Below are 288358 nucleotides of genomic sequence, written 5' to 3' on the forward strand. Positions count from 1 at the left end.
ATGCATTCAATGCGTTGGAAAAAAAAGTCAAACACTATTTAACCCAGAAAAATGATATTCAGTAAATAAAAATGAAACAAAGACATTCCAAAATAGACAAGACTACAAGAATTTATTGTTAATCAAATGAGTGATAGAAACCAAAGAATTGGTCATGATTTTCTAGAAATACTGAAGTAAGTTTTCATCAGTCTGAAAGCAGTGAAAAGAGGCAGTAATTCAAACCTACATGCAAAAAACAAAGGGCTCCATTGAAGGTTATTAGGTAATTACAAAAATAGTGTTCATGAATATTTCTTTTCTTTTTTACTCTTAACTAGCTTTAAAAAAAATCATGTAAAATAATAACAATTTTTCAATAACAATGGATTGACTACAAGAACAGCTGTACTGGAGTAAGAAATAAAACCAAGTGAAATTTTAAAACCACAAGAATAAATAATGAGATTTAGAAATATTAAATAGATTTAATGCCATGATTTGAATGTGTCTTCCAAAATTTGTGTGTTGGAAACTTAATTTCCAGGGCCGCAGTGTTGGAAGGTGGGGTTTAAAAGAGGTGATTGGATCACAGGGGCTCTACCCACATCAAAAGATCAATATCTTCATCATGGAATTAGGGTAGATATCCCAAGGATTGACTATTACAAAAGCAACCTTGGCCCTTGCTTGCTCCCCTGTTCTCATCATCTCTTGCCCTTCTGCCTTCAGCCATGGCATGACATGGCAGCCAAGTCCTCACCAGATGCTGTCCCCATGCTATTGGTCTTCCTAGCCCCCAGAACCATTAGCCCAATAAATTTCTGTGCTTTGTAAATTGTGAAACCTCCAGTATTCTTTTGTAGTATCAGAAAATGGACTAAGACAGAAACAATATAGTGAACTCTTGGCAAGAGTTGTATACTTTTATATTTTTATAAACCTGCTCTCTTCTTATCTCTTAGCTACTTAAATAAATATGAATTTCTATAAATTTATAATTACAACAATGTATTGTTAGGTTTTGACCTATATAAGTGTAATATATTAGTATAAATATGTTTATTCTTGTAAGTTAAGATATATATTTTGGGCTGGGGCTGTAGCTCAGTGGCAGAGCGCTTGCCCAGCATACATGAGGCACTGGGTTTGATCCTCAGCACCACATACAAATAAACAATTAAAATAGAAGCATTCTGTCCATCTATAAATACAAAAAAATTAAAAATCTATGTTTTAAGTTCTGGAGTAAGCACAAAGGAAATAACTCAGAAAAGAATTATAGGTATTAAAATGCTACACTAGAAAATATTCAAAAAAGAAGAGTGGAGGGGCAAAATAAAGATGAAATATAGAGAACAAGAGGTTACCTAGCACTCATTTATTATGGGAGTGGATTAAACAATGCAAAAAAAGGAAAGAATTGACAAATTAGATAAAAAATTACAAGACTGAACTATATGCTGTTTATAGAAAAAGCACTATAGTTTCAAAGACAAAGGCTGGTGAAAGTAAAAAGATGACAAAAGATGTGTCATGCAATCAGTAGCCAGAGAAATATGTATGAGTAGGTATTCAACCATAAAAGGGAATTAAGTCCTGATGCAAATGTTGTCCAACACAGCAAACTTTGAAAATATTATGGTATTTGAAATAAGCCAGATACAAAAGATGTCATATTGAATCATGTTATTTATATAAAAATATACAAAGGCAGTCTAGAAAAATAGAATATAGGTTGGTGGTGGTCAGTGGCTTGAGAAAGGAGGACAATGGCCCCAATTGCTTAACAAGCATGGAGTTTTATTTTAGGGTGATGAAAATATGTTGGCACCAGATAGAGATGATGATTGCACAACTCCGTGAGCACATCAGATGTCAGTGAATGATTCACTTTAACATGGATAATTTTATGTTACATGAATTTCACCTAGATTTTAAAAATAAACTGATTTCTGAAAAGGAATATAGGCAGATCTTTGAGAAGTTAATTTTTTTTAAATAGTAAGAATTTTCTTATTTTACATAGTGGAAAATAGAAAATATTTATGAGGCTGGTATATCTATGGTTTTCAGAGTTAGCTTGATATTGTCAATTTACGGGTCAAGAAGTCTCATTTTCATAAATAAAGGAAGTTTCTCATTGTAGACAATTCATTAATCTTAGTATCCATATCTGAAAAATAATGAGTAAAAACCACATTGTTATACATACTTCACTGGTTGAGTTTAAAAACTGAATGAGATCTGTGCAGTGGAGGAAATTGTTTTGCAATGTGCTCTATGAACACAGGGTGGTACCCAGTGCAACCATGTTACCTAGTTTCAGTATTTAGCCTACCATTAAGGACACTTGTTTTTGTGTCACTTGTCGATTATTGAGTTGTAAACTATGCCTCACTAGAACACATGTACAATTTTAGTAGTAGATAAATTTTATTTACTCTATTTTCATTTAGAAAGTGAGGACTCATTTTGGAAAAAAAAATTGTTTTTAGCAAGATAAATGTGAAGATATTTTCTGGCCAGATTCTTGTTCTCTTCTGAGGGTTTGCTCTAAAGGATTTAAAACTCTTTTAGGACATATGAAGAGTCTTGTCTTCTGGCTTCTTTTATTTTTCTGGTTTCTAATACTTCTGCCAGTAACAGAATGAGGTAGTTTATGATAGATTTTCCCAGAGTTAGACATTTTGATCTCTTTAACATGCTTTCTTCCCTTCAAGAGTAAATCAAAGAGAGAAACAACAGACTCTCTGGCTCCAGTTATAAATCTGATCTTGCCATTTACAAGGTTAAATATCCTGAGTAGGTTCAAGTTGTTATTTTACTGTTGCCATTTTGAAAAGCATTTTCCCTCTTCTTAACCTCTAGGAGCTATTCTTGTGGAGATGTAGAGTTAGCTATATTCATTGTAAGACCTTCTTCTTAGATAATCAATAACTATCTGGTCCCACTTGGATATTGAGCCAATGTCCAAAAGTGGGTCATACTAAGCCTACCAGACTGGAGTTATTTATTGACAGCCAAGCAGCAATGTCTTGGAGCTCAGAACAGCTTTCAGTGGGCAAGTCTAACATACCAATAAATCCCCAGTCTCAACCCTTATGTGATTTGAGATACATTATTTCTTGATGATTGCACACACTGTCTGCTCTTAGGTTGCTTTAAAAATATATTTGCTCTTATTATAGAATTAACACGTTCACTGCAGAAAAATCAGAAAACAAACTATATATTTATATCTATCTATCTATATAAAATGATAGGATACCCCTCCAGTAAGAAATAATTAGCTGTTACTTTGGTATACATACCACCTGGAACATACACGCTGCAAGATGACACCAAAGCTCAGTTGTTTTATAATATACTTATTAATACAGAGGGTAATATATAAGTCAAAATACATAATTAACATCTTTCCTTTAAAAAGTGTTTCTAGAATACGACTTTTAGTGACCAAGTCACATTCTATTATAGGTATGGGGTACATTTACTGAATCAGTCTCTTGTTTTATATATTTTGCTTATTTTCTCAGGCTTCTTCAGGAAATGCAAACATTTACTTCATTCCCGAAGTGGTTTTAGAATAGAAATAAGTCAGATACTAAAGATGTCATATTGAATCATGTTATTTATATAAAAGTGTACAAATATGCTTTTTTTTAAAGAGTGGGTCACCATTGATGACTTTTGTATACCTCTCCACTAAAAAAAATGATGGCACTACTTCAAGTGTCTTGAACTTCCTCCTGGGCTTCAGCTGCTCTTGAAGGCCTACTTCTTCTTCAGTGGAAAGTGAGCCCTCCTTATCTTCATTGTCTCAAACACATTTCCACTTTTCATTTTCTCAGATCCATTTTATTTCTACACCCACCCAAGGGATATAGTAATTACATCTTGTTTCTTACACCCTCTTGAGAAATGTCTCAATGAGTCCACTGATGAGAAAGAACGTTTAGAAACAATTTAAAGATGTCTTCCAAGTGGGGGCATACTTGAGTATCACAACTAGGTTATTTTAAAAAATTCATATTGAAAGTTGCTTTCTTTATGGTTAACAAATATTAATGAATTCCCTCAAGGCTTATGGAGGGAAAAGGGGTTTTTTATTGTTATTTCTTTTTCCTATAAACATGTTAAAACTAATGCCCAAGAAAGGTGATGTGTGTTTTTCTATGAGTACTTTTTCTGGAATTAAAATCTTACCTATTCAGAAATAGATAATCATGTTTGTCTTTAAATATGGGTAAAGAGAGTTCATAAAAACAGTTGGGAAACTATGACTTGGCTTTAGACAAAATAGTAAAATATCTGTAACAGGTTGAGTGCTCATATAAGCATATACTTAGAAGGAAGGCAAAGACTAGAAGAAGATTTTAGTGGTAGGATTTTATAAGTCATCTAGTGTAACCTATTTATTTTATAATGGGGAAAATCAAGCCCAAGAGATATGAAAAAAAACCCCGATTCAAAGTCAAATAAAGTAATTAAAATGAATTTTTGCCTAAGTCAGAATCAGGGTCTTATTTCTTTATTTTTCTGATTTTCATTTAATTGCCCACCCTTGCCCTATGAGATCCAATTGTACACTACCATGTAATTCATACTCCAGAAAAAGACAGTTGCATTTTCTAATTTCCAAAAAGCCAAAGGAAGCTTCAGGAGGAGGTAAAGGATAATGGTCATGTCAGTAATGGACCAAATAGTTAAGAGTGTTGACTCCAGAGCCAGCAAAATGTTCAAATCCCTGTTCTACTACCAGAGAACTATGTGATCCTGGTCACTGATTAGTCTTTCCATGTCTCCATTTCCTCTGCTTAGTAAAATGCAAGTGACAATAATAACAATAACAATAATAGAAGTAATATTGATCTCACAGGATTGTGAGAGTTGAGTGACTTGAAGCATTTGGAAGATGCTTGCATAGACAGCCCAATGCCTGTCAGACTCACTACTGCTACTCATTCTTTGCCAAGGTGCAGGGTAACTGAACTCTAAACTGATACAGTCATATGTTATTAACCCTGCTCCTCAACTGAAGAACTGTGTGACCTAGATGAAGTTACAAATGTCTTTAAGTACCAAATTTCTTCCGATACGAAGTAAACACAATAATAAAGTACATCATATGAGAGTTAAATGACATAATCCATGTAAAGTGTTTACTAAAATATCTACCAAATATCAAGCACACACTAAATATAGTAATCAATATTATCATCATTAATTGTAGACTAACTTTTTGCAAACCAGGATTCTAAACACCTGTGATTATTTTTAGCCTGAAATTATACAATATGGTTGTTCATAAAATGACATTTGAAGGCCATGTGTAGTTGCCGTTAGAAAAAAAGCAGAAAATAGGCCATATGGTGGGTAAATTACATTGGATTTCTCTACAGATCACCATGCCCAGAGCTCTGCACACACTAAGAGCGTCAATCTGCTTTTTATTTGGATGATGATGGCCTGTGATACTTCATGTTCAAGGCCTTGCCAATGGCATCTCTACGTTTAAAGAAAACATAGGTACAAGGTTGTTCTAATTTTAACAAATACTGGTATCAGATACATTTGCAATAAAACAACTGTGATCTAACTAAATGGGACCAAAGCCATCAATCACTTTTAATTTGGCTTAGTTCCTATGCTCATGACTTTTAGAATCTAAGGGTCATTTATTTTTCTCAAAAATTGAAGGGCGAAAGATAAATTTGCGTTTTCCCTCTGCTGCCCATCAGGATCGCACTGGGGAATGCGAAGCTTATTTACCCTTCCTCCTACTTAATTTAAAATGTTCAAACATCAAAGGGTGGGAATGACGCTTTAAGCATTTCTGTTCACAAAGAATGTGTCTGCTTTAAGCCCACTGTTGAGACAGTTTTAACAATAGAATAATTAATGTTTTAGCTTGGATACTCATTCCATGTTGCTTCTGGCTGTGAATTTTGATTAGATGCTAAGAGAAGAGGATTTCATTAGCAGCTCACCAGAGACGTTGTTACTCAGTTGCTACAAAAACAAATATGGTTCTTTGTGGCTAAACATGATTGCCCCTGACTTGTTTTCTTTCCCCATTTTTGACCCAGATGGTTGGTTGCTACTGTAATAAAAATAGCAATATTTGAGCTTCTTTAGTAGCAGACTTGATTAGGCCATGAAGGGTATCCGCTTACGTCATCAGATTCTCTTCTGGAGGCTGCCTTGACCATGGAACTGCTAATTACATTACTGGAAGAGACTCTTCCCTTGATTTATCATTGCACAATGACTCCATTACTTAGTTCCAAAAGCAATTACCCATCACTGCTTGTTCTGTTTTGGTTTCCGTGAGCAGGTCAAAAGAGGGTCCCAACCAAAGGCTAAACAAGATTAAATTGTTGATCATTCTCCAAATTTTAGTTATATCATTAAAACACTTTCACTTTTCTTTACTTTTCCATATTAAACATTTGTTCCAATAATAACCTCAGCAGCACATTCAGAAAATCCATAGGAAGTAAAATGAGTTTCCTTATGGGCAGACCACATATGGTTGTACTCTATAAAAAGGCTGAGGTAAATATCTAACTTGGATCTCTCTTCAGACAAAGTTAAATATAAAGATGAATTTGTAGGCTAGAGGTTCATATTCATGGCCATTTTATTTGTATAACATGTTCTTTGTTTTCTAATTTTACTTCTGCACATATTTCTTAGATTCTGCTATTATAATGTAAAAGGGGTTTTAGTTAATTTTCTTTCTTCAGCAATACAATGTTTCTGATTCATGAGAATCACCTTTTGAGTTTATTTTTCTTTGAAGGAGCTTAGTAGCTAAGAAATGTGACAGAGGATGATGGTTGACTTTTGTTATGATATTCACCTCCACCTGTAAAGAAAGCAGAACAACTCATTTACTCAGTCATGCTGATCTATCAGCTGCTTTATATGGCCAGCTCTAGCATTGTAAGTTCCAAGTTGGCCAGAAGTAGCTGAGAAGAGCCTGTTTGCTCAAATTCAGGAAGAGCTTTGACTAATCCAGTGAGGAATTCACCAGTTTTAAGAGGGAAAACTAAAACTGGGAGAAACAGATGGAATTTAACAGTGAAGAAAGCTGTAATTAACTAATGATAATAGGTAAGATTTGTTGCAAGCTTCCTGTGCGCCAGATACCACACTAAGAACTTCACCTGCATTTTATCATCCAATCTAGGAGTACATCCTGAGAAAGCCATAATATAAGTTATTTTTTTTACAAATTCTACTTATCACACTGTGGGAATGATTGGCTTACTCCATTCTAGTCAATGAACATGGTATATCTCTCCACTTACTTAGGGCTCTAATTAAATCTGTCAGTGATGTACTCCATGTAGCATTCAGCAGTACTCCATATAGAGAAGTCCCACATCTTTTGTTAAATTCATTCTTAAAAATTATTTTATGGTTTTTTGTTATACTCTAAGTGCATTGTTATTCTAACTTCAGCTGTCTTATTTCTTATTTCTGATAGAATTGATTTTTTTATATTAACCTTGTACCTAGTGATCTCACTAAACTGACTAGTAATTTTTGTATAAATTTTTGTATGAAGTCATTTTTGGGTAAACAAACATGCTATCTGCTAAGTAGATAACAGTTCTACTTCTTACTTCCAGATTGCAATCCATTTTATTTATTTATTTATTATATTATTGCAGTGGTTAACAACTGGGGTGACTTTTTTCCCCCAAGGGAAAATGAGAATATGTCATTTTCTTGGTTCACAGTCCAGTTCTTGCTGTTTTTATGTGGTGGGTAGAGATCACGAATGCTGCCTAACATGATACAATGTACAACATAGGCCTCCACAACATGAAATCATGCAACCCCAAATGCAAATAGAACCATTGTTGAGAAACCTCCTTTTTTTGTAATGGCTTTATTGTTGAATAAAAGCAATATGAACATACATTCCTACCTTATTTCTCTTCTTAGGAGAGAAAGTTCAAGTTCTTTATATTTTACCATTAGGTACAATATATGGTAAGCCATTTTGAAGGTATCTTTTATTAAATTTAGGAAGTTTTTTATTCTAGTTTGAGAGAGTTTTAATCATGGATGTATGTTGTTTTTTATCAAAGAGTTTTTCTATTGAGTTGATAATGATTTTTCTCTTAATCTCAATTTAGTGAATTAGATAGATGGATTTCTAATTGTTAAGTCATCCTTCCATATGTGCTACTTGGTCATTTTAAAAAATATTTTTTAGATATTGATGAACCTTTATTTCATTTATTTATTATATGCTGTGCTGAGAATTGAACCCAGTGCCTCACATATGCTAGGCAACTGAGCCACAACCCCAGCCCCAATACTTGGTCATTTTTAAAAGCATATTCTACATTTAATTTTCTCATATTTATTTCAATTCTCTTTGATTCTTCAAAAATAATTTCTTTAATGACTGACTGTATTTGGTCAGAAACATTCTCACACTTTTCTTCTTTAGATATTGATTCCTTTTGCTCTTTGATCATATTTATAATCGTTGATTTAAAATCTTTTATTTTTTTCGTATGCTACTTCTGTTTGGGCTTTCTCTAGGAAGGTTTTATTGACTGATTCTCCCCCACCGCTCATGTATAGGTAATGCTTCCTTTTTCTTTGCAAGTCTCATAATTTTCTGTTGAAAACTGACCATTTTTTTTTGTAATATACCTCTGAGTTATGTTATAGTGACTATGAGGGTGATATTTACTCAGGGTTTTTGTTGTAGCTTTTGGTGTTATTTGGGTTATTTGTTGTTGCTGTTAGTTTAATGACCTTCCTTAACTAATTTTATGTAATCTGCATTATTATTATATTTTTCTTTTTTGGTGCTGCAGTCAATGAATTCTCTGCTCAGACATCTTACTAATCTGTTAATGATTAAATGAAGCATTCTCAAATGCCTTACACCAATGTCTCCCTTTGCCTATCACCTTTTCTTGGGAGCATTTTTCTAATCAGAACAGTTCTGAGGGGTGGGGCTTTCTGTGGAGCTCTGAATCTTTTCTGCCCCCTTTAATGCATTTGCTAAAATGCTGTTTCTTGCCAATTATGTGTTTTCAAAGCTGTTGGTTTTCAAGGATGCCATGGAGTTGAGGAGAGGGTATTGTGAGTTGAGCAAGGGAAAAAGCAACAAAGCTCAAAATTATAATATTAAAATTTGACCATTTTTTTCTGAATAAATGCTCATCTGAGTTCTCTAAGCCTTTGGCTAATTTCCAGTTATGAAAAAGCATATTTCAGTAATTTTTCTAGTGTTCTCGTTGTTTTTGTGAAGTAGCAGATATTGGGAGATTTTTCCTTTCTCATTCCTAAAAAAAAAGGCTCATTGACTATTCTTGAAGGACATTTTTTGCTAATAAATTCTTATATTGAATTTTCCCCTTTTTAAAATGACTGTGAACACAACTTCTTTGTGCTTTGGCCTCCATAATTTCTGATGAGGAATCTTGGGATTATTTTATCCTGTTTGTGATTTTCTATGCTGTAAATATTTTTCTTTTGATTTCAGTTTCCTAGAAGTTGACTGTGCTATGTCAGCCATGATTTTCTTCAAAAATGACTGGATTATGTTTGGTTGAGATTCTTAAATTGGAAAATTCGGGTTGATTACCAAATTTGGGGAAATTTTCTATTTCTTTTTTTAAATATATTTTTTAGTTGTAAGAGGACACAATACCTTTATTTTATTGAATTATTTTTATGTGGTGCTGACGATCAAACCCAGTGCCTCACACAGGCCAGGCAAGTGCTCTACCACTGAGCTACAACCCCAGTCCGAGGGATATTTCTTCATATTTTTTAAAATCTCATTATTTTTCTTTTCTCCCCTAAGACTCCAACTAGCACTTAATTAGGCCTTCTAAAGTTGATTCACTGATCCTTTAGATTTTGCTAATTTCAAAGTATATCTATCTCTCCTCTTAGGTGAGCGTTTTCTTTTTATTTGTCTGTTTATGATTATTTATCTGTTTAGTCCTAGCCACTAAATTTTTCTATAATTTTATTTTATTTGGATCACTTTTTTTCCCCCTCTTGGTTATATCCAACATTAGGGACAAATCAGTCTCTAGGGCTCTCAGGACATTGTTTTTTATATTTTATCTAGAGCTTATTGTTGTTATTGTAACAGAATAGGTTTGTTATCTACATTTTCTTCCATGGAAGACATGGAACACTGTGGCTCGATTTTTTAATTTCCCTTCTTCAAAGAGTTATGATTAAGCACGTACTTGTGTTTTGCTGTCTCTTTCCTACTTTTAGAATCAGCTGCACCTTTGGTTCAGCCAACCCACTGAAGTATAGGTCTGGAACAGGATTGGGCTCTGGGTGATATGCATCGGTGCTGTCAGATCCCCATGAGGACAACCATTTTGTCTGGGAGTGAGAGAGGGCAGAGAATTTGGGCCAATCAAATACTTTGTGGGGGGAGACTCCAAACAGGTTTTGCACTTTCCATGTCTATCACCTGTTCTCCTGCAAGAGCAGAATAAAGGCTTTATTTAGTTGGTGTCAGCATTTTTACCCTGGGTCTTCTCTAATCATCGGAAGTGCAGCAACCCTGGGTTTTTAAGTGAAAGAAACACTGTTGAAGAATGAATGTAAAAAAAATAAATAAAAAATAAAAATAACAAACAAAAGCCCCATAGAGCTCATGATGTTTATGAGAAGTGCAATTCTTCATTCCAAAGACTGAGGAAGTCAGATTGATGTAGAGAATTTCTTTTCTTCCCTTCCTCTAACCCCTTCCATTTGGCTTATTGCCAATACAAGAACTCTTGCCTGGTATAATTATATAGGCCAGATCAATAATGAAAATGAATGTGCTACTGCTAATGTAATAAAGTTAATAACTGGCTTAAATTATGCAATATTGATTCTCAATTTCCTTTTATTTGACTATTTCCATATGAATGCTTGTTTCAAGAAAGTTAATATTGTTCAAAGCCAATTCTGCAGTAGTGCTGTATATCCACACACATATTTATGTATGTATTACTTACACATGCGTATTCGCACGTGTACACAAGTATACATACGTATATGGATATATGGATATTATACACATGCACACATACATGTACACACAGGCACACATATACACAAACACACACACAAACACACACACACACACACACACACATATACATATTCCATACACATGTATACTCATGCATTTCAATTTTCTAGTGAGTCCTCAAAGAAGGATCTGATTATAGAAAAACAATAATCTGCCTCTTCTAATGGAAATTCAGTGACAAGAATGGGCAAAGTGAAAATGCTGCTTGTTTCCATGCTGATATGACTACACAAAGGAAGGTTTTCTCTGGAAAAGAATGCAAAAAGTATAGAATAAAATTTGATATTAGTAAAACAGAGAAATGGAAACAAGGATGAAACATAGTGACCAAAACTACTAGAAACATAATTGTAGTCAAAAGTTCAGTTTGTGAACTTGCAACAGCAAGACAGCACACAAACCATGGGCACCTCAGCAAGAGGAAAGAAGGTTTGTGGTTGGGATTTTGCTGGTGTGGATGATTTGGGTAAATTAGTGGAAAAGCAAGAAATGGTTCTAGATTGGTGGCTGTAGGAAGCAGAAGCAATTTGATAATGACAGTATCTTTCTTTCTTTTTCTTTTTCTTTTTTTTATTTGGTACCAGGGATTGAACTCAGAGGCATTTCATCACTAAGCCACATCCCAGCTTTATTTTATATTTTATTTAGAGACAGGGTCTTGCTGAGTTGCTTAGGGCCTTGCTATATTGCTGAGGCTGGCTTTGAACTCATGATCCTCCTGCCTCAGCCTCCTGAGCTGTTGGGATTAAAGACATGTGCCACTTTGCCTGGCTAAAATATCTTTTCCCTTGGATTTTTAAAGTCCTATTGAGACATAATTCACATAATGTACCATTAACCCATTTCAAGCATACAATTCAATGATATTTAGTATATTCACAGCCAAAGACTGGATATACATATGAATAAGGCCAGACCATAAATACTAATGGAATTCTGAAACTCATTCTGCAACCACAAGTTCAGGAAGCCAAAATATTAAATATCATAACCAGCCCAGGGAGTCAATCTACTTTCTATGTCAGACTTGCAGGAAATCAGACTACCATCTGTAGTAAACAATCTAGGAAACCAAATCTAATCTCTAACCTCTATAAAAATCAGTCCCAGGGCTGGGGTTGTGGCTCAGTAGTAGAATACTTGCCTAGTACTTGTGAGGCACTGGGCTCGATTCTCAGCACCATATATAAATAAATGAATAAAATAAAGGTTTATCAAACATATAAAAATAAAAATTTAAAAAAAAACAGTCCCAAATGTTCAGAATTTGATTAATAACTGATAATCTCCCTAATTTTTGCACCTACTTCCAAATCAGCAGCAACCAGTGGAAGTCATGCGTGCAGCCTTCAATAGTCACATGCAATGCTGCAGCTTCCCCATGCCAGGGGGCTCAAGTCTGGCATACCAGGAACCTTTTAATTTTAAATTATGAAGATTTTCCACCCCCCAGCCTTCGAGTCTCTGCCAAACTGAGTGATGGTGGATGACTCTCTTGCTACTATAAGCTATAAATAAGTAGAATTTGTTCTCATTTTATTGGTCCTCATTCACTTCCACCATAGATATGTGCAGCTATCATCACAATCAATTTTAAAACATTTTTGTCAATCTCCAATGACACCCTGGACCCTTTAGTTATTACCCTCATTGCTCCCCAAGAACAAAGCAATCACTAACCTGTTTTCTATCTCCATAGATTTCCCCATTCTGAACTTTCACATGAAAGGAATCATATGATAAGTAGGTGGCCTCTTTGACCAGCTTATTTTACTCAGCACAATGTTTTCAAGGTACATCTATGTTGTAGAATATGTTCATAAACAATTCCAGTCACCCTTAAATAAACATTTGAATTATTTTTGCTTTGGGGCTATCTGGATTAATGCTGCTATAGAGATTAGGGAATTTAACAATTTTTTTATTTAGAAGTCAGAATGAATGAAGTGAAATTAGAATTGTCATTGGTAAAGCAGCAATAGTGACTCCTGTCAGCAGGGAAAGAATGGAGTTCGGTTATTGGTGATAGTATTTTACTTGTCTTTGTTTTATATCTGGACATAAATACTGAGCCACATTGTCTTCGTCTTCATGCAATGACATTGTCTGTTTATTGTTGGGATAGTTGCCAGGTTCAGGGAAGATTTCCTAATTTCTTGCTCTTCGAGATTATATATCTACCTATATATGTATACGTGTGTGTGTGTGTGTGTGTGTGTGTGTGTGTGTGTGTATAATCACTATTCTTGCAAGTGATATATATATATATATATATGTATTCTTGCAAGCTTAGTGATACACTAGAAAAGACGTCAGTGAAATATGAACACAGAAGCTGCAGTTTGGTATAGGAATAAATTTGTTTAATATTGAAGGAGATATTTAGCAAGAGGAAGGTGAGACCCATAGGTGGGCAGTTTCTGCTCTGCGCCAGGCAGTCCTGTTGAATGACTTCACTGTGTGCAGATGGATTTGGCTGCCAGGAAGCAAGTAAACGTCTTATCTCCAGATATGTTTAAATTAAGGACAACAGTCCACTCTTGGTAATTTTGTTACAGGATTCAGACAAATAGTAGAATCTCACCTCAATATTTCTTCAAAGAGTTTATTACCTCTGAACACTCTAGAGTCACTCCTCCAGAGATGCCCCACACCTTCACCTTCCATGGTTTCTCACCTCTATTCTCCTTCAAGGACAGGAGCTCTTGCTGGCTTAGATGCTGTGGATTTATAATCAAAAGGAGTAGAATCATTTATCTTTTCTCTGCATGAATGAACAGTGTTCCTAACAATGTTATTAATATTCGTACATATCAGAAGAGAAACACAGTGATAAAGCCCTGGAGAAAAGCGCAGCCAATACCAAGCCCCACACGCTTCCTGGTTGATAGCTACTTTTTAAGGCAATTGTCCATTGTAACTGCTCAGGATTGTCACTTTGGTTTCTATCAGATCCAATTACATGGTCATTCATGAATCTGGAGAAAATGGTGAATAGTGTTTTTTTTATTATTATTCAAATGTGTGTGTAAGTGTGTATGTGAGTGTGTCTGGATCCACATTAAATAAAGTGAATTTGACTCTGTTGTCCTCTTTGTTCTTCTGCTTGACTGCACCCACCAGTGTTCCCCTTCATGAATGGTGTGTTCCAGATCTTGAAGTTGCTATAAAGATGTACATTCAAGACAAAAAGAAACCATAAGCCATGACAACTGGACAATTACTTACTAATACAAATTACTGTGTTCTTCCAACCACCACATTTTCATAAAAAAAAAAAAACAAAACAATAATACTGTCTGGTGGAATTTTTGCTTTCTATATTTAAAAATCTTGTTGCAATTTCTGTGAGCCAGTAATTTTTAAGGAAATTGACAAAGGGCACCCAGGAAAACTTAGAATGTCTTATTATCATCAGAATAAGAGCAAACATTTATCTTTGTTCCAGCATTTTGGGTTCCCTAGAATCTGATTTCAACTTGTATTTTCACACAAATAATGATGATGACAATGATGATGTTGATGATGATGATAATGATAACAATAGTTATCAAGTACTTTATGTTCCAAGTACCATGTAAAATTCTTTCACTAGGATTCTTTTATATGAATTCCACAAAATGATTAAGAATTAGGGAACCAATATTACAGATGTTCCTTGATGTTCCATGAAACCTATGTGTGTGGACATAAAGAGGAAAAGTTAACTTTGTTCACAGCTTTGGAGGTCTCAGTTCATGCTTGATTGGCCCTCATGCTCTTGGGCCTGTAGCAAGGCAGCACATGAGACAGCAAGCTGCTCACCTTGTGGTGGGTGGGAATAAAAGGAAAGGAGGAAAGACTTGCATACCACAGTCTTCTTCCAGAACACATCTTCAGTGGTCAAAAGCCTCCTACTTGGCCTCCCATCTTACAGGTTCCACATCTCTCAATGGTGTCACTTCAGAGACCAAGAGTTTAACACATGGGCCTTTGGAGAATGTTCCAGTTCCAAACTATAGCATCATTGTAAGTTGAAATATCAGAAATTGAAAATGCATTTAATACATTTAACCTATCACACACACACATCATGGTAGAGCCACACAGCACAATGCAGAGTACTGGTTGCTCCCCTTGTGGTCACATGGCTGATTGGGAGCTATGGTCGGCTGTCCCTGCCCAGCATCATGAGAGGGAATAATACCTCGTATGGTTATCCTGGGGAAAAAATCCAAATTCAGAATTTAAAATATGAGCGTGTTTCATTTTTATACCATCAGAAAATAGTCAGACTTGCAGGCTCAGAGAAGTTAAATGATAATTTTCCCAAGTGAATTTATATAAAGATACAGATATGATTTTAACGTTCATATTCTATTTTACTTACAACCTCTACTTTCCAGGAATATTCTCCTCCAGTGCATGCATTCTGTTCCTCCACGTATTATAAATTCTGTGTTCTTTCTGTCTCTGCACATGCCCCTGTTCACTATCTCTTTTTCAGTCCATTAAGGAGCTCACTTTCCAATTATTCCACTAGGAAAACATTAGGGATAATGTTCTCCTTAGGAAAGGAGTTTCATCAATTGAGTGAACAATCTCTGAAGCATAATCCATGCAAAACCTATTGTCAAGACAATGTGTACACAAAACTCCAGCAATAGTAATTGACACAGTGACAACTGAGGAGGAGCCGTTGTCCCAACAATGGGAAAGAACTAATATTTACCAAGTGGGTTGATTTACTCTTTATAGCAGTCCCAGGAGGAAGGAAATTATCTAAGGAATCTCTAAGATGGTCCCCACTTACTGATATTCACACCTTTGGGTAAATCTTTCCCTTGAGATTGGATGGGATCTATGGACATGGCCAAGGTAATGGGCTGGTGCCTCTGTGTTGGGCATGTGAGACTGTGGCTTCTGTTTTGCACTCGACTCTGATGCCTTTTTGGCTGACATGCTTCAAAAAAGTAGGCTGCCATGTTGTAGAGGCCAGTGCCAAGGAGCTGAGAGTTGACTCTGACTAGGACTCAGCTAGGAATGGGGCTCACAGTCTTCAAGTGAGAATCAAACTCTGGCTGACACCTTGGCTGTGGTTTCCTGGTTTCCTGGTTTCAGGTGCAGGCGAGTCTTACTCCAAGCATTCTAGGTTCTCTCCCTCCCTCCCTCACTCCCTTCCTCCTTCCTCCCTTCCTTCCTTCCTTCCTTCCTTCCTTCGTTCCTTCCTTCCTTCGTTCCTTCTTTTTTATAACTATTTTCTTTCTAGTTTATAACAGAATCCTCCCAAATTCTTTAATATCTTTAAAGATCTCTTTAGATGTGAACACATGATAACCATACATTTCTGTTGCTCTGAAGATCAGATGTGGTATAAGAGAAGAAGGGCAGTATTTATTGGTTAATATTTCCCCTCAACATGTTACAATGGACTAGAGGTAAGAAAGACCTGGTCAGTACTATAGTGAAATTTTCTCTTTAAAATCATTGTCATGATCTCTTTATTCTCAGGTCAACAGATTTATTTCCTCAGGAAGGATTTTGCCAAACACATAAGTACAGATTATTAAAAAAAAAAAAAACTTATAGCTGAAGAAGCATATGAATATTTATGAGGCTGGGATGTTTGAGTGACATTGAGTTCAGCCTTTTGCCCTTTCTGTTTACTGGTGTTCACTGCTCTTTTTCACTGAGGCTGCATTTGATTGAGCTAAATCAGAAAACTATAAACAATTTATTTTAGCACAGAGCCAATTTCATCTCCACTGCTTTCCACAGGTGTGTTTGTCTTGTTGCAACCTTGAGCACAAGGAAATATTTCCACTGCTCAAGTTGAGATGTGATGAAACATGTGATGATTATTTCCTCAAGGGAAGATGTGCAGTCTCTATGTCTTGTAATCTGAAAATATAAGCTTCAAAAATATTTTACTAGCTTGCAATTTCCTGTTTCTGAAACATTGACGTGCTTGTAACTTCATTACAAAAATGCACTTTTGTATGTATGTTTAATTGTGATGAATATAAAATATTTTGATCATAACACTTCATACTGAACTTAAATATCATTAATCTCAGAGGGTGATGAAAAGTGACGCTTTCTCTGTAGGCATGACACTTCCCACAAGTCTAGAATTCTCATTAAATTACTATTGTTTCTCCTTCTTCTAATGGTTTGTGCATTTATTCTATCTCAGGAACAATTGCAAATGAGGATGACAGGTCTGGAGGCTGATTCACAAAAGAACCTTCAACTCTGCCCTGACAGTGAACATTTTCTTTGAATTAACTGTTGCCCTGAGCATTCCACTTTGGAAAACCTAATCAGGTTGCCTGTAGGAGGTGTTAATATCTTCTGGAGTATTTCATTAGGACTGGAGAGTGAACTTAGTCTAGTACAGTTGAACCTAAAAGGAAAAATTAAATGCAGGAAATTCAGATTTCTATTCCCTTCCAGCCCTTAAAATCATCTTTCACTTTTTCAAATTGAAATACAACAAATGAATTCTGAATATTAGCCAGAAAAATGAAATTTTGTGCCTTGAAGTATTAAAGTAGATGACAAATGCAACATTTTGAAGATTCTGATTTATTCTTTGCCTGAGACCTTCCACATGTAACATTCCACAGGTATGTGAATATTGCTTCAGCATAGATTCTGTAAATATAACTTAACCTGAAACATAAGCACATTATTACAGCCACCTACTTTCTACACTAGTCTTAATCTAAGTCCAAGTCCCAGCCTTGAATTTGGGAGGAAACTATAGACCAAACACTGCAATAACAAACTACAGAATCAGAAGCCAAGTCTCCCAGCATTCGAAGAACAGTGATGGATCACCAAACACTCGTGCCATTAACACTGGGAAGAATGCATGGTGTGTCTTTTTTTCTAAGAAAATATGAACGTGCCAACCAATTTAACTTATCTTCCTTTGGAGAGGGATAATTTATTTGTTTGGTTAATGTTTATGGATTTAAAAGAATTCATTTTTTAAACAGTTTAGTCTATCCCTGAATATCTGAATTAAGACTTTACATTGTCAGGATAATCCTCAATGCTGCAGGGATCCCCTCTCGCCCACCCTGTGTTTGACATACTGCTGCAGTAATGCTGATGGAGAGCCTGTCTCATCTTACTGGTTCTGTTCTCCCTGGCTTCTTCCACATTAGGATATAGCACAGATGGGGGTCTTCATGTCATTAGAGGCAGTCACTTTAAAACTGACCTCATCAATCTCATCTGTACATTAGAGGCACCTTAAGAATTTCTACCCCAGAGACTTCATCTTTATAGTTTTATGACTGTGTGTGCACCCAGGTGAGAAGTTTCTGATCTAGAGAGGCAAAACTAGGGACGTAGATGTGTTATTGTGGGATGAATAGGACAGCGTGGGGCACTTCACTGAGAACCTGAAAGTAGATTAGATTTATAACATGCTTAGAGTTATTTAAACCCACACACAGCTCATGCAGATCGATATTCTTATGAACACAGCCAGGTTGGTGTTTCTCCTTCTAAAAAAAGGAGGCTGGATTGATGGAGAGCTCATTACTTCCAAATTTAATCACCTCAAGGCAATTAAAGCAATTTTGTGTTTTCTAATTTAGTGTTCCCCTGAAACGACAGCATCTGGAAAACTTTAATTACCATTTCAGTTCAGTGAAAAGCAAAAAAAAAAAAAAAAAAGTCAAGTTTGGTGAGTAGTAAAGGCTCTTTCCCTCCTGATTTTCTAATTTCTTGACCGTGGTGCTCTGGTTTACTTTCTGCTAGTGGTAGGTGAAATGACAGCACACTTGAGGCTCTTTGGGCCCTCAGGGAATGTGCAGAGGCGATCCCTGAGGGAAGTCACCAGGAGGAAGCTAGACTGCTGGGCAATTGGTCTTCCATATAGACTGTTGTTTCACCAGGAATCTTGACAGCATGGCTTCAGCTGACTTTTCCAGTGTCCTGCTCTTACTTTATCAGAACGAAAGAGCTTGGTATCCAACTAGACCTTGATGGAGAGCCTGTCATTTACCATTTAGACCCTAGGTCACTGGGACTCCTCTGTGTGGACAGGTACTACCATTCTCAAGTTGGGAGACCACAGTAGCAATGCATCACATATTGGAAATGCTATTTTGCAAATCACATCCAAATAGGTCCTGGGGCCACAAATAAGTTCCACACACAGGTTGCTCAGACCTTCACATCACAGCTGATGTTACAGTGACATTACTCCCTCAGCCCACCCAAGACAGATTACAGGCATGAGTGAATTAAAAATTCCAGGCTAAGTTCATGAATAAATGTTTTTATTGAAAAGAAATGGCTCTCATATGACATCCTATTAGAGTAGTGCATTACTCGTCTGTTTATTATTACTATAATGGAATACCTGAGCTAAAATAACTTTATTTTAAAAAGAGGTCTATTTTGGTCTCAGTTCTGGAGATTCAAGGGCCTGAGACTGGCATCAACTTGGTTCTGGTAGATGACAGGAGCATGTTTGACATGGAGAGATCACATGGTGAGACAGAAAGCCAGAAAGTAATTCAGAGGTAAGACTTGCTTTTAGGACCCTGAAAAAGGCCCCAACTCTCAAAAGTTACACCCTCTTAACATCCCACAATTGTATTAAGACTATTAAATTTCACCACCTGAACCCTTGGAGGATATATTAAGCCATATCCAAACTGTAAATCTGTGAGAACTTGAATAGGTTATATCCTCCCAAATGGGAAAAATTGGAGCAGTAAATGTAGTCATCAACTTGATACGGCGGGTGGGGGAGATGGTCTGACGCAAAGATTGGGTTTTCAGGAAACTGGAAGGAGCTATATGGAAAAGGTAGAGATAAGGAAATCTAGAGAAGAGTCATAAAAATTAATCTTTTTGGAGTGGACATAAAGTGTGCAAATATCTGTGTGTCATGTCAATTCCTGTTAAATGACTTTAACACAGTGCCAGACCACCAAGAATACAGCTGGTTGTCCACAGGATGGAAGCCAGGACTTGCATTTAGGCAGCCCCATGCTGGCACCATGGAGTCATGCTTTGCAGATGGGCAAAGGTGGTGGCAGTTTGGGCCCTTTCTTACCCATCACTGAATTTTTCAACAGAGATAAGAACTAAGACTCAAACATGGCAAGACCCTTTACAACTTTTAAGGGATTCAATCAGCGTCTTGTTAAACAGTTAATTTCCACTTTTGAAAAAGTGGTTACTTATCCATACTCGGACTGTTATATGTACTAGATCTGGATTTGCATTCCTTTCCATAAGGCCCTAGTTGACACTATTGGGAGTTCATAGAGTTTCTGATTCACCCACATGGGATCCTACAGAGCCATAGATGTAGGATCCCTTGAGTGTACAATTTTCTGCATTCCCTGGAGGCTGCTAGTCTGATGCATCATTGGTTTGTGTGTAGCTAAGGTGTCACTTTGGAGATGATACTGTGTGGGTTTAGGTTCTATTCTTTAGATACAGTTTGCACTGTTCATTAATTGTGTCCCTAATGGTAGAAAACCTGATTCAGGAACCAAGGAATGGAGATAGGGCTAGCCTTCTTACTATTACTTGGAATTACCTATAAAAGAAATTTGTGCTTTCTATTCCTGAAACTTTAGTCTATATAGTATTAGAGACACTGATTTCAGGTTGGAGAGGAGAGGCTTCTACCAGGGAATGCTGGGAGCCATTAGCAAAGTAGGTATGACAATTTTCTTGCCAGCGTACCCCATGTTACTTAGTGGAAGGACTCATGGAAAAAGGACATTTTGCAGTGACCTTGCTCAAGGACCAGGGCGGATCCGGGTTTAGGATGGATCAGAGTTTATAGCGCTCCTTGGATTTAGGGCATTCCAGGTTTAGGACAATGCGAGTTTAGCACGGTTCCAAGTTTAAGGTTATTCCTGCTGGGAATAGGGCGTATCCTGCTGCCTGAGTTCCCCTTGAGTTCTCACGGGATTCAGACAGTATTTTGGGGAGACAGAAGCCCAGTGGAGGTGTGGATTTTGGCAGAGAATGTGGATTTCCCCAGAACATGTTTGTAGAAGGCCGGTGTGAGATCGGGAATAAAGAACTGCTGTTTGAATCTACAAAGCTGTGAGCGACTCGTGATTTGTGCCCAGCCAGACTGCGGCAAGGGAACATGATAAGAATTCCACTGAGGCTAAAGCTATTGCTGATAATTTTGGGCTTTTCATGCCTGTAGACCAGTAGGCAATGAAGGAAGTTATATTGGCAGAGAGAGTGGGCCTTTATAGTAATCCTGAGGAGGTAAAATTGCTGCTATATAATGTGGGTGACAGAAGTCCAAAGGAACATGCTTCTTACTGGGGTACTTCCTGGTGCTTCTAAGCTCAGTACAAGCCAACAACAGGGGATTGCTTCAATGATAGGCTGACAAGGATTTGGTAAGATAAGTAGTAAAAGAGGGATGTAAGAAATATGGGTTATGATCTGGGATCCTAAGTAAAAACTTAAACTCTTGACAATAAATTTCTGCTACAAGTTGTGCAAAATATTTTATTTTCAGAAACTGTTACTAATCACCAAATTGAAGACAGAAGAAAATGACTTTAACACAGGATTTCAGCATTGCAAGACATGCACGGAAGTGGGTGTCATGGGTGCTGGGCCTATATTCCTTCAGCATTTACCATCCCCATTTAAGGTTTCTTGCTGCAAGCACATAAAATTTCGTCAGGGAAGTTTTCTTCAGTGAAGGGAATATGATTGATTTATTTTAAGAAAGTACAGAATTAGAAGGGGTTAACAGTCATTATGTCCCCTTATATTCTTTGTTTCCTGGGAAATTTCATGTGCATATATGGATGATTGAAATTAACACTTTCTCTGCATGTATATTCATTGTCATGTTTCTCCTTTATATGTTCAACTTATCAATTAATATTCTATTATTCAAACAAGTTGAATTTCCAGTATAGATCCTGTGTGTGTATAAATTATAGTTATGTGAGCTTTTTCTCTTTTTTTAGCAGTACTGGGGATTGAACCTAGGGCCTCAGGCATGCAAGGCAGGCACTCTACCTGAGCTATATCCCTAGCTCTACTATATATCATTTTTACCCCATCAAGTACAATTATAATAGCTGCTTTAAATTGTTTATAATAATTACAGTGTCTGATTGATCTTGAGATTGGTATTAAAATCTTTTCTTATAGAAGAAATAAATCTTTAATTTTATAAATTTCATGCCTGACTATATTGATATAGTAGTAGTTCCAGATTGCATATTGATTGTGAGTATTGTGTTGTAGAAATTCTGGATTTTCTCATTGCTTTGAAGAATGTTAATGCTTTGCTATAGAGCTTAATAGTCAAATTGCACCCTTTCACTCCTCTGGAGGGCTGGAGCCGAGTTCTCATTTCTGCTTTATGCCTCAGTTTCACATTATTTTAGTTTTCCCTACACATACGTGGTTTAGGAATCTTGGAGACCTGCGCTGAGCTCAAAACACACTTGGGTTTTATTTTTCTTCATTCTGAGGTTGCCACATAACTTTCTGGTGGACCTGGTTGCCTGGATGCCTTGTCTTTAGAGTATGGTCACCACAGTGACTAGGTCTGCCCTAGGGAATAGCTCTAACAGTCAGGGGGCTCACATTATAACAGTGACTTGCTCCAAATTTAGACTTCTGAAATTTGCCTTTTTCAAATAAATTGTGGGCTTGGGGAAGATAGCTCAGTGGTAGAATGCTTGCCTAGGATGTATAAGGTCATGAAATTCTTTACAGTACCTAACACTCAGTAATGATAACAAATAACTATGTTATTGGTTCATGTATTTATTACACTGCAGTTTTATCATTATTTAAGAATGTGCTCTATTTATTAAAAAAAAGTTTACTCTCAAATGGTACGCCAGTTTCATTCAGCACATGTTTAACATAATCTGGTTAATTTCCCTTTCCCTTCTTTCCTCCACTAATCCCCATCCTCTACTTTACTGGTCTCCCTTCTATTTTCATGAGATTCCCTTCTTTTTGTTTTCTTTTTTCTTTCTAACTTCCACATATATGAAAAAATATGCAATGTATTTAATAATTATGAAAATGTAAATGAATTACACTGAGACTTCATGTCATTCCAGTTATAAGGGTGATCATCAAGAATACAAATATTAATAAATGCAGGAGAGGATGCAGGGAAAAAGGTACCCTTACATGTGTTTGAGGGAATGTCAGTTAGTACAGCCACTATGGAAATCATGGAGGTTCCTCCAAATACAATGAGTGGACCCACCACAGGACTCAGCTATACTATTTCCTGATATCCATCCAAAAGAACTAAAGTCCAAATCTCCTTTCTCAGAATATATCCACGTTGTTAAATAGAACATGCCCTTTACATTTCTAGAAAGGATATGTTTAGGTCAAACTATCACTAGATAGTTAATTCAGAATTTCTAAGACTTCATAGGCAAAATCAGGAAAGTGTCAATATTATAGAGTGGCACATAAACTTGGACTGCTCCTCCTTTAACATTATCCCCCCACAATTTCCCCCTTTCTGCCCTGCCATTAGGTTTTCCCTTTCTGAGCTTTCCCCCATTCATCTCTTCCCTGAGTGCCCTCTGCTCTTGTTTCTGAATCCTACTTTTACTTTTCAATTTACTAACACATTTATTTAAAAAAAAAAAAAACTTGGGTAGAAAATTCAACATACACTGAAGAAGAGAAAATATTCCAATTAACTCCATATAGATGAAGTTTCATCTTTCATGTTCCACAATTTCTATTCATGGTGGGTCTTGGTTATTATATAGCCTCCCTCACTTTCTTCTTCAGACCAATTTATTTGGAGTAAATTCTAGCTTGATGTCATTAATAAAAAGTCTAGTATTTCTCTAATGATTTCATTATTTTATTTTATTTTTATTAGTTGCTTATGACAATACAATGATCTTGACATATCATACATTTCCATCAAATGGGGAATAATTTCTCATTTTTCCAAGTGTACAGGTTGCAGGATCACATTGGTTACACAGCCAAGTTTATACATACAGCCATAATAGTGTCTATTTTATTCTGCTGCCTTTATTATCCCCCCTTCTCCACCTCTCCCCTCTCATCACCTCTCTCTACCCAATATGATTTCATTTTAATAGTTACAGTATTGTCACATCATAAGAGGCAAATACCCCTTACTCAATATGCAAATTCCCTGTATCTCTCAGTGATATTTAACTTTCACCTTAATCAAGATCTAAATGTCTATGCATTGCAAATGATTAATGTTTTGATACATTTTTTACTTTTCAAGGAAATTGGTATTTTTGTTTAAATTTTAACCTTTGTATTATTATGACTCTATACTATTAATAATATAATTTGTTGAAAACTCATTATCTTGCTTTGTTGTTACAGTATATGGATTTCATACTCAAATCAGTATTGGAATGACCTAACATCCTTTGTATTTTCCTCCTTTTCTCTCCTCTCCAATTTCCACTGCCAGTCTCTTCCAGGCCCTTCTTTAGATGGTTTTCTTTCCTGGTAATGCCATTCTATTAAGAGCTTATTCAGTATTTTGTTCAAGTCCTATTAAAACTTACAACTTTTGTATCCTTCTCTTTCTTGGTCTTGTATTATAATTTTGAAATTTATACTCAGTTAATGCAACAGAGGATGAAGTTCTAAAAACTGTACTTCAACATAACATCTTCAGCAGGTGCTTCTTAAACTGGAGGATAAACAGGTAGTGCCTGCTATTTGGAGTCATAAGAAACATACATCCTGTCTTCATAAAGTTTCAGTTTACTTGTGATGAAAAATTTTAGAAATGGCACATATATATCATATACTTATTGTTATAAATTTATGACTATGTTATAGACTCTCATCTTTAATTCACATTGTTTTAAATTTAATCATGAAAATAAAAAGAAATTTTTTGTTGGCTGTAGACGTGGTTGCATTCTTTTTTGATATAATTAGTGCTTTCATTGAAAAGTTTGTTCTAAATCCAAAGACTGACTCTAAAGGTGAGAACTTCTTCCTTGATAATATTCTAGTATAAAAAATTGTTGACACACAGTGCTTTATGGTGACCTTCTAACCATCAGGGCCACATGTTCTGTTTATTTTGTATATTATTTTTTTTAAAACAATAGTAAACTACATTCAATTGACAAACATGTGTTTATATGACTATAAATTAAAACCTTCCAATTTCTAAGAGCATTTAACCACAGAATGCAAAATCTCTGCTGATATGTCCTCTTGTAACCATTTTATAACTTTATGAATACATAAAAATTATTTCCATTGATTAAAAATTAGTGAGACACTAGATGAATAGAAGGCACATTATTTTTGGCTCTTTGACATTTAAGGAACTTAGTTTATTTTTTTTTAAATTAATTTTTATTGTTGGTTGTTCAAAACATTACATAGTTCTTGATATATCATATTTCACACTTTGATTCAAGTGGGATATGAACTCCCATTTTTACCCCATATACAGTTTGCAGAATCACATCAGTTACACATCCATTGATTTACATATTGCCATACTAGTGTCTGTTGTATTCTTCTGCCTTTCCTATCCTCTACTATCCCCCCTCCCCCTCCCCTCCCCTCTTCTCTCTTTACCCCCTCTACTGTAATTCATTTCTCCCCCTTATATTTTCCCCCTTTCCCCTCACTTCCTCTTGTATGTAGTTGTGTACACCCCTGAGGTTCTCCTTCCATTTCCATGCAATTTCCCTTCTCTCTCCCTTTCCCTCCCACCTCTCATCCCTGTTTAATGTTAATCTTCTTCTCATGCTCTTCGTCCCTACTCTGTTCTTAGTTACTCTCCTTATATCAAAGAAGACATTTGGCATTTGTTTTTAAGGGATTGGCTAGCTTCACTTAGCATTATCTGCTCTAATGCCATCCATTTCCCTCCAAATTCTATGATTTTTGTCATTTTTTAATGCAGAGTAATACTCTATTGTGTATAAATGCCACATTTTTTTATCCATTCGTCTATTGAAGGGTATCTAGGTTGGTTCCACAGTCTTGCTATTGTGTATTGTGCTGCTATGAACATGGATGTAGCAGTGTCCCTATAGTGTGCTCATTTTAGGTCTTTAGGGAATAGGCCGAGTAGGGGAATAGCTGGGTCAAATGGTGGTTCCATTCCGAGCTTTCCAAAAAATATCCATACTGCTTTCCAAATTGGCTGCACCAATTTGCAGTCCCACCAGCAATGTACAAGTGAACCCTTTTTCCCACATCCTCGCCAGCACTTGTTGTCCTTTGACTTCATAATGGCTGCCAATCTTACTAGAGTGAGATGGTATCTTAGGGTGGTTTTGATTTGCATTTCTCTGACTGCTAGAGATGGTGAGCATTTTTTCATGTACTTGTTGAATGATTGTATGTCCTCCTCTGAGAAATGTCTGTTCAGGTCCTTGGCCCATTTGTTGATTGGTTTATTTGTTATCTTATTGTCTAATTTTTTAGTTCTTTGTATATTCTGGATATTAGGGCTCTGTCTGAAGTGTGAGGAGTAAACATTTGAAGGAACTTAGTTTAAATTCAGGAAGTACTTTTACTTCCTCTGAAGCCCCATCATCTGTCATTCCTTCCACACTGTATTCTCCTGTCTTGAATTCTGACACACTTTTAAGCATATGAGAAAGTTTGATTTTGGAGTCCAAAGTGAGATTTTCCATGTGAAATTCCTTAGTTTTCTCCAAAATGAACTAGTGCCACTCAGTCTCATGAGGCTTAAATGGAAAAAAAAATTCACACTGTTTAATCTTGTTTTGACTCATAATACATATTTACTCTTATTATTCTTATTACATTTGGAATATCTTTAATGTTTTATTCCTTTGACATCTTCCCTCAATTATGAAAAAAAGACCATTTCTTATCCAACTTACAATAATTATCTAATAATTATGGATAATAGATATTCTGTAGATTTTGCCAAATTATTTGCCAAATAACTCTATTACTGTTAACCACTGTTCTTTTCAACTTGGGTCATCGTGTCATTAAAATCAATTTCTTAGGAGGACCTGTCTTTTGTTTATATGTGGTTGAACTTGAAGGACATTATATTAAGGTAACTAATACATTAAAAATTTAAATACATAGACCCAGTTTTATAAAGGGTGGTTAAAAGGGGTAGGGATGGGTTGAGGTGGGATAGGAAAATGTAAATCAGAAGGGAACAAAGTTGCAGTTAATAGGACTATAGTAATATAATAATATGTACTGGAAAGTTACTAGAAGAATTGCTTTTAGATGTTCTTCCTACTAAAAAGACAACTAAGTGATTTGATAGATTTGTTAATTTGGTTGATTATAGTAATCATTTCACTATGTATACACATGTCAAAATACATTGTACACTTTAAATATATATGATGAAAAATTCTTAGAAATGATTGCTGATGTCACAGAATATTGTCTAGGCTTTAAATTTCAAATTTTGTATTTTATATATCTATATATACATATATACCCACACGTGTATAGTAATTAAGTCTTTGATTTTCCTTCCTTTACTTTATTAAGGACCTTTATTCTTGAAGATGATCTTATATTTTAGGATTGCTATGAATCTGGCAAATAATGACATAGGTTGATTTTTTTTAAGTATTTATATGTACTTTTAAATAAGAAAAAAGCCTTCATAAGAAATTATAATTGCAATTGTGAAACCAGCAGTGATACTAGGTTCATTCACCTTCAGGAGAGGGAATCAGAGGTTGTACAACCATTAAAATGGTTGGAGTGGGAAATGCCTTTTGTGTTTTTAAGAGAATAAAGGGAAAATAGACCATTATCCCCCTTTTCCAGCACAATGGTAGGCGATTCTCAGGAAAAGTATTGGAAGCCAAGGGTGCTACTATTGTCTTCCTGAATGTTGCTTCACTGGGGACCGAGCCTTTGTCACATGAGACTTTGGGGGACATTTCAGATACAAACCATTAACACCCACTCTGTGCTATTCACCTCAAAAGGGACAAGACAGGGCCGCTCTTTGAGGAGGTTGGAGAATGTCTGGGGCGGCCACCACACAGGAGCGGTGCTTCTCCAGCCTCAGGTCGGGAGGCAGGCGAGGTGAGAGCTCTCAAATACGGAGTGTGGGTTCAGAAGATCGGGACTGGGAGGTCTTGTGAGGTTCCTGGCAACCCCATGAGGGATGGGGCTGTTCTCCACAGTCAGGCCAGACGAAGTGAATAGAAAGAGCACCTGTGGCCAGGCTGAAAACCAAAATGCGAAGCTGAGCACCAATCCCATCACTTTATAAATATTTGAAAGAAGCCATCAAAGAGAAGCACCCGCCCCAACAAAAGGAAAAGCTTATGCCAAAGAAGCAGAGTTGATAGAGCAAATGGAACAAGAATCTGGTGCATAGATGATTAGACTCCGGGAGAAACAAAATGATACTGTACCCATAAAAAGGAATATTCTAGAAATCTTGGAAATGCAAATTTTGATGATCGAAATAAAATCTCTATAAATAGGCAGAAGCATCAAAGCGGATACAAGAATAAGTCAAAAGGCCAAGCAAAGGAATTCTTTTAGAACAGCACAAACGGACAAGCAGATGGAAAGTAGGCAAAGTAGTTAAGAGGACTGGAAGAAACCCCAAAGTTCCCCCAAATCCATCTAACAGCGTTGGGAGAAAAGGACAGAGAGAATGAAGAAGACAGATGCCCAAGTGAGGACCCTGCTGAGACCCCGAGTGGAAGTGCCCTGTCACAGACGGCCGAGTGGAATCAAGGACAAACACACCCAAGCAGAGCACTTTTTCTATGTTTGGCTTCAGATGGCGTCTCACTGTGTTGCCCAAGCTGGTTTCAAACTCCAGGGCCCAAGTTACCATCATGCCTCAGCCTCCTGAGTAACTGGGAATACATACAGGTGCACGGCCACTGTGCCTGGCCAACAGAACAGCATTAGCAAGCCACGTCACGGTGACATGGTGAGAGATACAGAGAAAGTCCTGAGTGCCTCTAGGGGAGGGGTGTATGGAGAGGAAGGACCATATTACTACAAAGATATGTAGTAATGTCTTTGTAGAATGCACGAAGAAGTGGATCAATATCTTCCAACTTCTGAGGAAAATATTCCTGAATTAGAATTCCAAGCCAGGCATGATGGGGCCTGTCTGTAATCCCGGCTACTTGGGAGGTTGAGGCAGGATAGTCATTTGTGCCCAAGAGTTTGAGGCCAGTCTGGGCAAAATAGTGAGATCCCTGCTCAAAAAAAAAAAAAATCCATAACAGGTGATACTGATTCAGAATTAAGAGAACTTGCAATTTTCAGACATACAAGTGAGATATTTTCCCACACACAAAGATTAGAAAATTTTATATCTTCAGATCTGATCTGAAAGAGGAATGAACTCACACAATAGAATACAAGTAAGAGAAAAACTGGAGTGTCTAGTCACATGGTGACTGTTTTTTAAATTGAGGTAGGATACACATTCCATAAAATTCACCCTTCTGGTGTATAGAGTTGAGTGGCTTTTAGTGTATTCACAAGGTTATGCCACCGCCATTGCTATCTAATTCCAGAACATTTCCACCACCCCCATCCCTATCAGCACTTGCTCTCTACCCTCCCCTCTGTGTAACAACGCAGCCCATTGCCTGTCCCCCAGGTTTGCGTATTCTGGACATTTCACATAAATGGAATCACATGGCACATGACCTTTTGCATTTGGTTTCCTGCACTGAGCCCAATGCTTTCAAGGTTCATCTATGTCACATCATCTATCATTATTCCACGGGTATATTGTTTATCTGACCATAAGCTGATGGACAATGGACTATTAGGAATGATGCTACTCTGAATATTCTTGGACACATTTTCATGTGTGTGTGATGTTTCCAGTTCTCTTGGGTTTATTCCTAGGTGTGGAATTGCTGGCTCACACGGTAACTCTGTGTTTAGCTTTTTGAGGAACTGTCAAATTGTTTTCCATAGCAGTGACATTTTACACTCCAGATAGTTGGCCTTACTCTCTGCCTGAAGGGTGGCCACCTTACTGGGCCATTGCTCAAATTAAGCCTTGCTTGAAACCACCCAGGTCCTTTGAAATAGGACTTTTTCTTTTCTGAGTAGTCCCAAGACAGTAAGTGCCAACGACTCCCAGATTCTAAAGTGTGATGAGGCTCAATAAACAGGGATGACAACAGAGATGTCAGAGAACTGGAGTTCAGATTCTGAGGGGACTACCCTCCTCGCACCTGTAAAGAGAGCTGTAGAGGACACAAGAAGGGCTGGAATTGAGAAGAGGAAGAGTTAATGGATTATGAGTATCACTCCCACTTCAAGGAGATTCTGTATCGCCTCAAATGCAACGAGAGGGGCCACATAGAAAGCATGACCTGTTCTTCTGCAGTTGAGGGGGACCCAATGATTTCTCACATTTGCAAGTGTGGGGGTTAAAGGTGGCAGCAGAGAAGGGGCCATGTTTGGATGGTAACCATTGTCTTGTCATGCTTTGGCCCAAGTTGTGTTCTGTGGATCAAAGGGGCTAAAGCAAGAGAAAGCTGGCCTGGGCTCATCTTAGAGCCTGGTCTCCAGTTCTACCTGGGATATCTCCTGGGGAGATCAGGAGGCCCCTGCAGAAGGAGGATGGGGGATCTTGTCAGATGCCCAGGTGCTAAGGAAGGGCTGTCGATATTGCTTACCAGGGCTGCCATAACAAAATCTAGTCTGATGACTTAAGCCTCACACGTTTATTGTCTCACCATTCGAGAGAGCGGAAGTCCAAGACCAAGGTTCCAACAGGGTTGGTTCTTTCTGGGGACTGTGGGAAGGGTCTGCTCCAGGTCTCTCCAGGCTTGCAGATGGCTGCCCCTTGCTGTCTCTCCACATGGTTGTCTCTCTGTGTTTCCAAATCTTCTCGTATTAGTATACCAGGTCACGTGATGCACCCGCCATGTTAACACCGGAAGAAAACCCTCCCCAGACACAGGCCCCTCAAGCCAGACTCAGAACTCTAAAAAAATAAATGTCTTTTCTTTATAATAGAAAGGGACATCAGTTGGATTGGTTTAGGGCCCACCTTAATGATCTCATTTGAGTTAATTACCTCTTTAAGGGCCCTGTCTCTGAACACAGGCACATTCTGAGGAACAGGGGTTAAGATGTCCACATCTGTATATTTTTGAAGGGGACACGGTTCAGCCCGTACAAGTTGGCACACTCAGCCCTGGTCTGTCAGGAGACTCTCAGGTGAGAGTTCCCACCTGTGAGATCCCTTATGGGAGTGGAAGAAGAGGAAGGAGGAGAGGGGTTTTCTTTTAAAGATCCCCCAGATACAGCCCTGGACCGAGTCAGTACGAGGCAAGGAATTGAACCAGGCACAACCAGCGGGTGGAGGAAGGGTCCTCCCCACTACCTGGGCTGCAGAAGCTGGGAATCACTGGAGGTCAGCATGCAGGGAAGCAGTAGAGGCCGGCCACATTCCTTTGCCCACTGCCAATGCCCACTGGGTTGGGAAATCATGAACTTTACCTGGAGCCCAGACCGGTTCTTTAATGGCTAAGATGAGATTGCCCTTGTGACTAGAGGATCTTAAGATTTTATTGTCTGAGGTCCCTGGAAAAATTACGAAATCACCCGAGATTTCATCCAAGGGTGTGAGAGCTGACCTCGACAGAATCTTGGCGTGGGCAGTGGTGGGTGTTTTGAATGCTGGTGGTAGGAGGCGGAAAGCAGTTTTCCTCCTGTTCCTTGTGGATTAACCCGTTCTTCCTGTTCACCGTGTCCATATGCTAGCAATGAAGAACATCTGCATCCTTGACCATCACGGGAGAATCCACTGGACTCCAGAGATATATTGAAAAGTGACCAGAAAGATATAAAAGAGGCTGAAGTCCCAAGGACACAGGGGTCCAGCCTGCCCAGAAAGCACAGGGCAATCCAGTGACCTCAGACAGACCTGAGTGTCTCAGGGGGCAGGGTGGCCACCTGGTGCACACTGGCTGTGGTGGTACCTGAGAAGGGAGCCTGGGCACTTGATCACTGTGGACAGTCTCCAAAGTGTGCATGGTCTACAGGGATCTGGGGGCACATAGTATTTGTTTTAAACTGGGATAGAGGGTCACCTGCTTAAAAAATTTACTTACAGGAAATTTAATATATAAGTACATTTAATTAGGGCTGGGGCTGTAGCTCAGTGGCAGAATGCTTGCCTTGCATATGGGAGGCACTGGTTCGATCCTTAGCACCACATAAAAAATACACAAATAAAATAGAGGCATGCTGTCCATCTATAACTACATTTTTTAAAAAAGTACATTTAATTAAAATGAAGCATTTTTTTTTGTCCCAATCTAGCCAATGAAGAACAACATGAAGGATTCATATTTCCCAATTTCAAATATTGCTACAAGGTTACGGTGATCAAGATAGTGTGGTACTGCCATACAGACAGACAGACAGGGCTAGGGTTGTGGTTCAGTGGTAGAGCACTGGCCTAGCACATGTGAGGCACTGGGTTAGAGCCTTAGCATCACATAAAAATAAATAAAGTAAAGTTATTGTATCCATCTCCAACTAAAGGAAAAAAAAAAGTTGAACAGAGAGACCATTGGGACGAAATTGAGAAGCCAGAAGCCAGAAAATTACTCAAAAGTAATTCCAAATTAGCTTTTGACAGGGCACCAGGACAATTCCAAGGGGAAAGAATAGACTTTTTAATGAGTGGTGTTGAGACAACTGGGTCTCCACATGCAAAAGAATAAAGTTGGACTCCTTTCTCATCCACAAAAAGTTAACTTAAAATGGATCTTAGATTTAAAATCTAGAGCTACAACTTTAAAACTCCTTGAAGAAAATACATAGGAAATCTTCATGACCATTGAGATAAGCAAAGCTTTCTTATATATGACATGAAAGCACAAGAGGCAAATTTTTAAATAGATAATTTGGATTCCATCAAAATTAAAAACTTGCGCAACCCACACACTCATACACACACACACACACACACACACACACACAAAGGGCACTATTAACAACATACACACACACAGCAGTATTAAGAAAGAACAGGAGGAAATATTTGCAAATGATTTATCTGAGAAACTTCTGGTATCCAGAACACATAAAAAACACAACAATAAAGAGGCAACCTCACTTAGAAATGGATGAAGGAAGTGAAGAGACATTTTTCCAAGGAAGATATAAAAATGGCTAATAAGCACATAAAAGAATTCTCAGCATCACTAGTCATTAGGGAAATGCAAACTGAAGCCACAAACACTAAACACCAACTAGGTTGGTATCATAAAAAAAGATGGACACTAACAAGTGTTGGCAAGCATGCAAAGCAACTGGAAATCTCATAGTGAGTTCCTTGCTAGTGGCAATGTATTGTGGTGCAGCTCCTGTGGAAAAGGGTTTGGCAGTTCCTCAAGAAGTTAACTATACAGTGGCTCAGGAGGCTGAGGCAGGAGGATCACAAGTTAAAAGCCAGGCTCAGCAAAAGCAAGGTGCTAAGCACCTCAGCGAGACCCTGTCTCTAAATAAAATATGAAATAGAACTGGGGATATGACTCAGTGGTTGAGTGTCCCTGAGTTAAATCCCTGGTACCACCCCCACCCAAAAAAGTTAACTATAGAGTTACTACATGACCCAGCAACTGCACACCTAGGTATAAACCCAAGAAAATTGGAAATATATCCTTACACAAAAACTTGTGCCATGAATGTTCATATAAACATTATGTATCCTAGACAGACATGGAAACAACCCAATCTTCATCAGCTAAAAATGGGGAAACAACTGGTGGTGTCCATACAACAGACTACCATTCAGCCATAAATAAGAATGAAGAGCTGGTACGAGCTACAACAGAGATGGACCTTGAGAATATTATGTTAAGTGAAAGAAGTCAGATACAAAGGGCCACACGTTGCATGATTCCATAGAGATGAAATGTTTAGAATAGGCAAACCCTGACACAGGAAGTGGTTGGTGGATGCCAGAGACTGTGGGGAGGGGAAAATGGAAGTGACCGCTGATGGATACTCATTTACTTTTGGGGGGCATAAAATGTTCTGGAATTAGGGGTGATGGTTTTGCAATCTTGTGAATACACTAAAATCAATTGGACTCTACACTTTAAAAGGCGAATTTTATGGGCTGTGAATTATATCTCAAGTTAAAAATATAATGAGTCAACCTAAAAATTCACCCATAAAATGTTAAATGAACTAGGATAGAAGATTCTATGGAGGGACTGTGCAGAGTTTCTAAACAATGAGGTAGCTCTTCATGTACTGATATTGAAATATGCCCGAGATTTGCTATTAAATGATATAAGCAAGTTTAAAAGACACGACACACAAACATACAAATAAAATAAACATGGACAGATAAACCCGATAAACCCAATAGACAAAAATGGCTCCCTTTTGGGCAGAACTGGATGGGAATCAAGGGGAACTCTTCTCTATTTATCATATATGTCATATATGTATAAATAGGAAATAATAGGAAAAACTATATATATATAGGTTTTTTTTTTTAGACCAGGTATTGAACTCAGGGGTGCTAACCACTGAGCAACACTCCTAGCCCTTTTTTTGATTTTATTTAGAGACAGGGTCTCGCTGAGTTGCTTAGGGCCTTGCTAAATTGCTGAGGCTGGCTTTGAACTCTTGATCTTCCTGCTTCAGCCACCTGAGCCGCTGGGATTACGGGCGTGCACCACTGAGTCCAGCAAGGTGGAATATTTTATGACTGGTTGGTTATATTTAAAACAAATGCAGTAACATGAGAAAGGACAATGCCTTACTTGGAAAGAAGTTCGAGGATGAGACACCAGGATGTTTTGGAGAAAAAATGATGTTGACTTCAAGGTTTACTAAGACATTTAAAAAGTAATTTTGTTGACGAATTAATATTCCCCTTTAAATATAAAAGCACTTACCAGTCTAGGTGTCCATCCATGGATGAATGGATAAAGAAATGTGGCACCCCTGTACTCCTGTACACAAGGGAGTTTTATTCAGCCATAAAGAAGAATGAAGTTGTTTAATCAGCAGGAAAATGGATGGAACTTGAAAATACTATGTTAAGGAAAAGAAGTTCAACTCAGAAAGTCAAGGGTCAGATGTTTTCTATCTTATTTGGAAACTAGAGAAGAAAAAGGAAAAGAAAGGTGGTGAGGGAACCTCATGAAAGGGAGATCTGTAGAGTAGAGAAAAGGGATCAAGGGAGGGAGCAAGGGGAGGGAAAGGGGAAATACTGGGGGTGATATTGCCAAATTGCATTGTCACATTGTGTGCATGTATGAATGTGTAACAGTGAATCGCACCATTATGTACAACTATAATGCACCAGTAAAAATATGGAAAAATAAATATGAAAGCCCTTATTCTTAAAAATCCTTAAAGGCTCATTTCCCATTCCAGAACTGTGCCCAGTGAGTTGCATGTGAATTATAAGAACAGCAAAATCTCCAAGCAGTTTAAATATGTGATCAACGATTCCACCATCTTGTACCTGTAGAGTTTAGACTTGGACAAACACAAGATCCTTCTAGACAAATTCTTAACATTAGAAGAGCTCTCCAGTCCTTCCTAATATCTTATTGGATATTAGGAATATTTGGAATATTTGGATATTTGGGATATTTCATTATTGAGTTATTCACGATATGAGTGTGAAGTTTTATTTTTTTTTGCAATATGATAGATTCAGCTGTGTGGGAGCAACTTTTATTCTTCCACAAGAGGGGGAAAGTGAAAGAGGATTTAACATTTGCACTCTCGGGCAGATCTGAGCCACCACCAAAGTGAAGACTTTGTGTTCCAGGCTCTGGACATTTTAGAAGCAGCTTGGGAGATAAGACCCCTGTACTGGAAAAAGAGATCTGACCTGTTTAGCAGGGGCCAACTAGAATTTTTTTTTGGAGAAAGCATTCATGAATTTTTGGATGGAAGTGATCCTTACTAAAGCCACTGGTATTTTTTTTTTTTTTTTGGTATTGAGTATTGAACCCAGGTGCTGGTCATTATTAATTGTTTGGGTTAAGATATTTGTCACATACTCAAATCACAGGTAAGGCCATGGATAGTGATATTGATGCTTCATGGGAGCCACTATTGCTACTTGGATTAAAAGAGTGACTACCAATACAGGTTCTGGACTTTGTCCATAACCGTATCCAAATGCTCTAACAAGAAGCCCCTGATGAGTACCACAAAACCCAAATGAACCTGAGCTATTTAATAAAGAGTAACTAGACTAAATATGGAAATGGTATTGGACCTAATTCAGCATTTTCATCCATGCTATCATATGCACATTTTCAAATTTGAAATAACTACAGAATTGTCCTATTAGGATCCTCCTTAGCTCTTGAAAGCACCCTCAGGCTTGTTGCCATCGGAGAAGGGAGAAGGCCCTATAATTTGTTTCAGGGGCTGCTGAAGCTGTGTCACTGGCAAAGTCCCCTAGGAGATAAGTCTCCCAAGTTGCTGACAGCTTTCCCAAGACCACGGTGCAGAATTTGGAGTGGCTTTTGATATGACACACAAGGCCTTGGATATTGGGATACTGAATTAGGGTTGCCAGCTCCATCAATAAACCTCCCAGATGACATAGTATATGCAAAATGGTGGATTTTAAATTCTTTCACTGACTGAGGCAAACCATGGGAGTGACTAAATTTTTACAGAAAAATAAGTAACTTATGCTGCAATGGGAGAATTTGTTTCTGAATGTCCTGCTTGAGAAAAGGTGATATCCAGGGGTCCAGTTGGTGTATTTTCTTCTGCTAATGAGTGTGAATTTTTTTTTTTACCTTAATACACAGAATTCATACCAGGCAAGGTCTTGTGCTCCTGCGGAAAGAGTGTTAATATTGATTTGGGCTTAAAAAAGGCTGGATTTCTTGGACTTTCTGGCCTTTGTTCTTTTTTCCCAGAGAAAGGCTGGGAGAGGGATTTCCAGGGAGTATGAAAGGAAGGGGCTCCTTCGAATGCATATTTCACCATTGTTTTGGTTAAGTTCAAAGCACTGATTTAGAGCTACATGGAAGACACATTGGCCTGGGTCTAAATAATGTACATATTAGAGAAAAAAAAATCAATTGACCATTTAGGGCTTTGACCCTCGCTGTATGAGACATCCAGACCATTGGCTGCATTGGAATATTCAGTGTCCAGTTTGGTGTCACAAAAATTGATGAGTTCTTAGGTTGTTGTCGATCCTCTCCCCTGGTGTTCTGACTAGAGTTTTGCCTACAATTAAGAGATTATGTTGAGGCAAGTGCCTAACCCGCTAGAGAAAAAAAAAATCATCCAGTTCCCAAGAGAGGTTTCCTCTTTCTCGAAGCTCACACATGACACCCCAAATCCCTTAGGACAGATCTCCTTTCTCGGGGACAAATTCCCAGAGCAGCTGTCCTCCACCCCGTCCCCTTCCCCCACACAAAAAGTTAGCATCAGAAACACGGGGTTCACGGCTTCCAAAAGAACCCACGGGAGCACGGGGGACGAGATTGCCATGGACCTCTAGCTCCTCAGGGATGACTGACGTGTGGCACTCAGTAGGCAAGGAACATTGGAAGGAAGATGGCAGACTCTAGTGTCTTGGACCCAGGGATGACTTGGACCTCTTCCACCTGGGTGCTTCCTGATTTTTTAAGGCCAGGGCTGGATGAGGAAGGAATAGGAAACTGAACCCACTAGGGGTACCCCGCTGCCCCACCCCCTTTGGTCTATCAGAGTGCTGTCTACAGCCTGGAAGAACTGCAAACGGTGACAATGCGGGTGGAGGAGCCCCTCTCCATCATCTGCCCTGGCTGTTCCCGTCACCCTTCTTGCTACCTTGCTGTCAGATCTAGAGCCTCTGAGAAAGTCCCGCCTCTCCCCTTGCACACCTGTGCATGCTGCTGTGCGTGCACAGAGTGGATGCTCTGCTTCTGTTCCTACCTGACCCTGAGACCCTGATAAGTGTGGCAACAGGGGTTCCCAGAATGCTTGCCTGAAGCTGCCATCCTCACACTTGCTCCGTAGTTTTGAGGTGGTTTTGAGTTAGACTTCATAGAGGAGAGTGAGGGGCTCTCTTTCAGGGTCAGGCAGCAGGTCCAAGGAGGGGAGAGGGCACCCTCTGAGAGTTCCCACGGCCCCTCCCCTGCCGCTATCTCTCGGCTGGGCACAAATCACGAGTCACCACACAGCTTGTAGATTCAAACAGCAATTCTTTATTCCCGAACTCACACCGGCCGTCTACAAACTCGTTCTGGGGGAATCCATGTTCTCTGCTCAAATCCACTCTCTCCTAAATCCACCCACATGGGCTTCTGTCTCCCAAAATATACTGTCTGACCCTAAGCACTCAAGAGGAACTCAGCAGCAGGATACGCCCTATTCCAAAAGAGGAACACCCTAATCTCCTATTACTAAACCGCCCTATTCTAAAGGGGAAACACCCTACTCTCCTATTATGCTAAACTTCCCTATTCTAAAGGGGGAACACCCTAAACACGGATCCTGCCCTGGTCCTTGAGCAAGGTCACCTTTCAGAAGTCCTTCCACTAGACAGCATGGGAGTAAGCTGGCAAGGAATTTGTCATACCTACTTGGCTGATGGCTCCCAGCATCTCCCCCCTTCTGATTAATTAAACAACAAGTAATGTGGCTTAAGGACCGTGCCTGGTAGGTTGTCCAGTTCAACATATGGCTCTTACCCGTCATCGGAAAACTGACCTTTAGGTAACTGACCTTTAGGCGTCAGCCTCCTGTCTTAGGTTGATACCATTGCAACTGGATCATACCCGTCACTGACTACCGGTCCAGCATACAGCCATACTTGTGGATAGGTCTATGCACCAGTGGGGGGGTGAGGTTCTTTGCCTCACCTCTGTTGGCCCCCAAATTTGGCCTTGGTGCCAGTGGGGGAGTGAGGTTAATGTGGCTTAAGGACCGCGCCTGGTAGGTTGTCCAATTCAACATATGGTTCTTACCCGTCATCGGAAAACTGACCTTTAGGTAACTGACCTTTAGGCGTCAGCCTCCTGTCTTAGGTTGATACCATTGCAATTGGATCATACCCGTCACTGACTGCCGGTCCAGCATATAGCCATTGGCCCCCAAATTTAGACCATCACTAGCAGAAGGGAGGAGGATACAGAAATGCCACGACACCAAGCCAATTGACAGTTCCTTTGGAAAAATTGCATCATTGGTGACACCATCAGCAAAGATCACTGGTGACACCATCAGCAAAGATATGCCAGCATTACCACAATTTGCTGCACTAAACGTAGTTACATAGTCCAGGCAAGTTCTATAAGCAGTTCAAAGGGGAGGAATCTTTCAATCTGTCCATCTCCTCCCAAAGTCCGTTGCCTCCCAAAGTAAATTGACTCCTTGATTGAGCATACTTGTTGAGTTATATTCATTGGGATGAAGATAGGAATTCTGGCAATGATGCTAAAAAGACATTAACCTGAAAAGAATTATTAAATATAATGAAAAGGAAAGGTGAAAGTAAACAAACAGATCTGTTAACCTACTTAAAAAACAATCCTTAACAGCTGTTTACCTGATTTAAATTAGTAAACAAGCAGATCTGTTAACCACCTTTAAAAATAATCTTTAACAGCTGTTTACCTAATTTAAATTAAGCCATTTAAATCACGTGAATAAAAAAAAATAATAATAATAATTTGGATCCATTTTCTCATGAGCGCTCCTCATATATGAAATACGCACACACAGACATACAACACAAAACACAAATGTGCAAACAAACGTACAACACATAAGATAATAATAAAGGCCTTGTAGCTTTACCTAGGTGAAATCTCCATTGCAATGTTTAAAAACTCTATAGTCAAAAAAAAAATAAAACTGATCAGAAAAACATTAACCTAGGTTTGTATGAGCTCAAAAAATAAAAATAGAACCTTATGATGTGGGAAAAATGCAATAATAAAATAGATATTGAAAAAAGCATCCTTGTTAATCACTGTTGCAGATGTAAGAATGGCCAAGCTGGAGTTCTGGATATCAGCTGTTATGGATTTGAGTCAAATCATCTTCTTTTCGATTTGTAGAAATCGTTTTAGTTAGTCTTTCTGGAATCCAAATCGGCTGCTGTTCTCCCTGTGGAAACACACAAACAGAGCCCCGACTCCAGACAATCACTGGGTCTGGACCTTTCCATTGTCCTGTTAGAATATCTTTCCAAAGAACTTTAGGCTTATGCACATTTTTTCGATACATATGCCTTTCCGCAGCACTAAGTCCTGATGAATCCAAATTTAAAAAGTTTAGAGTAAAAAGTGTTATTTTAAGTTTATCTTTGGGGGATATATACCCCTTTCCAATTCCCTCTTTTTGTTTTAGTAAGTACGTTTTAATAGTTTGATGAGCTCTTTCAACTATGCCTTGTCCCTGTGGATTGTATGGAATTCCTGTTATATGAGTAATACCAAATGATGAGCAAAATTGTTTAAAAGAGGTAGAGGTATAGCCAGGACCGTTATCAGTTTTTAACTGTTTAGGAACGCCCACAGTGGCAAAATTTTGTAAGCAATGAGCTATAACATCTTTAGTTTTTTCTCCGGCATGAAGGGAGCCCATCAAAAATCCGGAAGAAGTATCAACTGTAACATGTAAATATTTTAATTTTCCAAATTCTGGCAAGTGTGTGACGTCCATCTGCCAAATATGGTTAGGTATCAGTCCTCTAGGATTGACTCCAAGATTAACTTGTGGTAAAAAGGTCACACAATTTTGACATTGTTTTATTATATGTCTGGCTTGTTCCTTAGTTATTTTAAAACGCTTTTGTAAAGTATTAGCATTAACATGGAATTTTTTATGAAAATTCGTAGCTTCTTCTAGTGTAGAGAAAATATGTATGTCATGTGTAGTTTTATCTGCTAAATCATTGCCCAAACTAAGGGCTCCAGGCAATCCTGTATGTGCTCTAATATGTCCTATAAAGAATGGATCTTTTCTGTCCCAGATTAGACTTTGTATAGTGGAAAACAAAGAGAAAACAGTAGAAGAAGGGGAAATCCTACCAGCATCTTCAAGAGATACTATAGCATTAACTACATACTGACTATCAGAAAATAAATTAAATACAGAATCTTTAAACATTAAAAAGGCTTGTAATACTGCATTAAGCTCTACCTTTTGAGCTGATTGTTTGGGTACTAAAAATGTAAAAGTTTGATCAGGGGTAACTACTGCTGCTGTACCATTATTTGACCCATCAGTGAATATATTTGGAGCATTCATGATAGGGGTTTTTCTTGTCATTTTTGGAAAAACTACAGGATGCTTAGACCAAAAAGACAACAAAGGATTAGATGGTAAGTGATTATCAAATGAAACATTAGATTTACACATGATTATTGCCCAAGTATTTAACTCATTAGCTAACTCATCAATTTGATCCATAGTATATGGAGTAATAATTTTATTGGGAGAAACTCCAAACACTCCCTTCGCTGCTTTTATTCCTTTGAGTATTAATTGTCCTACAGCCTCAGGATACCTAGTAAGAATAGTGTTAGGAGAATAAGATAAATGTATCCATAATAATGGACCTTCTTGCCAAAATACTCCTGTAGGAATATTTTTTGTTGGTAGTACAATAAATAATAAAGGCAAACTTATATCAATTCTATCCAAATGTATATTTTCCATATATGTTTCAATAATTTTCAATGCCTTTCTTGCTTCAGGAGTCAACATGCGAGGTGAGTTTGGATCTGATGGACCTTTTAGAATATCAAATAAAGGTCCCAACTCTCCTGTTGGTATGCCTAGATAAGGCCTTATCCAATTTATGTCTCCCAATAACTTTTGAAAGTCGTTAAGTGACTTGAGTTGATCTACTCGTATTTGAATTTTTGGTGGACGGACCATGGTTGAGGATAATAGAACTCCTAAATAATTAATTGGAAAATTTAATTGTACTTTATCTATTGCTATCTCTAGATTATAATTTTTTAATAAGTTTGTAAGTGTGGCATAACATTCCAGCAATATGTTTTTATCTTTATGTGCCAATAATACATCATCCATATAGTGAAATATTTGTAGTTCAGGATTTTGATTTCTAAGTGGCTGGATTGCTTTATTAACATATATTTGACACATAGTTGGACTGTTAGCCATCCCTTGAGGGAGTACTTTCCATTCATATCTCTGATCAGGACCTTCATGATTTAATGCAGGGATAGTAAATGCAAAACGTGGACTATCCTCGGGATGAATTGGAATTGAAAAAAAACAATCTTTAATATCTATGGCTAAAACATGCCAGGTTTTTGGCAAAGCAGACAATTGAGGAATCCCTGATTGAGCAGGTCCCATAATAACCATCTCATTATTAATGGCTCTTAAATCTTGCAATAATCTCCATTTACCAGATTTCTTTTTAATGACAAAAATGGGAGTATTATGGGGAGATATGGAAGGTTGTATATGTCCTTCCGCTAATTGTTGTTTGACCAGATCATGGGCTACTTGTATCTTTTCTTTAGTCAGGGGCCACTGAGGAACCCACACTGGTCTTTCTGATTTCCAAGTAATTTTGATTGTCTCAGTGGCCCTTTCTGAAAATCCAACCCATGTCTGTCTGTTCCTTTATCTATTTGAATTGGTGCTGCTATACCTTGTCCTTGTTTTCCTAATCTTTTTTCTTTCCTAAAACCTTGTCTAGCCCTAGTAGTGGGCGCATTAGGATTGATGTTATTTGTTAATGTCAAACCTAATTGATCTAGGACATCTCGTCCCCATAAATTTATAGGAAGATGATCCAATACATAGGGCTGTATAGTTCCCTCACAACCTTCAGGATCCTTCCAATCTAATATCATTGCACTTCTATGGGGATTAGTAGCCACTCCTAGGCCTCGAAGCGTTTGAGTGGCTTGTTGTAATGGCCAATGTTTTGGCCATTCCTTACTAGATATGATGCTAAGGTCTGCACCTGTGTCCAGTAGCCCATTAAAGTCGTGTCCTTGAATATTTAGTTTTAACATTGGGCAAGAATCTAAATTTAAAGACAACATAGCCCAATCTACACCTGTGGAGCCTAATCCCCTGGAACCTCTTTTTACACTATGACTAGGAAATTTATTATGTAGGCTGGGTATTATTAACAACTGTGCTATTCTGTCTCCAGGTGAAATTACTGATATACCTCTTGGAGAACTAGCTATAATTTTTATTTCACCTACATAATCGGGATCAATTACCCCGGGACTTATCATAAGTCCTTTTAATGTAGATGAACTACGTCCCAATAATAAGCCTACTGTCCCTTGGGGAAGAGGTCCTTTTATTCCTGTGGGAATGATTTGAACTCCCATCTCTGGAGTTAGTACTGCTCTGGCAGAGGCGCAGATGTCCAACCCTGCGCTCCCTCGGGTTTGTCTGATGAGGGATTTAATGGACAATGTGTCCTGGGCACTACTCTGATGGTGTTGCTGGGTTCCTCCACTGCCCCGTATATTTGTGGTTGTGGGCCCCGGAGCATTGGGCCCGGCTGTCCGTTTTTTGGCAACGGAGCCTGATGCCTTTCTCCACGGTATCGTGGGTAAATACCTGGTCCTTTTCCGTTTTTTGGTAAGGGAGTACCCTCTATGGTAGTTTGAGAACGGCATTCATTAGCCCAATGTCTCCCTCTACGGCATCGTGGGCAAATACCCGGTATTCTATTTCTTTGATACCTAGTTTTGTTAAATCCTCCTCCTATGGGGCAACTCCTTTTAAAATGTCCTGTTTGTTCACAATCATAGCATGTTTTTGGCCTGGTATCTAAAGCCTGTTGTACTGCAGCTGCCAAGACTTGCCCTTGTTCATTAATATCTCTACATAATTTAATATATGTGTTTAAATCTTCATGTCTCCATGGTCTAATAACCTCTCTGCAGCAACGATTTGCTTGGTCATAAGCCAGTTGTTTTATTAATGGCATTGCTTGTTCCGTATCCCCAAAAATTTTGGCAGCCGTTTGAATTAGCCTATCTACAAAGTCAGCGTAAGGTTCATTAGCTCTCTGTATTACCTTAGATAGCTGACCTTGTAAATCTCCATGTCCTTGTAAAGTCTTCCATGCCCTAACTGCGTCTGCAGCAATTTGTGCATATATAGCAGGATCATATTCAATTTGTTGCCGCTGACCCTCATAAGGTCCTTTTCCTAGCAACATTTCTAAATTTCTTTGAGGGTAACCGGCTGCTGCATTTCTCCTAGCTGTCTCTGCACAAAATTCCTCATTGGCAACCTTCCATAACAAATATTGTCCTCCATTTAGCACAGATTTACACATGCTAGCCCAATCTGCTGGCGTCATGTCCAAGTTAGTAATGGACTCGACCATGCTCACCGTGAAGGGAGCTTGGGGACCATAGGTTGTTACAGCCTCTTTTAACTGCTTCACTGTTTTAAAATCTAAAGCACGGTGAATTCGCTGCCCTCCTACCTGTTCAAGTACAGGGCATGCTAATCTTTGAGGTCCTGTCTCAGGATTCCATTTATCAACTACGGGGTTTGAGGGCCACTCAGCTGTCTCTATCGGTGGGGCTGTTGGTTGAATTAAACCCTCTTGTGATAAAACGGAGTTAGTAACAGCCTCCTGTTGTGGCCTTTTTCCTAACAACCCCTTTTCCTTTAAATTTTCTTCCTCTGTCTGACTAGCTGGAGAGACCTTCTCTTTTGCTTGATCTAAAATGTCTTTTACCATGTTCTGAACCTCTAACAATTTACTTAACATCTTTTCAGTTTGTTTTAATCTACTATAAAGATAACGCAACCCAATAAGATAACACAAAACAAAACCGAAACTGAATGAAGCAAAAACAGAATAAAAAATCGTTGTATCAATTTTCTCTTCCTCAGGGCCGACAAACTTCAAACCTTTAGTCAACCATTTTTTCCAGTTTGCCTGAGAAATTTCTAGGGATAGGCAGCTTGAAAGAAAAACAAAATAAATCAAAAGAAGAACACATTGTTTTCTGAAATGGTCACCCATTCTCTCGCCTTCCCTCAGGGGCGAGCAATTTCACTTACCTCCAAGTTTCAGACGTTCCCCGTACGGGCCAACAGATGCCGCTATCTCTCGGCTGGGCACAAATCACGAGTCACCACACAGCTTGTAGATTCAAACAGCAATTCTTTATTCCCGAACTCACACCGGCCGTCTACAAACTCGTTCTGGGGGAATCCATGTTCTCTGCTCAAATCCACTCTCTCCTAAATCCACCCACATGGGCTTCTGTCTCCCAAAATATACTGTCTGACCCTAAGCACTCAAGAGGAACTCAGCAGCAGGATACGCCCTATTCCAAAAGAGGAACACCCTAATCTCCTATTACTAAACCGCCCTATTCTAAAGGGGAAACACCCTACTCTCCTATTATGCTAAACTTCCCTATTCTAAAGGGGGAACACCCTAAACACGGATCCTGCCCTGGTCCTTGAGCAAGGTCACCTTTCAGAAGTCCTTCCACTAGACAGCATGGGAGTAAGCTGGCAAGGAATTTGTCATACCTACTTGGCTGATGGCTCCCAGCACTCCCCAACATCAGTGAGCTTCTATACCGAAGCTTTGATCTACTAAAGGGTTGAAATGCTAAATCTGATTTACAGAAGGAAAAAAACAAAGGAACAGCAACAACAATAACAACAACAAAAAACAAACCACAACTCAGCTCACCCAGAGGGCCATTTTAGGGTTGAGCTGGAAGCCCTGGGAAATTCAGGGGATGAATAATCAGTTTGCAAACTACTCAAAGAAAAGCGTCAGTGTGGCTACTTCACCCACGGAAACAGGCCCCAGCCGTGGCTGGCGATGCTCTGAAAGTCTCTGCACTCAGAATCATTGGCATCTCCACCACACGTCCAGACCCTGGGCACTCATGTCATCAGGCAAAGGCAACAGTGGGGGCTCAAAGGATGTTCTTCAGAAAGCCCTACGCCTTTGGCTACTGGATGGAATGCTGTTCCGGAAAATACACATTCCTCCGTGTTGAGGATTTTGTTTTCTTCACTTATTTGGGTATCTAGAAATAAAGAGATCAGGGGCTGGGGCCATAGCTCAGTGTTGGAGCACTTGCCTAGCACCCGTGAGGCCCTGGGTTTGATCCTCAGCACCATGGAAAAACAAATAAATAAATAAAATAAAGGTATTATGTCCATCTACGCCTAAAAATATTTAAAAAAAATAAAAATGTGCAAAATATTGGGGAAAAATCAAATTGTTTTATGATAAATTGAAAAGGAAGTGCTGAGAGAGAGAGCATCCAAATCATATTATTCTATTGTATTTTGTGTGAATATGTAACAGCAAATCCCACCATTATTTATATACAACCACAGTACACCAATTAAAAATGTGGGAAAAGAGACTGGGGCTGTGGCTCAGTGGTAGAGTGCTTGCTTGGCATGCATGAGGCCCTGGGTTCAATCCTCAGCAACACATAAAAAAAAATAGATAAATAAAATAAAGGTTAAAAAAAAGCAGGAAGAAATAGAAAAATTATCATAATAAAAAAGACTAGGAAAAAAGCACTGAAAAGCAATAAGGGACTAGAATTTTGTAATTATTTTTATAGCCAAACAGCACTGTGAGAAGATCCTAAACATGAGTGGTATTTTACCTCGTGTCTGGATATAAATATTTCTCAACGAGCTTTTCCCATTTTAAAAGTGAGTAAAGAGCAAGGACTCGACTCAGCTTTCCAACTCAGAGACAAATGCTGAGCTCCGTGTGTGCGTGGCAATTAGCTTTCCACATGCATTCTCCAGATCGATGTCTTTAAAATTGGCTGTAAGAGGTGGATTTGCTAAGTGCTGCATAGGGGTTTAATCCCTTGATTCTCATTACTGTTAGAGCTGTGAATCTAACTCCCCCTGTAGCTGACCCCAAATTTATCCCCTGCTGCCTCACAGTACCAATTAAATAATAAAACACCCAAACTGTGGTCAGATGTAATTAGTTTGAGAACAGTTTTAAAATGTCCTCATGCCAAGTTCGTGAATTAACCCCTTCTGTGGAGATAAACACAGGATAATTTGGACTAAGACCACGAATCTCCAATTTGAACATTTCTTGTGCTGTTTGCCAAGGTGTGCTCTCCCGGGAATGGAAATAAACTCTAATGGTTGGGAATACAGTTTATGTGATTGTTGTTTTTCTTTTTAAAAATTTTTTAGTTGTAGATGGACACAATATCTTTATTTTTATTTATTTTTTTTAATGTGGTGCTGAGGATCAAACCCAGGGCCTCACGCATGCGAGGCAAGTGCACTCTACCACTGAGCTACAACACCAGCCCCTGTTGTTGTTTTTCTTATACTAAAAAAAATGTCTTCCAAAACTTCAGTTGGTCTGAGTTTCATTGAAAATGTGATACTTTAAAAAAATACAGTTCTGATGGTGAATACATGGACTTCAGCGGTGTACCAGGCAAAGCTGCCTTAAGAGACGGTCTTGTTTGGAAGCTTTCCAGGTATTTCTTAGCCCACCTTTGAAAGTGTATCAGGCTCAGTGGTCATCTTTGGGATGAGGGGCTGTCTCCTTGGCAACCAAGACCAAGGTGACCCCTCTGCTTGGTGGTGAGGACTCACTTGAACTGTGAGTTGTGTAAGATGGGGTGCGGGGCAAAGGATAAGGGGCATTTGATGCTAAGGCTATGGGTTGGATATGCTGACACTTCATTTTGTTTTCATTGTTACTTCTGCTTCTTTAGTTTGGGGAGAAGGAGAAGGAGATGGGAGGGAGGTAAGAGTGAAACTTCGGCTACCAAAAACCCCCTCCCATCTGGATGCAGTGTCACAAACTTGTAATCCCAGTTACTCTGGAGGCTGAGGCAGGAGGATCGAAAGTTGGAGGCCTGCCTGGGGAACTTAGAGAGACCATGTCTCAAAAATAAACAAATAAAAAGGACTAGGGATGTAGCTCAGTGGTAATATGCTTCTGGATTCAGTCCTGATACCAAATTAAAAAAAAAAAAAAGAAAAAGAAAAAATTCCCCAAATAAAACAAAACAAAAACACAAGGGCAATATTATGTCGGGCCATGGGTCTAACTAACATTTTCCCTGTCTTTAGTTCCTAATTGTCTCGACCAAGTATTTCTCACATGAGTCCCCATGCTCGTTTGAACTGGAAAAGGCTGGCACATGAGCTAGGAATTGGCTTGTGATGTTAAAAAATGTTGGTAGCACAGTGTCCCAGGGCTGCTCCTGGACAGGCACCCAGGAAATCACAAACCAGCTTCTGTAGCCTCTCAGGTACCGTTCTCTGGGAAACTGGAGGATGTTCACCTGTGTGTGTGTGTGTGTGTGTGTGTGTGTGTGTGTGTGTGTGTGGTGTGTGTGTGTGCGCGCACACACACGTGTTGGGACATGGGAAAGACAGGTAGTAAACTATAGTCATAATGAAAGAAAAAAACATACTTTTTTTTCTGTGAAAAATGATCAGACTTAGCAATGATAATCCATGGAAGCCATGCTGAGAACAGTCAGGAAAAAAGGCTGCTTCTAAAGAGATGATGAGTTGGGAACCAGACCTCTGATGTGAACATCTTTCAATATGTTTTGTAAACACTCACAGAAACTGGTGGACATTTTTCTCATACAACTCGATTTCTCTCATTTACAACATAAATCATTTAATGTAACGTTTGCAACCTTAGAAAGGCAGACATATTTAATCCAAGTCCGTTTATAAATTCCAATTTCACATGGATTAAAAACTGCAGATAAATTAAGTCACAATAATATCCTGTACATGCATTAAGGCTGGTGACCGCTGAAGTCTCTTGGGTATCTACAAACAGGAGATCACACGCAGATTACTGGGTCTGAAGAGTGTCTACATCATTAAAAAAAAATCTTGCCTTTTTTCTTTTTCTTTTGGTGATACAGATTTCAACAGTAACTCTGGAAAACTGTGAAAAATGTTATTTAAAAATATATATGTATATGCTACTGCACAGTTTCAAAGATGTGGTTCATAAATAACGTTGGCTTCACTGATTAATTTTATAACAATGACTGCACTTCCAAGGTGATTTGAACACGCAGTGACTTATACTCAATGTTAGGCACTAGTAATATTCGTCAGGCGTACTACAGTTTTATGTTAGCTGTATTGTACATATATATTTTTAAATGTATGCATTTATACAAACTGTGCATATTATGTATGGGGTGTCAGAAATGTACACATCACTGTTATATAATACACACATCGTTGTTGTACAGGTTTCGGTGCAGAAAAAATCTCATTGCATTGCATTCCATGTGTTCAATCTAGCACACAATTTGTCAACTCTTCAGATTAATTTTCCAATATTTTTTAAATAGTGGGTCCGAGTTTCCATTTGCAAATTTGAAAGTTTCCAGAAATATCTGTTTTAACCAAATCTCTCCCTCCAGGCACAATTCTGCACATGAGTCTGATCTGTGTTGAGTATTAACTAATGCCAAAGTCTGATCAGGAATATAATTGGGCTGCTCTCTCTCAAAGACAGTTCTAACATTGTGATAAAAAGGTGGCACCCATTCAGGTCATGGCGGACAAGGTCAGTTGAACCTGTGTTGAACTTCTGAGGAAAGAACGTGTCTTCAAATAGAAAGAAGGGTTAAAAAACATTATATGTTTAAACACAAGACTCTCTGGAAGGATAGACAGCGAACCATGAACCATGGTTGTCTCAGGGGGTTGAGGCGATCAGAGACTGACACTAGTTTCTACTTTTTTGCATTGTTTCAATTTTTTTTTTATTTGGGATACAGGGGATTGAACTCGGGGCACTCAACAATCATTGAGCCACATCCCAGCCCTATTTTGTATTTTAATAAGGTCTCACTGAATTGCTTAGCACCTCTCTGTTGCTGAGGCTGGCTGTGAACACACTATCCTCCTGTCTCAGCCTCCTGAGCTGCTGGGATTACAAGTGTGCGCCACCACACCCGTCTCAATATTTACAGGGATCAGGTACCACATTTATAATCAGAAAATACAAGAAAGATGCTTTAACTTGGAACCAAACTAGGGAAAAAGAACAAGTTATGAATGATTTCAGAAGCAACAATTAGAAGAGGGGGTCCTTATCAAAATCCCCTACACCAAACCCAATAGGAACTGCTGCCTGACACACTCTGTAGTTGGAAAGAGAGACACTGGTAGGACCTGAAGGCTCTGACCATCTCCCCAGATGATCAGGTTCTAGAAGTGTTGATGAGGAATGTGTGGATCATCACCCTGTTGCTTGCACGTGTGCTGGCTCAACCACCCGGAGGTCACCTTTTGGGCTTCTCAGGGAAGCACATCTCAGAGGTGCCTCCATAAAGCCTGCAACTTTAAAGCCAGGCAGGAGCAAGGAAGCTCCCTGGGGATGCGCGGCAGATACCAAGGGCCGCTTTATGTGAAAGTTTCAACTTTTCATCTGCATTCACTCAGAGTAAGTAGAATTAAAAATATGATTAGATATTTCTTTGGATTAAAGTTTCCAACTGGGAGTGGTGGTGAATGCCTGTAATCCCAGCAACTCAGGAGGCTGAGGCAGGAGGATTGCAAGTTCAAAGCCAGGCTCAGCAACTTAGCAAGGCTCTGAGCAACTTAGTGAGACTGTCTCAAAGAAAAAAAAGAAAGAATAAAGGAAAAAGAAAAAAACAGGCTGGGAATGTGGTTCAGTGGTACAGCACCCTTGGGTTCAATCCCTGGTACCAAAATAAAAAAATCTAGCCAAAGATGGGATCATGAACTCTGCCAACAATTAGTGAAAGGGATTTAAGAAGAACTTCATTTGGGTAAATTAAATGTAAGATGGAAATTCAGGCTGAGAATCCCTCATATAAAAATCCAAAATTCAAAATGCTCCAAAATTTTAAATATTTTGAATGTCCCTATGATGTCATAAATGGAAAATTCCACATTGACCTCCTGTGACAGGTCTCAGTCAAAACACAGGTGTACTAAAAATATCACCTTCGGGTAATGTGTATAAAATCCCCTTTGGGCTGTCTAAGGAGTACATGAAACATAAATGAATCTCAGTTTAGATTTGGGTCCCCTCCCCAAGATATCTCACTGGGTGTATGTGAATATTCAAAAACCTGAAATCTAAAACGCTTCTGGTCCCATGCATTTTGGAGGAGGCATGCTCAACCTGAACTGTTAGTATTTTCAGGTGCTTGAAGGTCAAAGTCAAATGCAAACTTCACAGGCGCTTCACTTGCTCACTGTCAATTAATTCAAATCACCAAAGTTGGTCAGTCTCTTGTCCAGATTTGCATCAATGGCTTAGAACATAGAAATTGTAGATATCCTATTTCCCACCCACATAAGACCAAGCTAACAAAATGTTATCACTGCAACCAAACCTGCAAAGATATCAGTCTTAGCATGTGGGTGCCACCATCACCTTGAACAAGGGATTGTTTCATAGATTGCAACACCTGTCTTTCTCAGACTGTCCTGGTGCAATGCTGACAAGTAAGAGGCCTCAAGGACATCATCTTTGTGGTTAAAGGGCGGCAAGGCAGACCCTAACTTTGAGGAGTCACTTTCTGTTTACCAGTATTTCATATCCAAATATATTTAACAAGAAGACTAAATCTAGGACATGACAAAAATACTACCAAACAAATAAAATTCAGACAAAAAAAACACCTGTAAACAAGATGTCAAAAAACTAAAATGTAAACTTAATTAAAGAAAAAAAAAAGAAAAGAAGAGCCATAGGCAAGACGTAAACATACTAGATGCACAAGTCATAAGCAAGACGCTTTGGGCAGTGCTACCTCAGACAGAATGGCCATCGGTGCAGGAATAAGTTCCCTTGCACCGGAAGCAGCTTGCTAATCAAAGCCTGATTAAAAATATCCCCCAAATCAAAACGCAGCCAAGGCCAGCGGTGGCCCATTCTGCACAGAGAGTGAGATTCAGACCGTCTTAGGACAGCTGAGAGCTCTCAGTCTGATAGGCAGCAGATGAACTCCTAGAGAAGGGACGTTCTAGGCAATGTCCCCATTTGGCCAAGAAATTTCGCAAGAAAGCTACCGTGGAAAGAAAAGACTTGAAATGTACTGGCTGACAAAAGCCACATGGCTCTACAGCCACCAAGTCACAGTGGCAGGAGGAAGAAATGCACGTGCCTGGAGGGCTTGTTGTCACAGTGCACATTTAAATTCCCAGCCCAGCTCCAGAGCACAGTGGCTGTTGCTCCCGTGGGTGTGGATTTTCAAAGACACTGAGTTGTCACTGAATCCCAGTGCCGCTGTCATAACATGGGGGGTCAGGGGGCAGGTCAGGGAAGGCTGTGTGAATCCATCCGTTTGCAAATACGATGTGTTTGGTTGATAATAATGTTGAAGGGGGTATTAGAGGAAGGGCAGGGGATTTGGTAACATGCAATCTAGTAAACTTCTGGCACAAAAATAACTGACTTGTTTTCATTATTCAATTACCCATTAATACACACCCATCAAAAATAATTGGGAAATAGCATATTAATACTGAAAGTAACCAATAATATAAAGTCAGGTTCATCTTCACTGGCAGTTAAGCTTTTGGTGTGCTGTATTGCACCTGGTGAACTAACTCATCAGATTTTGGTTGAAGTTTTGGAGAAGTCATGATTTAGCAATTGGGAAAGGAAGTGTGTGTGTGTGTGTGTGTGTGTGTGTGTGTGTGTGTGTATGTAGTTCCTCTAACCGGGAACTCCTGATCACATTGTCTAGCCTGGGATTATGGAAACCAGACAAAGAATATGTGTTCTGAAGCACTGTGTATCTTACATACACAGGCAGCTTCTTATACACCCACACGTAAAGACACACATGCCCTGGGAAAAGATCATTGCTTGATGCAAAGGAAGTGTTCAATGCAGCTTGATAAATGCTGTGGCTGGGAATTTCAGCAGCACAGTGTCCAGAAACATGGAGCCATCTTGGAGATGAGAGCACAGCCGGGCTCCAGGGTGAGGTCCCTACGGCAGGTGGGCGCTGTTCCGTAGCCAGTGCAGGCCCTGCTGCGAGTACTGGACCAGGTGCTCCATGCTGCTGTGCAGGGTGACAGGCCCCATGAGCAGATCCAGGTCGTTAAAGAATTCTAGGGGACAGAGAGAGTGGTTAAGTGTGCCACACAGGCTAGGTGTGCTACTTCATCCTCTGGACTATTATGGTCCAACAAAATCACAGATCTCCTGCTCCATCTTGTGACTTCTGGATACCCTTGAACAAAATAAGATCCAAGGGTGGGGGACTCATTCTATACCCAAATAGATAAACTATGTCTACTATTTCTTTTTTAAAGCATTCTTTTTTTTAACCTTTATTTTATTTATTTACTTTTATGTGGTGCTGAGGATGGCTTGTATTGCCATCTAGAGCCTGGCTCACTCAGGGTTTTCCAAAGTGGACATGTATATTTCGAGCCATATCCATAGCCCTATCTTTGTATTTTTAATTTAGAGACAGGGTCTAACTGAGTTGCTTAGAGCCTTTCTTTTGCCAAGACTGGCTTTGAACTCATGATCCTCCTGTCTCAGCCTCCAGAGCTACTGGAATTACAGATGTGCGTCACCGTGCCCGGTTGGACATACATATTTCTATATATTTGTCCCTCCTGTTTGTCTCCCTGGGAAACCCACCTCAACCCACTTCAACCATGCAATTGCTATGTAATTTTCTGCCAGGGTCCAGCCCCAGCGGGGTCCAGGGAGTCCTGAAGGAGGAGTGGCGTCGGCGAAATGATGAGACAGGAGTCGTTCCGTTTGAGCAATCTCCAGAGAGAGAGCTAAAGCAGCTTTCTCTGGGTCCCCTTTTTATTACAATTTTTCTCATCATTATAGATTCACAATACGTCATTGATTATATAATTTAAAACTTTGCCAAGACATGACATTTCCTTAACCATGATTGAGAGCACACCTATCTACATTCTTCCAGGATATGACCCCCAGCCATACAATCATCAAAGTACAAAATCATCAACAAAACATGTCACCAATTTACATCCTTCAGATTTTCCCAAGATTTACTATTTTTCCCAAGATATGTTATTTCCTTATTAACTGATGCCAAACTACATAACCAGACTCTAAGTCTCCTAGCCAATCATTAACCTAAAGTACACTTGTACTTTATTTCTAATTCAAAATTTCCATCTAAAAAAGTCCCTTTAAATCTTATATTTAAAATATCCTAAAGTTTATGAATCATCCTTAAAACATATCAGAAACCTATACAACTAAAGACTTAAGAATTTCTAAACTTAAGAATCTAAATAAAATAATATTTCTAACATTATTTTAAAACTGTGTCTTATAAACCTATTTTAATTGATTCCTAAATTTATTCTCATAAAACTGGTTGAGCTGCTTTCTCGAAGAGTTTCTTTGTTTCTCAGTCAAGGTACACTAGTTCTCAAAGAGTTTGTTTCTCAGTCAAGGTGCACTAGTTCTCAAAGAATTTGTTTTTCAGAGGATGATTGTTGTCCATTATTAGGTTTGTCCACAATGTACTAAGATAGAAGAATAGCCTTTTACTTTGTCCTTGATATGCTGAGGGGTGGGTAGAACGGCCTCCAAGGCATGAACTACCTGTTCTGTTCTAGCCATCTGAAATTTAATTTGTTTGGCATTTAACATACTCATGTCTCCTGTGAGAAACATAAGCATGAAAATGCAAAGTCCCAATTACATAAAAAAGGGTCTCATGGTTTTGGTTACCCACCAACCAGCGTGGCTTTGCCAGCATTCATCCTCACTGTGACCCTGTCAAGACAGTGGGAGAGCGGCTTTGCCAACACTTTTTCTGACTGTGACCCTGTCAAGACAGTGAGTGGGGGATCGCCTCCACCAATTTTCAAAACCCTGTTCCATTCTAGCTCCTCTAATGAGCTGCTCCTGGTGGCCTTTGACCACCATGACATTCCTACTGGACTCCCAGGGGCACCAGCTTGGCTGCATGTTATAGACTATCTGGTTTTATTAACAATTTCCTACACTGGTGATTCATCTGTCATCCATTCCTCATTTCACTGTGGACATGCTGCTCTTGACCTCAAAGTTTTATGCTGTCATAGAGTCATAATTTTCATTCAGGGGCCTGAAAGTGAACTCAGGTTTGTACTCTTACCTGTTGCTGGAGAGAGAGTAGTAACTTGATACAATTTTTCAGGAGAAAAGGTAACAATATATATTAAGATATAAAATTATACATATCTTAAAATAATCTGTACCTGTGAACCCCAAATTTCTACTTATATTTTTATTTTATTCTCCCAAAGAAAATAACCAGAAATATGGATAATGACTTCTATAGAAATTCTTATCAGGATATGGAAAAACATTGGGAGTGTTTTCTACCAACAGTGGAAAAAAAATTTGAAGTAACCTAAATAATCTAACACTGTGATAACAAAAATCACGATATCATATTTTGTGATCATAAAACCAATATGTTATGGTAGCATTACAGTATGATTACAAAGAGAGTTTTTTGGCAAATTAATGACATGAGAAAATGCTTGCTACAATGTTAAGTGAAAAAAGGATTTAAAATTATATTCACTATGATTTTACTTTGGTAAAAATAATGCATATTTGGGAAGAAAGGCTAAAAGAAACTTGGTAGAACGTTATTTATTTGTAAGTCATTTCTAAGATTACTGATGTCTTAAGAACTTTTTTTCTTTATGGTTTATTGTGCTTCACGAATTTAGCCACAGAAAACACCCATGACTGTTATTATCAGAAAAAAAATTATTTAAAAATTCAGCTTTTACCATTCCACATACAATGGGTTCTCTTTTCAGTTGTCAGCAGCAGGCACTTAGGGAGCTACCACTAACCCTAATTCATTCATTCATTCACTCATTCAGTCGATATTTCAGAGCTCCAATTGGGTCTCAGGCACTGGCTGGGTCTCAGGAGTCCAAATTTGAATGATATATATATATATATATATATATATATGTATATTTTTTCTTTTAATTTTTCTTTTTTTTTCTTTTTGTATCTCTAGCCTTTTTTATTTTTTCTTCTGAGACAGGGTTTCACTAAGTTGCTTAGGGTCTTGCTAAATTGCTGAAGCTGGCTTTGAACTTGGGATCCTCCTGCCTCAGCCTCTGGCCGAATGAAATATAATCTTTACCTTCATGTAGCTGTTTATTGTCTAAAGGGAAAAATGTATATATTTTTATACCTATATCTGTACCTGTATTTGTATTTGTACTTCTGACTATGTCTATACCTATACCTGTATCTACTCCTGAATCTGTACCTATACCTGCATCTGTACTATATCTACACTTGTACTTGCATCTGTATCTGTACCTAACCTATGCCTGAATCAGTACTTATACCTGTATCTGCACATGTATCAGTACTTATACCTGTACTTGCACCAGTATCTGTACTTATACCTGTTTCTACACCTGTATCTGTACCTGTATTTGTACCTATATGCATATCTGTACCTACAATTGTATCTGTACCTATACCTGTATCTGTACTTGCACAGTATCTGTACTTATACCTGTATCTATACCTTACCTGTATCTGTACTTATACCTGTATCTATACATCTGTACCTATATCTGTATCTGTACTTATACCTATATTTACACCTGTATCTGTACCTATACCTGTATCTGTACCTATAATTGTATCTGTATCCATACCTGTATCTGTACTTGCACCAGTATCTGTACCTGCACCTGTATCTATGTCTGTATCTGTACTTACACCTGTATCTATGCCTGTATCTGTACCTGCACCTGTATCTGTACTCATACCTGTATTTATACCTGTATCTGAACCTATACCTGTATCTGTACCTGGACCTGGACCTATGCCTATATCTGTACTTATACCTGTATCTATGCCTATATCTGCACCTATACCTGTATCTGTACCTACACTTGTATCTGTACCTGCACCTATACCTATACCTATATCTGCACCTGTACTTATACCTATTTCTATACCTGTATCTGTACTTATACCTGTATTTGTACCTTCACCTGTATCTGTACCTTCACCTGTATCTGTACTTATACCTGTATCTGTAACTGCACCTGTATCTGTAAGTACACCTGTATATATACCTACGCCTGTATCTATGCCTACACCTGTATCTGTATTTATACCTGTATCTATGCCTGTATCTGTATCTGCACTTTTATCTGTACCTGTATCTGTATCTATACTTGTATCTGTACCTACAATAGTATCTGTACCCATACCTGTATTTGTACTTGCACCAGTATCTATACTTATACCTGTATCTATGCCTGTATCTGTACTTATACCTGTATCTACACCTGTATCTGTACCTCCACCTGTATCAGTACTTATACCTGTATCTATACTTATACCTGAATTTACACCTGTATCTGTACTTATACCTGTATCTACACCTGTATCTGTACCTGCACCTGTATCTATTCCTGTATCTGTACCTGGACCTGTATCTATGCCTGTGTCTGTACTTATACCTGTAACTATGCCTATATCTGTACCTATACCTGTATCTGTACCTACACTTGTATCTGTACTTATACCAGTATATATGCCTGTATCTGTACCTATACCTGTATCTTTACCTGTAGGTACACATGTATCTGTATCTGCACCTGTACTTATACCTATTTCTACACTTGTATCTGTACCTACACTTGTATCTGTACCTGCACCTGTATCTGTACCTACACTTGTATCTGTACTTATACCAGTATCTATGCCTGTATCTGTACCTATACCTGTATCTGTACCTGTAGGTACACCTGTATCTGTATCTGCACCTGTACTTATACCTATTTCTACACCTGTATCTGTACCTACACCTGTATCTGTACCTGCACCTGTATCTGTACCTACACTTGTATCTGTACCTACACTTGTATCTGTACCTACACTTGCATCTGTACCTTCACATGTATCTGTATTTATACCTGTATCTACGCCTGTATCTGTTTCTGCACCTTTATCTGCACCTGCACCTGTATCTGTATCTGATGTGTGTGACACCATCTTCCACAGTAAGGATAAAGGTAAATAAAGACACTCAAGGCTCTGAGCGAGAGGAGAGGTCAGGAAAGGTATCACACGGCAGATGACAGCTTCTGTTTCTTTGAAAGGCCACGTGAGGCTGAGCAGTGGCCCCCAGGTCTGGCTCTCCCCAGCCTCGGCAGGTCCCCACACCCGAGGGGCAGTATGCACACCTCTGTTGTCTTTGGCCAGGTTGTCCGCCATCTCCCAGTAGTCGTAGCTGTGCAGGATGCTGTTGGTGATGCTGACATGATTGGCCGCCATCTGATGGATGCGCTGCGGGATGCTGACGATGGTCGATGGGGACAGGGCGTTGGTACTGGAGAGGCTGCCCTGAGACCCCACGGAGCTGGTGGGAGAGGGGTTGGGAGACATGGGGGATGGGGTTCCAGTGCTCCTGGAATGGGAGAGGTAGAGAAACCAGAGTGGAGAGGTCGGGAGCAGGCGAGGCGGGGCAGCCCATTAGGGCACAGAAAGCACCATGCACTCACTGCCTGGCTTACTGCATTTGGGAAAAGTGAACTTACTTTCCACTGGCCCCCCACGGAGACGGGGCTTGGGCAGCTTTGGATGAATTCTGCAGGAAAACAGAGACAAGGACAGTGAGTTCCACCTGCTTAAGGGTAAACAGCCGACTATAACACGTTCTCAGGTGACAGTGGGGAGAAATCACAGAAGGTACCACAGAGAAGATGCAGATTCTTAGAAACTGTGTCTGGGAAACAAGGCTGCTGGCTCCCTCTCTGGAGCTGGGGAGGAGCCGCTGCCTGGACTGTTGTCCTCCACGGTCGGGTAACTGAAGGGCTTACCCCTGGGCTTCTATGTACAAACTTAAGGTATCAAATTAAATGACAATCCTGGGGGTCTTTGGGTCTGAACAGTTCTAATTGTTCTCATCATAAATTACTCTAATTTTTCTGAAAAGGAAATAAACAGAGCAGGAAAGCTCCCCAACCCCTCCTGAGAATGCCCTATATTTAAATTTAGGGGTTATTTGCAAGAACTGCTGTTATGCACTTAATGCCTGAAAGTAGATGTCACCAAATTCTTGCATCATAGCATATAAAGTTTAAAAGCATTTCTCTTAAAGGAATCTAATCTTAAATATTCCAAAAAGAACAGATGAAAATATAGTTTCTTAACAGACAAGACATTCAAAAGCTCTGAATGATTTGGATATTCTGATTTAAGATGTTACTGCTGCAGGAACCAAGTGTTTGCATCAGACATTTAAAAAGGGAGGAACAGGGAATGAATCTGACCAAATTTTAGTATATTCACATTCGAATATACCATATCGAATTTCACCTTTATATATATCCATAAAGCACTAATTTTTAATACCTTTATTTTATTTATTTAAATTTATGTGGCGCTGAGGATTGAACCCAGTTCCTCACATGTGTCAGGTGAGACCTCTACCACTGAGCCACAACCCCAGCCCCATAAGGCACTAATTTAAAAAAGTATAAATAGAGGAAAGACAATAGAATATAGGAAAGGGAATGGTGGGGGCGGGTGAGGGGGAAAGGAGAAGTACTGAGGACAAAACTGAAAGAAATTATATTGAATGCTTGTATAATTATGTCAAAGTCACCCCTAATAATATGTATAACTATAATGCACTAATAGAAATTTTTTTTCTAGGTTGGAGTACAGCTCCATGGTAGAGTGTTTGCCCACATATGAGAGGCCCTGGGTTTGATTCCCAGGACTGCAAAACACCAAAAACCAAACAAACAAACCAAAACAGAAAAATTTCCCCTTTGGCAAAGAAAGTTGCTAAACACACAGCTTGTTTTTTCTTTTTTCTTTTTTTTTTAAGAGAATTTTATTTTTTAGTTATCATCGGCGGACACAGCATCTTTGTTTGTGTGTGGTGCTGAGGATCGAACCCGGGCCGCACACATGCCAGGTGAGCGCGCTATCGCTTGAGCCACATCCCCAGCCCCAAAGTTTTTTTTTCCTTTGAGGGCCCAAGGATGTTTTCCTGGACAGAAATCTACTCAAGACGAAGAAACCTCATCTTTGTGATGCTCCTGTGCATTTTCCTTTTCAGAGACAAGTCTCAGCTGGTCTCAGCCTGGTTCCTCCCAGGCGATGCAGATACATCTCTTTGGGTCGGAAGGCACTTTACCAGCTGGTGGCTGGCTTCTTTAGTGTCAGCGTGGAGTTATCAAAACAGCCCGAAATGGCCCGCCAGGATTCAGGCTCCACAGCAAGGTGCAAATACGGGACAGAATTGCAAACCACGTCACTTTTACCTGTCGCAGGAAATGACTCCATTTTCGTGGAGAGAACTAGAGAAGGGACTCTGCCTTCTTTGGAGGGAGCATCTCCCCTTCCTGCCGTGATGTGACTGGCACCTTCCTGGGTGGGGTGCTCAGGGCCCCAAGAAGGTGTTTCACTACACCACTTGGTTCTGGTTATAAGAACACAAAGGGGAAAGAGGGAGGGAGGCCTGGGGACGGGAGAAACCACCTAGCAGGGGGTGTCGAATGGGAAGAATGGCTGAACCCATTCAGCCACGAAGCGCCACAGCAAAAACATGGGCAGGAACAAAGTCCCCCTTCAGAGATGGTTTGGACGAATAAAACACATCTGTACAGCTGAACTGTCACTGTCACCTGAAGGTTTTGAAACTTTGGATAGGAAAGGATACAAAGTCTCAGTGAGGAGGGTCATCTTCTGGAGATTTACTGTGATTAAAATTAAAGATAACATCTAGTACACTTGAAAATCACTAAGAGTAGATTTTGGGAGTTCCCATCACAAAAGTGACAAGTACATGAAGCGATGGATATGTTAATTACCTTGATCTTATCATTCTGCAATGTATGCATGTATCAGAAATCACACACATCAGAAATACATAGGATCAATCCTTGGCCGATTAAAAATACATTTAAATATTTTTAATATATTCTTCTTTTTTTTTTTTTGTACCAGGGATGGATCCTAGGGTGCTTAACCACTGAGCTACATCCCCAGACCTTTCTTTATTTTTTCTTTTGAGACAGGGTCTCACTAAGTTGCTCAGGGCCTCGCTAAGTTGCTGAGGCTGGCTTTGAACTTGCGATCCTCCTGCCTCAGCCTCCTGAGCTGCTGGGATTACAGGTGTGTGCCACAGCACCTGGCTAATTTATTCATTTTAATATGAATGATATTTAATATTGTAATATATTAAATAATGTTGATCTGATGAAGGATAAATGCCAATAACTCCTGAAGGAGAAGTCTGAAGCTCAGTTTCCTTTTCTACCTGTTCTCTATGTACCCCTGGACTGCATGTGTAAATTAAGAACTTCTTTATTTCTGTTGTACCTTAAAAGTTCTGGTTGTAACCCTCTTGGGCTTCCAGAATTCAGCTTCCTTTTTTCTTTCTTTTTTTTTTTAATATTTTCTTTTTTACTTGTTGACAGACCTTTATTTTATTTATTTACACCCGGTGCTGAGAATTGAACCCAGTGCCTCACACATGCCAGGCAAGTGCTCTACTGCAGAGCCCCAGCCCCAGCCCCAACTTCCTAATTTCTTCAAGCATTGTTTTTCTTGATTGAAACAACTCTCTTTGGTATTAGCTCTTAGATTCTGAATTTCTGAAAACTACTCATCTTGTAAAGGGAAGGCTCTGTGCCAGTTCTCATCATTATAACCCACCACAGGGCCAGGAAAGTCGTCTCCTTGGCTCTGAACTTGGTTATTCTAATTGCACACTCAGGAAGGAGGCACCATGCTAAAAATATCCCAAGAGACCCGGAATCACCTGGTCAGACAAGCTCTGAGAAGTGGAGGTTGGGAATAAATGATTTTTAGGGAAGGTGGTGGAGCTGAAATAAGGCTTGGGGACAGGATACTGGATTTAGGTGGATAAACAGAGAACAGGCCCAGGAATCTCAAACAAATGATGAATTTCAAGTTCACTTTACAACAGTACACCAGATAGGGACTTTCGTTGTTATTTCCTGCCATCTAAAAAAATTCTCCCAGTGAAAATAATTTCATTCCCCGCGGTAAGTAAAAGTTTCCATGGTTGCGAACTCCATCCTTACAGTTACACATTGCTACCTAGTGTCTCTGAGTTGCTAATCATCCATCTCTTACCCTTTTAAATAGCACCTCCATTAAAAGTTAAGTTAGCTACTAGAGAATAACGAAGGGGTAACGGCTTGGAAGTAGTTACTTCTAAGAGAAGAAATCTTCTCTTGGATGTGAGGAGTTTATGTCTGCTCTATAGATCTATTTCCTAGGACCATGGAAGGAATAACTGGATATTCCTTTTCTTGAGGCCACCAAAGTACTTGGGCAAGAAGGCAGGGGGTAAATTAGCTAGGCTCTCAAGGCCCATTCTCTGAGCTTTCAGGCACAAGTGTGTCATAAATGCAATTTCTGGAGACAGAGGTGACCTGTACTAGCCCCAGAGCAGTGGGTCCTGCCAGGGTTTTCTGAAGTGCCCCTGACAGGGAGGCACCTGAACACAAGCAGGCAGCCGCTCATCTGTCAGTACCTTGAAATAGTCGATGAGTGCTTTTGAATACTTGACAGCGTGGTCCCTTTTAAGCCGAAACATCCGCCAGTACAGGAGAGCCAGGCATCGATAGCTGCAGCGGAAGGAGAGAAGTGAGCCCTTTAGAACAGGAGTGTGTCCTTGAGAAACAAGCCTTTACCAAGGTCATGCCATTCCAAGTAACTTGGTATTTACACCATGCTTATGTATCTAACATGTTTCTGTATGTACCTACATGACCTGACCTTCTTTTTGTCCCCAGAATATAATTCAAAATTCCGACGTGGTACTCCATAAATATATTCACCTTTAGCTTATTTTGGACTATGAGATTTATCACTTTGTGGGAACAGGGCCTGGTGCTTCCTTCTTCTACCACGAGAGGGCAGTCTCTCTCCATGAGCCGCGTGAGGAAGCTCTAGCCACAGCTTTCACTGCTTCCTGGGTGAGCTACCCTGGCTTTGTGAATAGGTCAGTCTTTCTACCTGTTTTTATTACCTTTGCTTTTTTAATACTTTATTACACGATATTTAGCTGAAATAGATAATATAAATAATGAGTGTGAATCATGAACAACAAAAACACTTTGTTGAGAGTTTTCATCATTTGATATTGTCTACAATATTTGAATTATTATTTACATATAAGTATTATATCTAACATGATATTAATTATTAATTATTACTTATTAATGTTATTAATTATCATCAATTTATTTATCCCAATATGGAACTTCAGTTAAGAAAAGGGCACAGGTAGTGTTTCCTGGACTCTATAACAAACTGGTCTGAAATACTAACATGGTATAATGTCAAAGATCTTACACCATCTGTCTTTGTACGTACTTCATATTAATCATTCACCCAAAAGGCTTTCATATATTCTTTAAAAGGCCGTAGACTTTTAGATCCATTATTGTTATTCCCAGCATCATTGAAAAGTAATAAATCATTAGAATATTTGTATATATAAGAAAAAGCATTATTGAAACCTCAAATAAAGCTACCTTACACAATTGAACAAATATTAAATATGTTTAACTTAGAACATAATTATTTATTATTAAAGACTACATTAAAGAACAGAATCAAGTTATTTATAAATGAGGGGGTAAAACACAGGTTTTTAGCTAACACAACACAGAGTTACATTGCTTTTTGCTAGTAATCATTTGCTAACTCAGATCTGGTGTTGACGTGCTAGAATCGCAAGAGCCTAAATAGTCTCTTAACAGCCCAAACTCCAGACGATATGATGAAGTGAAACAGCCTGAGACCCTCTCTTTTGTCTATGTTGCTGTCATAGTTTTTGAGATTCCATTTGAGTCTCTAATGTGTAGATTATATTCTAGAGTGGAATGAGCTTTTGAAGAAGGAAAAAATTTGGATCCTTTGACAGGAAGAACCAACAGAGAGGTGTTCTGAGATCTGGGGAGTGGGGTGAGGTGTCCTGAGGAGATGTCATGGAGAAAGCTATTATAATCACATAATAGTTATCGCTGTAATCACTATCAGTACAGAAAAAAATCTTTTCTATATTGGCTAACATTTTGAAAGACGTGATTTTATTATCAAAGTATAATGAGCCGCTCTTCAGTTTAATGCGTTGAGCTTTAAGCACCGTCTTTATTCATTCAGACTGATCTGCCACATAGAGCAACACATGAATTATTTTGATTGCATCTAAAGCATCAAACACAAGGGAAACTCTATTTGACACAATGTACATTCAGATGACTAAAGCGAGGACCTACCTGATTTTGAAACACATGCACAGAGAAAAAAAGAAATTACCCTTGTGTAATTGACCTGTCGATTTTCAATGACTGAATTCTGTTCATGCATAGCACAGCAAAAGGAAATGGTCTGGATTCTCCCTGGCGGTTAGAATAGCATGGGGCTTTGTATGCTCAAAGGTGCCAGGAAAACACCATGCGTTTTAGCACATGATTTGCCAATGAGGACCTAGGGGGCTGAGGACACTCTCTTAGGTTGCAATGAGGCACTCACCATAATGCAGCTAGTTGTTTGTCCTCTGGTGTGGCGTTGGGGCCCGAGTGGGTTTTTAGTCTCATGGCATATCTAAAATCAAAAACAAAAATGAAAGCAAAAGGGGGTGGGGAGAGGGAAAGCAAAGGAATAAAACAAAAATAACTCTCTTGGTAATAACAGAACTTCTATGCTGTGAGTTCTGTCCACCCAGTACTTAGATTTTCCCAGTGCCGCTCATAATTCTTTCTTAAAAGCCTTCTGACATTCCTCTTCTTCCCCCAAGCATCACATCACTGTGATATAATGAACAAAATCTTTCTTATGATGCCTCACTACTCTTGCTTTTAGCAATACAAGTTCAAATGCTGCAAATGGGCAGAAGGGGTAGCAGTTCAAGAACTAGTCAAGCATATGGTAACACGCCCGTTAATCCAAGTGTTGACGTATGGCTGAGTGGTGACACTTGGTTCAATGCTTCTGGGCTCACCTCCAGGAGAATTTGTACCCCTGGTGCTCAGATGGGTGCTCCCTTGACCCCTTCGTCTTTGTTATGTGACTCTTACCTTGATGGCAGTGTAAATGATCTGGGTACATTTTAAATCTACATTGGCTTCTATTTATGTGCATTATGAGAAACAATTCCATTCACTTCTCTGAACTAGGGGGACTGTGGCCTTTGCTTTCCCCCAGTAACATATCAGGTCGCCTAGGCAGACTCTCTGAGAGAACTGAGGTAGTACTGCAATGGTCAGAGAGTCCCAGGCTCAAATCCCAGCTCAGTTACTTAGTTGTGAGAGCCTAAGTGTATTAATGTCCCTAAGCCTTCACTTCCTTACCTATGAAACAGAACTAATGCCGTGATCACACAGCCTTGTTGTGGGGATTAACCCAGATCATTCTAGGAAGCTCTTGGCACAGCAGGCTGGCTTGTTGGCTTAAGAAGCAGTCCCTTAGCGTGGCCTCATCTCCTCAATGTGCAGGTCTGTGGGTTTCTGAGTGTGTCTCTGTGCAGAGCATTTGCAGTGGTTGCTCTTGGGTGTGACAATACACTTACATGACTTCACAGAATTCATCAGTATCAACATTTTACCACCTTGAGTGGAGTGTAGCAGTTGTTATCTTCTTTACTTCTACATAATTACCCTGAGAATCAGATGGTGGCATGATCTTTGTTTCAATCATCAAACGTGATTTATGAAAGGAGGACAGTTGATTGCCCGTGTCTGTATTTCTGTTCTCTCCTCCTTCCTGATGTGTGCAGATTCCTTCCTCTGTTGAGGAAGGTCCTGCAGCCACTCGCCAAGCGGGGTCTGTCAGAGACAAACACTGTGGTTTTCCTGAGTCTGCTAATATCTTCATTTCCCTCCGCTCCTGAAGAATATTCCCCTTAATCTAGAATCCACAGATGGATATTTCCTCCTTTCTTTCCACACTTGAAAAAATGTCACATCACCTCCTCTGGCCTCCCCGATGTCAGGTGAGAAGTGGGCGGTCAGCTGAGCGGGTGTTCCCCCCCAGCTGATGTGCTGTTTCTCCCTGATGGTTTCACCATTTCCTTGTCTTTAGTTTTCAGGGACAGAATCACGATGTGTCCTGGCCTGCATTCTGTCAGGCTTATCCTATTTGGGTTGTCCTCGGCTGCCAGGATCTGTAGGTTGATGTCTTTTGACAAACGTGGCAACGCTCAGTCATCACCTCTTCAAGCACTCTCTCAGTCCCACTCTTTTCCTCTCCTTCAGGGACCCCGGTGATACAAACGTTGGATCTCCTGTTATGGTGCTTACTTGGTTTGAATATGCCCACAGAAGTCACATGTTGGAAATTACCCAAGTTAGCAGTATTCAGTGGTGGGACCTCAGGAGGCAGAACCCTCACTAATGGATTCATCTTGGGTGAGTTAGTTATTGAGGGAGTGGATCTTGATAAAAAGGAGGAATTCAGGCCACCGTCCTGTTTTACCTGAGCTCCCTTGCCCTTCCACCGTGGGGTAATGCAGCACAGAGACCCTCACTGGATGCCAGCACAATGATCCTGGACTTCTCAGCTTCTAGAGCCATGAACCAAACAAACTTCTATTGTTCATCATTTATCCAGTCCGTGGTATTTTGCTAGCGCAGCAGAAATTAGACTAACACAGGCCCTCTTCACTTATCAAAAAAATGTTTCCAGTCTATTCATTCGTCTCTTGCCCAGATTGGGTAAATTCTACTTTCTGTCCTCAAGTTCACTGATTATATCCTTTATCTCTCCTTTGTGATTGAGCCCACCCAGTGATTTTTTTCCTATTATTATATTTTTTCAGTTCTATAATTTCTATTTGATTCGACAGGATTTTCTGCTTCCTGTTTGTGGCAAGAGAAATGTAATTGTTTACTGGGGAATTTTTAAGATGGCTGCTTTGGAATTCTCGCCAGATAATTCCAAAATCTGATTCATTGTGACATTGATCTGTTTTCATTTCAGTTATGATTTTCCTGGTTCTTGGTAGGGCGGGTGAGTTTCTGCTGTATCCTGGACATTTGGCTATCATGTGAGGAGATTCTGGATCCTATTTAAATCTCTTGTCTTAGCAGTTATCCTGTTGAGGTTTAGCAGGCAAGCCTTGGGCTACTTTGGGCTGTGATCCAATTATAATTTAGTTTTCAGAGCTTTGCTGGTACTATATTGGGATACCCTGGGGCCCCAGCTGGTCCCTGGTGGCGCTGCCTGAGGTGAGGTGGCTGGTGGGAGGGAGGGTTCCCCAGGCTGGACTCTCTTGGAGGCAGCCCTTCACGGATCATTGCCTGCTTCCCACAGTCCCCTGGTGAAGGAAGGGATTCTCCCACTTGTGGTAAGCTACCCCCTGCCAGAGCTCCTGGCTCCCCAGTGGCTCTCAGTGGGAAGAAGAATGTCAGTTTTGGTGGACAAGGTGCAGATTTAAGTGGCAAATGGATTTTCAGCATTTTTTTAAAAATCCACAAATGTATGGTTTTCTTTTCTTTTTCTTTTTTCCCCCCATTTTTTAATTGGTGCATTATAATTATACATAATTGTGGGATTTGTTACGTATTTGTACATACTCGTGATATGACGATCTAATCTGGTCAACATTATTCTATTTTCTTTCTCTTTCTGACGGTTTTTACATCTTTGTGGGGCACAGTTTGACAGTTTGATACATGCGTACATTGGACATTGGTCACATGTGGGTAGTGAGCACATCACCACCTCATGCATTTGTTATTTCTCTAAAGTGAGAACATTCAAAAACCGCTGCTTTAGCTGTTTTGAAATACGTTATACCTTAGCGTTAACTAGAGTCATCTACTGTAATTAAGACTCTTTCCTAACCTAGGCGAGAACAGCGCTCACTGAGACTCAGCTTCCTCCCAGCCAGTGGCTGAAGGTGCGGTGGACAGACGGATGCTCTTGGCTGCCTACCTTGGGCTCCTCCCTACCCTGGCAGGAAATCACGGCTCACCTGATGAGCTCCACCGTCTCTGAGTACATGGTGTAAGGAGACTTGGATTCCATCGGGCCTTGTTCCATGGTGTTTCCACACTCGATAAACGACAGGGCTGCTTCAGCATAGTTCAGGGCCTTTCCAAACTTCTCCACCTGATCAACAGAATGCACAGCGTCGACCTTAAGGAGAGCCTGACACTCAGCGCTGCCCCACAGTGTACACGCTTTACTTGAGAAACTCAACTTGTGAGTTTCAGAATTCTGTGAATGGAGCCCAGGGAAGAAAGACCTAGGAGACGGTAGGCCCCTCGTGAAGTCACCATTTTGCTTTCCACGGTTTCAGTTTTTCATGGTCAACCACAGCCCAAAAATATTAAATGGAAAATTCCAGAAGTGGACATTCTATAAGTTTAAAAAAAATTTTGTAAATCATAGCCTATTATTCTATTTTATTATTAGCTAATCGCTGTGCCTAATTTAGAAGTTAAATTTTATCATAGGGTGAATATATAGGAAAAAGAATTCCATTGGTTGCATAAGGGTTGGTATATCTGTGGTTTCAGGAATCCTGAGGGTCTCGGACTGTATCCCCCTCAGATAAGGGAAGACTGCTGTACTACTTCAATAGTTGTTCTCTCGAATTGCCACTAGGTTGGGGAAATGAGCATGTGGTCACATACAGCATGGCAAAGGCTTGGGACAGCTGCCAATCAACAAGGCTCAGGACTTCATGGCAGCTGTGGTCTCTGTCTCTTTCTAAAGGGTTGGCAACTTCATTCCTATTCCTCCATGCTATGCAGCATCTACTAAGCTACATCCCTATTCTTTTTTATTTTTTTTATTTTGAGACAGTGTCTCACTAACTTTCTGAGGTCTTTGCTGATTTGCTGAGGCTAGCCTCAGACTTGTGATCCTCCTGTCTCAGCCTCCTGAGTTGCTGGGTTTATAGGCATGCACCATCATGCCTAGCTTTGAACCACACTTTCTTTTGCACACTGCAAACTCGGACAGTTCAAAGCATTGGTTATTATCTTTTATATTATTTATGACATTTACATCTCTTCCTCTTCTCAAGTGTTTTTCATTAACGGTGAGGACCTCAATAAGGGCAAGATGAAGGGAAAAGAGAAGAGATAAAACTCAAGGCACCATTTCAGCTTCACCAAAATGGGACATGAAGTTGAAAATTGACACTAAATATAATTTTTTGGATGACCTGAAGTCATGTATGTTAATCTTTCCCCATGTCAACAAGGATAGCCACAAATCAGCTTTATATTATTAAATTCTCATATATTAAACTTACACATTGAGTTCCTGGTTCCATATATTGCTACTCTCTGAAGATCATTACATATTGTCTGGATCACAACATCTCCCCAATATTCAAAGAATGACACATACATATTATTCTAAGTCTTGCCACAAAAATAAAACAAAATCTCCCTAAAATCAATACTTTAGAAAACAGAACTGTATTGCAAAACTGCTTCTCATTAGCAAATCAAAATTTTAAACAGCTTAAAAAAACAAACAGGCAACATTTTTTTGGCAATGCCTTCAGAATAAGGAATTTATTCTTATTTCATTCAGGAAGCATGGTCTACAGCACTCAGCTCTGGGGTATGTGCACCTGATACACAAAGCTGCTTCCAGGAACCCACAGTACATGTGGACAGAGAAAACATGCACCTACAAACAGTTCCATATACAAAGCAGTTCATGATTAACTGACAAAATGCAGAAGGAGGAGTCCCTACCACTGAGATGGATGGAAGTGGGTGAGTGATGGGGCTGTGGAGAGGCTGGGGATGCTTCAAGGAGGAGACCTAAAAACAGGCCTGGGAAGGAATGGTGTGATTTGCCTGGACATGGGAGATGCTGAGGGTGCCTGAGACCTTGTATGTGTGTGTGAGCGTGAAGCTCTGCAGGGGCACATGCCCAGTGGCTGGCAAGAACAGGTGGGCTCAGAGGCTGGCAGGGAAGAGGCCTGGCTGGGGCAGTATTACTTGAGAAATAGTCAATAGGAAAGGTGGGGTGGGGCAAGAGGACCCTGATGAGCAAGTGAACCCCGGAGGATGGACACAGGCAGAAAATCTCATTCTGTGTTATGGTTTGGATGTGAGGTGTCCCCCAAAAGCTCTCGTGTGAGACCATGCAAGAAAGTTCAGAGAATGGAACTGGAGACTCTCATGCTAAGCAAAATAAGTCAGTCCCCCAAAACCAAAGGCTGAATGTTTTCTCTGATATGCAGATACTGATTCACAATAAGGGGGGGGCTAGGGAAGAGTAGAGGGACTTTGGATGAGACAGAAGGGAGTGAAGGGAGGGGAGGGGGCATGGGGGTAGGAATGAGAGTAGAATGAATAGGACATTATTACCCTATGTGCATATATGATCACCTGACCTGTGTAACTCTACATCATTCCCAACCAGACAAATGGTGTGTCAAAAGGCATTCTACTGTCACGTATAACTAATTAGAATTAAAAAAAAAAAAAGATTTTGGCTAATAAGCCTGATAAAAATCGTTTCACAGTATGGCTATTGAGGTTTCTTACTAAGTAATCTTTAAAAAGAAATGATTTCATTATGAGAGCCTTAACCCAATCAGTAAATTAAACCCCCCCCGATGGGATTAACTGAGTGGTAACCCAAGGTGGGTCTGGAGGAGGCAGGTCCCTTGGGGGCATGACTTTGGGGTATATGTTGTATCTGGTGAGTGGAGTCTCTCTCTGCTTCCTGATCATCATGTGACTGCTTCCCTCGGCCACACCCTTCCGCCACGATGTTCTGCCTCATCTGGAGCCCCGCAATGAACTTTTCCTCCTTAAAATGTTTTTGTCAGGTCTTTTAGTCACAGCAACGAAAAAGCTGACTAAAACATTCTGCTTATAAGTTTGATGTGTCTCCCAATAGGGGCCATGCCATCAGTTTATTTAGAAGACCAGAACTCTCCACTAGATTGTGGAACTCTGTGGGGAAGAACTGTCTTTCCATTTCTCTTCTCTATTTTCGACACTCAACGGACATTTTCTCTGTTCACCAGCGTACCACGGCCATGGACCTTGTACAAATAAATGTTTGGTGGGTGACCTTGATACCCTGGGAGAGGGGGACTTTTAAAGTTCAAATACCTTCAACACTGGAATAATACTTTGAAAAATCATTTAAAATGCCTTTTTCATCTTTAACACCCTGGTTGATGTCAGTCATGAACACTGGAGGGGAATAAAACTGGAATTACTAGGTAGAAGGGGTCCTTTTGGATGAGCATTTAAGATGGAACAACCCTGTGATCTCTTAAAAAAAAAAAAAAAAAGAAAAAGAAAAAACAAATCCGAAAGTTTTCTATTTCTTGCCTGGAAGCTTCAAGCTTTCCAAAATAGGAGATTATTCAAGCAAGAAAAGTTATTCTTTGAAAACATCAAATCATGATGGTTTTAGGGTTTTATGTGCACATAATAGTTTCTGCATTGTATAGTTCAGGGGAAGCATTCATTGCAGCAGATGCACATGAAGAACATGAGTCTTTTTGAAAAGAAATTTGATCCTGGGACCAAGCCAAGCGTTGGCCAAGCTAACAAGAGAGGAAAATGCAAATCTGGATTTTTTTTTTAAGGGAAAAAAAAATACTACCACCCACTGACTCTATTGGCTCTAGTTACTATTCAAACCTTAGGGTAAAATTGAAATACTCATTTATCTAGGGCTTTCTCCCAGTCAGACATTATTGGTTGAAGTCATAATTTATTGGGCTATGAGCACTTGATTATATAAACATTTCTCCATTTAACAGGCCCAGCCATCCCTGTAATAGATTTTATAATTACCCAGCTATATTGCCCCAGTGATGAAGCTGCAGTACAAACGTAATTTGGAGGACTGTATCTGGAAAGAAAAGGGTCTCACCATTGCATCTGCTTTATGCTTCATCCGTTTAGCTTCTTGCATAAAATAATCTACGCTGCGAGGCCTACGAGGAGGAGAGAGTGATATAAGACGTCATTATTGCTTAAGTGCAAGATCTTTTGAAAATATTCTTTTCTTTTGCTCAAACATAAAGCACAATTTAAAAACTCTGCTTAATATGGAATCAAGTCCTTTTTTTTTTAACACTTCCAAATTACTGCCTGTATGAAAAACACTGCGATTATTTTTCTCTTAAGTTAGCAATTCAGAGCCTACTCAATATGTGCAGAGAGTCGACATTTACAGTGGTTTTAGCATGGTCCCCCAGTGCCTAATTTGTGATTCAGATTTTTTTATTGCATGGTTAAGAAAAAAGTGAAAAATCTTATTTCATGTAATAGTTACACGGAACAATCCCTTTTAACTTAAAGGTTGTAAATATACCTCATAATAATTGCATGGATTCGTATGGGTGAGAATATTTATGTATCCTTATGGATATAAGGATCATTTATATGCATAAGTGGTACCTAGAGTTGTATGTGTATATATTTAGTTATTTTCAAGCCTGACAGTGAAAAATGAAAAAAAAAATGTAATGCTATATGATTGTGTTCCAGTTGTAATGAAGTTAATTGTAAAATGATGTCTACCTTGTAATAATGCAAACATGGCATGAATTCTCCAGAGCCCTGATTAGCTAGCTGGTAAACATTAACAGCAGAATGTGCATTATTAAAGCAATAAACCTGGTCAGCACTGATTCTTCCGGGAGACAAAGGTAATTCATCCTGAGACTGATCAGGGGTAAGGATCCCCGGTTACACTAAAGCACTTGTCAGGCAGTACCTGTAAAGGCCTATCTGACAGATTTTAAAGAATAAAATTTATATGCTTTAGTCTCCATCATTGTAAACTTTATTTGTAATATGGGTCTTTATGTAATCAATAAACCTGACCTATTCATGAATACGCAATCTAAGCCAGGAGTCCCTGAAGGGGGGTATGATGTAAGAAGGGAGATTAATCCTGGACGGTTGAACCTATTGTGATATGCTTATTTTGAATTATCTTGTTTCAGGTTCTGATGGGTCTTTTGCCTGTGATATCAGGTAACCAGAGTGTCCCTTTATTCAAAGAGGTCAAAACCCTTAGAAACATAATATATACCACGACAATGAACACTGATTGGTTTAAACATTGTACTCACAGACAAGTCAGAATCGTAGCAAATAATCCTTTGGGTAAAAAAAAAAAAAAAAAAAAAAAAAATCACAGAAGCAAGAAAAGGACCTGGTTTCCTATCTTCTATTTCTCTATAAAATATCAGGATTGTGGTAACAAGCTGGGACTGTCCTGTTAGCATGTCACAAACAAGAAGTGGCAACACTGTCGTAGGATTTCCTTAATCCTGTCCTTGGCTCATGGCTCCTTCACCACTCTTGTCCTCCTGCAGGTCTGACAGTCGCCATTCATTTGGGTGGGTCTCCCATTGGTGGGTGAGGCCGGAGGCTCTGCCTTCTCTCTATTACATCGACACCCACATGCTGCTTCTGTTCTAATGGCTTTCGAGTTGCGTCAACAGGGTGCTTTTTCCTTCTTAGGTCACGTGTTGACCCTTGTTCACATATGGATTTTTTGGTCTTTGAAAACAGCTCTGGCAATTTATGTTTGTTGTTAACTGCTTGTTTGCTTTTGTTTTTTAAACTTTATTTTTTTAGAGCACTTTTGGCAAAATTGAGCAGAGGGTTCTGCTATGCCCTCTGCCCCACAGCCTCCTCCACAATCAGCATCCCAAACTAGGAGCAGCACATTTGCTACAATCCATGAACCTACACTGACGATCATGATCCAGAGATGCTAGTGTAGGGTTCAGCCTTGGTGTTGTAGATCCTAAAGGTTTGGACAAATGTTCCATGACGTGCCTCTACCATTATGATATCACAAAGAACAGTTTCACTGCCCTCCGATCCTCTGTACGTACTTATTTTTTGTCCTTTGGTTTTCATCTCCTGACATGTAAGACCCCACCTCTAGCCCAAGCCCAGATCTGATTCCTGAGCTTCACGTGGGGTGCCAAAGCCTATTCGCTCAGGGGGAGAGTTCCAGTATTCTCACCCACTTTCCCTTGTTGCCACATGCCTTGACTGCTTCCCTGTAAGCGCTCCTCTCCTCTCGCGAGACCACATTCTCCACAAGTCCAGGCTTTCCTGGCCCCTCAGGTTGCTGAGACTCTGGATGGACTCGCCTGCAATCTAACTTGAGTTTCACCCCTTGACCAATGTTGTTCGCGATAGTGTTCATTACATTGCCATCCTGCTCACAGACCTTGACTCCATCTCCAGGGCCTCTGAGGTGACATCTCAGTTCAGGGACCGAATATCCTTCCCTTAACCCCATCATTTATTTACCAACAGCCTTGGCCAAACTCTGGGCTGGTTTCCCCACTGTCTTAATAACTTGCTCTCCCTGTCTCAGAAGCTTTGCTTATTCTCCCTGCTGCCCGAATACTGTGCTCTCTGCCTATTAACTGAGTCTTCACCAAGGATCTACCATGAACCAAAAGTTACTGCCCTCAAATTCTACTGCCACCGTGAGTCCTTCCAGTCACTGGTCCATGCTTATCTCTGCCTTTCCTGGTCTCATAGAGCACTTCGTGTTTGCACTACACTTCTGGGTATTTAATTGCCTTCCAAGCTGCAGAGGGCTATGGTCATTGACTATGAACCACTTGGTGACTGGTACATTTTCAGCAGGGACAGGGCTGTGGACCTCTTCAGTCTTCCCCATCCTGTGCTTTTAGGCACACGACAGAAGGTGAACAAGTCCTTCCTGAACGGCATCGACTTTTCTCTGAGCTCAGAAAAGAGTGGTGCCTTGTGATGGGGTGATGAGCCAGAGCGCGTCTCCATGGCAACAGGAAATTCTCCACATCATTATCTGCTCCACACTCTAGTATATAAGTTTGGTCATTTTCTTCCTGGCCTGTTTTGTAGACCTTGTCATGAACAGATCGTCATTTCAAATGCATTTTGTTCTCAGGAAAGATTTTCTTGGCCATAAGCTGGGGCATCCTCGTTTTCCCGAGCCTTCTAAGTTGCCTTTATAGATGGCAGCGGCTTATAATTCCTAATATGGGTTCTTTAATCAATGCTGTTCTTTATCTGCGGCACATAAATCCTTTTTTTTTTTTTTAAAACCCGACATGGAGGCTGAGTCACAAACTCTCAATAGTACACAGAGATAAGTAACACATCTAATTTTCTGACTTAATCTGGGCAGTTACAGCAGTAACCTGACTTGCTGAAAGGAAAGATACCATCTGGGGGCCATTTACAAACACATTTGTTAGAATTCTCATTCTGCATCTAGTAGCAGGCTCACTATACGGACTCACTGAAGATTGCCTGATGATTGGCCCATTTTCTTCTTCAGGTGATTTCTAGTGCCACGCTCCTAGATCAGATCATTAGAAATCCACTGGGACCAATGGGACGTCACCTGGATTGTCCAGCACGGCAGTGGATGCATGCCAGCATGAAGGTGTCACTTCCCACAGCAATAGATCATCAATAGGAAAAGTAAAATCACTACCATTGTGGTGGCAGTACAGAGTATGACACAGCACAGGCACCAACCCTAATCATCTCAGTGTTCAGACAGATTTTTCATCCAATCTAAATTTTTTTTTTTTTGGTGGGGGGTGGGTACCAGGGATTGAAGTCAGGGGCACTCGACCACTGAGCCACACTCCCAGCCCTATTTTGTATTTTATTTAGAGACAGGGTCTCACTGAGTTGCTTAGAGCTTTGCTTTTGCTGAAGCTGGCTTTGAACTCACGATCCTCCTGCCTCAGCCTCCTGAGTCTCTGAGATTACAGGCCTGCACCACCATGCCTGGCCAATCATCTAATTTTTTTTTTTATGCAAAAGATCTACAGTTGTTCTTTTTTTTTTTAAAGAAAATTTATGTAATCAAATTCTTTACATTCTTTCTCACAGTGATAGTATTTCATGATGATACATCAACAAATCTAATCAAAGTTCAATTAAGCATCATAAATATAACCATGTATCTTTTACTCTGTAGCTCTGGGGCCGAGTGAAGCCACATCCACATGCATGTTTGTTGTAAGAGCTCTCTGGGACAAAAGTGACCTTAGTACTTGATCCAAAGAGGCTGTTTTCTTCTCTTCTCCTCACCCTCCCTCCACCCCCACCTATAAACACATGGCCCTGGATCTGAGCAGCAACAGGATGTGAGCACCCCTGATATTTCTTCTGACACAGGAGTATTAAAGCAACCTTGCATTTTTGTTCTGCTTTCTGGCTGAGAGTGAGCGAGCTGAATGGTCTCCCACGGAGAGGCTGGCACACACAGCTCAGTAATTCCTACCTCTGCGAAAGGCCGTGCTCAGCAGAGCCAGCCGGCTCTGTGCACACTGGCAGGGACGAGAGCTCAATGTGTTGGAACTCACAGGTTTCTCTGCGTGGCAGAAATCTGGACGGATTTCTTAGGCAGACTGAGATCCAAATCAGACAAAGGGGCAGTGGCATACCAAATGAATTTATCATCTGACATCTGGTATTTCAGCTTGTCACTAAGCCCCAGAGGTGTTCCTGTGTCCCAAGCTTGGAGGTGCTTTCTCCAAAAGGAGAAAGTGTAAGAGGGTAAGCAGTTGTTGGCAACGCACTCAGGGATCACTATTATTCAATTATTATTTTCTTGGTGCTGGGGATTGCCTCCACGGCCTCCTGGGTCGGTGCTCTACCACCACTGACTCACGCCCCCAGGCCCAGGTGGTCACTGCTGATGGGACAGTTTGAAGTCAGGGATCCTGAGGAGCCAGGCTGGCTTTCCGGGCACTTCCCCATGGATGCAGGTAGATTATGTTTAGTCAGCAAGGACTCTAGTGTCGTGGTGTTTCTACAACCTTGACGTTAGCTGGGCCCTCAGAATGCCTGGGACCTGGCTTCTCAGAAGCAGGAGCATAATTGGTCCGGTTTCTTACAGGTCACATCCTCCTGCCATGCACAGGAAGCTGTGTGCCCCTTCCAGGAGGCTGAGCAGGGGAGAGCTTCGTTATTGAACCAAAAGGAACTTTCTGCTGAGGTGGAGAATTATTGATCTCCTTTTTATTCTTCTCTGGGTATGAATTTTAAAAGTAAATAATTTGGTTCCGGGGTTGTGGCTCAGTGGTAGAGCGCTTGCCTAGCCTGTGTGAGGCTCTGGGTTCGATCCTCAGGACCACATACAAATAAATAAAGGTCCATTGACAACTAAAAAATATTTTAAAAAACAGAATAATTTTTCCATATCTCGAAAGTGATCAAAGAGCCCAGATTTCAATCAGAGAGTTCTGAACATCCTTATTTCCCCCACTTTCTTTCTGTTTTGGTTAGAACAAAATGAGGACCCGACCTTGAAAGAGGGATTTCAGAATGGAAACAATTACCCATGAACTGCAAAGGCTAGTACTAAGGCTTATCAGGAAAATAAAAAGGTGGGGTCCAGTTTTGAAGTCTTGGGAAAGAAAGACCCTCAGGACAGCAATGCCCGGGTAAGTCCCCCTGGGGGGACCCTGCCTGGCTGTAATATCACCTACTCAAGGATTTCAATGGGTTTCCTTTGATTAAATCATGCTTCAAGAGATCCGACCTTTTACATTCGGGATTCTTCCCATCCTCTATAAAATTAAAATCCTTTTAGCTCTGAGACTGCTGTGCATAATTACATTACAAATGTCAAGTCCCCATTCCTTCCTGTCAGTCACATTTCACATGCCCATGGCCTTCAGCCTCCTGTGTGGCCAGAGAGTCTTTTCTCAGTGTTGGGGGTGCGGGGGTGGGGAGCTGGGCTCCGGTTATTGGCACCTTGGGGACAGATGGGACGTTTGTTGGTTTGGCTGATTGTGCTGGTCGTGACTGACTCTTCCACGTGAAAGATGGGCAAGAGAGGCACAGCCTTTTGGAGCAGCAGGAGGCTCTGGCCTTGGGTTTGCTGGCTCTTAATAGCAATATGGCTGGCATGATGCAGGCACTAGATTCCCAGCCAAGAATCTCACCATTGAGCTCCGGGAATTCAGGACTTCTGAACGGAGCCTCCATGACCCAGTTGTTGTCTCCCAATTTTCCCCAGCCAAGAAGTCCCCCGTCACTAATTATGACGCCAAGTGATTTATGGCTCAGGGCTTTGTGTTAATAAGGGCCAGTGTCCCGGCCTCATGCAGAATCAAGCGATGTCACTCATTGACATGAATTCTTTTTTTTTTTTTTATGGTGCTGGGGATTGATTGAACCCAGGGCCTTGTGCATGCAAGGCAAGCACTCTACCAACTGAGCTATATTCCCAGTCCATTGACATAAATTCTTAAAGATTTTTTTTTTTTAAAACAAAAGTTTGGTGGTCACCTAAGTGTCACTTTAATACTGTGGCTGTGGAATAGTGAATCTCATGCATTTATTTAATGTTGGGGGAGGAGGTGTAATCACACCATCACTGACCAGAGGCTGAAACTTACCAGAACATGCTGACCTGGATCCTGTTTTAAAAACAAGTGTTATTCCCTTCGGTTCTGTCTGCACAAACTGGTGCCTGTTTAATTGGTAAGTAGCACAGGAAAAGGGGTTTGGAAGCCCATGAATTTAAATTTACCTGCATGTAGGTTCATGGAAAAAGAAGGAAAAATATCCAGCCCTTCCCTCTGGGAAGGTTATTTATAATTCAGCTGTGTTCATTCAATACTTGTTATTGACATCTCACTGGATTCAGCTGTTGTCTGAATTGCATGTTTATCCAACCGTTAACAAGTATTTATATTAGGAAAAGATGAGTTTACTTAAAAAAAAAAAAACTACATGGTGTGGCTTTAAAAACTAAATGACAGTGTGGCATCTGTTACTTTTTGGATCACCATAACTGGAGTTCCATCAGCTCTGAATTAGCCTGGCATTAATCATCTAGTCCACTGGCGGCTTCTCTCTGGTCGTTTCACTGCTAAGGACCCAGTGAAGGCGAACCAAGGAAAGTGACAGGGACTGGAGCCTCCCTCAATGAGGCCCTGGGGGCAGGAAGCTGGTGCTGGAAAGAGGGAGGGGGAGCAGGAGGAATGGGGGAAGAGGAAGGGGATGAAGGAAAGGGGAGGAGGGAAGAGGGAGGGGAGGAGGAGGAGGAAGGAAGGAAAAGAAAGGGGAAGAAGAACAAGATGGATGGAAGAGAGGGTGGAGGAGAAACGGGGAGAGGAAAGGCAGGAAGAGGAGGGGGAGGTTGAAGAAGGGGAAGAGGGAGGAGGGAGAGGTGGAGGAGGGAGAGGAAGGAAGAAAGGGAAGAGTAAGGAGGAGGAAGGAGGAAAAAGGAGCAAGAGAGAATCAAGACGTCCACCCAAGTGCCCCTTTCTCCCATGGTTCTGGGAGTTAATCAGTCATTGGGTCCAGGCTCCCACCCCTGTCCCTGACACTTAGCAGGCACTCAGTACCCAGCAAGTGAACCTGGGAGACATTTTACACCATTTCAGGTGACTGTGGTCTCTTGAGGGACACTTATTTACAGGATGCAAAGGGAGACACAGTGCCTATTTTTGCTTCTTAAGCTCCCTATAACTTTCTGAGCTCAGTCCAGGAGTGGCTGTTTGAGGTGCATTTCACTGTTACAGATTTCAAATCCACTGGGACACACAGCAATAGGAACAAGACACTCCTCTCTCCCTATGATGGATGTGGAAGAACACTTTTTGGTTCTATTTTTTTCCTCTATCCACAAAAGGAGAAACAATTTTACTGTAGTCATCAGCCAGAAAAATTACACCTACTGCTAATAACGTGCAGAGCAAATGACAACAACCTCTTCATTGGTATAGTGACAGAATTATATCAGCCTGGACTCTGGCAGATTGGGAAACATTTCTTCTGCTAAAGAGCACAAGAAACTGCAGATTGGAGTACAACCATTTAGTCACTGCAATTTCTGACTTTGTTTTCTGGTCCACACATTGGAAAATTTCTTGCATCTATTTTTCCATAAATATATATTTTTTTAAACCCATCCCCCTGAAAGTGTTTGGTGTTTTGTTTTTGTTACCAGGGGTTGAACTCAGAGGTGGTCAACCACTGAGCCACAGGTCTTGCTCAGTTGCTCAAGGCCTCGCTAAATTGCTGAGGTTGGTTTTGAACTTGCGATCCTCCTGCCTCAGCCTATCAATGTTTGTCAATGTTTTGAGCACCTCAGCCATTGCCTAATGCTTCTTCGGTTTGATCACCGTTGCTAGGTTATAATTTCTGAATGCAAATTTCCATGTTGACCTTAAGTGGAATTCTAACAAGTGAGTAATTTACACTATCAAACTCAGATGATAGATGGAGTTGAAGAACTGAATGTACTTCCACTCCGTGCCCTCCCTGGGGATTAATTACCACCTCCCACACTGCTTAGCAAGGGGAGATGAGGGGAAGGGAGGTGGTGAGCGCCCGAGGACAGTGTGCATGGGGACTGGGGCGCAGCTGCAGCGCCCTGGGAAGGAGAGACACCTGGGCCTCCTGGGCCGCCCTTAAACTTCCTGAAACTGAGTTATCTTGGAAAGTGTTCCTTCAGTGAAACAGAGAGAGAAAAAAAAAATGTGACTTTGGTTTTCAACCCCATGATCCGGTATCCTCATTAGGTTAGCAAAGTCCATGTAAGACTAACACTCAGCATTCACACTTCTCAGGAAGACGGACCCTCTGGGTGAAGCTTAGGTGAGGCTGGACAGACTCCCTCTGTGCACGCTGCACTTCCCCAGGTGACACCCCGTGAGTGAGTTGTCATTTAGCTGGATGTTGGGAGTCCCCACTGCCATTATTTATTTTTTTTCTAAGGAAATCAGGATTCAGAGATGTCTGCAGCTGTTCTGCTTCCTGACTTCCAGTGGGCGTAGACAGCTGCAGATCCCAGGGCAGGAGCTGCAGCACCCTACGGCCTAACTTCCTGCCCCATACAGAGGTGCACTCCACACTCCAGGTGTGAACTCCAGCTGGAAACCGGAGTCAGTCTTGAACCCTGTCCTCTACCTTCCAGGCTTTCCCCTGACACCCAGCTTTCCCCTAAGAGCCTAAATACCCTCCAGCATCATTTCATCATTTGTTATTTTCAGTCTCTCACCAGCATTCTAGAATGTCCTTTTCTCTCTCTCTCTTTTTTTTTTTTTTTTTTGGTACCTGGGATTCAAATCAGGGGCATGCGACCACTGAGACACAACCCAGCCCTTTTTTGTATTTCATTTAGAGACAGGGTCTCCCTGAGCTGCTTAGGGCCTCTCTGTTGCTGAGGCTGGCTTTAAATTCCCAATCCTCCTGCCTCAGCCTCCCGAGCCACTGGAATTACAGGTGTGTGCCACCACCATACCTGGGTTTTTCTTCTACTTTTATACTGATGGAAGCTGCCATACCAGGTGAAAGATGACAGGATATTTCTATAAGAATCATTTTAAAGAATATGGCAGCTGGGTGCAGTGGTGCATGCCTATAATCCCAGTGGCTCGGGAGGCTGAGCCAGGAAGATTGAGAGTTCAAAACTCATTCTTAGCAGTTTAGAGGCCCTAAGTAACTCAGTGACATCCTGTTTCTAAATAAAAAAATACCAAAACTACGCTTCTTTCTGATAGCATAAAACTCGCAGTGGTTCAGGTTCCAGGGTCTTGGAGACTCTCAATTCTCCTGCCTTCAGCTTCCTCCTCTTCTGGAGCCTCCCTCTTGGCACTGGCCTTTCTGTCTCTTCATTCAAAGTTCAGGCTCCCTTTTAAAGAAATATTTAAATGACCAAGCCATGTGAGAGGGAAGTGGGCGCATTGTGGGCGAGACGCCCGTGTCTCCTACATGCCCAGCTCCCACTTTCTGCTGCCCGTCACCATATTCGGAAGAAGTCCAAACTTACATATCATCGAAGACCAGTTTCTGCCGCTTGCAGTCCCTGTGGCCGCTGGAGCCTGGAGACCAGGGCTCTGTTTGGGGCCGGGTCTTGCTATGGAGGAGACTGTGCTCAGCATTGTTGTGAGTCGCTTTCTAAACAACAAACAACACAGGAGTCCTTGAGACACTCGCCACCTGGCTGGAAGAGTGACCATTAAAAGGGCATCTTTTGCTCTACCTTGTGCTTCAGAGTTGATGGTTATTATGTCTCAATAAAGAACAACAAATACGGTTTGAGAATCCCTCATTCAGAATGCTGGGGACCAGAAGTGTTTGGGATTTTTGGATTTTTTTTCCCCCTAGACTTTGGAATATTTGCATAAACATAATGAAAGATCTGGGGGATGGGACCCAACTCTAAACATGAAATTCATTTGTTTCATATCTGCTTTATACACATACCCTAAAGGTTATTTTTTTCAAAATGAACTCATCCTGGGAAGATGAGTGTACCAGGGCCACCTCCACTGGAGGCCAGCATGGCTGTGAAGAGAGGCTCACCTGTGGTGTTAGCTAGTGTAGGGGCCCAGAGGGGCTGGGGTCTTAAGAGAAAGTCACTTCTTTTCAATCTTTCTTTGTGGGGAGGGCTACCTGGGATTGAACTCAGGGGCATTTGGCCACTGAGCCACATCCCCAGCCCTATTCTGTATTTTATTTAGAGACAGGGTCTCACTGAGTTGCTTAGCACTTTGCTTTTGCTGAGGCTGGCTTTGAACTCACGATCCTCCTGCCTCAGCCTCCGGAGCCACTGGGATTACAGGCATGCACCACCGAACCCAGCTCTACCTCTTTTCAATCTTATCACCACCATTTTGCAGATAAAAGAAATGGGTTCCAAGATGAGACAACCAGGGCCAAGATCACCCTGCAACTGAGTCGGGGGCGCAGGGGAACTGTGCACCCAAAGTTATCCATGAGACTCTGCTCCTCCCCAGGGAAGTGCTGGCATCACCCGAGACTATGGGAAAAGGGGTGGTTCTGGGTGTCCCCCACGGTGGCTGGGACACTGGCCTATAAGGGTGGAGTGTGAGACCTGCAGATTTTGATATAGCTTCAATCTCAGATTTAATTCTGCCATGGGATAAGGAAGTTTTCCCAAAACTCCCAAACTGTTCTGCCCCAGGATGGTATTTCTTTGGAGTTGGAAATCCTGCAAGGAGGCTTCATAAACAGAGAAGACCTGATATTTTTTTTGCATGAATTTATTCTTCTTCTGCTCTCTGTGAGGAAGGCTGAGGGAGTCTTCTCCTCTGCCAAGTCTCCCCAAAAGCATCCTTCAGAGGTTCTCTGCAGAACCTCCCAGATGAGTGGAGACTCCTAAGCTGGGCTCAGAGGGTGTGGCAAGGGTGTACCACTGCATTCCGATTCTATGTGGGAAAGGAGGGGAATACACCCACCGTGAGGTCCCCGGCATGGGACTGCAGTTGGCTGTCGGTGGCCTTAGACTTTTTGTTGGACGAGGAGGAAGTGAACACACCATTGCCATGAAATCGGCTGGAAGAAGTCAAGTCCTCGCTGGAATATTTGTGTTTAGATGCATCAGAGAGAGGTGAGATGGGCGATCGGAGCATTTTTTCATTTTTATTTATTGGTATTGCCAAGCTGAAAAAGTAAGTTACAGTAATAGAAAGTCACACAGTCAGCATAGGGAAAGGTAAGTACTTACCCCTGACCAAACCTCCCCTATAAGACCTGCAGGTAGGAAGAAATTTATTAGTGATTATTACACCAGGAGCAACCTTATGGCCACAGGATCCTAACAAACAGTAGCCAATCTCACTCACTATTTCTTTCTTTTTCGGTGGGGGGCTACTGGGGATTGAACTCTGGGGCACTGAACACTGAGACATATCCCCAGTCCTATTTCGTATTTTATTTAGAGACAGGGTCTCACTGAGTTGCTTAGTGCCTTGCTGTTGCTGAGGCTGGCTTTGAACTCATGATCCTCCTGTCTCAGCCTCCTGAGTCGCTGGGCTTGCTGGCATGCACCACCAGGCCTGGCTCATTGTTTCTTACTCTGGTAGGATGAACAGTAATTCTGGAATTAGCATCAAAAGGAGTGGCCAAGAGTAATGATATGGAATTGCATGTTCCAAGTTTTTCATCCAAGAATCTCAAAATAATCACCAATTTTTTTCCTTATAAGCTGAAGCATAGAGTAATGGGACAGTCAATCAACAGTGACAAATGAGTTCTCCATTGCTACAAGGACTTTTGCCAACATCTGAGCTTGTACTCATTATTAGATAGAAAATAATAGAATCACAGGGCATTCTGTGCAGCAGAGTGCCGATGCTCTATTGTTGAGCTTCCCAATTACCCAGGCATTGATCAGAGTAAACACAGAACAGAGAAACTGTTATTAGAAATTACAACTTCTGATTCCTAGCTCTTTATTTTACCTTCAAAACGACTGTCTATTCTTGAATATAATGTTCTCTACAATCAACCATTAGAGAGAGGGATTCACTTGTATTGAAGTCTCTGCAATGGATATTATGTTGTAGGGAATCTCTGCATTACTTCAGGAGAAAAAATAAAGTATTGTTTGGGGGGCAGACATATCAGCCAGAAATAAACTCAATCACTGTTAATTTAAGATGGTGATAGAGTCAGTTTACAAAAAAAAGGGTCACGGCATTTAATGAAGATTTAGTCATTATTCCTGGGGTCATGAACTCTTAATTGCACGTGTTGATTATCATTGCAAACAAACCATTAAAGTCACTTCAAAAAGCAATTTCCTTAGCTGGTGGTCATGGTGGAGAAATTATACAGGCCTGTAGAACAAATGACAAAGCCAAGCTTCTTAATGTTACATACATAGGTAGGTGTGGAGACAGAACCTCTGGTTCCAGAAGCAGTGTGTGTCTCACAACTCAGAAAGCAGTGAGCCGATATGTTCTAGGAAAGCGCTTCAGGTGACTCCAAAGTTGCTCATCTAGTGATGGTGAAGACGATGGTATATCGGATGTGAAGAGCCTGAGAATACTAGCTTCTTAAAACATGAGGGGAAAAGACCTATTTCTAAGTGTCTATTATTTTATATACTTCATGGTTTTGGTGTGCATGAAAAACAGATTATGATGTTAAATATTGTCATGGGCATGTGATTGTTCCTTCTTCAAAAATATTTCAAATTTATATATTCCTAGTTGACCAAAGAAACCTTCTCTGGAGCTCTTAGGGAAAGGCAATTACCTATCTCTGGGACCATTTGACGGCACCAGTAAAACTTGACAGTAGTCAGAATGGCAGCTATTATGAAGACAAACAATAAGTGTTGGCGAGGATGTGGGGGAAAGGTACACTCATACATTGCTGGTGGGACTGCAAATTGGTGCAGTCAATATGGAAAGCAGTATGGAGATTCCTTGGAAAGCTTAGAATGGAACCACCATTTGACCCAGCTATCCCTCTCCTCGGTCTATACCCAAAGGACTTAAAAACAGCATACTACAGGGACGCAGCCACATCAATGTTTATAGCAGCACAATTCACCATAACTAAACTGTGGAACCAACCTAGATGCCCTTCATTAGATGAATGGATTAAAAATGTGACATACATACACAATGGAATATTACTCAGGAATAAAAGAGAATAAAATCATGGCATTTGCAGGTAAATGGATGGAGTTGGAGAAGATAATACTAAGTGAAGTTAGCCAATCCCCTCAAAACAAATGCCAAATGTTTTCTCTGATATAAGGTGACTTATTCATAGTGGAGTAGGGATGGGGAGCATGGGAGGAATAGAGGAACTCTAGAAAGGGCAGAGAGGTGGGAGGGGAAGGGAGGGGAAGGGAGGGGAAGGGAGGGGTTAACAATGATGGTGGAATATGATGGACATCATTACCCAAAGTACATGTATGAAGATATGAATTGGTGTGAACATATTTATATACAGAGATATGAACAATCGTGCTCTATATATGTAATAAGAATTGTAATGTATTCCGCTGTCATGTATTTAAAAAATAAATCAATTAAAAAAAACCAAAAAATAAAAACTTGACAGTAGTTATGGAGATATGCAGACCACCTCTTGGAAATTTCACTCACACTGTGGCATAACTGAACATAAGTAGAACTATCAGAGCTGGGAGGTTCTGCCAGGCAAAGTCACTACAGCAAGAGTTTTTTAACTTGAGGTCCATAAACTTGGATGGCAAAAAGTTACATCTTCATTTTCACTAACCTCTCACTCAAATGGAATATTTCCTTTAATTACAAGCAAGGGAAAGAAACGAGAGGAGCGGGTACTCTGGAATCCTATTAGCAATGCCTGCCATTGGGTCACCAGTAGAAATCACACATCATGGATATTTTCAGTGGCCACAGGCATCCTGAAATATCATTTGTATTCAACACTACTTGACAACTACAGTCACCACAAAATCAGCCAGGGAGGTTATTTAATGCATGAACAAAGAGGTGCATATCACATACTTAGGTAATTTGAGGCTGCAGTCCCCCCGTTCATTATTTTCACAACATTTGGGGATGCCATCCCTCTGCACAGAGGGTTGCCGTTGTCCCTCCTATGCAGACCTTCCGCCTCCTGGCCGCCTTCCCAGGGGGAGCTGAGCACGCAGTGGGCCCCCACGTCTGTGCCCTTGCTCTCCAATGTCCTCTCCCAGTTTTAGTGTTGCTTTATATCTTTCCCTAACCTTTTGGTTTACATTTTTATGTGTTGTGCTGAGACATTAATCTCCCCTTTAAAACCCTGAGTGGACAGTCGGGGAGAGTGAGGGTGTTAGCGCAGAGCAAAAGCTGCTCCTCTGTGGAGGTGTTTCTAAATGGAAGGAGCTTCTGCGGTGAATGATGAGCTCCTGGCTTATAGAGAACCTTCACGACCATGCCCTGCTAAAGAGCCATTCATCACAGAGGGGTTTGGTGCATAGTGGGGCCATGTGGAACCCCTTCAGAGGAGATGCTGCGTAGCTTCTTGACCTTGAAAGCACAGATCCTTTTGAATTCCACAATTTTAGTCTACATGGGGGCCTTTAGGGGCAGCACCTGGAGAGCCCATTCCTCATCCTTGTAATAGCCTTAATGTTCTTTGATCCCTAAGCTACCCTTAATGTTCCCTTAATTTTCTTAAATCCCTGAGTTAGCTACCATTAAAACACCGACTTGAAAATTCAGTTGTTACATTTTGGGGGGAGGAAATGTGTTTGGGGAGCACAGAGCTGTGTGCACCTAGTAACTGGTCTCAGTCACAGAGGAGGGCCTGACATGGCTATTGGGAGTGTGACGTGAAGTCCACATTGAGCATAATTACAAAATTTAGGTTATACTAAGTCTGAAGACTAAGGCCAGAGCATGTATCAAAAACTTGGATTCTCTCTCCGAGTGGCACCTGCCTTTCAGATCCAGAGACCTCTCCGGCTCACGCCCACCTTTCAGGGAACATGCATACCTGTTGATGTTCATGCTGCAGTGGTTTGAAGACAGAGTATTATTGGCGGAGTTGGCTAGTCGAGTAGAGCTCTCTTTCTCCCCCTGGGCCTTCTTCATCTCCCTGTAGTCATCTTCGTTGTCGCACTGTGTGGAAATAAGCAAAAGCCAATCAGCTTTGGATTTTGAGGGGTCATAAGGTGGTGCGTGCTCCAAGACACTTACTTCCAAAGAGCAAGGCCTCAGGGTTGGGGGTGGGGGTGTCTCTCAGAGAGAACCTGAGTACTAGTGGCTGAGCTTGAACAGCTCAGGAAACCTGTATGGGTTCAGTATTGACAGCTTATTGAGAGGAAGGGCATGATCAAAATTTGAGAGGGGACATTTTTAGTGTTGCAACTTTCTCAGGATTTATTTTTCCCAAGCAAACTTATTCTTTTTTTAAAAAATATTTTCTAGTTGTCAACGGAAACAATAGCTTTATTTATTGATTTATTTTAATGTGGTACTGAGGATCGAACCCAGCGTTTCACACATGTGAGGCAAGCGCTCTGCCACTGAGCTACAGCCCCAGCCCCCCCTAGCAAACCTATTCTGAACCCACACTGTAGCCTGAGCATCACCCATCCTGGCCTCTCAAGGCATCAGGATAAGGTGCAAAAAATGCATATTCCCGGGGCTTACTGGGGTAAGGGTGGTGGCTGGCCTGCACCTTTTCACCTTGAAAGCCGCACCTTCTGTGGACGGCAAGCCAAGATGCCTTACTTCTAGTTCACAATTCCCAGCCGGTAACATCTTAAAGTACCTTTTCACACTAGGGACTTGGACTGCGTGACGTGTGTCAGGGTGCAATAGCAAGGCAGTCTATGAGAGGAGTCCTTCCGGGGGTCAGCAGGAGCCCGGCAGGGTGGGATCTTCAGGGCTTCCTGTGGTGTTTTCTAGGAGACAAGTGTCAGCCCCTGAGAGAGCACCCCTGACCTTTTCTCTCTAGCTGGGACAGTGTGGCACGGCCTCTGCCATGGGTACCTCAGATCCTCACACTGTAACAGTGGCCCCATGGAGGACCCAAACCAAAGCTGAGTCCGTGGTCCTCAGTTCCAGGGGAGATCCAGCACCTTTGACAGACAGGTCTATGGGTTCCTCTCAACACCCAGGATTGACTGGGATCTTCACACCCCAAGATGTTGAGTAAAGAATGCTACAAAAACGTCCTTTCACTTCTCCTGTGTCATTGCTTACTGAAGACTCATTAGGTTTTGTGAGTAAAGCTGGTGTCAGGCTTAGTGGTAAATAAAATTTTGCAAGTTAAAATAAAAAAAGTCACTGATACCACAGCTATTTAAATACAGACCATTATGGACTTTATATGTACATCTTTCTGCACTTCTCTCTGTATGCTTATGTATGTCTACAGGGTTAGATTTATTATCTATTCAGAGGTTTATCAATATCTACTTCTGCATATTCCTTATATATTTATTTCCATCAGCCTACCCATTTATCCATCGAGTTCAGAGGTAACATCCACACTGATTCCTAGGTGATTAATCAATTGATTCAACAAAAATTTTTTTTGAATTTTTTGTTGAATCAATTTATTCAACAAAAATAAATTGAATTTATTCAACAAAAAATTGCCAAAAAGCAATAAAGGAGGCAGGGTGCCTAGGGAAAAATGGGAAACAGGAGCAGGGAAGAAATGAGCTAACGAAATTGTATGGTTTGAATGTGTTGTGCGACCCTGACACCATTTTATAGTGAAGAGAATGAAGTTTGGAGAAGAGAAGGTCAGCTGGTTGAGGTCACCCAGGAGGCTAGGGCTAACCACAGAATTTCTGAGGTCTAGTGCAAAATGAAAATGCTGGGCTGAAAAGCAGGAAGAGTGACTTCATGCTGGGTGGCGCACGCTTGTAGTCCCAGCAGCTTGGGAGGCTGAGGCAGGAGGATCGCAAGTTCAAAGCCAGCCTCAGCAACTTGGTGAGACCCTAAGCAGCTTAGCAAGATAAAAATAAAAGTAAAAATGAAAAATGGCTGGGGGTGTGGCTCAGTGGTTAAGGGTCCCTGAGCTCAATCCCCAGAAATTTCCCTACCCGACAAATGACCTCATCAAGTATCAAGTAGAAAACATTTCAGTCTCCCACCTTGACCTGCCATGGTGGTATTTATTTGTGACTTCCTGCTGTGCTCCTTTGCATTTGGGGATAACCTGGGGGCCCTGGGGGTAAATGGAGACTTTCAAGGGCTGGGGCTGCCCTGGGATAGGCACCTGCATGTGGCCCACCAATGCCACTCTGGCACCTATCTTCTGGGCTGACATGGATGGCAAAGCCCAGTTAGGCACCAACCACCCCTAATACGGACCCATAGTAAATGGGCCACCCCAGGGCGTGCAAGCTTCCTTGTGGATCACCTCACTTCCTCCACTGAGGCTCAGCAAGATGGAGACCCTAATCTTGATCCTTGCTGTGACTACACCTGAGCACTATCTGGGGCAGGGGGGCTGGATGGTCCCTGGCCTGAGACCAGGAGGAGGAGAAGACTGTACAGGATGGAGGTTCTAGAAGGCTGAAGATCAGACAAAACTTTTCCTGAAGTGATAGGTAGGCAGAGGGACCTCCACACACAATCCATCACTAACAAGACCCAAATTCAAAGACAAAATGAAGAATTTCAAGATGGCGGCCACAACATTCAACTCCATGGGAGCCTGTGTGGCTGCTTTACTGCTGCAGGGTCCATGGAGCTGGCACTGGAGGAGGAAAAAGTCAAAGATGGGATCTGAGGTCAGGTCAGCCTGGTGTCCACATCCACATACTTCCCACTACATGTGAGCACTCTCAGAGCAAAGGGGGATCCACCATGTGGGCTCTGAAGGTGAATGGAAACTATGCTGGAATCTCTTGATAAAACGGTCTTTGGTTTTAGCAAAGGTAAGTAGCTACCTTTGAAGATATTTCTTTTCATGAACTTTGCTGCAAGGGGTTCAATTCTGCTTCATAGGGCTGTTATTTAATGTAACTATATGAAGATACACATTCTTCAGCACTTTGTGATAAATTTTCCTGCTGATGGGTGTCCTGTGCAGGTCATGGAAATGATTATAATAAGGAGACTGTCTCCTTTTTCCATACAACTTCAAAAGTGAGGAACACCTTTATCCTGGCCAGGAAAAGGCAATAACCTTACTCTCTAGACCCTCTTAATCAGGGACTGGAAACAGCTATAAAACCCATGTGTTCAGTCTTCTTTTTCTATTGACAGACTAGACTGCCCTCTGGAAACAAAAATATACACAAACCTCAGACTGACTTCTTATTTTGAGACTCTGGCACCAGACACTGCCTGGGTTCATTCCTGGCTCTGTCCCTTTGACCCACATAACCTCAAGTAAAATCACTTTAGGCTTTCATAACCTCCGTTTCCTCACCTGTAAAATGGGTACAACAATGATATTTGCCTCATATAGTTGAAAGGACTAAATGATTAAATGGTACGAAGTGCTTTAACAGCATCCCTTTTGGGAACATAAATGCATGTTAATTATTGCTGGTAACAACTCTGTCCCAAATTTGGAACTGTCTATGAATATTTACAATCTTTACCTATTTTGTTGTTCACTGTGGTTTAAATTACTTTTGAAGATACAGAAATAGGAAGGGCAAAAAATCCTGGGAATTGGTTTTACGTTATGATGAGGTATTCCCTGAGCATCTGGTATCTGTTGCTGGGGCAGCTCCAGCCCCTGTACTTGAGCTGTCCTTCTCCCTCCCACAATGCCTCACCTGTTCATCTCTCCTGGTGCCACTACATCCCCCCACCTCTGATTATTCTAACTCCCTCTCAGAGCCCTCCCAGCCCCTCTCCACCAGGTAGCCCTCCCTGATTGATGCTACAGGCTGCTCTGAGGACTTGGACTTCAGTACTCATCCCACACCCCAGTCAGGCTTAAACTTCCCAAGGATACCGGCTTCTTAGGTAGATGAGTGATCCACCACCAACTCATCCCATCCCTCCCAGGGAAGAATGGGGTTCACCACACTTTCAACTTTCACACGTGCCCAGCTTGGGTCTGTCTGCAGACACTAGTACCTGTGTATCACCACTGCCACAGGCGTTGGGACAGGGCTTAATTATCTACAGCTATAAAATGGGAACAGTAACAGTACTTGCCGCCTTGGACAGTCCTAGGATTTAACTGGGATTATAGATGTAAAGTACTTAACACATTTGGCATAAAGTACTATATAATTGTTCGTTAAGGACACGAAAACTCCTGCTGCCACCTACAATCCCAGCCAGCAGCCCACCTGTGCTCTACCCCTGGCCCACAAATTAAAGTCCCCTCCCTCCCAGACACCCCTTTCTCCCAGGACTACCTTGCGTTTCCTCTTGGATTTTGGCAAAGTCTTCTCGGTGGGCGTGTCCAGAGCGTGGCTGGGCGGAGCGCTTTCCGAGTCCTTGGCTGCAGGAGCGCTCAAGACTCCGGGCTCCTGGGGCAGGTGTTCTGGGATCCTGGACAGGAGGGTCAGGTCAATTTTGACCCAGAGTGACCTGACCTCATCACTGTCCTTCAAGGGGGAGAGAAGTTCGTTCCTGCCGAAGGGGACCAGGGTGTAGAAATGCTCCTCCAGCTCCTTGGCGATGTCACTGGTGGTCCTGGCGTTGATGGAGCCCACGGCCGCGCGGGGGCCACTGCCGCTGCTGACGCTGCTGGCAGCCTCCTTGAGTCTCTGGTCACTCCCAGAGGAGGCGGCGGCCACGGCCTGGCCTTTGGACAGAGGGTACTCCTCCTGCTCCGACTCCAGGTCCGAGTCCGAGGAGGACGAGGAAGATGACGACTCGGTCTCGATAAATTCCTTGGATTTGGGGAAGATCCAGCTCAGACCCCGCGTGCACCGCTTCTCGCAGGTCACCGAGGAGCGCAGCTCCTTGCGGTGGCTCGTTCTGCTGTTGCCGCAGGGCCTGCTTTTGGCGGGCTCCGGGGGCACCACCACGCTGGCCCCCAGCGCGTCCGCCGCCGCGGGCTCCTCGGGCCGGTGGCAGTTGGCGCCGTCCCCGGCCGAGGTCCTCTCGGTGCGCCTGGTGGGCTTCTTGCCCGCCGACCTCCGGGCCAGCGCGGGGGCGCTCTCCGCGGGGGCGCCGGGCACCGCGGGCGGCGGGGCGGCGGCGCTCACGGCCACGGCCACGGCCGCGGGCGTGGACTTCTGCTTCACCCCTTTGCTGCCCGGGGCCTTGTTGGCGGTCCTCGGCCTCTGCTCCTCCTTGCAGGCACTCTTGAGTTCCTTCTCCCGCAGGCTGGTTTGGCAGACGTCGGGAAGCTTCCCGCAGTCCTGCACTTCATCTTTCACCGGGGCGTAGTATTGATTGCTCTCGGCCCGTGGTTTTCATTTTGGATCAGAATAGGAGGCTTGTGGGGATTAACTTTGTTGAGCCATTTGTCCAGCTGCCACTTGTTAGAGGATGCCGGTTCAGCCTGAAAGAGAAAACCCGCGACAAACAAAACACCTTTTATTACAGCTTCCCTTAAAAAGGGCCGGGCTGGTTTTTTTTTTTTTTTTTTTTTTTTTTTTTTTAACCTTGACTGTACTCCTCTGGGTGCATAGGCAAAAAATGAGCGGGCTGCCAGCAAACGGATGCGGCAGCCCTTGGGCCCTCAGGGTGCTTGGACGGTGGTGCTGCTCTTGCTGGTCCTAAGCAATTAAGTAGAGTCCATTGGAGTCTACTTGAAAAAATAGGGGGCTAGCACTGTGCCTTGATGGAAACCATTTCAATCACTTCCAAGCATTTAAAAAAGAATACCTACACACACATGTATATTTTAGATTCCTTGAAACTTAAGTGGGGAATAATAATTCAGAGACTGTAGGCATTAAAGCACCCATTTCTAGTGAGACCAAACCTTGGGAAAAATCAAGGTACCTATATAGGAGCCCAAAGAGTTAGCATGTAATTTTTGTAAAAGGGAAATCAAGGGCATAGTTATTTAGCTGTAGAAGCATTAACTTTGGGAAGGTGGCTCATTTAGCAGAAGAGAACTCTCCTGTTCCAGAGACATGTTAAAAGGGGTTAAGAACCAAGATCTTAATGGAGTAAATGCTGATTCCAAATAATATGAAGACTATTAGTAGAAAACAGATATACCGAGAAGGGTAGAACTTCAGCCAGAGTATTTTCAGTTGATGACTAGAGATGAAATAGGGAACATGTTTTGAGGGTCAAGGTGAAGTATTTTTCCTTCCATATGGCCTCCTCACCCCTGAGTCTGCTGCATCTGTTGTTTAAGGGTGAGCAGAGATACCATTCTAGAACAAGAAGTTATTGCTCAATATTCTCCCCACTCTGCCAGGACTGGGGATTGAACTCAGGGCCTCATGCATGCTTGGCAAGCACTCTACCACTGAGATATACCCTCCTCTAGTTTTATATTTTAAATTTGATCAGGTAAAGTCTAGAGTTAGAATCCATTGTAGGAGAAATATTTGCTCTTAACATGATAAATTTCAAAAAATTCCTTTGATTTATGAAAATCAGCTGTTTTCAACAATGAGGTCTGTATTAAGAACAGCACTTGAGGGTCTGGGTGTGGTCACAAATCTGACAGGGGTGAGACAACAGGGTCCTAGCTGAGCCTGGAAGAATTGGGGAGGTCCTGCTCAGGAACATGGGAAGCCTCTGATGGGCCAGAAGGGCATGGGACCAGGAGGAACTGGCCACACATTGTAGAGATTGGCCAACCAAAGTGGTGGCAGGGACTGTGGATATCTTGCTCCTAACATATGAGACTGATTACATTTCAGGCAAAACCAGCACAGGGTGTCCAGTGACTTGAAGGAGCAAGAAAAGTCCAGTAGACGCCAGAGTAGGGGCTGCGAGGGTGGAACATGGGCATCTTTGCTTATTCTCATGTCTCCCAAAGAAACGGGGCTCCAGAGCAAGGGAGCTCCCCACATCCAAAATGTTTGGGATCAGATGCATTTTGGATTTCAGGTTTGGGAATATTTGCATACCCATGATGAGATAAATGTAGGGATGGAGCCATTCCCAAACACAACATTCATTTATGTTTTATAGCACCTTGTGCACACAACCTGAAGATAATTTTATATAATATTTTTAATAATGATGTATGTGGAACAAAGTATCAGAATTTCCCACTGTGGCCTCAGGTCAGTTCTCAAAATGTTTTGGGTTTTGGAGCATTTCAGATTTCAGACTGGAGGGGCTCAACCTGTCCCTTTTTTGCACCTCTGAGCTGGTATGTTTCAGTTCTCATTTTGTTTTGGCTTCTCCTCTAGAGAAAGGCAAGAAGGGACCCCTAAAGAGCACACCTGAAGCTGTAATGGAAGACGCCCTCCTGGAGTCAGAGGAAGCAGGGCAGGGTGATGCCCAATGGCTTCTTTGCCCAGGGGCACCCTCACCTTCCCTGAGATGAGCAGAGAAGGCCTAGAAGCTAATTGGGTGGCAAAAATTCATGGCTTCTAATCTCATCTCCCCACCCCCATTTTTCCCATTATGTGACCACTGGGGAGTCAATGCCTTTTAAAGCTGTGCCTCAGCTTCCCCATACAAATGGGCCTACTGTGTGGGCTGCGGCCACCCTTGCAGAAGGGGGCAGGTACTGGGGGGAGGGCTCACATACGTGGGGCAGAGCACCCGTGCTGCCCTCCCAGTGGAACACTGTTCTCTCCTACTCTAAGCCTTCCACAGCTCACATGGGAGTCTGTAGCACAGGGTGAGAGGCACGCTGAAACAGCCAGTATGAAGAGGGAAGGGCAGAATTTAATACTTTTTGCCTGGGTCCCCTGCATGACGTGTTTGAGGGTTATTTTTTCTGCACTTCACAGACAAACAAATCAGTCCGAAGTACCATTTTCAGTACACCACTAAATCACGCTCCCTTTCTCCAGGATCTATGATGACCTCCTATTGCCTCTCAAACAAAAGCCACATTCCCCTCCCTGGCTATCGTCCAAAGAATATCATCCTGCGATCAGCTTTCATTGCTGGAGCACCTACCAGATGCCTGCCACTTTACACGTATTACCTAATTTAATCTTCACAGATAAGAAATAGTATCTCCCTTAATTTGTAGATGAGGGTCAGAGAGGTTAAGTGACATGTCCGAAGCTGCACAACTCCCAGGCTTCACCAAGACTGAACTTGTACTTGCCTAGGTGTAAAGACCAGATTCTCTGCATGGTTGCTTCACTAAACTCTCCCACTATTCTCTGGTGTGTGTGGGGTCATTCCTTTGAGAAATGTCAGTCCTCAACCTAAAACAATAGCATTAGATCTGATTTTTGGAGCAAACATCACTAACTCTCCAAACAATGCCTGCTGCCCTCCATCTACTCAATAGCACAGGCTTTTGATGTTCATATCTGTTCCATGTGTACATGCCTTGAGTGAGTCTTTAACAAAGCCCAACACTTCTTTCTGGCCAGGACAGGCCCCTTGCAGTATCCACGGAAGGCCTGGAAGAGAGATCGATATGACTGCTCCCAGTGAGTGAGCTGTCAATCAAAATGCACCATTTGTTCCTGACAAACACCTCACAGATCAGGCAGGAGAGAAATGTCCTACATTCTGGGGAGGAGGTGATTGTGGCCAAGGAAGGTGAAATATCAGAGAGTTAAGTGGCAAAACAGAGGGGAAAATCCAGGACCTCAGATTAGTGCACCCAGGGGTGCAGGCTGTGGTCCACCTCTTGAGCGCCATCTGGGGTTTCTGCCTGATGTTTCTATTTGCTTTCTGGCTTGGTGTGCTAGAGGTCAGCCGCAACTCTCTTCCCTGGTTATTTTTCTGACTTATGTAGGAGCTCCCCACCACGTATCTGCTCCTCTGTGTCCTTCCTAGCACCTACCGCTGTAGACCTTAGCAGCTTCTGATTAGCAAGAGCCTTGTTGAACAAACCAGCAATCACATTGATTCTCAAGAATGATCTGGCGCCTGGCCTAGGGGCACACACCTGTAATCCCAGGGGCTTGGGAAGCCGAGGCAGGAAGATCAAGAGTTCAAAGCCAACCTCAGCAAAAGGGAGGCACTAAACAACTCAGTGAGACCCTGTCTCTTAATAAAATACAAAATAGGGCTGGGATGTGGCTCAGTGGGTGAGTGCCCCTGAGTTCAATCCCTGGTGCCCTCCCCATAAAAAATAAAAAGAATGATCTGGGGCAGCATCTTCCAAAATATGCTTTTAGTTTTTATATTCCATGAAGAAAGGCTGCCATGCTGGGTCCATTTGGGAAAAGCCACATTGAAAACCTGTGTTTCCATGAGCAATTTTTAGGGCAGGGTGATGCCCTAAAGTGCATAGGTGTAAAGAAATGGGATTGGCTTACTTTATCCCAGAACTCACAACGACCTGACCAAGCTTGATCCCCCACCCCCATGTGCCGGTGTCAACGTGCCAATCCAGTGAGCTTCTTCCTGGCACGGGAGGGCGTGTGATCCAGGAAAACTCCTGAGATAAAACCCATGGGAAAGAAATGAGGCTGAGAACGACTGAGCACAGGTCAGGCCCTGCAGAGGGCATTCGCAGCCATGGAGATGTTTACAGTGGCCCTTCCAGGGCAGCCTGCAAAGGAGGCCTTACGTGATAGGGATTCACATGACAGGAAGTGCTGTTCAGCAATCAGGTCCATAAAGAACAGTTTGCATGAAATTCAGTGGAGCACAGCGGGGTTTCCCAGCTCTGGCACGTTGAGAGGGAGGACAAGGTGCCTTGAAAACTCACAAGTGCCTCTTTCTACTCCTGGGTCAGGATGGTGTGGAGGGGAAGGGAGGGCCAGAGCATCTCACTGCAAGGCAGCACCAGCCCGTCTGCACAGTGGAATGTGAGGTGTACGGCTACCAGGAGCCCCAGTGATGTGTGGGGTTCAGGAAACAGGCCTCAATGCTTGTGAGGCTATGGGGGTCAGCTCCCTCAGAGAGAAGCAGGGGGGCTGGGAAGGAGGAGCAGGATCTTGCTACTTCCCATGACAGCGATTTTCAGCCTGCAAACCTATTTCCCTCCTACAGGGGCTATGTCTGTATTAACCTTGGGAAAGATGTAAGAGAACCTTACTTGGACTCCAATAAATACATCCCTTTCCAGTAGGAAGGAATGACGTCTAGTGTGGCTAACACACCATTTGCCACTTCTGCATTCCCTGCACCTCGAGGAGCAAGGAAGCATCCTTGGGGAGCTCAGATTTCTAGAAGACTTGCTCCCTCTCCTTCACCAGGGCCTCTGAGACCTGCCATGAGAAGGGCAGCAGTTAACCTTTCACCATCCAAGAGGTCAAGGCCACGTAATGATCTCAGTGACTTTTAGCAAGACTCTGCTTAAAGCACTTCACAAATGTACTGCTCTTGGCAAGGTTTCAGCAGATTCAGTAACTCTGGGATTCACATCTCAGTGTGTAAACAAGACTCAGCACTCGCTCATGTGTTCAACCTGCGGTCACAAAGAAGTGCCCCCACAGGGAGGTCTTCACTTCACGGACAAGACCCCTTATTATCCAATCCAGGGTCCTCACGCCTGGCTTTTGAGCTGTCCCTGGGAGTAGTTTCTTATAATTTGATGTTCTGGAATTTCTCAACCAATTGTAGCACAAAGCAGGTTTAATAAAGCCTGCTTCATTCCTCTACTTGATTCTATTTAACTACTATATTTTTTTCTGTTTCGAACGATCCCTGTTAGGATGTTAGGTCTGTGAAGACAGGGCATTTTCTGATATGACTGCTGTATTCCAGAGCCGAGCCCAATGTCTATGGCTCTTTAAATATTGGTTGAACAAACAAAGAGTGAGTGAATGAATGAAATTGTGAGGGAGGAATGATAATGTCAGTCTCTCGACTAAAAAGCCAGGGTTAAAATAAGCTATGGGGCACTCACAGGGTAATGTCACTAAGGGCCTTTGCCTTATGTGGGTGGGTAGGTGGGCAGATAGAGAAACAAGCACATCAAGGGGATCACATGCTGGAGGAGGGCTTATTGAAGATGAGTGGAGAGCTTTGTCATAGAGCAGAAAGATGCTGAGGAGGAAAGGGGGACTGTGGAGGGATAAAAAGAGAATCCAGAGGGACTGTAAGCGTTCCTCTGTGGAAGTGCCTTGGGGGGGGGGCACAGGTACAGAAGCAGCAAGAGGGCTGCTGCCCTCCCAAGGCCCTGGGCTTGCGTTAGCAGCTGGCCCCCCTCAAGTGACACAGAGGGTGGTCAGTAAAAAATCAAACCCGCAATCCACAGTGATGTCACCTGTTTATACACTTGGGAAGAAGCTGTCTTTTATTCCTTCTTTAGAAAACAAAACCTACACTCATGGCTCCCAGACTTGAGACCTTCTCTCTGGGCCCTCACCCAAGAATCTCTGGGCTCTGAATTACTATTTAATTCCCCCCCCCCCTTTGCACTTTAAAGTAGAAACAGCAATGGTTTTTATTAGGACCTTATAATGTTTTTATACGAGGCACCTAAATCTTCCCCATAGATACTGGTCATGGTTGTAAAAGGTTTCATTATTATTTGTAGGTTGATGCTAATTTTCCCTTTTTATATTTTCACAAAGAAAACACAGTTAAGAGGGTTTTATTAATATTTATAGCCCTTGTTCTTCTGATCCGTGACAAACTGCAAAAAAGGTAAGACTCTGAGCATGCCTGATCCATAAACTTTCTGTCCCTGTGATTTACTGGAGGTCCCACTTCCCAGGTGGCGAACTTTCCTGTCTGGTTATTGCCTCAGCTGACCCCGAGGGAGACCCCCCATCCATAGGTTATTTCCTGTTGGTGATGTTTACAACATACTTGGAAATTTCTGGAAGTCAAATAGAGAGTTTTGGACAGTGGAAGATGATGCTTTGAACTTCAAAGGAAGCGGTATCATTAGGAGAGTGGGAGGAGGGGGCGGAGCGGGGACAATGAGGGGCCCCAGGCCTTGCTGGCTCCCGGGGGTGCCCAGTTGGGGGCGGGGCAGGGAGGTGGCCCGAGTGGTGGCGGCGCCGCTTACCTTGGGGCTGGAGAAGTGCGGGGGCTTGCCGCCCTCTCCCTCGCTGGAGCTGCTCTCGGTCTCCGAGTCGGATCCCGAGCTGCTCTCGGAGTCGCTGGAGGAGATGCTGCTGCTGCTGCTGCTGCTTCCGCTGCTGCTGCCCTTGCTGGAAGGCACGGAGGTTCTGCAGTTGGTCTGCTGGACCACGGCGCTGCCAGCCCCGCAGGCCCCCAGGGAAGGAAAGGGAAGGAAAGCCAAGTGAGCAAACAGGAAAACGCCAGCAGGCTGCCACCCCGCCGCCGAGGGGGCAGGAGGCGCGGTGCAGGGGCCGCCCACGGGACCTGCCCTCCAGGGCAGCAGGAGGGCTGCTCCAGACCAGACCGCGGAATTGCCCAGGAGGGAAAGTGTGCCCCTCGGTGGCTGGACCCTGGTGATAAGTGTAGCCACTTCAGAAGGGAAGGTGGCATAACATCGGAGTTTGCACGTCGCTGCTGTGCTGGGAACGGCTGTCCAAATGCACCCCTGAATCCGATCAGCTCCGGGCAAGAAAGTCCAAAAAGCTGGAAATACGTTTGCAAAAGTATGCAAAAAGGACTGCTTTATTTTTCCCCAGAGGAAAGACGGCAAGAATTCGGACTGGAAGCAAGGGCACAGTGTTCTGCTCCCAGCTCTCATGGCCTGCTGCTGGAAAGTTCCAGAGATTTCGGGACTGTCAGAATTAAACATCTTGCTTCACTCTTTTTTTTCTGCCCTCAGAGTTGGGTACTGCTGTGGGCAGGGGGCTGGCACAGTGTAGAAGAAAGTCCTGCATGGACACACTTGTATCTACCCAGACTTTAAAATTCCACCCCACAGTGGCTCATTGAAACAGCATTTCAAACTTACACTTAGGTGTATATCTCCATGATGAAATTTGCCCAAAGTCCTTACCGACTCACAGACAACAGGACCAAATCAGTCAACACCTTCCAATGGTAATAAATGAATTGCAAAAAACTAAAATGGCACATGTCCACCCAAAGAGCATTCAAATCTAAGAAAATTGCAGTACTTACATAATATTCAACATCTTCCACCTTCTTTTATTAACGGAACTGAACCACACCTGAATGTGTTCTTTCGATGTTAAGTTCTAAACCCAGAAAATGTGGGTCACTTTTTCATGCTGAGTCAGCAAAAAAAATCTGCCTTCTGCTTCCCACTGTGACCACTGCATCCTTAGGGCAGGACGTAGTGGGGGGGGAGGGGGGCAGTTCATGAGGGTTTAAAGCTTCAAGTGCAAAGCAGCCTGGAGAACGGAAAGGGCCCTTCTCACCCATCCCTTAAATCTCTGACAGATGCTCAGCCCAAGGACAGACTCTCATAAATCCTGGTTGTGGGGCTGGGGAGGTGGGCAATCCTCACTGGAGCCTTTTCTTCTCTATATAAACCACCAGACAAGAAATGATCTCGTAGGAAAGCTGATAACAAAAGCAGCTTTTTGCACTGCGGGGTTAGGGGAAACCTTGGAAGTTTTCATTTCTTTCCACTAATGTCAGAGACCATACCCACGGTCTCCCAAATTCTTGATCAGACCATAGTCTCATGACCTGCCTGAGCAGCAGGGACTTCTTTACCAGCCTATTGTTTGTGTCTGATATTGAGGGAGGAATCCAGGATCTTGAGGCAGGGGAGGGAAGGGGGTAGTTCGTACTCAAGGGATTGCACCATTTCTTCCTTTTTTATATGAATGAAAAATCTATCTTCCTGTTGGCTGAGTGAATGGAGATGGCTACTATCAATGGAATTAGACACTAAACAAAACACTGGATTCTGGCCAAACGTGAACATCTGGGATCCTCATTAATGGTTTGTTGGTAGGCCCACAAAACACTGAGAGGAAAACATAAAAATACCAAGAAAAGCAAAATAACACATGGCCCAAAGACTTCCTGGTGAAAAGGATGGTGGGGACAAATATGGAAGGAAGCGATTTGTCTCCCTGCCATACTCTGGGATGACATCTGCCGAAGACCAGGACATTAAGAGGAACAAAGAACGTTGGGTTGGTTTTTATAAATGATGCTCAATGGCCTTGATATGTATGTTCTACCTGCTTAGATTCACCCAACAAGAAAACTTGTGAAGCTTGCTGTGTGTGTGCCTGGGCTTTGTGTGCACCAGGGGTGCCATGTGCAGGGATTCCTTGTGGCTTCCACCATGGAGCGAATGGGTGTCTAGTGAAAAGCAGCATTTTAATTTCTGGGAGAATATCCATAAAACCAGCTACCACGTTAATGGTTGCTGTCCTTAGTAATCAGACACAACAGCCCGGGGAGACAGAATCTCCCATTTGAGTTAGATTGGCAGAAAAGCTTTATACTCCTTGTTTTTCTTCCTTAAATTAGGAAACTGACTGAAAATGACAGTTTTACTGGCAGAGCTATTATTTGTTTTTAAAACAACGGAATGAGCCAAGAATTTAGATCTTCCCTCATGCTTTGATTCTAAGGGTTGAGAGGCTCACGGTGTCTCTGGGATCACGATTGAATAGAGTCAGCCCCTGATTTATGATGAGTGCTTCACAAAGGATTTTCCAACTTTACTGTGGTGCAAAAGCAATATACATTCGATCAAAACTGGCTGTAGGATTCTGTGTGTGGGAAGAACCCTGATCCAGAGATCATGAGATCCACCCCTCTACCTCCATGTCCACAAATGCACCTCTGCTAGCTGGTCTAGCATGGGTCCTCGGGGACAGCTGGTCATCCTGGCCACAGCATCATGCCTGCTGTTGCCCTGAGTGCACACAGCTGCTTGGTCTCTGCTGGGGCAGCTGCAGCAGTGAGGCAGGAGAAGGACGAGGAGGCCAGGATGGTCATCCCTGTAGGTTAGAACTAAAATGAGGCTTTGTATGTTGAAAATTACAAACTGAAAATGCTAGCCTGCCAACTGGCTGTCATGCTTACAAACTGGAGATACTTCAAAAAAAAGGAGCAGAACGTCTCCTGAAACGATGACACAGCCTGGTTGACACGAGGACACCACTTTGAATGATTTTTAGGATACTTCCCGCCAACCTCCTGGACCAAGTGCATGAACATGGTGTCACTGACTCTGAAGACATTGGAGAATGTCCCCGAGGTCACAGAATAAAAGTCTTTGTGTTACCAAAGCTTAGCACGGTGCTTGTCCCGTGATAGACAGTCACATGTGATTACTGATTGAAAAAACAAAGATAACAAAAAAAATCTACCATGGAGCTAGTGAGTCTTTAAAGAGGAGCCCTCGCCTTTCAAAAAGGCACCTCTTACACTCTTTCAGTTTGAACACTTTTTTTTTTCCTTTCAGAGAATATATTTTTTAAATGAACTCTAAATTTCATCTGTTATAATTTAAGCATGGCTCCATGGAGGACAGTTTGTTTACTTTATGCATTTTTATTTCATGGACTGTTCTCTGCTGGCTTTGTGAGTGGCCAGGGCTGAAGTATACCTTTGAGACGGGTCCAGCTTTCTTCTCTGCCATGTGCTTGTCATTTTTCTTCCTTTGGCTGCAATAACGCGTTCTTCTCAGAATCTGGCCTGGGCTCGGATTTCTCTTACAGACCATAAAAGAAAAGATCTGGAACCAAAATGACAAGTCCTGGGTTTCACAGGGGAGGGTGCGCCCATTTGCCAGGCGTACTGTGGGGCCTTTGGATACGTATCCACAAGCTTTTGACTGACAAGTGAGTGACTTAGAGAGGCGCTCTCTGCCTAATCCAGCATGTGGATGGCCGAGCTGCCCCGCTTAGCACCTGCGTTCCACAGACTCCATTGAAGAGTAAGATTTAGCTCCTTCTCACTGGAAGAACTCAACAAATGCTTGATTTACAAACTATCATCAGCTCCCTGGCCACAGTGCCCCATCTCTACTGATACCAGGTGATCTAAGACCTTGATGGTAGTAAGAGAAGTAAAAATGATAAAAGTTGGCTTGAGGAGGTCTCTGTGGATAGATTATCTTCCATAAAGCAAAACTGATAGTTGGTCCTGAATCCAAGCCTTTGACCCAGAGTGGCAGCCTGGGTGGACTGGATCGCCCAGTGAATGCGGGCTACCGCTGGGTGGATCCTGCCATGCTGGGGCGGGCCTGTGGCCCAGAGCTAGGGCCCAGGTGAGCCAGGGTGAGCCTGATCAGTGATAAGAAAACACAAGTGGGGGCAAACCTGAATGGAGATGGCAGGAAAATTACTTGAGGGCTAACGATAGCATTGATTCTATCTAAGATCTGATCAGCACAAAGTTGGACCAATTAGTGTTGGCACTTTTCGAAAACCTGATTAGTCTCAATCTGTACCAGTAGTGTTGACCCGATAGTTACATAAACTCCTAGACAAGCACAACCCAGAGGCAACCTTCTGCTGGGTCCCCTCTCATCCTGCAGGATTCTGTGTCTGTTCTTGGCTCCGCTGCAGCACTGGAGGGCATGGCCACCATTGAGAGCTGCAACATGCTACTCGATGGTAGTGGAGGAGAATCAGGTTTTGTTGGCTGTGACCCTCAGAGCGGACACGGGCAGGCATTCCCGGCCTTGACTGGCTGCTCACACTGACACAGGCTTTCTTGACTGGAAAGGCCTGCAACTTACGCAGACCCCATCTGCCGTCAGATGCAGAGAAACTTTGGTTTCAGTTCTATATCAATGTGCTGCTTGTTCTGCTGTCACTCCGGGATCAATTTCTCCATAAACGTGGCTTTTGAAGCTCTTCGCGGTCTGGTTTCAATCAGTTCTCTAGCTTCACTTCCATGAGTCCATCCTGACTCTTGGCCATAATATATTTTCCATGATATTAACAGCTTACCTCTTTTAGAACTGGGGGGCTTCACACATGCTATTTTTTGTGTTAGAAAGTCCTTTCTCCCTTTCTTCTTTTGGCTATTGTTACCTCCTACATGCTCTCCAAAACAATGATAATATATTCTTTTTTTTTTTTTAATGGGAGATCTTTCCATATTCTTTTTTTAAAAATCTTTATTTTATTTTGTTTTTTATGTGGTGCTGAGGATTGAACTTAGTGCCTCACGTATGCCAGGCGAGCGCACTACCACTTGAGCCACATCCTGAGCCCATGATAATATATTCTATTAAATGTTTCCAAATCCCCATTTTTTCCCTTTGAGTTCCTCTAGCACATTTCTCATTTTGTTAGGATAGCCCAGAAGGAGAGGAATCATCTGATCTGTCCATGCAATATTATCTCCAGTAGTAGAGAGTTTGGTTTAAATAGATTCTCAATAAATGTTGACTGAAATAACATGACTCTTAAGATAGTGTGTAAATCAACACATTTTGATATACTATGAAAGGGCCCCAAAGAATTCATATATACACACATGCTAAGAGCCCTAGCGAGTAGGAATGACGCATGGCATTTTTGGTTGAAAGGTGATGCCAGCAAGCCATTGAGATGATAATGATTATGTTAAGATGTGCATTCAATTGGATATTAGACCCCTGCTATCCATCTGCCTCGGCCTGCTACTTTGGAGCTCTCCGGGACTCCCAGAGAGTTCCCATTGGTTGGGGAAGTGCGGTAGGAGGGATTTCCGGAGGAGGGATGTCCTGTTGGTGTGGTGTCCCGGGAGAAAGCCGCATGCGTGGCGTTAGGGGGAGTTTTGGAAATAAAGTTTGTTCCTGCTTGAGTGGCTCGTGATTTTGTGCCCAGCCAGACTGCGGCACACACATGTATTTTTTTTTCTGTTGTCTTGGATATGTATAGGATTTCATAAAACAGCAGCTAACTTTAGAAAGCTCCCACCTATACAACAGGTTAAGAATGGAACACCTGCTGGGGGCCAGGCAAGTTACAAAAATGAATGAGGGGTCCAGATATCAAAAATATAAATGCTTAACATTTGATGATGATAAATGACAGTGGATCTTTAGCTGCCCAGCGGGGACACTGCTGAACTGGAGGGTCCTTTTGTGTCTAACACTTCTCCTCCATGCTTGTATCAAGTTTGCCATGTGGGAATGAGCTCAGTTTTATAAAATATTTTGATTTTCCAGATAAGGTCCCAAATTACAATGTTTGTGCATCAGCTTTCTGTCACTGTGACAAAATACCAGAGGTAATCAACTTAAGGGGTAAAGGACTTATTTTGGCTCATGGTTTCAGCCTGTGGTCAGTTGTCCTTGCTGTGGCAGAGGACATGGTAGTCAGAGCATGGGACAGAAGAGGTGTGCTCACCTTGTGGTACTGGTTTCCTGGGGGATTTGTGTCATTTAGAAATATGTAATGTCCTGCTCAGTCCCTGGCAATTTTCTCTGCTCCTAAATTGACTTTATCTGATACTAATTTGGTCATTCCTTTCTTTCCTTTTTTATTTTTTTACTTTGATGTTTCTTTTAAATTTTTTAAAAATTTAACTTGTACATATTGATGGGTACATATGTATCTGTTGTGTAATGTTCCAATCAGGGTGAACATAACTGTATCCTCAAACAATTATTATTTCCTTACATTTAAAATTCTTCCCAATGGTTTTAATAAAACATTTAGTACATGTCTTCATCTATGGTCATCCTATAGCATAACAGCACACCAGAACTTTTACCTTTTACCTCTAATTTGGTACCCATTGTTCAACCTTTCCCCATTCCCTTTCCTGCTATGCCCCCAGCTTCTGGTAATCATTAGACTCTGAATTTCTATGATATTAACTTTCTTATATTCTATGGTTGAAATTGTGCACTGTCTTTCTGTACCAGGCTTATTTCACTTACTACAACAACTCCCAGTTACATCATGCTTTCTTCTGACTAATGTTTTTATTGTATACCTTTTCTGTCCATTTGCTTTCAACCTATCTGGATTGTTATATTTGAATTGATCATATAGGCAACATATAGTTGGATTACAAATTGTTACTCTCCTTTGCCAAAATATCTTTTAATTAACAAATTTAGGCCTTTTATATTTAATGTAATTACTGATGTATTCAGAACATAAGTATGACATTTAATTAATTAGTTTTGAGACTTGGGGCTCACCATTTTCCCCAGGCTGGCCTTGAATCTGTGCTCTACCTGTCTCAGTCTCCCAAATAGCTGGGATTTGGGGTGTGTGCCGCAACACCTGGTTGACAGTTTATTTTTTGTTCACCTCTTTAATCCTTCTCTTTTGTTTTTTTTCTCCCTTCCTGTTGCTTGAACATATTTTAGAATTCTATTTTGAATTTACTTTCAGTGTTTTTGAATTTATCTCTCTGAATAGATTTTTAGCTTTTCTTCAGATGTTATATATACAATCTATCACAATACAGTGGGGTTTCCATTCTACTAGTTTGGGTGGAGTATAGAAAACTTACTTCCCTAATCATCTTAAGTATTTCTTCTACATCTAGAGCCACAGCAAAGGATGTTTCAAATGTTGCTTCAATCAGCCCAAGAGGGAACTTTTATTGTCGTTACCCCTATTTTTGCTCTTTCTGTTGTTCGTTGATATCTCCTCTCGATGCTTCCATCAGTATTCTTCCCTCTCTGTTTCGAGACCTTCTGTTAGTCGTTCCTTTAGGGTGGATCTGTGGTGACCAAGGCTCTTGGGTTTCCTCCATCTCAGAAGGTCTTCACTGGCCCTTCATTCCTGAAGGATTTCATGGGAAGAGAATCGGGGGCCGACAGTTCTTTTTCTCCCCCAGCACTTGGAAAACGATTTGCCACTTCCTTTCAGCCTCCGTGGTTTCTGAATGCTGTGTCATTCCAGTTGCTGGACCCCACGTGTGTGGTGGTCTTCGTCTCTCATGGCTTCCAGGGGACGGAACCCAGGGCCTCGCACATGGTGGGCCGCTGCTCTAGCCCAGACCTACAACCCCAGCCCCACGACTTTGTATTGGCCTTTTATTTTCAGAAGCTGGACTGTGATCTATCTTGGCAGGGATCTCTCCAGATGCATCTTGTTTGGGGTTCATCTAGCTTTTTGTGAATCTATACCTTCATGTGTCTGAAAATTTCAGCAAGATTTTTACTCAGTGTCACTTTGGAAACTTTCTGCATGGATTTTTTGCAGCCCCGCGCTCTTTGTCTCCTCTTCTTCTGAGACTCTGATCACTCAGACATCAGGTCTTGTCACCCTGCAGGTCCCTGAGGCTCTGTCCCCTCCCCTTCCTCCCTCCCCTATCTAGTTTTCCTCTGAGGTTCATTTGGGCAACGTCTATTGAGTCTTAACTTCTCATTCTGCTGTTGAGCTCATCCACGGAAGCTTTAAAATTTCAGTGACTGGATTTTTCAGTTCTAAAATTTCCCTCTGGGTCTTTTTTATACCATCTACTGCTTCACTGAGACTATTTTTCCTTTGTTTGATGAGCATTCTTAATGGCTTACTGGAGCATTCCACAGTGACTGCTTCAAACTCCACGTCAGGTGATTATAACATCTGTGTCTTTCCAGTGTTGGCATCAGCTACTGCTGTCCTTTCTCATTCAAATTGAGATTTTCCAGGTTCTTGGTAGGATGAGTGACATCTGTTGTATTTAGAACATTTTGGGGATTACAAGACTTAGGACTTAAAAAACTGAGACTGTTGCCTGTTTTATCAGGCTCCCACTGGTACCATGCCGGCAGCGGGTGGTGGTGGAGGGGTGTCTCCTCACAACTGTGCAGAGGTGGGAGTCTGGACCCCACTTGGCCTTTGCTGATGGGCTGGGGTCTCTCCATTTTTCTGTGGTGTTTTTATGGAATGGAGTATAATTACTTAAAGTTCTTTTTAAATTCTCCTGCTAAGATAACTGATGTCCCAGTCCTTTGGCTAGAGAAAGCTGGATTTTGTTGCCAGATCTCTGGCTTACCTCGCATCTACTTGAAGCTATTTGAGGCAAACAGAAAAACCTAGAAACTCGCCACACGTTTTTCCTGAGGCCTAAAGTCCCGAACTGCCTGCCTCCTCTCCACTTTTCTGTACTCTCGTGCTTGTCTGACATGTAATGGCCACAGATTGTAGCTGTCCTCAGTAAGGGGAACAGAGAGGAGCACATCTCCAATTCGTTCCAGAACAGGAACCACCCGCTTGCACTTAGCAAGGGGAAAGAAATCCGCCAATCATTCCAGCCTCCAGCTCTGGTGGACTGTATCACAGCCGATGAGGGAAACCAAGCCTCTGCTATAGTGCCTATTTTATCACGGGGATCAAAGGCAGCGTTCATTCATTCATTTAAAAACTTGTTATGATAGGAAGCAAGCTCAGATTTTAAAAGGGTGCGTACCAAGGCTGAGAAGGATACGCCACTAAGGATGCATGTAGCTTGGTGAGCAGAACCACTCAGAGGAAATGAGGTTGCACAACTATTAAGGATGGAAGGGTGGGTGCGTTAAATGTTATGTTCAGAGTGAAAAATTATCTCAGCATGCTTGTGAGGAAATGAGCTTTCCCGGATGTCAGCTAGCTGCAAACAGAGGAATCTGTCAGGAATTCCCAAGTCTTGACGAGGCTTGTTCCCTGGGAGAGGATAGGACTTTGCTGACTCTGGGTTTTGCTTGGGATTGGGTCGGAGCCCCCCACAGGCACCTGTGCTGGTTCACCTGTCTTTGCCTCAGCTGTGTTTCTACGTCCTTTGCTAAATAAGTTGACCTGATCTGAACACACAGGGTGTGTGTGAGTGGGGTCTTTCCCTGTCAGTCTGTTGGCTACAAAGCAGAATGATTGCAATTATGTAAAAATATATGCATGAAGAAAAAAAAAGACACTGGAATGCTATACCCTCATGTGTTGACTGTGAATTTTTTTTTATATCTTTATTTTTTATTTTTATGTGGTGTTGAGGATAGAAACCAATGCCCCACGCATGCCAGGCGAGCGTGCTACCACTTGAGCCACATCCCCAGCCCAACTGTGGATATTTTGGATGATAGGATTATGAGAATTAAATAGTTTTTAGACTTCTGTGTTTTCAAAGCTTTTGTTGTTTTCACTAAAAGGGTACATGGTCCCCTCTCCAAGTCCACTTGATTTTGGAAGCTGACTCTACCACTGTCTTACCAAATTTAGCTTGATAGTATTTTCTTAAGGAGTTTGGGATGGTCTTGATATATATTTATATTATATATATTACATATTTTACTTTTTGGAGGTTTTTTTGTTTGTTTTTTTTAGTATCAGAGATTGAACTCAGTGACACTTAGCCACATCCCTAGCCCTTTTCTATATTTTCTTTAGAAAGAGAGAGTCTCATTGACTTCCTTAGGTCCTTGCTTAGTTGCTGAGGCTGACTTTGAACTCATGATCCTCCTGCCTTAGCCTCCCCAGCTACTGGGATTACAGGTGTGTGTCACTGGCAGATGGAGCTTTTTGACACGTTTTGTATCATGGTGCTTTGAGCTTAAAAGAACACATTGGATAGTGTTTATTCCTTTTCATAGTGTTCTGGGAAAGTTTGGTATAATAATTGACTATTTCTAGAAAGTTTAAAAGAACTTATCACCAGTAAAACCTAATCCTAGAGCCTTTTAGGATGGCAACTCTTTTTACAGTTTATTCATTGGTATTTGTCCATTTTTAAAATCAGTTTTAACTTACATTTTCCAGACTGTTTTGCAATAGTTGTACAAACTTCTTGAGTTGAAGACTTGTTTCAGCTACTGTTGTTGCTAACACAAGCACTGGGGCTATCATTTTGCCTCTGAATATAGCGATGCCTGCAGGTCATCATCCTTATTAGGCTGAGTTTTTATTTCCTTTATTTTCTAACCAGGTGGTGGTTGTAATTTTCAAACCCTTCTCTGTTCAAATAGGGATTGAGATTGCTTTTCACCAGAAGATGACATTACACTGAGGTTCAAAAATAAACAGAAAGGGTTATGGCTTAGCATCTGTGAAAGTTTCAGAAGTCAGTGGCTCCATCCTGTAGGGGGCCTCAGCGCTCCTAGAAGGTGACATGGGAAAGGCCAGGGGGGCCAGGCAGGTGGCGCAGTAATGTGGGAGGTCCATTAGATCGGACCTAAGTGATGTCTCTTTTCCCTGCTGATGCCATCACAGTATCTGGAATTCTTTCTGTTACAAACTGCAGTCCAGAGGTCCTCCTGCTCAGCCCACTGGACCATTTATGTTGTCCTATCAGGGAACGAGGAGTTCATGTCCAAATCACAATAAGCACTTTGGGATGTGGCCCAACCAAGGAGAAAGTTGTTTCACAAATTAAGGAAAAATGCAACACTGTTCATTCATTGGCTCCCCACACATCTCTGGGCTTTTTGGTACTTTTTCCGTTTCTAATATAGTGTTAATGACCAAGGACTATCAGAGAACAGTCTTCATCTCAGAACCAAAATATCTGAATGGGCTGGAGCCCTCTTGTCCTGCCTTCAGGTGGATGTCTTAGGGGGCAGGGGTTCTGTAAATATTACTGGGGGTGTAGCTCCACGGCTTATTTATGTCAAAGGCATGATGTAAGCTGGGAGATGTGATGGGCGAGGGCCCTGGAGGATGCTGGGCCTATCCCCCTGCAGTCTGCACTTCAGAAAGCCCTCAGTTGGTTTGGCCAGGTCACCTCTGCCCAGCACAGCCAGGAAAGGCCAACCTGTGGCTGAGTTCCCCTCTTGTCCTGGGCACTTTCTGAGCATCTGCCTTTTGGTGACACAGAGTGCCTCCCCTGGTGGGTGGTGCTATGGATGGCATTGAGATGAAAAGTCCTTCTTGGCCCAGAGAGCCCCCCCAAAGTGGGAAACCCAACAGCCTTCTCCTGGCAGTGGGGATAGGAGCTGTGGAGCGATCGGGGCCCATTTGTCAGAAATCTGGAGAGATCTGCTAGGACAGCACCTCCCCTGGCCAAGGGAGCTGAGAACACGGCCACGGTGTGCTCATACTCCAGCTGCCCACCACGGCTGGGTGCCCTCATGAACCGCCTTAGCAGTGCTTCGTTTGACCTACTCATGGGACACCTGCAAGCCTCTGACTTCCTCCCCATGCCTGTCCCTCACTGTAGTGCTGCGATGTGGCAGGGAATCTCCCTGCTTGACTGCTTTTCAGCTCTGTGGTCTACAACCAAAGACTGGGGTCCGGGGCCCCAGTGATGGGCTTCTCTCTAAACTCTGCTCAGCACTGAGACCCCAGCTCTTCTCTTAGGGGGGAGATCACATCTGCCAGACCTCCTGCACACCACAGGTCCTGTGCTTCAGCCCAAAGGTCCTCATGGACAGGGAGGACCCCCCTCTTGTGCCCTGAAGCAACCAGAGTGTTTTAAAGCCATGAGCCATTTGATATGCTGCCACTCATGACTTATTTATTGAGTTCTTAAACTTATTTATGTGCATTTTCTGTTCCTGAGATAGAAACTACTGCTCTTATGGGAACTCTATAACCCATATGGTAGTCAAAACTTACCCAGGCTCCTTGACTATATATTTTTTTTGATAGTACTCAAATATTCATTCAGTATCTTAATATTTTTATTAATTTTTAATTTGTTTTGATTAGTTACACATGACAGAAGAATGCATTTATGCACTTTGATATATCATACATGGATGGAATATAATTTCTCATTTTTCTGAGTGTACACGCTGCAGAGTCATATTGGTCATGTAGTCACATATAGACATACAGTAATAATGTCTGCTTCATTCTACTTCTTCCCTATCCCCACACCCCTTCCTTCCCCTCCCAACACTTCCCTCTACCTAATCTAAGGTAACGCTATTCTTCCCTAGTGTCCCCCACCTTATTGTGAATTAGCATCAGCATATTAGAGAAAACATTCGGCTTTGGTTTTGTGGGATTGGCTTTTTTCGCTTAACATGATATTCTCCAACTACATCCATTTAATGATGAATGCCATAATTTCACTCTTCCTAAAAGCTGAGTAATAGTCCATTGAGTATATATACCACATTTGCTTTATCCATTCATCTACTGAGGAATATCTAGGTTGGTTCCATAGTTTAGCTATTGTGAATTGACATGGCTGCATTACTGTAGTATGATGATTTTAAGTCCTTTGGGTATAAACCAAGGAGTGGGATTGCTGGGTCAAATGGTGGTTCCATTTCGAGTTTTCTGAGGAGTCTCTACACTGCTTTCTACAGTGGTTGCACCAATTTGAAGTCCCACCAGCAATGTTTGAGTGTACCTTTCTCCCCACATCCTCGCCAACATTTATTGTTGCCTGTATTCTTGATGATTGCCATTCTGACAGGAGTGAGATGAAATCTTAGTGTAGTTTTGATTTGCATTTCTCTAATGATGTTGAACACTTTTTCATATATTTGTTGATCAATTGTATTTCTTCTTCTGTAAAGTGTCTGTTCAGTTCCTTAGCCCATTTATTGATTGGGTTATTTGTTTTTTGGGGGTTAAGTTTTTTGAGTTCTTTGTATATCTTGGAGATTAATGCTTTATCGGAGGTGTATGTGGTAAAGATATTCTCCCAATCTATAGGCTCTCTCTTCATGCTGAGATGCAGCTTTTTAATTTTAACCCATCCCATTTATTAATTCTTGATTTTACTTCTTGTGCTTTAGGAGTCTTGTTAAGGAAGTTAGATCCTAGGCCAATACAGTGAAGATTGGAACAAACCCTTCTCAATTTCAAGAGTCAAACAGACCACAACATAATAATACTGGGTAACTTGAATACACCTCTCTCTCTACTGGACAGATCTTCCCAATAAAAACTACATAAGGAAACTATAGAACTAAATAATAAAATCAATAATTTAGACTTAACAGACATATAGGGAATATTACAACCATCAACAAGCAAATATACTTTCTTCTCAGCAGCACATTGCTCCTTCTCTAAAATAGACCATATCTTATGCCACAAAACAACTCTTAGTAAATACAAAAACCAGAGATAATACCCAGCATTCTATCAGACCACAATGGAATGAAATTAGAAATCAAAATAAAATAAAAATACAAGCTACTGCAACAAATGGAGACTAAATAATACACTATTGAATGATGAATGGATAGTAGAAGAAATCAAGGATGGAATAAAAAAAATTCTTAGAGGTAAATGTGAACACTGATACAACATATCAAAATCTCTGGGACACTATGAAGGCAGTACTAAGAGGAAAGTTTATTTCATTGAGTGCATTCATTAAAAGAATAAAAAATCAACAAATAAATGACCTAACACTACATCCTAAAGCCCTAAAAAAAGAAGAAGAAATCAACACCAAAAGCAGTAGAAGACAAGAATAATTAAAATCAGAGCTGAAATCAATGAAATAGAAACAAAAGAAACAATTAAAAAATTGCCCAAAAAGTTGGTTCTTGGAAAAAATAAAATAGGTAAACCCATGGCCATGCTAACGAAGAGAAAAATGGAGAAAACTCAAATTATTAAAAAACAAGATGAAGAAGGAAATATCAAAATGAACACATCTGAAATACACAAGATAATTAGAAACTATTTTGAAAATTTATACTCCAATAAAATAGAAAATATTAAAGACATCAACAAATTTCTAGAGACATATGACCTAATCAAACTGAATGAGGAGATCATGCATGATTTAAACAGATCAATTCCAAGTAATGAAATAGAAAACACCATCAAAAGCCTACCAACCAAGAAAAGCCCAGGACCAGATGGATTCTCAGCTGAGTTCTACAAGACTCTCAAAAAAGAATCAACACCAATACTCCATAAAACAGAAAAGGAGGGAACCCTTCCAAACTCATTCTATGAAGTTAATATCATTCTGATACCAAAACCAGACAAAGACACATCAAGGAAAGAAAACTTCAGACCAATATCCCTGATGAAGATAGACACAAAAATTCTCAAGAAGTTCTGGCAAATTGCATATAAACACATATTAAAAAGGTAGTGCACCATGTCCAAGTGGGGTTCATTCCAGGGAAGCAGAGTTGGTTCAACATATAGTAATCAATAAATGTAATTCATCATATTAACAGACTTAAAAACAAGAATCATATAATCATCTCAATTGATACAGAAAAAGCATGTGACAAAATACAGCACACCTTCATGTTCAAAACACTAGAAAAACTAGGGATAGTAGGAACATACCTCAACATTATAAAACTATATATGCTCAACCCAAGGCCAGAATCATTCTAAATGGAGAAAAATTGAAAGCATTCCCTCTAAAAACTGGAACAAGACAAGAATGTTCTCTTTCACCACTTCTATTCAACATTGTCCTTGAAACTCTAGCCACAGCAATTAGACAAAAGAAAGAAATTAAAGGGATACAAATAGGTAAAGAAGAACTCACTGATGTGGACTAGACCAGGGGGTAACTGGGGTGTGCCTTTGGGGATTTATTTGTCCTTGGTGAGCAAAGCTCTCTCTGCTTCCTGGTGGCCATGTCCTGAGCTGCTCTCCTCCGCCAGGCCCCTCCTCCTTGATGTTTAGTCTCACCTCAGGCTCAGAGCTATGGAGTTAGCTGGCCGTGGACTGAATCTCCGAAACCGCGAGCCAAAATAAACTTCCTCCTCTAAGCTGTGCTTGTCAGGTCTTATAGCCACAGCTGACTAAAGCACTTTTCAACAAGCGGAGTAAATTGTCAGTTTTTCTGGCCCTAGTCAGGCGCATTTAGAGAATTTTACCATGTAAGGCAGGATGGTGCATAAAGTTTAGAATCAGATAGATATGAATGGACATTTTGCCTCCTCTGCAGGCTGGCTGTGTGGCCTTGGGGAAGTTGCTTTATCTCTCTGAGCCTTGGTTGCCTCCTTGGCATAAAGGGCTAAAATAAAAATGTTGACCTCTAGTGTTGCTCAGTGAGCTAATTGAGAAAATATTCTTAATGTTCTTAGCCAATGCCTACCACGCACGTAGCAAGTGCTCAGTAAAAGTAGTTGATATTATTCTTTATTTTAAAATAATTGTGCTATTTCTTCCAACTTGGTAGCCTAGCTGCGTAGGAATTCCCCAGGTTTACTTAGATTCTTTTCATTTTTTAAAATTTATTTTTACTTGGTTGGTGCTGGGGATGGAACCCAGGGCTCTATTGCCGAGTCAGTCCCCATTCACCTGAGTTCCCAGCTCGCACTGTGCATCTAGTCATTTCGAAGGATTGTAAAATGTTCGCTCAGGAAGGAACCTGAGAGACCAGCTAGTCCAGTTTCCCTGGAAAGCTACGTCCCTTCTGTAAGGTGGATATTGCTGCAGGACAGGAGCATGGTGGCTTTCCCAGACCACACAGCAAATCAGAAATCTCGCTGATTTCCATGAAACTGGTTGCATTAGTGCAAAGCTACAGGGATCACTTGGCAGCTCCTAAAACCTTGTCTGGCTCCTGAAAACCCTCCTCCTAACTCCAGCTCGCTCTGAACAAACCAATTCCATCTCTCTCCTGTGTTTAAAGCAAATAAAACGACTGCAGAACATGAGCAGCCTGCAGTGTTTAATTTGCATCTCACCAAGGAGCACACGACTCTGGTGTGATGAGCAGGAGAGGTTTTTATGGAAACCGCATCGCAGCGTCTGAGATGAAGACTTGCGGCCCGAGCAGCTCAAGCTGTGATCTTGTTAGCTGTCATAAACCAGGCAAGGACTCGCAGGGCGGTGGTGCACAGTGTCACCCGGGGCGTTCTGCAGGGAGTTCTGCTCCCAGGCCTTTTCAAAGGCTCTGTAACAGGGCATCCCTGAGAGATGAGTCTGGGGACAGGAAGAGGAACCGCAGCTCAAATAAGTGAAAACACAGGAAGGACGACGTGCTCTCTCAAAGTCAGAAGCCTCAGGGAGGGACGTTAACGGGTGGTCACTCCTTGGAACTGGAGAGGAACCAACTGTCCAGTTCTTCCCTGAGGAACCTGCCCACTCAAGGCAGGGTGGGCGGAACGGGGGAGGAAGTGAGAGGTGCTACCAGACAGGCAGTCACAGACGTCTTTCTCATATAGACAGCTCCATTAATGAGACCCTGGACACAGGGGACCAGCCAAACCCGTCCCCAGGGTTCCTGGGTGACAGTGTGGTTGCCAGCGTGGTGATGTTGAGAGGCAGAAGATCATTAGAGGTGGGGCTTAGTGGAGGGTGATTACATCATGAGGGTGCTGTGCTCGGGAGGGACAAATGTCATTCTCCAAGGACTGGGTCAGTTACTGTGGCAGTGGGTTGTGACAGAAGACCAAGACCGGCCCCTCTCCCAGCCTCTTGTTTCTTTGCTCGCACACACTTCCCTTCTCTGCTTGGCCACCAAGCAGCTGGGATGCAGCTGGGGAGAGGCACATACCCAATGCTGGCGCCATGCTGTTGGACTTTCCAGTCACCAAAAGTCATGAGCCAAATCAACCTCTTTTCTTTACAAAGTACCTGGGCTCAGAGATTTTGTTACAGCAACAGACGCAGGCTAAGACAATGACCAACAGGGTTGGCTTGACAGACAGGCCATCCCAGTGAAGATTCCAGGAAAGAAACATTCAGCCCAGGAAGCTGCACACCTGGACTCTAGACCTGGCTTTGCTAATAATTTCACCTCCTCCTCTGTTAAGAGATGGGCTTGAATTGGATGATTTCTAAGGTCCCTCTCACTTCTAAGAGCCTTCAATAAATCCCCAGTAGATAATTAAAAAAACGAATAAAATCTAATGATTCTCATTTTAGTTACTTATCTCCAGAAATAATACCAGAATTTCTAACTAGAAATCATGTTATTATATATTTTCAATTCTTTTCATTTTCCCATTCAGGCCCATGAATGTTGGGGACACCAAGAAAAAGCCCAGAGAACACTGGAGTCCGAGTCGTGGGTGATTCACTGCGCCTGCTTAATCCCGAGCCCACTGTAAAATGCTACCTTGAGTTTTCTTCCTAAATTTGCACATGGTGGTATCGGGTAACAGTTGAGCATAGGCCAAACTTCTGAACTCACTACCTCCAGGAGCCCAGGTGATTAAGAGATGGCCCCACCACATGAAGGAGTCAGCTCTGTACCTGTGGGATCTGCGTGCATGGATGCAACCAACCACGGATCAGAAATACTCACAAAAACAATCGGGTGTGTACTGGACATTCACCCACTTTCCTTGTCATTACCCCCTACTATGGGTCACAACATCTGAGCCAGCATTTACAGAGTTTTGGGTGTTCGAAGCAATGTAGAGATCACTCAAAGCACACGGGGGGACGGGCACAGGTGCTATGAAAACATGATGCCATTTTACATGGAGGACTAGAGAGTTGAGGCCCTCGTCACGGATGCTGGCGCCCATGGGGTGGGTCCTGTGGGCACCGAGGGAGGACCGCGCTGAACCTCTGAGACGCCAGCCGCTGTGCTGTGGGTGGAGGTTTCCTATCTGCTGTGTGTAAGGTGATTTCAAGCCACAAGGCTGCAGCCGGGCTCACTTTCGATTGTGGCTTTAGGTCAGTGAGGATTTTTCTGCTCCTGTGAGTTCTGACTCTTCCTGCCTTACTGTGCTGGGCTGCGCTCTCTACTGGCTCTTCCGAGAGGGGTGGGGTCAGCCAGCACAGGGTTAGCCCATGTCCTCAAGAGAAGAGAGGGACCCCAGGTGCGGTGGTGCACACCTGTAATCCCAGCAACTCTGGAGGCTGAGGCAGGAGGATTGTGGGAGTTCAAAACCAGCCTCAGCAGAATTAGCAAAGCATTTAACAACCCAGTGAGACCCTGTGTCTGTATAAAATATTAAAAAAGGGCTGGGGATGTGGCTCAGTGGTTAACACCCTGGGGTTCAATCCCCTATTAAAAATATATTTATAGAGTGGGGGAGGGGGAGAGGGGGGAGGGGGGAGAGGGGGGAGGGGAGAGGGGGTGGGGGAGGGGGGAGGGGAGAGGGGGTGGGGGAGGGGGGGATAGGGAATAACAAGTACCAAATTCCATGATCTGATTTTTATTCCTCCTTAAGAGACCAGAGGGAGAGGGAGGAAGGGTACAGGTTCAGGAAGGAGTCTCTGGAGGCAGTGGGACCTGCTGGGCTCTAAATACCGAGTCAGAATTCTCTCTCAATCTCCCTGGGTAAGAGGGTAAATCCAGATAAAGGGGGAGGAGAGGGGAGAAGGGAGATGCTGGGATTCACAGGTGTGTGGGGGAAGCTGAAGCAGCCTCAGGCCGAGGCGTGGAACTCCTGATCCTTACTTTGATTTTATAAAGCCCAGCACCAGTTAGCCCCTCTATTTGGATACTTGGGTGACAATGCATGGAACTGAACAAGAACAGATGAAAAGTGACGGCTGTCCTATATCACATGGAGCTGAAATTATATAATAGATTCTCAATATCTATGGACCCTGTGAGTACCAAGTCCCTCATATAAAATGCTGTTGTATTTTCATGTAACAGCCTCTTGTACACTTTGAGTCATCTCCAGATGAATCAGGATACCCCAGACAAGGAAAATGCTCGGTTCCACTGTATCATTTAGGGAATATGGACAAGGAAGAGGTCCACACAGCTTCAGCACAGATACAAGTTTATTCTTCTGAATATTTCCATCCAAGGCTGGTTGACTCTGTGAGTGCCAAACCCGCAGAGGCGGAGGACAGAACCCATGTAGAGTTCAAGTAAGATCCCATGGAGCAGGGCTCTGAGAGAAGCCACAGGACTCGGGATCTCCAGCCCAACTTGGGTGCAGCGGCTGCTGGAGTGGACGAAAAATGAGGACACTGTCGGGGGTTTCTCCTGTGACCACTATTCCCTCCGGGGGACGCTGGGGGTGGGGTGCTGCTGATTGGAAATGACACCCACACACAGAAGCTGGGAGCGGGCCCCACCTGCCAGGCAGAAATTACAACGAGGGTCTTTTATTCAAGGGAAGGAATGGCGGGTAAAGCCAGGCCTCCCTCTGTTTCTTTAAGGTGTGCTGCAAACAGGAAGGTGGTTTATGGCAGCTAAGAGGGAGAGAGGCGGGAAGGTGGTGGAAAGAAGGGGGGTTGAGATAAAGTGGAGTGCGGTCAGTACAGGTATTAGTATTCTGCGGATCATGCCAATAAGGCTGGGTTCTGTGACTCCCAGCTGGACCATCACAGATAATGGGAGCCACCCTGCTCTCAGAAATGAGCTGCCCACTATAAGGAAAAGCACCGCCATACTGTGGAACAGGCCCAGAAAGCTCTCTGCCCAGCCTGGCCTCAGTAGGGTCAGAAGGGCGGGTGCACCATGGTGGGGACGAGCCCGGCCACAGTGGGGACGCTGGGGAAGAGGCAGGTGACTCAGAGGAACAGAGAGCCAGACCAGCAGCTCCCTGGGGGGAGGGTTGTGGTTCAACTCTCTGATCAAAACAACCCTCTTCAGACAAAGGTAGTCTCCTTTTGAAGGAGCTCCCAGGAGACTTTTGGTGGCTGGAGGGATAGGGGACAGGAGGCAGGCACACCTGCCAGTGTGGCTCCGTTAATGCCAAGGAGCATGAAAGCATTTGGCACCTTGGAGTATCCAAGTGACAGATGGATTTTAAAGAAACACTCCTTAAGAAGATTTTAAAACCTTCAAAGATAGGCCTTTCCTGATGCCAAATAAGCACAATGACCAGCTTCCCCAGCCCTGGAACCAGGACCTGTGGCGCCATTTGCAGGAAACGAAGCAAAAAGGAAATGTTGAGTCATTGGTTCAAATAGCAGGTCAAAAGCGTCATTGACACCCTAAAATATAGAGTCTTCCTTTCCTCCCTGATCTCTTAATTGGTCACAGGAGTTTTATTTGTTATTTCATGTGAAACTCTCTGGGTGCTGAATGCTCTTGGGGTAAGCAGAGACCCTCACAGGCCTCGCCCTGCAACTTGGGCACGGTGTCTACCAGCTGCTGCGTCCCCTTCCAGCCAGCTTAGGACAGACATGGGGTGCTCTGGCCAGTTTTAGGGAGGTCAGGCCAGGCATCTCCGCACCCCATGTGTGGTAGGGCAAAGTGGAGACCTGAGCCGTTAAGAGCTGCCAGGCTGTGGTTTGGTACCCGACACAGCAGCTCTGCACACTGACGCTGAATCATGGAGGCTGGCAGTGGCTAACAGGCACCTGTAAGTGATAACCACAGTAGTGGAAGCAGGAAAACAAAGCAGTGGGGACAGAAGAATCCCCCTTTAGGTGTAGTGCAGTAAAAGTCTCTAAGCTGTATCAGCTAAGGGTCCCTAGGCTGTTGACAAGCTGTATCCACATAAAGCATGTAGAGTGCACCCTCTGATAGAATTGCACCAACCCTCTTGCCTTGGTGTACCCCAAACTTGCTTATGGATAAAGTGCTGTGCTCAGGGCTCAGACTTTGGGAATTATCCCTCTAGGCCATGGCACCACTAATAAAGTGTTGCTTCCAGATCTGGGAGTCCTGACCCTCATTTCTCCCTACAACCAACCAACCTGGGAGGAAAAGGCAGCCCCCAAGGGTGCTGTGTACTGCGGTGCACTCAGCTCCTGGACCAGGACACGGGTAGTTCATCCCTACCCAGCCACCCACGGGATGTGCCATTGCGCAGCTGACCTGAGGCAAAACATTGCCGTCATTCCCTGGCAGAGGTGCCCTGCCCCAGGCTGGCATGCACCCACTCCCCGTCAGAGCTGCAGGGTAGCATGAGTCACTGGAGGGTGGAAAGAGGAAGGCTGCATGGGGCCAGGACACTGGGTGAGGGAGCTGGCTGCTGAGAAGCACCCCACGAGAGCAGAAGCTCCATGGACCAGTGCATGCGCCACTGAACGGTTGGACCTCAATTACAAAACACAAATCCAAAGAGGAAATAATAAGAATTTCAAGATGGCATGCAAGGCCATGAAGTCAGGTGGGGGTCATCTCAGCACAGGGCCCTGCTAGACCACACAGGTCACTGGTCCTGCTGGGAGCCACAGGTTTCTTCTACTTTGTCTTCCTCTAAGAATAAAGGCCCCATGCACAGGTGGGTGATCATCCAGGATCGTGAGGTTGCAGTCTTCTGAGGGGCCGGTCCTTCCTATAATCTACCCACCACTCAGCTGCCTGAATGATCCCCACTTGCTCACTGGTGTACAGGTGGAGAAAATCTCCCAGACTCTCTTCAGGTAACCCAGGTGCTGACGGTTTTGGAAGCTCAAAGCTCCTCTGTAGACAGGATTTTAAATAAGTTGGAGTCCTATATAATTAAAATAATTTTGAATGAAAATTACCACTTTGGTAATTGCTATTCTATTATAATATTTACTCCCATTTCCATGGCGTAACTTATCTCATTAATTACTGCTGGAAGACAGTTAGTCAATGAATAATTAATTAGATGAGATAACCAAGGGAGCAACAGTACTTAAGAAAAAGACTTTGAAAGAAAGCATCACCCCCACCCATTCCTGTTAATGAGAGCCCCACAGTGCCAGGGTCAACTGCTAGGCGTGAGCCCCATAGCCTGTCACCTGTTGTGAGCAGAGGTCAACAGAAAAATCAGACCTGGAGTTAACAGTGGCTTTTGCTTTATCCAAACAGACAGTTCTTTGCACGAATAACTCAGCAAAAATACAAATTAGAAATAGCATCCAAAGGTCAGCATGGAGCAGGGGCAGCAGCTCAGGCTTCATAGAAAGTAGGGATCTGATGTTTTCCATCAGAGCCTGGCGAGGGGAGGAAGCAGGAGCTCAGCTAGAGGCCTTCAAGCTGCAAATGGTTCCCCCTCCACCCCGGTTTCCACACTTCAAGCCCAACCAACACTGAAGAAAATACAACACACACTCCACACACAGAAAGATACATGCTTGCATGGAAAATCAAGGAGTGGCTGTGTAATATTTTCACTGTAAATATGGTGCTTATTCTAGTGTGTGTGTGTGTGTGTGTGTGTGTGTGTGTGTGTGTGTGTGTGTGTTGGTGCTGGGGTTCACCCAGGGTCTCTCAGATGCTAAGCACACACTCTATCACCCAGTGGCACCTCCAGCCCTGTCCCCCAATTCTGTTGTATGAAAATGAGTTTTCAAGGCAGCTCTCTGGAAAGGTAAGGCAGGATTTTGATCTGAGTTGCATCCATCATTTGTGTGTGTGTGTGTGTATATATATATATATATATATATATATATATAGAGAGAGAGAGAGAGAGAGAGAGAGAGTCCTTCAAGATCTTGACATTTTCATATGCAATTTCCAACAAAGATCAAATAGTTTTACTGAACATATTCTTTTTTTTTTTTTTTTTTGTACCAGGGATTGAATTCAGGAGCATTCGACTACTGAGCACATCCCCAATCCTATTTTGTATTTTATTTAGAGACAGGGTCTCACTGAGTTGCTTAGTGCCTTGCTTTTGCTGAGGCTGGCTTTGAACTCGAGATCCTCCTGCCTCAGCCTCCTGAGCCACTAGGATTATGGGTGTGTGCCACTGTGCCCAGAGAGTGTTTTCTTCTTAATGGTCTTTGTGGAGGCTTGCCAGGTGAAATACAGGGCATGCAGTGAGAGCTGAATTAAGGATCATTGATAATAGGCAATGTTAGGAATATATTCATACCATAGGATTATTCATTGTTCCTGGATTTCTGTCTGCTAGATTTGGCAACTGTGGGTTTGGATCTTTCTTATTCATCCAGTGCAAAAATGGATGGTACTGAGCACATATGGCACCAAGCACAGAGAAGCGTATGTGGATGAGTGACTTAATAAAGATGGATGACATCTGGAAACGGCTTCGCCATTAAGTAATGAGTGGGAGATTTCCCACTTGAGTTTCTGCAAGATGTCTTCCAGGCTGGATGACAGGATTCTAGATGGAGTGACAGGTGAGAAGATTAATTACAATTAATCAAAGATTGGGAAGTTTGAGGCCCTGGGAATTCATATTTCAAGTTTGCAGAGCCACATTTGAAAAGCAATGAAATGCAACAGACATTGTGATGGGAGAAAGAGTCAGAAGATAAAAGAGAAGCGGTGGAGAAACATCCACTGTATCTTCAAAGTCACAAAATTCAGGGTCAAAATACTTTCCTTTAGAGCTTTTGGATGAGTTCAAAGGGATGAAAAGCAACACTGATATGACCACCTTTCCAATGAAATAAAACCTATTTATGTCTTGATGACTGAAACACCCGGCAGCTAATTTTGAATTCTGCAGTGGCCACCTGAAGAGACTAGAATTTCTACTAAAAAAATGTACCAAGTGCATTGATTCCGGGCAGGTGCTGAGTTACAGAGGGGTCTTCAGTGCGCAGAAATTAACCGAGCTCCCCCACAACACGCCACCTGCATTCTGTTGCCTCTGGATAATTCGACCATGGAAGATGTTATTTGATTCAACAGAACATACTTGTTAATGAAGTTGGCATTTAATAAGCCCATGCTCTTTTATTTATTTATTTTAGTTCTAGGTGGATACAATATCTTTATTTTACTTTTATGTGGTGCTGAGAATTGAACCCAGTGCCTCACATGTACTAGGCAAGTGCTCTACCACTGAACCTCAGCCCCAAGGAAGTGCTTGCTTTGAAGTATTTCACTGAAAGAAAGCAGAGTCCGCTAATTCAAGGTCCATTTTCCAAGTGCATGTTTGCCAATTTTATTCACATACTACATGAAAGCTGGAAAATTCCTTTGGAAAGCCATTCTTTTGCATACCAGATAGTTCATTTTATTTATTTCTGTGATGCTGGGGATTGAATCCAGGGCCTTGTGCAGGCCAGGCAAGCACTCTACCACTCAGCTACACAGCCAGCCCTTATATCACAGTGTGCAGACTTTCCTATTGAGCTGGATGCCACTGGCCTGTTTTAGTCAGGGACAATGGTGTCTCAGTTTGTTCAGGTTGTTATAACAAAATGCCACAGACGAGGTGGCTTAAGCCACAGACATTCCTTCCTCACAGTTGTGAATGATGGGAAGTCCAAGGTCAAGGTGCCAACCTATCTGGCTCTTGGTGAGAGACCTCCTCCTGGCATGCAGGTACCCATCTTGCTGTGTGCCTGCAAGGCTGCTCTGTGCACTCTCAGAGAGAGAGAGAGCCCTGGTCTGTCTTCCTCTTCTTATAAGGATGCTAATCCTATTATGGGGGCTCTATCCTTATGACCTTACCTAAATCAAATGATCTTCCAAAGGCCCCACCTCCTAATACAAGGCACTGCGGGTCAAGGTTTTCAGTGTAGAATTTGTGTAGGAGACATGGAATTCTGCTCATAACTGAGGTGGAGACTAGGAAGGCTGCCTGCTGGTAGCAAATTTCACTATTAACTCCCTTCTGGAAGCTGCTTATGGGGGCAAGAGGCCCAATAGCTCAGAAAGGAGACCACCATAGAGGGAAGAGCCCAGAAAGACCCATCTCTTTTAGGAGCTTCACCTCTCCCAGGGTTGGATGAAGATTTCCAGCACATGATCTTCATCAGCACACTCTCTGCATGAAGTGCACTAAACTCCAAGACTTTTAAAGCCCCAGCACATGACGCCACAAGTGGAAATTCTACACCATGAAACCCTGTCTCTTAAAAATAACCTACACAATTACCTTCAGGTACAAGGTATGTATGAAACAGAAATGCATTTTGTTTTGAGACTGGGGTCCCATCCCCAACGTATCTTGTTATATGTAATTCCAAAATAATAAAAAAAAATGATCCAGGCACAGTGGCACACACCTGTAATTCCTGTGGCTTGGGAGGCTGAGGCAGAAGAATCATGAGTTCAAAGCCAGCCTCAGCAAAAGCAAGGCACTAAACAACTCAATGAGACCCTATCTGTAAATAAAACACAAAATAGGGCTGGGGATGTGGCTCAATAGTCGAGTGTCCTTGAGTTCTATCCCTAGTACTCTCACCCTAAAACAAAATTGAAATCTAAAACACTTCTGGTCCCAAGAATTTTGGATCAGGGATAGTCAAGCTGTCCTGGTTAAGGCTTAGAGACAGGAAGTACTGTGGGCTGCCTCTGGGAAGCTGGCCAAGCAGGACATGGAAGATGGATCAGCACGATTGTGCTGGCTTGAGTTGGGCCACACCCATGGGAGTGCTTGGAAATGTGGCCTCAAAAGCTCAGCATTACAGCTGGATTTTCCAGGCCCTCAAGAGCTATGTATTGAAGACCTGGACCCCAGCACATGGCACTACTGGGAGGTGGAACCTTTAGGAAGTGGAGCCTCATGGAAGAGAGTTAGGTCATTGGGGGTGTTGGTCATTGAAGGGTTATTGGGCCTCTTTCTTTGACTTCCAAGCCACTAGGAGATGGAAAGCTTTGCTCCACTCTATGTCCTCTGCCTTGATGTGCTGCCTCATCATAGGGCTAAAGCACAACAAGTAAAATCAAGAATCAATAAATGGGATGGAATCAAATTAAAAATCTTCTTCTCAGCAAAGGAAACAATCAATAATGTGAAGAGAGAGCCTATAGAATGGGAGAAAATCTTTACTACATGCACCTCTGAGCACTAATCTCCAGGACATATAAAGAATTAAAAAATTTTAACACCTAAAAAAACAAATAGGCAAAGGAACTGAAGAAATACTTCACAGAAGAAAAAATACAATCTATCAACAAATATATAAAGAAATGTTGAACATCTCTAGCAAGTAGAGAGATGCAAATCAAAACTACTCAAAGATTTCATCTCACTCCAGTCAGAATGGCACCTATCAAGAATACAAGCAACAATAAGTGTTGGTGAGGATGTGGGAAAAAAGGTATAGTTAAATATTGCTGTGGGATTGCAAATTGGTGCAACCACTATGGAAAGCAGTGTGGAGATTCCTCAGGAAACTTGGAATGGAATCACCATTTGACCCAGCTATACCACTCCTTGGTTTATTCCCAAAGGACTTAAAATCAGCATATTACAGTGACTCAGCCACATCAACATTTATAGCAGTTCAATTCATAAAAGCTAAACTAAGGAACCAACTTAGGTGCCCTTCAACAGATGAATGGATAAAGAAAATGTGGTACATATACACAATTGAATATTTCTAAGCCTTAAAGAAGAACAAAATTATGTCATTTGCTGGTAAATGTATGGGGCTGGAGAATATCATGCTAAGTGAAATAAGCCAATCCCAAAAACCCAAAGGCTGAATGTTTTCTCTGATATGCAGATGCTAACTTACAATAAGGGTGTGAGTGCAGTAGGGAAGAAGAGAGACACTTTGGGTTAGACAGAGGGGAGTGAAGGGAGGGGAGAGGGTACAGGGTTGGGTAGGAAGGACAACAGAATGAATCAGACATTATTACCCTATATATATATATGATTACACAACTGGTGTGATTCTATGTCATGCACAACCAGAAGAACAAGAAGTCATACTCTATTTATTTATGATGGGTCAAAATGCATTCTACTGTCATGTATAACTAATTAGATCAAATTTAAAAAATAGATTTTGAAGAGTAGTATTAAAAAAAAAAGCAATGGGAACAACGATCCACGTGCTGAAACCTGTGAAATTGTAAGTCAAAACAAAGCTTTCCTTCCTAAAAAGTTGATTATCTCAGGAATTCATAGTGACGCACAGGATTAAGTTGGCTTTCTCTTCATTGGTAGCCTGTTTCTTATGTTAACTGTGACCTGTCATGGCACCCAATCCAAACCATGTCCTTTTAATGTGACTCCATCTGCCTGCCAAGAGGCTAACTGTGGTAAAATACAACATAAAATTTACCATCTTAACCATTTTGTAATTGTGTAATTCAAGAGTGGTAAGTATTGTCATGCAATCTCAAGAACACTTTTCATTTTCCTCAACTGAAACTTCATACCTGTTACATAGAAGCTGCCCACTTCCCTTCACCCCAGCACCCATTCTCCTTTCTGTCTCTATGAGCTGGATTACTCTAGCTCCCTCACACAAGTGGAATCATGTAGTTCTTATCCTATTGTGACAGTATATTCTTATCCTAATGTGACAGTATGATGAAGAATGCCCCCATACCCATATTGTAAGTTAGCATCTGCATGTCAGAGAAAACATTCAGGGTTTACCCATGTTGTATCAGAATTTCCTTCCTCCTCAATAATGCTCCAATCCATTGAATGACTACCCACTCCGTTCATCCATTCATCTGTAGAGACACTTGGGTTCCTTCTATCTTTTAGCTCTTATGAACAATGCTGCCATGAACATGGATTGCCAAACACCTGACCACACCTCTGCTCTCAGTTCTCTTGGGTGTATCCAGAAGTGAGATTGTTGGATAATATGGTAGTTCTACTTTTATTTTCCTTTTTGAGAATCTGCCATACTGCTTTCCACAGAGCTGTACCATTTTAAACTTCCACCACCAACACACAAGGATTCTACTTTCTCCACAACTTCACCAACAGTTTTTATTTTTTAAAATAACCTTCCCAGTGGGTGTGCTATCTCATTGTAGTTTCAGCCAGTGGAGGAGGAATTGTGCCCATAGTTACACTTTGGTGTAGGCATAAATTGGGGCATGTGGTGACGGTAGCTATGCTCAGTTTTGGGAATCGTATGGGGACTACTGCTACTGTGGCCTTTCGGATCCACTGAGGCTGGGAGACAGAAGGCCAGAGTCCTGGGCTTTGGGGAAGACCTGAATAGTCTTTCGAGAGGGGTAAGGTCCTGCTTATGACTACCCCACTATTCATCTATTTGAATGCCCCTCCGGGAGTGTCTCCAGGTAACCAAGATGGTGACAGCTTTGGAAGTTGAAGAAAGTCTCTGTGGAGACAGGATTTTAAATAAGTTGGAGTCCCATGTAATTAAAATAACTTGGAATAGAAATTGCCATTCCTGTAATTGCTTTTTTTAAGACAAAATTTTAGTTGTTCATGGACCTTTATTTTATTTATTTATATGAGGTGCTGAGATCAAACCCAGTACCTCACACATGCTAGGCAAGCGCTCTACCACTGCGCTATGACCCCAGCTCTCCTGTAATTGCTTTTTTATTATAATATTCACTACCATTGCTATTGTGAACCTCATTCCATTAGTTACTGTTGGAGAAAAACTTCCAATTGCCCCAAGGTTTGGGGGTAAAGAATTAAGACCCCCAACTGTATTACTAAGGGGGACATGTCCTATTTGTCATTAGCTTTTTGTTTTATATAGTTTTCCCCCCTAAAATAATGTCCAAAGACCTGACAGCATTGCTGCAAGGGGAAGAGAAGTGGATATCACTCTCTCCTCTTGATAGATGGGAAAACAGACTCCGAGAAATAAAGTCGACCCACGGACATTCACGTTCTGTATCTGGTGCTGCCCGAGGAGCCAAGATCAGACAGATCAGGATGGAGCTTGGTGTCCACGGGAAGGCAGGAAGGGAGGCAGCTCCATACAGCAAAATGAGTGCCACCAAGAGGAGCAGGGAGCCTGCTGGGGGGACAGAGCATCTAAGCTGTGACCTGAAGAATGGGAAGGAGTCAGCCTGGTAAGCTGGAGGAGGGGAGGAGGAAGGAGTGGGGGGTGGAAAGGGCTCCAGGCAGAAGGAACAGTATGTGTCACAGGCATGGAAGAACAAAGCCTTCTGTGGCTGGAGTCCCCAAAGGGGCCTGTGACCTAGCCAGGCTTGAAGGGGGTCTGGGAAGCCATGCTGCTTGAGCCCGAGTGTTTTAGTCCCCGATAGCCAGGTGACTTGTATGGCCCCACTGCCCTGGAGCTTCACTTTGCTTCCCCGAGGCAAGAAAGCCAGGGTGACTGATGGCAGTTGCCATCAGTGTAGGGGTGGGGTTCCCATGTGAAGATGCCATGGGCACAGAATTGCTGTGGCAGCAGAACTGGCCCTTTGCAGATGCTAGTGAAGAAGGTACCAGCTCCCCAGCCAGCTGGAGGGGGAAAGGTCTTCAGGAAATGTCAGTTTTAGAAAGTGACCTTGGCTTGGCTCTTCTCTGGTCAACATATAAATCTGCCTGAATCTGGCTGCTGCACTGTTCAAGTGCCCAGTCATCTTCCATTGAAAGTGTAGGATTCAGAAAGAAGGCTGAAATCTCGAGAACTGCTACCTTGGGTGCACAGGAACTAGGTGAGGCATGTCCTACCAAGAAGCCCCCAGCACAAGCCTTCTTATGGGCAGAACAGAACAGCCCGAGGAGGTCCCATGTGCAGCCCTCAGGCTTCTGCTGTGAGCAGAACTCAGGCTGAGCTGAATCCTCTCCTGTTTTTTGTTTTTGAAGGGGGGTGCCAGGGATGATTGAACTCAGGGGCACTCGACCACTGAGCCACATCCCCAGCCCTATTTTGTATTTATTTAGAGACAGGGTCGCACTGAGTTGCTTAGGGCCTCGCTATTGCTGAGGCTGGCTTTAAACTTGCGATCCTCCTGCCTCAGCCTCCTGAGCTGCTGGGATTACAGGTATGCACCACCGTGCCCCACTGAATCCTGTCCTATTTTAAGAGGATCCAGTACTGCAGAGAGGGGATAAGGCCCTGAGGCAACCAGTCCGGTGTGTCAGGCTCTCTCCACCCAAGGCCACATGACCACCAGTAAACTGGGCTCCAGGAGATGGCTCTCCTTCTTCCTGTGTTCCTTCACCTTGGATAAGTGACTCCTTCTCTGTAGGAGTCAGTTCCCGTGTGTAAGATGGGGATAAAGATGCCTGCCCCAGAGGGCTGTCTGGTGATGAGATGGGATGGTGACAGTGAGCCCCCAGCATGGGCTCTGGGTAGTGATCCTGCATTAGCCAGAGGCCTCAAGACTGTGTCTTTGTCAGAGAGGGACTGGTCATCCTCTGGCTTTGTGGTCATCTTTCAGCAATACCAAAGGCCCACTGTCCTTTTGGAATTACATTAAATAGCTCCGGGCTGGGGCAAAGGCTCAGAGAAAACCTGGACCTTCCTCACATATTCCCTCAGATGACTCAGACCTTGATCTGTTGTGCTTGGGTAGCGTCCACGGTTATTTTCCGTGGCTCCTCCCAGCACTAGGCTCAGGCAGGCTGAATAGGGGTTACTGTCTCCATTTTAATATAAAGATCCGTGGCTCTCTGATTCACCCATTGGCTGTGAACAGGGTGGACAGGGCCATGCAGAGGCCAAGTGGAGAGTGGCCAGGGCTTTCGACTCAGCCTGGGCTGGGCTTCCTGGAGCCCCGGCCAATTTGCCAGATCAGGACCAGTGAGCGGACCCACCTCATCTGTGAAATGTGAGAGGGGCCGTGGCTTTGCCCTGCACAAGCAGCTGTTCTGCTTCAACGTTTTAACAGAATTGACCAGACAGTGAGCAGTGCCACACTGGACACTGCCTCTCAGGATGGGAGGGCGACGGGCAGAAGACAGGGTGACCATCCACAACCAGGGCCATGGAGAACTAACTCCGGAGGCTGGGAAACCTTGCTTGGGATTCTGTGAGTCAGGTGGCTGTCTCCAGGTAGCCGGGACGCACAGGGCAGGGACTTGAAGGTGTCCGGTGAGGACACAGGTGGACACTGCAGGAGGATGTGGCATGGCCACCAGTCACTGGCCTGAGAGCCAGGACAGGGAAGGGAGCTGGACAGAGCTAGAAAGGTCAGGCTGGGTCCAGTTAGTGGGGGCACATTCACCTTCCCACGGCAGCAGGGGGCTCATGGACTCCAGAATGCAGCCATCAAAGGCCAGCCAGCCTGGCTGGATGAAGGCAGGTCCAAGGCTGTCTCTGGGAGGGCCATTAAAAGAACAGGTCATGGGAAGGGGAGGCCACCTGGGGAGTGCAGAAAAGCAGGGTCAGGTCCAGCCTAGAGTGAGCAGCTGGTCATGTAGCACGCTCCAGCTGGCTCTGCATGGAGTCCAAATCCAGAGAGCCAAATGGCCCAGGCAGAACATCCTGGGGGTTGGGAGCATGCAGTGGAGAGAACGGGAGTGGAAGGGGGTTCCGTTCTACAGGGTTCTTAAAGCCAGAGACAGAGGACTCCATGGGCTTTGGATGGTTCTCTCCAACAAAGGGAGATTTCAAACAAAACAAAATGAATTGGTATCACGATTTAAATAAAGTCCCAACAAAAGCAATTAAGTGGTTTGTGGTTTGGGTTTAAACAAAACAAAGCAAACAAAACAAAATAACAAACCCCACCACGTCTATGGACTGGCTCTAAACCACGCACAAATGTTTTTCCAGCTGGGCCTCCACTCACTGCCGCACGGACAGGGAAGACGTCACCCAGGACAGGGCTTCCGAGTGTTCAGATACGCACACGTGCCCTGGAGAGGTGCCTTTTTGAACCTTCTTTTTTCCTCCTGTCAGATATATTATTTGTTGCCCTTGGCAACAAACAATATATTATTTGTTTCCTTTAGACTCAGTTCAATTAGGTTCAGCCACACTTGCAAAACTGAAAAGGGTGGGGGACCACAGGTCGCATCTTCACCTTGATCAGTACGTTCTGTGCAGGACACCGAGTCTTTAACTCAATCAAAGTAGTTGCCCAGGAAGGTACAGGTGTGCTTCTTCAGAAACTCATGATCATAAATAACAGTGTGGGGTAGATAGCAGTAACCAATATGGAAAATTATGCTAATTACACAATAGATTTTCTCTTTTTTAGGGGGAGGGTACCAGGGATTGAACCAGGAGCACTTAACCACTGAGCCACATGCTCAGCCCTTTTAATTTTGAGGCAGCGTCTCGGCGAGTTGCTTAGGCCTTGCTAAATTGCTGAGGCTGGCGGAATTACAGGCATGTGCCGCCACACACTGGCCAATTTTCTCTCTTAACTCTGATCTGGAGATGTCACATGCATTAAATACAGACAATGGTTTTCTGAGGAAGTGAATTAAAACAAAAATTCAATGAATCACAAGGAGACGCAGCCCTGCTTTCCTGGGTCTGGAAGGCGCAGCTACCCAGGAATCTGAAGGCACATGCTGAGTGCAAAGGCTTCCAGCGAAAAATCATTCATAGACCTGTGACTTCAATATTCCATATCAGGTAACTTTATGACTTACTCTCATAGGATGTGTTCAGAAGATAGGGAACACAGAGTGGGACGATAATGAGTGGCCATTAGTAATTCACAGTACAGTCCCAGCGGTTGAGCCACTGGCCTATGAAGAGTCCGGCTCCCTCTGGCCTGTTTCTGGGGTTTACAGACCACTGTGATGCCAATCAACCCTGGGGATGCCAACTGCCTTTGCTTCTCCACAGTCACAGAAGGAGCAGGGGAGTGGAGGTGTCCAGCTGTCCCCATCACAGAAGACCAGGGTCACTTCCTTCCCTAGCAGAGGAGGAAGGGAGGAATGTCCAGGCTGGACCTCTAGCACCTCAAACCCACATGAGAACACTGGCTTCCCACTCTAGACCTATGGGAGGGAACCACTCTGAAGAACCCGGAGTCTTGGCACAGGCTGCCCACACCTTATCCAATGTGCTCCAGAGCAGAACAGTTTCAGATTTGGGATTTTTTTTTTCTTTTTTCTTTTTTTTTTCTTTTTTGCAGTATTTGCATATACATAGTGATGTATCTTGGGGAGGAGATCCAAGTCTAAATATAAAATTCACTTTTGTTGCACACCGGCCTTACAACCATAAACCTAAAGGTAATTTGATAGACTATTATCAATAACATTATGCGTGAAACAGTTTTATGGTGTGAAGTTTTCCACTTGGTGTGACAGTGGCACTCCAAACAGTTCTGGCTTTTGGAACAATTTGGATTTCGAGTCTTGGATTTAGGGATGCTCAAGTTGCATCTGCAGAGCTATCCATTCATTCTTTTCTTTTCATGCTTTTGTTTTAGGGGGTCGGGTACCAGGGATTGAACTAAGAGGCCCTCAACCACTGAGCCACATCCCCAGCCTATTTTGTATTTTATTTAGAGACAGGGTCTCGCTGAGTTGCTTAGGGCCTTGTTTTTGCTGAGGCTGGCTTTGAACTCGCCATTCTCCTGCTTCAGCCTCCCAAGCCGCCAGGATTACAGACGTGTGCCACTGCATCCAGCTCTTTTAATGCTTTTTTATTGTGGCAAATTATACATCACACATTTTAAACATTCAAGGGCACTATTAAGTGGCATTGAGGACACTCATGGTGGTGAGCAACCAACATACTACTGTTTTCTTACAAAGAGGCCAAACTCTTCTAAGTAGTCCCCAGCTCACATCACCCTGACCCCTCTTGCAGGCGCGTGGCAACTGTGGCATTAACTACAAGGGTTAAAACTTGTTCTCACCCAGGGGCCCCTCCTGCCACTCCTCCTTGGCTAGATGACAGGCAGCAAGTCCATATTAATCCTCAAGTGTTCCCAAGCACACTAAACCTTTTAAAGGGCAATTAGTAGCTTTATACAACTCGTTATTTATTTACTCAAAAGACTGTAACTTCTTCTGGTCTGCCCTCTTCTATTGTGTAAAGCACATGTTTGGGACCTTTTAAAATGGGTATTATTTACCTGATAGGACTCAATAGCTTCTCTGGAACCATTCTGTTTTATTGTGGAAATTAGTACTATAGCGGCTCTTTAAAAGCTGGGTTTTAGACCTGACAGCCTGGTTTGTTCTCCTTGTTAATGTCCTATTAATGCAACCTCCAGAGCTAACAGTCACTAAAGGGCTGTGAGGGACACTTATGTGACTTCCCTGTAGGAGCAGTGAGGCTGAGGGTCTCTATTTCTGGGAATGCAGATGGATGCCACAGCATCCTGTTAGAGAGGGGAGCCCTGCGGAGCGGCTCAGCCAGCACTGGGTGAGCTCTATGCCCCCCAGACAATGCTGCACCCACATTTTCCTTGCTATCTGTAGACTACTCTATGCTTTTTTGGGGGGTTGGGTACTGGAGATTGAATTCAGGGGCACTTGACCACTGAGTCACATCCCCAGCCCTATTTTGTATTTTATTTAGTGAGAGGGTCTCACTGAGTTGTTTAGCACCTTGCTTTTGCTGAGGCTGGCTTTGAACTCGCGATCCTCCTGCCTCAGCCTCCAGAGCTGCTGGGGTTACAGGTGTGCACCACTGCACCTGACATGCTGTTTGCTTTTGAAATAAGTATTATTTGCTTTGAAATAATAAAATGTAACTGATTCGTTGGAGACCAGCTGGAAGAGCGTCAGGAAATGAACCTTCCAGGGTACGGAGTAGAAAGACGGTGTGGCGAGACCGGTGTGGCAAGACGGGTGGTGGCCATGGAGAGGCCACCATGAAGCTCTCTCAGGACCCAGGGCTCAGCTTTCAGGGGAGGAGAAGATAAATTAGAACAGGATACAAAGCAGGGATGGGTGAGAATCAGCAAATGACATTTCTTGGGATCTGTTGACATTTGTTTTCCGAGAATGTCCATATGAAAAGATGCCAAACTCTTATTTACCAGTTGTTTCTTGTATTTTAACATTCTACTATTTTTCGCACTTTTTTTTTTAAGCCTGGAGGACTACGTTAGAGAGCATCTTCAGGTGTGTGGATGAGGGTGTTTCTTAGGTGCAACAGGGTAATTACTAGCATGTGGAAGAGGAATGAAGCACCTTTTCTAGTAGTCACCTCACTTGATGTCCCTACACCTGCAGAAAGGGTATTTATCATCATCCTGTTTATGCCACGAGGAAGTCAAGACTCGGATGTGTAAATACTTTGTGCAAAGTCAGTTCCAGCCACAGGTTCAAGGATCTGAAGTCCCACGCCTGCTCTGCGATGTCTTGGGAAGAAAGGAAAGAGGAGGAACAGAAGGTTGTGGGTTTTTCTTTTTCCTTTTTATCATGAGAGCAGAGTTGAGTGGCATAATTTTCATTCTTGGTCTGTCTTGTTTGAAAGGCATGCAGTAAGGGAGGATTTTGTATAAAGTCCTACCTACTGTTCAGGACAAGGTTCCTGCCTCAGGGATTGCTGGGACATAAATCCACTGAGCCAGCAGAGGACAGAAGCCGCGATTCCATGAGGCGCTGACGGACTAGGAGCCAGTGAGTGGCTAGGTAAGGCGTCCCTGGAAGATGAGGCTTGATCCACTCTTGAAGGATTAGCTTCAGAGCCAAGGAAGTCTCCTGCCCTTCTTCCTGGTGCTGTTTACAGCTCCAGCCACTGTCCCTTCAGGTGCCCACCCCACCACAGAAGCCAGGACTTGCACTCCCTGACCACCCTGCAGCCCAGCCCTGCTCATGTCTGCCACTCCTCCTGAAATCTCTGCCTCTCTCCGTCTCTGGGTCACTGGCACAACCAACTATCACACGCTACTTAAAATGCCCCTTCCCGGTCCCCACCCCCTGCCCTCCGGGAGCACTGCCATACTGTCCCTGCATCTTTAATCCACAGTTATTTCCTCACACTTGACGCGTGCGTGCGTGTGTGTGTGTGCGTGTGTGTGTGTGTGTGTGTGTGACTGAAGCAGCTAGGAGCGCTGACTCCTGCACGCACCTGGAAACTCAGACCCATCTGGCTTTAGGGAAGTGGATTGGGACACGCAGGGATGTGGAATTTCACTGACAACAACCTCTCCTGAAGGCCTTAGTGTTGAATTCCTTCTTGGGTGGTGAGGGGTTTGCTGGGAGGTTCAGTGTACCGCCTGACACGGGACGGTTCTGACAGGACCCAGGACTGTTTATGTACCTGGCAACATCTGAGCATGCACCGTGTTTGATATCTGTGCCTGCGTGTCTCCACCACACTGTACACTGCTTGGGAGTGGAATCATTGGCCATGAATTCTGGTGTCTTCCACAAAGACCCGCGCGATGGCTGACCCATTATATGGGTTCAGGACTCTAAAATATTCATTGAATGAATCAAGGGGAAAAAAAGTGTGACTAATCGGTGGAAATAACACCAATTATTTAAAGTCCTGTCGCTGCAGGAAGCAGAAATTAAGAGGGGACAAGAAGGGGGGCGGGGGCGAGGTCATCTGACCCAACCTCTTCTGGGTACAAAAACCTCTGTGAAGCACCAGTGTAATTATTTTTTTTTTGTCACTGGTTTCTAACTCAAGCCCACTCTAATTTAATTGCACTGGGTCGTTTGGATCTTTTACATGTTCGAGACTTTCCTGCCTGCTCTTGGACTCATTTTTCTAATCGTTCGGCCCCCCCACCCCCACCTCTGTGACAATTGGTAGTGTTTCCCGATTGTAAAACGCTCTAAAACACCTGCCTGCTTGGACCCTTCGTGATAAGTGCTGCCTGTCAGTCTCCCCCTCCCGAGGAAGCCTTGGCAGTGACGCATGGCCAGCTCCACAAAAGTATTTTCTACTTTAAGCCCAAAGGTACCTTCAATTAATCACAAAGCACTGGCTTAGTTCGTTCGTTCATTTGTTCGTTGCTTTCTCTCATTTATCAAAGGACTTATTGCTAGGTACCGTGACAGAGGCTGGGGACAAAAGGACAACCAAGGCAGAAACAATGTGCGGATGCGGAACATGGCCCAGGCCACCTGCCTCCGTCGGTGCCCCACCTGCTGTGTTGCTGCACAAAGGAGAAGGAGTCAGAGGACTTGGGGTCTAGTCACGGCTCCTGCGTGGCCCTGGATGAGCCCCACTATCTGTCTGAAGCTCAATGTTCTTACCTATAAGATGGCTCCTCTGTCTCTCTCAAGGTCGCTGTGCAGATGATAGAATGAAGACAGCTCAGGGGACAGGGCTCTGACACTCTGAAGCTCTTTAAAAACTTGGTATTCACAGGGTGTACTGAGAACAGTTACAAGGACTCCCTTGCTTTGGAGAAACTGGAACACGGGCCTCCGGGGCAGGGTTGATACAGTGCCACCTTAATAATGTTGAGGCTGGGATTTCAAACTTTCTTATTTTGGCCCTTAAATATGAAATCAACTACAGTAGTACCTGGCAGCTCCGACCTCCATCTCTCATTGCCAGGGACTGGTAAAATGGTACCCAGAAGGTACACTTCTAGGCTAGGGCCCCCTCCCCAACACACTCCCTTGGCTCTGCTGAGGGTGGTCCACTCGACTAGGAGGATGAGCTGACTGCAAAGCCCCCACCCTGCCAATCAGGTGCCACCTGCCTTCCCTGTTGGCTGTGGTGCCACTCTGGTCCTGCTCCCAGACACAGACAGTTTCACATTCTTCTACTTATGTGAAGTCCCCTTAATGTTCGGCTATTTCCCATTTACTTAATATTATTCTATTCTCCCTAATGGAAAAAAAGAGATTCCATGCATGAGATTGATTAGAGAAAGGGCAAAATGGAGACGAGCAAATACGTGAGCCTGAAGGAGCCCTTCTCCTTGCCAGGTCAAGGCCCCTCTGGCTGGTAAAGCCATGGGCTCAGGGGCCTCCCAGCCACCACATCCCCAGCTCCAGCACAGCACCCCGCAGAGTATGCCGGATGTGCTCAGCAAATATTTGTGGAATAAATGAATAAATCAATGGCAGTTGTTTGGATTTCAATATAAATGGATCTTGGACCTGAGATATTGCCAGATGGGCAGACAGGTTACAGTCTGGCGATGCATCTCCAAGGCTATAAAAACACAGCCATTGCCCGAGTTGCAGACTGACATTTCAGAAGATGATTATATGCACAATTTAACTACGCGGCCATTTGTGTCCTCCAAGAGTGCCATCGCTTCAACAACTATGTTCATGTTGGCTTTCCTGCCCATCCCTTCCCCCTTTTTTTATACCAAGCGCAATTTTTTCCAGCCTCTCATATTTCTAGCTGAATGTGATTTATTCATACAAAATTATGCTCCATTTTTATAAAACCCAAGTTACTGCCAATGATGCTTGAGGTTTTGCAGAAAATATTAATTCCTGATCTGCTGCTATAAAGCATGCCTACTCTCCGTGCAGCAGCCCTGTCGCCCTGAGACAGATGGAAGCGGTCCCAGGCTATGATTAACTTCTTAGGCCTGGCAATTTTCTCGTGCTCCTCTGGCCCTAGATTTCAAGATTGACCTCCAGCTTCTCTGCAAATGCAGTCGCTCAGCTTGATAAATCACACGAATCCCTTTTCTGATCGGAGTTATCTACTATTTACTACGTGGGAAGGGAAGTTAATCGTATTCAAGGCACTTCATATGCCGCACACACACCCTTCCTTCTTCCTAACAGCAGTTTGCATATTTTCCACGTTACTGGTGATGCGGCAGCTTGTGGGGTGCAGCGCCCATGCCAAAGACACACCTTTATAAATGAACCTCACACCATTCATCTCTCTTTCCCTGCCTCTCCCTCCCAGCATCAAATACCACCAGCCATAAGAAGGAAACGCTTTAGAGGTTATACGGGGTGAATGGGCAAGAGGGAGAGTGTCCCTTAGCAAACTGAGACGCTCTTGTAATTGGCTTGTGCATTACATCATAAATTTGGTCACCTTGCCCTGCCCAGGACATCTGCTGTGGTCATTATGTGGGGGCATTGGTGGGTCTCTGGTAGGCCAGTTGACTCTCAAAGATATAAAACAGATGAAAAAACAATAGTCAGGAGTAGAAAAGAACAAAACCCCTCTGGTCGCACCCTCACATAACTGATTCTGTGACTGCAGGGTGGGCGCCCAGGCCAGCTGGGCTGAAGCCCATACTTGGCTTTGCTGTTGAGATCCAGCTTCAACCTGCAATGTACTTTGGCTATTTTGACTGATCATCAATTAATCCCACTCCTCAGGCAAAAACCAAATAAGGCAAAAAGGATTTTTTGGGGGGGGGCGCGTTAAACATAGATGGCTTTAAATTTTAGATAACAGAAATATCACAGTTTAAATTTTTTGAGAGTATATATTGATTATTGATTATAAGGCTTTCTGAACTTTAATCCATACAGTCTATTATTGATCAAGGGGGTATAAAGAAAAAGAACTGCATAGAAGGGTGACCTCAGAAACAATAATGTACTGCAGACTTCAAAAAACGTGGAAGGATCTTGAATGTTTTCAACATAAATAAATGACAAATGTTTGAGGAGATATATATGCTTAGCTTGATTTAAACATCACAACGTATGTGCGTATTCACATATCACAAAGCACTCCATATATACCTAGCATTTTCATGCTTTTATCTATCAGTTAAAAAAATAAATATAATTTAAGAAAGTACACAGTCTGAACTACCAGATATTGGACGTGTGCTAGAATGTCTTTTTACAAAATCAACCGAGAATCTTTGGAGGAATGAAAAGATAGACATTATCAGCTTTCAGAGGACATCTGCACATTCTCTAACCCCAGAGGGATGACAGTCTCATCAGCTCTGAGAGAAGGAATGGGAAATGCAACTCTTTCCCTTCCCTGCAGCTATGGTGGGCCAGGTCCCCTGGTGGGAAGGCTACAGCTGCCAGGTCCCCTGGTGGGAAGGCCAGCTCCCAGCCTCCGTCAACCCAGTTGACCAAATCCTAGTTCATTCATTCCCAAGATGCACATCTTGTAACACCTTGTGTAAACATCCCTGTGTTCACGGGGAGTCAAGGTTGAGGGTGAATGGAGCAGATGTGCAGGACCCTGAGGCTCTGGGGTGGACGAGGAACCCTTGGTGGCCTGGCAAGAGCCAATCATGGGCTTTCCTGCCTGATCCTAGAATCACAGGACTCACAAAACACAGTTTGAGGTCTGAAAAGTGCTTTCTTTTTCTAGGATAAATATAAAAGTACTGCCAAATCTTTACGGAATTTTAAGAGGTGATAATAGGCTGAAAACAACAATATTTAAGGAAACCAGAAGAGCTTATGTAAATGAACATACAATAGGTGAATACCAGCTCTAAGCAGAGACATGAGGGCCCCGGAATCCCGGGCTTGGGGGGCCTTGACTCAGTTCCGCTCCTTCAATGGGGTTCCTCTGGCAGGCAGAATGTGGGGCAAGTCACACAGGGGCCTGACCCGGGTCACAATGATCAGCTTTCCAGAAAATACTGGTTTATTTGAAAGAGTAAGTAACATGGCAGAAAATGACATCTGTTACTTGTTAAATTAATGTTCTTTATTTAAAAAACTAGAAAATATGAATCCAATTAATTCAATAGGTGTTTCTGAGTTATTATTTTGAGAAAGAGTTTGAATTGTTTCTTCAAATGACTACAAATGCTCTCTGCTATGGAAGTTACTTCCACAGTCCCCGGATTAGCAGAAAACACAGAATAAACACAGAGAAGACAGCCTCACCCAGCTGCAGAATTAGAAGAGCAGGCAAAGCCAATTCACCTGAAATGAGCCACGCTCCCCAATTCTGAACAGCAGTGAAAATACACCTTATTATATGTGAAGGTAGAGAAATTGAGAAGAGTAGCGACCGTGGAGCCTCTGCTTCTGTGCAGTAACGGGCTTGGCAAGAGGTTCAAGTGAGAATATCAGAAAAACTCAAAGGGAATACATTGCTCATCATTAAAACACACGCACATTTCCTACCCACCATGAAGTCATGTATTTTGAATGTATCAGTCAGTCCTAGCTTCTGAGAAACCGTCTTTATATTTGCAACCATGTCTTTATTTTCATAAAATAATTTTTGGTTCCTTCTACCAAAGTTCATAATGGCATTGTTTTTTTTTTTTTTTTGTACCAGGGATAGAACCCGGGGGTGCTTAACCCTGAGCCACAACCCCAGCTCCTTTTTTTTTTTTCCTTTTGAGATAAAATCTTGCTAAGTTGCTCAGGCCTTGCTAAGTTGCTGAGGCTGGCTTTGAACTTGCGATCCTCCTGCCTCAGCCTCTGGAGCCATTGGGATTACAGGTGTGAGCCTGACTATTGACCCTAGAGCCCTGTTCATAATGGCATTTTGAGTATAAATTTCACTTATCTAGAGGGTGAAATTAAATTTTTTTAGTATATTAATGGGGTTGTGAAAAATCTAGTCTTTTAACATTTTTTATTGACCCCCCCCCAAAGAAACCTCATGCTTGTTAGCAATGATACCACATCATAAACAGGGGGCTTTGCCTTGCTTCCCAGTGAATTTCGTTGAAGGAATTGCTGACTTACAAAGAGAGGTCAAAAGGAAACAAGACATGTGTCTAGGAAAAGAATTCTTGTGTCATTCCCTAAATGAGTTTTGATCCAGTGTCTCTCTTCCTCCCTACCCACAGACTCCAAGGCTCCGTTATCAGCTTTTGTGAAAAATCCCCAAAGCAATTCCAGAAGACCACGTGCCTGTCACTCTTGTAACAGGCGGGCTTGTGTGGTTGTCATGGGGAAGGCTTTTCACCCGAAATAAACACGCTCAGGTTCAGCCTGCCACCCGGGAGGAAAGAAAAGCTCTCACCCTTGTGCACCAGGTGGTTCTTCTAAGTGACAGGTTTTACCGTGAAGAGGCACTGAACTGACCCGACTCCCACAGTCAATGATTGCTCCTTCCACATAAAAGGAGCTCCCAAGGAAAGGAGGGAGGGGTAAAGGCTCTCTGGACAATGCTGAGGTGCTTGCCAGCTGGGGAGGGGGAGGGGGAAAGAGGACATCTCCTTCCACTGTGTCTAGCACTGCATGTACTTCCCTTGTGGAGACACAGTGGGCCTGATCTTCAACACCCGCCGCCCACACCCACACACCCCTTAGGAATGGAAACAACAAAACCAAAACCAAACTCCCAAAGAGGCTGGTCTTAATCTAGAAGGCAATTTACATATTCCTGTTTGACCACCTCTTTGCAGCCTGTTAGGCAAACCAGGATGTCAACCGCAGTTTGGGCCTTTTGATGAGATTTATATGCATCCCATTCAATAACACAGGTCGGGAGAAACAAGAGGCAGCAGGGAGAGAGAAGTCTGGTGTGCAGGACCATGAGCGGTGCACAAAGTCCTCTAAGAAAGACTCATCCAGAGACAGATCCCTCCCCGTGAGATGATATGGAAAGAGTGAAGAAAACATGTCCTGATAGATGAAGTACTTATTGCTGAAAAATGAGCTCGGATCCCAACCAATTCCAAAGTTGAGGATTTACAGCGCCATTCAGGTCTTCCCCCCTAAGTTTTCTTCTCTCTTGTTTCACTGCACAACGAGGGATTCTTCATACTTTATGTGAAATACAACAAGGCGATTTTTGCAGTAATAAACTCCACACATGCATGACAGATCGAGGCATGCAAAATGTTTAACATCCCAGTTCACAGATACTTTAGGGACAAAATCCGATTATGAATTATATGCCACAATAAATAGGGCTCGATGTTTCATAAAGCAATTTATAGTTCATAAAAATGACAAAATGTACCTGTCAGGCAGAGCGTGGAGAGCTGTTCTCTGGGTTGCCTGCTGGAAGAAAGGGCAGAGATGTTTATTTAATATTCTGACTTTTAAATTATGTGCTTGATCAACACTTAAAAAAACCTCTGTTACACACATTTTTGTCATGTGGCCAAATTTTAAACTACTTAGAAAGCTCTGTCCTATTATGAAAGGAACATTCCTGAAGCGTTAACGGAGGCCTTGGCAATGCGCACCTGCCACCAGGGGGCGAGCTTGGGGAGGCGCCAGACACCTGACCTGGCAAAGAGCAGAACTATTTTGTTCTTACTCCCTGAAGCCATTTTCCCATTGCTTTATTCCCCTTCCCTGTAAGAAAAAAAGCTCTGTTTGATCCGTAGCATTTTTCCCAAAGAAGATGTAATTTTTGACTCATTTTTCAGATCTATTGAAAACATCTCTCCAGTTGTAAAAATGGAAGGCTGGCGGGAAATCTAAAAAAATTACTGATTTTTTGGGGGCTGGGGATGTGGCTCAAGCGGCATGCGTGCGGCCCGGGTTCGATCCTCAGCACCACATACAAAACAAAGATGTTGTGTCCTCCGATAACTAAAAAATAAATATTAAAATCCTAAAAAAAAAAATTACTATTTTTTTCAGATATGGTAATGATACTGTGACAAATTTTGAAAGATTTTTTTTTTTTTTTAGATATTTACACTTAAGTACTTATCAATAATAGGATATGATTTTGGGATCTGCTATAAAACAATATAGTGGGAGGAGGGGAAATTGGTGGCATCTTCATGAAGCAAGATGGCCCCAGGTAGATAGCTATTGGACTCAGGTGATGAGCCCACTGTGGAGTCTGTATGTTATTCTGACTACCTTTTAAATCTCCTTTTTTTTTCAGTTTCTTTAAAAAAAAATCTTTTTAGATGTACAGGACAGTAGAGTATATTTTGACATGTTAAACATACATGGAGTATAACTTCCCATTTTTGTGGTTGCACATGATGTGGAGTTAACACTGGTTGTGTATTCATATATGAACTAGGAAAGCTCTGATCCATTCTATTGTCTTTCCTATTCCCAGCCAGTAATCCAGTAAACTTCTATTCCCACCCCTCCTTATTGTGAGTCAGCATCCCCATATCAGGGAGAACATTCATTCATTCTTTGGTTTTTTGGGAATGGCTTATTTCACTTAGCATGACAGTTTCCTGGCTATTTTTTTTTATGTGAAAGAAATACAATTTCCATTTTGTACAGAAAATGTATTATTTTTTATTTTTCATTTATTAAAGTGATAGGATGTATGTGTGTGTGTGTGTTGAAATTTTCCATAGTAAACAAATAAAATAATAAAAAAAGACTCCCATTTCTCTATCGAGACACTCCCAGTTGTGTGTGCACTTTCTTTTTCTTCTTGCCGACTCTAGTTCTCATTCATTCGTCTTCCACCTCAGGGCACTACCAGGGCAAGGAAAGAAGTGGGTCAAAAACCCCACAATTAGGAGGCCATGTAAGCAATGGCCCAAAGGCTGAGACCTCCTCGGGCTGCACAGGTGGTCAGGAGCGAGCACACAGGTCATTCCACCTTGCCTGGCACACATGTCCAGGTCACTGGTTACCAGGGACACCCGATACAGCCCATGCTGCTCCCCCATCACAGTCAGAGAGCAGACAAGACAGACAGACTCTTCAGATTAGAAGAATGATGTGGCAGAATCCTTCTTCCTGTGGCACAAACAAGCATATCCTGGGTGGTGCTTGGATTAGTCCACTAGTGGAGCATTTGCTGCATTCCTATGTGGAGATGACCATACTGAACTCCAGGAGGGATACAAACAAAAACAGAAAGGGCCATTTTCTTGGAGAAGCTCACTCCTTGGGCAGGACATCAGGGTAAAGGCGCAGCTCCTCAAACAGTGCCTGGAACAGTTAGCAGGTCCTCAGAGGGGCACTCATTAGATACCCGAATCCACCAGGGAATCAGTCCCACAGAGACCTGAGCAGACTTTTAGACGTGGGAGAAGAGAGGCGGATAGCACGGGGCTAGATGGGAGAGGAAGGGGCTGCCCAGCCTCCACCGTTGGGTCTCCGCTGGGACACCCCTTACTCAACCCTGGGGTATCCAGAACTGAGAGTGCTCCTTTCAAGAGGGGGGTCACTAGTAGCACCTAGTGTCTGGGGCCAGGGATGCCACAGGCCTATGAAGATCAGGAAGGTGCCTTCTACACTGAGGAACTGTCCCCTTAAAAATGACAAAGGGGTTTGCAATCCGGTCAACTTGGGAGGCTGAGGTAGGAGGATTGCAAATGCCAGGCCAGCCTTAGTAACTTAGAGAGAAACTGCCTAAAAATCAAACAAACAAAAAGAGCTGGGTTTTGTAGCTCCATGGTAAAGCGCCCCTGGGCTCAATCCCTTCCCTAGTACAAAAAAAAAAAGACAAAAAAAAAAAGACAAAGGGGTCTACAGCAAAGAGGGAACCCAAGAAAGATCTGAAAGGAAGGCATAGGACGCGTGAGCTTTGTGGACTGTCCAAAGGAAATGAGAAGAAATTAAGAGGAACAGCAGACTGGGGGTTGAGTCTTAAATTCCAGGACAGGTCTCACCACTCATTTATTATGGGTCTTGAGTGTGGCCTCACAACCAGTGACACAGCCCACCTGTGACTGCAGTCTGCCTTTGCCTTCTCCGGGGGGATGCGGGATCCCGCCATGTGATATCCAGTCTACTCTGGACAATGGAAGGATCAGTGGGTTCCCTTGATCCCAATCAACTAAGGCCCCAGTGTCCTGGCATGCCAGGGTCACAGCATGACTTTGAAGTAATGGAGTCATGCCCAGATCTTGATGAGGACACCTGAGGCAAGGGGGAGAGAGAGAAAGGAGAAGCCAAGGAGCTGGGTACACGATCTCAGAGGACCCTATTCCTGCCTCGCTCCAACTCCTGGCCTGAGCTCCCCAAGGCCAGGACAGCAGCTCGCGCCCCAAAAGCACCCAGCAGATGACAGGCGGTCATCACTGTTTGCAGGGTCATCTGCTAAAGGGCTCTCTACTTCTTCTTTTTTTTTTTAATATTTATTTTTTTTAGGTGTAGATGGACACAACACAATGCCTTTATTTTTATGTGGTGCTGAGGATCAAACCCGGGTTCCTCCTGTGCCAGGCGAGTGCTCTACCGCTGAGCCACAATCCCAGCCCCTAAAGGGCTCTCTTCTTGCTCAGCAAGACAGCTTTCACTTTTGGCTGGGATGCTTGGGAAAAAACAAACAAACAAACAACAACAACAACAACAACAAAAACTTAACTCTCTACTTCTGACTGCTGGGCTGAATATGCAAGAAGTATTCCAACTCCCCCAAAGAAAGGTGGAATGTATTATTAGTAGGATCTCTTAACATTATCTCCACTGGAGGCACAGGAGGTGGGTTCTTCTTGGAAGAAGAGAAATCTTAAGAGATGTGACTACAACTTCAGTAGAAGCCTCCAGCAAGGCCCCTGAATGTTCCCCTAGCCATGGAAATAGACCAGGGCTGGCAAGTTTTGGACCATCTGCTCCTCCTCCTCAAACTCTCCCCACTGACTTTTAGGTTAGGGAAGTACCACATGTTGACGTGTACCTGTTAGAAAGTCACTGAAAAAGCAAAAGCAAACCAAACAAAAAGTAAGAAACTCTGCACTCCACCACCTCTGGAGGGGCCTATGAATCAATGCACCACCTGGGGGCGGTGCTAACAGCTGGGAACAACTCCGCAGGACCCATGTTGGCCACTGTGGGACACAAGCTGGTCAGGAAGCCTGCAGCAAGGGCTGCTTTCCTTTAGCAGACTTGCATGATGCCTGATGGGACCAGCAGGTCCTTCTGGGCGCAGAGACCTGGCCTCCCACCAGTCACTGAGCACTGACGTCTGGGAGTTTCTCCGCTCTCATCTGTCTCACCACGGTGGTACTTAGCGCCATCGATTGCCAGCATTGCTATTTTTAATGCCCTATTTTGAGTGTGCTACTTAATTGCCAGTTATTCTACATCATTAAAAACTTTACTGAGGACAGCTCATCACCCCTTAAGAAAGGAGATGAGCATACGTAAAATGTTTTAAACCATTCCTTGAGAGGAAAAAACAAAGCTGCTAACATTAGATTAAAACCAAAGCCAAGATCTTTTTTTCCCAGCTCCTTCTCGTTAAAAAAGAACCTCAGCTTTTGCCCTCAGTTTTTATTTACTGTTGGAAAATAATATAAGAAGTAAACATTGAAATTAAAAAGCCAAGAAGAAAATTACTTAGGTGACTCCGGATTATAGCCAGAAAAACTACTGATTGTAAACTAGATGAATTGCCCAATTTCATTCCTTCAAGAGTTGTATGTTACAGCAACCGTATTTTTTTCTTTTGAGATCTTTCATCATCTCTTCTGGTAACTTTCTTTTTATTCAGTCCTCAGCAAATCTGGTTGAGAGGGTTAAGAGAATATTTCACGATCTACCCCGAGTTCATCACTCATTCATGAATGACTGTGAAGATCAAGTCTACGAGACAAAACAAGTTTTCCACCAAAAACAGTCATTTTCTAGGCTCTCCTCAACAGATGACATCTTTTCTCTGTCCTTATTACCATGAGTTTGGTGCTCTGAGGACGTAATCAGTAGATATTCAGGATTCCATGTGTGCTCAATGAATTACAAGTCACAATCTGTTACGGAAGGCAAATCAAAGAGGAAATTAAATGGCCTTGTTGTAACTGGGTTGAGCACAGAACAAGTTCATGGATATTGGAGTGGGGAGGAAAACAAAGAAAGAGGGTGAAATTCAGAGACTTTCCAAAGTGAGCTGACTTCTTTCTTTCTTTTTAGTACGGGGGATTGAACCTAGAGGCACTTGAACACTGAGCCGCTTCCACAACCCTTTTTTGTATTTTTTATTTAGAGACAGGATCTGGCTGAGTTGCTTAAGGCCTTGCTAAATTGCTGAGGCTGGCTTTGAACTCGTGATCCTCTTGCCTCAGCCTCCCCAGCTGCTGGGATTACAGAAGTGTGCCACTGCGCCTGGCCTGACTTCTTTCCTGATGGAAATAGAACTAACGCCTGGAGAGCTATAAAATTCAGTTGGAACTACCTACTATGTGCAGGCAGTGGGCTTGGTGGTGACAGCCTAAACAGACAAAGTTTTGGTCATACTGCACATAAAGTCTAGAGGTGACACAAATGTGAAAAGTTGGGAGCTGGGCGGGTCAGACACAAACAGTATAGACTACAAAGGCTCTGGCAGAAAGAGTCCAGGATGCTAAGATCCTGAATTCTGGAGGAATCAATGGTTGAGGAAGGCCCACTATGGGAGGAATAGCAAGGCCGAGATCTGGAAGCTAAAAAGGGTTCCTGGGACTAGAGAATTGGAGGTGGGTGGAAAAGGAAGGGTTCTGGTTAGCAGAAGCTGGAAGCAGTATTAGGAGACCTGGCTCAGGTGCAGAATTGTGAGAGGTCACGGTGGTGCCGCTCAGCAAGCTGTGGGGACAGTTTTAAGGACTTTTGGAGGCCAAATGCAGGATAGTGGATACTATCAACAGGACAATAGGAGTCATGAAAAGGTTTAGGATAGGGGGAGCTGGGTAAAGCATGCTTGTATATCCTATGCAACTTCCTATGACTCTATCATTAAAAAATGTAGGGAGTGAGATGAAATGGCTTACATTTTTCAAATACCACCCTGGCTTCTTTGTGGTGAATGGCCAAGTCTGAGGTTATGGCAGTGATCTGGGCAAGAGATCTACATGATAGCTTTGTAGATGGAGAGAGCTCGAGTCACCCTATGCAGGTTTAGTGGAGGGAACTGGTCACTGATTGGACGTGGCAGGCTTGGGGAGGCATCAGGAATGAGCCCCATCTTTCTGGCTGGAGCTCCTGGTACAGATGGAGAATGCTAATGGAGCTGGGTGGGGCTAGTAGAACTGGAGCAGGGGGCAATGGTGGAGTTACTTTTGAATGGTGAAGCTCAAACTGCCTATGGGATGGATGTTCAGTGCAGAGGGTGAGGAGGTAGCTGGAAACATGAGATTAAAGCTATTAAATACCAACTAAGTAAAAAAAAACACATAAAAATGATAAAATGGCTTGAAATTTCTGGAGCTACGTTTCGTGACTGCTCTAAAAGAAGAGCTAGGATTCAACTGGTTGGAATGTGTCTTTTTACCAATGGCAGATGGGGGAAACTTCCACTCTTACTCTCGACAGTACCAGGTCCACTCTTGACAAGGAAGGATTGTCAAGAGAACCTCTGCAGTGGTGATCTGAATCCTGGCTCACCTGTGATGGGATGGTGTCTCCGGGCCCCATTCAACTTCCAGATGTTCCTCAACTGACCTTGGGGTTATGTCTGAAGTTGAAAATATCCTAAGTCAAAAGTGCCTTTCGGCTGGGCACAGTGGCACATGCCCGTCATCCCAGGGACTTGGGAGGCTGAGGCAGGAGGATCGCAAGTTCAAAGTCAGCGAGGTGCTAAGCAACTCAGGGAGACTCTCTCTCTAAATACAAATCAAATAGGGCCAGGGATGTGGCTCAGTGGTCACGTGCCCCTGAGCTCAATCCCCAGTACCACCACCCTCAAAATCATGCATTTCATATACCTGACCTAAGGACCATGGTTGCTTACTGGTACAGGGTACTGAAGAGTCCTAGAGTCCTGGATGTGTCCCCTAGTGACGGCATAGGAGCCGTGACTCATGGCAATGTGCTGTCCAGCATCCTGAGAGAGGATGAAACCACAGAGAATTAGTCTGGGAAAAGATTAACATTCAAAATCTGAAGTCCAGTTTCTCCTCTGTGCACAGAGCTTTCATACTGTCTTAAGTCAAAACGTTGCCAGTCAAACCTTCATAGACTGTGGGCCACCTGGGATGGCCCCCTTATTGATTCCCAAGCTCGAGGAGTCCTGTTGAGGAAACCGTTGCCTGGGCCTATATGTTGGAGTGCTTCCCTCATGTTTTCTTCTAACAGTTGCAAAGTTCCTGGTCTTATGCCTAGATCTCTGATCCATCTTGAGTTGACTTCTGTGTGGGGAGACAGAGGATCTAGTTTCATTCTTCTACACACGGAAATCCAGTATTCCCAGCACCGTTTGTTAAAGAGACTGTCTTTTCTCCAATGTATGTTTTTTTGTTTTTATTTTTTGCTTAGAGCTTTTGTGTTTTTGTACCAGGGATTGAACCCAGGGGCACTTAAGCACTGAATCACATCCCCAGCCCTTTTTATTTTTTTTTTATTTTGAGGTAGGGTCTTGCTAAGTTGCTGAGGCTGGCTTCGAACTTCCAATCCTCCTGCCTCGGCCTCCTGACCTGCTGGGATTACAGGCTTGCACCACCAGGCCCAACTCCAGCGTGTGTGTTTTGGCACCTTTTCAATATCCAGGTGCTAGGACAGTTGCATTTCTTTTGGGAGAAGTTCCTTCTGTCAGATAAGAGAACTTCAAAGACAGCTGCTCCCTGCACTTGGGGAGGAACCCAGGGAAGGTCACGGAGCCCCGGATTCTCAGGTTTCTGGGCCTCTCCTTTCCTTTTATTCGAGGAGCTCAGCGTGTCAGAGCGTCACACCCGGGGACATTGTTTTCTGGGTCCTCAATGCCTTACATCTCCCAGGCCCTTATGGAGCCCCGACTGCTGAAAGGAGTCTGATGTGAGTCATGGTGGGCCGGGGACAGCCCCTGGGTCACCTGTTCAAATTGTCCCTACACTCTCCCTTTCTCCTGACTGTAAGGGAAATCGCCTCCAAGGCCTAGCAGAGGCACAGGCGTTGGGACAGAGGATGGAAAAGTGATGTCACAGGTAGTATCCCCAGTGAGGGAGCATGTCCTGGCGATGCTCAACAAAAGCTAGGATGCCTCTGTCGACCCCTCTCAGATCAGACATGTTAACATCTTCACTGACAAGCTGACCCCAGATAAGGTGACCACATGAGTTGGTGACAGGAGCCAACTTATGAGATAATGCTCCCTAGGCAACTCCAAGCCCTAAGCAGTCTTCCCCAGAGGGCATAATTAGTGCTCAATAAACTCTCAGATTCCTAGTAACCATCAACAGATTTAAACAACGCGGGGAGCTGGTCAAGCTTTCTTCAGAGGTGAGTTTTTAATGAAGGTAAAACAGAGAAAGAATATACAGTTATGAAAAAACTATATTCCAACCAATCAACCTATAGGTGGGAGATAGTGGCAAATAATAGTCTTTGTTATCCCTGTCCTGCCGTGTCAACAGTGGGGAAGAAGTTCTCTCTGGTGGAGGAAGCATGAACTCGGATCTCTCCCTTCAGTGATCTTATTAGGAACTTGGGCCCCAAACAAAAATCTTTCCAAAGCAGATGACAGGTCCCCCCCCCACCCCCAGGACCAGTGCTAACACACATCGCAGACTCAATTCACAGGAAGAAGAGCAGAGAATGCTGAGTGTTCAAGGAATGCTTAATAAAAGGGTGGACTGGAACTCACAGTATTGGCTGGATGTAAATAGAGGGAGGAGCAATTGGAAAGAGCCAGAAAATTGTGCAAGTGTTGGCTTGACTTATCAAGTCACCAAGAACCTAAGTGAGCTGGCCCCTGCTGACCCCATTCAGCTGGTTTCTTTCTTTATCGACAAGGTCTTCAGCGCCTGAAATTCTGCCTTCTCATTGTGTTCTTACTCAATATGGTTTGTATAAACAGCTACTAATGTTTGCAGAAAGCAGTCTTTATGAGAGCAACTATATAGCCCACCCAGGGCGCCCCAAAAAGCCAGATTTCCCCCGCCTGTTTCTGACTCTTAACTGTTTTTTATCCCCCTTCACCCTCAAAAATGTTCTTATTTTAGGGTGCAGTGGTGCACATCTGTAATCCCAGAGGCTTGGGAGGCTGAGGCAGGAGAAGTGCGAGTTCAAAGCCAGCCTCATCAACTTAGCAAGACCCTGTCTCAAGATAAAAAGGAGTGGGGATGTGGCTCAGTGTTTAAGTGCTCCTGGGTTCTATCTTCAGTACCAAAAAAAAAAAAAAAAGTTGTTATTCAGATGATAAATGATATTGTCAACCCTGACTGCCTGGCCCCTGTAGAGAACAGGATGAGGTCAAAGACTATTGAACAAAATGCTTCCTAGATAGCATTTCTAGGTATCTGAAGATGCAAAATACCTATAATTACTGAGGGGGGGAAAAAAGCAACAACAAAGAGGTGTAATATTTTTCCCGTCTTGCAAATACTACTAAATGGGTTGAACCACAATGAATGGAAGCATAAGAGACCCATCAACTAGACTCAAATGAAAATCAGTGGCATAAAAGTGAAGCTAATGAAACTTAAAATGTGATCGTAGATGTGGAGGGATATTAGGCAGGGAGATCTATTAATAAATGCAAGTCGGAACTTGAACAAGAACAGCAAGCAAGAGGTAAAGCCCTCACCAGTAAAGATACGTGATCTGGTCTAAATCTCACAGCATGTTCCAGCAAACAGGAAAACAAACTATCTCAGAATGGCCCTGGTGGCTCGCAGTGTGGTAATGCACACAACAGGGTGCTAGGCAGACATAACAAAATCATGCCAGTTGCAGAAAAATGGAGAGCATCATGTTAGGTGAAATAAGCCACAAGTAGACAAAGAGCCGGAAGGAAGGAAGGAAGGAAGGAAGGAAGGAAGGAAGGAAGGAAGGAAGGAAGGAAGGAGGGAGGGAGGGAGGGAGGGGATCTCATGAAAGCACTGGTGTAGGGGAAGGGTCCAGGGGAGGGAGGAGGGGAGATACTGGGGAGTGAAATCGATCAGATGATATCATGTGTGTGTGTACCTATGCCACAGTGAAAGCAACCTGCTACTCTGTATAAATAACATGCACCAAAAAGTAACGTAATAAAAAAGAAATGCAATTGTCTTGAACTTTTTCCCTTAGAAATCCCATCAAATAACCAGGAAAGATCAACCACCTGAGAAGAGAAGGGACTAAAAGTTGTCACCACATGCAGACAGACTTTTCATCTATTCTCTTGAGGGCAAAAGCCGGTGGGGAATGGAATCCCACCTGGGAGGGCCTCACCGTGCACCCTGTGGCTGTGGGTGGGAAGCCAAGGGGCCCAGCCGCATTCTGAGTCCTGCCAGTCTCAGCAGAGGACTGAGGGACACGGGGTGGATGCTAACAGACGCCAGGGAGAGCTTCCTAGGAGGAGGAAGTGCAGGAGTCATCTCCCAGGGGCCTGCCAGGGCAGGGGAGGGTTTGAGGTTGCTGAGACTAATCTCTTGTCCTCAGAGGGTCACAGGCTGCAGAGTCCTTTCCTCTTCCAGGCCCACCAGGTCAGGACTACGTACGGAAGGAAGAGCCCGCCTGGGGTGGGTCTGGGCAGGAGCGGACACCGTGAGGCTTTGCCTGGCCACACAGGCAGAAGCGTGCCTGCCCAGCTGGCCTGGGAATTGTGTGAGGGGCTCTCACGAGGGTGGCAGGCGCATCTGAACTCTGGGGGAGACACTGGCCAGGCAGTTGTGCCCCTGTGGAGGAGGACGGGGAGAGAGCACCACGCATGTGTGCTTGTGCACACGTCGAGTGACAGCACACACGCAAGAGCGGCCGCCATACCTACTGCCCGCTGAGCTTCTGGGAGACACCCGAAAGCATCGTGCGCATCTCAATTCCCAGTTCTTAGGAGTCAAGGTTAAATTTGGGGCTTGGACGATGACGCTGGGCTGCTGGTCAAAGTCAGGTGCTGATTTACCTTCTGGATGGCCCCCTGGCCTCCAGGTCTCACTGGAATGGACACGTCTATGTCCTAGAAGTCTCTGATATACACTTTTAGTCAAAGAAATGAAAAGCAAATCACAGGTAATAAGTGCCAAGTTCTATTAAGCATTGCCTGATGGGGGCTGGTGCTGGGGCTCAGTGGTAGAGCGCTTGCCTGGCATGTGTGAGGCACTGGGTTTGAACCTTAGTATCACATATAAATAAATAAATAAATAAATAAATAAATAAATAAATAAATAAATAAATAAAGGTATTAAAAAAAAAAAAGAATCTCCTGACAGGTCTTTTCCAACAGTTCCAGTCTTAGCGGGATTTAACGCAGTGACTGGGCCTCGGGATGATGCCAGCAGCTTCTTAGCCAGCCCGGGAAGCTAGTTATTCAGGCTCTGCTAGGTCCTGCAGGCTCCACCGTGGCTTTGTGGCCTGATCATTCAGGCTTTGGGCATCTGAAGCATCTTGCAGGGCAATTTTAATGCAGCCAGACCTTGAGCAAGGCCAAAATGATGATGGTCCATTAGGGACTCTCATCTTAGGAGATATTTAGAAAATTTGATTGACGTAATAACTGTGCACAAATTGTGGGGTACAGTGTGATATTTCAACACGTGTGTGCAATGTACAATGATGAGATCAGGCAACAAGGGTTTCTACTGCTTCAAACGTTTATTACGTCTCAGTGTTGGGACCACTGAAAATCTTCTCGATTAGCAATTTTGAAATATGCAATTAAGTGTTGTCTCTCCTAGCTACCCGGCTGTGTTCGAGAACATTAGAAGTTACTTCTCCTGTTCAGCTGCACCTGCATCTGCTGGTCATCTCTTCTCCATCTCCCACCTTACGTCCCCTCCTGCCAGGTTCTGGTGTCCACTATTCTATTATCTGCTTTTAGGAGATCAATTTTGGACTCGTCTCTGGTCCTACAGGTGATATCAGGGTCACTCATTCCCCACTTTGTTCTGTTTGACAAATGCCTTTCTGAATTTTTTTTTAAGTCCTTTTGCTCCCTCAGTAAGATGGCATCCCCACTTTCCACTGGCCTTGGTGGATGGTGGATGACAATGAAGGCAACTAGGGCCTACATTGTGGAACACAGGTGTGACTTTGTTTTTGTACAAAGACCAGACAAAAGTGACGTAAATGCTTTGGTGGTTTTGTATCTTTTTTTTTTTTTTTTAAATACAACCTGTGCTTGCAGAACCCAAATCTAAGTCTGGCTTTACATTTTATCAAAACCTTTTCTTTCCTCAGACAAAATAGTAATATTTGAAGGTAAAAATAGGTTTGTAATGGCTAGGAAAGATTTTCTTAATTTTCAAGCCAGTCATAAAAGAGAACGGAGAACCAATTTTGAGCATGTTGCTGCTGTGAGAATTTCTTTCTCTCAAGTGAAACACAGTTTTGCAGGTTGGGAGAGAGTTTTGCATGGAATGCATCATAATCGCACAATTTTCTTTGAACTGCTCTGGACTTGGAAGTCAAGGTTGAAGGGAGAGGTACCTGGAGATCTACTGCTGAATCAGACCTCCAAGAGAGATGTTCTGGCTAATCCGCACCCTGGAGATGACCACATCTGGTGGCCTGACATTTCAGCACCTGTCTGATCTGCTTCTTAAAGATGGTCTTGTTTCACTCAGCACAGCCTGAAGGCTACAGATGTGATTGGGATAGAACTACAAGTGCCAAGGGCCCGGATGACCAAAGATAATATATATATATATATATATATATATATATATATATATATATATATTTTTTTTTTTTTTTTCTTATGTAGAAGTAACATGCCGAGAGAGTCTCCTGAGAAGGGCTATATTCATGAGATAACCAGCTCCACTTGGAGAAAATTTAGAAGAATCAAAATGAAGCTTTCCAATGGTAATATGTACCAAACACGTGGACAAGTGTAGGTCAATTCTTTACTGCCTGACACCACCCTAGCCTGGGGAGGAGTGATACCAAGTATTCCAAGGAACCACTACTCATGAACTGTGACAATTCCAAATAAGCTATCGAAGAACAAAACACATTGAAGTCATGGGACAAAAGGGCCATTCCTCTGAGCTGAGCAGAAGTGTGCTCTGGAGGCAGAATCCCCTTCCTCTGCCAACCAGCAGCCCTGTCAGAAGGTGTGCAGAGGAGGCGTGAGCCCATCATGTCCGTGTGGGGCCCTTGGCCTGCTCCCTCAATGGAGAGTCTGGGCAGTTGGTGTTGATATCTGCCCATAACAAAAACTTTGCTTTGTTTAAAAAATGTAGCTCCTTCTATGAATTCTGCAACAAAGGCCACTATTCCCCATTTTTTTGTGTGTGTTTTATGTTTGCCCCAATTTAATGGATCATCTTTTAAAACGTTTATATGATTTTCTCATTTTGCAGATTTCCACTGAGGGTCCTTGGATTGAAATTAGGTACATCCCATGGCCCAGGTGGGCTGCACAACAACTCAACTGGCATAAATATCAATTGGATCCCGAAGAAGAGAGCTTAAAAAAACATTTTAGCAAATAGTGTTGGAGGCTTTTGTGCCTCTCTCTGTCTTGGTGACATTTAAGTTGGCTGACCATTTCCATTTTGGAAATTGCAGTTGATTAACATGAAAAAGAAAAAAAGCAATTATGGATTTGTTTTTTCCTGTGTAGCCACAATATGCTTGTGCTTTTTGCAAATGTTTGTACACAGTAGCATGATATAATAAAGGAAATTTTCATCTGCTTCCAGTGACAGTAAAATTTTATTTATGGTTACTTCATACATAGATACAACAATGACCTGATAAGCTGTCGCCTTCAACTATAGTTGTTGTTTTATTTCCATATTAAAAAAGAAACCAGTTCATCAATGTGATCAAATTGGATAATTTAGCTCAGGTTAATCAATTCAAGACTAAAAATAAAAGCTTAAACACCTTCCCCTGATGACGCTATTAGGACTAGTATGATCCTATGTACATGTTTGCATAGCCCTTTAAGGCCAGGCATTTCCAGGCATTGGAAACTTACTTATGTATTTTGAGGTTAAATCATTGTAACAAATATTACTAATGTGTAATTCATCCAGACCAACAAGCCAGCATCTTGCATGGATGTTTGATGCTTACTAGGTATTTAAGACTATTCTCAGAATGATTTATGTTAAAACCTGTCTAGCTCTTGTTTGGCCACAAATAACAATACAGTTCATTTTTCATGGAGGAGAAACTTGATTTTGGAGCCTTGCCCCCCAAACCTGGTCCTGATTATTGCTTCAACTCCTGTTTATATAATTCTACACAATTTTGGCAGGATTCAAGAGCACATACCAGGGTGTTGGCTTTGATGAATCTCCTGGGATGTGAATGTCACGCTGACTGGATGAACTCTGGCCACAAATCCCAGACAAGCACAATGACTCTATTTATTCAGACTTGGCTGCCTGAATGCAGATTGACTCTGGGGGTAATAAATTTTCACAGGCCAAGAACTTCAGCATCAACCAAGCTGATCCTGAGAAGAAAAATGCACCTAAGGAGGCAGAGCTGGGCGCATAAACCTCCTGCTTTTTTATTCCATGTCTGCATTTCATTCGGGGGATTCATTTAGTCACTGATGGACATGCACCGACAATGGTGCCAGAGGTTCTTTTTAAAAAAATTCTGCTTTTTGTTATGCATTTGTCATATTAAAAAGGAACAAGGGATCAACGAAGATGTCCCTTTATAGTTGGTGATGGCTTTTTATAAAAAATATATTTTTTTTAGCTGTTGATGGACCTTTATTTTTTATTTATTTATATGTGGTGCTGAGAATCGAACCCTGTGCCTCACACATGCTAGGCAAGTGCTCTGCCACTGAGCCCCAGCCCCAGTGATTGCTTTTAATGTGTTAGCACACCCCAAACTGATATGACCTCTGGGGTAAAGAGCAGAGAATTGAGGACACATTTCTTGTGCCACAGCGTCAGAAACCAAAGGCTACAAAATGGAGTAAGAACTGCAATTCTGGGCTCAGAGCAGCCTCACCTACAATCTTGACATCTCGATGCAGCGAGACGTTAGATTTTCCCTGACAAACGTGATTATTACTCTATGCATTATAAATAAGAAAATAATTGGCTCTTTAGCTTGCAGATTTATGTTAATGACCTAGCTATCTATTAAATTAATTGCGTGCTCTACAAATATTGATTGGGGATTAAAAGGTAACTTTCTTTCATTGTGCAAGAAGTAAATTAGGCCAACAGGGAAATTTCCCTCTACAGATTATATCCAAAGATCGTTGCCTGCAAAATTAAAATAGTCAGTCTAAGCTGATAAACCACGCTCATTTAAAAGAGAAAAATGCATTTATATAATTAAAATGAAAAGACTGCCCAGTATGTGCGGGTAATGTAATTACCAAGAAGCTGTAGGCATGTGGAGAGCCGTTCGATTTGGATCCCTGTTCCCTTCCTCTCCCGAGCTATGTATTTGTCACCTCGGAAATGCTGTCTGCCATTGACACTGTCTCGGCTGCTGCTGGCTGAAAGTGTTCATCATGCGCTCCTTTCCTCAGGTCTCAGCCATAACCCTTCCATTTAGATACTCTCTGTCTCACCTCCCAAGCCTTCCTTCCCCAGAGAGGCAGAGCTCATGGTTTCTACCCAAAGGCAAGCCATGCCATCCAATTCCTCTCTCCCTTCCAAAGCCCCATTAAAAATTCCCTTTAAGGCCAAATGACTTCAGGAATCATTTTGTCCTAAGCCTTCTAATTCCTTTCCATTCTTCTACAGAACCCTCAGCCTTGGGAATGGCCAACTTAAGAAGAGATCCAACAAATCTGCTCCATGATTCACATGCTCTTCATTTGTCCAAGGAGGGACACTTGTTCTCCACTCTTTTGGGTTATTTCCAATTTGAAGCCCATCAAGGGTAAGATCTGTAGGGGCAGCCAGGAGATGACCATTCCATTTTAATTATATCTGCAAACTTTCCAAGCAAACATTGGCACAGCCCCAGATGTAGACACCACAGCCAAAATTCCATCGTCCTTGGAAAGGACACCCACTTTCTTGGCTTTGGAGGTTCCCACTTGACATAACTTATCAAAACATGAACCTCCATATGGCTTGATGCAAAGATGTGAAAGAAGTGGCTACTGACACTAGAGGCCCTGGAGGTTGGACAGAGGCTTTTCTCTCGGCTGTTTGTGCATTCGTTTACAGCTGGCTTATGATCTTGGGTCTTATATTTTTGTTAATTCTGTCAATACTTTTTAAAAAAATATTTATTTTTTTAGTTTTAGGTGGACACAATATCTTTATTTTATTTTTATGTGGTGCTGAGAATCGAACCCAGGGCCTCACGCATGCTAGGCCAGTGCGCTACCACTTGAGCCACATCCTCAGCCTGTCAATATTTTTTTCAAAAAAATTGTTTCTAGTCATCAATGGACTTTTCTTTTCTTTCTTTCTTTCTTTCTATGCAGTGCTGAGAATTGAACCCAGTGCCTCGCCCAGGTGAGGCAAGCACTCTACCACTAAGCCCCAGCCCCAGCCTTCTATCAACAATTTTGATGTTTATGGAGGACTAATTAGAAAAAAAAAATCAGAGTGTTCAGTAAACGAAATAAAGAAATGGCAGAGGTTATCCTTGATACTGGACTCCCAACAACAGAAAATATGCCCCATATAACACAACCCTTATTCACACATCCGTCAACATGTAGCATCTCTGCTGTGCCAAGCACCATCTCTTCCCTCAGGAAACTTCCAGTTTAGTTGGTAGAGAGAGACATTTAAAAACAGAAGCATACAATATATAACTAAAATTATGTGAGAGCTAGGATAAAGATCAAGGTTACGGGGAGAAGGACAAACCAGGGGTCGATTTAGATCGGGGCAAGATTTCGCTGAGGAAGCGGTCACACTGAAGATGAGTAGGTGTTAGGCAAAAACGGAGGAGGCAGAGGCCGGTAGAGGCCGCAACACCTGAGCTTGGCTTGCTGAAGGGCCCAAATAAGGTTCAGGGGACTGAAATGCCATGAATGAGTTCAACAAGGGGACAAAGCCAGACCCTGCAAAGCAGTGTCGGTCACACTATGAGCTCTGGGTTTTACCCCTGGTGGAATGGGAAACCCATTTAAGAGATGGAAGATTGTATTATAGAGGGTGGGGATCAGCAAAATAGTAGTTTATATTAGACTGGTTTGGACCAGCCAGGATGGAAAGAGGTGAGTAAACTAATATTTAATTTTGGAGGCTGAATTTAGAGGTTTTAAGGATTAAATGAATGTTTGAGTGAGAAACAGGGAGTCATCAAGGATGGGTCCTGGATTTCTAGGCTTGACTTGTTGGGCATCCGGCCATGCCGGTTTTAGACACAGGAATGATCTCAAGAGGAACATATTTGTGCGTCTGCACAGAGTGGGGTGGCAAAGACCAGAAGCTCTGTTGGGCACAGATTTGAAACGCTTGTGAGACATTCCAGTGGAAAAGTCAAGGAAGTCTGAGGTTCAGGAGAGAACTCTGAGCTGAGGCTATAACTTTAAAGATTGCCAGTACATAAAAATTGAAGGTCATGGGAAGGAATGAGCTCACCAAGAAAGAGTAGAAACAGAGAAGTCGGGAATAAATATTACAAGGCTTTAACATTCAACGCTGGGAAGAGATCGTGCAGCCAGCAAAGCATCCTGGGAAGAAACAGCCAGGGGGGCAGGAAACAGACCAGCAGAGTGTGGTGTTGGTTCCTCTTCAGAAGAGGAGTGAGCAAGAGTGTTCCATGCTCAGACTTCTGGGAAAGTCAAGGGACTGAGAAGAACCCAATTCATTTGGCTCCATGGAGGTCACTGGTGGTTCCGGAGGAGCAGTTCTGGTGGAGAGGCAGGAAGTAAGAAAGCACAAGAACAAGTCCCCAGATAACACTACAAGAGGAAATGGGATGGCCTTTGGGGAGGAGCAGGACAGTGTCCTTTTGTACAGCGGGGAGACGGGTAAGGATGTAGGGAGATAAAAGCAGTCGTGTGGATGCCGTATTGGAAAGATTCATCTATCCTGTTGGAAGCCAGTCATCCATGGTATGCTCTAGAGAGATAAGGAGGAACAAGATACAGAATAAGACTCAAGTTTTTCACCCACAAAGTTGAGAAGATAGAAAACTAGATCTCTTGGTATCTGCTATTATAAAATCTGAGATGGAGGTAATTACAGGACATTGAGGGAGACCAACAGGAAATGACAGCACCAGGTACTGATCTAAGTTATGTCTATAGAATATGATACCTAGACAAGCCGCCAAATAAGGACACAAAGAGATATACACCAAAACATTACAGAGAAGATGAAATCATATTCCTCAAAATGTTCAGGAAACTCATAGAAAAACAGCAAAAAGAAAAAAAACCGAAAAAACAAAGAACATACCAAAAAAGGTGGGGGGCAGACTTGAGCCTTAACATATCTATAACTACATTAAGTGTAAATGGTCTAAATGCTCCAATTAAAAGTGAAATTGGCAGAGTTGAGGAAAATATGACTTAACCACATGCTGTCTATAAGAAACTCACTTCAAGTATAAAAATATAGGCAGATTGAAAGTAAAAGAATGGAAAAATCACACTATGCAATCATTAAAACAAAAACAAAAACAAACAAAAAGGAGTAGCTATACAGAAACCAGAAAAAGCAAAGAGCAAAGAGAAATGACCAGAGGTAGGGAGGAACACTACATAATGATAAAAGAGTCAATTTATCAAAATATAGAATCCTATATATTTATATGCACCAACTAACAGAGATGGAAAATATGTAAAGCAAAAACTGATAGTATGGAAAGGAGAAATAAATCCACAAATAAAGCCAGAGACTTCAACACTATTCTGAACAATTGATAGAGTAACTAGACAAAAAGTCAGAAAACATAAGAACTCAATAACATCAAACTCAACAACATTAAATAGGATGCAATATTTACAGAGCATTCCACCCAACAATAGCCGAGTTCACATTCTTCTAAGTGCCCATAAAACACACTGATATAAGCCAAATTTGAATCATAAAAAGCTTCAACAAGTTTGTGAATTGAAGTCATATAGTGTATGTTCTCTGACCATTAATGGAACCAAACTAGAAATCAATAAAAGTAAGATTAAAGCAGCTCTCTATAAACAGCTGGACATTGAATAACACACTTCTAAATAATCCACAAATCAAAGAAGTTGTTTCATTGAACTAAATGGCAATAAAAACACAACATGTCCACATTGGTGGGATAAAGCCACAGTGGTGCTGAGAGTAAAATGTGCAGCACTAAATGCTTACATTATAAAAGAGGATGTTTCAAATCAATAATCAAAGCTTAGATTAGATTAAGTTAAAAAAAAACACAAAGTTTCAGGGCTAGGGATATAGGTTACTGGTAGAGCCCTTGCCTAGCACATGTGAGGCCCTGTGTTCAATCCCCAGCACCACACACATGCACATAAATAAAATCTACACTTTCCCAATGAAATGGATCAACTGGAAAAAGGAGGGAAATAATTAATCATTGAAATTAAACACTGAAAAAATCTATCTACACAGAGGAAATCAATGAAACAAAAACCATTTTAAAAATAGATAATCTCTAGTAAGACAGACCAAAACAGAAAAAGAAAAAAAGAAGAAAGACAAATGATGAGTACCAGGAATGAAATGGGCTAGTATTACAGGTCTGTATGCATCGAAAGGATAATAAAGAAATGCTCTAAATAACTCTAGACCTGTAAACATGACAATTTAAATGACACAGATAGAGTAATTACTTGAAGAGCACACATTATTACAACTGATTAATTAGCTCATTAGAAACCCAAGAAACAATGTAACTATTAAGGAAATAAAATTTGTAAGCTTTAAACATTTCCAAGCCCACATGGCTTCAATTCCCAGTCTGCTTTATCTCCAAGAGCACTGGGGCACTTGGGGAAGAGGCAGCATCAGATGGGAGCATGCAAACACACCAGGAGTCCCCAGATCTTTGCAGGAGGACAAACAGGTGTAGCTGCTTGGAGCTCCTGTGGGACTCTCTTTATTACAGCTGCTATTACAGGTCAGCTGGACCGACATTCACAAGGACAACCAGCAGTCATGGAAGATAAGGTTAAGGATCTTTGCATATATGTTTACCAGAGCAGGGAAGTAAGCAGTATGTTTTCAAAAGACTTTGGGGTAGGGGAAAAATTCTGATTACACCTGGAAAAATCACTTATGGTAAGCATTTAGTCATCTTGCGATGACAGAGAAGTGAAGTGTGCATATGTGTGCTGCATAAGTATGCAGGCTGCATTATTTCAGGGGAAAATCTTACTTTGGTCTTGGAGAAAGAGAGAGGGGAAAAAACAACACTCCATATCATTAGTCTTTTTTAAAGGTAGGGAATTACAATTTTGTGATTAGACTAGGAAATAATTATAGGCCAAAGTAGGACAACTTAATAGAATTAGTGCTGAAGAATTAACTTAAACTACACACACAGAACCACCGTCTGGGGTCTTGATTACGAGATAGGGATTACTGCAGACAAATAATTCATCCTGTCAGTTCCTTTCATTGCAAAAATAGGAAGGAATCAAATAAGCAAGAATCAAGGACCTGACTTGCATATTCACAGCACAAGATTATCAGTGGCTGGAGATTGGAAAGCAATAGCCAAAAGCTTCTTACTGTTTTAGAGAAAATGTATAAGCACACCACTGATAATGCATGTGTTTTAAAATTGAGTTTTCTTTCTTTCTTTCTTTCTTTTTTAAAGAGAGAGTGAGAGAGAATTTTTAAAAAATATTTATTTTTTAGTTTTCGGCGGGCACAACATCTTTTGTTTGTATGTGTTGCTGAGGATCGAACCCGGGCTGCACGCATGCCAGGCGAGCGCGATACCGCTTGAGCCACATCCCCAGCCCCTAAAATTGAGTTTTCATTAGAAATATTTCCTGGAGATAGCTCCAGAATTATTTCCAATTAAGAAAAGTTTGCTAGATCAAACAGTCTGTGAATCTTTTTTTCTAATACAAAACATACATAATTTATGCTTTTGACAGAACTTAATCCCTACTGTGCTTATATGAGCCTCAAAGAGATGAAACAATCTGCTATTTTTAAAAAAATATGTATTTTATAGTTGTTGATGAACCTTTATTTTATTCATTGGTTTATATTTGGTGCTGAGAATCGAACCCAGTGCCTCATACATGCCAGGCAAGTGCTCTACCACCGAGCCACGACCCCAGACCCCAAATCACTGCTTTTATTCAGACAGATGAGAAACCAAAATTAGGAATAAGATTTGTTAACTAACTGCTAAGAGTGCAGTGCTGTGGTGTCTCACTGCCTAGTGTAGACACCTAGAAATAAATGAACTGATCTGTCACAAATGCAAAGCCTTCGGTGCCCCTCCCTGCCCCTGCCAGCCTTCCCTCCCTGGGGTGTTCTCTGATTGCCAATCTGATCTCCAGATTCACGGAGCCCATCTCACACCCCTGGTGCCCCAGCTTCCCTCAGCAAGGAGGGGACCCCACAGTGGTGACCCCGGGGCCACATTCTGCTCAGACACCTGGAAACTTTCCTTTCCTCTCATTTCTCCTCCTTCTTGCTTGCTCTCTCTGCATTATTTGTATTGTTATCTAGACAGTGAATCACCCATGCAGCACTCCAGGGTACCTCTGCATCAAGTTTGCTACATTAAAATCAGTTGAATGGCATATGCATTTGGTATTGCGTGCAAAAATGACTTATTAAAACAACAACAACAACAACAACAACTCCTGGAATTGTCTTTCCACCCATCCTGTTTATCCAAACTTGACAACACACAATCCAGGTGATGAGAAAAAGGAAACAGAAGTGTAGGGAAATCTAGCTCCGGTGTTTTCAAACTAGCTTTACAACACCAGCGTTTTCTGAAATGCAGGGTAGAAGTGATGAATGCTGAGTGGATATTTTTTCACCTTAACTGACTGATCAGAAGAGTATTTATAACCCCCCTGACGGATGTCTCAAGCTGATAAATCAACACCGAGGGAGAATATTTCAAGCACATTTATCATTTAAGACAAACAGCCCGGACTGCGCGTGATCATTTTTTATTCATCATTTTAGCTCACCTCCACATTTGCTTCTTCTCAATGTTAATAATATCTGTATAAAGCTGCTCAATATTTAATGTTACGGCTTGCCTGCTGCATGCCGATGAGCTTAAGGTCACGTGTTTGATCTCTAGAAGGCTGGGTTAGCTTTGCCAAAAAAGAAAAGGAAAAAAAAAAAAGGAAAAGAAAAGGTGGTGGGGGTGGGGAGAGGAAGGGAGAAAGAAAGAAAAAAGGGCTCCATTGCCCAGGGAAGCCTGATTCTGGTCCGCTTCCTTGTAAAAATATACTCGTTGCTGGACTCCCTGTCACAGGACATCACAGAATTAAAGTTTTAAGGGGAATTAAGGCCAAGGTATTTCAACAGACTTGCCCAACTGCACAGAGGCTCACGATCAATGGAACCTTCTAGAGAAGCACCATCCCAACTCACGTCCCGCAGAGCCAGCTGGTGAGCGGCAGCCCTGTCCCACCCACAGGACGGCGACAGACAAGAGCCTCTTACCTGCTCACCCTCCTCTTCATCGCTACTTAGCTTGAGGTCATCTTCCAGCATTCTGAAAGAGACAGAGAGGCACAGGTACTTAGTAGTTTCAAAACCACTTAACACCAAAAAGTGTCACCTTTCTAAGAGCAACGTTTCAGTAATAGTAAGTCTGCTTGATTTCCTAATTATTATTATTTTTCTTTCTCTCTTAAGGGCTTTTCCTCTGAGCCACCAAGGGAAGAGCAGACAGTGTCACCACGAAAATCAGCCCTGGCGACAATCACGGGAGGAGATGGGACGCTTCCAGAATGAGTTGATTTGGACAACAGAACTAAAGGGGGCTTCCCCCCCACCCCCGGGGCAGTTTTAATTCCACAATTACTTGTTCATTGTTTTCCATGTCCAGGGGCCGGGCTGTGTCCCTGTGCCTGCCTGGGGGTGGGGAGTGGGGGCGTTCATGGTAAAGAAAATGGAAGACTAAGTAGCACTCTGCTGGGAGCCAGGCAAAATAACCCTGAGCTGTGAGCAACCCAGCCTTGGTCCTCCACCTGGGTGTGTGAGGGCTGGAGAAGTCACCTGCCCCAGACCATGCTGGGCAGAGAAAACCCAACAGCGGGAGGGGCTTTGGGGGCCACGCCCCACCCACTCGGGGTGCCTCGGATTCTTCCTAACAGAAGCCGTGAGTCCATCAAAGCCAAGAGAGAAAAAGAGAAATGCAACTTCAGACCCTATTGTTTCTGATGACGAGAAAAACTGTATTCTTATCAGCACCTCTGAGTTATTTCTTTCTATAATAGAAGTTTTCAGATGGACTCATTGAAAAAACCAAATGCCATCTATAAGGAACTGTACTAGGGGAGCTGTCCTAGGGCCCACGCTGCATGCACCAGGGGCTCCACCCATGGGTCTGAAGGCATCTGAGCCCTTGTGCTTAAAGACCTCATTGTCCTCATTGAAGTTGGCTTCCCAAGACTGTCCCCCAACACGGGTCTGGTGCTCTTTAAATGCCAATTATAGGCCTATCATCAAAAGACGCCCCTGGATGTTTTTATAATCCATGGTAGTGATTTTTGTGATGAAGCAGGCAGGCTGTGGGCCCAGGGCTGCTCCAGGTGTCCATGCGACTTACTTGACCTACCCTCTGCCCACTGGTCCCCTTATCCCTATTTGTAAATAGGTGATCTTGTGTGTGTGATCCTGCTTTAGAGTCTGAGAGTCTGTGAAATAAATTTGCTTTTCCCATTTCATAGTCAAGAAAAATGGAGAACTCAGCTAAGACATTTCTGTCGTTTCTGATGTACAAGTGGAGCCATTACCAGCAGGACGCCGATTCCGTGTCCCCACAGGCCCTTCAACCCTCCCAGTGGAGGCATACTTCATTGCTCTAGTCTTCAAACCCCAAGGAAACACCCACGTCAGCCTGGGGGGGACTGCGGGGCTCCCCGACGTCACTCTGTGCTCCTGGTGGGTGGTTCATTTTCTCGAGCTCACAAACCCACACACTTGGCTTCTCAGAGAAGAGCCACCTTGGTGATTTATTAGCACACCCTTTGGAAATAGCCTAGGGAAGGGGACTGTGTTTCCTTTGCCCTTGCACAATGACGGCGCAGAGGACAACCCCAGTTGGTTGGCGAGGCCACAGCACTTTCCCTAAGACCGTTTTCTACCAAAACACAGATGCCTTTCTGATTCAAAAAAGACCCACAAAAGGAGGCGATTTCTTGGCTCCACTCTTCATCTCTTCTTTTGAGGTAAACTACCAATCAATCTCCAGGATGCCGGGCGAGGCTTGAGTGTTCTCAGAGTGGGTGGTCCTACGGGTGGGTGGGCAAAGGGAGGGGCACACACACCATCAGCATTAAGCACCCCTTGTCGTGGAGATCATATCAAGGGTGACGGGAAACTTAATCTTTATATGTTCATGATGTGCACCGCTCGGAAGACCCTGCCAACCAGAGCAAGACACCTTGGGGTGCCCTGCCGTCGGGGGTCTTAGCCTGGCTGCACACCAGCTGGGGGGACTTGTCACCCGATGAGGCCGGCAGTGCTGCAAGCCGCCACAATGGCAAAGGCAGTGTGTGAGGTGCTCTTTTAAGGGAGGGAGCAAAGTGAACTTTTGTTTATTTTAAGCACGTTCTAAACGCATTGCAATGGCCTGAATGTGATCCTCTAACATTCATGATTTGGGAAGTTAATCCCCAAAGTCAGATGTGGATGGTATTTGGAGATGGGACCTTGGTGAGGTGACTATTGTTAGAGGAGCCCATGAGGGTAGGACTCCCACGACGACATTAGACCAAAAGGAAGAAAGATGCGAGTTAGCACAGTTGCACTGTTTCTCTACATGATGCCCTCCACCATGTTACGATGCTGCAGGATGGCTCCCACTAGGTGCCAGAGCCATGTGCTCGGACATTTTAGCATCTAGAACCATGAGTCAAATAAATCGATATTCTTTATAAATTACCTGGTCTCAGATATTTTATTATAGCAGTTGAAAACAGATAAAGGCATGAATCAACACATAAACACACATCTGTTTGATTCTCGTACTGTCCCTCACATTTCCAGATTGCAGGCAAGTCATATATCTGGTCTTGGCATTTCTTTTTTTTTTTAAAGAGACAGTGAGAGAGGGGGAGAGAGAGAGAGAGAGAGAGAGAGAGAGAGAGAGAGAGAGAGAGAGAGAGAGAGAGAGAATTTTTTAATATTTATTTTTTAGTTATCGGCGGACACAACATCTTTGTTTGTATGTGGTGCTGAGAATCGAACCCGGGCCGCACGCATGCCAGGCGAGCGCTCTACCGCTTGAGCCACATCCCCAGCCCCCTGGTCTTGGCATTTCTAATAATGGGACTCCTTTACTTTTGACAGTATTTCTAGAAGAAAACCAACCAGGGTTTCACATTGCTCTGTGCATAACAATCGTTTGATAACTTAATTTTTTAAAAAAGAATTTATTGTGTTCCTGGCTAAGTTCTAAAAATAAAGAATCACATGTGCATTAGACTATTTTCTGTCACTATAAGAAAATGCCTGAGGCTGGGTATTTCATAAAGAAAAGAGGCTTATTTATTTAACAGTTTTGGAGGTTAAGAGTCCAAGATTGGGTGGTCTCATCTGTTTGGTTCCCCTGGCAACATCACAATGTAGTACATAGTATAGTAGAGAGCACATGGTGTGACGGGAAGCCAGAGAGGGATTCAGGCTTGCTCTTGTAAGAACTAACTTGCTCCATAAGACCAGTATGAATCCCTTCTAAGGGGATTAATGACCAGCTCTTACCATGACCACTCTGGAGACCAAGCTTCCAGGACATAAACCTTTGGGGAGTACAAACCCTATCCAACCCCCAATAGCATATAAAAATACTTCTAAAGAGACTTCAAGATAAGTTCAAATCCAATGAAACCTGAGAATCTCTCAGGAAGTGAGAAAATGGCAAAGGTTGAGCAGCTTGTACTCACTCCCAAAGCCACCCAGGGTGGGGCTGTCACCAAGACATGGAACCACAGCCCTGGACAAGTCAGTTACGGCCACACTGGGCTCCCACACCCGACAGGCGCACGGTACCCATGCCACCGGAGAGTACCAGCTCTTCTGCTGTGTTCTGACGGTCGCCCTCGGGTCCCTTGGGCTCGGCTTCTGAAGAACAGCGCAGCTTCCCTTTTGCCACACCCACCTCTGGCTGGACACTCGCCAAGCCCTCCATTTTTAATGCTGAACGTATCAGAGTGGACTTTCAGGCAACCTGAGGACCAGCAATGTTTTGAGGTCACAGCTGAACAACAAAACTTGGTCAGAGAGGGAAAGAGAAAAACAACGTCACTCTCAGGACCCCCAGACATGGCCACGTGTGGCGTGTGGCCAGGAGACTGCGGGTCGTGGCCCCACACAATCAACACTACTGTGCTAACACCCCATGACCTGCTCCTGGTCCCTGGGGCATATTGTGATCATTTGTCTATTTCCAAAAGGAAATCGATTGGCGTGGGTCTATTAAAGAACAAACAAACAAAAATGTTCAACCAAGAGTGGAAAGGAAGATGGAAATTGGAGTGTTGGTTAGGCCTTGGACCGGGGCCATGGATCTCTGATACCGTTTTGGATAAAGGAGGGCAAAGATCGATGCTCTAAAGGGACAGGATGGAGTTTGGGATTGGTCACCTGCACCTAAGTGCGAGGTCTGTGCTCGGGCATCTCACCTGGCTCACGCGGCACCTTGCACACGCCTCACCCTCAGCACCTCCAGGCCTTCCTCCGCCGGTTCCTTCCCTTCCATCCCTTAGAACCCTCCTGGGCGGGGAAACCCCAGGCTCGTGGGGGGGGGGCAGCTGTCATGGTTAAATGGAGGCTTGCTGAACAGAGCAGCTAAGCACTCTCTAGAGGTTACCTCGTCCACTCCCCAGGGCGATTCCTACTGGTGGGGTGTGCCCTGCCTCAGAGGTCACAGTCAGCAATGCCATTTTCTCCAGGTCTCGAAATTGGGATGCACCGGCACACGTAACCCTAGCAGAAGCAACTGCCTTGTTAAAGGTAAATTCAGTAGCTGTCAGAAAATGGAGGAATTTGACACAACCCTTCAAAGTTCAGCATTTTATTATCATAACTTCCCCGTCTGCATTATTTTTCTTAATCGAGCAAGAAACAAATCTATGTTGCAGCTGATGCTCACCTTTCAGAGGCCTGAATATCTCAGGAAGCAGAAATAACTGGCTTCCCTGAACAGACGGGCCTCCGCTGCTAATGCTTATCTGAATCCAACCCAGGAACCGCACACGGGCACAGTCAGCATCTCCGGTACAGAGGCAGCCGTTTCACAGAGCAGTGGTTTTTAATTAATAGGATTTCCCCTGAATTACCTGTCATTTGGGGCCCTTAGAAGATGTGAATCCTTTAGCCCTTTAAAGTTCATTTCATTTTGCTTCATCTGAATGGCTTTTAAAAAAATCTAAGTTTTAATTGGGCTGTTTGATTTTCAGATTTGTGTCTGCAGCGGGAGCTGCTACCATCTCCACCTATTTGAGATTAAAAGCCAGAGACAAATGTTTATGAATCCCCATTAACCATATTCATAATATGCAAATATCTATTCTAGTAATTAGCAACGTGTGATACAGCCTGTTCGTTATGCAAGCACACCCCTCTGCAGGTATTCCCAGGTGGACAACTCCGATGCTTGGAACACGGGAGGGAACATGAGACCACTCATTTCGTCCTTCTTGAAGTCCACTGAGCTGTCAGGGTCAGTGCTACCATCTTCCTGGAGCTCTGTTCTTTTCTTTCTATTTTTGGTACTGGGCATTGAACCCAGGTGTGCTTAACCACTGAGATTCATCCTCAGTCCTTTTATATTTTATTTAGAAACAGAATTTCACTGAGTTACTTACTTAGGGCCTCACTAGTTGCTGAGGCTGGCTTTGAACTCACCATCCTCCTGCCTCAGCCTCCCAAGCTGCTGGGATTACAGTTGTGCGCCACCGGCTATTTTCATCAACAAGCTGTTGTTTGGAAGAACTTAGTGTGTGATATTCCAGCACTACGAAGCAGAAGAATAGAGAACCATGCAGGCTACTGGAGGCTCCTGTTAGGGGTTGGTGATTGGCTGCCCCCAAGATGCAAATAAGGTAACTCAGTCAAGAGGTAAATGGAAAAACTGGGGATAGTCCAGATAATCTAAGAGGCAGGTTCCAATCCCCATGTTTTCAGATCTGGGAATTTCTACATCTTTTGCAGACAGTTTGGATCACAGCGTGATTGTATTTGCTCACGTCCATCTCCTTCCCAGACTCCCTCTTCCCCAGGACCCGTTCTGTTTTCTGTCCATCATACATGATTCTTGGCTTCTGCCATCTTCATCCTGTGGTGAAGGAGGGCTGTATTTTTTCTGTTGACAACCTCATTGTCCCTTAGAGACAACAACTTCCACGTGCGGCTGAGTCTACCTGCTATAAGGTCCTGTCTTCCCTGGGGGAGACCATCTCATTTCCTACCTGGTAAGACCCTCCCAGAAGCCAGTCTCATTTAGGAAACTCACCAACCCTGGTGGGATACAGGCTGAGGGTGAGTCTTCAAAATCTCCATCCACTGCCTTTCCCGATAGTCCCCATATCTATGTGTTGCCCGCAGAATAGAAATCACAGGAAGATGGGAATCAACACTGAATAAAAGAAGCCATCAGGGGACCAGAGTCTGGGGCGGTGGAATGAGTTCTGAAACAGCAGCTGCAGGGACGGCCGGCATCCAGTCTGAATCCTGTCCCTGACTAGCGGTGGGACCCCGGGCAGAGCCTTTGCTCTTTCTGGATGTTGTTTCCACATGGCTGAAGGGAGAACTGGATGAAATGACCTCAATACCATCTTATTGCTCTGAAGTCATTGGCTCTTTGCTTTTTATCCATGGTAGAAAGTCCAGGAGGACAGCTGGAAAATGGAAGGGGCACCGAGGTTGGCCCGATACGATTTAGTAGAAAACAAAAGAGGAGTAAAAGGTACAAGATCCAACAGAAGCCTGCAGCCCCGAGCGGGGTTTCAGTTCCACGTGTGCCAGTCGGGTCACGCGAGTGATTCTAAGATGGATCTAGAAAATGGCTACGGTGCAGCTTTCGACTCCTGTGTTCTGTAAAAAAATAGTGTTCTTCTACTTTATGGAGGATTTTCCCATGGGTAGGACAGACCCCCGCCCTCAGGCATCCAAATTCCTGCTACTGGGATACACAGCAAGCTCCGTGGGAACTTCAGAAATTAAGGTTAGGCCAGTAAAACTTGAACCTGTGCTAGAATCACAAGAGGGCTTGTGAATATATAATCACGGGCCCACCTCAGCGCTTCTGATTCAACAGGTCTGCTTTGTGGACCCTAAGTGTGCTCTTCTCCTCAGTCCCCAGGTGATGCTCGGGCATTGAGAACCAGTGGCCTAGGTCATGACCTCCTAGCTATGATGGTGGGTTACATCCGGGTGAGCAACCGAAAGCAGGGTCTGAGAAGGTCCCGAGGCCCCCTCTGAGGACACAGGAAGGCTCGTGGTCTGGTAGGGGCCTGTGGCTCCGACACTCAGATGTCTGGTGTGCCTCCCCGATGGGATCTCACCCACAACACTTGCACACAGAAGCCCAAGGAGAATTGGGACCCTTCTTTCACCTTTGTGTCTTCTAGAAACTACTGCTCATTTACTTAGCCAATGGAGCCCAAGCCATTGGAATACAAGATCCCAAAAGCCTCTGTTCCTGCCCTCACCCAGCATCCAGCTGGTTGGGGACAGAGACATCGTGAGACGAGCCTTAGAGCAGGGAGATGCCCTTGGAGACCCAGGGGCTCAGGATCTGCCACCTGGGGGAGGAGCATGTCTGTCTTCCAGGTCACGGAGGAGTTAAGGGAAGACAGCGCACCCTTCAGAGGGCTATGGTCCTGGAAAGGCAGGGTGCGGGAATGGAGGTTGTTTATTTCCTGTAATCCCATGGTATTCCTTTTTTAAAAAGAGAACAAGCACCTGGGGCTAGGGTTATAGCTCAGTGGTAGAACATGTGCTTAGCATGCACAAAGCTCTGGGTTCAATCCCCAGCACATGCAAACACACAAAAGATCACACACACACACACACACACACACACACACACAGCTAAAATCTTCCCCAACAGAACAGATATTCAGTGAAACGTCTCCCCTCCATCCTCATTTCTGCCTATCACATCCTCCTCTTCTCCCCAACAGTCACCCCTGTTTGCGGTTTCTTATATACTATTTCAGACTTTCTTCCAGCATTAACAACCCCATATGAAGGCAGCATGTTGGAGCTATCAGATCAAGTACAGGACTTTACAGGGCAAGATGTGGCAGACGCACGTGATGTTGACTGGACCCTCACCGCCCACCGTGGTGGGAACTTCTCAGAGGACCCCTGCCTCCTGTTATTCACTCCTGATGTGCAATGCCTTCCCTGGGTGCACATGGGACCAACGACTTTCCTCTACAGTTCAGGACTAAAGTGATAGAACGTCGCTCAGTGAGCAGGGGGCTTCTGCTGGCTGCCACGCACGCTCTTCCAGGAGCTGGTCTGCTGTGGCCTGTAGCACCGAGGTGGGGAAGACAAGGCCAGGGCCCAGGAGAAGCCAGTGCTCTCAGCCCAGTGGCCCGGAAGGAACAGAATTCTGCTGGCAACCACAGAGGAAGCCTGGACGCAGATCTTCCCAAGGGAAGCCTGAGGTGGCCACAGCCCAGGTGGACCCTCCTCTGCAGCCTACGGCAGACTATGCCAGAGAACGCAGCTAAGCCACACTCGATTCCTGACCCGCAGAAATGATGACGTAGTAGATGTTGCTGTAATCCACTAGATTGAGGGGTGATTTGCTAGGCATCATAAGTAACTGACATGTTGGGGGTTAGTATTAAATATGTGGTGTGTCTCTTCTTCCAGATTGTTCTCAATATTGGAGAAAACACCAACAGCCACCATTCAAGCTGTCTGACAGAAGTCTCATGTGTGCCAAGTTGGTAATGTCACATTCTCTAGGAATCACCGTTTCAAAAGTAAAAATAAAGAGGTGAAATGAACATTAATAGCATATTTTATTTATGCCCACATACCATTTCAGCATGATCGGATGTGCATTTCAAGGGCTCAAGAGCCACAGGTGGCTAGATTCCTACTGGATAACTCAGACTCACAACTATGGTCATAAAGTAATGGTATTCGAATCTCCGGGTTTTATGATTCTCCTAATCACATGAAGCCCTCGCCCTACCCCCTTTTTGGTACCAGAGATTGAACCCAGGGGCGCTTAACCACTGAGCCACATCCCCAGCTCCTTTTTTTTTATATATATATTTGATTTAGAGACAGGGTCTCACTGAGTTGCTTAGGGCCTCGATAAGTTGCCGAAACTGGCTCTGAACTTGGGATCCTCCTGCCTCAGCCTCCTGAACACCAGGATTACAGGCGTGCAGCACAGTGCCTGGCCCTTTGACCTCTTTTTAGACACGATGTCTTCTAACTTCCTGAACGAGCTTGTGGAAGTAAAGATCTTCCTGACCTGGGGTGTGGAGAGGAGGAGGGGATGGGTTTGGACACAAAATCAATACCAAAACATACCTCCATGGACTACCTATTCTTGCTGGGTATCGGGATCCTCAAGGCCCATTTGGTCTGTTAAATATGTCAGTGAGCAATCTTGCTACTGATTATGATGAGGCGTTCTACGGCACACCACAATGTATCCGTAAGCTCGGGCTGCACAGAGGGCTGAGAGGCAGAAATGAGCACGTAGCTACAGGTGGCCCACCAGATGGGATTGATGAGGGCAACGAACGGGTTTAGGAGCCACGTCCTAGGAAAACGCAACAGCGGCCAGCCTTGCAAATATGTCTTGTAAAACTCGGACCTCTTGTCATGGCAAATTTGTGCACCTGTAACTCTGATTTCTTTTGGATGTGCTACAGACACATGACAAAGCACTGATGTTAACGTTTCTGAGTTTCATTTTATTTTTTTAAATTGTGCAAATTTTAAAAAGTTTGCTGGTTGTTCTTTTCTCTTGGAATTATAAGTCTAGCTGTGGGAAGCTGAGTGGCCCAGAGAGATCTCTTTGCTAAGAGAATGGGAGTGCTGGGTCCTGCAAGTTCTTGCACATCCTGTGGTCCTTCCTCTCAGGAAAGTGCAAGCACCACATGCGGTTCAGGTGATTGCAAAAACATGAAAATGGTCCATATTTTCCATGGAAGGCAGTGCAGGCTGTGGTAAGGAAGCTGTGTTCTCTGAACACATTAGACTTTAAAATTGCTTCCTCCTGAAGGAATTACAGGGGAAGAGGGCTGTGTGTTCTCTATCTTTTCTATCAAAAGACAGCGGAGGCTTAGAAATGGTACTTGAACAGAAAATGCTTTCTCCCCAAAGATGCTTTTAAAATTCCTGTCTTTGTTGGTTACAAGGACTTCTAGAAAATTAGTTTCTGAACTTGATGTTCTTGGTATTAAAGGATTGAGTTGCTAAGGCTGACTGTGTGAGTACAGTGTGTAAGAGAACAGATCTGTTCTCGGGCAGAGAGTAGAAGAGAGGTCAGAGGATGCTCTTCGGGGGATGTAAAGTTTTCCTGGCTGGACAGATTGGATCCTGGGCATTTCTTTACATAACGCTTCTTTGAATGGGAATCTGCACCTCGCCAGAGGGAAAGTTAGATATGTACATATTTACTTGGCTCAAACCTGTGATGATGAGTATTAATGGATTGTTAATTAGTCAGCTGGTTGCCTGTTCTGTTTTCCGACTAATGGTTTGCTTATTTAATTCGTAACTTTTGATGGTAAGAATGCAGTCACTTGAGAAGGGTCTTGACTTTATTAGGTTGAGATTTGTTCTTCAGTTTGAAATAACAAGTTTTGCATTTTTGTGGATCTTGTCATTTATAAGTTCATTGCTAAGAGAGTCCCTAATGAAGAGATTTATTAGAACATATAAACTCTTAGAAAAGGGAATCAAGCATAATCGGCTCATTAGCAAATTCATGCTACACCAAGCTTCACCCTTTGCCATCGAGTAGGGCAACAGTCCTTTCTAAATGTCGCCACATGTTTGAGTCACTCGGGCATCTTTAAAAAAATTAGTGATGTCTTGCTCCCACCCCACACCCACATTCTCACGGGGTAGGTTGTGCAGGCTTTGAAAAGTTCCCTTGGTGATTCTGATTCAAAGTAAATTTGAGAACTGCTATAGAACACAGAACCGGGCGAAGCCAGAAGAGTTGGAGGTCGGGAGAGCTCTGGACCTTGGATAAAGCTCTTAACTTTCAGATTTAGTTTGTCCATTAATGACAAATGGGATGACAACTGAGATTCAAATGATACAAGACAGGGAAAAACCTGTGGTCAACTGCAAAACTTCCCCGGGGGAACTCGGTGATGGGTTTAGCATTGCCTGGGGTTCTTTTAAAAACACTGGTTTGTGGGCCTCAACCCCAGAGATTTGGGTCTTGAATTGGCCACAGGCTTTTGGTATTTTCATGGAGTTACAATGGATTGAATGCCTGTGTCTCCCGCAAGGGGACATAGGTTGAAACCTGCCCGACATGTGCTGGTAGAGGATGTGGGCCTTGAGAGGTGATCAGATCAGACATCTTCCCCACCATGGGGTGGGGGGAGGAGTGCTTCATGGGGGGTGTGTTTCCTTGGTGCCTAGGATAAGGCATAACCCCATAAGTGCCAGTAAGCTAAGACACTGTGGTGCATTTTAGAACACTTCCATGGTTGTTTTCAGAAACCACAGGGTTGGGGAATCTGAGCCCCTTTCCTGGGCTATTCTTCAGACTCTGGGAAGGAACAGACTAAATGGATGATCATGGCTTTCCAACTCTCTGGAGAAGGCCTCAAACTCTTCAAGATGGCGCAGCAGAGCTGTTGCTTCCTGGGTGGAGGTGACTCAGCACGGTCCTCCTGATCAGCACTCTCCTGGGTGTAACAGGGGCTGGAAGCCTGGGAACTACATTTCTCAGAGTCCTGCCTGCAGGGGTCTTGTCTAGATGCCACCAGGGAGAGGCATTTGAATGGGGCTCCAATGACCAAAGGGTAACAGAACCATCGCTGCTTCCAGGACAGTAGAAGATGGCAGGCATGAGGTTCTGCCAGGGGTTCCTAGGCCTCTTGTGCCACAGACATCTGAGATCACTGTTAGCAGTTTCCTGTAATTCTTGCATTTACTGATTTCCTGGAATGACTTTCTGATTTTTTTGGTACAGAGGGAGGACTGAACTCAGGGGCACTCAACCACTGAGCCACGCCTCCGACCTTATTTTGTATTTTATTTAAAGACAGGGTCCTACTGAGTTGCTGAGCACTTTGCAGTTGCTAAGGCTGGCTTTGTACTCACGTTCCTCCTGCCTCAGCCTCCGAGTTGCTGGGATTACAGGTGGGCGCCATAGCACTCGGCCTATTGACCATTTTTTTGATGAGCACATTCTTGGTGCTAGAGATTTTGAGTTGAGAAAGTCTTTGCTCTCAAGTGGCTCACGGTTTACCTGGGGTAGAGGCAGAAAAGTAACCTCATGATGTGATTTTAAATACTGTGGGACCGCAGGTGACCATCTTCTCTCCTTGCCAGACAAATCATGGCCCTGTTGCCTTTTCTCAGAGATTTATTCTCCAGTCTTTAAGACACTTCTGAACTTCTCTTCCACGTCTACTACAAGTCCTCTGAGTTCCTTTCCAACTTGGGGGCGCAGTCCACTTCATAGGCTTCCTGATCGATAACCCGAGTGGGAGAAGTCACTGGCGTGTGGGGGAGGTCATCAGCTCTGAGAATTGTCACATGTTAAAGTGGTTCCACTTGAGCTCTGTTAGCTGCACCTTCCCCAGTTCTGTCCTGAGGGGGGAAGAAAAAGCCCTCTATTTCTTTGATCAGGACGTTCCTGGGGTCATTTCAGACTCATCGAAGAATCTTAAGACCTCTTCCTATATTGTGTGGACTCAGACGGTCATTCTGGCTTCTGTGACAGTGATGGGGATCAACCCTGAGCTGGATACTGCAGAGATTCTGGATCTTAGGCCCTCAGGAATTTTGACTTTTTGTGATTTGAGGCTTTCATACGGATCCACTAATCCTCTGTGCAGCAAGCATAATAAGCTGATCATTTAAATGTAAAGAGGAGGAAGAGACTTCTCTGTCTCATATTAAGGAGAAAGCATCCCATTAGCTATTCATTGGACGGGGAGATTGGTATATGATCCCCCAACCAAGGCATTTCCATGAACCCAGCTTTAATGCTCCTCCTTTTGTGACATTGGGCATATTATATCTGATACTTCCAGAATTCTTCCTTATGAAACTAATCCAGGTGGTCTGAATATATAAATCTGATAATCGCAATCTCAAAAAAAAAAAAAAAAAAAAAAGCCTCACACGTACCAGGACTAATTTACTGCTTATTTTTATTTTTATTTTGAAGTGAATTAGCTTGAAAATTAGGCCAAGTATATTAAATGTTCTAAGCCCACTTTCAGGTACACCTGATTGACGTTTGCAATGGGAAACAGGATTACCCAGTCAACACACATCTCTGCCCACCAACTACATCCTGTTGTGAGCTGTCTGGCTCGTGGTGACCCAGAATGTGCCAAATAACCCATGTCAATCAGACTGTGCCATCTACTGCAGAGGAGGGTTCCCATTACTGGGTTGGGCACAGGGTCAGCAGGAGCAGCCAAGGCCACTCCCCAAGAAAGCTGCGGCATTTCCTCCTGGTTCTGCATTAGATGTGTTCTGAGTTCAAGGCAGAAAGGGAAACTGCAGAAGTGTGTCCTGGGTTCCCTCATGTGTCCCTCTTTTCCTACGCACTCCTCCTGGACTTAAAGGTAGCAGAATGGAATCTCAAGTGCCAAGAAGATAATAAATTTTAGGTGGGGATGCAGATGTTTGAAGCAGATTCTGACTGCAGAATAGTCTCGCTACTACCTCCTGCTCCTGAGAATCAGCAGGAAAGTCCTGACGGTTTAGACACTGTCCCAGAAGCCCTGGGGTCGATCCTGCCTAAGTGTGTCCATTCACTGATGGAGGACGGAAGAATATGATGCAAATGGTCAGGATCCTCGTCCAGGGCACACTTCCTGATTTTCCTATTTTAGTACAATCAAGAGTCTTGGTCCAGAGTCTTTAATTAAAACACTAGAAAATCATTTGATCCCAGGGTCAACGCTAAGTCCCACTCTGAAGTGGGTGGAGTTTATCTTTGAAAATCCCTTCCATCTTAGGAGCACTCTCCCTCTCTAGGGCTCATGAGTCCATCTGACTGAGCAGGTGAGCTCCTTGCTAGGGCTGGGACACGGGTCTCCTCGTCAGCCCTCCTCCTACAGGGCTTCTCCTCTCCCCACCACACCCCTGAGCCTGGCTGCCAGCTAATCCCATTGCACAGTGAAGAGCTGGTCAGATTTTACCCCTTCTGCCAGGTTCCCAAGGCTTGCAACCATTTTTAAAAAATATTTTTATTAGTTGTTCATGAACTTTTATTTTATTTACTTATGTATATGCAGTGCTGAGAATCGAATCCAGGGCCTCACACATGCTAGACAAGAGCTCTGCCACTGAGCCCCAACCCAGCCCTTGCAACCGGTTTATGTTGCATGGAGTGACTAATAAACGAAACCCCCCAAACCCCAATTCTGAAGGAGTGACATCATGGACCACTCTGCCTCCCTGGAGCCTCACTGCCCAGCAAATGCCCACAGCAGCAGGTGCTCCTGACCAAGAGCCCAAGAGGGCCAGGAGGCAACACAGAAATGAGGCTGTTTGATTGACTCCAGGTGGCACTGAGGGACATCAGGAGGCTCTGTGGCAATGTCAGCCAATCAAGCCATGTTCCATTGGCAGTCTGTGCACGCTAGGCACTGCTCTAACTGCTGCAGAATCAACAACGAGTACGGAACTGTCCTTGCTCTGGGGAACTCCAGGCTGGTGCAGGAGCTCCACTGACGACATTTTCCCATTCAGGCCACAAACACTTCCAGGACTTTTGAGAGAATCCCCTGAGTGTGGCGAATATGGGACATTAACTCAGAGCAGACACAAGATGCAGGAATGTAATATATATATATATATATATATATATATATTTTATATGGCCAAGAAATATGTTCCTGCAGCAAATTTACCCCTGGCTGCGGTGGCACTTTTATTATCATCATTTAAAATAAATAGCTAAAATACAGAAGAAGGCACGATGTATTTATTGATTTATTTATTTTGCAGTGCTGGGGAGAGAACCCGGCACATGCCAGGCAAGTTCGTGCCACCCCCAGCCCAGAAAGGCTGTTGATGCTCTTTGGCCAGCGTCAGGCTAGGAACATGCTCCCAAGATAAGAGAGGTGCCCCTGGACTGCTGGAGAGGGGACTCTCATCGGATTAGTTGGATAAGTGATGATGGTGACATGGTAGCTTCAGGTCAAGGAGAACGGAGGGAACACTTCAAGTCAGGAGGCTGAGCTCTCAGAACTGCGGGGTGCAGAAGCACAGCGGAGGCCCACTCCCGCAGACTCGCAAGATGGACAGGTGACGGGCTCTTTCTGAGCCAGGGTTCAACAAACAGCACGAGAAAGCACAGGGCTTAAGGAGAAAGCTCAGGCCAGCAACTAGTTCGCTGCTCTTATTTTACAACAAACATTTTTAATAGTTCTAAATTTGCAGAAATCTAGGAAGACAATACAGAGTTCTCAAATGCAGACAAACCTCGACTTAGGATTTGATTTAGGATTTTTTGGGTCCCCGATGGTTCGAGAGCGTACAGCTGTTTGTTTTTTTCACTTTCAGTACAGTGCTCAACAAATTCTATGAGGTTCTTAACACGGGATCATAAACTAGGCTTTGTGTCCCAACTGTAGGATAAAGTGTTTTGAGCACGTTTAAGATGAGCCCAGCCAAGCGATGATGTGAGGTGGGTTAGGTATGTCACATGCATTCACAGCTTATGGTATTTCCAACTTGTCGTGGGTTTGTTAGGACACAACCTGTGGTAAGTAGAGGGTCATCCATAGCTAGTACCTGGTTTCCATAGCTGCCAGGATCTTATGAGACACATCTGGGACGAACTGAAGCCCATACTATATTCCCATTTCTTTAGCTTTTACTTAATGTCCCTTTTCTGTCCCAAAATCCCAACCAGGATGGACTGTTACATTTATCCATGGAGTTTCTGATGTCTCCTAAGGTTCCTCTTGACCGTTGGTGTCCGAGCCTGGCCTTGTTTTTGATGACCTTGACCATTTCAAGGAGTGTCGACTGTGTGTTCTGTACCCTGCCCCACAATCTGTGTCCCCTGATGTCTTCCTTGTGATCAAGGTCTGTGTATTAACAAGGCCCAAGGACGTGGCTGCACAGGTGTGCCTGCCAGGTCACCTTCTTTTCAGACGGCGCCTGTCGGTCACTAAGCACAACCTACATTTTAGGAGGAAGGAGCGATGGTCCACCTCCTTGGGGGATGGGGGCCATATAGAGTACATGGGATTCTGTAGGGAGACTTGTCTGTTGGCCCATTTATTCATTTGTCCAATCATTTATTGATATCAACGTGGTCTCTTATATGCTGACTTTCTAGTGATGGATTATTACCGAATACCAACCACCTGTTTGAAAAATCACACCGAAAGTCCTGGACCAAACACTCCTCCTGGCTGGCTGTGGGTGGCGCAAAGGGGCAGAGAGGGGCAGAGCTGACATGTGACACCAACAGTTGCTGCAGGCACAAATCAAAGGCTTGTCTTTACCTGCACCAAGTGGTTAAAATCATGGCCAAACCTAATTTTAAGTACAAGCAGAACATTCAGATGCTTGACCAGCAAAGCCAGAATTCTTTCCAAATTACAGATATCTGCTACAATAAATATCACAGATACACAGGTGCATAGACAGACATACACATGAAGGCTCCCCAGGACATTCACTTCCCAGATCAATGGACTCTTTGGTTTCTTTGTCTTGCTTGGTCACTTGGATTTGGGACATTGTGACATTCCTTTTGAAAAGCTGTTCATGCAGTTTCTCTGAAAACCCAGAGATGTTCTTTCACCGAGATACATCCTCAGCCTTTTTATTTTTTTATTTTGAGACACAGTCTCACCGAGTTGTGAGGCTGGCCTCAAACTTGCGATCCTCCTGCCTCAGCCTCCTGAGACCCTGGGATTACAGGCATGCACCACTGGGCCCTGCCCCAGTTTTCCTTATCTTTCTTGGATGTCCCATTTCCTCTGATGAGCTTACTCCTTCGGGTTACTCTCCAGAAGTTTTCTTTACCCCAGAATCCTGCTGTCACTTCTCCTCTTCACCCTCTCATCTCTTCAGCTGTTTCCAAGCACAATATCTGTGACTGCTTCCTCCAAATGTCAACTCCATGGGGCCAACTGCACCTGACATCTCTGCACTCTGACTTCTGGAGCTACAGCCTACGTTTTATCTCCTGGGCATCTGTGGCACAATGCGTGGCAGAGAATAACCACACGGTAAATATTTGTGGGCCAGGTACACTAGCCTCTACCTTGGATGGGCCTCTACCCTGATTTGTCTGAAACCAAAACCAACTATCTCCCCATCTAACATCCAGACTTCACCCCTGAATTCTGCATGAGGGTCAGCAGCATTGCCACCCACCTGGTCATGACACATGGGCTTCAACTTCCTGTCTCCCCTCCCCAAGACAACAAAACTCCCAATGGGATGTACCCCACTTCTCAGGCTTTCTTTGACCCCCAACTCTAAGTCCCACGATGGTTCTAGCTGTGACCATCGCCGTCTCCCCCAGGCTTCCTTCCAGTCCTGACTCTGGGTTCCACCTGCCATCTCGGGGCCGTCCATCAAAAGTCTAAATTCCCCACCTCAAGTCTAGCTTTACATGTCGCTTCTGAAGGCTCACAGCCTCTTCCCAGGTTGGCCTCAGCTCCCTTCAGTGGCTGCCTTGTGCCAGCCCTTGATCCCAACACTGAAACCACGCAAAGTCTTGACAGCTCCACTTCTCTGAACCTTGGCCTGGCTCTCCTCCTGGGGGATGCCCTCTCCCTTGAAGGCCACCCCAAAGGGCACATCATCTCCTTGCTCAGTGACTTTGATCTCTCACCCTCAGCTGCACACATGTCGATGGAGGGCACCTGCTGCCCTGTCCACTCAGCACCCTGCCTCGTGGGCTTCCTATGGGCAGTGCCTGGACAACTGTGAAAATTCATTACACAAAGTGGACTCGTTCCTGTCACACCCCGCTAAAATGGATCCGAGGAGCCTGGGGACAAAGAGGAAACAGACTGTGGATGCCTGCTCCAGTCCAACGAAAGAGCCTGCTCCAGCCTTAAGACTGTTTTTACTTAATCCCAACCATGAGTGAAACTGCCAACTACGACCTCAAGACTAGCTTTACATAGTAACTGACCCTCTTACCAATCCGAGCTGCCAGCTTCCTCCAGCACCCAAGGTGCCCATGAACTTTCTCACAGAACAACCTGCAAAGTTTGCTCCATCCTGGAAATGATCAGTGCACGTATTTATGGCTGTAGGCATGCAAAGAAATGTCACGGCATATTAATTTGTACAATTAATATCTATTATGCTGACCAGACCCCCGCCTTTCCTTTGTCCTTTAGATAACAGTGCACTGAATTGCAACCCCATCCTTCATTCCTAGATAAAAAGTTTCTTTATTGAGATTTCTCTCTCAATTTTTGTTTGACTTTGACAGGGAAAAGAGTATTTATTTCATGGAACAAACAGCACAAATCCCTCCTTACCGGGAGACAAGATCTGTGGTAGGTCTTGATCCATGACTCTACATGGATGGAACACATTTTAGATCCATTTTTAGCGAGAGGAAAAATGGTATAAAAGCTTATTTTACAAAACCAATACTTGAATAAATAATAACCGTGTTCTTTAAAGTTCATTTGTCTATATCAGCTTTAAAAAACAATCATTGTTCAGGCAAATTGATCTGCTGTAAGGTCAGATCAACCCCGAGAAGGGCTCAGTTGGCTGGGTAGAGGCTTATGCAAGAATAGTTGCAAGACTGAAGGAACGCGTATTGCTGTTAGAATTCCTGTAGGAAACTGGGCATTGGAGGCTACTTTCTGGCCAGATCTTTCTCCAACAAAATTTGACCTTGGAAAATTTTGCTTCAAGTATCCTAATACTTTGTAATTTTTTTTTTTAAAGAAGATAGTTGATAATCAGGCATGGTGGAGTGAGCTTTTCCTCTTTCTTAATGAGTGGGCAGGAGCTGGGAGTCCAAGAGGGGGGTGGAGAAAGGGCGAGGTGCCAGTGTGGTGGCAGTGTGAGAGGACTGGGTGTGCTGTCTGGGCGTCCAAGTCGTAGGGCACGGAGGCAGTGACCCAAGGGAAGGGAGAAATACACTTGGGGCTTAGAGGACCATCCCTTAGGAAAGCCGAGGCCAAACAACCACTGGGCATTTCTGTCCAGGTCTTCCTCCCTGTCTCAGTACCTTCTTCACTGACAGGGTATCAGCCAACATTTCTTCCCCTGCCCTCCACCATGTCTCCCTGCTCCAGAAAATTCCTACCAGCTGATCACCACAGCTGATCCACACCAGACTGCGCCAGTCAATCATGGTTCACTCCTCCTCCAAGGAAGACCATATTCAGAGGGAAACTCAGTTTCACTTGCTCGTGGGGGGGGGCTACATATAGGATCTTGCAGTATATATGAGCCAAATTATTTTCATGCAAAATACCCAAACTATAAAGTTCTGCCTAAAATGCACAGGCCTCCTGCCCCTCTGCAGCCTGCAGTTTGGGATGGACTGTTATTTTTGGAGCATCCAGCATTGCTGATGCACTGCGGGCCTCATCTCTACCTAGTGTCTAAGGTGGAAGGAATACTCGCCTGCCCTCACAGATCTGCTTTCCCAAAGGAAATTTCACTCAAGGCCATTGTCAAAGGACTCATCCCATAAATGGGCTTGTCAGCCCAGGAAACCCTCTTCAGGGAGCGGAGACCAAGCGCAGCTCACCAAATCAAACTCCTGTAGAATTTCGCAGTGGTGAAGCCATGCTGGAGCAGTTGCGAACAGAGGTTTATGAACCACGGCTGTTGCTGTCAGTTCTCCAAAACTTCATCTCAGCAGTGCAAAAAAAAAACAAGTTTTCACCCTGCTTAGAAGATGGTACTGGATGGTGGGATAGCTGGCGTCAGTGACAGAGGGCTGGGTCATGGTCCTAGCAGAGACCGAGATGGTACGATTAGGTCAGGAGAAAAGGGTTAGAAGCCCCCAACAGGAGGGCTGTTAGCTAGAAGGTAGAAGTCCATCATGGGAGGTCTTGTTTCACAGGGATATTGAATTAGCGCTGAGGATGGACTAATGTCGTGCAATTCACTAAGTGAATCTACAATATGGAAGAATTTAAGGACACTGCTGAGCGGCCTTCTCCTGGCTCTTGGAGGCAGTTTTGGAAGCAGTGACTGGTGCTCGGTCTCCAGGACCAAATCTCCAGCAGCTGAGCCCAGGGGTGTGGCGAGGCCAGAACAGCTTTGCTCAAGCACAGGGGGGTGTGTCAACCCTGCTGGGCAGCCCACACCCTCCTCTGTGCCTGGGTCACCTCCTGCTAAGTCCAAAGAGGACTTAACTCTTCCCCTGGAGGGACTTAACTCAGGGCACTGAAAGGCTCTAGTTGCCAGATCCCCCTCTGGTCCTTGCTGAGTTCTTCCATGGGTATGGTGGCTCCTGCGTTCAGGGAGATGACACAGGATCCTGCAGGTCCCTTGGTCTTGTCCCCTTATCAGCGGCATATTCTGTTTTTTTGCGGGGAGCTCCTGGGGATTGAATGCAGTGGTGCCGGACCACTGAGCCAAGCCCCCAACCCTTTTTGTTTTTTATTTTGAGAGAGGGTCTTGATAAGTTGCTTAGGGCCTCCCTAAGTTGCTGAGGCTGGCCTTGAACTTGCCATCCTCCTGCCTCAGCCTCCCCAGCCACTGGGGTCACAGGTGAGCGCCACCGCGTCCTGCTCTTCTTACTTTGTAACCTTAGTAATGTCAGAGCTGGAAAGAGGCCACCAGTTTGTGGAGGCAGTGGGTAGGGCTGTGTGGGGACACAGGAGTAACAGGAGAAGGGCAAGCCAAGGCAGGGCTGGGAAGAGTTTTCCAGGAGAGGTCAGAAAGGGGGACACAGGCAGCGTGATCTCTGCGCCCTCTCTGAATGCCTGGCCGCTCCCTCTGCAGGGTCCAGCCCAGCCCACTCCTTTAAGAAGCTCACAGCCGTCCCTCCACCTTCCCTCTTCTCTGAGACCCTCAAGGACATGACGTCTGCAGCCAGGCCCTCAGCCATCTCCTTCCTCCACCAAGTTCTTCAGGGAGAGACGATGCATTAAATTCCAGGGTCCTCTGGAGAGCGGGGGGCTTCAGGCACCAGGTGAATGAGAAAGAGGTGACTCAGTGTAAAGTTCTGAGCCCCATCAGGCTCCTGAAGGCCACAGTGCTCACTCGTGACAGGTGGCTTGGTCCTGCCCTGAGCCCACTGGAATGGGTTCCTCCGCCACAGCTCCTGCCGCCTGCCACTGAAGAGACCAGTCATGCCCCAGCCTCATCCTCTGCAGGATGAGCCTGCTTTGAACAGGCACCATGAAAATCCCCTTCTTCAGTTTGTTATTTCCAGGGCTGTTCATGGGCCCTGGATGGAGGAGGAATTCAACTGAACCAAATGGTAAAGAGTACACTGTGGTGAGGTTACTGAGCAAAGAGCTGGGTGAGAGAACAGGAGGAGGAGCGGTATTAAAAAAAAAAAAAGTAGAGATGGAATTCCATCATCACTATTTTATTTTTTTGCACTTGGGATTGAACTCAGGGGCACTTAACCAATGAGCCACATCTCTAGCCCTTGTTTATATTTTATTTAGTGACAGGGTCTCTCTGAATTGCTTAGGGCCTCCCTTTTGCTGAGGCTGGCCTTGAACTTGCAATCCTTCTGCCTCAGCCTCCCAAGAGGCTGTGATTATAGGTGTGCACCACCGCACCTGGCTGGAATTCCATTATTCACTGTGATTAAAGTTGATGTTAATAGTAATTAAACATTATTACCCCAAATGGGTAACTTTAAAAATGTTTATGCAAAAAAATCTTATTTTTCTTTGTGTATGTTTCAGTTAGATTCTCAAAAAGAAACTTTCTCTCTACATTCAGATATTGCAAAAACTAGATATGCCCGAATCTGATTTTCATAAGGAAATGGTTTATATACTACTACTTCTTATCTAGTATCACCATTGATGGTGATTCTAATTTTTTTTCTATTAAAGGAAAACAATTGTTTTTAGAAGTCAAGGTGATTTCAATCAAAGAAAAATGAAAGAATTGATAAGAATTATAAAATGGGGTTGCCTTCTGCATCTTGCAATTTATAAGTCTTAGGTCCCTTGATGGTTCCTTCTTACCAGGGAAATGGGGACTGGGATGTGGCTTAGTGGTGGAGCACATACCTAGCATGCACAAGGCCCTGGATTCATCCCCAGTAACTCCCTAGCCCCTACCCTGCAAAAATCAAAATCAAAAACAAAACAAAATAAAAACCAGGAAAATCCTCAGGGAAATGGCTGACACATGTTCCCCCTCCTTGGGACTCTACTCTGTAGTTCAAGGTACTTTTATTTTTCTCTAGTACCTAAGAACAAAGTCATTAAAAACCTAAGGAATGGAAATGCAAGGCAGTGATCTGGTTTTGTATTTATACTCTAAAGCTGGTAAACACGAGAAGCACCCCAACACTCCCTCACCTCCTTTTCCCCTGCTGCGTGCTATTTCCCAGCACTAAGGCATCCTGCATGAAATCCAGCCTTCTCACCACACGACACACATTTTTCCATTCCTCAAGTCATTTTTTAAAAAATTTTTTAGCCAAGAGGTTTTATATGGGTGTTTTAGAACTTCAAAGGGTGTTATGGACCTAAAGTTGACTTCTGCCTGAAGGGCAAGCTCATTTGGGCATTCCTTTAGCACCAACTAGACAGCAGATGTAAAGTAGGGACATTTGGTTTGAGCCACAATCCACAGTGATGTCCAGAGAAATGAAGTACATTGGGCACAAGGGCGGGCTACTGGGTGGATGCTGTCGCTACCAAGGGAAGCCTGGAGAAACCCCTGGTGGGGTGGCTGAGGGGCCCTTAAGAACAGGGATGCCTGATATTCGCTTTGAAATTGTCTGCACTGCTTTCCGTGAGTCCCTGCCTTGCCCACGCCACACGCTGAACCGTTCTCTAGAAAAATATGGTCTAAGAGAAACGTTGAGTCACCTGTAGAGGTTCAACTCTGCTAGTTGGAATGTTAGAGAGTAGAAAGAAGCAGGGATACTAATTTGAAGAGCACATTCAGCCCTCTGTAAGCAGGGGATCTGCATCCGAGATCCAAACCACCATGGAGCGAGAACACTGGGAAAAAGTGGGGTCTGTACCGAACACGCACAGACGTTCTTTCCTGTCTTCACTCCCTAAAGTGTGACAGCGTGACAACTATTTCCACAGCCCTCACATTGCTTTAGGCATTGTAAGCCATCTAGAGATGGTTTAATGTATAGGAGGGGGTGTGTCCATTACATGTAACTACTATAGCGGTTTATGTCAGGGACTTGGGCATCTGTGGCTTTTGGTACTCATGGAGAGGGGGGTTCCTGGAACCGGTCCCCACAGACACCGAGGGACTAACATATATTCTAATTAACCCAACAATTCCAAATATTTTCATTTCAACACATAACAAAAATCACCAATGATACTATTTACACTTTTTTCCCCCATAAAGTGTTTGAAATCCTCTGTGGTTCACACTTACAGCCCCTCTCAGCTCAAACTCTGCACCTTTCCAGTGCTCACCTGTGCCTGGTGGCTCCTGGATGGTCAGCCCAGCTCTAGTGTCCCCATCTGGGCTAGTCCTTCATATCTGAGTGGGCTCAGGCCCCACATTGAGCCCCACTGCGTGGGTATCTCCGCCTGGGATCCTAATACATACATGCCTCCAGTTGTAGCTTTTTCCAACCACCAGGGGATTTACTGCCAGGTTCTACACCTATGGGCATAAATGCATTCTTTTTGGGGGGTACTAAGGATTGAACTCAGGGGCACTCAACCACTGAGCCACATCCCCAGCCCTATTTTGTATTTTATTTAGGGACAGGGTCTCACTGAGTTGCTTAGCACCTTGCTGCTGCTGAAGCTGGTTTTGAACTCACAATCCTCCTGCCTCAGCCTCCCAAGCTGCTGGGATTACAGGTGTGCACCACCGCACCTGGCACATAAATGCATTCTTAATCAGGTCTCCTGGGAACGCCTGGAAGCGTACTCTTAGACTGCAAGGGGGAAAAAATAGAAATGTCTGACTTTATATGCATGCTCGTGGCCACCAACCTCAGGTCACCTGAGGCTGTCATAAAAGATGGAGGAGGTAGGGCCACCCCTTCCCCCAACTGCTTCATCGTAAATGAACAGGTTTTGCCCCAACAACCTTAAGCAACAGGAGATTTCTTAAACTAACGACACAGCACTGCCTTTCCACTTCCTTCATTGGCAAGAGATGGGATTTCATTTGTCATATTTCTTATTCTGAGATTTCACAACACATTTAGACACTGTAAGGCCATAAGATGGGGGAGGTTGTTTTAGCCTGCGATTCCCCTGCTATGACTAAAGGATTTGACCGGAACAATTGTAAAGGAGGAAAAGTTTATTGGAGGGCTCACGGTTTCAGAGGTCTCAGTTCATAGAAGGCCGACTCCATTCCTGGGGGCTCAAGCTGAGGCTGAACATCATGGCAGGAGAGGGTGACAGAGGGAAGCAGCTCACAGGAGGGTGGTCAGGAAGCAGAGAGAGAGAGATGCCACTCTCCAGATACAAAATATATACCCCCAAACCACGCCCAATGCCCACCTCCTCCAGCCACATCCCACCGCTTCAGTTACCTCACAGTTAGTCCCTAGCAGGGGATTAATTCACTGCTTGGGTTAAAACTCTCACAACTCAATCATTTCTCCTCTGAAACTCTTGCACTGACTCATATGTGAGCTTTTGGGGGACACCTTATATCCAAACCACAAAGGGGTCTTGAAGACAATGGAATAAAGTATCTATGAAAACAAAGATGATTAATATGGCGTTCTTTTTCCTAGCCAGAGAGCTCTTTAAAGTCTGTGCGAAGATTACTTGGGGGTGGGGACCCCACATCATTGCAACAAGGCTCTCAGCAGAAATGGGTCTCCCCGTTCCCGGGGTGGGGGGGGGACACTCCCTCCCACAGGCTGTCATTCCCAGACAACTGTCAGCTGTCCGAACCTATCCAGACAAACGGAGTATTTTTCTGGTGAGAGGCGCAGATAAAATTCTCCAGTGAATCGCCTGCGAAGTCACCTTGACATAACATCCCATAAAGTCTTCACTGCTTGGAAGAACTGCAGAAAGTTTCGTTAACACTGAGCTCCCCTGCCCTCCACCGCCTCCCAACAGCCTCGCGGACGATTCCCGCACCCAAGTGCAGGTGATCACATAAGGAAGCTGAGATCACTGGGACTTGGCTGGAGAGGATGCGATGTTCAGTTCGCAGGGGTTTTAGCCAGCTTTTTCACTCTGTGACCAAAAAACATGACAAGAACAATCAGAGGAGGAAAGGTTTATGAGAGCTCCTGGTTTCAGAGGTCTTAGCCCATAGATAACCACCTCTAATGCTTTGGGCCGAAAATGAGGCAGAATATCAGGGCGGAAGTATGTGGTGGAAGAAAGTGGCTCAACTCATCACACCAGGAGGCAGAGAGAGCGCAGACTGTTCAACTTGCCAGGGGAAAAATACATACCCAATGGCCCGGCCCCAGTGAGCCATCTCCTCCAGCCCCATGGCCCCAATGACTCGTCTCCTCCAGCCACACCCTATCAGGGGATAAATCCTCTGATTGGGTTAAGGTTCTCATAACCCACTCATCTCACCTCTGAATGTCCTTGCATTGTCTCACACATGAGCTCTTGGGGGACACCTCATATCTAAACCTCAACAGAGGATCCTCTACATCTGATGCTTAAATTCTGCATTGCATTTACAATGTGCCAAAGTTTTACTCCAGAGTATGACTCAGAAACTTACCCCTTACTCCCCCCCCCACCCCACCCCCCCACTTAGTTTTCTAGAAGGGAACCAAGTGACACTTATTATCGTGTGGTATTGCTCTTTCTTCTCTCCACACTTGGCATGTGGTCCCTGGAAGCCCAGAGCTTGAACTCGACTAGTGAGAGCGCTGCATGTCGCGCAGCGTGACAGGTGATTTCTCATTACGTCATCATGGAATTCCCAACGGCTACAGGCAAGACTCCGCCTGTGGTTCCCTTTTCTCTCTGCTCGGCCATCCCATTTCTTCTGAGGGATAGAAGCCCTGGCCACGTCTGCATCAGGGGTCTTGACCCAGATTCTCCTCCCACCCAAGGAAAAAAGTCCACCTGGCCCTCCATAACCAGAGACTAGAGGAAGCAGGGGAAAGATGGGGAGGGGCCATTGCAGAGCTGAGAATATTAAATGTCATGCAGAGCCCTGCCACCTGCTCTGCTAGGGGACATTGCCAAGTGGCTGCGATGGCTTTCCTGACTGCCTTCAGCTCATTCCCACAGTGTGAGTGACTGTGTGTGTGTGTGTGTGTGTGTGTGTGTGAGAGAGAGAGAGAGAGAGAGAGAGAGAGAGAGAGAGAGGCTGTAGATATCCTGCCTTGAAAAAACACTTTCCAACTCAAACACCATTTTTAGGAGCCCAGAGGTTTTGCAGAGAAAGAAAAACAATGTAAATTTCAGAGCTACAGAGCAAATGTAGTAAGAGAGAAATTTGTAAAATACTGAATTGGGTTTCTGAACATATCTCTATTACTAATGCTAATTCTTTATTGCAAGGAGGCAAGGCATTCTGCTCTTACAGAAAGGTCCTGGGGCTGGGCACCATGCCGCCTGCCTGGAATCCCAATGGCTCGGGAGGCTGAGGCAGGAGGATCGTGAGTTCAAAGCCAGCCTTAGAAACTTAGCAAGCCCTTAGCAACTCAGTGAGACTCTGTTTCTAAATAAAATACAAAATAGGGCTGGAGATGTGGCTCAGTGGTTAAGTGCCACCTCAAATCTAGGACAGAGCTTAGCAATGAGAATAATAAAACCAGCTCCACCTTCTTCACAGCTATCATTGAGGACAACATTATGTAACACAACTGAACAGCTTTTGACAGCATTGTTTCATGAAATAAGGTAGAAACAAATGCCTGCCTGTGAATTTGTATGCTGCTGGGGTACCTACTGCCTGTCTTATAAGATCTCATGTAATGATGTATGACTGATATTTTCTTTCCTCTAAAACCTTCTATATATTCCCAGGTTATTTAAAGAACAATTCCAAGTGGGCCTCTTGTCTGTAGGGTGGGGCAATATTGGCAAAGCCCCATGTGGTCCCTGAACCTGGCTTTAAGTTCCAATGACTGGGCCATCTCTAGGCTTCCCAGCCTGAAACCTCTAATCTCATCTAGCAGCTGACGTGTGCTTTTGATTTTCATTCTCTCACCCTCAGGACAGCTACCCATCCTCCAATGACACTAAGAGGGCATGTCGGGGCCCAGCTGGGTGTCTGTGGTGCTGGTGATCGGAGAGTCTGCTGGAGACTCATCATGCCCGGGCTGCCCAGCACTGGGGTGCTGGACGATTGCCACTATGACCTTTGCAGGATTTGGAAATTCCAGTTCAAGTTCAACTGTAAGGGTGCTGATTCTGGATAACTACTTGAGCCAAACAGCCTCACTCACTTTGGTGATTCAGCATTTTGGAAAGTTTGATATGGAGACAGTAGCACACCCTCTTATCAGTGTAAGTGATGCCAATAATTTGCATTCCTTTATGTACTTGATCTGTTACACATTTACCCAGCAATTTCTAAGGCTCCCATCGACCAGAGAAAGGCTTGCTCCCTGGTGCTGAGGGACTTGGGATGAGCAGAACATTTTAGGATATTTAATTTTAGTTTTACTTCTTAGAGAAATCAAAAAACAAATTTTTAACAAGGTGATAACTTATTATTGGATTAGTTCACCAAAGGAATGTAAATATGACAAACATTATTTTTAATTTGGATTGAAAATGACGAAAACGTGACTACCCTTTCAAGCTTTGTTCTTTTGATGTTAATATTTATATTTAAGTAGGAAACAATAATAAAGGGGCAAGCATACTATAAAAATGTATATGATGTCATTAAAAAATCACAAATTTGGGGAAGTGGGGATTTTTGAAACTTTAAATAATGTCTTCACCCACTTAGGATGGGCAGTTCCTCACAAAGCTACTTGAGCTGAGTGGCAACATGGTTTTATTGCATAAAACATTTAAATGATGAAAAAAATTGCATACTAAGTATATAACATGAAGGTCTCACGGGAATGGACTCTGGCTATTCACACTCCCATAAAGGAGCTATGGTCAGTCAGGTGTAGCTGCCTTGGCTACTCCAAACCTGTCACCTGTGGCTTCCCTTGGTTTCTTTTATTTTTATTTTAATTTTTTTTTGGTATTGGGGGTTGACCCAGGGGTGCTTAACCACTGATTCACACCCCCAGCCCTTTTTATATTTTATTTAGAGACAGGGTCTCACTGAGTTGCTTAGGGCCTCACTAAGTTGCTAAGGCTGGCCTTGAACTTGCGATCCTCCTGCCTCAGCCTCCTCAACCTCTGGAATTACAGGTGTGGGCCACCATGCCTGGCTTCCCCTGGTTTCTGATGAACACCCTTAGGTTATTTTAGTCATTTTAATTTTCTGGGCCACCCAATGATGGACAAGAAATGGAACTGTAAGAAGGTGGATCAAGTGACTGACTTAAGTAAAGCTCATTTAGCAACACCTCCAAAATGCTGGGTGTGGAACGACCAATCGCCTGCCCTATTAAAGTGGGGAGAACAAGTCTTTCATCTTCTGTTGTATTTCCTAAACCTGCGTTAATCCTCAAGTCAGCTTTTAGGGAAAAAAATATTCCTGGGAGAATTTAAACTGAGATGAAATTTGAACTCAGATCCCAGTGTGGCTTCCAGGTGTTTCGGGGGGCTCTGCTCCCTGCATACACACGTATGGAAAACGGGATTATGGTCACAGGAAGTGGATTTTTATCCATGGCACTTTAGGGTCATTGCAATGTCTCTGGGTGCCAGGAACCATAAAGGCTGTGGTGTAGAAATTGCTCATGGGCCAATGTTGGAAAGGAACACACAGGATGAGCCCCTTCCTAATCAGACCATTCTGTGCTCATCATGGGCTTCCTAAGACGTGGGAGCCTTCTCCAGTCCTGTCTCATTCTGCTCTCATGGAATCCGGGTTCCACCAAGGGCTAGCGCTCACCCTTTGGCTTGGAGGCAGCGGCCTTTGCAAGTAACCCTCACGACCTTTGGTCGGTACCTGTCTTGCTTGCGTGGCGAGTCCGCTGAGGACCTCGCAGCAGGGTGACTTGCTGCAGAGCATCTCCCTGTGGCTCTTTGTTGCTTCTTAAAACCTTCAGTGATGATACCAGTGATGGGGAGATGGAGGTAGGGAGGAAAGTGGGACTTAGAAACTCCATTCTTAAAAGCCACCCCTACTTCGGTTTGATATCAGTTTTTTTAAGTTTAACACTTTTATTGGAAAACAAGTACAGTCTATTGATCAATGATGCACACTGATTTTTAAGATATAAAAATGCTTGTTTCAAAGCTCCATTCAGATGAGTGTGTCCACTTGGTTACCTGGAGATGCCCTGGAGGAACAGAACGTAGGGATGGGAGAAGGAACTGTCAGGATCTGGAGACGATTTCAGGTGTGCGGCAGGACGCGTGCAGATTCTATGCAAACAGGGTGCCATTTTACTTTAGGGATGCTGGTATTGTTGGTAGGTCCTGGGACCAATCCCCGGGGGCCGACAGATGGCTGCCTAGTCAGTATACTGGGAGTCAACACACACTAGGGGCAAAGTCAGGCACCCCACATAGTTTGTCTAATGGCAGAGGGAGATTCCGTTGGACCTTGGAACCTGGCCATGGGAAAGCAGAGGAGGAGCTCATGTGAGAACCAAGAGGCTCTGGTAGGAGCATGAAGAGCAGCCACTCTCTGCAGAGAGAATGGTCTGAATGAAGGCATTCAGAGGAAAAATCCAAGAAGGGGAAGGAGTGCGGGGTTTTGGTTTGGGGAGGCATCATCAGCATAAGAAGAGCTGGGGCTGGGGTGGGGGGAAGTGGCGGAGGGAATGTGACCCTGAGTCCTTGTACGGGTGAGGTCCCAGATAGCTGGTTGGGAGGTCCAGGGAGACATCAGAGTTCGGTCTTGATTTGAGAAACGTTGGGACAGAGATGAGAGTTAAAACTATAGACATGGGTGCAAGCACCATGAGGGAATGAAGAGAACAAGGAAAAAAAAATGGACCAAAGATTTGAACCCTGGTACGAATGCCAAGAGCACATAGTAGGAGAGCAGCCAAGAAATAGATGATCTGCAGAGGGCATCACCAAGGTTCCAAGAGGGCTACATGCTGCAAAAAAATCAAGGAAGTTAAGGACTGGGAAGGACCCACAGCTTGGGCTCATTGAGAAACAAGCCATGGAGACCCGCCAAGGACAGACACCAGAAACCAGCTCTGTGCACAGTAGGTAAGGAAGAAGGGCTAGCGAAAGATTAAAGGACTGGAAGAGAGAAAGAGGGAGAATTCTTACTCATGTTTTGTTTTCTGTATTTTCAATTATTCATGGTCAATCAAGGTCTGGAAATATTAGATACAAAGTTTCAGGTATGGACAATTCAAAGTTTTAAATTGTGTACCATTTTGCGCTCTCTCTCTCTCTCTACACCTCTACACACACAAACACACACACACACACACACACACACACACACACACACACACACACACGTGCCATCCTGCTTAATCTCACATGGAATAGGAGTTATCCTTTGTTCCAGTGTATCCATGCTGTATAAGCTACCTGCCTGTTAGTCATTTAGGAGCCATTTTGGTTATCAGATTGACTGAGTACAATGAAATATTTTGAGAGGGAGGGGAGGGGCTGACCACATTCTATAACTTTAATTATGGTATATTTTAGTAATTTTTGAATTATTAGTTATGATTATTAATCTCTTACTGTGGCTAATTTATAATTAAAACTTTGTCTCAGATACGCATCTACAGGAAAAAACATAATATATAGAGTGTGGAATGTATTCGGAATTGAGGATTTGGAATATATTCCTTGCAGGTGAAGAGAGGCTGACTTCTATATTTGCTGTGTGGTATGATTTGGATATTGCTTGTTCCCCCAAAAGTCTTGTGTTTTGAAGGCTTGGTCCCCAGAGTGACACTATTGGGAAGTAGTAACATTTCTAAGAGATGGGGCCTAATGGGAAGTCCTTAAGTTACAAGGGTGTTGCCTTTGCAAGGGAATGCCAGTCCCCAAGAGTGAGTCCCAAAGGGAGTGAATTGTTCCAAAAACCTGACGTTGACCCTTCACACCTCCCCATGAGATCCCCCCCCCCGGGTGCTCCTACACTACGATTCGCCATGAGGTCCTCACCAGAGGAGAACTGATGCCAGCACCATGCCCTGGAACCTTCACACATGTAAGCTAAAAAAGCTTCTTTTCTTTACAAAGTTAACCTGCCTCTGGTATTTTGTTGAAGTAATGAAAAGCTGACCAGTATATAGTGGTTGATGAACGTGGCTGTTTTATTTTTGTCTGGGAAAATGTGGGCATGTTATAAACCCAGGTAGGAAGAGCAACCAGGATACAATAAGAGAGGGGCCTGGAAGGGAGCAGGAAGGGGTGAGGTCAAGAGCATCAGACGTGAAAAGAAGTGGGCATTTCTTCCTTTGAGATGAGAGAGAAACAGGCATGGGTCAAGCTAGGAAATTAAAAAAAATATATATATATATACACACACACACACACACACACACACATACATCTACATACACACATATATATATTCCTAAATATATAAGAATATTCATATATATATATAAATATATATATACTGTGATTATATATCACATTAATTTCAGCACAAAGGATATGTGTGTGTGTGTATATATATATATCTCCCTTGTGCTGAAATTAATGTGATTTAGTCAAGGCAATGGTGGTCTCTAAATCTGAGTGTGAAATCAATTGGAAAAAGTTTTCAAAACTACATATTCCCAGGCCCAAACCCAGACACAGTGAATGAGACTCTAGAGGCCCAAGAATCTGCATTTAAAACTCTTTTCCATGATTCAGATAGTTTAATCAGGTTTGAGGCCACTTGAGTTATTACTTTTTGGATCATGAATGTGAATTAGAATCACAGGGGCAGATGGTAATTTGATCAAATCTTTTTTTTGACAGGGTCTCTGGGTTGCCCAGGCTGGATTCAAATTCCTGGGCTCAAGTGATCTCCCATTTCAGCCTCCAAAATTGCTGGGAATACAGGTGTGCATTACCATGTCCAGTCTGTTTAATTCTGATTTATCAGTATTTTAAAAAGCTCTCCAGGTGATCTGATGGACACCCTAGTGATGACCCACAGTCAGGAGATTGCGATGAAAACATAGATGACCTGGATAGGATCCCCGGGTACGGGCACCCATTGGGCCTGTTGTTCATATCACCTCACAATTTCCTCTGGACATTTCTCCTATCAAAACGGCGCTTGCCTCTGTGCTGGCTGCCCCGTGGGCTGACCTGGTCCCCTGGGGCCCACTGGTGGGTTTCCCCAGGCAGCCCAGCTTTGGAGATGCTGTCTCTGGCTCTCTGGGAAGAGACTGACTGTGGAACTTCTGGAATTCTCTTTAAGGGCAAGCATGTAGCACACCATTGTTCTTGATCTGAACTAAACAGGCAAGGTACCTTATCTAAAGCCACCGAGATAAAGAATAGAGAAAAGACAGCAGAAAACAGAAGACAAAGCAATGATGGTTCATATTTTACGAATTGGAAAACAAAAACAAAAACAAAAACAAAATGACCAGGCAAATTTGTCATGCATGCGTTTGCTCAAAAAACTCCTGCACCACTGGGGCGATCCCTTTTTCTTTTTCTTTCTTTCCTTTTTTTTTTTTTTTTTTAAGCAACAGCAATGACGCCAAACAACTGCAGAGATGCCAGGCTCCTACTCAGCTGTCCCCTTGTTAGGGAAGCTGTTCGCACAGCTGACGCTCTTTAAAAGCCTCTTAAAAATACTAACATTTCCTTGGTCCAAAGAATGAAGATGTGATCCTATTCCTGCTCCAGCCACCCCAATTCCGTCCTGGGGCAGACTCTTTAGTTCAAGGCACAGACAGAACCTGACCCTTTTTATAGGACATTCACATTAACACACTCCTCCGACAGCAGGGGCTCAGGGGCCTGCCAACCCAGGGTGGTGATCCTGCTCTTGAAATACCTGCAGATGAAACCGGAACGTGAAAACATTCTTACCCTGTCGAAGGCTTGATCCAGTCGTGGCTTAGCAAGTCCAAAATGAGTAACCTTGCTTGCAATAACATCCTAAAAATTCCAAAGGTGATTTTTCCCCGTCCAAAGTTAAAAAGCCATCTCCCACCGAATAGTGTCACATCTGTGACGTGTCCAGGATGAAAGCAAGGAGGCTTCTTGCTTAGAGTAATTTGTCTGGTTGGAGATTAAAGAAAAAGAAAAAAAAAAAAAAACAGGCTTGGAAGCTAAGCTGTCAGTTAATATTTTTAAACTTGTAGAAAGGAAAAAAAAAGCCATCTTCTTGCTTCACGGCTGAACTGGGTGATTTTGAAACAGGGATAAAATTCTTCTTCATATCAGGTATCTGATATCTTTTTTTTTTTTTAATTTCAGCACAGGACAAACAAAAGTTTATCTACCAAGTTTCAAAGGCATCTTGGTAACAAACTGAAGTTAGGTGGCTTTCTTTGCTATCCAATTACCAAAACATCTCACTGAAAAAAGAAAAAAAGTCCTTCTTGCCATTAATAAACAATCATGGTATTCCAAAGAAGTTCCAAAGCTAAGAATCTTCACATTCCAAATCTTTCCATTCCTGGATGAGCTGGGGTGTTCAGATGCGAATGGGATGTCCGCCTTTTTCTTTTTTGGGCCAATATTCAGACTAAAAGAGTCTGTGAAATAGACATTTCCCTCCTATGACCTCAGTTTTAGGATTTCTTTCTTGCAAATTGAGTTATTTGACTTGGCCGCTGGCCAGAATCCATTCCTACTTTTTTCTCCTCCTGTTCCTTTCTCTCCTCTCCCTTTCCTTCCCTCCCTTCTCTGCCTGCCTTCCGTTTTTTTTTAATTTTTTTTATTAGTGAACAGTCTGAAGTCCACTTGGACCCACGGTCTCCATGGTGTACAGTAAGGTTATTAGAATTAGTGAATGAAAATAACAGGAAGCCATACAAAGTTGACTTTCAGGTAAACAGCAAATAATTTTTTTTAGTCAAAGTATGTCCAAAATATTGCAGAGGACACACTAAAAAAAAATTATTCCCTGTTTATGCGAAATCTGAAGTGAACTGGGTGTCTTATGTTTTATCTGGCAACCCTGGTTTGGAGGATGAAGAGAAGGAATTAAATAAACAACAAAGGCATCCATTTACAACTGCTGGAAGAAGAGAAATTTCCATTCCCATCCTTCTGAATCTTTTCTGCTTCTCTCTACGGGGGACCCCTTTGAGAGCTTACTTATGACCCATCTAGCACCCTAAGCTTCCGGAACAGTCCACATCCTCGAGTTGAAGGAGTCCACCTGGGGTCTCGGGTCACATCAGCATCACCCAGACCACAGCTTGCAAAATCTCTCCCTGGGCAACATGGGACCTTCCTGCAGAAACCAACGTCTGCGAGTATTTAAGTTGGGATTGGTTATTTTTCGTCAAAATTTGAACATGAAATTTAGTATTTTTAAAGAGACCTTTTGTTCTCTCTGTTCTCACTTGGAGGCAATTTAGCACCATTAGTGTTGGTGATTATTAGGAAACAAAATCCAACAGGATTCAAATGTACTTCAGAATGTAATGAAGTGATCTCTTCTTGGACATGTTCAAAGAGAAGATAAAAATAATGATATGCTTCACACATTTAAAGGGAAGATACAGATATTAATTATATCAATTACTACTTCAAGGGCGTTTCTCAACATCTAAGTAATCCCTGAGGTGACACATAATGTGGAAATACTGTTTCTTTATTTAGAGATACATTATTATTCAGTTTCTTGGAAATGTTGTGAAGTTTAATAGACAAAAAAGAGGATCTATATACATGTGATTAAAAGTATGGGCCAAAAAGTCAAACTCGATTCAAATCCTAGCTCTGTCATAAACTAGCTGTGTGATCCTGGTCAAGTTTCTTAACCTCTCTTTGTATATATTTCTTTCTTACTTTTCTTTCTTTCTTTTTTTTAAATGTGTGTGTGGTGCTGGGGATTGAACCCAGGGCCTTGTGCATGTGAGGCAAGCACTCTATCAACTGAGCTATATCCCCAGATACCTCTCTGTGTATATATTTTTTTATCTGAAAATGAAGATAATTACTCCCAAGAACTGTAAAAATATGAGTAAAGTGCTCAGAATAGTGTACAAAACACAGTAAATGCCCAGTAAAATTTGGGAGTGAGGGTCACATGATGTACCCCAAATAGTCAAGAAGAAAAATAAAATGCACATCAGAAAAGGTCTCAATTTTTATAATGGGCTTGTGGGAGAAAATATTTTTTTTCTGGTGGTCAAATGGATGATATATTAAAAAATATTTTATGCATTTACTCATGTCCAAAAAATCTTCTCTTTGTTTTTAGGGCATGCAACTTCTGGGGTTGTGTGAAATTAGTGTCATATTGTTCTAAGAAGTGAAACTACATGGTTAATAATTCCATCTAACTATTGGCTATTTTTCATGTTTCACTCTGCTTATTCACACGTTGAAACTCCAAAAGCAATGAATAATACTCTTTCTCTGACTCAAACATGAAACTCTTACGTTAAAATTTCAAATGAAATAGCTCCGCATTTCAGGATTTCCTGCTGTTCTAGTCGTTTTCTGTTACTATGAGGAAATACATGAGGCTGGGTAACCTTATATAGAAGTCTATTTGGCTCAAAGTGCAGGAGGGAGGTTCAAGGGCATGGTGCCAGCATCAGCTCAGCTCTGGTGAAGATCTCAGGACACTTAGCACAATGGCAGGAGGACATGGGAGTGGGAGATCATGTCACAAAACTGAACTCTACACAGCGAATCAAGGGGTAGGTTCAGGCTTTTATAAGGATCTGCTCTCTGGAGAACTAACTCTAGGAGAATACCATTTCCTGCAAGTGACACGCCCCCAAGGACCTAAGGATCTCCCATTAGGCTCCACTTCTTAAAGGTCCCCTCAGCTCCGATATCCACCATTGGGGGCCAAACTCTCAACACATGAGCCTTGGGGGACAAACCACACATGACCCAAAGCCCCTGTGATCTCGCCATTTCAAACATCTCCTGTTAATTAATTGTTAACATAGTTCAGCTGTGTGTAGTCTGAGGCAGTGTCAAGAAAGGGTACTGTCAAGTCAGGCTCTCTGTGGTAACGTCCTGGCTGGGCCATATACTACCTGTGTGTGTGAGCTCGGTCAGCCTCCGTTTCTTTATCTACCAAGTGGGAGACTCTAGTGGCGTCCAATCTCTTGAAATGCTGTGAAAATCCAGAGTTGACCATCTATAGGGTGGTCCTATGTTTCTCATCCTCCAGTCATTGTTGTATCATTAGTCTATTGTCCAGCATTCTGTCCTACCTGTTCACAGGTGTTTAGTCCACACATGGCATCCAGAGAGTAGCTAGTATTTTCTTTCCTGTTGATCATGATAGACTAACACCTGTCCTGTTCTAACAAAGTGCCTGAAATTCCCCAGAATCCTCATTTTTAAAAGCAGGAATGGCCTACTGGACATGGAGAGGTGAGTGCATGTGTGTGGAGGTGTGGTCACCTGCCCTCATCCCTGCATTTTCCATCCCTCTGGATGCTTCAGCTGAAGAGCTGGCGGTGGGATTCTCTGTTGCAGGACCTTGGGGCCGGACCTTGCATGCCCTGGTGGATCTCGGGAACGCAGCTTGCTAAAATGCCCTCTGCCAACACTGAGGGTCCTGGGAGGTGAGCAGGTGGGCAGAGGTGGGAAGGCTGTCAGGTCACTTCTGCCGGCTATGTGCATTGTGGGATGGATTCCAGCCTCCAGCCCTGGCAATTGCCAAGACCCCGTCACTGTGCAGAAGCAGCATGAGCGAGAGTGCCTGGAAGGCGGTCCCCCTGCCCTCACAGGCTCTGTGGGATGCTGCTCTTGTTAATAGGGAGAGAGGCAGACACGGAGGGCTGTTAGGAAAATATTAGCCCTTTGTTCAAAATGGGATTTCTTCCTTAAACCCTCTACCACTCCAAGTGTCCTCTGGGGCATAGATCTCAGGCAGTGCCTCCAGGCAGCTCTGGAGCTGGGCAATGAGGCTCTGCCAAGTTTGAAACCTCCGTGAGCCAATTTACTCCTTTGAGATCCCATTTTTCTCTTCTGTAATACAATATGCAATAATGAAATAATATGCCTCACCAGTTTGGTGTTAGAATTAAGTAAAACAACGAGTCCTGCTGAGTGCCCGGTACAAATAGATATTGTGTCATGCGAATATCTTTAAGGTACCAGGCTGCCTGAGAGGGGACCAGCATCAGAGGCACAGGGTGCAAAGAGAACCTATGAACTGAGGCACGGTGCGGGGATAAGTTTGCAAATAGACAAGCTCCACATTTTGGAGGCCTGTATCTTAATTAGAAGAGAAAGAACAAATCTGGCTGATGATGTCTTTGCAAGAAGGTGCACCAAACGCATAGCAAATGTCGTCTAACCATCCTTGCATTCTTCGGCAGCTGCTCATTTCTTCACGCCAATACTTTTGGGTTGAATTAGTGCTATATTCTAAATGATGGAAGAGGCTTCAACAAAAGAGCAGAAAGAAGCTTCAGGAAAGATAATACTATAATCCAAGGAAGCAGAACCAGCCTGTAAATGTCAGGCCACATTTACTGATTACCCACTGCAGTCACTAAATACGGTGATGGGAACCATGCTCTCCCTCAGCCTGAGTGACAACCTCAGGAAAATGTTAGCAAAAGCCACAGTGAATACAGAGAAGCTGAGGTCTGTCAGTTAATGTCTCTGCGGACTGAAAGGGTTCACTGCCAAGGGACTAGACGTCCTTCTGGAGATGGTGTCCATCTCAATCACAAGTGAGACACTCAGCTACACATGTGGCCTCACTAGGGGGTCACTGAAAAATTTCCTTATCCTAGGACACAGACCCCCAGTAGCTACTTCTTGAGCCTGTGAACGGGCCCTCAGATTTTTTGAGTGGTCAGTTAGTGCCTTCCTAGGTGCACTAACATGTTCCTGGGTTCTGCAAGGGGAGCACCCCAGGGAGCCGTGCAGTGGCGCCAGAGGGAGGCCCTGAGTGGGGACCCACACGGTGACTTCTAATCTTTGGAGAATCTCTTTCAGGCTTGGTCTCCTCATCTGTACGTGAGGTGAGAGAAACTCTGCTTTCAACGGTACTGGGAGGACTCAGAGCTGTCATTGACAAATAGGGCCGGAAAATGGCAGGGTCCAATACGGGGCTTCCTCCTCCTTCCGCCCAGAGCATCTCGGTAGTAAAATCTGGGGTGCTTTGCATGGTGGCTGACCAAAGTTATGGTTCACAGAGGTGAACTGAGAAAGTGCTGGAGTGATGGCGGGCAGCATGTGCGGCACTAGTTTCAGCACAAGCACTCTCATGGGGCATAATGCAGAATGCACCTGTGACTTTAGGTCGTATTAAAAATGCTGAAGATGGGTTCACACCCAGCAGAATCAAAAGCAGGGATGCAGAGATATTTGCACACCCGTGTTCACAGCAGCATCATTCACAGCAGGCACAAGGTGGGAGTGGGAGTACATGAACCCGGTGTGGTGTGTGCAAAGCTTCCTGACTTACCAAGAGGTTAGAGCCTGATCAACTCATCCTCAGTTGGAGGAGTTGAAAATGCACTTGTCCCTAAGCTATCACGGAAACTCTAACTTGTCACCACCGCACTCTGTAGAGCATTGCTGGTCCCCTTTGTGACCTGGTTCTCTGGGGCTGCCCAGCATCAGGAGAGGAACAGACTGCATGCTGTCAGCCAGGGGATAGATCCACATTCAAAATTCCAAGTACGGTCTCAACTGAATGCCTTCGCAAAGTCTAAAAAAATCACAAGCTGAACCAGAGCAAGTCAGGGCCTGTCTTATATCCGTGCAAAGAAATATTATTCACCCTTAAAAAGGGGAGGAAATTCTTACCCAGGGTGCAACATGAATAACCTTGATATTGGGCTAAGTGAAATAAGCCAGAGAAAAAGGAGAGACACTTTAAAAGTCTACTGGCATGAGGTGCCTAGCGTGGTCAAATCTATAGTTGATACAGTTTAGGAAATATAATACAGTTTAGGAAAGATAATACTATATTGCAAGGAAGTGGAACCAGTCTGTAAATGTCAGTCAACAGTTACTGATTACCCACGGCAGTTAGTAAATACGGTAATATGAACCATGCTTCTATACAGGGTAACTCAATCCTGGTCGCCAGGGGCTGGGTGAAGTGAGTTAAATTTTTTCTTTTTTTTTTTTTTTGGTACTAGGGATTGAACTCGGGGGCACTCCACCACTGAGCCACATCCCCAGCCCTATTTTTGTATTTTATTTAGAGACAGGGTCTCGCTGAGTTGCTTAGAACCTTGATTTTGCTGAGGCTGGCTTTGACCTCTCCATCCTCCTGCCTCGGCCTCCTGAGCCGCTGGGATTCCAGGTGTGTGCCACGGCGCCTAGTGGAGAGCTTCAGTTTGGAAAGATGAAAAAGAGTTCTGGGGAAAGACTGTGTTGACGGGTAGCCAAAACACATGAGTGTACTTAATGTCACCGAGAAATGGTTAGAAGGGTGCATCTTACACGTATTTTTCCACAACTAGAATTAAAAAAATTAAATTACCCCCAAATAGTCCGAGGAACCCTGACCTTGATGACATCCTGAAGGGAGGCACATTTGATTGGGTCCCCAGAGAAGAAGAAAGAGTGAAACTCTGGGAAACCCCACAGGGGACAGAGGGACGGACTCCCTAATTTCGCTGGAGATTCCTCTATGACCCTGGGGCCACAGGCATGCTGGCTGGTGCAAGAGCCCAGGCTGACAGCTTGTTCTGGGAGGGCGTAATCTTCTGGTGTTTAAATCTCAGGGCACTACCAATATGCCAGTGGCCCAACCCCCTCTCCACTGTGGCTTCTCCCTCAGCAGTGTGCTGGGGTCCAAAGCCGTCCCTGGCTTTGTGCATGGTGGCCCCTCTTGTCCCCTGGGTGAGTCGTGCCCCATTGCAGGCTTGGTCCCATCTGTGCATCGGCATGATGAGTGGCCTCACGAGCCCGGGGGGCCTTTCCTATTTCATTTTTCATGCTTGATGTCTACGAGCAGAGAAACAGGATCGGGCTGCCTTTCCTATTTCATTTTTCATGCTTGATGTCTACGAGCAGAGAAACAGGATCGGGCTGTGTGCTGGGTTTCTCATTTTCTTAGCCAACAGGGTCCTGGCAAATCACTTAAGGGACACAGAAAGAGGCCTCTGAGGATGGACACCTCATACACTAAAAGATCAGCCACAATTCATCATGTTAGACCCAGATCTCCATCGCCAAAATAAATATCAAGAAGGTTTCATGTTTCTCAGGAAAAAAAAAAAAGATCTTTGGGTAACAATTTCCCAATAGACTTTGATCTCTCAGCTTCTAGGCCCTATTATCTGATCAGTTTGTAGAACCTGATTAAATGCACATGCACGAATGATAGATTTCTTTATATGTTGAGCACACAACTGTTTCTCTGGATTTTCTTTTCCCTTCCATATTTAACATGGTCGAAGATACTGTGTTTCAGTGAGTGTAGAAATTTCAGGTGGGCATTTTCCCTTGATATGAACGCGTTGACCATATCCTCTGTATCCTGGACTCAGAGAGTCCCATGTTATTTACAAGGTCTGGATCCTTGGGCATCGCCCGGACCCCCGGTGCTGCTCCTATCGGTGACTCCGTGTCTTCCACACGTTCTTCTCTCTGGGGAGAGAGAGGTCAGGGGTGCTCTTCTTGTCTTGGCCCCGTCCTTTGACATCCTGAAAGACAGCTGGTTCCTCCTGACATCCCTGGAGAGTAGACTAAACTCAACCCTTCTTCTCCGCAGCCCCAGCTTCACGAGAAGACCTCTAAAAATGTTCTCATCATTTCTGTTTTTACCACCTTTAACTCATTCTAAAAACTCACCCCCCCCTTTTTTTTAAAAAAAAGAACAGATTAAAATTCTAATTTTCCAGTTTTCCTAAGTCATAAATACTATTATAATAGCAGTAACAATAACTTATGGAGCACGTACTTGGTAATGGGCACTTTCCATATATTAACTTTTGAAGAAGGACCATTTCATGGGTCACTGTAATTCAGTCTGAGCTGATAACAATTCCCAATTCTTTTACTGCACAAGGTCCACACCTGGATGGGCCATTTTCCTTCTGCCTCATATGTATTTTTTTCCCCTGAATAATTATTTTTTTAATATTTATTTTTTTAGGTGTAGATGGACACAACACAATGCCTGTATTTTTATGTGGTGATGAGGATCGAACCCGGGTCCCACCCATGCTAGGCGAGCACTCTACTGCTGAGCCACAATCCCAGACCCCCCTGAGTAGGGTAAGGCTTTGTGTTTAATCCAATTTCTCTAATTTACGAAGGTCATTTTAAGTCTTTGTGTATTTTTTCAGGCTAAGTTAACTTTATTTGGTTGAGGGCCATCTACCGAATAAAGACGGGCACTTACTCTTGGGATTTGTCCACAAGCCTGTACTTTTGGCCTTTGACCTGACAGAAGATTCCTTCAGCGGTGGGCAAATCGGGATGAAGCAGACACAGTGGTCCTGCCAAACTGTGGTCTTCACAGAATGTTGGAAATCTCCATTTGGTCATTATTTTTAGAATTTTTCTGTAACAGTGACAATCTAGTAGACTGTTGGCCTATGGCAATGACCTGCTCTTCCTGGGATGGTTATTGTCTCCAGAGACAATAGGGTTTGCAGAATCAGCCATATGGATCCATGGTGACAAGCTCAGCTTCCAGGGTCTGGATCTTGGGTTCAAATCCTGCTTTGGCACTTGAAGCCACATAAATGCAGGGATATGAGTTATCCCCTTTGCCTGTAGAATGGGGAGTATTACTGGGTTGTTGTCAGAGTTAGCAGGGGCGGGACGTGTCAAGTGCTAAGATTTGCACCTTGGCAAGGTCAGTGTTCAATGCAGGTTCATTATTATTACATTATCAGGTGGAAAAGCTGTCGTGTGAATATTTCTATCCTTTCTAGATACTTCAAAGCTTTTGCCCATTTAAAATACTCATTTCCTAAAAAAGTAAAATAAAATACTAGTTTCCTTATCATTTTGTTGTTGTCAGAGTTCCTTACATATATACAGATTACTTGTCTGACATATGTATTGCAAATACCTTCTCTCAGCTTGTAGCTGGCCTTTCATTGCTATGAGCAGATTCTTTTCATTTTGATGAGGTCCAATTAAGATCTTTTTGTACACACGTTTGTGACCCCCATAAGAGATTTTTGTCGCATCCAGGCTGTGAAGAGACCATCCTGTGTTTTTGGCAGGTGCTTCATGGCTGTACCTTCTATACTGAGGTCTCTCATCCTTCTCAGCTGAGGGCACATGAAATTCCCTTTCCCTTCAGTAGCTGTTCCTGCAACATTGGTTGAAAGACTTGGCTTTCTGCATTCAACTGCTTCTGTGTCTTGTGGAAAGTCAATTGACCATGTGTGTGTGGTCTGTTCCTAGATTGTTTCATTCCATTGATTTGTCTGCCCTTACATCTTAAATTACTTCAGTTTTATAATAAGTTTTAAAATCAGGGACTGGAAGGTTGCCATCTTGTTCTTCTTCCAGATTGTTTGGCTACCTAAGTCCTTTGCTTTTCTATAAAAATTTTAGAATCAACCTGTAAAACTATTTTCTACAAAAATGTCCTACTGGTCTTTTGATGGAGATTGTGCTGAATCCGCAGATCAGTAAAAGAGAAACTGAGATACCAGTATTGTCATGTTTTCCAGTTCCTGAACTTCTCTCCATCTGGTTAGGTCTTAAATTGCTCTCATCAGTGTGTTGTAGTTTCTACAGTTTTTAAGTCTTGTATGTCTTTTGCTAAATTTATTAAGTATTTTATATTTTTATGTCATGGTAAATGGAGTTACTTTTTAGATTTCATTTTCCAATTGCTTATTCCTAATAAATTGGCACACAATAGATTTCTGGATATTCGCCTTGATAAATTATGGATTCAAACAGCTCTTTATTAGAGCCTTAGGACTTGCTCTAGCAATCATCTCTCCCAATCTTTGTGTATATTATTTCCTTTTCTTGTCTTATGGCACTGACTATGATCTCAAGTAAAATGTTGAATAGAGATAGCAAGAGGAGTCAATACCGATAAATTCTTGACCTTAGCAGTAGGTTTTTCTTTTCTTCTTTTATAGATGTCCATCCCTCCCAGTCTTAATTTGCTGAAAGTTTTAAAATTTTTCTTTTACATTCATTTGTGGGTGCTACATTTTGTCAAATGATTTTTTGGGTATCTATTTAGATTTCTTCTCCTTTATTCTATTAGTACGGCACATTACACTGAACATTATACCAACCATACACTCTAGTAATAAGTCCCACTTAGTCATCATGAATTATATCCTTTTTGTAAATTGTGGGGATAGATGTGCTACGAATTTCTGCAACCATGTCTATGAGGGGTCCTGGACTATAATTTGCCCACACAGTTTAAGTCAGGTGCCTGTCCTGGGCCTGTGTTTGTTATGTCCAGTTTCCTTTGCTCTGTTTCACCCTTTCAGTTCCAACAATTCATGCTCTGTTGCTCAGCCTCTCTTTCCCTGGTCCATCTTCTGAGATCTACACACTCCTTGTTCTGTTCACCTGGCTCCAGCCTCTGGTTGCTCTGACCTTTAAGGATATGGGAGGAATCATCCCCACTCCCTGTCATCCCTCCCCCATTCATATATTCAAAGTCCTAACCTCCAGGACCTTAAAGTGTGATCTTATTTGGGATTAGGGCCTCATAGAGGTAGTTAGGCTAAAGTAAGATCATTAGGATGGGGGCCTGATCCCATATGGCTGTGTTCTCCTGAAGAGGGACACAGAGATAGACGTGGCCAGAGAGAAGATGATGTGTATAAGCCAAGGACCAAGGGCAGAAGCACATTCTTCCTTTACAGCTCTCTGAAGGAACCAACACCAGAACCATGACAAAATAAACTGTCACGAAGCCACCTGGATTGGTGTATTTTGTTATGGCGGCCCTAGCAAAGGCGTTCACTTGCACTTACTACCTAACACACATGATCTCATCTCAGTATTTGTTCTTTTTTGCGGGGAGGAGGGGTGGGTATCGGGGATTGAACTCAGGGGCACTCACCACTGAGCCGCATCCCCAGCCCTATTTTGTATTTTCTTTAGAGACAGGGTCTCTTGGGCTGGGGCTATAGCTCAGTGGCAGAGTGCTTGCCTCGCATATGTGAGGCACTGGGTTCAATCCTCAGCACCACATAAAAGTAAAATAAAAAATAGAGACAGGGTGTCACTGAGCTGATTCATGCCTCTTTTTTTCTTTTTCTTTTTTTGCTGAGGCTGGCTTTAACTCAAGATCCTCCTGCCTCAGCTTCCTGAGTCACTGGGATTACAAGTGCAGGCCACCGCGCCTGGCTCAGTAATTGTTCTTGATTCTGATTCTTGGCTTAGTTTTGTCTCTTAAGACCCCTGTATCCCTCAGGATGGTAAATGGGTAAAAATCAGAAGGTGCATGTCCCAATTTATTCTTGAAGTTGAATAACTCTTCTGATCCTCAGATTCTATTACTGTACCTTCCCTAAAAGCTCAGGTGGGGTGCCGTGTGTGAGAACATCCCCGTCACCTGCAAGTCAGGCATCCTGAGTCCTACACATTCAGAACAGCTGCTCTTCCTGCCTAAGAACAGAGCGCCTGTGAGAGGGTTCTGACAGATCCCAAGTTCAGAATTCCCCACTTCTAAGAGATATCCCTGGCACCCCAGACTTCATTTCCGTCATTTCTGGTTCAAGAGGCAGAAGGAGAGGCCCGTGACCAAGGAGCCACTTGGTTCAGAGCGGGGCACGTGAGGTGGTGTTCCAGGCTTCCACCGTCTTTACGTCTCTGGAAAATTTAACAGTGATTCCTCGGACAACTTACCTACTTTATTACGTGTTAGAAGAAATAAAGTTTGGAGCAATAGAAAGCAATTCTTTTAGGGAATGAACACTTCAGAAACACACAAGGGAAGGAGAACTTTAATGACCCACCAAACAACATTAACAAAATTGGTGTCTACCAAAAGTGGCTTTAAATCACGTAAAATTAAATGTAGTTCTCTAGCAGCTTTCCAACATATTTTTTTTTCTGTTCCTTTGTCTGTAAGATAATTTTGTTGCTGAGAATTAGAAAAATTCTGTAATAACTAATGCTCTTATTGAACAATTGATGAAAATGTAACTCACTCCCAAATAGCTTTCATTCTAATTGTATATTCTTATCCCGTCTAAATGTTACTCAAAAAACTAAGTTTTTCAGTAATTCCTCTCTTTTCAGTTCTCTAGAATGCCTCCAGATGGCATTAAAACCCTTTCCCCCATTCCCCACCCCCCCACCCCCTTTTTTTGGCGGCAGCAGAAAAAAATTAAAAATCAGCATTATTTTAACCATTTAAGGCCAGTTACATTCATGAGCGCATCAGAAACCACAACAATGGAATGGTCTGTAAATTTTAGGAAAATAACAGACATGAAATTGTATCCATTATGAAATATATAGCCACCCTGTGCAAAGCAAAGAAACAGGTATTGGTCAAGGCAAGACACTCCATGAGATACCACCAACTATGACTGCTAATGAATAGCACTTTAAAAGCTTAGCAATAGGAGCCCCGATCCACAGATTCATTCACAAAGCCTGCCTTAAAATAACATTCCTCAACAGTGATAAAAATGAAGACTCATTAGAAGCAAACCTGTTGCCAATTCCTGCAGAGCTAAAACAAACTCATTTGTTAGCTTGTTTGTTATTTTATTTCAATGTTGGTGTATCAACTTGGCATCCAATGAATCATCAAAAACACGTTTGCGTTCCATGAATATTGATAATAAAAAGATAAAATAGAGGAACACATGTTTTAGAAGTGCCCTTTCTTATATTTTAAAAGCTGCTCTGTTAACTTAAGAACATAACAAACTTTTGCGATTCCAGAGAGAACTATAATTGTAACCCTCCCCACTCCCCATGATCCGAGGTGAGATTGCAGATGGCAGGCTTTTAAAAATGACGTGAAAGCTTCACGGGTGTGTGGGGCCGAAAGTCCCCCAGTATGTGTGAGAGCTTCTTCAAGTCTTCTCACCAAATTCTAAAGGGCTCACCTCCCTTCTCCCTGGGCACAGCCTCAATCTCGTTATATTTCTGCTTCATAAAGAGGAACCTTTGCAATTTCAAGTTTCCTCTTCCGATGCTAAAGTATTAAAACCTCAAAATGCATCTGGACCCAAAAGCATTAAAGAGACATTATCATGAGAAAAGAGAACCACCCCTGCGTCCTGGTCACCATTATTACGAGGTACTTGCACTGTTCCATTTTATAAGGCAAACTAAAGGACAGTCATCTAGGACAGAAACAGAAAAGAGACTTACAATGTATTCGAAGTGCCATTGTCTGGACTCTCTGGCTCAGCATCACCTTTCTCTTAAAAAGGAAGTAGGGAAAAAAAACAAAAAACGACATGTGAGTCGTGCAGTCTTAAGATTTAAGAGAGACTAAATATTTCTATGGTCCCATTAACAATCTTTCAAAATGTGCAGCAGGAGGCCTTTAAAACATTTTTTATTGTCTGAGAGCTGGATCCGCAAAATAATTCCGTCTTTGCAATGCAATTGCCCAGGCACCAATCTGTGGGTAGGTACTAAGGAGCTATTTGCAAACAACCAGAGGCGCAGGCTGGAGACCTTGCCAAGAGATGAATATCTTACAGATGGAATCGGTTTCTTTCCACTTCATTTTACAGAAAATTTAAAGAAAATAAACCCATTAGCTTTCGACATCCAAGGCACTTTGAACTTTGATCCCTCCTGCTAACATAAGCCAAATGGGGTCTGGCTGAAACAGAACCTGGATGAGAGAACTTGCAGTCACGAGACCTCCCAGAATTATTCCCCGTGGAGAATTACACTCCTGGCAGCAGGTTGTGGGGCTCACAAGTTAGAGCCAGATAAGATGTAAACCAGAAATCCTTCTTGCCCATCTGAGGGACGTGGCCATCGGGGACTTGTCGGTTTTTAGTTAGGGGAGCCTGGGACTACTTCAGTCTTGGTAGTTTTAAAGTCAGATGCAACAGGCCTAATGCAATTCCCAATCCTGGCCCAATGGGTGGTTTGAAATATGCGTCTTCACATTGTAAAGAGCTTCTATGGATGTCCTTGAGGTTGGGGTGGGAAGAAGGGTCCTTTGTGCCTAAGAGTAAGTTGCCTGTGGCTGCTGATGGCTCTGCAGCGCCCATGGCTGAATGAACCCAGAGACTTGCAAGTTGCAGAAGGGGCCTGCGGGTGGCCACCTGGCCTTGCTGTGCTCTCTCAGGTCAGCCTGGACACCTCCTAGGATCCCTCATTCTACCATGCAGGCCCTCAGACCTCTGCAGGTACCAAGCTCCATGTGTCATCTATTGACCTTAGCAGGTGGTCACCTCCTCTTAGGAATGACCCCTCAAATCACCTCATGGAGCCCGGGGATGTTGCCCAAATGGCTCTGAATCAATCTTCACATTTTCTTCTCTTTTTCTTATAGGACAGCAAGCAGTTGGGAGGAAAGGAAGACGCGTTACACAGAGCTCATACATCTGTCTCAGATGTGATTTTCACTGTGTCTCTCTAGATGGTGCCAGGGCACCCATGAGGGACAGTCACTAGGTCCAAATCCAGTCGTCCAGGGGAAAAAAAACCCAAATAAATCTACCAAATCTATGATGATAATAAATATGGAGTAGTCAGGGCCCTAATCCATATAACACCCTGTTAGATGATCCAGGACCCTAATCCGTATGAAACCATATGAATACTTATGCCTTTGACATAAAGCAAAGGCAACAAATTAATAAACTTTCTTGAACACTCCTACTTTGATACTGTCTTTGGCCTTTCAGACAGAGCTGTGATGTGCTCCTTTAGGGGACATGTAAGGCCCGGTCAACTGGCTTCTGTACTGGAAAATATCCTAGTCTGGTACTTTCCAGAATCATTTTTCCCCTAAGCAACCATTGTTCCTGCCATAACCCCAAAATAGAGAGTCATAACATCTACATGAGGTAGGAAAAATCTAAATGAAGGTGATATTTTCCCTCAAAAACATAGATTCATCCTTCTTCCTTCCCCTTTAATCTGAAGAAACTAGTTCTGTTCCCCAGGGCCCCGCTGGCTGCCAGAGGTCCTATCTTGCACCATTACAATAAAGAATGTAAAGCAGCAGGCGAGAGTCAACATTTCCAAACGCTTTATGTCAGAAAACAGGGAAACAATAATACCCACGCAGGCCTTGCTTGCATGTTTGAAGAAACACGTTTTACCTTGACCCATACTGTTGCCACATAACCCCACAGGTGGAGGGGCCGCAGGCTGGACTGCACATTGGATCTGGGGGCTGCAGGAGTCACGGGCTCGTCTCAGCACAGGGACAGAGCTGCAGCTGATTATCTCTGCTCTTAGCAGCACTTATGTTGTGGCAACAGGGAAAACAGAAGAGGTTTTGGCAAACAGGATACCATGGGGCCAAACGGGACATTTAGGAACAGCCCGGGTGGGAGTGCTCTGAGCCACTTTAGGGCTGATAATGAATTAAACTTTTTTGGGGAAAAGTAAGCTTGGGATTAAAAGAGGGATTTTAACTATTTTTGTCCTACACACACACACACACACACACACACACACACAGGCTGCAAAACCCCACTCAACATCCTGAAATCTTAGGTGATGCAATTTTTGAAGTTAATCTGCAATGTGTAAAGCCATCAGCCATCGAGAAACACAGGCACCCAAGGGAAGTGATGCTGAAGATGCTGGAGGTGCTCAGTGCGAGAACTTTTTGGGTGGGAGCTCAGGAGGTGTTTCCTTGCGGCCCCCAGAGGGGACTGTTTGGGGTCATCCTGTTTATCTCAGCTGCTGTCATGATGGATACCACCACGTTGGTCTCTTTGAAAGAGAGCCTGCATCGATCATTAACAGGTTGGGCATAAGGGGCTGGCAGGGGGCAGTGTGGTTATTTGCATGTGGAAATACAATGCAGAGAGGAAGGGGAGATGGGCCATGTTGGGGGTAAAATACGCAGACTATTAGAAGTCACAGATACATGCAAATGTATCTACATGCACACGTGTATGTATACAGGTCCTTGATGCCTATATTTCAACTTGTCTTCTCATATAGAACCACACGCTCAAGTAGAAGAGGCTGGCCTGGGGGTGTAGCATGGGTAGAGTGTGTGCTTAATATACACAGGTGCTGGTTTCCATCTCTAGCACTAGGGGAAAAAAAAGAAAAAGCAGAAGAGGGTTAAGCTTCTTTTACTACTGAGATGGATATAGTCTGAGGAATGAAACCGCTTGATGGTTCCAATAGGTCACTTAAAAAAAAAATCACAATAGCTCTCCTTCTAATTCAATAAATGTGCTGAGGTTGTATGGACCTGGTACTCTGCCTGGTAAGCCTAAAGATAAGTGATATGTAATTCATGCCCTCTGATCACTTAAATTGACTGCTCTGCTGGGGCAGCACGTGGCCCATTAGCAGTCATACAATGTGGACCAGGGATGAGGTCTGCAAACGGAATCGAAAAATAGACATGCAGTATGCTAAGTTCTACCACAGAGGAGGATCTGCCTAGGTACAGCTTTTCTTTATCATTCTATTAAAAGTAATCCATGCTTTTGTTGGAAAAAAAAATATGAATAGTGGGGAAAAGGTAATGACTCCTCTTGATTTTGTCTCCAATTCTATTAGCCCTTCTACTCTAAGTAACAGACTAACATCTTTTTTCTAGATACAACAACTTTATACAGTACCTAATAATTTCTGATATGAAAAACATGAGATATTTAATATACTACCCCTGCCCCTAAAATTTTACTAATTCTATTGTTACTTTTAGCATCTCTATTATGTATTTGTAACTTTAAATACATTGAATCTTCATTGACTTGATTCATCAACTTAGGATAGCATCTTTTCTGTTGCTTTGACACAAAGTAAGAAAACTCATTCCTTTATTCTTTCCTCTCAAGTTTCCTTTCTTTTCTCTCTCTCTCTCTCTCTCAACTTGAAACATCGACACTTTTACTTTTACCATTGCAAAGGTTTAAAATATTCATATTATGTTCAGTAATTATTAATGAGGCATCCTCATTAATATTAATTGAGTTAATCATTTAGTTTCTGGACTTGCCTATAGGTCGATGATAGAAACTATAAACCAATGACCCAAATTTACCGTATCATAATATAAACAGTAGCTACTAAGGGACAAAGTGGCACAAGTGGAAGGAAATGCCACAGAGGGGGGAATGGAGGCAAGGACATCCAGTTTTCATGTCCAATGGATCCTCATTCTTACCTTCTCTCACTCCACTGTGGTCTGTCTCAAGTAAAGGCTAAGCCTGTCCTATAAGACTGTGTGTGAAAATGTACCTGTGCCTGAAATGTATATAGACAGTTTAAAAAAATTCAAATGAGTCAACTGTGACTATACCTTCTAGTCCAGGAAACAAAACATCATCAAAAAGTAACCCAGCCAAATAACCCAATCAACAAATGGGCTAAGGACCTGAACAGACATTTCTCAGAGGAGGACATACAATCAATCAACAAGTACATGAAAAAATGCTCACCATCTCTAGCAGTCAGAGAAATGCAAATTAAAACCTCCCTAAGATACCTTCTCACTCCAGTAAGATTGGCAGCCATTAGGAAGTCAAACAACAACAAGTGCTGGTGAGGATGTGGGGAAAAGGGTACTCTTGTACATTGCTGGTGGGACTGCAAATTGGTGCGGCCAATTTGTAAAGCAGTATGGAGATTCCTGGGAAAGCTGGGAATGGAACCACCATTTGATCCAGCTATTCCCCTACTCGGTCTATTCCCTAAAGACCTAAAAAGAGCACACTATAGGGACACTGCTACATCCATGTTCATAGCAGCACAATCCACAATAGCAAGACTGTGGAACCAACCTAGATGCCCTTCAATAGACGAATGGATAAAAAAAAATGTGGCATTTATACACAATGGAGTATTACTCTGCATTAAAAATGACAAAATCATAGAATTTGGAGGGAAATGGATGGCATTAGAGAAGATTATGCTAAGTGAAGCTAGCCAATCCCTTAAAAACAAATGCCAAATGTCTTCTTTGATATAAGGAGAGTAACTAAGAACAGAGTAGGGACGAAGAGCATGAGAAGAAGATTAACATTAAACAGGGATGAGAGGTGGGAGGGAAAGGGAGAGAGAAGGGAAATTGCATGTAAATGGAAGGAGACCCTCAGGGGTATACAAAATTACATACAAGAGGAAGTGAGGGGAAAGGGGGAAAAATATAAGGGGGAGAAATGAATTACAGTAGAAGGGGTAGAGAGAGAAGAGGGGAGGGGAGGGGGGAGGGGGGATAGTAGAGGATAGGAAAGGCAGCAGAATACAACAGACACCAGAATGGCAATATGTAAATCAATGGTTGTGCAACTGATGTGATTCTGCAATCTGTATATGGGGTAAAAATAGGAGCTCATATCCCACTTGAATCAAAGTGTGAAATATGATATATCAAGAACTATGTAATGTTTTGAACAACCAACAATAAAAATTAATTTAAAAATAAATAAATAAATAAATAAAGATATTAATTCCAACTACCAAAAAAAAAAAAAAAGTAACCCAGCCAGGCAGGGTGGCCCACACCTGTAATCCCAGTGGCTCGGGAAGCAGAGGCAGGAGGATCACAAGTTCAAAGCCGGCCTCAGGCAATGCGAGGTACTAAGCAGCTCAGTGAGACCCTGTCTCAAAGTAAAAAATAAAAAGGGCAGGGGATGGGGCTCAGTGGTAGAGCAACCCTAGGTTCAATCCCTGGTGCCAAAAACCAAAAAACCAAAAACCAAACAAACACAAAAACTGCATCCTGGCCCGGCCCCTGCCAACTGGAACTCTAGTGTCAATCATTCCCTACCTTTTCTGTACAGCTTTCAAAACCCCTGTATGTAGTGTCTGGTTATTGCTGTTTCTAAACTTTAATCTTCTATTACACTTGGAATCACTTCTAATATACATGGAATCACACTACATATGTTCTATTAAGACACATCCACACACACACACACTAGTGATAGCCAAATACTTTTTTCTAACAATAACATAAAATGAAATTTCATTAGGGTGTCTGGCTGTCTCTGAGTTTTAATGAGATACATATTGTGAACCTGTTCTTTTGTGTCATTTATTTAAAAAACATTTTTTAGTATTTTTTTTATTCATAGAAGCATTTTATTGTTTCAATACAAATAATAAATTTGTATCATAATAAATACAAATCACAAACACAAAATAAAATGACTATTCCCAGGGTTCCTAGTATTAGCTTTTTATTTTATTTTTTCTGATATCTTTGGATGAACTATAAGTTTTTAATTTCAATGTATTTATATTTATCAATATTTTTCCTTTGACTCTTTTGGCATGTTTTATTTAAGAAATGAATCAGCAAAATGTTCTTTTTAAATATTTTTTTTTTGGTCCTGGGTATTGAACCTAGGAGCACCCGACCACTGAGGCATACTACCCCCCTGACTTTGAACTTGCTATTCTCCTGCCTCAGCCTCTTGAGCCAGTGGGATTATGAACGTGTGCCACCACGTCTGGCTAGAAGAATGTTTTATACTTTCTTCAGAAAGTGTATAGTTTTGCTGGTCTTTTAAAAATACCTGGATTGGTTTTTGCACATGGTGTTGGGTGGGCGTTAATTTCCCTTCTCTTTCTGTAGATAACAAATTATTCCATATGAAGTATTCTGGTATAAGCATTTTAGGCTATAAATTTACTTACTTTCCCCAGTTTTAACACTAGGTGTTTATGTTACCTTTTAATTGCAAATGTTTACTAATATCTGAAGTACTTCTTTGCTTCTAAACCTCAGTTTTCATTCCTAATCATTCTTTGTTTTTTTCCCCTAAATTTTATGAATCTTCAATTTTCAATGTGTCATTATAAACAGCAGGGCTGGAGTTTTATTTTTAATTCATTTGAACAACATTTGTCATTAAATCATAGCATCTAATCCATTTGTTTAGATTACTGGTTTTATTTTATTCATGCCACTATATCTTTCCACACACTCTGATCTTTTTCTAGGCTTTATTTCTTTGAGATAAACTGGTAACGTTTTCACATTCCACTTTTATCTCAGTTTTCAAGTTGTTTTTCGTATTTTGTTGGTAGGTGAAGTACCCTTTGAGTTCATGGTTACATTAAAAATCACAAGTGCTCACTGAATTTATCAAAGTCCAAAGTTAACATTTTTTTTTTGGTGGGGGGTACTGGAGATTGAACTCAGGGGCATTGGACCACTGAGCCACACCCCCAGCCCTATCTTGTATTTTATTTAGCATCAGAGTCTCACTGAGTTGCTTAGCACCTTGCTTTTGCTGAGTCTGGCTTTGAACTCACGATCCTCCTGTCTCACCCTCCCGAGCCAATGGGAGTACAGGTGTGCACCACCATGCCCCGCCCAAAGTTAACATTTTTATTCTTCTCCCCAAATAATTGCAGGAACTCAGAAAGATTTTAATTCCCAATTTTCCTCTATTCTATGCCATTGTGCTTGTGTAAATCATACTTTTATTATTTCACAAGATGTCGTTGTATACAGTATTGTATACATTTTCTCCATGTGTTCTTTCTGTGCTGTAGAACCCCTGAAGCTCCCATTTCTTCAGAATGAAGCGAACTCTTTTAGAATTCCTGTTTTTTGTAGGGTCTACTGGTGACACACTTTCCCTGTTTTTGTTTGTCCAGAAACATCATTCTATATTATTATTTGTTGTTGTTTGTAATGTACAGAATTTAGTTTGGTGATTATTTCCTCTCAATTGAGTGAAGTTATAAGTTCACTGTTGCTTTTTTTTTTAAAAAAAAAAAAACACTAAAAGGTATTTTAAGTTTTCTCCCCCTTTTTTAATGTGTGTTGCAAAAATGGGTCCACATGGATTTCTTTTTAGTCATCCTGCTTAATAGTCACTGCATTTCATGAAATTGTGGGCTAGTGTCTTTCAGTTCTGAAAAAGTTTATTCCTGTTGCTTTCCCCCACTCCCTTTCTGGAATCCCAGTTAGACATTAGATTTTACCACTTCATCCTTCCTGTTGCTCAACTTCCATGTCCTGTTTTCCATAGCTGTCTCTCTAGGCTGTATTTTAGGATATATATATTTTTAAATTTACATTTCCATTCTGTCATTCTCTCTCTCTGATGTGCTGTTTGACCTGCCCGTGTAAATTTTAATTTCTATTATCACTTTTTCATTTCTAGAAATGCGGGCTGCTGGAACTTCTTCGAGTCTTGCTGTTTATCATATTTCTAATCTTCTCTTATATTTCTAGAAATTAAGCTAAGGCTCTTATTTTGTATTCTAGGCTTGATAATCCTAACATCTGCATTCAGTGTCTGAAAAATCCCAGTGTCTGAGTGAGGAATCTAATTTCGGTCTCTCTCACGTCCTCTTACGCAAAGTGTTTTTGGTCACAAATTGCTCTTTCCCAGGGGAAGGTACTGATTTCTAATGCTTTTGTCCCCTTCCTTTTCTACTGTCCCTACTATATGGATTTTGACCTTCTGGGTACCTTAGCCCCGTTCCATAGTTCCCACCTGCGTTTCAGAAAAGAGCTTTCAACTTTATATTCTGGATCCCAGATTAGAGCTACTGCTACCCTTTCCTTTTATTTTTGTTTTTAAAAAAATCTTTGTTGGTCACATTTTGAATTCTCAAGGGTTCATTTATCCAGTAATGACTTTTTCCACAACAGTCTCTTTGTTCTTTCTATTTAATATGAACAATCTCAAGTCTTTCTGAAGACTGTAAGTATAGCTGGAACTGTTTTCTTCTCCTTGGGTTGGCTAGACTTCCTCTGGGGTCAGTCCTTCTACCTGGAGCTCAAGTCCATCTTTTCATGTTCAAATAACAGGTGAGTAAAAACAAAGGTACCTGGTGTGAATTTCCCATCTGACCACAGTGTCTCTCTAACACCATCTTGCACTAGGGAGGAACGATTTAGGGCAAATGTGTAAGAGGACAGGCTTTGTTGCCTAGAAAGCAAGAGGAAAGAGGCCCAGGCTGGGAGCCCAGGGCCTCCCCCAGTTCTTCACTTAGAAGCACGGCGAGCTTGCTTTGCGCATGATGAGCTTGTGTTGATTTCCCTCTTGAGAAAAGAAATGACTCTTCTGCCACTATCTATGTCTATATTCAAGGTCTGGTATTGTCTTAGAATGTGTTCTTATATATTGTTCCCAAGTAGGAATTCTAGTCACTTGTTTTTTTTTTTTTTAAGATTATCACTGTTTTTTGTTCTTTGGGGCCTTTTGCAAGGAAATGAGACAGAAAGTGCTGTATGAGAATTAGCTAGGGTGGGGTGCATCACTGAGGCGGGGAAAGATAGCTCAGGGGTCCCCATGCACCTGCCACCCACATCCATTCTACTGTGGTTTAGAGGAAATCTAGCCTGTCCTGGGGCCACCAGAGCTGTCCCTCACCACCAAGGCTTATTCCTCTTTTTTTTTTTTTTTCTTTTCTTGGGTCATGACTTTCCTTGCTCAGGGTTATTTTTCAGTAGGGTCCTATTTACTTTCTGTTTTAAAGACAATTGGCTAAATGTCTGGTTTGCAGAGGGCAATCTTCCCTGTTCTCGGTGCTGTTGAGGATTGATGTCCATCTTTACAGCTCTATGGCTCTTCAGTGGGGATTCCGAAGGGAAGGGGAGAAGCGCTTCAACTCAACCTGCCACCTGGACGTTGGAAAGTGCAGACACCCATCATCTACATTAATATTTAAATACTCTGTGGAATGTTTTTAGGATCTTAAAATAGAAGCTTGTTAAGCATTGAGAAATTTATCTTAGAAAAACGTCTCACTGGAACCTGTGCCCCAAGCAAAGCCCAACCGAGGTTGGGATAACTGATCCAACCTGCACATTATGGGCACGTTGTTCCCCTCTGCTGACCTTCCTCTACCTGTGCATTAAAATCTTGGAAATTTCCAACACATTTAAAATGTTTAATTTTGTTTTAAATCTCATAGTAAAATCATTCTAAATAATGTGAAATTAGACATTTTAAAAAACATTAAAAATTTTTTTTTAAAAAAGCATATATTCTTGATTTCACGTTAGCTTAATGCCCACAAACATAAATAGGCATCTACTAGCTCTGAGTGGTCTTTGTCTTCAAACCTAACTCTATCACTGGGCGCTCACAGCTCACTAGCAGCTGGAGAAACTAACAAAGCCCTGGTTTTGCAAGGGTGCTTTTAGGACGGGAACACAGTAGCTCCTGCATCTTTAATGCCCCAGACAACTGTAATGCCAATTAGTAGTGCCACAAGAGAATGAAAGCAGTGCTTTACAGGATGCTCCCTTCTTTGATGACAAAGCCTACATGTTTTGTTAGCCACCAATTCAGTGAGTAACCTCCTTCCTAAATAGCGCAGCCTATTTCTGAATGAGGACATGGCATACATAACTGGCAAGTGGTGACGTTCCTTCATGGATTCTGAGGTCTTTACCTTGAAGTCTTTGGATTGTTGTTTTTTTTTTTTTTTTCAGTTTATTTTCTTTAATTTAGTCAACTCTCTATTTGCCTTTTAGTCCCCCCCCCCATATGTACCAGTGACCAATTAACTGTTAATGAAGCATGCTATCTCCTATGATCACTCTGATATTCAGCATTTTATGGTTTGGTCTTCCTTCTACTGAGTGTGAGCACTCAAGGTCACTCAAGGTCATTCATTAAGGCAACCCGTACTTGAGCCAATGACTGTTTCCTACTTGAACATGTTTCCTAATGACTCTCTTTTAAACCAACAGTCTATTACAAGCTCATCCTCTCCACCCTCCAACCCATCTTTTCCCTGTGAGATATAAAGTTATGAAGAGAAGCCTTTCTTACTTGGATTATTATGTCCGGAGGATACAAGCTGAGAGTCCTGAAAGAAAAAGAAATATCAATTAATTTTCTTACTTTGATTTTTCCAAACACTAGTTGAAAAGGAGACAGATGACTGGTCATTCAGAACTGAGTCATTGCTCCTAACTTTAGCAGAGACTATAACAAGGCCTATTTGCATAAATGTGCTTGGCAAGCAGCTCTGGGAATGTAGATCACAATCACCTTTATTCTGTAGCACTGACCTTATGTTTTGCCTATTGAGGGAAAGGTGACAGAACATAAAATCATTTTGAAATGAACAAACAATTCATTGGAATGTAGTACATCCCCAACATTGTACAAGCATGGCATCTATCTAGCTGCAAAGTATTTCCATCATTCTAAAATAAAATCTCATGCCCATCAAGCAAGATCTCCCTATTTCCCCTCTCCTCGGCCCCAGCAATGAACAATTTTTATCTGTGTCTATTCTGGATATTTCATTAGTAGAGTCATACGACCTAGGTTCAGTCACTTAGCAGAGTGTTTTGGAGGTTCATTCTTCTGGTAGTATATATCAGTTTTTTCATTTCTTTTTATGGATTAATAATATATTTACACATATTTGCTTATCCACGCACCTGTTGGTGGGTACGTGGACTATTGTCATTTGTGGCTACTTGGAATACTGCTGCTGTGATCACGCATGTGCAGGCCCTTGTTCTAACCCCTGTTTTCTGTCCTTCTGGGTTATGTGTGTACAAGAGGAATTTTGGGGTCATCTCATGGTAGCTCTCTGAAACTTTTTGAGGAATTGTCAAACTATTCTCCACAGTGGCAGAAACATTTTTGGATTCCTACCAGGGAAATGTAAGGGCTCTAATTTTTCTAAATCCTCACCAACATTTATTATTTTTCATTATAATAATAAAAAATAAAAACCTAGTTACTGGGGTTTTGGCTCAGCAGTAGAGCGCTCACCTAGCATGTGCGAGGACCTGGGTTCGATCCTCAGCACCACATAAAAATAAATAAAATAAAGGTATTGTGTCCAATTACAACTAAAAAATAAATATTAAAAAGAAAAACCAAAAAAACCTAGCCATTCTTGAGAGTGTGAAATGGAACACCTCATTTTGATTTTGACTTGTATTTACCTAAAAATTAACCACATTGAGCATCTCTTCATGTGTTTATTGCCTGTGTGTAAGTCTTCTTCTATTAAATACCCAGTAGAGTCCTTTGCCTTTGATTTAACACAGCTCTTTGCCTTTTTGAGGTTGAGTTTAAAGAGTTCTTTATATTCTGGATACTACACTCTTCACAGATACATGGTTTGCCAATCTTTTCTCCCATTCTGTCAGCTTCCTCTCCCCTGTATTGATAATATTCTTTGATGCACAAGTTTTAAATTTTGATGAAGTTTAATTTATCCAGTTTTTCTTTCATTGCTCAGCTAAGAATTCCCAGCTGAATCCAAGCCGCACAGATTTAACCCTCTGTTTTCTTTTATAGGGTCTTTGGGTTTAGTTCTATATTTAGTCACTGGTCTATTATATTATTGACTTTGAGTCTCAGCCACTTCCTTTTGAAGGCACCTGTACTGTCAGCATCTCTGCAGATGAGGTTGGCCGCTCTCCTGTCAGGAACATTGCTGACAGGCTGTTGTCCATCTCCCAGCAGTGGGTGAAAAGATTATTACAGATATCCACTTATCTACTCTGATGTAAATCCAGTACTATGCAGTATTTGAAGTCTAGTTACTACTCAGATAAATGGGATTAAACCTGATTTTATTTATATTAAAGTGATATGTGAATTTTGTCTTGAAAATTCACATCCTCTTTCCTTGAAAGATCCTTATTTGATGTGAAATATAAGGGGGAGTTATAAAATGAATTGAGGTGGTAGGAATATAAAAAAAAAATAAGTAGCAGTGCATAAAATCCAACAAAACTCCTTTATAATTCTGGCATGTGGAATGAAAATCCAGTGAAAAGGAATTACTTTCCAGTATATGGCTTAACATATTTTACCAGAATTTTGCTCTATGAATACAGTTTTTAAAGGGCAGAGGTATCATTTAATGGCACTTGTGGCATATTCAATTCTAACGAATAATGTCTGTTTTAAAAAGGAATTCCACTGAAATAGTACAAATGAGCCAGTCTGGTGGGTGAGGATTTGGAGGAGAAAATTGGGAAGGGATGGGATTCCCACTCTATTAGGCAGCCTGAGTCATGAGCGGATGCCTAGTAAACCTCGTTCAGAGTTGGTAGTAATGAGCTGTTCAGCTGATGGGAAAGAACAAAGTTAAACTTTCACTCTTTGAGATTCTGTTTTGGAAAGAGTGACATGGAGATGAAATAGTGTCACTGAAGTGATGGCCAACATGGAATCTGCAAAAACTACTTTGGCCCAGTGTGCAGAGGTGCTGTTATGAAGAAGAGACCCATAGGCAAGTCCCCCAAGGGCACCAGCGAGTTTCCTTCCTTTCTAGTTAACTTACAGTTTATATCTGAACAGAAATTACTTTTAGTTTTCATGTTAAAAATACTTTGAGTCCCAGTGAGTTAACTCCTCTGTCCTGTCTGTAGATTTTGGCCCTTTGGAGCCATCCTGTCCTAGACGGGGAAGACTCACTTGTCACCAATGAGCAGGAACAGCAATTGAGATGGTGCCTGTGTTAAAGCTCATTCTTTAAAAAAAAAAAAAAAAGAAAGAAAGAAAGAAAAAAAAATGAAAGAAAGAATAGCAGAAATTTTCCTATGACCTTGCTCACACTAATAAGAAACAGAATTTTTTATTTCTTGAAGCATCCTAAAACTCAGGCCTCAGATGATGACTGTTGACAGACTCTTTGGCAGAGAACCAAAGATATGCTTCCAGACAACCTGCTTCAGTATAACCACTTCCTATAAGCTCACTCTCTATGACTTAGAAGAACATCTACAATGGGAATCTACTCTTCTCCACCTTTAAATCTGCAAGTTCCAACACCCAGACTCTTCTTTGGCATCTGAGAATATTAAAACTCCTTTAAGGGTGGCATTTAGTTGAGAAGTAAAATTCATACAGATCATTTTGCTGAAGGCAGAAATAACCAGGCACACTGTTTCCAAGAAAGCTCTTCAATGAAACACCATAACAGATCCCACATTCCATTCAATGTAGCCTGTCAAACTATATGAGGCTGCATTATCTTATGTACTACCCTGAAAGAAAATTGCTGCCAACTAATTGCAGTACTTCACCATTGAGCCACATCCCCGACCTTTTTTATTTTTATTTATTTATTTATTTATTTTAAATTTTGAGACAGGGTCTTGCTATGTTGCTCAGGGCCTGAGTTGCTGAGGCTAACTTTGAACTTGCAATCCTCTTGCTTCAGCCTCCTGAGTTGCTGGGATTGCAGGTGTGTGCCACTACACTGGGTTTGTGGGTTTTTAAAAAAATTTTTTTTTAGTTGTTGGTGGACACAATACCTTTTTATTTTATTTATGTGGTTCTGAGGATCGAACCCAGGGTCTCACACATATGCAAGATGAGTGCTGTACCACTGAGCCCCAGCCTCAGCCCCTTGTGGTTGCTTTTGAAGCAAGAGTAGCAACCCAAGGAGGAATTTGTATAATAAACTTTCCATCTCCAAACACTTTCCTTCCTACTTCCAGGTGCTCATTCTCCCTGGAGTGTATAAAGAGAAAGGCGGTAGGATGGTAGGATTCTTGTTTCTATGGTGATGCTAGAACTCCTCTGAACAAACTTTAAAAAAACTATCAGCAAGAATATTTTCAGACCAGGCCTAACCCACCAGATTCAGCATCCACCGCCTGTGAAATGCCCCTGGGTTTGGACATACCCATTCTGGAGAATGGAAAACATTCTACACTTTTGAGTTCTTTATTTGCATTTCAAAACTTATGAGATTGATGCACCACGAAAGGGGGAAAGGGCAAGCAAATTCATTTTCTTTTCTCTTGGTTGAAATACCTGATAATGGCAGCCAATTTAAAGGAGAAGGGTGTTCTTTGCTTTACCAAATTCAATTATGTTTGAGATTTGAAGAATGAGGCAGAAATGCCTCATAGTGTTTGTCCAGGGAATTGTGATTCCAAATCAAGTCCTCAGAGAGTAGGAAAAAAAAATAACCAAGTTCATTATCAATTGACTTTGCTATATATTATGTCCTTCAATACTCAGACAGAGTGAGGGAATTCTCGGAAGTATTTAGCTAATTAATTTAGTGGTACTGGTAACTCAGAATGCCTAGTGAAATCGACTTTTCCTTGTGAGATCAAATGGTTCCCTTAATCTTAATAAGGTCTTAATTTCATTGTTTATTAGTCATTTTGGAGAAAGCAACTCAAATTCCATAAGCAACTCCAGCTCAACACATTCGTTAGGGTGATAATCTCAAACGTTAATAGTCTAATTAATCAGTTTCAATGTCCAGCTGCCAGAATGCTCCTTTGTTGAGATAAAAGGTTACAGGACGTGCATCCGAGGGCTGGGAATGTAGCTTACTGGTAGGGTGTGTGCCTACCCTCTGCGAGTTCCATTCCCAGCAACCCCCATCCCCACCAACTAAAGGTCCACTCTCTGGGAAAGACAAAAACACTCTTTGGCATAGCCAGAATAAGAACCCCCAAAGATGTCTGTCCCCCATTCCAGGAGCCTGCAATCTGTACCTGATATGGAAAAAGGTACTTTGCGGATGTTCTGAAATAGGAGATTATTCAGGTAAACCAAATACAATATCAAGGCCCTTATAAGGAAAAGGAGGAAGAGAGAAAGAGGGTCAGAGAGGACAAGAGCAGGGAAGCAGAGGTCTGAGTGACACGGACCTGAGTATGGAAGCCTCTAGAAGCTAAATAGGCCAGCAAAGGAATTCTTCCCTAGAGCCTTCAGCCTGCTGCCCCTACGCCCTGAGTTTACCTCAATGAACCACAATTCATATTTCTGAAAGTATGTGTTGACTTAAGTCACTAAGCGGGTGGTCACTTGTTACAGCAGAAGTAGGAAGCTCACGCAGCCTTCTTCCATTTGTACAAGGTAAAGGATCAGTGCGTACGGCAAGTCTTCTGAAAAATGGCACTATTAAAATCATGCCATGTTCTGATGCTTTGTGAAATCACTTATTCTTTCTTCTTGGGCAAGGCCAAAAGACCTAGAGGTAAAATATCATCTCCAAGCAAATCCTGGCACCCCGGAAGATGTCTAATGGACATCCTAAATAGGGCACACTTTCCACTGACATCCAGAATTCTGTGTTTTATCCCATAGGATGGATAATAATGAATGAAAAATAAGAAACTTCCAACTTACTTTCTGTTTTTAAAATTGAAAGTTTTACTTATACTCAGGTTTCTGTTTGTTAGCTCTCTAGGAAGTATTTGTGTTGCATAGCTGAAACTTCACACTCTTTGACCAACATTTCTTTTTTTTTTTTTTGTACTAGGGATTGAACTCAGGAGCATCTGACCACTGAGCCACATACCCAGCCCTATTTTGTATTTTATTTAGAAACAGGGTCTCCCTGAGTTGCTTAGTGTCTCGCTTTTGAACTCGAGATCCTCCTGCCTCAGCCTCCTGAGCCGTTGGGATTACAGGCCTGAGCCACCATGCCCAGCTTGACCAACATTTCTTACTACCTGTGCCCTCATTCCTGGCCACCACCATTCACTCTGCTTCTATGAGTTTGATTATTTTGGATGCTACATATAAGTGAGATCATGCAATATCTGTCTGTGTCTGACTTATTTCACTTAGCATAAGGCCTCAAGTTATCTATCTATCTATCTATCTCTGTCACATACACAAACGACACACACACACACATGAATGATATGCAGTATGTTATATCAAAACTGTAACTATAGCTAGTGATACTACATTGTGTTCTTGAAATTCACTAAGAGGACATTTGCTAGGATCACCAAGGAAAAAAAAGTATAACTATTTGAGATGACAGATATGCTAATTAGCTTATGATGATTATTTCCCAACATATATAAATACCAAAACATTAAGTTATTTGCCTCAAATACATACCATTTTTATTTGTCAACTGTATCTCAATAAAGCTATAAAAATGAAATCTTTGCATTAGTGATTTAAAATCTCAATTTTACCTCAGGAGTTGTTATTACTTTAGTATTTACAGGAAAGAAAACAAAAGGAATTTTGAGAAAGTCACAGCAAAGTCTGTTTTGGTATGTGCTCAATTATATCAAAACTTATACCATGGGTATATCTAAATGACAAATCAATTTACTTGATTGTGTTGAGGGTCAGCCATTATTTTGTTCAGGTTACATGCAAAGATTGTAAGGTTTCTTCATTTCATTTTAGGTGTGGCAGGATGCCATTAGAAATCCCCACTGCAGAAATTATCCAAAATTTGCCTGTGTTCAAAGGGCTAGGAGTCTGGGAACTTCAGGTACATCCAGTTTACACTCCACCAATGAGATGCCCCATTCATTCATTAGCTGTTGTCTGCTAAGCCTGCACTGTTTGCTACCTGATTCTTCACTGAAAGGGTCTTGTCATATTCTGTTTCCTGTTGAGATGGGGCCTCACTGTGTAGCTCAGGCTGGTATCAAACTTGTGGGCTCAACCAATTCCCCTGTCTCAGCTTCTACAGTAGCTGAGACTCCAGCCGTGGGCCACCCACGTCCAGCTGTCCACCTCTGACTTAAACAATAAGGTATTGGGAAAGAATGAGATAAATAGGTTGGAAAAACAGAATAGTGAATCCTGAAGCAAATCCACATATTTACTAGAAATTCAACTTTAGACATAGCGGGTATTTCAAAGAAGTGGGAGAAAAGTGTGCTTTCTGTATGTTGATAGTGTTATAATAATTGACTAATCTTAAAAAACCTAAAACTAGAATCCTAAGTCACACCATCCTCAATGTATTTAGGTCTAAGAACATACCACCAAAGAATGAGAATAAAAATAGAGAACATTGTTAGAATGTTGGAAAAGGGAACATCATTTTTCTCTGACATAAAAATTAAACACTTTTCTAGGATAAAAGGCACATAAATAAGGTTACAAAAATAGGTGACATTCTATATAATAGACAAGTGAATAAGATATAAGGAGTTCCTACAAATCATTTTTATGAAGTGGCAGTGGATATGAATGGGCTATTTGCAAAGGAAAAACAGTCACTACTCAAGCTTAGAAGTAATTGGGGAAATGCAAATTAAAACAATGAGATATCAATTTTTCATCCATCATGCAGACACAATGATAAAAACCCAGATAATATTAATCATTGGCTAAGATACATAAAATGGACTCTTGAAACACAGCCAAGTGTAAATGGTTTTCTGTGGGCTCCGGCGCCCTTCGAATTCCCAGGCTAGGTGTCCTTACTGGGGACAGTCGATAGCAGCAGACAAAGAGGCATTTATAAAGTGTCTGTGGTACCAGAGTGTGTAATTAACAAACCACAGACAATCTCAAAGTCTACCAAAAGGAGCTCGATCTAAGAAAACATGGCAAACCCATATTACACAATATTTTGCTGTGGATTAGAATTCTTTTCTTTTTTTGAATCCAGGGGCACTTTACCACAGAGCGACATCCCCAGTCCTTTTTATATTTTATCTTATTAAAAAATAAATTAATTAATCAATTAATTAATTTTACAGTAGAATGCACTTTGACCTATAGCACACAAATGGAGCACAACTTCTCATTCGTCTGCTGTGCCTGGCTCAGTGTCACACCACTAGTGTAACCACACATGAATATAGGGTAATAATGTCTGTCTCTTTCTACCCTCCTTCCCATACCCACAACCCCACCCCTCCCTGGCTCCCCTCTACAGAAACCAAAGTTTGGAACTGGAGAATATCATGCTAAGTGAAATAAGCCAGTCCCCCAAAACCAAAACCTGAATGTTTTCTCAGATAAGTGGATGCCGATCCATCGTGGGGTGGGGAATAGGGAAGAATGAAGGAACTTTTATTTTGAGACAGGGTCTCACTAAGTTGCCAAGGCTGGCTGGAATTTGTGATCCTCCTGCCTCAGCCTCCTGAGTACTTGGAACTATAGAGATGTGCTACCATGCCGGACTTTTTGCTGCTGTTTAGAAGGATAAAGAAATCTCTGTAGGTTCACTTGGAAAGAGCTCCAAGTGCACTTTGCTAAGGGTAATAAAACCAACTTAGACTGGAATTCACCATTGTGATAGAAGCAATGAACAATTATTTCAGCAATTCATTCTAGAAGGTTGTGATCTTGATATTTAGCAGTGATATTTATGTATTGTGGCTATTTGTAAAAAATCAATCCTTGAATAAAAATGTTTTTATTACTCTACAATGTAAGGGTTTAAAAAAAAATATATATATATATATATTTATATATATATATTTATATATATATATTTTTTTCTATATATATATATATATATATATTAATATAGGTGCCTAAAATGCACAGGGACAACAACTTAAACTTTATTTTTATGTGGTTATTGATGAAATTTTTTTAATCTTATTTATTTATTTGTATGTGGTGCTGAGAATCCAACCCAGTGCCTCATACATGGTAGGCAAGTGCTCTACCACTGAGCCACAATCCCAGCCCGCACACTAAATTCTTGAGAGTAATTCCTGGGATTTGAAATTAGAATCTAACTGGGTTCTCTGGGATTTTCATATTTTGCTCTTTCCACTTGTATAATTTGATCTTAATAATAAACATATAATTATATGTCAGTTACATGATTAGAAAAAAATCAAAGAAATCCTATTAGACTAATGTATAACTTAAATATAAATATATTTTGTGACTGATTTTTTTTTTTGTATACTATTCCTTAAAAAATATAGTAATTTTGGGTTGTTTTTTTTTTTTGTACCAAGAATTGAACCCAAAGGTCCTAACCAACTGAGCTACATTCCTAGCCCTTTTATTTTTATTTAGAGACAGGGTTTCACTAAGTTGCTTAGGGCCTTGATAAGTTGCTGAGTCTGGCTTTGAACCTATGATCCTCCTGCCTCAGCCTCCTGAGCCTTTGGGATTACAGGCATGTGCTCAACTAGAAAACATTTTGTAGCTCCTCGAGAATATTTCAAACTTTAAAAAAGATACCCAAGAAAAACTAAATACCACATGCCTCTAATTCTAAGGTATTCATTTTAAGATAAAATCAATTGAATAACAGATTTTGAAGAAAAAAAACCCAGGATATATAATCACATTGAATGCATAAAATATAAGATGCATTTCAACATCACAAATGTTCTTAGATCATGTTGACAGTTATAACAATCACAGTTTGAAGGATACAAAAGTATAGGCAATTGAGGCAGCAAGCTCAATTCTCCCCTTTGAAGAATAAATAAGTTCTTTTTTTTAAAAAAAAATATTTTTAGCAGTAGATGGATAGTAATGACTTTTATTTATTTATTTTTATGTGGTGTTGAGGATGGAACCCAGGGTCTCACACATGCTAGGCAAGTGCTCTGCCACTGAGCCACAATCCTAGCCCACAAATATGTTCCTGGAGATTGCTCAAGATGAGATTAACATGCTTCCTGCAGGAATATTTACATGGGAGAAGCCCACAAAGGGTCAACCAACGGTCCACTTCGAATGTCTGCATGAGCACAGCGTATTCCCGAGTGATGCAAGAGCTCACCTTATTTGGAAATGGAAATTTGCTTGGTTCCACTTTGCCGGGTGCTTGAACAGCAGACAGGGGTGGAAGCCAGGTCATCTCCTAAAGGGGATAAAGACAAAGAGCATTGAAGGGGAGAGTGTTCACAGCCAGCAGCACGTACAGAGGCTCCGCAAGCCAGCCTCATCAGGCAGGAAAACGACAGGTGTGAATAAAGGATCGAGGGGGTTTATTATTATTATTTTTAATAAAAAGGATGTAAAACCCACATGAGGATCTGCTTTCCTAATCTGACCCATTCTTGGTTCCATATCTATCCCCAGGCTCCCTCCATGCCTAAAAAAGAAAAGCCCCATCCTATTTTCTCTTGGTGTGAGCCCCCAGGTAAAGGGACAACCCAGTTCTATGGGAGATGCTGTACAGACTTGGACCCGAATCCACACAATTCACAGGGAGTTTCCAAAGGAAAGCACACATCAGTTTTAACTTTAGGGGTCTTTAGTAGGGGAATAATTATTAGAGACAAAGCTCCCAATAAGTTCCGCATGTCACTTTGGTGTCTATGACTAGGTCATCCGTGGAGAAGTGAAAACAACAAATCCCATGTGTGCAGTAGGGAATGGTGTCACTCTCTATCAGCCAGCATCGAGCGCGCCGTTTGGTCTTAGGTGCAGTATCTGCAATGTGCCTTTTGTGCTCCCCTGTCACTAGCTCCGAGCGAGGGAGGGAGGGGTTGCCTTATTCATTTCCAGTATTCTCCTTCATCTCCTGGAAGACAGTTGCCATCAATAACTGATCACAGGACTCAACTGACTTGGGACGGCCAGGAATCGATGTGGGACTTGCAAACAGGGACCAAGCTAAGCAATCAGAGAAGCTGCAGGGGATTCCTTTAGAAGGAGAGTAAAACCTGCCATCTCCTGAGCGGAGGACATGATGTCCTCACCTTCCTTTGGTAGGTGGGTGGGGTGTGGGAAAGGATTCACTTGGGACATAAAAGGACAGTCCTGTGCCTTCTTTCTCGGGGAAGCCCCTCTCCCCAGAAGCTCAGGAGGGCAGAACCACACAGAGAGCGGAGGGAAGGTGAGCGAGTTCCAAGCTGCTCTGGGAGGATCTACAGACCCTACGCCCTCTCTTCCTGGTCATGGCACCGGCTACAGCCAGCAGGGGGGCTAAACACATGAGCTTTGCAGGTGTCCTTTCTCTGGTCCTGGTCACCTAGGTTTTCCCTGGAAAGCAAAGGAGGATCCAGTGACACTTTTTGTCCCCCTCTCTTCCCGTCTCCTGCTCTCCAAGTATCTGCCAGTGCCTCGTGTCCCCTTGGCGGGATTTTGCAGGGTGCCCATGTTTGTACCCAGAGTAGAATCAGACTTTGTCCATGGAATCAAGGAGCTAGTCATCCTCAGGGAGTGGCCAGCCCTTGTAGAGGAGGAGGTCAGATTTCACCAGGATTGCTGCTACCCCATTAAGAAAGATATAAAGAAAAAAACGGGCTTTCTTTACTCCCCTAACCTGTCTTTCCTGCAATGTGGCTCTCTCCGGGTGCCATCTCTCCTCTTCAATGATGTTTCTGTTTCTTGTCTTTTACTGAAATTGTTGCTTAGGATATATATGTGTTTGCTCCAAGTGGCCTCGAATCTTTTGTAGAGGAGATTAGTCATCAATTACAAATGTTGATATACAAATTACACTTGGACTGATTTTTCCTTTCCTCTCTGTGGACTGTCTGATGTGTCCCCGAGGCCATCCCACTCACAGCCAGCCACTCCGTAGCTTCCTTTGCAATCATTCTTTGGCTGACACAATTTAGACTGTGTGATCCTCTGGGGCCAGAATTGATAAACACTAAGTAATTACTCACGATTAAACAGTAGCCTTGCAGATACAACCCAAGTATGTCCATGTTAACTTTGCACAAATTATTTTTTGATTCCATCTGTGTATCAACATGCCTCACATCTAGTCATTTTATGTTTGACTGCTATTAAAAATCACAAAAAGACGAACTGCTCTTTTATTGTGTTCTATAGCTACTCAAGAATAAGTGGAATAGAAAGCTCACAAAAAATAGTAGTACTTTCAAAAGGACACTTCCTAGGCCTTCTTACAATTACTTACACTTTCATGTTGAAATTTGTTTAATACACTCTTTATATAAAAGGGAAATAGCAGACCAGCTTTAAGAGTACACTAAGCTGCAATCCATGATGGTAGAAATGATGTCCTCCTAGTCTTTGTATCTTAATCCATCTCTGACCACCAGCTCTGCCCCTGCAGAAACATTCACTTAAGATTAACTGTGAGCAGGCACAGTGCTTGTGCCTTGCATACATGAGGTGCTCAACTAAGGCACCATCTACTGAGTTTGAAAGTTAGGATATCATCCTTGGTTATGTTCATAATTAATACTTAAGTCTATAGCCCTAATTATGATTGCAATCTTTCCATTTCTTCCTTCTTCTCCTCTCTCCCATCCATCCATCCATCCATCCATCCATCCATCCATCCATCCATCCTCATAAACAAATGCCACAGGAGGGAGATGCCACTTTTGTTTAGCTTGCTGTCCTCTTGCAAATACCCCTTCTCCTTTGAGACTCTGACCATGAGCTTCTTTATTCATTAAAGATGACCTTCATCTCTCTCCCTGCTCATCCCAGCCTTTAAACCAGCCTAAGGGTACCCTCCTGCACCCCTTCCTGTACTCACGACCTTCAAAAGACTTACCTATTGACTTTTAAGCGCAAACTTGTAGAAACCCCCAAGCATTTCATGCCACCTTCTCAAACTGTTCTTCTATCTCCACTCCACTTCAATTTTGTACAGCCCTGACCTTTGGACTTTTGTCTTCAAAAACCAGAATCTGGGTTCTTCCCAGTCTAACCTGGGCTTGCTCATTTGATGGCCTCTCCAATCCCTATTTATCTAGATCATCCAGGAATCTGGCACTGAATTGCTCCTGAAGTCCCATGTCCAATACTGACCACCTAACTGACCTCTTTGCTGGCTTTTCCAAGACCCTCCGGCATGGTGGGAACCACTCGTAGGCCTAGTCCACATTCCCCCAGGTCTCCAGCTTGGGATCAAGCCCTATCTGGCTCCTCTGCTCGGGAAGGCTGCTGTGCACTGTGGTGGTCACATGGATTTGTGACATTGACTTCCCAAGGAGGCTCTCTGTGTGGCTAGGGTAATCCTTGTATTTGCTCACCATCTGTCCTTTCTTCCAAGTTCCTAGACAATATTCCTACGTTCTGTGATCCTCCTTGAGCCTCACTTTGATTCTTGTTCTCTCACTACAGGTGCCCTTGCCTCTTATACGATTGAAAAAGAAACAAAACAAAATAGAACAAAACGGGTATTCAGAAGTTTCAGTATTCCCCAAGGACAGATCTGTTGGCATTCATGGTATTCATTCGCCACCCCCAGGCAGTTCCAGGTGATCCCCACCCGTGGCCTCCATCTTGTCTGTTCCTCTGTCCTGAGATCTGGTTCCCCTGACATCCCACAGATTTTCTTCTAACTTCAACCTTTCTTCTCCGCAGGCTTCTTCCCCGTGAATGACAACCGGAGGCCTCAGCCCTTGCTGATCCTGTATCCCTCCTCTAACTACCCTTTATTTCTCCATTTCATGTTAATAGCCAACTTTATCAAAGTGTACCAAGGACTCAGAGGCTCCTTTTTCTAAAAATATCACCTCTTGACTCGACCCTGTAAATGTCCAATGGGTAAAAAGCAAGATAAAGCACTTCGGATCTCTGCTTCCATTTTGCACCTGTCTCCTTTGTTCTTAGTCACTTTGGATTCTAAAACAATAGGTCTGAGTGATACGCATCTTGTGATGAGGTGAAACTATCCCCCGGGTGACAGTGACTTTCTTGTCCCAGACAAGGCCTGGCTGAACAATCCTGAGCTAGTCATCTACAGACCAGCTGGACCAAGACCACTTGCCTCTGTATATTTCTGGTCCCCTTGGTCTATATAGTCTGGAAGCTCACATTAGCACCCCCAGAAACAGGCTGCAAACGCTGGTCCCTTTGACTTTCTGACATACATACACATATATATGGTTTTTCACCATCACTTTTTCCTTTTGTTTTTTGCGGTAGGTGGCTGGACCTGATTGGTTGGGATCTCTGGAATTCTACCTGGGCCTAGGTCTCTGGTAACAAAAGAACATTTTCTGTTGTTTTGAAACCTGCGTAGATTCTTTCCTCCTTCCTTCACTCCCTCCTTCCTTCCTTCCTGTCTTTCCTGACTTATCAGGTACAAATGTTTTGCTGTAAATTATGCACATAATTTGTCTGTAACATTGTGTGTATGAAGTTTAAGAATAATGAAATGGATACCCGTGAATTCACGGCCCACCTTCACATGATTAAGACCTTCTCATCCACTTTTCAAAGGAACCGGCTCTGAGGGAGGTCCTCCTGATTGCCAAGTCCTTGAGATCCCTGAATGCTCTGGAAACGTCTGTCCCAGCTCCTGTGATGTCCAGTCTCCTCGCATCCCCTCCTCTGGGCTTCTCCCCACCCCACCTCTTTCCTGCGCTGTCTTCTCCCTCACTGTTTGAATGTTTTGTGTTCAGCCTCTTTCCTGCTCCCTTTCCTTTTCCTGGTGATCTTGAATACTTCTGTGGCTTTAGAAATCATTTAGCGTGTGTGTGATGCTCAAGCATTCCCAGCTTCACTGCCTGTTCAGGGATCTACTAAACCCCTCAACCCAGCTGTTCTTCAATCGGTTCAAACTCTACAGCTTTAAATCCACCCCCACCCCCCCAAATTTCCTCTTCTTATATTGTATTGTCCTGGTTAATGGCACGAATGTCTATTAACTCTTCCAGTCTGAATCCTTGCAGTCCCCCTAGACTCCTTCCCCTTTGTCACTCCTTCCCCCAGGAGTAACAGTTCATATTGATTAAGTGCTTAGAATAGAAAATGTTTTACACAATTTACTTAACATCAGTCCTTAACGACCCTAAAGGTAGGACTTATTATTATTTCCTCACATAAGAGGTGAAGAAACCAAGTCCCTAAGAGGTTAAATGATTGGCTGCAGCTGAGACCTCCCTTGCTCTAGTCGAGGCCTGGTTCTCGCCTCACTCTGCTCCTCAGCCCGGGTTCCCTGAACTTGCTGCACTTAGCAGTCAGCAGCCTGTCAGTCCACGGGGTGGATCATTTTTCAGATCTCCAGTCCCACTCCTCCTTTTCTAGGAAGCCTTCAATGGCCAAACCAAGGTTTGATTCAACCTTCCTTTGTGCCACCTTTTCCCCATACAGATCTTTATCAGGGGTACTTGTCCCCTAACCTGTGAGGAACTGGGGATTGCAACATTTGTTTGGCTGCCCCAGCACCTAATATAGAGCCAGGGACAGTGTGTGCTCAGGATATTTTTGAATGAATGACAAAATGAAGAGTGTTTCTGCACCGTCTCTTACCTTTCCTTCCTTCTTTTATCCAAACGACCCTCCTAACCACACCACCATCATTTTTAACCCCATTAGGCTTCCTGATTCGTTCTTTCTTCTATTATCAGTCCACCCTCCACACCACCCCACCTACAGAGTTTTCCTAGCATGCAGACCTAACCTAAAAACTTTAGGCTCCCAAGTCTTCAAATGCCGGCATCACACACTGAACAATAAGGATGAGACGATGAAGACGGCCAAGATGCCTCTCCTGCTGTGCGTCAGGCTTTCCAGGGTTCTCCCAGGCACACTGTTTCCTTTATGCCCAGGCTTTAAAGCAATAATTACTAGTATTTCCATATCAGCAGCGAGGAAGTTAAAACGCAAAAAGATTAACTTGTTTTTCCAAGCTCGCGCCATTTATAAATGCCACCGTGGAGGTGTGACCCTGTGTCTCCTTCCTCCCGTCCAGTGGTTGTGTTGGACTGTATCGCTTCTGCTCCCAGAGGTCTCACGGTCCTATGCGGGACCCACGTTAAAGTCCTCCTTTTCAGCCTCATGCCACTTCATTGCTCTACGGACACTCAGCCATGACAAAAGCCACCTTCCCTGCGTGGCGCCCGCTGTCCTCCGGGGCTGGGTGCCCTCCCGCCAGCTGCTTCCAGACTTCTCACCACCCCTTAAGGCCCATCTCAGACATCATCTGTGCCTCGAGGACTTTGCTAAATCCCTTTTTATTCCAATTTGATATGACAGTTCCTCTGTTAGGATTCTCTAGAGCAACGACTTCTCCTCGGGCGATAACTCCTATGTTCCATTTTGAGCCTCAGTTTTGTAAGTACACACCTCGTCTGCACCCCATCACTTCCCCTCCTCTGAGGATCTTCCATCCGTGATGAATCAAACTCATACTGGGGAGACCTAATAATCTCTTTCAAGAGCATTCAGTTTTACTAAATATAACTCCCCAACAGGAATCCTAATAATCTCTTTCAAGAGCATTCAGAAATACTGAACATAATCACCTAAAGAAGGGCCTGTAAATCTCTTCAAGAGGGATAGTGTCTGCTTACTATCGTGTTGGCTGGACCATCTTACGCTGTGAACTTGTTGAATGGACCTGAACATCCACATTTCAATGCAAACTTATTTGTTAATATTGCTTTAATTGTCATTTTTGCATTTAATGACTCTTTCTAAATACATGAATGAGTAGTAAAGGCCATAAATTTCCTTAAAACATTTAGGTCTCTAGGAATTTTTAAAAAAACATAAGAATTATTTGTATGGACTATTTTAATGTATTTGTAATATAATGCAAGTTTGAAATACATTACATAATATACTTGCAAAATAAAATTTATAATATGCAGTGGCTTTATAGGATTGTTTATCCATTATATTAAAATTTCCCATTAGGGGTTGCATGGAAAAATTAATAGCAAATGGATATGCCCATTTCCTTTTTCTGTCACTTACTGCCTCATGGAGCTTAAGTAAGTTATATGCTCAGTAAATTGCAGTGATTTCAAGCTTTGGGCTTTAAAATCAATCAGATCTTAGCTTATGGTATCTTGCAATGAGAGGAAATGTGGATGCTAGCGGCCCATGGTTCAGTTGTGAAGACAAAGTGAGATGATACATATAAAGAAAATAGCATAGTTTTGAAGCATGCATAAAAGACAGCATCAATTAATGTCAAGCCGAGTTTCAGAATTCTTGTCTCCAAAGTTAGAAATCTAGTTTCTCAGTTGTTGGGAGTCTAAAATGACAGAATATATGGGACAGTGGTTTTTATTTATTTTTTTTAATAACAGAATAAGATCATGCAAATGCAATCTGTAATTTAGCTGTAATTATTAATACAAACTATATATTACTAGAGAAGAAAATTATTTAAAGAGTTATGATTCTTAGGGATGATTTGTATTTTATATTGGTCCTTGAGTTTTTCATGGGAACACATCACTGACAAAGTAGTAAAAGTCACTGGGATAATAAGAGCTGATAAAATGTACTTCATTTGTATGTTATTTTTGGTGATGATTTAAAATATAAGCAAAGGTAGACTTTATCATTCTTATTTAATATACCTTAGCTTGCTTCAAATGATTTTGTTCGTAGAGAAAGAATGCCGTTTCATTGCAAGGAGTGACCCCTCCCCCCTGTATCCACTGCCTCTGTTCCCTGACCTCATTGCCACCAGCCTCCCTTCATCACTGCTTTGCTTCTATTTACAGTCATCCCCCTTATCCACAGGGGACACATCCCAAGACCCTGAAACCATGGATGATATGGAACCATACATACACTCTGTTTTTCCCATATATACATACCCATGATAAACTTTCCCCTTTTCATTTAAAGAAAGCATTTTACAGCTTTTCTTTGGCTTATCCAAATTGCCAACATCACTACTGGAAATTTTAAAGTAAAATCAGGGTTATCTGAACAAGCATTAGGAAACTTTGAAAGTCAATATTATAACTGAGAGGGTTACCAAGCGACTTAATGGGAAAGTAGTGTATACAGCATGGATACATTGGACAAAAAGGTGATCCAGGTGCTGATAGGATGGAGTAAGATTCAATTATGCTGCTCAGATGGCATGCAATATATAACTTATGAATTGCTTATTTCTGAATTTTTCCATTTAATACTTTCAGACTGTGAACCATGGAAAGAAAACCACAGAAATGCAGAATGAGCATACCACCCGTGGGGCATCCTTAAACTTCCTGGACCACATGTAAGAAGGAAGAGAGAGATAATGTCTTAAGCCACTTACTCAAAAGTCTAGAAAACTGCCTGTAGCTTATAAACTCCCCTGCTATTTTTTTAATCCATCGACCTTTCTTCCTTTTTGATCTTGTCCTTCAAGATTAAGGTCACACTTTATTTTCCCAGCATGGAGGCCCTCACGTTTGAGTCTAGGTTCCTAAATCTTTTAGATACTTCAACAGATGGAATTAAGAACCAACCTATCTGTCTTAAGTCAGTCTCACCAGTCCCAACTCCCTAGACACATGTCTAGTTACTCAAGGATCATAATGCAGGGTCACTTTGGATAGACCTTTAATGTCAAGTCTCTTTATAGTAAATATACCCACTTTTCTTTCAAAAATGAAGGAATTAATGGTTAAATGATAAGGTAACAGTCTACTGTATTTCACTGATTGTTTCTCTGTCTTTATACGCCAACTGTCAGAAGGCCATGGGGCACGTTGGCCAGTTTCCATTTTCGTGTCTAATGTAGGGCAAGAAGACCATCTTCCCAAGGATCCAGGCTCTGAGGCAGAGTAGACTTCCACATGTTCACTGCACACCCCCGTCTTCCCACCCTGGAGCTGCCCATGAGTTCTGGTGTTACTGCATCGTCCTATTTTAGGATACATGGTAGAGGCCCAGGGCATTCCACCACAGAGCATCATGGACTCTTATTAAAGGAGGCAAGGAACAGAAATCGATTTTTAGACTGCAGCCTAATCTTCAAGAGCTCAAAATGTGCATCTGTGAAGAGCTGCAAAGTATATTCAGTTTGCAAAGAGATTAAACTAGAAAACATTTAAACAACATCTTCTAGTGTTTTCTAGTTTCCATGGTCCTGGTCCAATTGTTCAAGACGCTCTGTCCCACGGTGCCATCAAGGAATGTCCCCAGAGATTCTACCTGTTGCTTTTCAGTACACTCTTCTCCCCAGCCAGACAGTGGACTTCCTGTCCTCTCCCAGAATTTCCTGTCACGTTGCTCTGCGCTCACCCTCCTCTCCATTCCTTCTCACCCTGGCCTCTCGTGAAGGTGACCAGCGTTCTTCCCTGGGTCCCCACTTCTGATTCGATGGGTGCTACTCACTTGGCAATTACATATTACTGGTTTCCTGAGCTTTCTTTTCATGTGCTATTAATATCAGATTATCATTTTAAAAATCCTTTCAGAGTATAACCGCTTCAAGGGAAGGACACCTGTCTCCCTTATAATTTTCCCAAGGCCAGGCATCATGGACTAAAGAATCGGAATTCATTTAACCTCTCCAGAACTCTCTCTCCACCCGTAAAAATGACACAACAATACATCACACTGTCCTACCAAGCACACACAACTGTTGCTTGGATCAGGAGAGACTAAATAATTCTTGCTTTCAGCCAATCCCTCACCTGGCGAATGACCACAGTGAGCTCCAGAATTCTTTGTTCTCAGGAACATATTCTTTTCTAAATAAGCCGTGGGATTAATTCTGCCACTTGGGAATAAAAATGTCACGGGCTGAAGCTGGTGTTTAACTGTGGCGGTGGTGGCTGCAGATCAGAGGGGGATTTTACTTCCAGTTTTCATACCAGAATAATCGCTCAGCTTCTCAGTTCTTTCACACAGATTATCTGTGTGAAGACACTCTTATCAGATAAGGGCCACCACTGACAGAAGGTGGTGATGCTTATTACCCTGCAAGTCCTGCAAGTGCCGGCAGCTCACAGGAGCCATGGGCCTGGACCCTGGGGACTGAGCATCAGCTGTGGATTGAGAGCACAGGAGACGTGCTCCCTGCAGGCCATGTCCTGACCGCCAGTGGACATTGGCCTTCACACACAGACTCCAGGGTCCGAGCTGAAGGCTGGGCAGACTGCTCAGAACAAGGAAGGCACAGCCCACACCTCTGAGCTGGCTTCTCATCCACAGAGATTCAAAACATCCTCACTCTACTGCTCCATACTAGAAGATCCTAGAGTTTGTAAAATGATAAATAAATACAGAGCAATGCCAGGACTTTTGAACGTATCCCTGTCCCTGCCCTCAGTAAGGCTGACCATCAAGAGACCCATGGAATCGGCTTGAGAAGCAGCATTCAATTCAGGTTCCCCAGACCCGCCAGTGCAAATAACAGCAACATCACTTACGAAAAGCCTAGAAAAATAGTACCAGCTGGGGGAAAAAAGTAACTTAAACAAACAAAAATACCAAAGTTGTGAGTGATTCAGACAGGGACACCGATAAGCAAGTCACCAGTTTGATTTTGCAAAAACATGGTTAGCGGAAGTCATAGTGCAATCTTGTTTCTCGAAGCTGAAAATTCAGAAATATGGTCAATTTGAGCCAAAATCAGTCTGGGAGGGGGATTCCCAAGGGCTGCAGAGCTGTCCTTTGGCATCCACAGCAGATAGGTGCCAGGACTCCCAACACGGACGTTCAAGTCCCTTGTGTCAAATGGTGTGGTATTAGAAGCTGTGCACGTCCCCCTGTATCTCTGGACCACTTTTAATATCGAATACAGTGTAAACACTATGCAAATAGTTATACGCTGTATTTGCTTAAGAAACAACATCCTGAAAAATGTCTGTGCACGTTCAGTACAGATACCATCTTTTTTCTGAATGGTTTTGATCTGTGGTGGGTGGATCTGCGGATGGAGACCACAGGAATGGAGGACCAACTCTGTACCTACTGGCCTCATCCATATCCCCCCGGACGGACTCCTAGATGGGACTGCATGGATGGGACTTGGGAACTTACTGATGTGACCTGCCACCTACAAAGTTAATCGTCAAGGGATAAAATGGGGCAAAGATGAATGAAACCCGTTAGAGAAGCAGCAGGTTCCACAGACTAGCAGATACTGCAGTTTGGACCTTGCAGAAGGTTCCTGACTTAGCTGCATTTCTGTTGCTTCCCACCTTTCTTTGGGGCGCAGGGGAAGATGGGAGGGACTCTTCTCACTCTCTTGTCCCTCTGTATTAAGTGCACTGTCTTCAATGTGCTTGGAAACTTCTGGAATAAAACCCATATGTGTCTAAAAGTTCCTTCTGGATTCTCCTGGCTTTCCATGCTCATTTTATTCCCTGTGTTTAAGATACACCATGATGTCCATGCTTCAATTTGGGGATTGTTCTTGGAACTAGCATTCGGTCAAAATGCTCAAGCAGAACCATTTGTACTGGGTTCTTGGAATCTGAAGAAGACAGATTGGCTGCAGGGTCCACAGCTGCAGAAGCAGAGAGAGACTTGTCAACTCCAGGTGACTATAACGTCACCATGGAGTCCCGCTGCGAGGCACACCCTGCTAGTGTCTGGAGCTCTCACAAATCTTGGGTTCCTGATAAGAAGTAGGAATTGGCCCAATTTTAACTTATTTTTTTTTTTAAATTAAGGGAATAAAGCATTTGTAAAGCATTAAGAGGATTTCCCATATTTCTAAATCTGGGCTGGTGGGGCCCTGTGTCATTTCTTGGATTAAATTACATTAACTCCAGGTTTGTAAGAACTGAGCCAACTTTCTGACCAACTCCAGGAAAGGTCGCCTTATTAATTGTGCCACTGTCACCTTATTTCTGACTCATGTGATACCTTTTAGTTGTAACATAAACACCCAGGAATTAGCCTTCCTCATAGGCACAGAGATCATAATTAATCTTTGAACTAGTCTTAGTTTGCTGTCATCAAATTGCTATTTCATATGCATCTGAAGGAAAAGATGGCGATACTTGGAAGGGACAGGAAGACCGGCCAGAGTAGAGGGGAGGAGGGTGATAATTACATTCTTGGCCATGATTTTCATGTAACCCATCCCTGAACCTTTCTGCAGACAATCTGGAAATATGCATCTGACAAAACCCTCACATCAACATCACAGGAACAGAATAGTGGAACAGAATGGACCTCTAATTTAATACTGGCTCCACCAAAAGCCAGCAGAAAGACCTGGGGCAAATTTATTTTTCTGATTATCAGTGTCCTTTTCTGTGAAGTGGTATTAACAACCGTATTTTGCAGGACTACTTAAATAGTGAGAAGTATATAAAAGTATCTAGCATGCCCAGCCCATAGTAAGTGCTCAATAAATAGCAGTTGTGGCTCAAATACTACTTTTATAATTACTATTGACAGCTTTGGCTTGAAGTTCATGAAGAGAGGAAATAGAAAAGACATTTATGAGTTTGTTTTTTAGTCTATTTTACTCAGTTAATTATTTAATATTTAACTGGTTAATTATTCATAGTCAAATAGCAGGCGTAATAAAAGTGTGCTTATTAAACAATAATTCTCTTCCCCAAGTCCCCTTGCCCCTGAAGCCCATGTGCACAGAGGGGAGAGTGCTGTCTCAGGGCCCCGTATTTTTCTTAAAAGGGACAGTTATGAGTGATCAGGCGACAGCCTCTTTCTAAAAAGCTGGTTTGGGGTTCTAAAGAGTTTAGGAGCACTGTCTCCACACCTCTGGACTGCAGTGGGCCCCAGAGTGTGCAGGATGGCCAGAGTGCTGGCCTACGGTAAGTGGAGGAGGCCTCCTGCAAGCTACCACACTATGCTGGCAGGGCCCCGGCAGGAAGCAGAGCAAGGTGCACAGCCCAGACAAAAAGTAAACCCGAGTCCCCCGGGCCAGGATGAAAGTCCCCGGGCTGGGGGAACTTCTTGTCCACCAGAGGAAGGCCAGGCCAGTCCTGCAGAAGGCAGCACCCTTCCCTTCCAAATGTCGCCCACAGAGTTCCTTTGTGCAGGTTTCTGTCTGTAGAAGACCCCCTCCTCTGCAGGGAGAGTACAGTTAAGACCCTCACAGGTGCCTAAAACAGGATGGTACCACGCCTAGATGTTCTATGTTTATTCCTACACAGAGAGAGAGAGAGAGAGAGAGAATTTTAACATTTATTTATTTTTTAGTTTTTGGCAGACACAACATCTTTGTTTGTATGTGGTGCTGAGGATTGAACCCGGGCCGCACACATGCCAGGCGAGCGCGCTACCGCTACCGCTTGAACCACATTCGCAGCCCCATCCATTTCCATCTTAATGAAGCTAAGATAATGGCCACACACAAAGTGGCCATTACTTTTGTAGTTGGATGGGCATCGACAAAACTGGCATAGACTTTTTTCATTCTTTGTATTTTCATAAAAAAGACTTGTTCTTACTGCAGATCTTAGCAACCTCAGAAAATGATTTTTTCTTTCCATATTAAATTGAGTGCTTTTATCTTTTTGCTTAAAGGAAACACTTATGGCTCCTGCTCTGTGTAATCTAATCTTCGAGAGGTGACTGATAAATCATGGGCTGTTATTATGATATTACTGCAACGCAAGCACTGTGATGTCATGACAGTAGATGTGATAACCAAGATGGCTTCTAAGGGCTAATGGGCAGGTAGCATATACAGCGTGGACCCGCTGGACTAAGGGATAATTTGTGTAGGTGGCACAGTGGTACAGGAAGTTTCATCATATTGCTCAGGGTAGTGCACAGTTTACAACTGATGCAATTGCTTATTTCTGGAGTCTTCCATTTAATATTTTTGGACCTCAGTTTACTGTGGGTAACGGAAACTGTGGAAAGAAAACTACAGATATGGGGGTGGCTACTGCAATAACTTTACACAAAATTTCTTCTCAGTTGGAGAGGTGATTTAAGAATCAGTGAATTGCAAGCATTGCTCCCATCCAGCAGGAATGACTGGGAAAGGCAGGATGAGTTTACAGTAGACAGTAAGTGTCCCCAGAGGCACTTCCGACACTGTCAATGGAGAGGCTGGAGAGCTGCTTGGCCTTGTAGACTCCTCCCTCCTTTTCACCACTCCCCACCTCTTTTGTTTAACATGAAGTCAAACTGTCCTTAAAAAAGAGAAGTAAACGATGAAAACATTCCCTCTGAAAGATTTAAAGGTCTGCAAGAAAAGAGAAGTTAGGGGCAGAGGACACACAGGATAACAACTACTTTTATGAGAAGAAAACTGAATTTATTAGAAAAAAGAGTGAATTAGTAAAGCCCGATAGAAGACATCTTCTTAAAACAAAGACACAGAGGTCAAATGACAAGACACCAAACTGATTGGGTCTAGAGGAAGGTGGGCACCCAAACTCAGGGCCTACATGTGTCTGAACGGGGAGAAAGAAGGAGAAGAATTTTAGGTAATCGGGAAGCAAAGATGACCTTGCACAAGTGCCCGTGTGAAAGGTTCAAAATGCACCAGGGCAAAGGGACAATCTACAGAATCCAGGTGGAGGCTTCTGCTCCTTGATCCTCTCTGACAGCCCGGACGACGCTCCCTGTCTGGAGAAGAGGTCGAGAACCAGGTGGAAGAGGCTGAGCAGAGCCACTGTTTCAGATCCTACTAACCCACCCGGGTGTGCATCCAACTGAGCACTTACTGAGCACTTACTATATACGGCCACTTCTCTGGTCCTGGGACAGAACACAGTAGGTGTGGCTCCTGTTCTCCGGAAGCACATGCACCACAGGAAGGCGAGCAGTCAACTAGGAGCAGATAAATGTCAGCGGGGCAGGTGTGTGCTCCCCCCAGCTGCTTCACTGGTCGGAGGGGTCTAAGCAGTGTTTTGGCAAGAAAGACAAGCACGAATGGGGGCTTAGTGTGTTGGCCATCCGGGGGTCTGGCTTATGGAAAAGGCATCATAATATATTTGGTTTACAACCACGGCAAGGCGGCACTTCTATACTTTATGACAGTTTCTGCCAATACATCTCACATAGGTGCTTTGCTAAGCACTGTTTCAGTGTTGGGGCTGCAGCGGGGACTGAGGTCCCCACCCTCACGGAGGCCACATCAGGTAGAATGAGACAGATGGCAAACGTGCAAACGTCCAGGGTAACGCTGCAGCTCAGCAGAGTGCAACGGGATCCAACATTGCAACCACCACAACGGCGCATGGGCACGCGGCCACTGCTTCACACGCTGAGCTGCTGGGTCGGGAACCTTCAGGATCCAGAGCAGAGCACCCTCCGACTTCGGCAAAGCCACGTGGGTGTCGTGTTAACCCCTGCCCTCTATTCTCTCTCTGTGTCTGACTCAACTGTTTGGTGTCAGGTTTTTTTTTTTTTTTTTTTTTAAATCAGTTCCTGACTCAATGAAATCCTTAATTTCATATGGGATACCTGGTGGGCTGGGAGTACATGATTTCATTTTAATTTTTAATTTAATTGAAAAAGCATCTTCATGCTCTTTTTCTGCTTGCATAAATAATTTATGCTTCTTATTAAAAACTTAAATATTGTAAAAAAAAAAAAAAAGAATACCAAATTCAGGGGAGTGAAAACCCCATAAATTCTAACACCTATAGATAACGCCCACAGTCAGTGGTGTGAAGCATCGGGTACTGATCCAATGTTTATACACATATACCAGCAGGCGGATGACACACGTATATTACACGAGGTCACACTGCTTGGTGCTTGGTGCCACACCCTTTTGCACGGGCCATCTTTCCCAGTACGACATGTAAGTGAATCTTCCTTTTAAAGGCCTGAAGATGCTGTAGTTCATCTAATCAAGATAGGGTGGCGCTATGACACGTTGCTTACTGCTACAAATCATGTTTTTGACAAACTTTATCTCCTAAGAGCTCTGTATTTCTTCTCCGTGATTAATCCCTTGAATAAAATCTTCAGATCAAATGGCATAAATATCTAAAATTTCAGCATATTGTCAAATGTCTCCCAGTCTCTCAATTTACATCTTCCTCAACAGTATAGGAGACTCTCTGTTTCTAGCCACCTTTATTAATATTCTTTCTAAAAATCATTTTTACCATTATTCATCTTATAAAAAATTCCGATTGTTTTAACTGCATGCCTAACTATTTAGAATAGCATATTAGACATACTTCCCTCTCATTCATGAAATAGTTATTCATCTACTATACCCATTTTGATATCAGAATATATATTTTCATGTTGTTGTTTAAAGGGTACTTGGGGTACTTAGAAAATTAATGGTCTGTCTTACTGACTCGGTTGTTTTCTCAACACAGTTTCCTCATCAAGCATGATATGGAAGGAATCCCTGATGAACAAGAAAACACAGAAGGAGAAAGAACTCTTGAGAACAAAAGGCAAGGGATACAATTTTATCACTGAAAAATGTCCAACATTTTTAAAGTGGGTGGCAGGCAAATTTTATTGCTTTGTGTGGCAAACTTTTCCAAATGTTGAATCAAAGAAACCTGATTTCTGAAAATATTTGTTGTCGTTAAAGCCTCATAGGTCAAGAGAGTAGTGTTCCAGTTGAACCATTAGGATGCGTGTGAGGGTCAGAGCGTGTGATTGTCCCCTGGGGAGACACCAAAGGAGATGAAGTTGAAGCCAAAGATGAGACACTCACCGACAGGAACCAGACCAGAGCCCAGAGCCCCAGGAAGAGTCATGTACACACACACACACACACACACACACACGTCCTTAGGGATCTCATGGAGGTGATGGAATGCCCTAAGACTGTACCATGGTGGTGGCTACAGAATCGCACACATTTACTAATTTACTAGGAATCATTGAATGACACACTTGAAGTGAGTTTGTTTTCAGATACATAAAGTTACATTTCAAAGCTGGTACTGAATTACCCCCTGCAGACCACAAGGAGAGGGTGGCCCTGAGAAGAGAAAGCCCTCTATGACTTGGGTGAGCAGCAGGTAGAGAAGTCACAGCAGGTTTGGGGGAAGGGTCCGAACCCACAAAGGGTGGCCCTGTGGCCGCAGGAGTGCAGAGCCTGCCTCGGGGAGGGCGGAGGTGACGCTGGGGTGGACAGAGTGTTCCAGCAGAGACAGAGACAGGATGTGGAATGGGGGGTGAGCACCCAGGTTGTGGGCCCTTTTGGAAACGGGCATGAACAGCAGGCCGGGGGCACCTCTCAGCCCCAGTGTCATGGTTAAGAACAGCTCTGGAAAGGAAGAGGGCAGGCACAGGGAGGAGCGCCAGTGAATTCTAGAGCACCCGGCTCAACCATTTCAAATGTCACCTTGTCCACACAACATGTGCATTTTAAGACTGTGATCTCACCAGGTATTTCTAGGCTCCTGGGGACCAAGAGAGAATAATACCATGAAAGAGTAGAAACACGCTTTGGAATGAGGACATGCGGACCCTGGACTGGAGAGGCTAACATCCTCCAAACTTCTGAAATGGGGATGTTCACCTGGAGAAGCCGGGTTAGCCGCCCAAGGCCTGAGAGTCGTCTGGAGGCTCATCTGGAACGTGGAATGCGGCTACTGTTTCCTAAGAGCAATAGGAACACCTAACTGGAGTTTTGAGAGGAGTAAGGAAGATGCTGTATTGGAACGTATTTCATAAATATGTGGCTTCCTGTAGAGCAAGAGCTTCAGCAGGAATCCCTAGGTGCAAACCCCAGCTACACACAGCTCCTGCATCGCCAGTTCTCTTGCATCTCCTGCTCCACTCTGGTCTCCTCTCCCTTCCTCCACTCCTCTGAGAATGATTTTTTCCCAAGAAGAACATCTTTTACACACTCTCCATCCTCATTGTGTTTAGCATCTACATATAAGAGAGAATATTTGGCCTTTGGTCCTTTGGAATTGGCTTATTTCACTTAGAATAATAGTCTCCGGTTCTCTCTGTTTTACCAGCAAATGCCATAATTTCATTCTTGTTTATGCCCGAGTAATATTCCATTGTGTATAGACACCACATTTTCTTTATCCATGAAGGGAGAAGTGATGGGAATGGGAAAGACAGTAGAATGAATCCGACATCACTTTCCTATGTTCATATATGATTACACCACCAATGAGACTCCACATCACATACATACAACCATAAGAAAGGTATCCTAATTCGAACAAGATGTCCTCTATGTGTGTATAACATGTCAAAGTACATGCTTCTGTCATGTGTACATAAAAAGAACAAAATTTTTTAAAAAAAGGAAGGGGAGAACAGGAGGACAGAGCAGAGACCACATGCTGTGATACAGCTGGGGCACGAGGAGCAGGTGAGGGCTAACGATGGGAGCCGGGACACCCTGCTCTGTCCCTGACCAGGCCGTGTGTGTGGTCTGCTGGGCCCCGGGTCCTTATTCGTGAATCCTCTCAGAGGAACTGCAAGTCAAAGTGTCTTGTGAAGAAGGGGTAAACCGGCTGCAGCTGGTCCTCTGGAGTGACAGGGACAGAAAGCATTCACTCTGGAAACTTGGATGCAATCGCCCACCAAGTCCTGATGCTTTTAGGTTCTGACCGTTTACTGCTGGGCTTTGGGGGACTCTTGTCCTTCCTTCTGGGTCTCCTCAGGAGGACAGGGTGGCCATTAAAACAAAATTACTCTGGCCTGAAGTGAGGCAGCCAAGCCTGCCACTGTGACTCCACTCCAGAGTTGCCCGGCCAGCCGGGGTTCGATCCCCAGATGGCCCCACAGCCCGGGGAAGTTAAGTTCTTGACCTCCAACTAATTCTAAACCCATCCATCATTCAGTGGAGTCCAACTCAGGGAAATGAGGGTAGGCAGCAGCCTGGGACAGCTCACCAATTCCATGCCGGGTTAACCTTTGCGACCTCCTTTCCTAACATGCCAATCGCCATCCAGTCTGACCCAAAGGGACCAGTGCTCTGCTCTGGCCTCCCCTGGCCTGGCTCCTCACAGGGACTTGTTGAGGCCATCCATCCAGGACCCTCATCCTCAGCATAGGAAGCAGGCTGGGTGCCTTGCAGGTGCCTGGCCCTGGGCTCTGCTCCTGTGGAGGCTTTCACCCCTCCCACGCACATGCTACCCTTCCAGCACATCTGGCTCAAGAAGAACTGAGTGGTTCCGGGGACATGGGCTCACTGCTGCCCCTTCCTTAGCCTTCCTTTCGGTCAATGTCTACAGCATTGATATGAAGAGCATGGAGCCCTCAGGCCACCGAGTAAGACCATGGTGAAGCCTTCTGAGGACAGACAGACCCTCTTTTTTCTTTGCTGCTGCGTCCCCAGTGTCTAGCTTAGTAAGGGGCTCATTAAAGAATCATGGAACAGCCGGGCATGGTGCTACATGCCTGTTATCCCAGCATCTCGGGAGGCTGAGGCAGGAGGATAGTGAGTTCAAAGCCAGCCTCAGCAAAAGGGAGGTGCTCAGCAACTCAGTGAGACCCTTTCTCTAAATAAAATACAAAATAGGGCTGGGGATGTGGCTCAGTGGTCGAGTGCCCCTTAATTCAAACCCTGGTACCAAAAAAAAAAAAAATCATGAAACAAACGAAGACCTTCCACATACATGAGGTAGAGTCAGATCGTGAGACTGATTCTTAAACGACCTGCCATAACAGACATTCTTGAAATGTTTTGTCACTTAGGCAGGAGAGTCTTCTGCTCCAGCCATGTGGGGTCAGCTCAGAATGTTTCTGGATTCTTCTCTGGGAACGGTGCTATGTCACAGTCCTCTGAATTCTCAGGAATGGGTGGTTGGGTGGGGAATCTCCTTGGTAAGCATAGATCTGAATCCAGAGACAGTCCAATGTCACTCAGAGCCAAGCCTCGATTGAAGTAGCCCAGAAAGCAGGAAAAGAGCTATTTTGGATGCAAGCCCAGGTTCAAGTGCAGGGTCCTCATGGCTCACCTTCTGTGCTTTCAGGACTAAAGTGGCTGCAGGAATGCTTGAGGGATGACGACATCATTAGACTGAGAATTTAGCTTTTCAAGACGACTCTCTCCAATTGCCTGCAAGTGATTCCTTAAATGCATGACAAATACCCCAAACATGTTCTTTTCAAAAATGAATCCAGCAGCTAACACATAGAATGAACTAAATCAATACCCACTGACCTAATTGTATTTATGGCGGTGACAGAATGCTAGTTTGGTTCCATGCAAATATAAATTTCACAACAAATTCGATGCTTTAAAATTAGCTCCGATAACACAATGCAACAGTAAGAGACGTGAGAACATGAAGAGCTCCCTCTCAGGACGGAGGAGACCGTGGGGGACGTTGAGAACACATCCCCAGAGGGTTTTCTAGCTGGGAGGAGAAGGAATTCACTAGATGTGGCTGGAGTTCCTTGTGATTGTGTTTCTTTGATTCTGAACGAAGAACCAGCAGTAGAGTCAGGATTATTTTGAGTAAATTTCAAGAAATTAAAACAAAGATTTTAAAAACAAATTATTAGACTAGGGGTCAGCCTGTTTACCCAGCACAGACAGATGGTTGTGTTTCTGCCGTTAGAGGAGTAACGCAGAAAGGCTTCCAAAGTTCCATGTGAGGCACGTTTGCCAAGAAAATGCTTCAGGTTGGCAGAAGGTAGGAACCCTGTATTGGGTAAATATTTAGCAACATGGAAGGATTTTCAACACTAATATCTTATTTGTAGTGGGATATGCTTTAGGGTCTGAAATCTCTTTTCTCATTCTCTTTTACAAGTGATGATAAAAAAAATCAAAACATAATCACCTGTTGAGGATGAATCCTGCACCTGTGCAACAATATTTCCAACGAGCCAACTCCCTAATTACAATGGAGAAGCGCTGGCGTGAGGAAGCGGCCACTCTCTACCATTCCAGCACCAGGCTCCGGGCGCGGCGACAAAGGGCCATTGGTACAACCACCAAATCTGCGACAATAATCTTTTTTAATCCTGTCTGCACAACCAACAGCTCCATCTGGAGCTCAGTGATTGACTCCAGCCAAAATCGAAGGGGCTTCAGCTCAGGGCATCCAGGGTAGCCCTGTGGAAGGCAGAAGTCACAGCCCATCAGCACTGGGTTGGTCACCGAGAGGGGCTGCAGGACAGCTGGCTTTGCACAGGGTGTTGAGCTCAAGGGGCACAGACATATCAACACTGAACTCTTCTCTAAATGAGCGCACTGTGCTGGTAAGGAGACAGGGATCTACAAATGCAGGTAAGCAGAAGCAAAACTGTCCCTTGGTCACCTGAGGCACAGAGGCAGCAGTGTTGGGCAGGATACTCAGAATTGATTCTGATGGCAGAGGTCACCGAGACCAGCAGTAATTCAGGAATATCTGAGAGAAGAAAGGTGTCAGCATTGGTTGAGGGTCTGTGCTAAGTTCCCACGTGGGTCCTCGAGTCCCTGGGTCTCATCTCCTTCCCAGGAACATCCTGGGAGAGTCACTAGATGCTGCCAGGACTTTCTACCTGAAGGAAGCTTCCCATTCTTCCCAAAGTGTCTTGTCCAACCTACTCCAGGCCCACCATCCGAGTCTTCTCTCTGCAGGTTTTAAAGGAGCTGATAGAGGCCTGAGCCCCACCCCATAGGAATCTGCAGGCCCCAAGGCTGGTCACCAGGAGAGGTCCTCGGGCTTTTTTCCTAGGAGGAAAGATAGTGCCCAGAGACCTGGGTCCTTGCACCGCCTTGGCTGGGGTAAGCATCCCATTTACCTGGCCTCGAATGCCTCTCTACCCCCCAGCTAAATACAAGGCTCATTTACAACTCGCTTCAGTCCCTGTATGTAGGGATGGATAGCTGGCCATACACCTTCGACAGCTGGCAGGCCTTTCACTTGGTTCCCTTTCCTTCTGCATCTATGAAAGTGCTGCAAAGACCAGGTCTTGGCCATGACCTCCCTGCAGGCCCTGTCCAGATGCACGGAGAAGTCAGCCACCCTGCACCAGCTGAGGTGGCCCATGCAGAGCAGATGTTCCTAGAGTCTGTGTCCTGCCTGGCCCGGCCCTGGGAGCTTGCACAGCATCACTGAAGCAGGCCCTGGGGGTTACTTAAGAAAAAACAAAAAATCTAGAAAAATTAGCTTCAGCACTACCAGCTCCAATAGGCAGCATATGCAACCACCTGGCCCAGCTCCTGCAGGTCAGATGTGTTCTACACACAGGTTTCAGCTGGTTTGTTCCAGGCCTGAGCACCAGAAGTCACAATAGTCTCCAAAGTATTCAAAATGATGGCTGCTCCTGCAGCATTTGTGCAGCCTGCCTGGAGCTCTCTCCACCCGGAGAACACGCCCCCTTCCTCTTCCTCTGGCCTCTGCTCCTCTGTCCCCTCCCACAGACCTGTGACAGTCTGCATGCAGTACCTTAGCCAGTACCTGGCACTGAATGAGGCTCAGTGAATATATTTGTTCAAAGAATAAAGGAACATACAACTGATCAAAGAGAGGAAGCAGGGGGGTTAGCAGCATGTGCCGAGAGCAGCAGCAGAACTCAGGCCACGTGCTCCAGTATGGCTCTGCTCAGCTCCAAATAACCAGCAGGGACGATGACCGGCAGCCTGGCCTTCCTCTGCTCCCCCCTGCATTCTCTCTTCTGCACCAGTGTCAGTGTTTTCCGTCTGACCGTCTGGTACCCAGGTGTCTGTCCATGACTTGTTACCCGCTGACAGTGCTTTGATGGATCTCGGTGGGTACCGTACAGACATGTGCACACACACACACATACAGAATGAGGGACCTACAGGGAGTCCTGGGCTGTATGTTTTCTCTCATATGTGGAAGCTAGAAGGGGGAAAAAGGAAAAAAAAAGGGCGGGGGGAATCTCATGAAAATAAAAGGAAGACCAGCAGGATACAGGAAGGGGCCCAGGGAGAGGTGGGAGGGGAGGGCAAGGGGAGCTTCTAGGGAAAAATATCGACAAATTATGTTCATTGCACGTACGAACATGTCACCATGAATCCCACTATTATGTATAGTTATTAGGCACCAATTAAAATTTAAAATAAAATTAAGAAGGAGAGCTTAGAAAAGCCACCTCCACAGATGCCTTTCCTCCTCAAACCTTCTGGAACTCGGACTTCTTTCTCATGCCCAACTTCCACAAGCTTATAGTTTTAGCACTTGTTGGCCAGGGAATGACGGAAGAGTTACGTTTAATACAATGGCACTCTGAAATGAACACGCCACCCTTAATAACCAGAGGGGAACGGGGTTTAAATGAAGTCTGGCCGCTCCGTCTGGATCATCCTGAATTTGGTTAGGAGAAGAGGAGGCCCTGAGAAATATTCTTGCTGGACTCTGGTTGACGCAGAGGTGGGTGAGTGATGTTCCCCTCTGGGGCCAGCTCCAGATGCCCACTAGTGATGACACGAGGAAGCTCTGGCAGTTTCCCTTTATAACGGCTAGAGGAGAACAGGTTGACTTCTGACTCCCAGACCTAGGGATTTAGACAGGCAGTGATGATGTTTGAATCCTAAATTCACCTCACACACAGTTAGGGTAACGGGCACCTCCACAGACGTTCACTTAGGTCCTATGTGGAAGCTCTACTTGTCATGTCTAATGATCTCCCTTCACAATCAGAAGGCGAGGATCAGGGATGTGGAGACTTGGGCTTTGTGAGTGTCCGTGGGCACCTGTGTAGGGGTTCAGGGAGGCCTGTCCTCCAGAACCTGGCCACTTTCCAGTAAAGGGAACATCTCCGTTGCATCTTCCTGGCATCTCAGAACCTGAAATCTCGATGGTTCTATTTTTACCAGATATTACAAACTAACTTCTAAAAAAAAAACCAACTGAGATGAAACTCATATAATATAAAAATCACCATTTAAAACATTTAAAAACACAAAATTCAATGCTTTTTGGCTTATTCACAAGGTCATGTGACCATCACCACCACCCGATTGCAGAATGTTTTCATCACCCTGAAAGCAAACCCTGTGCTTCCCACTCTGACCTTTGCCCATCTCCTAAAAATCACTAGCTACATCCCGCCTCTGTGGACCCGCCCATCGGGGACATTTCACACATATGGAATCATCCGACATGACATGTGACCTTGGTGCCTGGCTTCTTTTGCATGGCAAATGCTTTTGAAGTTCACCCATGTTGTAGCAGGTATCAGTGTATGCCCACTTATTATTCCATTATGGTGGAACAGGATTTCCTGGGGGACTCTACCTCAATTTGCTTATCCATGCATCAGTGGAGAGACACTTGGGTTGCTTTTGCTCTTTGGGTATTATGGACAATGCCACTCTGAACATCATGCACGCATTTCTGGGTGAGCCTGGATACACACCTTGGAATTACTAAAGCATATGATGGCTCTGCTTTAATTATTAAGGGACCATCAACTGTTTCCCTTAATCCTTTCACCATTTCATCAGCAATGGTTGGGGTTCCCATCTGCCCACATCACTGCCAACACTTGTTTTCTTTATTCTAGCCATCTTAGTGGGTGTGCTATTTCATGCAGGTTCTTTGGTTTTGAGAGAGAGTCTTCCTATGTTGCCTAGGCTGGGACTCACAATCCTCCTGCCTCAGCCTACCCAGAGGCTGAGATCACAGGGGCACACCACCACACCTGGCTAGCTCATTGTGGCTTTAATTTACATTTCCCGAATGACCAATGACATTGACCATCTTTTCATGTAGTTATTGGTGGTTTGTACATCTTCTTTGGAGAAATGTCTTTTCAAACCCTTTGCCCAAAATTTTAATTGAGTTCTCTTTTTATTGTTGAGTGGTAAGAGTTTTTTATATATGCTGGATAAGAGACTCCTATCAGATTTGTGACTTGCAAGTATTTTCTCCAATATTATGGTTTTAGTTTCCCTTGTTGATACTGTCCTTTGAAACACAAAAGTTTGAAATTTTGATGAAGTCCAATTTAATCTACTTTTCCTTTTGTCACTTGTGCTTTTTGGTATCATATTTAAGAAACCACTGCCCAATCCAAGGTCATGAATACTTACACCTAAATATCATTCTAAGAGTTTATAGTTTTTGATCTAAAATTTAGGTTTTGATCCATTTTGGTTTAATTTTTTAATATATTGCAAAGTACAGGTTTGATTTTTTTCTTTTGCATGAGGACACCCAGTTGTCCCAGCACCATTTGTTGAAAAGATTATTATTTCCCCCATTGAATGGAGTTGATATCTTCACACACAAAAAAATCAATTGATCATGGAATGATGGATTTATTTATAGATTCTCATTCTGTTACATTGATCTCTACAACAGCCTTATGCCAGTAGCACAATGTCTAGATTGTTGCTACTTTGTGAAAGTTTTAAAGTCCGGATGTGTGAGTCAATCTTGTTCTTCTCAAGGTTGTTTTGGTTTTGGTGGCCCTCTTGCATTTCCCTCTGTATTTTAAGATTGGCTTGTCCATTTATGTGCAAAAGGCCCTGGCATTTTGATAAGAATTGCACTGAATGTGTAGATAAATTTGGGGAGTCCTGTCATCTTACCAATCTTAATTAAGTATTTCAATCATGCTTTGTAGTTTCTAGTGTAAAAATAACGTATTTCCTTTGAGAACTTTATTCTTAAGCATGTGACTCTTTCAATAGTACTGAAGATAGAATTTTTTCCTTAAATTTCATTTTTGTTTACTCATTACAAGTGTATAGAAATGAAACTGGATTTTTGTATATGGATTGTGTCTCCAGCCACAAATTGTTATTGTCTTCATGGTACACATTTATGGGGTTCAGTGTGATATCTCAATACACGCACACAGTGTGTACTGCTCAGACTGGGGTGCCGAGTCCTGGAGGGAACCAGGGTCAGAGTCCCCTCATTTGATCATCATACATACACACATACACATATATACAATATGTGTGTGTGTGTATATGTGTGAATTATCATATTGCATCTCATAAATATGTGCGATTATTACTGCTTAACCCAAAATTTTAAAAATGTGTAAGGTTGATGAAAATGCTCAATAATTTTTAAAACAACAGGAAGATGATCAATATGTTAATAATATCACATACCAGTGCGGTGGTTCACATTTTTTTAAAAGGAATTTTCACAAATTAAAAAAATAATCTGGGAGAGTGACTCCGCAGCTATTGTGATGAATGCCCACTCATATTATTAATATCCTCGAAGAAACTGAAGCTCAGAAACTTTCCCCAAGACACAACATTAGCAAAGGATGGCGCCAGAAACAGGGCTCAGGTTTCATTACTTCCAGTTTACGTTCTCAGGCATGATTCTGTGGGAAATTTCCTCTAATTATACTGAAATGAGAGCCACAGAGGACATCATTTTAAGGTCCCATCAAAACTAGAATCCCACTCTCTGAAGCCCCACTGCAGCCACCCGAGCATTTAACGGGCATCTGGTCGTCATCCGTGGCGATGGGCTGTCTTCACCACCGGGGCAGCAGGATTTATGGCCGTCTCCATACTCCAGCTCCAGACAGCGAACCCAGCAACCCTCCCATTTCCCTGCTCCCCGGTAGAGCGAAACTGCTGGGAAGAGCTGCGCGACTCCCTGCTCTGAACCCCTCTGCCTGGCTCCAGGCAGGGCGCTGAGCTGAGGCTCCTCGGGTGTCCTGGTGGCTCAGGCTCCATCTTGAAGGAATCTTTTAGCACTGTTTCCCTTGGTCGTTCAAAACCCTCTCCACCTGCCAGTCAGATCGCTTACCCTCAGGTCCCCTTCTTCCCTGAGGGCTGCTCCACCCCTATTTCCTGTGCATGATCCTTCTCTGACCTTGAAACACCTGAAAAAAGTTCTTAAGTTTTGGGTCAATCTCATCCTGGTCAAATGTATCCTGCTAACCTACAACTTTCCTTTAATTCCAAACTTGGGTATGGAACTGTTTCCCAGTTACCTCCTAGAGAGCACCCCAGGTTTCACGCATCTGACACGGAGCCCTTGACTTCCACTACCAACCTGCTTGCCCTCCATCTTCCCCACCCTGGATAATGGCACCCTCGACCTTCCGGGGTGTTCAGATCAAAACCTCAGACTCCTCTTGATCTTGGACACAGAATCTTCCAGGGAATCTGTCAGTGCAACCAAGTGACAGCAAGACCACTTACTCCCTCAGTTGTTAGGTCTCTGCTCATCTGTCACATCGGTAGAGAGAGCTGCCCTGGTTGCCTGTTCCTCAATAGTACTTGCCCGTCGCACTGTATACCCCAACTCTGCCTTATTTTTCTTCTTAGCACTCATCACTGCCTCACACTTACTCTATTTGTTGCTTCATGAGAACAGGGAACTATCTCTGTTCCCTTCGTGCTGTGTCTTAAGGCAGGGCTCGGCAAACAGTGGCCTCCTGGATAAACAGGTCTGCCACCTGCTACCTTTTCTTTCCAAATAAAGTTTTATTGGCATGCGGCTGCACCTATTCACACACTACTGCCATCTATGGTGGCTTCTGTGCTACAGAGGCATAATAACTAAGTTCTCCTGACAGAGACAGGCCTTCCATAGAACAAGCCTGCTTCCAACTTGGCTTCAGATTGGGGCCTAGAAGATAGTGAGGGTCTATGGAAGGGGACTGAGTGCACTTGTTCAACGAATGAATGAATAAAATAGAAGAAGAGACAACATTTGCATTATTTTTATTTTTTAGATACTGGGGATTGAACCCAGGGATGCTTAATCATTGAGCCACATCCCCAGCCCTTGTTTTTTTATTTATTTTGAGACAGGGTCTCACTAAGTTGCTCAGGGCCTTGATAAGTTGCTGAGGCTGGCTTCCAACTTGTGATCCTCCTGCCTCAGCCTCCCTAGTTGCTGGGATTACCAGCCTGTGGTCTTGCATTGCTTTTAGATTAACCAAGCGCAGCAAAACATTAATAGAAAGACTGTTCTGCACTTAATATAAATCCAAACACAGAGAAAAGATATCATTTTGTTTTCTGGAAGCTGGAAAGTTATGGCACTTCCTTTGACATGATACGAGAGAAAGGCTGAGATGCACATCGCTGGCCTGTGTGACACTTAGGCTCAATCTAGGACTTTACTACCTGGGGATTTCAGTCCCCGTAAACAAATATGCACATACCCAAATCTACTGCTGCAGAAACCTGAAAGTTTTCACTCTTAAATTATTTATGCCAGTGTTGAAATTTCAATCTCTCCTTGGGCATGCAGACCATCATTCCCTGGGCTAGGGCCTCTCCCTGGAGCAGCACAGGTGAAGGTTTGTATCAATTTCACCAAAGTCCCTGTCCTGTAAACATCTAGAGGAAGGCTAGTGGACACTGTAAAAAAAGAAAGATGCTATGTTGTAAAGGCACTAATTCAGACAGAGAGAGGGGGTGGGAGGGAGGGAGGGGAGAGAGAGATCCGGAAACTTCTTCACCACGGCCTGGGGCTCTGTGGTTCTCAAGGGCCCTGGCTGGAAAGCAGCTGCTCAGTTCCTTCCCTACTTTCCTCTCAGGGTGACATCAAAGGCTCAAACCTCCCCTAGTGTCTGACATTTCAATGGTAATTAGGCTCCCAGAGAAATACCTCAGCCCCAGGACATGCACACACAACATTCAGGAGGAATTCAGAGATGAGATGTCGGTAGGTACAATCATGATCCAGACCCTTAACAAGCCTCAAGATGCTTTCCACTAAAAGCTTGCAGGTATCCAGAAGTACCTCCCTACAAGGGCCAGAAATAGATTGGAGAAAAGGGTGACCAGGAAAGAGAGAGAGGGGGGGGGAGAGGAGAGAGAGAGAGAGAGAGAGAGAGAGAGAGAGAGAGAGAGAGAGAGAAAATTCACAAATTCTTCTTTTGGCTTATATGGAGGATCTGTTTTCCTAAGTTTGGATATTTTCCAGACAAATCATTTCAACATTCAAAAAGTGCTTAGAATACAACCAGAGATAAAAAAAAATGTGCTCTATATGTGTACTATGAATTGTAATGCATTCCGCCATCATATATAACAAATTGGAATTAAAATATTAGAAAGAAAAAGTCCTTAGGGAAGGTTTCAAAATCCATTACAACTCACCCCCCCCACCCCCAGCAACTCAGCAGCCTCCTCCCAACACCGAGGATGACCCTCCACCTTTCTCCCTAACCTTGGAGATTCTGAACGCGGTTGGGCACCACCCCATTCTCTGAAGCCTGCCCATTCCAGGGGCCTTGAGCATGGCCAGTGTCCACGGATGGCAGGCAGACAACGCTCAACGGGGAGTACAAAGGAACATGCTGCAGTTTGGGTGGGGGTGAACTCACCCTCTCTCAGGACCTGTCACTGACATGAGAACAAAGGGTCACCAACACAAGAGGGCTCCTGTCAGCCTCACGCTGGCCAAAGACCAGGTCACCCCCAGTCCCTGGTAAAATGCATGTTCTTTTCTCAACCAAACAACATCGTTGTTCAAATCATCTGTGATCAGTCCTTTAGCCTGACTGTCTTTCTAGAATTCAGATATAATTTGAGGCTCTTCTTTGCACAAATTTCCAGAAAAGGAAAGAACTAGTCACGAGGTGACTCTGAACATGTGGGTCTAGATACTAGACTAAGGCCTTCTCCTTCTGCTCTGTAGTTCATGTCAGGGCCCCACAAAAAGGGAAAGTGATTCAAGAGGGTCTCCTATGTCTGCCTGGGTAGGAAATCAACACTTCCTTTTGAGGACCTACTAAGTGCTTAGCAGACACTGTGTCTTGTAGCATCCATTGCAAGGAGCCCTTAGGGAACCTGGACAATGCACCTGTCAATCACAGCCAACCCAAACAACCCAGCACTGCCAGGACTTTATCTTCTTGGACGTCTTCTCACCTAGAAATGTGATTCTGGTGAGCTGCGGGGTCTGCAGTCTCCAGCACCCTCTCTGATGGTCTGGGGGATCCTTCAGGTCTTGGGGTGAGTGTGAGCACGTGTCAGTATAGTGATACCCTGTCGTGTAACCTTTGCAGGCTCCAAATCTGATAAAGCACAGGAGGGCCCATGAAGGCCTGTGGAGGTCACAGCACAGGAGGGAGGTGACAGACATAAATCCTGGAAGTACCTCCCTACACGGGCAGAAACAGATTGGAGCAAAGGGTGACCTGGAGGTGAATGGGCTGGCAGGACAAACCGCAAGAGCCAGGAAGCTCGATCCATGTACGCTGGACATAGATAGGGATGATGTTAGACTAACACGAGTTTCTATTTCTGCACTTTAAAATCTCAGGCTATCGGCACGAGGGGAACCAAGCCCTATAAGGCGTTAGAATACAAGCGCCATTTTCTTACTGAATAAGGTGGACTTTATTCTCTTAGCCAGTTTTTATTGAGAGATCTAAAGTAAGAATATAGCAAATCTAATGGTCCTGCCCTAAAATTTAGTCCAAACCCTTTAAATTACCTTTTTTTTTTTAAACAGACTATTTCTGTCATGAGTACATTCTAAGTTATCAGAGTCTAAAAATTGGTAGTGACCTGATAAACAGGTCATAGTAGGATCTTTTTTTCTTTGCAAATATGTCCTTATCACCTTGAATATTCCCAGCCTCACTCCTTAGCTCAGGCTCTGCAGCCGCCTCTTGGGGGTTGGGGGGATCTTAACTATAGCTTCTCAAACCGTGTCTTGTTGAGCGTATATGCACAGCCGTGGCATAGGACCCCCTGATGTTTTATTCTCTTCTGTTGATTATTTTTGTCCTTGCTAGTGTCCTGGCAGCCATCGGGGGATACACAAGTGGGAAACGCAGGGAAGAGAGAGGCAGAGGGCCTGGCTGGATCTGTCTGTTCCTAATCAAACCCTGGCTAAGTCACCCCCAGGTCTAATCAAGTGACACCCTATAACAGGAGGTGCATGCAATAGAGAGTAGAGATTTACAGCAAAGGACTCAACAAGGAATGGGGTTTTATGGCACTACCTTGGTGCCACACTTGCATTAAGGAGCCATTTCGAAATTTAAAATTATAGCACAGTGGTGGATTCAGCCTGTCTTCATAAGGACAGCGCTGGCTCAAACATTATACCAAATCTCTAAAAATTACCTGTAAAGGTTACAACGACCTCGGATGGCAGAAAGATTAGCTTAGAATAAAACTTTACTCTCGCCTTCTCCCTTTCCTCCTTTTACAATGGAATCTCATCAGAAGTTCTACAGAGCCATGAAAGAGGGACCATTTTATCTGACTTCGTTTCCAGCAGGTACTTACAAGTTACAGAAAATAGCACAGATGAAAGGCCTTTCAGCCGTCTGTTCTTCTGCTGAATATGTGGAAGGCTTTAGAACTCTTCAGAAACCTTCTGTTTCCATACATGCAAGGAATTCTGGGAGTTTGAGTCGGTTTAAACGTTTAAGAAGTTAGGATCTGAGTTCACCTAGAGCCAGACATCCCATTTACGTATTTCCTGCGTGGCATGCCCAAGTGCTCACTGAATGACTCCTCTCAACTTCCGCATGAGTTTTGCCCCATGTTGGGTGAATTCTGCACAAGAATGTCAGGGAGATGACATCTGTGTTCTTGGTCCCATCAGCCAGAATGCCAGCTCTGCCACTTTTGTTCTGTGCCCTTGGGAAAGTTATTTAATCTCAGTTCCCCCATCTGTAAATGGGATCTGATAATAGTATCTGACCCACAGGGCTGATGTGAGGTTTGCACAAGATATCAGACCCAAAGCCACTCCCAGCACTAGGCCACTGACCAGTATTTTCCCCTCATTCATGGTTTCCATCACCCATGTTCAGCCCTGGTCTAAAAATATTATTTAGGAAATTCTAGAATTAAATGAAAAATATGATTCACATCACTTTTATGACAGCACATTGTTGGAATTGTTCTATTTGGTTATTGGTTATTGTTGCTTGTCTGTTACTGGCCTAATTAGTAAGTCAAACTTCATCATTGGTATGTATATGTAGGAAAAAATCTGAACAGACAGGGATTAGTAATGTGCATGGCTTCAGGTATCTGAGGAACATCTTAGAATACAGCGCCTATGGATAACGGAGGACTGCTGTATTTCCTTAAATGTTGCTTGGGGCTATTACAACAATTAACATAATCAAGAGTGAGGGACAGAATATTGACGCTCAGATAACATAAGGTGATTAAAAAGCAAGTGTAACTGAGCCCGTGGTACGGGATCAGGCAGGTAAGTATCTGTGACAAATGTGTCTTCCCAGAAGCCAGAGAGGTGTGGGGCCAGTAAACACAACACACACTGAAAAGCATCTGCAGCTTTCACGCCACAGGGCTATGAAGTCAGATAGTAAAAAAATAAACTATAACTTCAATGGACTCCTTTTATGCCAACTCGATATAAAACATTTAGAGGATTCGGGCTTGTTTTCCGGACGGATTCCACATGCCACGGAGCTTTGTCAAACCTGAGTGGCTGTGGCTGGGTTCCCGCCACGCCATCTGTTCCTGACACTTGGTCTCATTAGGACGACTCTTTTTATTGATACACAGAGTAATGCCTCTCCTACCATCGCAGCTAAGCATTATTTATTGTATCTATATATACAACAATATTAACACAGTCGAGCACCAAGATGGGTACTTGAGGGCATCATTAAAATCAGCCAGTGTTCAGCAAGAGATTTAATGATGGATTTAATAGTACTAAATGGGGAAAAATGCCCTTGGCCTTTACATTCTCATTTAAAAACATATAAAAGAGCAGTAATTCAGGCAGTTAGACTTCTCTCAAAGATTCTGCTCTAAATCACAGCTGGCAATGGGAGGCCACGGCTGCACGTTGGCTCCTACCCCTCTCCCTCTGACCGGAGCCAGAAGGGCCTCGATGGGTCATAATTAGCAAACTGCTCAAAAACTCAACCCTTTAAATCAGAGACCAATGAGCGCCAGGCTGAAGCCATGAGGGTACAGAACAAGCAAAAGTGATGAGCAAGGCGTTCCCTGGAGGTGGTCTCATCTGGAAGCTGTGCCCACGACACCTCAACACGCCACACCGGTAGCTGCAGAAACACCGTACTCTGCCTTCGGAGGAAGCCTTCTGGTTGGACTGTCTGGTTCACGAGGCTTCAAGGCAACCTGCTTCTCCCACCCGCTTCCTGCTTGTGCCCCACCTCTTGACACGGGCAGAGCGTGAATTTCTGTTTCAGAAACACGTAATTTAGCCACCTAATTATCAACTCCCTAAGATGTCTGTTCTGGAGAGTTCCTATGTGGGAGTGGGAAGGCTAAACCTTTCTAATTAGAAGACAGAAGGCTGGGTTTCAAATGAGGATGGACAGTTTGGGCAGAGCAGAAAAAGAAAAACCCTGAAGTTCAGGGTCAGGCGGGGGGCTTGGAGCTTGCTCAGTTATGCACCGGCTCTGTGATCAGACGCTGGGGGTCCTCTGACTCTGCTTCCTCGTCTGTAAGTCACCTCCTGTACGTGTTACGACACTTCCCATCCTTAGAAAACACAGACTAGAGCAAGTGAAATGCTTTATACAATGCTTGGCATTTGCAATTTTTTTTGCCCTGAGATGGGGGGTGGGGTGGGCATCTGGCTAACTTGCTGAGGCTGGCCTCGAACTCTCAGTCCTCCTGCCTCAACCTCCCGAGGAGCTGGGATTACAGGTGTGTATCACCCTGCCCAATTGGCATTCATAATTTCATTAAGAAGTCATTGAGGATTCAGGCTACGGGTCCTGTTTTCCTCTCAAGGAATCCTTGAAATCATGAAAAGGTGACCAGAATAGCAATATGAATGCCTTCCCTTAGCTTTTCTAACAGGCCACTCTAGATGACTCTTCCTCGCTCCTGCATTAGGAGACATTTCACTTTGGAAATGCTGACAGCACCATCTGGATTCCATCAGGGGAAGCTGGTGACCACACTGCTCAGGGACTCCGTGGCTGCATCCAGGGGTCATTGCCACCCCACTGAGTCCTTCCCCCTCTTGCTGAGGTCTTATCAGGAAAAATTAAGATCCAAGGCAGAAGCACAAACTCTGCGAATTCAAAGATAGCCACAAAATGATCTTCTTTGCATTTTAAAGCAAATTACAGAATCGCTCAACTAATTCCAACAGTGAGAGCAACGTAGACCCAGTCGCCAATCACAGGCACAGACTCTGGTGATGATACCAAGATTAGAGTGTGGATGGAGCTCGGGCAGAAACGAGTGCAAAGTGATTGACGGCTCATCAGAAAACACACATGCTCCCATATGAAGCTCTTGCCTCCGAGAAATTCTTCCATCGAAATGACTATTCAAGCATTTACCATCCTGCCTCGGAAATATTGCAAGGGAATGTCTCTTGGCAAAAATGTGTATCCAGCAGAGATAAGAAATGTGACAGCAACATCAGATTCTTGAAGTTCCTGGAAAGCTTATACAGGAAAGGCTGGGTCACAGGTACTGCCACACATATGACCAAGAAGCAGGCTGACCTGGTCATGACAGCATCGAATGGTAGCATCCAGGACTAAACCACCAAAAATGAATTCATAACACCACTCTAGTCTTTGCAACCTCCATACACAATGTGCCCAGGGATTTGGACCTTTTGAATGAAATGCTCTCAATAGAGCTTCTGTGAATGAATGAGGGATCTGATTTGTGTTACCCTGAGAACTGTTTATGCATCTGAAGGTAAAATGTTTCCCCTGCGGAGCACTATTTGCTTTTATAATTTTATTAACAATATCCACAAAAAGACGAGTAAGTTCTATGGTGGTTTTTAACCAGGGACATGTCTGAGACATTTTTAGTTTGCATCATGGAGGGGCTGTTATTGGCATCTAGTGGATACAGGCCAAGGGTGTTGCTAAATCTCATAGTGCATGGGACAGTCTCCACCCCAAAGAGTTATCTGGCCCAAAATATCAAGAGAGCTAAGGCTGAGAAAGCTTAAGAAACAGTCCACAATCCTCCTGCTAGTTACTTACTAGCAGTGAAAACATGTCTAAGACTTGTGCTTGATAGCGGCTTTGCTCAAAATAGCCCCAAACTGGAAACTCAACATCTCCATTGACAAAGGAATAATGGATAACACAGCAGGATACACTCATTCAACAGAATAGTTCTCAGAAGGAAGGAGAATGATCGGAGATACATAAAATATGGATGACCCTCAAAAACATCCGGATAAGTGAAAGAAGATAGGTACGAAGAGTACACCCAAATTTGAGTCTGTACAGGTGACATTCTAGAACTGGACTTGCAAAACTAGTCCATGGTGACACGTAGTAACGTGCATATATATGGGGTTCAAGGTGATGCTGTAAGCATGTGCATATACGCTGCGTACTGACTGAATCTGGGCAATTACTATATCCATCTCCTTAAATATTTAGAATTTCTCTGCGGAGAGAACATTCAAAATCCTCTCTTCCAATTATTTCGAAACACCGAAATACATCGTAACTATAGCTTTCCCTCTTTTTATTATCATTGGAAATGTGTTGAAAATTAGTTGTCAGTCTTCATTGTTCACGGATCCCATATTTGTGAATTCCCCCACTCACTAAAAGATATTTGCGTCCCAAACGGCATACTCATAGTGCTTTCAAGGTCATGTAAGGACGAGGGCCAAATGGTGCATGTTGGAACTGCTCAATGTGCCTGCTCCCGGCGAAGGTTGGACACAACAGCATCTGCCTTCCTACAGCTCTCACTCTGGAAATGAAGACTCTTCCTGGGCGTGTTCAGCACCATATATTTTGAATTTTAGGCTTTAGGTTGGTGATTTTGATGGTTAAAATAGCCCCAAACACAGTGCCGGAGTGCTCTCATGTTGCTAAGCGCATGAAGGCTGTGGTGTCTCCCATGGAGACAATACGTGTGGCAGGTAAGTTTGGTGCCCACAGGCAAAACAGCGGAGCTGGCATGAGGTGGATGCCAGTGAGTTAACCCTATGTATCAGATAGGGTGTCCTGAAACAGAGTGATGAACCGAAGAAGTTTATCAATAAGTACAATTTGGATGCTGCAACGAACAAACTATTCAATTCCCTTCTATATTGGTCATTTCTCATATAGACAGCCCTCCATTCCTTGGATTTCACATCCTTGGTTTCAACCAACTTTGGATTGAAAACACTTGGAAAAAAAAAACAATATATCTGTACTGATTACATACACTCTTCCCATGCAATACCCTAAACAATACAACTATTTACACATGATTACACTGTCAGTAACCTAGAGCTGCTTTAAAGTGTATGGGAGGGGTTTCATGCAAATACTAGGCCATTTCAGCAAGGGACTTGAGCACCTGCCAATTGTTATCCACTGGGTTCCTGGAACCGGTTCCTCAGGGTCTCTGGCCCAGACTGGCTAGCACTGGTGAGAGTGTCTAGTTTTGCCTTCTTTGTTACATTAGGAGGAAAGCAATTTCTTGTTCATTGTTAAGGACAGTGTTACTACAGGCTTTTTGTAGACGTCCTTTATCAGCTGGTGAAGTTTCCATATATCCCTCGTTTTCTCTTTGTTAATATGTATTTTACACTGGGCTTGTTGGCACACGCCTGTCATCTCAGGAGGCTGAAGCAGGAGGATCGCCAAGTTCAAAGCCAGCCTCAGCCATTTAGTGAGGCCCTAAGCAACTTAGTGAGACCCTGTATCAAAATAAAAAATATAAAAGGGGATGCTGCTGCTCAGTAGTTAAGGGCCCCTGGGTTCAATCTCTGGTACAAAAATTATTATATATACTTTACATTTTGTCAAATGCATTTTCTGCATCTATAAAATGACCATATGACTTTTTCTCCTTCATCCTGTGAATGTAGACAATTACCTTGATTGATTTTTACATTAAACCTTCCTGGCATTCCTGGAATAACCTACTTCTTATATTTTTCTGAAGACTGGTGTCTATGTAAATGAAGGGTCCTTGTCCAGAGTTTTGCTCTGGCTTCCGGTTATCAGGCTAATGCTACCTTTATCAAAGTATTAGGGAAATGTTTCCTCCTCTTGTGTTCTGAATAATTTGTTTGTGATTAATATTATTTTTCCTTAATTGGTAAAATTTATAAGCAAAGCCATCTGATCATAGAGAACTACAGATTCAATTTCTTTAACAGGACTATGAGAAATTCTATTTTTCTGGAGTACATTTGGTAACCTCTGTTTTAAAATAAACCTGCCTCTCACCTGAGTTGTCAGATCTATGGGCATAACATTATATCATAGCATCTTATCATTATCTATAATCTCTGTGGGGATGTCCTCTCTTCCACCACTGATACTGACCATTTGTGTGTTCTCTTCGTGGTTAATCCACTTAGAAGCTGGTGAATCTTATTGATCTTTTCAAAGAAATTGCTTTAGTTTTCACAAAATTTCCCTATACTCTATCCATTTTCTTTCTTTTCCTTTTTTTTTTTTTTTGTCCATGGAATGATTGCAGGGGTACTTAACAGGGAGCCACATCTTCTTATTTTGAGACAGGGTCTCACGCAGCCTTGCTAAGTTACTGAGGCTGGCTTTGAATTTGGGACCCTCCTGCCTCAGGCTCCCAAGCGGCTGGGCTTACAGGCATGTGCTACCGCACCCAGCTCCACTTTCTGTTTGAATGAGTTCTGTTCTCATCTTTACTGCTTCCTTTGAGTTTAATGTGCTCTTCCTACTCCGGAGTCTTAAGGTGGAAATGTAAGGAACTGATTTCCAACCTTCCTTCTATTCTCTGATGAACACTCACAGCTGTAAAACTTCCCATGAGCTCTGCGCCAGCCGAATCTCACACATTATCTTCATGGGGTCAGCACAGGTTCTGCTTTCTCTTGTGATTTCTTCTTTGATCCATGGGTGATTCAGAAATATAGTGCTTAAATTCCTAGTATCTAGAAAATGTTCAGGAAACTTCTTATTCCTAAATTAATTTCATGGTGATCAGAGGACATTGTCTGTACTACTTCAATCTTCTTTTTTATTGAGATTTGCTTCATATTCAGAATACAGGCTGCTCAATCAAATGCTCCACGTGTACTTGACAAAGACTCCTGCATACAGAAGTGCTGGGTGGGGTGTTCTGCAAGGTTAATCCAGGTTAAGCCAGGGAGAGGTGCTACAGGGTGCTGTGGCAATTAGATAAAGTTGGGTATAGTGTTTCGAGGTCTTCCACAATCCTAGTAATTTCTGTCTACTGCTTCCACCACATAATGAGGAAGGAACATGGACATCTCCAACTAAAATTGTGGATTTGTCTATTTTTCTGGGCAGTGCTAAAAGTTTTTGCTTTGTGTAAAGCTCTTTTCTTAAAGTGTACACATGGTAAAGGCTATTATCATTTTGATGACTTTTATGTGATTTTTATAATTTTAAAATCTCTATATCTCTGGCAATGTCATTTGACCTGGATTCTACTTTGATATTAATATAGCTGTTTTCGGATACTAATATTAATGTTGATATCAACATTGCTTCAGAGTAATATGTGCAAATATTTTTTAAACTTCTATTTTGCTTACCTTGTTTATATATTCAGAGCATGTGGGCAGCATATAGTTGATTTCTGCTTTCTTTATATCCATTTAAATAATCTTGACCTTTTAATTACAGTGGGTTCTTTTTTTTTTTTTTTTTCCAGTATTGGGTACTGAATCCAGGGCCTCACACATACTAGGGAGTGCTCTACCACTAAGTTACATCTCCCACATTAATTAGAGTGTTTATTTAGACCATTTTCATTAAATGCAGTTATGACACGTTTAATAAGGCTGCTATTAATTCACACTAATGTAAGTCTAGGTCACGTTAGGTCTCAATAGTTTTCTCTCTGTCTTGTCCATTCCTGGGCTCCTTTTCTTCCCCTTTCTTGGATTAGATGAATCCTTCTTTTTTTCTCATCCTTGGTTTATTTGCTATCTCTGTCTAACTTTAAGTAGCTGCTCTTCACATCTTAACAGGCACCTTGAGCTATCTGTCCTTGAGTCACCTATCGCTCCACTTTACAGCAGTAACCTCTCCTTCCCCTCCCATCCTTAGTAATATTGTGATTTATATATTTATAAAACCTTCATTAAATTGCTATCTTTTTATTTTAGAAAAACAAAAAGTTATTTTAAAATAAAGTGAAAACTAGGAATAAATATCTCACCAATTCTGGAGGTCTTTATTCATTTACATAGTTCCAAGTTTCTATCTGCTATTATTTTTCTTAAGCCTGAGAGCTTTCTAAACATTTCTTTAGTCTAATGTGCTTGCAATGAATTCTTTTACTTTTTACTTGAATAACTATTATGCCTTTGCTTTTTTTTGCAATATATTTTTGTAGGATATAGATTTCTAGGTCGGCAGGGTTTTCTTCTCAGCACTTTAATGACATATTTCATTGTGCTATTGTTTGTTTCCAACAATGAGGTCGTAGTCACATTCTTATGTTTGCTTTCCTGTGTGCGGTGATTTCCCCTGACCAGCTGCTTTTAAAATCTTCTTTCTTATCCATTTTTAGGTTATTGAATATTAGGTGTGTTGGTGTGATGTTTTTTGTTTCTATCCCACTTTAGATTTGTTGAACTTCCCGGATCTCCAGGTGTATAGTTTACATTGAACAGGAAAAACTGCACTTTTTCAGAATATTTTTCTGCCTCCTTGCCTCTCCTTTCATTTTGGAATCCAATTTCACATATGATAGATCCATAGATTTTGCTACAAAGGTCACCAAGGGTTCTGTTCTCTGCCCCTGTAGTCATTTTTTTCTCTCTATGCTTTATTTTGGATAGTTTCCATGGTTATGTCTTTGACTTTATTGGTTTTTATTTTCTGAAGTATCAATTTGCTTGTATGTCTATCTAGTGAATTTTGAATTTCAAATAGTGTCTTTTCCAGCTTTAGATGGCACTTTTATTTATTTATTTTCCCCAATAGTTTAAAATTTCTTTTCAGCTATGACATAGCTTCAGGATACACCTTGACATAACAGCCACTTCTATCTTAATTTTTTCCCCTTATTCTGTTCATCTTTTCCTTTAAATCTTCAAGACCATTCTAGCCATTGTAAAGATTTTGTCTGATAATAATCCCATTATCTTCTTTATTTTGGAGAATGCTTTTATTGACCATTTTTCTTGGGAGCATGGGAGGAATGGCAAAGGGGAGGAAGGGGAAGAGAGGGGGCATGTGGGTAGGAAAGACAGTGGAATGACATGGACATCGTTACCCTAAGTACATGTATGAAGACAGGAATGGTGTGACTCTACTTTGTGAACAATCAGAGACATGAAAAACCGTGCTCTATGTGTGTACTATGAGTTGAAATGCATTCTGCTGTCATGTATAACAAATTAGAATAAATAAATTTTTAATGAAAGGGATCCCATCCAGCTTTTGTTCTCCAAATAACAACAACAACATCAAAAAAAACTTAGCAAAACAATAATGAAGTTGAATAGTTATTTAATAGAAAATCTTCTTATATAGCAAACAGTGACCAAAGCAGTATGGTCTTGGTGTAAAGACTGATAGAAACAAAATAAGAATCTAGAAATAGACCATGCATATGTGAACAACTGATATTTAACAAAGATGCAAAACCAACCCCCAATGGAGAAAAGACAGTCCTTTCAACGAATGGTGTTGAAACAATTTTATCCATGTGCAAAAGTTGAACTTCCATCCATACTCAAAATGGATCTCAAAACCAAATGTAAAACCAAAACTGAAAAATATTTTGAAGAAAACACAAGGCAAAAAAACCCAAACCTTTGAGATCTTGAGTTAGGCAAAGATTTCTTAGCTCCAATGCCAAGACCACACTCCATAAAAAGAAAAATGGATAGGGTGTACATCTTAGAAATTAATTTTGAAAAACATACAGGGTCAACTTCAAAAGACATTCTGAAGGGAACTTAACAAGAAGCTCCATAATGACTGGTAAAATACTGGCAAAGCATATGTCTGTGTGTGTGGAATATATAAAAATGATTTTCAAAAATGAAGAAGGAAAAAAACACGACCAAATTAATGAACAAAAAAAGGGCCAAAGTTCTAGACAGTCACCAAAAAACCAAACCAAACCAAAGAAAAAAACAAAAACAGATGAAAAATAAGCCCATGAAGTGATGCCCCATGTGATCATTCACACGGCAAGGCGCCTAGAAACACAGTGAGGTGTCAGGATGGACCCGCTAGAAATGTGGAGGAATGAAGAGACCAAGTGTTGGTCAAGATGTGGAGAAGCAGGAACTCTCCTATGCCGTCGATGGAGCGGCGAAACTGTCTGAGCACTTGGAGAACAGTGCAGGAGGTGTTTATTAAACAGTCAACCTGCTTCTACCATCTGATGCAAGCATTCCCCTCCTGGGTATTTACACCAAGAAAAAGGTAGTGTATGTCCACACAGACTTTTGTTTTTCTCTGTGTGTTATACAATGTACACTCACGTTTCTAATAAACAAGTACATACATGTTTATAATAACTGAAAAATATTTTGAAGAAATATTTGTATCAGACCTAAAATGGAAACAACCAAAATGTCTTCTTACAGGTGAATGGGTAGACAAACTGTCCTATAGCCCTATAAGGGAATGCTAGTTAGTAATAGAAATGAATGAAGTATTGATGCTGTAAGAACACAGATAACATCTAAATAAATATACAGAGTGGAAGAAATCAGACAGGAAAGAATAGGTTATTCCTCTAGAAAAATGCAAGCTAATGAATAGTGATGGAAATCACACCAGTGGTGGCCAAGAGACAAGCGGCGTGGGCAGGTGTGGAAGAGCTACATCACAAATCACAAAGGCATTGCAGAAGAAATCTGGAAATGACGGAGATGTTCACGACACGACTGTGTAATGTTTCCAATTTGCCATCCAGAAACACGATGTCATTGTGACGGTGCGGTTTCAGCGTGCCTCGATTATACCTTAATAAAGAAAGGCAAAAATAATGCTTCTATGTCCTTCCGATTCTTTGCAATTTAGACTCCCTACCGTAATACGTCCTGTGAGCTCCGAACAATATCTTCCTCGTCAAAATCAGCTAGGTCATTTTGAGAAATTCATCCGGGATTTCAAAGCAGGTTCACTTCCACTTCTTATTGCTGTTTCATAAGGTTAACTTCCTTCTCTGACTTCCATCCAGATGTGCTACAAGGTATTTCCCCCTGTTTCTATTCACCGGGTCGTCAATGTGGTAGAATTTGGTGATTATGGATATTAGTGCTGCTCATGGCGAAGGTAGGAGGGATCCCTCAGCAAGGCAGCTCCTGAGCAGGAGACTGTCTTGTCCAGACACCTCCCCTTCCTGCAGGAGGTGGCCAGCGCCTCCCATCTGCACTTCTGCACTGCACCTGAGGCAGAAGCCTGCTCTGTAGAACTGTTCTCACCACCTGACATTAACTTCATAGCGACTCTTGGGACCTCCCCTCATTCATTTCCCTGATCCTAGTTCCTTAGGTCATGTATTTACCTCTGAGCAGAAAAGGAGAAATTGGAAGCCCCGACGCTGGAGCATGAGTTCTTCTCTATAATTGCAGCTGAGGTCCCTAAGCCATTCCTTGGCATTAATTAGTCTGGTTCCTTTATTTTCCGTAAGACAATCCTTTCGCCACTGTTCCCATAACCCTCTCCCACAGAAGTATTTCCTTTGTTAAATACATGCCGGTGCAGGTTTCTACATGTGTATTATGTACCAATTATCATATAATCACATAATTACTGTAATCGGATTTAACGGCATAATTAGAATGTGTAATTACATAATTAAAACATGTAATTACCAAGTTTAAAAAGTTATGGAAATTATTTTTTTTTGAATGAATAATGCATGTAATGAGTAGGCAACTTTCAAAGTTCACTACTTGGGCCTTTGAGAAAGCACTACAACTGGAAATGTGATTTAAAATTCAGTCAGTGAGTGACTTCACATGACACACTGAAGACCTTCAAAAATGTTCATGGATTTTCATCTTATTTAAATACTGAAAACCTCTGAGAGCCCAACATCTGGATGCAAGAGTCCAAAAGGCAGCTATCATGACGTGCACATGAGGTCTGGCTGCTCAGTAAACTAGTCCCATATATATTAAAAGTTTCCTTAATATAACTGACTGCAAATGATGAGTAGTGGTGACTAGTATGTAAGTCATTCCCAGCTGGTGTTCTGGAAAGCCTAGGAAACACAGCATTCCGCTCCCCAACAGTTGATGGTCTTGGTCTCGAAGGTATCACGTCACTTTAAAAAATAAATGTTGACTACATATCTACTTCATCAGAGGAATCTGCCTTTATTTATTTAATTCCAATTTAAAGAAAAAGAAATTTAAAGTTAGAAGTACATTACATTAAAGTTAGAAGCATATTACATTGGTGCCATTTGGATAATAATTCAACGATGCTTAACACTGGAGATGAAAAAAGGAATCAGATACGTTGTTCAGAGGGACTCTTGAGCACTAAATGAGAAACAAAGAGAATATGGGCAGTAATGGCTTTGAAATTTCTTTTAAAAAATTCAAATCAGTCATTATCATTTGGTGCCCAAGGAAATAATCCTCATCATCTAAACCAACAATCAATTATTGATTTTCCTGACCACAATCAACAAAACAGTTGATTACTCTGTGCAGGAAAAATCCCTGTCTCCTTGGGGCCCGCCTGTAACACTTTCTACATCCTCCATAGTAAAGTGCTGATCCCATTATGTCATAATTACATATGCATCTGCTTCTTTAGGAGTGAGTGCCAGGAGAGCAATTGCTAGTGCAGGTAAACACTTTCTCAGCTGCAATGAGTGACTGCAGAAGTTTACACACACACACAAACAGACACACACACACACACACAGACACACACACACACACAGACACACACAGACACACACACAGACACACACAGACACACACACACAGACACACACACACACAGACACACACACAGACACACACACAGACACATACACAGACACACACACACAGACACACACAGACACACACACAGACACACACAGACACACACACACAGACACACACACAGACACACACACAGACACACACACACAGACACACACACAGACACACACAGAGACACACACACAGACACACACACACACAGACACACACACACAGACACAGACACACACACAGACACACACACAGACACACACAGACACACACACACAGACACAGACACACACACAGACACACACACAGACACACACACAGACACACACACACAGACACACACACAGACACACACACAGACACACACACAGACACACACACACACACACACACAGACACACACACACACACACACAAGATGGAGTTCCTTTCATGGAACGGGGTCTATATTTCTGGAAAACACACCTACCCACACATCTTTCAAAACTCACCATTGCAAATATTCATGAAGGTAACTCTCAAATGAAAACTTATTCTTTGGTAAGTTAACAAATACAAAACAAAAAATATATGCATCATAGTGGAGGCAGAAAGAAAAAGCCAAAGAATTGCAATCAACCACAGACCAGAGTTTTGTGCTATGAGCTGCACTGGCCAAGCTAGACAGGGTCCACTTGGGCCGGAACCCACTGGCTTGGTTTCCAGGGTAGAGCAGCTTCAGCAGACAGCTCTGGCACTGATCATCTTGGGAGTCCCCTCAGTAGGCTCATGTTTGATTCATTAATGAATCACTCCCATCAATCTAGATTGAGCTCTGGCTACTCTACGTGAAGCAGGGGACTGGGCGTGGGAGATACAAGAAAGAACAGGAAAGAGCCTCTACTTGTGTGGAGCTCATGTTCTAGAAAAGGGCAGGCGCTGCACAAGCCTGATAGTGCACACGCTCAGCTCGAGAAGGGGCTGAGTGGCTGGACTCCTTTAGGAGTGTGGAGAAAGACGGCCACCATGTGACAAGATTAAGGTGCTGCACCAGGGATCAGGCTCCCTAGGTGTCCACCGCAGACTCATGGGGAAAATCCAAGGTGAACTTAGAAGAACCCGCATGTTCTAGAACCTGCAGCAGCAGAGCTGCTAGACTCAGGAAGCCCACCCTTTCCATACACCACCTGCTCCTTCCTCATCTGAGAGAGAGATTATTTTTAAATTTATTTTGTTCATTTTTACTTTTAGCATTTTTTTTCCTAAATTGACAGCGTGATTTCAATGCATGTAGACAATGGACAAAGATTCAGTCAGGATACTTAGCATTTCCATCATTCAAACAGCTATCATTTCTCTATGTTGGGAACATTCAATGTCCTCTCTTCTGGCTATTTTGAAACATAGAGTACATGGTTGTCAATTGAAGGTGCCATACCATGCTCTACAACACTTGAACTTGTTCTTCCAACTGTACCTGGGTACCTGTCGCCCACCTTTTCTGCATTCCACCTTCCTTCCCGACCTCTGGTGACCTCTGCTCTACTCTTGACTTCTACAGAGGTGACATTTTTAGATGTCACCTATATGTGAGATCATGCTAGGTCTGTTTTTCTGTTCGTGGCTTATTTCACTTAATATCCTGTCTTCCAGGCTCACCCACATTGCCACAAATGCCAGGATTTCCTTCTTTTTTTTGTGGCTGAATGATGCTGCCCTGCGTGTATGAACCAGTTTCCTCATCTGTCCATCCATGATGGAAACCTGGGTTGATTCCCTGCCTTGGCTGCTGTGAGCAGGGCTGCCTGACACCACAGAGGCACTCAGCTTCTTCAACAGGCTGATCTCATTTCTTCTGGACAGAGATCCAGTAATGGGGCTTCTGGATCATATGGAAGTTCTATTTTTAGGTTTCTACGGAATCTCCATACTGCGTTCCTGATGGCTGTTCTAATGTAATTCCATCGACAGTACATGAGAGTTCCCTTTTTTTTCTCCATCCCTATCAACATTTATTTTTTTGCCTTTTTGACAACAGTCATTCAATCACCAGTTATTTTTAATGTGTTTTTGCTGAGTAGGTTGGTAGGCTGGAGCCCAGTACACTGTCTGGCAGAGGGTGAGCACTCCACGTCAAATGGGGAATCCTTGCATAAATGCCACTTGTAATTGAGTGTTTTGGGTTTTTTTTTTTTCTCTTGTACATTTTCACAATACAGGGACATACTAATGGAATGTGGCAGTACCAAAAAAATTCCTGGTTTAATATGGAGTTTATCAAGACCTCAGGAGTTGATCAAACATGTTTAAGCCCTGTGCAGTAGCACAGGCCTGTAATCCCAGGAACTTGGGAGGCTGTGGCAGGAGGATCTCAAGTTGGAGGCCAGCCTGGGCAATTTAGCAAGACCCTGTCTCAAAATAAAACATAAAAAGGACTGGGGGTGTAGCTCAGTGGTAAAGTGCCCCTGGTTCAACTTCCACAAAAAAAGGTTTTAGTTATTTTTTTAAAGGGTGCAAAGCTCAGCTGAGGCTTCTGGAAGACTGCGATGTGGCACAAATTTCAGCCTAACTCACAAACAGTCTCTCCATTATTTGTGGAGTCCTCCTGACACCGTCAGCAATATTCCATGCATCCACCAACAAATGCTGATAGAAGGTCACTGTGAACAGGTGCATGAACTGGGGCTGTCCTGGATGAACGCAGATCTGGCTCATCACATCACAGGCTGTCTGCTTAGAAATGAAGACACAAGACCCTGGCTCAGGGAGCGGGTAAAGCCTAGGACAGGAGAGAGAAAATGGTGTGGTTCTTGAAATCTGGAGTAAGACCACAGAAGCTCACCTTTGGAAAGGACCCATGAGCCTAACGCATGAATTCTTCCAGGGGCGCCCAGTTTCTGCTCTTCCTGGGGTGGAGAACTCGTGTGTCCCTAAGCACATCATTCACTCTTCTGATGTCTCAGCTGGGGAAAGGTCTTCCCTCAGGCTGTGGAGACCCAGACTAGAGTTCTACTCCTTGGTCCTGGATTTTTGCTCTGAGGTCAAAAGATCCAACCTCACCCTCTCCTGCTGTAGTGCAGGCCCTGGACTTAAAACTCCACACTGCGTGCTACCTTGACATCTCGTGGCCCAAGTACAAGTTCTCAGCCCATGGGGAATGTCCCGCAAACACCCTCCTGATCAAGGGACCGGGCGCAGGTCCTGCTTTTGACTGAGCTGCAGTTTTGTTTCCCGTCAGCCTGTGGAACTATTCAGACAAGCCAGTCACATCCTCCTGGAGCCAGAGGTCCCCCAGCCTGGTGTTACTGCAGAGCCCGCCCACCTCGGCCCTGCGTCATCTGTTCCTGAAAGCCGCCGCCCCTTGGCCCTGAGTCCTCAGGTGGTGGGGCCATGCGGCTCATAACCTGCTGCCAGCTTGTCCTGTCCAGGGCCGGTGCTGGCGGTGCTGCATCCGCTCCCGAGGGCCTCAGAGGAGGGGGCTCTGGAACCGACTCGAGGTGCCGGAAGAACCTGGCTACAGGGAACCTGAAAAGTCACGTTCCCACCCTGGCCACCTCCTCTCCACACCACTCTACACTTGAATCAGAATGACATCTCTCAAGAACACAAGCAACAATGAGTGTTGGCGAGGATGTGGGGAAAAGGCACACTCATACACTGCTGGTAGGGCTGCAAATTGGTGCAACCACTACGGAAAGCAGTGTGGGGATTCCTCAGAAAACTCAAGAGGGAACCACCATTTGACCCAGTTAGCCTACTCTTTGGTTTATACCCAAAGGACTTAAAATCAGCATACTATAGGGATACAGCCACATCAATGTTTATGTCAGCTTGACTTCCAATAGCTAAATTATGGAACCAACCCAGGTGTCCTTCAATAGATGAATGGATAAAGAAACTGTGGTGTATATATATATATATACACACACAATGGAATATTACTCAGCCATAAAAAAGAATGAAATTATGCTTTTTGCTGGTAAATGGACAAAGTTGGAGACTATCATGCTAAGTGAAATAAGCCAACCCCCCAAAACCAAAGATTGAATGTCCTCCCTGATATGCGGATGCTAATTCACTCTTGAGCTTTCTTAAGCGACGGGGTGCCATGGTGGGAAACAGGATAAGCAAACAGAGGAGGAAACGAGAGACACACTTCAGGAAAGACAAAGAAATATCCTGGGGTGTCAGGATCACTGGAGATAGGAGGCTCATTCTAGAAAACGGGTGAAATCCTCCATGCATCAGCAGGCTCTATACACATCTCACTCTAGTTCCTTGGGTATTGCATCCCAGGGCACAAGAACTCTACCTGTCTGTGTATGAAAACAAAGAGTGATGAACAAGAAAAATAATGATTAGCACTAATGCTTGTGGTCTAGTTAGACACGCAACCCGCCCCCCCAGCTAATGGATGAACCTCAATCAATACACTCAGCTGAGACTGCAGAATCAATAAGGAGGCTAATTTAACAGATTTAAGAAGTGGCTTTAAAAAAAAAAAAAGAAGCAAGAAAGTAGATACAATTGCAAGAACTCCGTTCTTATATGTTGCTTAGCAACTGGATATAAAAATGATATATAATGTCAGGAACTTAGTTTCACATCCAGAAAGCCAGCCCCCTGCCTCCACGATGCCATAATGCACTCTTCCCCCAACTGGAACTCCGCGGAGACTATTAACGCCACCATTTTCCATAATACACTCTGTTAAACAATCATGTGTTTTTGTTAGTGCATTAAACACTGAATTTACTTAATGACTACTCATTGAGGCGGAGGCGCGAGCTCTCGGCTTTGCTGTGGAAGCTCCCAGGTTCATTCTCTGGGCAGGAGAATCCAATGGATGGGCCGGAAGGGATGGGAATGCAACCGCTGGGATGCACACATGGGAGGGGAGAGGCCCGAGGAGGACCTGCCAGGGTGTGTGTGTGTGTGTGTGTGTGTGTGTGTGTGTGTGTGTGTATCTAAGGGAAAGCAGAGACACTGAAGTTAAATATGAGTGTTTCTTGATGATTTTTAAAATTTTTTCCCCTCTGGAGTAGAAAAGAGGTCTTTGGAAGACAGAAAGCCTTTGAGGTCCTAAAGCCTATCCTTGGCTGTGGAAGTAAAGGTTCAACAGAAAGATAAAGCAACAGCAGAGACTTTGGCCGAGATGAAGGGAGGCCGCTATGGGGGTGTCCGGGCCTGGGCGGCTGCAGGTGCAGGCCCTCAATCCAGGGGGCAACCTTGCTCCTGGTGTAGCTCACCTGGAGCAGGTGGGAAGGGCGCAGGCCAGGGCCACGCTGGGGGCTCTTCCCATGTTATTTCCAAGACTTTAAGCCCATTTAGTGGAACCCGAAAGCAGGCCCCAGGAGATAAGGGATTTTTCCTGTAATCACTGAGCTCTCGGGCTGTAATGCCGTCATTCAGGATCTGTCCATCTTAAAACCACCACACCGCTTTGCCTTGGCTGGCAGTTACCGATTCCCAGCTGTCGGGGTGTCTGGGATGGCTGTCATTGAATGTCCATGGAGCACAAGGAAGGAGGAGGCCTGTTCCTCAAAAGAAGCAAGCAAATGGATAACCATCAACAGAACACGCCGTTACGTACCCGAGCACATCTGTCGACCTGCAGGATTCTGTGGCTTTTTTGTAAGCTGCTTATTCACTGTTGTGTGGGATCATGAGCTCTTTGAATATAGGACCACGTATGACATTTTTTAAAAAAATTTATTTTCTGCTGAATTGAGCCTTTTATTCAGGAGACCTCCAGTAAGATCTGATGGACACACCGTTTTATAAAATTTGGTGGGGGGAATGGATCTGTCTTATCCCTAGCACTATCTTCAGTCCCTGTGTGGGAATATAGTAAGTGTTCAATAAATAGGTGTAAGATCAGCTTAGTGCCCTCAGGAATTTCAAGGTCTTCCTGTTACCCCGACTGACTCGCGACTGTTTTACTTAGGATTGTCAGGGTTTGAATCAATCCTGGGACCTGTGAAGAAGTCTAACTGAGATGAGCATCATCACTGGATGCTAATCTGAAGTGGAATGTTCTAGTTCCTTGGAAAGGGTGAGTTATTAGAGGCGAAGGCAAAAATGTACGGCAGCTGAGCACCCTCCTGGTTGCTAGGCAACGGTGGGACAGTCTTGGGTCTTACCTGGCTTCTCTAACCTCGTCACACCTGTTCCCTCATCCAGGAAATAATTTCAACACTTCTATCGCCAGGCAGTCAACAAGTATTTATGGAATACCCATGGGGCGCACGGCAATAAACCTACTGCTTACTCAAGCCCAGAATAAAGGCTACAGCGAAGCAGAGGATTAGTCGGAATACCTGGGCAAACCAGGCTCAAGGAGAAGCATTAGTTCTAAATCCTCGGGGTGATTGTGGTCAGCCAGTCACCGCTTTGGGGGATTTTCAAAGTTGTCCCTGAAAAGTCTTATCTACCCTCTTTCATACTGTGTGTATGTTGGTTTTGTGTCTCTGCTGTGATAAACCACCTCCGACTTGGTGGCTTAAAGCCACACAAGTTGATGGCTGCCAATTCCGGAGCTTAGAACTTGAACATGGATGAACAGCGAGGTATGCACGGGGCCACAGCCTGTTCTGGAAGCTCTAGGGAGAATCCAGGCCCGGCCCCATTCAGATTTCAGAAGACCCCGCATCCTTAGGCTCGTGGGCCCCTTCTCCATCTGCAAAGCCAGCAAGTCTTCTGTAAGGATCTTTGCAATGACATCGCCCAACCCAGCTAATACAGAAAATCTCCCCGCCTCAAGGTGAACTGATCAGCAACTGTAGTCCCATCAGCAGCCCCGATGCACCCTTTCCATGCAGCCTAACATGTTCACGGGGTCCGGAGCTCAGGACGTGGGAGGACGTCATTCCTCCTATAATAGCATGTGTCTTCATCCGACGAGAGGAACGACGTGTCATGCACTCTGCGGGTACAACCCAGGGACCTAGGCCAGACTATTACCCTGAGAACTTTCTATCCTAAGGAAGGTGATAACTGTGTGATATATTGTCTGCCACCAAAACCAACCTTGACATCTACAACGTGACTTACATCCAGCTTCCTTGCTGAAACCTCAGCTCTACTTTGCAAGACAGGCCAGGAAGGCAGAATCAGCTCTGAGTTACAGAGAAGGATCCTGAAATGCAGAGATTTTTTTTTTTTTCTGGAGGCCACAAAAATGGCAGATTCCAACCCAGGTGTGTAGACTTTAGATCCACTGCTCTCTTGAGTCACCACATTGCAAAAACAAAAAACAAACAAAACAAAACAAAACAAAAAAAACCCAACCAAACAAAAAAACTATACTAGGTATTAACGAGCACTGCCCAAAAGAAAAGGCGAGAGATCTTGCTTCTATTTGATGAACGAAAAAACAGATGTGAGGTTACTCAGAAACTGAAAGGTATGCAGTGCAGCAGGGCGCCGTGATGCGTGACTATAATCCTAGCAGCTTGGGAGGCTGAGGTCAGGAGGATGGCAAGTTCAGAGCCAGCCTCAACAGTGAGGCCCTAAGCAACTCTTCAAGAGCCTGTCTCTAAATATAAAAAGGGGCTGGTGATATGGCTTGGTAGTTAAGCGCCCCGGTTCAATCCCTAGGATAAAAAAACAAAACACACACACACACACACACATACACACACACACACACACATACACACACACACACACACACACACACACAATGCATTCTTTCAGAGCTCAGGAGAGGCATCAGACTAACAATTCAGAGCTTGTCCCTGATCCATGTATGGACAGAGACAACATGGACAGGGCAGGAAGGATGGCATCTCCAGGCAGAGCCATCGTACGTCTGAGGAGCAAGAAATGCACACACCAGGTCCAAAGGACTCGCACTGCATTTCCAGTGCCTTTGCATTCACCAGAGCACGGAGCTGTGGGGCGGCTGTGGCCTGGTGTGCATGTCAGTAGCTCTGTGCAAACACAGACAATCAGAAAAGCTGAGTTTTGTTGAAATATTTCACTTGTGTTTGCAATAGAGGGTTATTTTATTCTCCAAAAAGCTGCATTATTTAAGTGGAGAAACCAAGATAAGAAATTCGGTCATTCTATCCACAATCTCACAGATTTGCTGGGTGTGTGTGTGTGTGTGTGTGTGTGTGTGTGTGTAGGAGAGAGAGAGAGAGAGAGAGAGAGAGAGAGAAGAGAGAAAGGGAGGAGGGAGGGAAGGAAGGAGGATTCTTATGTCCAACCCAAAGAGATACCGTGATGACTACGAGCTGGCTGTGGCCAATCCTGATGAGGGTTGGACATCGGAGTGGTCAGCACTTGAGTTGGGTGCCGTCTCTTCCCTCCCCTTCTCTTCCCTCCATGTTTTCCTTCCCGTCCTAAAAAACAGGCACCTGAGAAGCTGCTGGTGGTGACCTCAACAGGGAAGTCCTTCCTTTTGAAGTGAGCCCTTGCCGTTTTCCTTCCAACCACCTGTGAAGGTGGAACACTCACAGAGGCTGAGGTCAGGAGCACCTGCTGGCCACGCTCCACATGGGACCCAGCTGCTGAGCAGCCCACGGTGGCATCCTGTCAAGGTAAGAATGTCCCAGCCCCAGAGTCCCCAGATGCTCGCTGCACGCGCACGTGATGGCTAAGTTGGTGAGACGTAAGGAGAACGCCCGTCCCTGATACCACGGAGGAAAACACGCAGAAGTAAATGATAATGGGAAGCGGAGCGTGACTCCTTTCCTTAATTGCCAAAACCAGTTCCCACGAGGTGCATAAATTGCGGTTCCTATTAACAGCCCTATGAATAATAATCAGTTTACTTTTTGACTTGGATCTAAATATACTTTCTATAAGATTTCATCTTTTATTCAGCTGTTTAAAAGCAGAACATCTAATTACAGTTCCTATTAGTCAACATTATTTTTTTTCCCCTTTTTGTCCTGGGGCATGTGTGATGACTGATTTTTCTAAAAACAGAATTTTTTAGCATATGGAACAAATCGTGTTATTATGAATGCATTCCCAGATGACTCTGCATTTCAATTCCCTTAATTATTTAGTCATTGCTGATTATGTCTTTTTACAATTCATTATCCCATTTCTTGCAACGCAGGCATTTTATTCATTAAGTATCAAAATGAAGAGCTTGACCTCCAGGAAAAGAAAAAAGAAAGATAATAAAGAACGGGTGACGTATTTTTTTTTAAAGTCTGCGCTTCCTTTCTTGATCATTTCCATGCTGTGCAAAACACATTCTAAACAGCAAGTTTTCCAAGGACACCATCAGGTACCAATGACAGTGGGGTAGGCAGAGGCTGGCAGGGTGTCAAAAAGGAGCAGCTATGGGGGTGCGCCCATGAGACTTCCCGAAATCCTAGGCTGCAACCTCGGCTCCTGACACTTCCACGTTCTCACCTTAAAGAAAAATACCATATGCGTAGTAGATTGTCCTTCCAGTCTTATTCAAAAGCTAACAAGATGTTAAAAAAAAAAAAAAAAAAAAAAGCTAAGTAGTACTGGGAAGCCCAGGAGAAGAAACATTTGCTAAATTAAAAGAGAACTCGCTCTTAATGAGGATTCATTGTGTCCGCAGGCTGATCCCATTGATGTTATAAAACCAGATTCTGACCTGGACTATCTAATAAGGCCTGGTACTGAGATGCTCATGCAGATGTGGGTTCATTATCTCCACGAGGTCTGTGTAGCTTGTTGGAGACCCAATTCACGGCAAAAATTAAAAAAAGGCAAAGGGAAATAATGAAAAGATGGAGGAGGCTGAGAAAATGAGGAACTCAAGGAGGGGGAAGTACACCCAGTCCTGGAGCCTGCCCTCTATCCAAGACGCCAGTTTCAAATAGAAGACATCTTGGGAAGAATTCCCTGGGCTACCTCAGTCTCTCTCTTTTATTTGTAATCTAAATGATAGAAGGGACGCTGTCAGATGACAGTGATGGGTGGCAAAACCAGTGAACTTTTCATGAAGAGTACCTTCTAGCTGAACGTGACTCTAGTGACCGTGTTAAACTGTGTACTACTCAGCAGGATGCTATAACGCAACACTTGGGCTTTTGATCATGAACAACGTAACAGATATCTAATAACTGGGCAGGGGAGGGGGAGCTGTGTGCCAGGCCTGGCAAAGCTGGCGATAAGGGCCCCCAAACAGTGTCAGGACCTTCCTCCCAATGCCCACCTGGAGGTCTACTGCTGAGAGCCACAGCCGAGTCGGAATGGCCCCTGGCATTTTGCCAACAGTATTGGTTGACAGGCGAGGCATTACTATCTGCCTCGGCCGCTACTTTTGAGTTCTCCTGCTACTTTGGAGTTCTCCTGGGGATTCTCGGGGATTCCCCGAGAGTTCCCATTGGTTGGGGAAGTGTGGGAGGAGGGATTTCCAGAGGAGATATTTCTGGTGGCTGGTTCCTGGACCAGCCGCGTGGCATTCGGGAGAATTCCCCGGGAGCGTGTGTGGAGCGTGCTGGTGGAGCTCAGAAATAAAGTTTGTTCCTGCTTCAGTGGCTCATGATTTGTGCCCAGCCAGACTGCGGCAGTCTACAAGGGTAGCAGGTGGAGGCCCAGAGAGAGGATTTCTTTGGAGAAAGTTGCTCTAGTACTATGACATTTTTCCTCCCCCATCTGAAGTGGGAGAGAGAAGGGACATATTTCTTTGTCCCCTGTAGCTGACACTAACCCTCCGAGGATTTTATATTTTCTCCGAGATGGGACTGTAGCCTGAAAATGTCTGCAGGGGAGAGGCCACTGACTGTCCTGAGACGGCAGCATACAGGCTGCTGTCTGTGTGACCTGCACTCGTAGCTGCAGAGAGTATACCACCAGGTACAGAAGATGGGGTGGGCAAGGAGAGGGAGGGAGGGAGGAAGGAAGGAAGGGAGGAAGGGAGGAAGTTACCCTCTTCCAAGGAGCTAACATCAGATGTTCACAGTGGGTGGAAATCTTTCTGGAACCAAACCTTGGGTCCTCTCTAGGCAACACAGCTTTTCCTCCCACTAACTTCAAGATTTTTTTCTCTTTGGTTTTCAGGGACTACATACACCTTGGTGTGTGTGTGTGTGTGTGTGTGTGTGTGTGTGTGTGTGTGTGTTGGTATTTATCTTGCCAGGTACTCTGGAAGCTTGAGTTTCTGGGCTATATGCTTTGGTGTCTGCCATTAATTTGGGACATTTTCCCCATGATTTCTTCTGCCTTGTTCTCTTTTTTCTCCTTCTGGGATTCCAGTCACATGAGCATTAAATCATTTAACACACTTCAGGTCTTCAATGCTTGTTTCTGTTTGTTTTCTTTTCGTTTAATCTCTTTGCATTTCAGTGTGCGTGACTTCTACCGACTTATCTTCGTGTTCAATGATTCTATTTGTCTATTGATTAATTCACTTTTCATCTTTCTGTGTTTTCCATTTCTCAATTTTTCATTGGGCTCCCTCCTAGCATTTCCATCTCTCTAGCAAAATTACTAATATATTATGTTGTAAGCTGTCTCCATTTTTTAAGAGCCATTGTTATATTAAATAATTAAATTCCCATGTTTTTTTTAAATATTTCTTTAGTTGTTGACGGACCTTTATTTTATTTATTTATATGCGGTGCTGAGAATCGAGCCCAGTACCTCACACACACCAGGCAAGTGCGCTACCACTCAGCCCCAGCCCCAGCCCCTGACCTATGTCCTATGTGATGCTGGCCTTGATGATTGCTTTGCCCCTTCAGACTGCTGCTTCTTGCTTTTTTGGTTGTCACATATTTTTTTTTTGAAAGCCAAATATGTTGTCTATAACAGTAGATTCTGAGAAAAAAGTACATATATATTCTGAGGAAAAAAAAATACATGCTTGGTGATAAGAATACCTTTGTCCAGCTGGACCTTTGGGGTGGAGGATGGTTTGCTGGGCAGGGTGTGAAGTCTGCTCTCTGTGTGGCTGTTGAGTCTTGTCCTTGGCTTGGGGACCTTCCTCTGCATAGCTCTCCCAGTTGTACCCCATGTTACAGGACTCAGGGCTCCTTAGTGTGGTGGCTGGAGAGCTGGGGAGGGAAGCTGGCGTCTGATGACCCCTCCACCCTTGACAGGCACCGTGAACGTGGTCTTGATGGGCTGTTCACCAGCCTCCCTGCCTTTCCTCCAGATACGACAGCACTGGCCCACATGCCTGCCTCTTCCCCCAGGGTAGGTTTGCTTTTCTCCTGTTCTCCTCCCCAGGTACAGTGGGTGTCCACCTTGCTTTGTGCTTAGGAAGGACAGGAGAGATGAGTCAGAGTTGAGTTTTGGGGTGTGGGGTCCTCCATGCCCTCAGGCTGTAGTTCTGTGTCTCTGTAGATGAAGGCTCTGACGCAAGGGAGGGAGGAGAAGGGTTGGGATGCAGGCTCTCAGGATTCTCCCAGGTGTTCCCTGCGGGTGCCTGGTGGGGGCACCACCCGCTAGAGAAGACTAACCTTCCTGGGTTTGTGGCCTGCTCCTGTGACCCCCACATCTGACCTTTAGCAATTTGCTACATGTTTCCAGCTGAATCTTCTAATGGGCTTTATGACCTTGGGAACGATCCCACATAAGCAATGCTCAGGGCCAGCCTCCTTCCTGGAGGGACTCTGTGTTTTAGGTCAGCTGTTTGCCCTGCAAATTCAGTTCTTTTTTTGGGTTTCAAAACAGCAGTTAACTTTCTGTTTCTCTGGCTTTTTCCCGTTATATGAGTGGGATCAGAGCTTCGTTAGGCTTTTTTTTTTTTTTTTTTTTGTAGCTCTGAGGTTAATTGTAACTGTTTTAAATAGCACTTTACCAAGTTTTATGAAATCCGTCACTTCCTGTGAGTTACACAAGGAGCCTGGGTCAAGCACATATTAACTGCTGTGACGATCAGAGAAGAAAATCAGTTGGGAACTTGCTGTTTACCATGCTGAGTACGTATGCCCAGTTCTTCACGGTCGAGTAATCATGGGCGCCATTATAGATGACTAATACATCCCCCACGACTTAATACACTCAAAAGTAGAAGTGCACAAAGTTTGCAATTTTAGATGTCCTTGAGTTCCTATAAAGACACAAATTTTCTGTACATAAAATTTCTGGACCCAAGAAATTACTGGCTTTTTTTTTTAGACTAATAACTTAAGGCACTGAATGCAATTTAACAAATAATATCTAAAATTCACAAGTATATAACATGCCTTTAAGTATTAAATGAGCCAGTTTTTGAAGTTAGATTCCCAGTAAATCATCCAAGTACTTATTATATTAGCCGGGTGCTATACTATCACCCACAAAAATGTAAACAATCTCACTCTAATTGAAATTAAATCTGTACCTCAATGAAACGTACAATATGTACAAAGTTATGAAAAGAGACAGATGATCCTTCATGTATGGTACAGCAACATCAATTAGTTTCTCTCTGAATCTTTTTTGGCGCGGGGGTACTAGAGACTGAACTCAAGGGTGTTTAAACACCGAGCTATATCTCCAAACTTTTTTTTTTTTAATTTTTTTTTTTTATTCAGAGACAGTATCCTGCTAAGCTGTTTAGGGTCTTGCTAAGTTTCTGAGGCTGGCTTTGAACTTGCAATGCTCCTGCCTCAGCTTCCTGAGCCCATCACTCCTGATGGCTTTTCTGAACCTGCCTCTTGGAAGACTTCCCATATTGTAATTCATTGTCTATTCAACTCCAAGTTGATTCCTGAGTGTAATGTTGCTTTCCTCGGCTGGATAAATCTTTATGTAGAAAGGACGTATGTTGAAGAGGGACAATCCATATCATTTGGCAGGAAGTGAGACAGCCGACCCCAACCACTACCAGTTTTATTTTCATATGAAAATATTGCTATCAGAAGTTTTGCGCAATTTGTAATCCTTTGAGAACTCTCAAAAGGAATCGTGAGAAAGTAGAACGCATATCATAAAACTTACTTTGCCTGAGTAATCTGATGCATAATTAAGCATATTTAGTATAATTATGTATTTGTTTTTTTAAAAAAGCAACTTCCAGGCATAAGCTGATGTGAAAATAGTTTGATGATCAACTAAGCAGGCAAAGAAATTTAAGCAAGCACTTTAACCATACTTACAGAGCTAAAAAGCTACCAACCACCTAGCAAACAAATGTTCCACCAGGGGATGTCGTCTGCATTTAGTCCTTTTGCAGCCACTTAGTACTTGCACG

At 43.2% G+C, this 288358-nt stretch overlaps 1 protein-coding gene across 1 annotated transcript; it reads right to left on the reverse strand.

Moving 5' to 3' along the window:
- Positions 1–53030: 53030 nt before the first annotated feature.
- On the reverse strand, positions 53031–233794 carry LOC143640948 (AF4/FMR2 family member 3-like). The gene is given in 19 exon segments (XM_077108451.1): positions 53031–53152; positions 58271–58494; positions 58625–58674; positions 62605–62698; positions 64614–64685; positions 68056–68192; positions 71952–72015; positions 81855–81982; positions 83287–83491; positions 87314–87438; positions 91665–92662; positions 92665–92761; positions 99278–99467; positions 142047–142087; positions 164335–164386; positions 210597–210648; positions 221144–221180; positions 230787–230867; positions 233762–233794. Coding segments are annotated over 19 exon segments (2802 nt in total).
- Between the last annotated feature and the right edge of the window lie 54564 nt (positions 233795–288358).

Source organism: Callospermophilus lateralis, unplaced genomic scaffold (genome assembly GCF_048772815.1).
Source record: "Callospermophilus lateralis isolate mCalLat2 unplaced genomic scaffold, mCalLat2.hap1 Scaffold_79, whole genome shotgun sequence".
Taxonomy (NCBI): Eukaryota; Metazoa; Chordata; class Mammalia; order Rodentia; family Sciuridae; genus Callospermophilus; species Callospermophilus lateralis.